The sequence below is a fragment of the Chelon labrosus genome (genome assembly GCF_963514085.1).
Source record: "Chelon labrosus genome assembly, chromosome: 10".
NCBI lineage: Eukaryota > Metazoa > Chordata > Actinopteri > Mugiliformes > Mugilidae > Chelon > Chelon labrosus.
In genome coordinates this window covers 28,650,998-28,901,136 of record NC_140360.1, presented here as the reverse complement: position 1 = coordinate 28,901,136, position 250,139 = coordinate 28,650,998, and the positions used below count along the sequence as shown (strand labels likewise).

Here is a 250,139-nt window from a genome sequence, read left to right as displayed (position 1 = left end):
ATCCAACAATTTAAACCCATGTTTAATGCAAATGGCAATTACCTTTGGCCAATCCATCTATTTTTAGTCATGCACTGTGATGCATTTAATTTAGAGTGCTGTTTAACCAAAGCCCTTGGTTTTTATATACCCCCCCCCCCCTTAATTCATTTGATGAGTCCTGTGCAATCATGCCTTTAGGCTCTTATCCAGTGGCACTTTTAATTTAATGGAAGTTATTTTAGCTGAGTCCAAATTGAAGAGCCAGCTGTTTTGCACTTGTCTTCGACCCTTAATTTAGCTACTTGACCAGCTGAAGTTCTGCGTCACAGACTTATAAGTTTAATTGACATTGAGCTAAGGAGGAAACAAAATTATTGGAAATGTTATAAAAAGGTAAACAGAGACTTAAGAAAAATAAAAACAGCAAAATGTTAAATGCACAAACAGTAATCTCAAATTCTGCTCCATTAAACCATTAATGGACCATTAAACTCCATTAAAATGAAAATAAAAATTAAAAACCTGTTTTGCCACCAACACACAGAGATGTTTAGATGTGAGAAGCCTGTGGGTTCATGTCCTTGTGGTTACACTAGCGACAAGTGCTTCCTCATGAATGTAAATAGAGTCCGATTTATGACTCTTCATCAACGTGTTTCCAAACATCCACTCCCTTTGTCAGTTAAATTTATAGTTGGCAGTTAATTTGTTCATTTTCATTTAGAGCCATTGCAAGACCAGATGTGTGTGTCAGACTGTACCATGAATTCATTATAAAGTATGTTTTAACCAATCACATTTGCATTCCTTCCGTCACTTTGTGACAGTAAACAATAGCAGGAGAAAAGATTAGAGACTTTTTTGTATCCCCAAATGTAATTCCACTTACCACATTATAAATGAACTAAATTCTTATTTCTTCTTTTTCTGTCTTTATGTTGCTGTCACTATCAATCTGTGTGCATTAGAGCAGGAAAGAGACAAACTCAAGCTGAGGAGTCACAGTTCATACAGTCTCTACATGATACCGCTATAGCCTCTGGAGCCTTAATGCGTAGTTACAGCTCCAGCTGTCCCTCTGGGAAAAAAATATAGTCTCCATGACAACCCACTGGGAGAGCATGCTTACTAGCATGTTTAGTTTATTATAGCTTAACATACAAAAAATTTCCATGTGTGAGTGACATTAGACAGTGACATTTTTAATTTTATTTTTTATTTTTTGTGGACATCAGTCAGTTTTGGAGGCCAGAAGATCTGATTCCTTCTGTTTGGACGCCAGCTGTGATAATAATTACAAGGCGAGTACCTCTCTGTTGGTAGAGATTGAGAAGTTGAATGAGATATTAAAGATGGATGAGCGATAATTGTGTTGCAGAGCTTGACAAGACTTCCTGGGGTTCCCCATCATGTTGTCCCTTGCCCCCCACTGTGGTTTGAGGCGCACATCGCAGCACTGCCATCATTTGCCTGGTTGAGAGCAGTAAAGTTCATAAAGTTGTCTATTATTTGTTATATATTTCACTGGTGAAACATGCTGTCTGCTTGTACTATAGATATGTACTACATACATGTAAAATTCAGCTCATTGCCTAAAGTACTATTACTATCTATAACTACTAACTAATACTGTTTTCTAGTGATCTGAGCCTGTTTAACTCCTCCTTAATATGTAATCGTTGAACTGGTTCTTTATTTGGCCCGACAATCCACATGGGGATATCCCCATGTGGATTAATTGCCATAATTATGTATCTCATGCCACTATGAACCTCAAGATTTTTATATTATACAGTAACTTGAAGCTCGTCCAAGTAGTTCTGACATCATCCTGCTTGTGTCCTCTGAGAGTACCTTAAATCATTTCCAATCCAAATCCAAGAATTTGCAAAGAGGCTAAAAAATATTGCTGAGTTAAGCGTTCCCAACATCTCTCATTTCACATCATCCATGACATTTGAAAGCTTAAGACTTACGGTGAAGTTATCCAACCTTAGACTATGAGCCTGCTTTTTAATGGTCCCCAACTTACAAGCTAGATATTTTGCTCCAGCTCTCCTTCTTGACTATGACCCTAAATCAGGGAAATGCTCAACTCTAATCAGTGCAGACCTTGAAATGTTGGAGGGACACTGTGCTGACCATTCCTTCTCATATGATAAATTAGCAAAATAACTGTATTTCTGTTTAAACTGCTATTGTTAAATGGTGCCAAATACATTTGACTTCCTGTCAGACTCCCAAAAGAATCAGTCATCCACAAAGGTTGATTTCATATCACCTTGACAAACCTTCTCAAATCCCAGATGTGTTATCAAACTGGACTATTGGAATTCAGTGTCAACATTAAAGCTATAATACTGATGTCAGGAAAGTACCTTTAACAATATACCAGTTTACATCACTGATAGCAGGTTACAAATGATGTATAGAAGTCATATGCCAGTAAAGAACATAATGGTATGGCTGGCTTATACAGTCGCGCTGCATGCTCATAGTACTGCACTGGTGCTGTGTAAGTGTAGCTTTGCAGGCACATCTCTACCTGCTGTAGCTATCTGCTGACACATGGATGTGAACTCACAGATGTATAAGAGCAAACAAACACCAGATTTCAAGGTGGTGCCTCATTCATTCAAATGCAAACTGCTCAGTGGTGGTCATGTTGAACAAAATACTTTATTTGCATTGTCTTATTCTAGAATGAATTGGTCTCTTGGAAATCTGCAGCCTTTCTTAGTTTGAGACTAAATAGCTAAATTAACCTACTCTTTCAAAATTCTGCTCCAAACCTATTCATTGGAGGAAAAAATACATAAAGTGCAATGGAAAGAATACTGAACTTCTAATGGCCTTGGTTTTTCACTGAACAGCATTAAGAAATGGGACTCCTCCACATAGCCATGTAGGTTCTTTCAGTTCCACCAGTTCATATTGATGTGTTGGTTTGTAGACAAGTTTTACCTTTCTGTTCAGACTGAAAACAAAGCATTGCTTTGTACATATTTGACTGCTGAACAGGCATTGAATATTCATGTGGCACAGTCAATATAGACTACGCCACCGCTATTTATAAGCTACCTGTACATGTACATACCTTATGTGGAAGTGTTTGTGTAAGCCTCAGACTAGTCTCAAAAACCTCAGTTCTTGCAATGATTTTTATGTTTATGAAGCACAAGCACTAATTGTTGTTTCCAGCTGACACATTTTCAAATGGTGCATATGCATTCATCACCCATGTCACCTGTTACGTTGACTAACATCTAAAATCTGCAGCCCTGCAGCCTTTGTGTCACCTCCCTGTCCAGTCTCTATAGATGAACTCTTCACACACTTACCTATAACATACCTCATGTGATGGAATTGTTTGACCTTCAGCTGGCCTATTTTAACGTCTGCACATCCTTTCTATGGTGTGCTTCATCTCATATTGCAAGAATCATTCGAATTTTGAATCTCCTTCATTCACATTTATCTCAGTGGCACAAATGCCTTCTTAAAACTACTGACCGTCTCTCTGACCTTCAGCTTTCCATTTCCACACACGTTACTATCAAAAGGAATAATAAAAAAAAAAAGAACTTCCACTTTGCCCTGAAAGTCTTTATTTCTCACTTTAGAACTCGCTGGCTTCATCAAACACTGTCTCCAACCATGAATAATACTAAAGATTCCATATCTTTAGATTTGAGAGCCTTGCAGTTCGTTTGAACTTCACTGAAATTCCATTAACTCAACATATACAAATCGTGCTTCTCTACAGGATCCCGTCATAATCACAAAATCAGGCCAGGTCACCACACACACACATTTCTGCCAAGCTGTTAATTAGAGCTGGCATATCACCAGAGCAATAATCAAGGCGTCAATTTTAATTATCAAATCATTTTGAATCTCAAATGCAGATAGGGACGAGACACGAATTTGTCTCCAAGTTGTTCACCACAATCACAATAACACCTTTATGATGCTTCATTCTTTCTCTGTTTCCCTTTGTCCTGTCTGCTTGTTCTTCTTTTCTTATTATCCATAATACCACTCAGTCTAGACCAGACCCGAGTGCATCCCATCCCAGTTACAAGAATTTGACAACTCCTTCGTACTGATCAACAACTGTTGAATCGTTCGCAAACTAAAGCACATATTTGCATGTTTGGAGAAGCTGTGGACTGGTGGTTAGAAGTAGCTTTGGGATTGTGAGGTCAATGACTGATGTGCAAAGAGCAAGTGCTTAAAACTCCCACATGTATTGCACGGCTGTCGATTGCTCCCAGTGGCTCACTTGATGGGTTAAATGCAGAGAACAAATCCCTTGTATCTTTGTACGTATATAGGTGGAAAATTAAGCTGATTTTATGTAGTATTTGTGGATTTATTTCACGGACAAGAGCTTCCTTTAGCTGTTGCTAGCAATTGCTGTAGTTACACTCAGCCATACACAAAAACCCAGCAGGTTCAGGTGTACTGATTTCTATCAGAGTCTGAGATCATCAGAATGGCTTCCTCGGAGACTGGGTGAAATCAACCGTGCTTCTCACACTGATGTCGCTGGCAGAGTGGTGCTCAGTTGCAAAACTGTATGCTACATACAGAGGAGGGGCAAACAATTGACTGATTATTTTTCTTGAAGCAATACGATGCATATCTGTGCATAGTGTCCTGTTCCTGTAAATATTTAAATGCTTATTTTACCTGCTTGATACAGGCAATTATAGAGTCACGAGAGCCTATCTGTAGTGGGCACATAATATATGACAGAAATTTTATCTGTGTCCTGTGTAGAAATCTGGTGGTCACAATGAAATCAATTTACCTGCCCGGATCATACAGCCAAGAAGGTCACCTTATGCCAAAATCCATTTCTAGATGGCTCAGGACAGTCATTTAAACTCCAGTATGCAATACATGCTCAATTTGGTTTTCTCTTTCTGACTGTAGCAAATGGATGAGGGCTCACATTGTACAACGTTAATTTAAACTTTACTCTTTTGTTGTGCTTCAGCAGCAATGTCTCTTTTGGAGTTAAACTGTTCTCATTTGTTTCAAGTTTGATTATGTGTGGTTCATTTTGTTAAGATGGATTTATTGGTCTACACCGTGCAACCTTGATAGACTCAGCAACTCCAGTTGCTTAACTGATTTCTGTTCAATTAATTGAAAAGCTTTAAAAAGACAGACAAAAGAGTGCAATCCTTACGTGGCTGTATGAATTCACAAGTTGAATTGTGTGAATCTAAGTGCACAACCAAAAGTATGTATAATTCGATGTCAGGGTTTTAAGTCATCTTAAAGCAAAGCGTGGGTTCTCAAATAAGTCTGCAGCTGACATAATATGTTCAGATTATACACTAGCTGAGAGCTTGTTAAAAATGAAATGCAGTAAAACACATGCTTAATTTTTATTTTGGCACACTTCATAAAACTCACACATTTTTGGCACCGGGCGTTCCTAAGAGTGTTAAAGTTACGCAGGTTAAATTCAGTGATATTCAGAAGGGCAGATATCCAATTATTTGGAAACCAATCCCTTTCTTACTCTTAGTGAAAAGGGGTTTGTGTGTTTTGCTTCAGCATAGTGTTTTGCCTGTTGTTCTCAGGCAATTAACTTTTTTTATCATTACAATTATTAAGTTCAACTAAAGTAAAAAAAACAACAAAAAAAACCTGTAGTTGCAGCTAATTTTATTTTATAATTATTTAAGATTCTGTCATGGCACTACATTTTCCAGTCAGTCATTTATGTATAGCCTTCTAGAAATAGCGTAGAGTAATGATGACTGGCAACTGACATTAACACTTTTAAAGTGTGAAATGAAGACCTGTCAACTTCAATTTGCAGTTTTCAATCTTTAAAGTTAGTCTGAAGACAAATGTAAATATTACTTATCTTGTTTTTTCTGCTTTTAATAATTTACGTAAGAAATCGCTTTTTTTTTTTTTTTTTTAAACGTATCTTTATTACTTTTTCAATTTATACAGGAAAGGCTTTGTACAAAAGCATAAAAGTGCCTTATACTACACAGAACATGGTGAACAGACAAACAAACAACCACAGCAACAACAAAAACCCACACTGTGAAAGAAAGAATAAATAAATAATAATGATAATAATTACCAAAAATAAAAAAAAAAAAAAAAAAAATAAAAAAAAAAAAAAAAAAAACAGGAGACCCTGTAAAAATATATTCACATAAGATAAATGTAAAGTACAGACATGTAAGAGAGAAAACTTGAAAAAATTATTAAATAAATAAAATAAAAATTTAAAAAAAAAAAAAAAAAAAAAAAAAAAAAAAAAAAAAGGGGTGGAGAACCAAAACAAAGCAAAATCATACAACAACATTAAAGGTCAAATTTGTTCATGAGTTAAAGGGATACGTAAGCAGATATTCAGGTATTACAGCATTACTATGGTGTTTGGTTGATTTCACAACTTAAGTGTGGCTCCCTCTAGGGATGTCCGACCAGATAAGTCCATAAAGGCCCTTCTGTAGAGTCTGCGCACTCTCCAAACCGATATAGTCTAAAAATGGATTCCAAGTTTTGTAAAATAACAGAGGCTTGTCCCTAAGCCAGTAGGTCATTGCTTCCAGGGGAATAAGTTCCCTTATACTCTGCAGCCACTGTGAAAGCTCAGGAGGTTTGTCAGAGATCCACTGAAGTAGGATACATCGTCTGGCACCAAACAGAAGAACATCAAGCAGTCTCAGCATACAAGAATTAAGGTTCAGTGCAGGATGTAAACCAAGGATACAAGACAGTGGGGTTAGGTCCAGGTCTTTACCAAATATGTCAGAAATTTCTTTACAGACCTTTCTCCAGAAATTTTTAATAAAAGGGCAGTCAAAGAAGCAATGGTAGTATGATCCCTCTGAGATCTTGCATTTATTACAGTATTTGGAGAGTGTGGGATTAAATTTGTTCCTTAGCACTGGTGTAATCTGGAGCCTGTGGGTGATTTTGAATTGAAATTCCTTAACTTTGTTAGTGGACAAACAGCCGAGAGAGCTCAACCACACATCACCCCAATCATCATCTGAGATTGATACCCCCAGATCAGCCTCCCAGAGCAATTTAAGATGACCCGTGCTCTCAACTGGGGGAAACAGAGCACTATATAACCTGGTTATCAGTTTTCGGGGCTCAGGGTCTTGTAGTATCTCTTCTATAGAAGAGCGAGAGAACCCACCTGGACACAACCTTGTTTTTGAGGAGATAAAACTACGGACCTGCAGGTATCTAAATAAATGTCTGGAGGGAAGGTCATATTGTTCGATTAGCTGGTTAAAGGATTTGACCGTGCCATCAGTTACCAAGTCTCCTATAGTACAAATACCCTTTTCAGACCAAGAATGAAATGCATTGTCTTCAAGGCCAGGAGGAAACTCTGGGTTAAAATGAATGGGGGTGGAAAGAGAGAGACAATCCTCCTGAGACCCTATTTTATTGAAAATTCTCCAAACCTTTAATGTATTTTGGAGGAGGTAATTCCCCCTTACTTTGTTCGACACCCATTTTTTAGAAACATATAAAACATTACGAAGAGGAATTGGATCAAGAGGGCCAGCCTCAATGCTAAGCCAAGTGGATCGGGGATCATTTCTAAACCATTCCCAGAGATAGCGGCCGAGGCAGGCTAGTTGATAATATTTAATATTCGGCAAGGATAACCCTCCTTCTCCTAGGCGAAGTTGTAGCTTTTGTAATTTCAGTCTGGCACGTTTGTTCCTCCACAAAAAGGAAGATACAGAACTATTCAGGATAGAGAGTGACTTTCTAGTCAGAAGAACTGGGACCATTTGGAACACGTAAAGCAGACGAGGAAGTATGTTCATCTTAAAAAGGTTTACCCTGCCCATAAGAGATAATGGGAGACTGGTCCAGCGTGCCAGATCCTCTTTAATTTTACGGATTAAAGGTACAAAATTGGCTTTATAAAGACCAGAGAGGGAGGGGGTTATATGAATACCAAGATAAGTAAGCCCAGAAGGTGACCATCGAAAAGGTGCTGCACTAGAGGAGGACCAGGGGGTGTCGAGGGTTAGGGGCATAGCCTCTGACTTTGAATAATTAATCTTGTAGCCCGAAAACTGGCCGAAGGTACCAATAATTTCAACAATTCTGACAATAGAAATCTCAGGGTTACTTAGGAAGAGCAGCACGTCATCTGCATAAAGGGAGATGGTGTGTTTCTGGGGACCTATGTTAATGCCAGCCACCTGAGGATCGCTCCTAATCGCCTCTGCCAAGGGCTCAATCGCAAGCGCAAACAGAAGAGGAGAGATTGGGCAGCCCTGGCGTGTGCCACGCGCAACTGAAAACGTGGGAGATTTCCAACCATTTGAAATGACGGACGCACGAGGGGAATCATATAAGAGAGAAATCCATTTAATGAAGCTATCTCCTAAATTAAATTTAGAGAGGACATTCAGTAAATATGACCATTCGACTCTGTCGAAAGCCTTCTCGGCATCGAGAGAGACTACGACAGCTTTAGCTTTCAAATTTGTGCCAAATTGAATAATATTCAGCAGTCTCCTGATGTTATTGCAGGAATTACGTCCTTGAATAAAACCGGTCTGGTCCATCGAAATAAGGTCTGGAAGGACAAGCTCTAATCTTTTAGCTAAAATTTTTGCAATAAGTTTTCTATCAACATCAAGCAAAGCAATTGGTCTGTATGAGGAGCAATCCTCTGATGGTCTGCCCATCTTCAGGATCAGCGAAATGTTGGTATCCATCATTGTATTCGGAAGGTGGCCGGAATTAAACGAATGGGATAACATTTTAAGCAGAGGGTCGACTAGCAGGTTCTGAAAAGATTTAAAAAACTCAGGAGTCAGGCCATCAGGGCCCGGGGCTTTGTTATTTTGTAGTTCATTAATAGCAGCAATAACTTCTTCTCGTGAAATGGGGCTGTTTAAGAGATCTTTCTGGGTCTGAGAAGCCTGAGGTAGAGTGATGGCTGACAGAAAATTTTGCATCAGGGCCTCAGACTGAGGCTCAGTTTCAGATTTATATAAAGATTCATAAAACCCTTGAAAGCAACTATTAATATCCTTACCATAATGGACTATTTTACCTGTCTCATCTTTTATTGCAGAGATAGCTTGTGAGTTAGATCTGGTCTTAACTAAGTTTGCCAAGTATTTACCAGACTTATTCCCAAACTCATACATTCTGTGTTTAGAAAAAAACAGGGATTTCTGAGCTTCTGCTGACATAAGTGTATCCAGAGCTGCTGTTGTGGTATCAATTTGAGATCTCAAGTCAATGGAAGGGTTGATATCAAATTCTCTCTGGAGCTTCTCTAATTGTTGTTCCAAATTCTGCCGTTCTGCCTCCTTATTGCGCTTGAGATGGGCAGAAAAAGATATTGTAATGCCCCTAGAAACAGCTTTAGAAGTCTCCCAAAGCACATTAGGAGAGACATCGGGGGTATCGTTCTCAGCCAAAAAGAGCTTAAACTGCTCAGTAAAGTATTTTATAAAATCTGGGTTTTTAAGCAGGAAGTTTTTAAAACGCCACTGAGGCGGTGGACGCTGTTCTTTACTAGACATAACCAGAAACAATGGGGCGTGATCTGAAATAACAATATTACCCATTGAGCATGAGAGCACTTTTGAGAGAGCATGGCTGGGAGTGAAAAAATAATCAATCCTCGAGGAGGATTTGTGTACCTTAGAATAGAATGAATATTGTTTGTCTGTAGGGTGGAGTGCCCTCCAGGTGTCAATGAGATTTAAATCTTTACAGCAACCTAGAAGTGACTGACTAGAACTAACATTAGATCTCGACCCAATATGGGATTTATCTAGGCGGGGGTTGAGACAGCAATTAAAATCACCCGCAATTACAGAGGATGCAACAATCCAATCAGAAAACAGGGAAAATGCTTTGGTGTAGAAGTCAGGAGGACATATTGGTGGAGCATAGACATTTAAATAAGAAACAGTGTCACCATATAGAGACCCCGAGATCATTACATAACGTCCAAGTTTATCACTCTTGACCTTCACTTCAGTAAGAGGCAAGGCTTTATGGATCAGAATTGCAACCCCTCTGCTCCTAGATGTAAAGGAGGAATAAAATATCTGGCCAACCCAATCTCTCTTTAATCTCTGGTGTTCCTCATTACTCAGGTGGGTCTCTTGGATGAAAGCTATTTGTACCTTTTCCCTCTTTAAAAAGTTAAGAACTTTCTTCTGTTTAACAGGGCTTTGCATCCCGTGTATATTCCATGAGCAAAGTTTAATTGTTGAGCTATCAACCATAATCGAGCAAGTTTTGAATAGCTGAAAGCATGCCTGAGATATCAAGAAACAAAAAGACAAGGGAAAAAAAACACATGTGTGGGAGATAAAAACCATATAAAAATAGTAATAAAACCCGCCCCGCCCCCCCAGTACTTCCCCAAACGAAGCACCAGAATCCTAAACCACTGTGCATCTAAACTGTGCACTAGACCAGTACTCCAGGTGTATATATACATTAGCAAAACTACCATCAGAGGAGAAATTTCACACATGAAATTAAACTGTAATAATAATAACAGTAGGCTGTTTTGTAACAGCCGCCACAGTCCCGAACATCATATGGCATAGTAAATAGTTTGTGGAGCCAGATCAAGCCATTATCAAACAGTTCAATTCACATAGTCTGTGACTCACCCTGAAATAGGACACTGTGGCGTTAAGAACTCAGTCCCAAACGATAAGTCCATGAATTTCTGCCTGGTCGACCGGGTGCATAAACCCTGAGTGTAGAGATGAGACCCGAAGAAAACTTAACCATTCGGGGCAGGAGATGCAGGACCCGTCCGCGGTGGCCGGGCTGGAGCAATCTTTTCCTCGTAGTATTTTTCGGCGGCCTCTGGGGTGCTGAATATGTGCTTCTCATTGTTGAACGTGAGCTGCAGCCGTGCGGGAAACAGGAGGCCATATCTGACCTCGGCAGCTCGGAGCTTCTGCTTGATGCTGGTGAATGCAGCTCTCTGCTTAGCAACGTCCACGGTGAAATCCGGGAAGATGCGCACCTGATGTCCGCGGAACATCAGCGGAGCTCTCTCCCTCGCAAGCCGGAGGATCCGTTGTTTAACCTGAAAGTGATGGACTTTAACAATCATCGGGCGCGAGGGAGCTCCTGGTTGGGGCTTGGGAGCCAGCGAGCGGTGGGCTATATCTAGCAATGGGAAGACTCCGGAGTTGTCGATGCCCAGCAGCTCAGCAAAAAAGTCTGACATGAATGAAGTTGCTTGAGGCCCCTCGGTGTTTTCGGGGATTCCCAAAACCCTCAAATTGGAGCGTCTGCTTCTGGACTCCAAGTCTTCAGTTTTGGACACAAGCACCGTGTTGCTTTTGCTCAGCGCCTCACACTTCGCCTCGAGCTCGGCGACCCTGCCGTCAATATCTTGAAGTGAAGATTCAACATCTGTGAGACGAGAGGCGTACGAATCAATTGTGGACTGAAGATTACCAATGGAGTTGCGGGATTCGTTCCGGAAGGATTCGATCAGCCTGACCACGGAGGAGAGGGAAGGCTCATCGTCCAACGAGACGTCGTCGTCGTCATCATGTGCTCGCGGGTTAGCAACAGCGTTAGCAATAGCATCAGTCGTATTCCGCGTCTGGCGGCCTCTCTCGGCCCGTTCCTGGCGAGAACTGCCTTTCCCTGTCATCTTGCGGGTCTTATTGACAGAAATTTGGCCGTGTAGGAGAGCAAAAGAGTAGTTTGCCAAATTATTTTAACAAAATGTGCAGGAGCTGGTCAGGACGCGTCTACTCCCTATCCATGCTCCACAGCGCCCCCCCCAAGAAATCGCTTTTGATTGTATATTAAAAGAAAATGAACTAAACTTTGGTTTCCTTCCATGGGTTACAAGGAACACATTGAACATGACAAATAATTTTACTCCACCACAAATCACTGAAGGACTTCTGTCCTACGCATAAACACATAGTCTATGGTATAAACCCACGTCTCTTCCCAGTTGAAAAATAAGGAGTCCTAGTCATTTACTACATTCAAAAGAAATATGCTGCCAGCAAGTCAAGGACAAGTCTAGTGCGCTTCAATTTCCTCTACCTACCATATTTTTCTTTGTATTCTCTAAAGTGAGTAACTCTTATGGCGTTATGAATCACATTACAGACATAAAAACTGAAAAGAAAGATCACAGAAATGCCATCAGTGCTCAACAGATCTGAGCATTTCCCTGACTTCCGTTTTCTGTTTCTGCTTTATATAACACGATACACGTCATACACGCTGTACTGTGTAAGCTCTCAGAAAACTCTGAGAAATCTCAAATGCATTGTATACAGGCTTAGGTATTGAGCTGTTCCATGATTTATAGACTTCTACTGTTTTTCTGTTTTACCTTTACAATAGAAAGGTCTCAAATGTAGTAATATTTTGTAAGTAAGTGTGTATGTTGAGACTTTACAGCTGTTGTGATGAATATTTTATATGGGGTTGTTTATAGGGACTAAACCCACTCAACTGCAGTTTGCCTTAGCTGGATGTCTCATCACTAAAACAAAAGCAACTGGATTTGCTTGAATATCTTGAAGAGGTTTCACTTCTCATCCAAAAAACTTCAGCTATGTGGAACTTTAGCGTCTCTTAGCTTAGACGGACTTTATTCATCCACAAAATTGCTTGTTCACAGCAGCTCAGTTGCACATAAAAACCACTTGAAAAAACACTTGTAAAAACAAATATAGGTGAAAATAGTTTTAAAAAAATAAATAAAATAAGTAAAAATCTAGTAAAACAGAATAAAATAGTATAAGAAAAAATGTACAAGAAATAGAGACAGAAGTAAATATATCTAATATACAGTGCATCAACTTAGTTTTATGATCAGCTGTTTTGAGTAGGAAAGGCATGATAAACCCTCTCTTCAGTACCTCCCAAGGACACCTGGTCATTAAGTATATTCAGGTAGTCAGCTGACCTCATTCTCTGGGCAACATAATGTTGCTGAACCTAGACCTGAGCAACTGCAGCAACCCCAGATCATAGCACTGCCCCCACAGGCTTGTACAGTATACACTAGGCATGATGGGTGCATCACTTCATCTGCCTCTCTTCTTACCCTGATGCCCCCATCACTCTGGAACAGGGTAAATCTGGACTCATCAGACCACATGACCTTCTTCCATTGCTCCAGAGTCCAATCTTTATGCTCCCGAGCAAATTGAAGCCTTTTTCCAGATTGGCCTCACTGATTAGTGGTTTCCTTAAGGCTACACAGCTGTTCAGTCCCAATCCCTTGAGTTCTCTTCTCATTGTACATGTGGAAATGCTCTTACTGTCACCATTAAACATAGCCCTGAGTTCTACTGTTGTTTTTTTTTTATTTGTTTTCGCCAAACATTTACGTGATTGCCGATGACGATCAATCAGGATTTTTTTCCAACCACATTTTTTCCTCAAAGACGATGTTTCCCCACTATCCTTCCGGTTTTTAATAATGCGTTGGACAGATCTAAACCCAGTTTTAGTAGTTTCTACAATCTCCTTAGACGTTTTCTCTGCTTGATGCGTGCCAATGATTTGACCCTTCTCAAACAGACTAACATCTTTTCCACAACCACAGGATGTGTCTTTAGACATGGTCGTTTAAGAAATGAGAAGCTGCTCATTGCATCAGTTGGGGCTAAATAACTTGTTGCCAGCTGAAAGACAATCACCCATGCAGTAAATATCCAAAAGGAGGCTCGTACCTATTTGCTTAGTTAAATCCAGGTGTTAACTTTTTTTGGCCAGGCAGTGTATTTAACACTATTTTACCAAAACAGTGATGAATGCATACTAACTACCAGACTTACCAGTGTCAACACACCTCCAAATAAATTCTGATCTTGCTCCTTCACTCCTACATGTAAGGTAATCCATTACTTGCAAATTCCTTCTCTCTGTCAATTTTATAAGATTATGATTTGTGTTTTTTAGCTTATTCACTGTCCCAAAGTAGACAAGCACAGTTTCCAGTTTTTGCTGATATTGAACTGGTAGGTAAAAGTACCAACACAGAAGTAACAGGAGAGGACCCAAAGCATAGTGGCAAAGAAAAAGCAGACTTGCTTCTGCAGAAATAATCTAAAATGGCAAAGTAGTCCCTTAGGGGAGAAGCAGGTCACAGTTAACAGGTGGGTTACCTCTGAATCTGTGAACATGCTCAGCTAATTTGGAGAACAGGAGCAGAAAGTGGCTGCTATTTCTACTGTGGAGCTAAATAAGGTAACAAGGGACAGGTGTGCTGGGTGGAAAAGGTTCAGGTGAAGGCAAAGGGCAGGAGAGTCTTATGTGGAGAGATTCATATTAGAAGCAACTGGATGAAGAAAAAATATTGAAGAGAAGCATAAGTAAGACAGGTGTCATCGTAACATGATATGCTGTGATCAGAAGTTGTGTATTTATTGAGTGGAAAGTTCATTTTGACAGCAGTGGAAGACTGATTCTTTTTTGTCTGTCAGACTGTCAAAATCTGTTTACATTTATGGAAGGGCAGTCCAGAGGGTATCAAGCATTGACAAAATATTTTTACTCTCACCCCTTTTCTGTGCTGGTGCATCATTAAATTAGACATTTTGATGTGGTTATTAGTACAATATTAGTACAGTTCATAAGCCATATACTCCTAGTTTGTTCACCCATTTTCATTGCTACTTACATATACCCATTAACGTCATGAAATAAGTAATTATTTGTTTCATTCGTGTCTGTCATCAACTGATGTTAATAGAACAAATGTTACCGGTGTCCACAGCTACTCGCACTATTGTACAATAATCATCTGTTGCTCTTTGCAACATAAAGTTGAGTCAGACGACTGTACGTAAAGACAAACGTGACAGGTGAGACATAGTGAGTTTCTGCAGCTGAAGAGTGGAGATATCTTCTCAGACTTTTCCAGCCATGCCCTTTTATCAACACCTCCTCAAGTGTGGCTCGTCAGGACAGGTAAGCCCATGAACCACCCACAGACACTGCACTGCCACCATAGGGCTTGTGTGGGTGCAGAGGGGTGTACCGTCGTCTAATACAATAGACCTGAAATTAATAATACATCTACTGCACACATGCTACATGTGTGTTTTATTTACTGGGTTCACGTGAATGGTCTGCATAAATAGTCTCCTCATGGTATTCACAACCTCAGAAAGGTCAGAGTTCATAATTTGTGTTTGTTGTCAGAAATAAAAAAAGTGTATGTTGATATATTGTAATTTGAATGTGATTGTCATTATACTTTGGGATAAGTATCCCAACGATGTTGCCACAATGTGAACTTCACATATTCTGTGTACACAACTTCCCATCGCTTGGTGAAATGAATATGTGTTCTAATAGATCACACAACATAAAATAGATTTTATAGATCAATACCTAGAAAATCTATATATCTTTTATCTGTTACACGTGTTAACACTATGGGTATGCTGACACTAGCTTGAAGCACTGGTTTGCCTCTAAGTGTGGCCTCACAAAGCAGATACGCTCTAAACGCTCAGTTTATGATGACTTTCAAATCATGGAAAAATCTTGCACACATATTTTAACCTTGAAAAATAAACTGTTTAATATTGTAATACATAATGTTTGCAGTCATGTGGTTGTTAAGGCATAAATAACATTCAACATAAATTGGTCCACAGCGCTATTTTTTCTATATGTTTCAATTTCAGATGCAAGTAAAGTCACAAACACTTGTGACTTTGTAGTCCAAAGTAGTACATCAGGCTAATTAGTCAAGTCAGGTTATACATCAATAAAATTGCCATACCCTTCCATAATATTTATCACTGATAAATGGAGGACTAGACTTGCTTTTGAAAAAAGCCTTAAGGGAATTAAGATCAATTCAATTAGGTAATCATCTCATGATTAATGATATGAAGTGTGCATTCAATTAGGTTTAGTCCAAGGTATTATTCTACTAAGGGAACCAATATTTGGATTCCTTCAGCTTTTTAATAAAGAAAATGAAATGGAATATCATCATTGTAAAAGAACCTGTCTTAAATTACAAACTGAACCTCAACACCTGATGAGAATAATCACACACGTGACTTATCTCACATGTACAGTGTACATTTACCTCGGTGATAAATCTTTCAGTATTACATATCTGTCAGATATATGTTTTTCATGTGAATGCATTTATACTATACACATTTTTAGCTTGACGTAGGAGTCGCACTTCTGTTGGGTTATCAGAAGGACTAGCCACTGCAGTCATGAAGCAGTAAAGCAATACAGATTGCCGCTTGTCATTTTTACAGTGCCTTTGTCTGAAATGCAGCCACTGTGTAAGGATTGTAAATTGTGATGTAAGTCGGCCAACATTATTTACACAACTAGTAATCCCCTCCCCCTTTGTCATTATGGCACCGTATCTCTTTCTGTGTGTTTGTGTGTGTGTATGTTACAGAGAATAAGGAAGGTCACTTGTGTCTGCCCTTGGTGGACATCAATGGCATATGGCTGATGTTACTCAGCCTTAAACATCAATAAAATGTTTACATGGAGACCAGCAGACCAGACCTGTACACAAACACCCCTGGAGTCAAGAACACAGAGTCATCCCTGGCAAATGAATGCATTATATCTGATCTGGGCTCACATATTTATGAATGTGAATCAATTCTGAGGGTATGAGTGTCATTTATTTTCATGAAGACTGATAAAGGAAACGCCACAGAGTGGTAAAAGTGTACAAGACCACTGTAAGAGCTACATTTGTATTGCTTTCCTGTGGCTGCACTCAGCGGTGAGACATGTCAGCACACATACCATTACCAAAATGCATATAGCCCATCTGTTTTTGGCCCCTCTTCGGACGAGGCTCTCATAAGACAAGGATCACTAATGGTTTCATTGATTGTTGGTTCTTATCATCCATCACCAAAGGGTCAATGTCCCACCTCTGCCTAATGACACTGCTTAAACACAAATCTCTCATCTTTAAATGAATGTTTCGGGAACATTCAGATGGTATTAAAACATTTTTGTGTTACTTAAATCAGGTTTTCCATTTTTGCGATTCACAGCAAATCTTTGGGTTTCTTCTTGTTGAATTGTTGTGCCAAATCTGCATTTTCCATTTCAGTCACTGAAATTAATGGTAATGTGCACTGTGAGATAGATTCGATTTCAAATGCTTGTGGCTGTTTGTTGTTTGTCCTTTGGTTTGCGCTTTAGGTGGTCAACCTGCCTGCAAATCCCCAGGTGCTGCTGAGAGTAAATAAGCCTTCGGTGCTGCTTAGCCATTATGTGACTTTTATTAATGGGCCAATCAATTCCTATTTGTATCACCCTTTCAACAAATATCCTAGCCTCACAACACTTAACAAATTGGCTGACCTAGGGTTAAGCTGGATGTATGGCAATGTCCCTTTACTTTTTCACCGACAACAGCCAACAGCTGTTAAATAGGTTGTTAAATAAAATCTGTCAGGCGATAGCAATAAATAAATCTATGTTTTGCTGAAGCAGAGTCCTGTTTAGGAGGATCGGTGGTTTCAGCTATGCTATTAAACCAAAGGCATGTGGATGTGTCCAGTTAGCTTTCATTTTTGTTCATTGCATTTACTGCAGTTTAGTTGTGATTTTGTTTCTGGGGATGTCATTCTGGGGTTTAACTCTTTATCATCATTAATTATTATCATTAATTTTCCTATCTATCTATCTATCTATCTATCTATCTATCTATCTATCTATCTATCTATAAATCTATAAATAAAGATCTTGGCTGCCATCTAGTGAAACATTGCTTCTATTACACAATACTGCTCACCATCGCTTCCTTGACACAGAACCACCAAAGAGATCATTTTCACTGAATGTACAAAGTTTTATTATTGAAGAAGACGAAGGTGCAGTTACACGATGGTGTTGAACTACGATCTACTGTATCATGTAAAACCCTACAGGTCCTTTCAGTGGGTTGTACAAAACATGCCAGCAGGTTTGTGTCTTCTTTTCTGAAAAATATGAATAGTGAGTGAATGGTTTCTTTTTTCTCTAATATTACTTCCTTGGTTATCATGTCAGTATTAATGATAAAATGTTGGAGTTGGTATGATTCAGGTTAGTTTTAATGAGAACTGTTCATGCCTCGAATGTTAGTATTATCAATGGTTATATGTGTCACCTAGAACATGTGCTCTCAGGCCTCAGAACCTCCTGTATACCACTTGAAAATCTACTAGTTTTATGAAATGTTAAAAATTAAATGGTTGATCTATGTATTTACAAAATGGATTTTGGTGTGAAAATGAGGCAATGTTTGTAAAGGATGGTTCTTGTTTGCCTTGCTTGTTTTTTATTGCATTTCTTCATTTAGCGCAGAGTTGACTGAATCATCAGAGAAGCTAAATGAATGTTCAATGCAATGTAGGCTAAATACCATCTGAGTAACGCGTCTGAGTGTTCCAAATTTACTCAGTCCAACTTCAACACTGCATGTTGTCTGATAATTGTCCATTTCAGCCCATGTTTTTTCCGTACATATGCAGCATTAAAACGTCTACCCTTATATTTGATGTGTACATATTTGCCCAGAGAAGAAGAGCATTTTAAACTAGCAAGCTCAGGCTGCATTTACATGATTGGAATTCAAGCAAAGCCCCTTAGAAAATTTTAAATGTAGCTTGAAACCAGTCATGCATGTGCAATATTATGTTTTATTCACCACTCCCACAGTCTGTATAGAAGAAAAACACAATTTTACAGCTGACTTTTTGCAGCTGCATGGCTTTGTTGCCTGCTTTACACAGTCCTTAAATCAACCATTTAACATGCCATGCAGGAGGTTCATTGGTTTATTGACGGGGAATTATCGGTATTACTTTGAGGGGAGTTCTTCTGTAGTATCGGGCTAACACTGGGCTAAATTAATGATATGGAAAGCAAGCATTTTCTTTATTAACTCTGCGAGAATCTAACTGATTATCATAGCTAAGGTTTTGGCATCATAACACCTCAAGTCATTCAAAGGTATAGAAGTTATCAAGACACTATGTTAACCACGTGATAAGATTTAAACAATCTTGCATTACAAACTCCCATTATCAGTTTATCTAACATTTAAGTGGTCAGTGATTAACAGAAGAGGTGCTCAAATGCACCCAGAAAGACAGAAAGCAAAATTACATTCTCTTATTTGTTTGATACAAATAATGCCAAGTACAGTATATGTTCAGTGCAAAAGTACTGCATATACAGTATCACACTCTCATATACAGGTATGTACCTTTCATATCAAATAAATACAAAGAAATATCTCCAGCTGAGTTAAAGACATGTTCCATAACAGCTATTTTTGTATTTAATCAGGATCTTGATGGGTACAGTGCAACTGTAACTAAGCATTGCTTGTGAGGTGTTACATCGCAAACATAAAAAGTGATAAAATATGACCCCTTTGTTTTTATGAGGACATATTTCTGCCGTCATTAGCAATGAACAACTACTCATAACCACCCAATTAATAGTAAGTCAGCTGGCTACAAAGTCTAATGAAAGGTCACATGTTACAATATCAGCCTGTCAGACCAGGTCTCCCTGACCTACTTCATCCCTGGCCACCCCTTCTCTCCACATGACACCTCTCCAGTGAAGGACAGAGGTGAGGGAGCATAAAGGTCAGAGTCTGTGTCTGATTCTCCCTCTGCTATGAAGGGTCTGACCCTGGCACAGAGTGCAGTTTGTCCAGCTGCAGCTTCAGTCCCTGCTCCACCTCCGCATCCTGAGCCTGTAAAGAATGAAGGCCCAAAGAAGTCCTCTTTGGCCTGGGAGATGCTGAAACCACTGAAGGAGCGCTCTAGCTCTTCATGATCAACCGATGGGATAGAAAGAGATGTGTCGCTCTCTACAGCGGTGGCATCCTGCTGACACCGATGCCTCCTGTGGCGCCTCCTGCTCTGGGAGCCGCTCTCTCGGCCACTGCCCTGACAGGAGGAAGAACGGTCATGAACTGGAGCAGGTGGAGGCGGAAGGCGGAACAGTGGGGGCGAATGGTCTCCGCTGCCACCAACTGGTGAAGGGGTGTTGGCCACGCTGCTGTTCCAGGCAGGCTGGCTGAGGGGGTGCTGCAGCTGGTGCTGCCAGGAGGTAGAGGGACGGCTGTTGCTGCCAGAGGGTGTACCTACTGATCTTGCCACTGACAGACCGAGTAAAGGATCTTTCCTTTCCAAGGACCCATCAGAACAGGGAATATCTGCCGGTGAGCATGTCTTCACCTCCTTTTCCTCCTTCACCTCCTCTTCCCCCTGTTTCTCCTCCTTGCTTTCCTCTGGGCTGTGGTAAGGCGGGGCTGGATACGGCTCTTTGGAGTTAAAAAAGGCCTCTGTTTCAGAACGAGGGATGCCCATGCGCTGAACATACACGTTGACCAGGAAATCAAGTTTCCTGTCCATACAGACCACCTGCAAAGATGAAATTGTGTTGAATCACAAATACTAAAATATCTGAAGTATCTGAAAATCATAAGTCATGGTTGTGACCTCAGTGGAAAATGACTTACTGCATGCGACTTGTGAAGACCTGGGTGAAACATTCCTACCTGTTTTTCCACTTTGACCAGACGTCCCATCATGCTCTGATCATCTGCTGCCTCTCCATCAGCTTTAGGACCTTTACCAACTATCTGGTCAACTCTAGTATTTGAGAAAGATAATATCTTAGATTTAAAAAAACAAACAAAAAAAATAAATAAAAACTTTCTACCACAGGGTTTCAACTCAGTTTTGACTTAAGAAATGTATGATGCCAAAATGTGGATTGTTTGTACATTAAAGAAAAAAAGAATTCATGTTGATGATTTTTGTGAAGCTATAAATAAATGCATTTGAATGAATAAATGATGGCCTCACACTTACAGACAAGAAAGTAACCATATCCTGAGAAAGTACTGATTTCAGGTGGACAGTATGGCTACATGCATTATGAGATGAAGCATAGCTTTAAAAAATCAGAGTCTGAGATGAGGGACATGTTGTGTCGGGCCAAGATGCATCACTCAGCATGCTTTTGTGGTGCTTCATGCTTCATTTCCATTGCATCCTTACTGGGGGAGCTCCCCCTCTGTCTCTCCACCAAGAGAGCAAGCATCTAGCACTTTGAGCCCCTGTTGAGTGAGACCATATGATGTGGCTCATTGACATTTAGTGAGCAAAACACGGGAATGTCTCTTTCCGGCCATTCCTTGACAGCACCCGATATAAGATTTGACATAAGAGCTAATGAATTGTTCTGCATAAAACAATCCATCAAATTAGTTTCTTGACACTATAATACATATTTATCTCTGCTTTCGTGTATTTAGATTCTTCTATAATGAGACATGTCAAGCGGCCTCAACTCAAAAGGGGTTCCGTTAGTGAGAATAACAAGGAAGCATCTAACTGCCTCAATATCTCGACTATGGTATAAAGAGAATAATGCTGATAAAATGGTCATTCTAAAGGTGCATTCTATTAACCTAACCTAGGACCTTCAGTGGACTTCTTATGGCGAGGTGTTGTTGGGGGAGGAGGCCCCACAATCATATCTATCCTGGCAAGGCACACAGACACGATATGAGTGCAATGCAAAATGAAGCAACGAGGGAATCACATCGGCTATGGAGAACAACTTTCAATATATTCCATACACACAAGACATACAGTGAGTCTGACTTGCTTCGTGGATGATAAGTGCATGTATTACACAGTTGGAATATATTTCTTCTACATGTTAGACCTACAGGGGATCAAGATGTGAGGAGCTTTTTTTTGCGAGAGGGAAAACAATGTGAATTAGACATCAATGTTATATCATAAATGAATTTGTGGCACATTCAGATCTGAAGGAGTGAGCCATTCTATATAAAAGTTACTGATATAAAACAGAACTGAATACAACACATGTAACTGCACAAATGAAACAGGCAAATTAATGACTTGTGTATCACATGTGTGTATCCAGTGACAGCAAAAACATTAACTGTATTAGTGGAGTACATCTCTGCTGTTGTACTGAACTGAAACGATTAATAAAATAATTTATTTAAACTGGCTCAAACAGTGAAGGTGCACTTGCCTGGACTGCAGGTTCTTAATACGAGACAGCATGTCCAGGTGACCTGCAGAGTACTGTTCGATCACGTCCATGACATCATAAGGCCGCAAGCTCTCTTTGAATCTCCTCTTTGACACCAGGAACTTCATGATGCTGATGGGGAGGACACAGTATTTTTTTTAACTGACAGCAAACAGCTATACTAATTGTATAATTCCTCTGTGACATTTCAACAAGGCCTATGAACCAAAAAAAATGGTAATTCATTAAAATTGTGCTGTTGTTATCCTTTGCATAAATAGTCTCAACTCAAGGTCCACTTCATAGCCTTTTCCATTCTTTTTCCATTCTGTCATTTGTCAGGCTCTTTGTCAACAGACAACATTGGCACAGTTGTTATCACACGTGAGTACAGACGGTTGGTCAGCAGTTCAGAAAAAAAAAATAGCAATAGCAGTTCATGCCCCTATGAAATATATTAGATGTTTAAGTATTTTTATATTCTGTATGTCTTGTACCATTAATGGCCTCTACACCATCTACACATCTGGCCCAACAATGTCAAACATTTGTATTCTTAATACATTTTTAGTTTGTTCTCCTCTGGAAAACAATTGAAAAATGTTAATGGGAGAGTCTGACCACCGCACAAAGATAGATAGATAGTTTCTTTATTAATCCCAAACTGGGAAATTTCTCAAGGTAATAGTGGGGGGAGGAAAAGGGTAAAGCCTTCTCCAGCACATCTCAAAGATTCTCAATGGGGTTAAGGTCTGGACTCTGTGGTGGCCAATCCATGTGTGAAAATGATGTCTCATGCGCCCTGAACCACTCTTTCACAATTTGAGCCCCATGAATCCTGGCATCGTCATCTTGGAATATACCCGTGCCATCAGGGAAGAAAAAATCCATTGATGGAATAACCTGGTCATTCAGTATATTCAGGTAGTCAGCTGACCTCATTCTTTGGGCACATAATGTTGCTGAACCTAGACCTGAGCAACTGCAGCAACCCCAGATCATAGCACTGCCCCCACAGGCTTGTACAGTAGCCACTAGGCATGATGGGTGCATCACTTCATCTGCCTCTCTTCTTACCCTGATGCCCCCATCACTCTGGAACAGGGTAAATCTGGACTCATCAGACCACATGACCTTCTTCCATTGCTCCAGTGTCCAATCTTTATGCTCCCGAGCAAACTGAAGAGTTTTTTTCAGTTAGCCTCGCTGATTAGGGGTTGTTTAAGAAATGAGAAGCTACGCATTGTGTCAAGAAGGGGTAGCGGGGTAAGGAGGTTAGGACCCAAATGCAGGACTTTGAGGACTGAGGCATTTGTTGGCTCAAAGTATTTAATGAAAAAAGACAAAGCTAACAACAACCAAAACTGCTGCTGACGTGGCAGGATATCCAAAAAACAAAAATCAAAACACTATGAAAACTTGGACAAAACATGAAAATCTATGGCATGAAACACATGAACATGGCAAACAAAGACAAGACAAGTAACAAAGGGGAAGGCAGGGCTAAAACAGAGGGACAGACGGGTGACGAGACACAGATGACACAAATCAAGACAACACAAGGAGAAACCAATGACCTAACCCAAAGGAAAAACACAGGAATAACACATAACAGGAAATCAAGAATCTCACAAAATAAAACAGGAAACAGAAAACAGAAAAACTAAACACTAAACCATGACAGTAAAAAACCAAGAACTTAACAAAATACAATAAACAGAAACCCAAAAAACTAAACCATGACACATTGCATCAGTTGGGGTTAAATAACTTGTTGCCAGCTGAAAGATAATCAGCCATGCAGTAATTGTCCAATAGGAGGCTCATACCTATTTGCTTAGTTAAATCCATTTTTTTTTTGGCCAGGCAGTGTAATTGCCTATATTGTCACAGCTGGAGAGTCATACATTGCAAAACCATAAAAGAAAATGCTGCTTACAGTAAATCCTTACCAGATTGCTCTTATAGAAACCTTCAGTCCTGGCGGTAGTTCTTGGGTGAGAAAGTCACAGTGGCAGCTCTTATCATCACCAATTTCCTCTCCTGGGAGGCTCGCCTCTGAAAGGCAAAGACAAGGACACCCATAAGGAATATTTCATCTGCTTCTGCATGATGAGTGTTAAAAGCAGAAGCAAGGGAGAGCTGTTGCTTTGCTTTTAGTTTTAAAAGGTGCAAAAATTCAGTTATCAAGTTGGTTTCAAGCCAGTTAGCCAGTTTGTGAATGTAGTGAGCGAGCTTTGTGTGACAACATAAAAAAAGACTTGGTGCAGAATTGAAGGATAGTGCTTATGTGCTTTACTAAAACCTTTAATGACAAGTACTCTCTTCCCACCACCAATTACAAATTAGCATTGTAGCTAGCAAGTTTAGATTAGCCAGAAGGCTGGTCTATGGATTTTGTAGCATATTGCAAACGGGCCTAATTACAGTTGATCAGGAATGGTATGAGAATCTGGTAGGGAAAGCGAGGTCTCTTCATGCAACGTAAAGCAGGATTTGGGGGCATTATGTCGCTGGGTCAGTTTTGTACATGGGCTCCACTTGACTTGAACCCAGAGTTAGCTTAGCCGACCGCTAGTCTAAATACTACTTAAGGCATCATTTGTGTGGTAAGATTCCTAATGAATAAAAATAAATTGAATCGCTCCATGCTTGTTCTCTGCTCATGCTTTAGAGCAGGGGTCTTCAACGTTTCCCAGGCCAAGGACCCCCAAACTGATGAAGAGATGGAGCGGAGACCCCCTACTTATGCAAATGTGTATTTAAAGACATTTAAATTTATGAAAAAAAAAATTTCACGACCCCCCTGCAGTACCTCCGCGGACCCCCTAGGGGTCACGGACCCCCTGTTGAAGACCTCTGCTTTAGAGCCTTCAGTCATGACAGGGAGGGAAAATAACATCATTTGGGGGGAAAAAAGGTGGGGTTCATGTCAAGTGAACATATCTCAGCAGTTTTCAGCATGCAGGTTTTTCAGACCGGATAAAGCTGACTTGTCTTTTGATAATTTCCACTATAGAAGCCAACCAACAAAATATCCCAGTGTCTTACTTATTAAACCTTCAATTGCTGCAAAAGAGAGAGAGGAGAGACATGGATAAAGATTTGTTATGGATTCTAGCAGGATGACAATGGCAGACAAATCACTTCCAAACATGGACACTTGTGGAGTCCACTGAATGGTTTCTGGTTCATGTTTGAAAGGCCTAGTCTCTCTTCTCCTAAATTTATGCTGCATATACTCTAAAGTTTCATAAGACATATACGCTAAACTACGCATCTAAACATTACATATCATATTAGAATCTAAAGTGAAGTCATGATGACTTGTCTAACCTGGAGAACTCTTCAGTCCAACGTCTTCGTCTTGCATTTCAATCAGCACTTTAACATGCCATGAAGTGAAAGAAGAAAAACAGCTAATGAGAATTGGTTCATATTGTTTAACCAAAAGGCAAAGAAATGGTGAAGAAGAGAAATATATTTGTTGATAGTGACACAGTGGCCTGGATGACATATGAATGCATTTAGGCTGTCTAGCAATAAATGATGACTGCCACAACACACCACAACATCCAAGGCAACGCTCCTCTGTCTCCTCAGTTCAATGTTGAAATGTTGGCTTGAGTTTGTCGACAGAATGTCCCTGTCTTGCTCTTTTGTTGGAGTGCCTGCAGGAGACACTATGTACTCCACCTGCATGACAATTACTGTCCAGTCTGCACAATGACTGCATCTTAAAAAAGGGTCTGATTTCGATTCATTTAAACAACACTTCCCCTCTCAAAACAGTATGTGCTCCACTGTATGTCCTTCTGCATCAGCTAAATTCAAACTGAACCTCAGATTAATTTAATTCAGATTTTTGAAAACAGAAAACTCTACTAGTAATTATTTTACCTCTATAGTGGAATAAAGCCAATATCAATACAACAGGCTAAAATACTGCTAGTCTATGATTAATGCTTATTGTTACATGAAACTGATTTATTTTTATTATTTTTTCTTTTGAGACATACAAATCTACAGTTTCCCATTATAGCTGCAACATTCCTGAGAGATAAGAGGAAGAAGCTTGCTGTTCATCCTGTTTCTAGGCTCTATTCTAAGCTAAGGTAGCCATCTTCCTTAGTTCAGACTTTATAGTTTCATGATGGTTGAAAAACAGTTTCAGAGGAGTCCTGCCCTTTTTCACATTATGGGAATCAGAAAAAAATTATATGTTCCTCAGCTCTGTAGTCACTTGGGACATGGGGTTTTGTAGAAACTCAAAGTTTTATTCTGCTTCCCAGCACTGCTGTATATGTTCATGTACATGTTTTTGAAACCAATTTTCACATGTAACTTCTGTCTTGGGTTAGAGAATACAACAGGGGTTAATGTGTGCTAACAGATTTTTGAACTGGATAACAGTGGAACTTGGGAACATAGATACATTCCCAATTCAGAGACCTTCTGCTACAAATAGCTTTTACTATTAATAACTGTTTATCTTATCTACAATATGTTATTGCGGTGTGTTCAATAACTGTTCCCTCACCCTCTGAGTTTTGACGCGAGGTGCTGCCCCGGACTTTGAAGGCACTCTTTGGCCCTCGGTTCTTCTCCGTGAAGCTCCAGCTCTTGTTGACCTTGCTGGGGCTTGCCTCAGCCCCGTCCTCTGCCCCTGGAGACTGGCTCTTCCCCTTAGCCACTGGAGCCTTGGAAGGACTGGGAAACACCTTGTCCTTCAGACTGGCCTTCCGACTACATACAGCAGGTCACAAGAAGTTGAAATTGAACAGTTTTATATTCACTGCATGATTAAATTACATGTCTGTGAATATCTGTGACTAAATTACTTTATCCTGCTGTTTGTTATTATAAGTGTAATCCTAAGAATTTGTAGAATTCAGCACTGATGTGATAACAAATCTTACCTTAGCAGAAACTCAAAATTCGCATGTTCTACAGCTGAAGAAGCCATGTCCACATATGAACATAGTGGAACATTCAGTGGGTCAGGCAAGCAGCAGGAAGCTACAAGCAAGCATGCATGGGAAGCAAAGTGACACTGCATGTCTCAAAAGGAACTGCTGTGGTCTCACTCTTTGCAAAAAAACAAAACAAAAAAAAGAAGTGAACAAATCATGCAAAATCACCATCATACTATACGCTCTGCCTTATACACAGGAATTGTTAGGCACTCTGCAATGCACTTTGCCTGCTGAACACAATTTTATAAGGGCTGATTTGGCAAAAAAGGCAGCAAGCAAATCAACTGCATAAAGACATCACTAAACAGAAACCATAAATCAACTGTGACAGGGCAGTAAACGAGGATGTATATCAGCGTCTTCTTTGAGTAAACAGTAAAAGGTGTTCATTTTAAGTATAAAGCTTTTCATTGAGAAATCACTGACAGAGCTGCAGTCCACTATATGCAGTACTCAGACGTTACAGTTCACTGAGTGAAATATTACCTAAGAATGTCCTCTACCATTGTGATTAAAGAGGGGAAGAGGAATGGAAGGAGACACACAGACTTGCAGTGCAGTAGTTAGTATCTGTGCAGCAACTATACCTAATAGTTCTTGGACAGCACCCGCAAAGTCTGTCTTTGTGTGCATTTTCATTACTGGAGTGGTGGGCAGTAGAGGAGACACAAAAAGATAAAATAGCTGTGGAGACAGTCACATAAACAGCAGTGTGTGCCAAACTGTGATGCGAGTAACACTTTATTTAACTATAATTTATAGTTGATTTGCAATTTGTTTGTCAGCCATGCTTAAATATCTTTTTTTTTTATTGCAATTTTAAAGCATTGCAGGCTCAGCTTAGTTAACTGACTTTACTTATCAATGTTAAACATAAATATGCAAATGGTTTACTCAGTCATGATAAAGTGTTACTGATTAGTCAACAATTCCACTTGTTTTCTTTGTCAAAAACAGTGTGATAACAATCAAGCGAGGCTGTTCAAGTGTACAAAATCCTTTTTTCCTAAGGTGATGTCGAAAGCTAGAGTATCAAAGAACAGCTTATTGGTGAATATTTGACAAAGCTGCCAGTTGGTACTGAGCCAAAGTGAGCTGATCTTTGAGCATCGTGTAAGCAAATGCAGCATGACCGTTCTTGAAGGAGGCACTTGACACACAGTCGCACCCCTGTCTCACACACCAACACGCGCGCGCGCACCCACACACACACACACACACACACACACACACACACACACACACACACACACACACACACACACACAATACACTGTATGCACACTCCCCCAAGAAGAGTGCATCAGCAGCAGCTAAGAACAGAATTGAACAGAAGCCAAAAGAAGGTGAAGAGAGATAAAACTAATGAGATTACAGACCTGGGAGAGGTTTCTGTCTGAGACTCCTTCCTGTGAGCAGAAAAGATGCTAACTATCACACAGTACAACTATGCTGAATGTTATGATGACTCCGTTTGAGCTGTCTTAACAATGAGGAGGGAAAACAGGAATGGAAAACAGAAAGAGCTGAAGCTGCTGGAAATCCAAGTCATACGAAAAAAAGAGAGAAAAATATAGAATTTACCTAATTCCTGGCACGTAATTCACAAGATATGGGCATGTAATTATTATTATATGTAAACCTGCGATAGCAATATATGTAGATTAGCACTTGGGGGCAGCAGAAACTAGTTGCAACTTGCCTATTCTTTTGGCAGTTACTAAACAATATTGAGCATATATGTGGTCTGTATTGGTGTACAAGAAACAGCAGGATCTTCTGAATATACAGTTAGATCCATATACATATGTTTGGACACAGACACAGTTTTTGTCATTCAAAACAAACTGAAGTTACAGTTGTGAATATCGGCTTAAAGTGTAGAGTCTCAGATTTCATTTGGAATTACATTCCTTTATATACACGTTTCCCTTTTTATTAGCTCAAATGTAACTGGACAAATTAAACTAACTATTAATAAAATGTTAAATTTTAGTACTGTCCAGAGACAATGACTGCCTGAAGTTTGAAACGTATGGACATTGCATAAGAATGGGTTTCCTCCATTAGGATGCTTTGCTTTACTGGAACTGTCTTCAGTTATTGTTTGATCATGGATCCTTCTGCCTTTACTTTTGTATAAATGCATGTTGTGAAGTGTTTTTAAAAGTAATATTTTAACAACAGAAAGGATCCTGCGATCATCCACCAGTGTTGTCTTCCATGGATATCCAGACGTTTTTATGTTGCTGAACTCACCAGTGGCTTCTTGTTTTCTCCGAATATATCAACCTGTTGATCTAGGCACTCCTAATGTTCCTGCTATCTTTTTGTTTTTGCGGCCAGGTTGGCCTTGCACTGAGAGCTCATTTGAATGCAGGTTGTTGTTGCTTAACAACAACACTTTCCAAATGTAAATGCCACAGTTGTAAATAACTCCAAACCATATAATTGTTCAATTGATGAAGAAATAATGAAGGAATCTCCCAATTCTGTCCATGAAAAAGCTTTTTAGTCAATTGACTAATTACATATGAGCTCCTGAAAATAGCTGTATAACATAGCTGTAATCCCTGTACCTTCCCTCCAGTTTATGAATAACATCAAATTAACATTCTTAACCTTCATCCAGTGCATGAAATCACCGTCACATTAGATAAAATCAAAACACTAAAGTTGCAGGCTTAAATACCAAAAGATTGAAAGATGACTTGAATCTGAGAAGTGGTACTGTACTGAGCTCCACAACAAGTCTAAATATTTGATAGAGTTTGGTGTCATAAAGTTGATTTGGCAGACACAAAAGCATAAATCTGGATTACAATGTTTTTACATGTTTAGTCTCCACGTACACTTTTCAGTTTCTTATTTTACTCATTGCTCCAAAAGGTTTACATTTGTGTTTTATTGGAATGCCCATCTCAACAAGATGGACCTCATGTAAAGTCAATTTGAAGGCTCTGCTTGTTTACTTAAAATGAATTGAGTCCAATAATGAGCTAAGTGCATTGCTGGTAATATGAGAAGGAGGTCTGAGTGAATTGGCCCAACCATGAGGCAGTTTCTCAGGAAGTGTTAGAAGCAGGCTGAACTCAAAACTGATATGATCAAAATGCTTGATGATAATTTAATTATTTTGCCAGTATTAACACAAAAAGCAGTTATTTCCCTAGTGAGGACCATCATTTGGAACTTCAAGTCCCAGGAACTCTTTTCCAGGAACTAAAAGGTTCCCTCAGATCAAAGATTGTCTGCATTTCCAATGTGGTCTAGAGACCAACAAAGATAGGCAAGTTAGTCAGCAGTTTGTCCCCATCATTTTTGTCAAAACCTGTTCCACTCCAGTCCAGAAGGTGGCAGTGATACAACAACAGTAGCAGACACTATTCTTTGTGCAACACTGCAACAACAGTAAACATGGAGGAGATTCCAGCCATGCTGTTACTGGATGTGATTTACTGCTTTGCAAATCATAAAATACCCGAAAAGCAACGTTTAAAGTAGGCAAACTGAGTTTATGTTGCAGCGATTGACCACGAAATAAAATGTCACAAGTACCAAGGCTTGCTACCACAGTTGTCCCCTTTCACATTGCACAAGTTCCTTGTTAAGCCTTGCTGATATAATAAATTCGTTCTTGATATAGATCACATTTCTTTTTCACAATCACTCATCATTGTCATTGTTATTAACATCTTGATATTGTAATCATTCTGAGATCATGCAGTCACATCATCAGCTTTGCTTTTTACCTGAATGTCTTGCCCTTCAGATTCCTCAGCAGGTCCAACTGATTCAGGGGAGGAATAAGTCTAGGAAAAGACAAAGAGCACATTGTCATTCTGTCAAGATGATTTCTACAACTAAGGTTACGGCTCGCCTTTGGGCCAATTACAGCTAATTCCATTTACTTTGGCAGGTGTCTATTCTAGAACGAAGCTGAACATGAAGTGATTTCCAAATAGAACAGACAACCACTGATCACATAAAACCCAGAAATCTGTGAAAATTGTGAAAATGAAGCCCAGCAGTTTATTTGCTGATTCATATCTGGACAGCAAGGCAAGTGGTTAAATCTTCAAAGAGGCCACAGAAAGAATTTTGTCTTTTGAACTACATTTCAGATTCTAGTGTCACTGCCAAGACTACACCCTCTGTAAAATAGCCTTATTAAAGCAGAAAGTGAAATGTCACACCAGTGTCTGACTGTTAATCTGATCCAACAAAGAAGCTTGGAATACAATAAGATGAGGATATTCTGCGGGTTCAGTTTTCCACTTTGCTTCCAAGTCTAACTAAGATGGCAGAATGTGATATGAGAAAAACAATTGTATCTCCTAAAAGTGCTGAATAATATGCTGCATGATTTGATTATTTACCTGTACATTGGAACAGCTACAGTCTGCTCATAAAAATCCCAAGTGCACAGCAGATCTGTGCGGGAAAGGTTGGTAGCATAAAACCTCCAAGCCCCCTGGATAAAGCAATACAAACGTGTAATTTAATACAATTTAAGTCAATTTAACGGCTTTAACGGTGTTGTTATATCAGTTTCTCAGAAGTATACCTGGATAAGGCCTGCTGCAGGGTTCCGTCTCTTCTCGAAATGTTTCTGTCTATGCTGCTCTTGGACTTTGAGGGCAAAACCAGAGCCCAGGATGCCCTAGAGACATAGAAATAAAGTGATCAGCGACCCTAAATAGAGAGATTGCACGAACAGCATGTTACCTCCTCCAACACTATGCACAACCCAAGCACAACACAGCAGTCCAGCAAACAAATGTAACAAAAACATCTAGTGAAGAGGTAATTTCACAGGTTCACATGTCTGCAAAGCCTCGAGGTTAGAGAAATGTCAGAGGAAATGCTGAATGTCAAATGCTGCGGCAAAAAGGGGAGTTTTTCCCGTTAACTGAGAGCTGGTCTAGCAATCCACAATTTTTTATGCGCGACAGATTGAACATGTTAGCTGCTTAAACAGAGCTTACTGCTGTCCTTTTAGCTTTGTTTTTGGTCTCTATCATTTGTCTCTCTTTATGGTTATCTTTATCATGTCCCCATCTAGTTGTGCCTATCAGCTGGACCTAGACCTGGTTTGAAAGGTTAATGACAGCATCAAGAGTGAATCATAACAGTACATTAGGTGAAAAACTGAAACAATGAGCTCTGTGAACCATATAGTTGTGAGTTCTTTCACATTAAATATAGCACTAGGATCAAATAATTTTTTTGCTCTTGCTATTTTTTTATTCTTTCTGTAAACTGTTGTGAACTGCAATTTCCCCATTGCGGGACTAATAAAGGTTTTCTTATTCTTATTCTTATTCTTAATTCAAATTAATCTAAGATTACTGATTAGGGATGTTTTAAAGCAATACATGCATTGTGTTGCATTCCTAAATATTGTCAAACAAAAGATAGCAATTCATTAAAAGAAACTACAAGGAACACTACAAGGAAGAGTGCATCATAGAACTGGATGTACAGTTATTTTACAGTGTACAAAGCAGAAAAACACAAATGAGACAGTTCCAGATCAACGCTTTGTACTCTTTCATTAACGACACTGTGAGGTTCAAAGCACTGCTGACTACCCGTCATACTCACAGCAGGAAGTGCAAAAAATGCCACCCCTATCATGCTGAAAGTGGCTGCCAGCAAGCGTCCATTCCAGGTCTTGGGAACCTTATCACCATAACCAATGGTAGTGAGGGTGATCTATTAAAGAATAAAAAGATCACTGTTACTGTTTGATTAGATTGCTGTTTACAGCCTGTATATACTGTCATGGAAAACTTAAATAAATAAATCCGTGGGATAAATTAAAGGATTATCTTATCTTATCTTGTCCCTTAAAACTTTAAACCATGACCATTTTGTTGTTTTATTTAATCTTACCAGTCCCCACCAAAGAGCATCAGCATAGGTCTCAAACTCTGCATTTGACTCCTTTTCCACGGAGTAGACCAAGAATGAAGCCAGGATGAGGCACAGGAAGCCGATGTACCACGCTGTGATGAGCTCCTACAGAGAAAACCAATTTAGTGTGCATCAGGGAGTCTGAAGTAATAAAGTTTCCTCTAAGATGCTTTACAAAGGTGGCAATGTTACCACTGCCAACTGGTAAAAATATCCATTCCATAATAATACTGGACATGACAAAATGAGTTCCATGTCCTGTGTGACAAAGTATTTCATAAACATCTTTATACCCCTCTGCTACACACAGGCTGCAGACCCGCTGTCTATACTTCTCACATCAACTCACACAAACACGCACACAGCAGCACATTTTCCACAGCTTCGTAGTGCAAGCAAATGTTTCTATTTCACATCTCACTAAAATAAAACTGAGAGAAATGTGTTTCCCCACCCATGACAGGAATACTTGAAAGAGACACGGCCAACAATAGTGCTTCACTGAAAAAAACACAATAAAGAATAAAAGGCTGCTGCTGCTTTAGCTTAAACTCGGGTAGGTTCAAATCCCATGTGAAGATGTCATCAGCTAGTTTAACAAGCAGTATTTTATTTATGCTGCTACAGTTGTAGATTTGAACTCAGTTGTAATTGCATCCTAATTACTTGTCAGCTAACTATTCTACAGTTCTTTGTGTAGACAAAGGCCATCGAAACCTATCCAGCAGCACAAAGATTGTGGTTTGGTTCCAGGTAGGTCTGCTAAAGAAACATTGTGTAATGTATTGCAAGCTTGAGGAGGGGTAGACTATTTTGGCATATTTGTAAAGATATTTTGCGAAACCACAGAAAATTGTCTTTAAAAATTATTCATTCATTCATTCATCTTCTATACCCGCTTATTCCTGTTAAGGGTCACGGGGTCTGCTGGAGCCTATCCCAGCTGTCATCGGGCGAGAGGCAGGGGTACACCCTGGACAGGTCTCCAGTCTATCGCAGGGCTAACACAGAGAGACAGACAACCATTCACAATCACATGCACACCTACGGGCAATTTAGAATCACCAATGAACCTAATGAGCATGTCTTTGGACAGTGGGAGGAAGCTGGAGTTTTAAAAATTATTATTATTATTTTTTTTGTATGCAGCGTAAACTGATTTGTGCATCTTTGACAACATTGTGGCTGCATGTTTATGGAGTTTGGAGCTGTGAATGCAGACAGACTTGGTATTGAAAACAATACCTTAACCTCCTGTTCATGTCTAAATTGAATGTACCCATTCCCTGAATGTTCTTTTGAGACTGCCACCCACATGAGGTTACCAGTCATTATGGGACCTAAATAGCTGAAATCCTAGAATTACCAACAGGCAGCTTTAGTCAAGTTAAAGTGACTGCAGATCAGATTTAGTTTAACATTCCAGTCCAAGCATTGATTAACTCCCCCACAATCTCATCAGTGTTCAGTAAAATTACATATGTAGATTTTTTTGTCCTTTAAAGTAATCCCTTCATGCCTTAAGAAAGGCTTACGTTTGATTCTACAACTCATTTTATAAGTATGGATCAATTTATACGCAAATGACCCAACCAAACCTATCCCCAATGACCTTTCTGCAGCTCGCGCACACCTGCTTACCTTCAAAACTGCTCAGACACTGTAAAACAAAACTACGCTACACAATAGTGAGTTGCTAAGTGATACAGAACAAGGAGCAGAAGGAGCGGACAGAAAAAGGAGAAGGAGAAGCAGTAATAGATATCTCAGCTCAGGTCCAAGCTCAGCTTGGACAAGTCAGTTATTTTTTAAAGATTTTAAACTGGAAGAAAAGCTTTGAAGACCACAGAAAGTCCTCTATTTCATCATAACCAGTGTTACATGCACCAGTGGTACGTATTTAGTCACAGTTACAATTTAAATAGATGCTATTTAGAATACAGTTACATTGTTGAAATCAATGAATTACATGACGGTACGTTTATGTTACATGTGTTTATTTACTCTCTAAATAAATGAAGGCAACTCTGTGGATCTCCTGGAAGTCCTTGAGTAGAACATGCAACCAAAGACTCTACTACTGTAAAATTCATTTTAGCTAATTACATGGTTAGTCAAGATAATGGAGTCGGAGCAGGAGCTGGGCTGGCTTTAACCTTTTAAAATATTTGTAGGTAGCTACCTGCTTACCTAACATGTCATTTGACTCGTATGTGCTGATTTGCTACGACTATTTGACATGCTACCTTTTTTTATTGAGTACAGGGATGATTGCTGCATTCATACACGTATAATACAATTAAATGTGGAAGAAATCCCGGTATTGAGAAATCGTTACTCAGATTGAGTAATGTATCGGAATACGTATTCTGAAACGGAATCCATTTTAAAAGTGTCCTTCCCGACACTGATCAAAACCAAGACCCAACTTGCAAGTTGATGGGATTGTGTCCTTAGATCTTTTTCACTTATGAAACCCAAGATGTTCAAATCAATGTTTTTGAAACTGTAACTGGAGCGCTAAAGTTTCAAAATGAAAATGATCAGCATTTATTTTGCTCATGAAATATCTTCTAGCATATGAAATACACCATACGGATATGATATGGTTAAAAACTTGATTTTCATCAGAGGGAATCTTTAAAACACCATCTAAAAGAATAATAACACAACTTACACCGATCAGCCACAACATTAAAACCACTGACATAATAAGTAAATAACACTGACCACCTTGTGACAATCCCATGTTCTGCTGGGAAACTTTTGGACCTGGCATTCATGTAGATGTTACTTAGACATGTACCACCCACCTAGACCAGACCAGGCACCCCCACCCCATAGCAATGACACTCCTTGATGGCAGCAGCCATCCCCAGCAGGATGCAGCCTGACACAGACACACACACAAAAACGATTTAGGAACAACTAAAAAAAAAAACTTGAAGAACAGCACAAGGCGTTGACCTGGCCTCCAAATTCACTAGATCCCAAACTGATCAAGTATCTGTGGGATGATCCACAGAGGCCCCTCCACTCAACCCATAGGACCAAAAGGCCCCCACTAACAACATTCTGTTGTCAGACACCACAGGACACCCTCAGAAGGACCATGTCCATTCTCTGATGAGTCACAACTGTTTTGGAGGAACAAGGGAGACCTACACAATATTAGGAAGGTGGTCATAAAGTTATGTCTGATCGGAGTATAATAACATATTTAAGTTAACTATAGACAAAACTAAACAATGCCAGGATCACCTTGCTGTGGGCGTAAACTACAGATCCAAGCAGCTTCCAGGTGCCTCCACGGCGGTCCATACGCAGCATGCGCAGGATCTGCAGGAATCTCAGACTCCTGATGGCCGAGGTGGCAAAAACATTGCCCTGAGATCCAGCTGCCAGCACGGAAACTGAGGCGATCAGCACCATAATGTCTTGAGAGAGAAGCAGAACGCAGTAATGGAATACATGTGAAAGCAAAGGAAAGCACGAGCTCATATGTCTTTGATCAGATCAGACTGAATTAACAACACTTGGTTTCTATAGTAACAAACTTAGACAAATTTAGTTTTAAAGATCGTACCCTCGTTTAGAGATTCCTGTACTTGTATATTGGCAGAAAACACATGATGTTTCTGTGTTTTGTTTCTTCTGTAGGAGCAAGGTGTGACAACTGACAGCCAGCAAAAAACACGTGACATACTGTTTTCTCACCTATGACACAGAAAGGCTTTCTGGCAAATTTTAGCCTCCCTCTCCATCCTCTGTATCGACAGCAGCAGCCAGCAGCCCATATCCTTACGATGTACTCCACGCCAAATACCACGATAGTCACAATTTCCTGTGGGGCACACCGCAATGGTGAAGTTAACCCTGTGGCATGAATGTGCAAGCAGTGGAGGAATAAAACAAATAAAATGATACCCACCAAGATGTACAAGGCACTCTCTGAGCTGGTTTTGAACTCTCTGATGGTGGCGAAGACTGAGAGTATGAGACAGGAAAAGACCAAGAGGAAGCTGGAGATGAGAAAGGGAAAAACATTTATTGCTTTTTCATGCTAGCACACTGCATGTCACTGATACACTTCAAATCCTGTTTTGGGCACAGATAGGAAGCAGTTGGATAAATCTATAAGAAACATACAGATATATAGTAGCATCTGCGATGTGAGTGGAAGGTGACTAAGGGGCTGCACTGCTCAGCCAGTCTGTTCTCAATTCATCAGCCTTCTGCTGAAATCATAAGCTTGTCATTTTTAAGAGAGTAAGTGTCATTAATTATGACAGAAAAACTGGTAATAATCTGATGTAAAAAGTGATTCACTGGTCTGATGGGTTTAAGCAGACTGTCCTGATGCACTAAATAGGCACTAAATGGGATTTGGAAGAAAATCAATTGTGCTCCACACACCCAGAAGATGGGTTGAGAACATCAGCCGAGCACCTCATTGGGTGAAAGATAACATGTGATTAATAAAGGAAGAAGCACGGAAGGGCCTGACCTCAGGGGCTTTCTTTAGAAAAGATCTTCTGGAAGAAATCCAAAGGAGAGCTAATGGATAGTGCCTGATGAAAACCAATACTGAGGGAATGCAGGGTTTTAAAAGACGCAGCTGCAACTAGCATTGATCATAGTTGAGATACTATGGGCTGACTTTAAGTATTTCCTGAGTGCAAGATCATGTGTTACAGTTTAAATTTCACAAACAATGATATAATGCACAAACATACAGTAGGAGATACAATTAAGGTATTAGGTAGCATGATAATTAAATTAAATAGTATTGCACAGTTGGAAATAAAGCAGAGTTAGTGTGCTAAATAGAAAAGAAACAACAAGCTACAAGAGGAAAATCGAGCCGAGCAGAGCAGAAGGAATTGCAAAGTGATAATGGCTTTTGGGTGACACCTTGCCATTATACAGTTCATAGTCATTTAATCCATAATTAAAGTCAAAATATTGACTTGTGCAGCTTTAAAAATGCAGAAGATGGTCATCATGGCAACACTGCAGCAGTGAAGACCAGCCCTGACACACAGACTATGTGGAATTCTATGATCCCAAAGCAGGTCACCCTCAACAACAACGATTAAAAAGCCTGAACCCAGTCTCACACATATTCAGTGATGGTTTGCACATATCCTGCATATCCTCATCATCGATGTTAGCACCAGCCTAATGGTAAGGGTGACACTTTTAACGCGAAACTTCCTTCTCAAAGCTCAGTATGTCAGATCTGATCGATATCGCACCCAGAAGTTCAGAAGTGAAGGATTTAACAGTGAAAATCTCAATACAACAAGATGCATCTGAACATTTCCTTCAGGTACGCTTAACCACACATCTCCTTGTGAATTTACTCTGTGTGAACACACCAATAACATCTGACTGACCTATTTCTGGATTTTTTCAATCTATCCCAACATCCAATTTCATCTAACTATTTACTTTGTGGTATGTTTTGTCCAGCCTTTGATCACTCGACATGAAGCATGCTCACCAATCCTTCTTGAATAATAATAACAATAATACTTAAAAAAATGCAATTTGTTTAACTTCTCAGATGTAGCTCATGTTTTTCTGCCGCTGCATTTTACATCCTATCAAACTTCTTTCAGTAACCGCTGGCTGTCAGCCAATCAGAATGAACCGTCAGGGATCAACTTAGTGCAACAACTGTAAAGTCAATGGATATTCTTTGTTATTCCTAACCAGAGGCGTAAACACACAGAAACAAAAAAGTGAGCCTAAAGTGGAGACCAGATAACAGTGGTACAAAAAACTTATTTCAATAGATTATATTTTAAAAAATCTAAATAAGTGATAAATGAGATGTGGTGAGCTTGTGCATCCAAAGAGGCCTCTCCTGCCTTTTATCCATGTCTTGTCAGATGTGGCTGGTTTTTCCCCTCATGCACCTCCCAAGGGCCAGTGGGGGTGCAGAAGGACATACCAATAAGCTCATAGCACTTTGCGCTCCAGTTACATCAGTTGACCCTTTGATGGCCTTCTGATTGATCTTCTGACCTCCACCTATTATTTATCTGATCTAGCAACAGTAACACAGGAAGTTGGGACATGACAAAAGGTTGAAGCCGTCTGGTTGGTGGTCAGCAAACCAGTTAGGCCAACAAAGGGTCAGTTCTGTTCATTTCATTTTGTGAAATGAGACTGAGGTCGTACATCTTAGGGAAATGTGTGGTTTCGGATTTTTACACACCACTGATGACTACACAGCAGTTAATGCTTGCTTGGTAAAAGGGAGCACTTTAACGCTCCATATTCTTCCTGTTTTCCAGTCTAGTTAGGATTATTAAAAATAAGTTAACCTATGTTTTTCTGGTATGTTAGAAATTAGGTTGGTACAGAGTTTGTCACTTTATATTGACAGTACTGTATTATTTATAATTTTCTTGTATTGTTGATCACTAAAATTTCAATCTTGTTGTTTGGCAGTTGTACTTGTACTCGTGGTTGTTAGTGTATATCATCCAGGAATGGCAAAACAAGTTCCTTCTTTCTTTTTCACAGTCATTTGATGCCCTGATGATCAGCACCAGAGTGAAGGTGTGAATTATGTGCACACACTTGTCAGAGTGTTAGATTTCACACTGAAACTGAAGCTTGAATAGATTTTCCTGGTCTGAAGAAAATATTACCCTCCTTTGATTACCTGCTCCAAGCAAGTCCACAAGGAAACAGCACTGATGTGTTTTCTAGTTGAATTCACTGCTTTTGTCCTATGACTCCCGCGAGGTGTCTGTTATTCCGATCTTTTCCAAGGTGGTGTAGCCATGAGGCATATTATGTTCAGACAGTCAAGAAGTCACACACTTCACATCTTGTCATTTACAGAACTCTGACTCGCCATTTTACCATCTGAAGACTAGCGTTTCTTGTGTATAGAGGAAACTAACATTTGCTCACAGGTCTGCATTAGATGTCAGGCAGATATTTCAGAATGTCAGTGCATGCTGCTAAAAAAAGAGTCCAGGACATCAACTAAAGTAAAATCACACATCTCGGACAGAGCCAGGCAGGCTGATTCCACCTGCTTCCTGCCTGTATGCTAAGCTAAGCCAGCCATCTCCTAGCTATAGCCTCATATTTAAGGGGCAGATATGAAAGCGGCATCAATGATTCAAATAAGCACATTTCTCAAAATGGCAAACCTTTAACTAGTTTGATGAAGCTTGCAAATAGAAAAAAATAATTGCATAATATTGCACAAAATCAGTTTGACATGTTATTATTGTCAATCAGAACAAAAATGCTTAATGTAACCACCTCAACCAGGACAGGCTGGCCTGATTAAAGGGGAATTTCAAACAGTTAAGAGGGGTGGTGTAGAACCTTTAACAATCTGTTTAATAGGAAAATATTAGCTTCTAAAAACCATGTAAACACTTCATCTTATTATTTCTCTCTGGTGAGAGAGAATACATTCTTTCTTGGTGATGTGCAGCGTTTCTGGGAGGAACAGAAACACGTGTGATGCAAGAATGTATTTTATTGAATTAAAGTTCTTCTTGCTATATTTCAGTGCTCCACAGTGGCCATTTTGTGCATCAGAAATCTATTTTGATTGACGTTGGGGCATGGAAACACATACAGCTTTTTAAAAATAATTTTATTTAGTGCCCATATAAACAGTTAAGCTGGAATAAATATTACCACTTTAAACCCTTTTCACAGTTTTCACAGAATTTCAGCCAGCCACAGCAGCTGGCTGGCTGAAATTCTATTTGGAGATCCTTTTATGCATCTTTAGTGACCCAGCCTTGCCAGGCTCATCATTACCTACTAATAGGGACACTTGCTGATAAAGGAGAAGCCAAGAACCTGCTTCCTGAAACAGTCACAAATTAGCTCCTAGATACTCGTCTATCTATTTCTTTACGATCAGCAAAATGAGGACTTCCTTTATGCCTCTGTGTCGTACTGCATGTGGATTCACACAGCATCTCAAAATGGGAGATATGGTGAAGTATATGAGGCCAAGACAGTTCAAAGATGACTATAAACCTGTTCTGCTATGGTGCAAGGGCACAACGTTTCTGAAAACATGCAATTGTGCTGTTTTTCCAGAAAGAAACCATTAGAAAATACACTTTGTTGCTTTTCTTCCGAAAGACAGGTGTATGCTACTTTCATTGTTCTAAGTAAGAAGCTTCACCCAGCAGTCAGATTAGCATAGCATAACTACTGGAAACAGCTTGCCTGGCTCACAATCAAAGAGCCCCAGCAAGAGGCAACCCAAACTCTGGGGGCTGAGAAATGAAGTTCCTAAAATGGCCACTTGAGGTTAGCTTCAAAAGAGCGCTGAATTTTTCACTCGTCCAATTACATTCTATCAAGGGCTAGATTTGTGCCTAATTAAAGGTTCCACTCACACTCATCCTCCGTGTTAATTTATTAATCGTCCAAGATATAGGTGGAGTGACAAAAAAAAAAACACTGACAAAATGGCGAAGACCAGAGCCACCACACTGAGATTCAAAACCACTTTTCAGGAATCCTGTGGATGACATTACTTAGTGTTCATCCATTTTTATATATACATTATAGACTTTGGGAGCCTCCACAGTGTTGCGAGGTGGCTGTAACTTCTTATATTATTACTAATATTTAGACTGTAGTCTTATAAGAAATCAATGAGTACTGCATGTTTCAAAATTAGGAAGTATTTGTCATAGTTAATGCAAAGAAAAAAAAATGAAACGGAACATTTGGCCTTCTACATGGTTTTCTGTCTTCTAACCAAAGGGACCATGCCATTTAAGAGAAAGATGTTTCAATCAGTCATAAAGTAACTCTCTGAAAGTGTATCCTCTGCAGCACATACGTACATAACCACACACCCACAAACATATTCTATTATTACAGTCTCTTCTCTGGCACTTAAGTCCTCAGGAAAACAAAACCACGGAGAGTAAAAATGACATTCCTTTTTGCAGCTGAAAAAAAACAGCCACAAACAGCAACACACACACACACACACACCCACACACCATCACACACACACACACACACACACACACACACACACACACACACTTGTTGCCAGAAAAGTCCAGACGATATCAATGAGAACGTGACTGTCAATCAATCAAGTTGAGGGGGCTGTTGTTGGAAGCAGAAAGGCCCGCATTTCCTCCTGAGCTGCGGATAAAGAAACATTGATTTGCCCGGCTCAGCATAACGTTGCCTACCCAGACATACTCATCATGCTAAATTTAGACTGCGATGAACCAAAGAAGAGCAAATGAGGAGGAAAGGGCTTCTCACTAAGCAAATAGTGCCTGTGAAGACCATGTGCCAGCACTGCGGCATCCCCTCCATGGACTTGTCAGTGGATGTTTGAGAGGATTTTCTGCGGCGCTCATTTTGTATATATAATTACGCCAGCGACCCTGCTCGCATAGCTACCTGCTGTCATTGTATTAATTATGAGTCGCAGAGGTAGCTTGCTGTGAAATCAGCACACAGCAACCTTTTGCGGGAAACACTGAGAACATTTTAGTCATTAGACTGAGTTTTGAACATATTCTGTAAACCTGTTTGATTTTTCTTGTGTTTCCTGTTTCCTGGCTATGTTTTCCCTCCTTTGGGATCACGTGATTAGTTTCTCCTTGTCTTTTCCGCCCTCAGTAGTCTCACCTGGGCCTCCTTAGCCTTAAATATAGTTGTCAGTTCTCCTGTTGTGCCTAGCTACATGATATACTTTGGTTCTTTCTTGAATGTCTTCTCAAGTTATTCTGAGTTCTCCTTATGTCTCCTTGTTCTTAGTGTTTTCTGGTTTTCAGTTGTTGGATTCTTCTGTTGGATTGGATTGGATTCTGTATAGTTTACCCTGCCTTATCATTGCGTCCTGTTTCATCAAACTTAACTTTATTATTTCATTTAGTCTAATTCCTCCTCTGTTTGGATTTGGATCCTCTCTTTTCCTGCCGTATGGGACACTTAAAACGTTTTATTTCTTGTATACATTGTGCAAAATAAGAGTTTATTTTCTTAAAATTAACCAAGAAATAAAAAATCTAAACTAAATGTCCCTAGTGGAGTAGAGTGGGGTTTAGAGTTGCCATCTATATCAGCATAATAATAGAATATATACAATGTAACTGAAACCAATCCTTTACAATAAAAGACTTTTACATTTTTGACAATAAGATAGGACGGCCATGTTAAATCAGATCCATCTGGCCAAAATCTCTTCCAGGACAAACAATCATGCGTGTACTATATGTACACAGTAGACAAAAGTGGCCCTAAAATGTGGGGTGAACACATTTAATGGGACATTCCCTTATAAGGAACAACATCCTTCATTTTATGCTGGAGAAGGCTTTCCAAAATGTCTATAAGTGTCTATATGTCTGCAGCAGCACAACAGAAACAATCATTTGGATAGCTCTGCTGTAGATACTGGAGTACCATGCCATTGACCTTTTGTGCAGTGTATGAATCGGCTAGTTTTGTACTAACAGTAATGGAGTGAAAATACATCTGTGGTTGCTTTCAATTGATGAGAGTGCAGTTAGACGGTGATGTGAGCACTTACTTGATTAAACTACACAAAAGTAATCTCAAATCTTTAAGCTGAACTGAGTGCGGTAATACAAGCGATTCAAGCAGCCATCCATTGGTAATGACTCTAAAAAGTCATTTTCTTTAGAAAAGCACTTTTTCAATTATTTATTTGCCTTTTTATTGTGTCTCTGAGGCTCTGTCAGAACTGTTAGCATAATGACTGATACATTTGAATTCCGATTACCATCATCAAAAGGATGATGACATTGCGTATGTGCCCTGTGCATCATAATGCAACAATAGCCAGAGTGGAGAAAGGTCAGTAAACTGACTCAGTACTTTCAGCGTCAGATCAAGATTCTTTGTTTATAATAACAGAACACATTTCATTCCAAACCTACCCTAAACCCAGGCACCAGACTTCCACTTCCACACAGCAGACTCACTTCTCTGAAAACAGACCACTCCATCACATCTCAGCAGCTTGGCAGCCAGCATCTGTCTGCTACTGTCCTTGTTTCAATTCTTCCCAGCTTCATCTTCAGCTGGGCCAGCTCAGCAAAACAGTGAATAACTGGACCATGTCCTCGAACTGTCTCACTGAAACCCCTTAACGGCGCACTTATATTCATTGGCTGATCACCTTCCCTGTCCATTCTCCTCTTTTTGCCTCCTCTCCTCAGTAACACTACTTTTCTACTTTGGTGCAAAACTGACTCATTTTATGGCTCCAGACACTTTTCAATTCCCTCACACAGCTGGTGCTTTCTGCAAAGAGGACACTCAGTAATCAGACTCCTCTTGAAGACAAACCAGTGACAATATCAGAGCTCTGAGTTCTGTATCAGAGCAGGAATGTAGCTTTGCAGAGATGGTGACTGTCAACATTAAAGTCTTTTTTAAAACTGTCAGCAAGGAATAGGATTTGTAACAAGGAACAAGCTGCATTTTACAAGATGCTAAAGATTTAGATCCACAGGAACATCCTTGATTGTGGAGCACTGTGTCTCTCTCCTTTATCTACTGTTGGCCCAGCGACAGGACTGAAGGGGAAGGGTGGCCTTGGTCTCAGGCAGCTACTACACAAACACAGGGAGAAAGCAAGCGAGAGAACCAAGGCAACAAGACAGAGAGTACTCTGTACACTGGATATGCAGTAGGTACTCATGTTCCACATACTGATCATTCACATGCATTACAAACGAGGCCACAGAACAAAACACCTGCCCAGCAGATGCAGAGAAATCCCACCAAATAACCGTTCTCTAAGCATTAGCGCATTTTGCAGCGCTGTCTTCCTCAGTTCAAGGCAACGGTGTCACTGCCAAAATCTTCCGTAGGAACAGAATGAAACACGCAGAGAAAGATTTGACTAGTATGAGCACATGATAGTTTTATATATCAGCAGGCTGGAAGCAAAGGGCTGGGAGATTAAACGAAGAGTGGTGACTATGAATAATGTATAGAAGAGACAAATGGAATACAGGCAGAGCTGCTCTACGCAGGATGAATAGAACAGTGTGCACACTGTATGAATTCATCTGGGTGTATGTGCGTCAGAGTTAATGATCACTTTCACCTCTCCTATCACAATATTTTGTGTTAGGACAGAGTTGGGCACAAGTTTATAACTTTCCAGAGGATTCTGATTTTAGACAGCACACACGCCACTGGCCCTGTTCTATTTAGGTTGCTTTGTGTAGTTTGTCTCCAAATGCTGTATTATAAGTTCTACATGCACTAGATTCCACCATCCTCTTCAGAGTGCTATTGGTCAATGAAAAGCTCCCAAAAAGCAAAAAGTAAAAATCAGAAGGTGAGAAAGGAGCTTTAGTTGGCTGCTATAGTATTCAGTTATTTCAGTTAATATTTCAAAAGAAGCCAGTGGGCTCGTGTGAGTGTGTGTGGTTTCACATTAAAGTGCAGGCTTACTTCTGGGCATCGGGGCGTCTCTGGGGAGTCGATATGCTGTGCACAGTGAATTCCTTAACACCGTGGCCATTTCAACTCATCACTACTAACCATGCAGCAGCACTGAACCAGGACGATTCAGGCTCAAAATGCAGTTAACCCACATCTTCATTTGGAGAACATGCGCAGAATGCACTGCAAGGCTGTCATCTTGTTTGGATGCACAAAACACAGCACGTTACATGTAATAAAAGACAACTGCACTCATTTCATACGAACGTTTACTACTAATGAGGAGTAGCTTGTGCAGACAGTTAGAGTAATTACTGGTGTCTTAAAGAGAAAGTGTGCATTACAGATGTGGAGTATTGTCAATTATGAAGCAGGGAGGATTTAAATAGATGCTTTTGGTTGCATGATGAGAAATGTCGGATCAGAGTCTGGGCATCTGGGACACAAATTATTTTTTAAAATGTGTTTCTTGTGAATCCTCATCACTAAATTCCTGCAGAATCTCTTTAATATGAAGGATGGCTGTTTTCACTGGTGGCTGCTTGGCCTCCGTGCTGACCACTCACCAGAGATCACAGATCATCAACCTACATATTTACGATGGCACCACTGGGGTGTGACATTAACTCTTTGGCAGGCAGTGTTCTGCATTCAACTCAGTGACTTGACATAGAAAGGAAACAAAAGGAAGGCATCATGTTCCAGCTGTGAGCAGTCACACACACACACACACACACACACACACACACACACACACCCACAGTCTACTGTATATGCAGCTTCACATCACTGTGCAGACCGTGCGACGTTAATTAGGGAAAGTGCCGGCGCGGCCCGGAGCTGTCCACAGACCGTTGTGCTGAAACCTGCCGCAACACGTAAACTCTAATCAATGAAAAATAATAGTATGTAAACGTGAGCACATGTCATTTATACACTGCAGACATGTATTACATCATAGAAACACGAGTTGCAAAGATACAGTTATAGCAGGACTTCTGTATGTGAAGTTGCAGCCCCTTCTGCAATCCGGATAGGAGTCTGGCAGCATTTAACCCTTTAATGCGTCATTTAACGTAATCACCAATGCAGAATGTGATACCTGCAAAACTGAATGGCAGCTGTCCCAGACCATGACACAGGAACAGCGGCGTATCCCCCAAGTACTAAAAAAGGCAACCATGAAAGAATTACCATGCTCTGCAGAAGCCCGAGCAGTAGGCTACTTACACATAAGCGTGGTAGATGAACGCCCATCCCCGAGGTCTTTCCAACGCATTATAGAGAAAATTCTGTAGTTTCCGATAGCTGGCATTTTTCTTCGACGGTCTGGGTCTCCCGCCAGAGATGCTGGATCTCGGTCTGCAGAGGATGCCGCTCCGCTTGGTGCTTTCCGAGCCCGCAATGAGCAGCGCCCCGTCCCTGCTGGATTCGGGAGCCCCGGGGTCCAAACCGACGAACCCGACTTTGTGCTTCTTCTCTCCGGCTTGAGTTGGGTAAACCCCGCCGTTGAGAGATTTCTTCACCATCCTAAAGTCGAGACGACTCTGAGAAGGAGTTGTACGTGCCCTTGCCGCGGGGATGCATCACCGGTGCTGAGGGGTGTGTGCTGGTGATGAATGCAGTCGGCGTCGGTCCCCACTAGAAAACCAATTGCAAGAACCACGAGAAACTGCACAGTGGATGCTTTTTCCCTTAGCCCCTTCCGGCCACCTGACACACACAGCAAGGAGAGTAATGCACATGATTTTTACTCCCCTGTCTAATCTTGTGAGTCATCTGCAGTAGGCAATGGAAGCTATGTGCAATCACTTAATGGTCCAGAATAAAACCAATTACATTAAGTTCAAGAATCTAGCGCACAAACATCTGGTCAGAGTGGACAAATACTGTCAAAAGCAATTACAAGTCGGAGGGGTGAGGGGTGGGGGGGTCATTACTGTGCTTTATCCTGAGATAACCTTCCATTCTCTCCACTCAACTCCAGCCCAAGAGAGAACCTGCAAGGAAGGCCTTCATTGGATGATGCATGTTCATGCAATATTTATGTGTGTAGTTTTCTCCGGGCAGGGTAATGGAAACCAAAAACTATGTCGAGCTATGCTTTAAAATTTGCATTCTCAAGAAACACACAGTGCCTCTGCCAAGATCTGAAATGTAAACATCTGTCAGCATCAGCAAGATATAAACAAAAGAAGATGAAGACTCGCTTTAGCTTTAGCATTATGATCTGAGCGAAGTTAGTTTTCTCATAAGATAAATTGCACACACCAAAATTATACACATTATAACGTAAAGCAAAATTATGAGTAAGTGAAAAAAGAAACCACTTCAAGTCAGAGGTCCTATTCACTTCCAGCAGCTCTTAGTCACAGTGTGCTGGTATGGTGTGTGCAGGAAAACAGATGATGTGCAATGATCTTCTGTTTTCCCTCCCCCGTTTTGAGTCATTCATGTCAAATTTCAGAACTGAACAGCAGACCGAATGCAACACAAACATGGGTAGGACAAAATATGAGTTGACGAAAAAGCATTCACTGCCAGACTCCACGTCCTCTGTTGGACATACCAACAATGCCACTTCACTGACAAACATTGTCATAATGAGAAGATTTTATTCACTAGCTTGTTAAGATTCCATTCAGAATTATGATATTAGAAAGATTGAACAAAAAAAAAAAAAATCCTTTGTACAGTTATTTTCAAACACCTGGCAGATCAAATATATACAGCCATAAAACATTAGAATAATGTTAATAAATGTGTAATCGGTGACGTGTTTGTCCAGCTACATGCTGCAGTCAATAGCTGAATTGCAGTGGTAACACAGACACACTTAAGACCTGGATATGGAAACTAATGCTGCATTTGGAGAGGATATTATTTACACTGTTCATGCTGAGATCATGTTTGATACAGGAAATGGAGATAATGCAAATAACCATGATTTTATTGTACCAAGTGAGGGGTGGAACTTGCATAGCCTGCCACTCAATTTGTCGAGGCTGTTCCTACATGCTCATTTGGAACCAGACTGCTTTTAAATAAATAAAAAGGAGAGTGACCTGCTTAATGAATGCTGCATGTCCAGAGAGGTTCTTCAAATGCATGACCGGCATTTATAACATAAAAAAAAAAATATATCAAGTTGTCAGTGAGGTTACACTCAGAAAAGAGAAGCAGCTTCTCTTCAAATGCACGCATACAAAATGTTTCATAGACTATATTATTTCCATAAAAATATCCAATTTAATTTATAGCATTACTCTGCTGCTGTGATACATATCCTATGTTTTCCTCTGACATTGTTACAGTCTGTATGTACAAGAAAATAAAATCTTCAGTAACTTAATATCACTGCGTTTCAGTCATCGAACAATCCCTTTGTTTACATCAAACTGCTTACAGTACGCTGTGCTAACACTGAATGGACCAATCATTGTGCTTCTTTTAATACCTACAGTAAATACAACAGTATTAAGACAACATAAAAGCCAATTTAAAAATCAAATGATTCGTTAACTGAGGAAACCCTTCAACTAGAACATTTGAATTAATATATTAATAATTTAACACAGATTCAATATTAAAACCTGCTGACTTGGCCGCTTGTTGACAGACAGCTTTGTGTGGTTTGTTTTCGCTTCCTCCGTCCTGATTGTGATTACCTAGCTAGCCATGCACTCCCTGAACATTAATGTAACACTTCCTGACGTAATGGAATTCCATACACATAAATAAATTGAAATACACAAGCAGTTATATCTAAAAATGGCATGCCATTGGTCCTTTAAATACTGTTCAATAGCAGGCTGGAATGCTTTTAGATTCTGTAATACCTGATAAAGTATAAGTAAGCGCTACAAACGCTCCTTCTGGACACAATAAATAACTATCCTTCATATAGTGCAGTAATACAGTACTTACACTAAACCTACAGTAATTGCACAGTAAGCACATGCAACGGGCTGAAGAAAAAAAAACAGCCCCCTCCAGCAAACCATCTTTTCATCTGTCCCTCGAGCCCTACCTCCATCTATCTGTCTAATATTTGACTTTCTGCATCTATCTTCTGGCTATCATATCACAGCTATCATACATGAACTCTACTTCAACAAACACTGAGCCCTGGGGAACACCAGCCCAAACACAGAAAGAGACAGGTGTCTGATGTTTGCAGTCCAAGGCAAAATGGATGACATCTGCATTTAGGGTGACAGTCAGCTACAGGTAGTTTGGTTAATCCAGTTAATAATACAAGCTCATTTAGGAGCATAATCACTGTAGACATTGTCTTTATGAGGCTTCCTCCCTTTTTGCTTATGATTATTTTGCACCAGTCATTCTTGTCAGCTTTGTGTAGAAAGACAGTCAACACAACAGTGCTTGTATCTAGGTGGTACAGTACATGACTAGTCCCGAGCCTCGGGTTGCATCAGTCTGCATTTAGTCTTTACGTTGCACAGAGAACTCTTGTGGTATCCATGCTGGAATGAGCCCTGTGTGATGGGGCAGTGGCGAGGGGGCAAGAGTCATTCCATTGGTGTCTCTTGGAAGGAAAGACCCAAGACTCATAATCTTTGTTACTGTCATCTCTCATTGTATCTTCCACTTCTGCATTCACGCTCTCTGTAATGAGTCCTCTAAAATGATTAATCTTAGAGTTCTCCATCTGAAGGTGGCAAACACAGCCTGAAGAGCCTGTTGGGGGAAAAAAAATAAAATACTTCAGATTAAGAGAATCCACTTTGTGCGTGTCTATAAATGGTGTAATATACTGATGGAATTGATACAGGCAGCACCTAGAAATGGTTTCAAACGGTACCTGGGAGCTGATGGAGGCATCTGGTCCATTACTTTGAGATTTTTTGCAGAGAGTTCAACTCTTGCCCCCTGGTAGAACATAAAATACATAGCCATAAGCTCAACACTGACCATATAACAAAAAGGCTCAAATGACCTGAATGGTTAAACATGCAAGACACATCCACAGTGCACACCTTGAAATGTTGTATATAAAAACACTTTATTAACGTGTATTAGCACCTTTAAAAGAAAAAGTTCTATGTTATTCATTTAAATATTATCTTGCATTAACTTTTATTAAAACTGAAACTATACTACCAAACCTTCTAAAATGTCATATAAAACAAAAAAATCACTTATAAATAAATATCATGATCATAAACATTTATTTAAGTGTTGTATTCTTTTATGCATCACCATGACACTGATTACACCCATATTCTCTAGTTAATATAAAGATATTTAATAGTAACCCATTCTGGTTCTTTGACCTCAGTCTCAGATCCACTGCTTCTGAGGTTTACCTGTTTGCGCATGATGTCCATGGTCTGCATGATGCAGCGCGGCATGAGGCCGTGGTTCCTGGCTAAGATCATAGCCTGCTCCAATGTTACACTCAGGGTACATCTGCAAAGAATAGAAAGGCCAAACTTTAAAAAACACACACTAATGTACACACATGCTCCCCTGCAGGACACCTTGAAATGAATTCAGACAGTGAGGTTAAGCTGAACTTCTGAGGTTCAGTGGTGCGTGTCATCAACACTGCACTGTGTTAATCTTTATTCTAGCTGACAGTCCAGTGATACTGTACAAGCAGTATAATAATGCTGGTGTGACTGACCTCTGCAGGCCTGTGCCACACATGGTGATGTGGCAGGCTCCCAGGCGGTTACACAGCTCAGAGGACACACACAGCACGCTCACACCTGACGGGTGGCCTTGGGCGTTGGGGCGCACGTTGATGTAGGACTGCATTAGTCGACAGAGGTCGTCCAGTGTGTTGAGGGGTCGCAGCAGCTATGAATGGAAAGGTAAAGGACAGAGGGTGTCAGTGGCTAAATGGACTGCTAACTCAATGATTCAATTCTATTACAAAAGAAGCCATCTTAGCAAGTCATTTAGACTACTGAGTGGAGCAAGTCACTTTTTAGATTACTGTATAATCTAAAAGTTTCATTACTTCTGCTCTAGTCTCGAAAAAATCTAACTGACAGGATGAGACGTATTTATTTTAAATTTGTATACGTTTGAGTAAGCAGAACACTGTGATAAGCGTAGTCAATTACTTAATAAAAGTATAGTAAAATTCAAAGTAAAAGTAACATCTATACTTCTAAATCTAAACATCTTTTAATAATTAACACCATAGTAGAGTAACACACTTGTAAGATGGAGGAGCATCAGAAACAGGAAGAGAACCATCAAATATAACACACAGAGGATGAATTCTTTGCTGTCTTTCTACTGAAACACAGTGTCAACCTCTCTACACTCTCTATATTGACGCTATTCAGTTTTAATCACTAGAGTCTATTTCAACTACAGTCAGTTTGGGCCACTAGAACTGAAATTCAAATGGAAGCAAGGAAATGTGTTTATAATGTTGTTGAGGTTAGTTGGAGTTAATAGGGGGGGGTGGGGGTCTTGACGAGCTAGTGGGGGTTTCCAGTGCAGGGAACCGGCACCATCTTACTTTTGAAATGCTTGGTTGAAGGTCTCTAACTTCAAGGCCCAGTATCTGTGCTTGCATTTATATTCAGTCACAACATTATATAAAAAATTGGCTTACGTTACAAGAACAAGATAGAAGTTACGTGATAAAACACCATATAAACTGTAACAAACACATTCATTGATGACAGTAACAGCAGTAAACGGTAAATGGATCAGAGTAAGAGTATATTTACCTGGTCTATCTTCATTGCTGTGGAGTTTGAGTCTGTGGGGAGATTAGACTTCTCCAAATAGAACGCCCTGTTGGGACAAAAGCATTTCTGTTTCAAAAATTCTTTATGATTTGGAAATGTACAGATTGGGTCCTATGACCTACTTTATCTGAGAGCTTAGTCATCTACCATCTAGAGAGCTACTTCATCATTTATTCATGTTGCGTTGTTGAGTAATTTTCAGGAAATTAGCGTGCAAATATCAAAAACTGTCACTATATTAAGAAGCTATTGAAAAACATTTTACATGTTACAGCTCAATACACAGCAAGAATTAAAGTCTGAAAGAATTAAAGTCTGAAAAAACTTTTCAAGTGTACTTAATGAAATTAAGGGTGAAAACGAACGCACTTAAATTTAACAGTTCTGAAAAAGCTTCATAAAGGTTAAAGTTATTGAACTGTACACATGTTGCGACTATTCTGACAACCCCATCTTAGTCAGTGAGCTAAATAATAAAAAATACTTCAGTGCTTTATTCATCCTGTTTAACAGCATCACATTGTGAATCTTCCAAAATGATCGTCCAGCTGAGTTACTACCTTTCTTACACGGTTTCAACAAAACTGAACACTAGAAGAGTAATAAAGGGATATATAGTGCCTTTTAAATCCTACTTCAGGATTGCTGGAAAGCGAGAATACAGTGTGCTTATATACATATTATGTATCTGAGACAGAGAAATTATCAATCAAAGCCATATCAAAGGTATAACACATCTCTGCAATGCCCGTTAACTGTGGATGAGGGATTCCATTGAGGAAATGGCTGGATAAATGACGCAGTTCTCACTTTGAAAAATGCAGCTTGTAAGTAAAAAGGCAAAGCGTTTTTTTTTTTTTTGCTTAGTTATGCAATACCACAGAGTGAACTCTCCCTTTAAGGTGAAACATATCCTGAGTGCTAGTGAAGCTAATGAAAAGCGGTGATGTAGAGTAGCACAATGTACCTGAGTCTGCGATAGTAGGCCTTGACCTTCTCCAGTGAGACAGCATTGGTGCGCTGCTGGAACTCCTCCATTTCGGCGCAGTCCTGCTGAGACACTCCCTCGGGACGCTCCAGAGCTGGAAACAAAAAGGCAGGAGGCATTTAGATCAACACACAATGGCGCACAGTTATATGAACTCAAATGTAAAACCTAAAATCAAAACTGATCTTTATCCCTTACGATTACATTTTAAATTGAATCCCATCTATTCCATTCAATCAATCCACTCAGGCCACTTAAAGGCCTTAAAGTGGTCTTAAAGTTAATAATCTTGACATAGAAATGAGGATAAGGATTAGACAAAAGCTCTTGAGTTTCAGATGATTTTTTTGCATGAGGATATACAGTTTTCACATATACACAAAAATTTCCACATCTGTAATATCATAAGGTTCGCCGGGTTCCCTCAAGCCTGCAGCCTGAGCGTTTTCCAGCAGGTGGCGATATTCATCCACGGATATGCACCTCTCAAGAGCTCTGTTCACTCACTAAAATACACTATATTACCAAAAGTATTCGCTCACCCATTCAAATGATCAGAATCAGGTGTTCTAATCACTTGGCCTGGCCCCAGGTGTATAAATTCAAGCACTCAGGCATGCAGACTGTGAAACAAGACATTTGTGAAAGAATGGGCCGCTCTCAGGAGCTCAGTGAATTCCAGCGTGGAACTGTCATAGGATGCCACTTGTGCAACAAATCCAGTCGTGAAATTTCCTCGCTCCTAAATATTCCACAGTCAACTGTCAGCTCTATTATAACAAAATGGAAGCGTTTGGGAAAAACAGCAACTCAGCCACGAAGTGGTAGGCCACGTAAAGTGACGGAGAGGGGTCAGCGGATGCTGAAGCGCATAGTGCAAAGAGGTCGCCGACTTTCTGCACAGTCAATTGCTACAGAGCTACAAACTTCATGTGACCTTCAGATTAGCCCAAGTACAGTACGCAGAGAGCTTCATGGAATGGGTTTCCATGGCCGAGCAGCTGCAGCCAAGCCACACATCACCAAGTGCAATGCAAGGCGTCGGATGCAATGGTGTAAAGCACGCCGCCACTGGCCTCTAGAGCAGTGGAGACGCGTTCTCTGGAGTGATGAATCACGCTTTTCCATCTGGCAATCTGATGGACGAGTCTGGGTTTGGAGGTTGCCAGGAGAACGGTACATTTCAGATTGCATTGTGCCAACTGTGAAATTTGGTGGAGGAGGAATTATGGTATGGGGTTGTTTTTCAGGAGCTGGGCTTGGCCCCTTAGTTCCAGTGAAAGGAACATTGAATGCTTCAGGATACCAAAACATTTTGGACAATTCCATGCTCCCAACCTTGTGGGAACAGTTTGGAGCGGGCCCCTTCCTCTTCCAACATGACTGTGCACCAGTGCACAAAGCAAGGTCCATAAAGACGTGGATGACAGAGTCTGGTGTGGATGAACTTGACTGGCCTGCACAGAGTCCTGACCTGAACCCGATAGAACACCTTTGGGATGAATTAGAGCGCAGACTGAGAGCCAGGCCTTCTCGACCAACATCAGTGTGTGACCTCACCAATGCGCTTTTGGAAGAATGGTCAAAAATTCCTATAAACACTCTCCTCAACCTTGTGGACAGTCTTCCCAGAAGAGTTGAAGCTGTAATAGCTGCAAAAGGTGGACCGACATCATATTGAATTCTATGAGTTAGGAATGGAATGGCACTTGAGTTCATAGAATGAGTAAAGGCAGGTGAGCGAATACTTTTGGTAATATAGTGTATGAGCTCTCTCATTGGACTGGTGTTCCAGCTAGCAATTGCAGAAATAAATGGATATTTGGCAAACTGACATGATGCATAATGCACTTTAATCATGTGAGGTGAACCAAGACTGATGGGGAACTAAAGGGAGAATGGCGGTAGAGGGAGAGTGTAAAGCTGGAGTGTTTTAAAAGGTTTCGGTCTAACTTAATAAAGCTATCGGGAAGTGTGTGAGACTGAAAGGCTGCATGACTCATTGAGTGTTTTTAAATGATTTAAGTCTACGTGCACAATGTATATACTGTGATAAGTGATTTCAGACACATGGTTTATTTGATTAAAAAATGTTTTGTGGAAGTTAATCTGCTACCTGCAGTCTGAACAGTGTATGCCTTCTCTACCAACTGATCTACATCCTGAACGTACTCCCCCTCAGGTTCTCCAGTTCCACTGTCACAATCAGCCCAGTCTTACCCCTGGTGAAGAGGACGGTGTGAAGCTTGAGGCTGCCTCCGTTTTGCAGTCGACTGGGCAGCTCATTGAAGTGACAGCTGTCCAGGTACAGGGTGACCCTTAGGGCCTGTCGGCTGCCCTCCACCTGGTAACACACTGGTGTGTCTGCAACACACACACAGATGAAGGAGAGGTTAAAATGAATGTAATGTACATACACTTTTGGCTTTTGGACAACTGTGAGAAAATGTGAGAGCTGAAAGAAGCTAGGAGGTTTGTTGAACTAAAGTACACTTGTGCTATACACCGATCAGCCACAACATTACGACCGCTGTCAGGAGAAGTAAATAACACTGACCGTCTTGTGACATTTCAATGTGCATAATGGGCATAAAGGCACTCCAATATATCTGCAAGTCAGAAGGTCTGTTATATCTCAGGTTTCCACCAAGTTTTGATCATGTGTGGCCTTGAAATACAGAATCTTAAATCTTAAGACATTGTGTTAATGTCGGGAACAGTAAAAACGTTGTCCATGTGCACCGAAAAATAATTTGGCATTTGCGGCAACATATTCTAATTCTGCAAACGTGACTGGTAATAATTTCCCCAACCATTTTCCAGCAATGACACATGCAGTTGTCAGCGAGTAAAAAAGATGACCTTTACTGAGCGACCTCTAGGGTCAGCTCTCTTTCCTGGAGAACCCATCAAGCTGTAATCCTGTGCAATTGGCTGTGATGCTTCAGGCTGAACTATGTGGCCTTAGACTCTGAGGTGCTTACATGACTGTACACTACCTATGGCTCCCAGCTCACTAAAGATGCCATTAGTCAATCAATATATTCCAATGCACTCTTGACGCCACAAACGTCTACCTCCACGGCAGCAGTCTGAGCTGATGTGCAATTTCAGCACAGAGGTTTGGTTAAAAACATTTTATTATTTTTTTTTACATCCAGGTGTAGGAGATTGGGCCTGTGCATTATGAATGAGCAATAACAGTGTGTGTTTGTGCACCGTTCTGTACTTGTGTACAGTATACGCATGTGTACACAAAATATTTCCTGCAGCACGGTGCAAATCTAGAACAGCAAATTCCTGCCTCATCCATAGCTTTTAAAATGGGAAGTGCATGCTGTGCTTTTCCTTTGAGCAGCAATCTCTGCTGGCCATATTGAGGCTGCTGAAAAGAGTACTGATTCAGGATGAAGTCATCCTTTGTATCTGTTGGCTTTGAGGCATCTGGTAACCCGGAGCACCATCAGTGGATTGAGATAGTGAGGTTATTAAAGGTACAAATATGCACAGGGCTCAAACTTTGTATATACGGTTATGTAAGGAGGCAAACAATGGCCACTCTGAAGAACCTAGGTGCATCCTCACGTAATACAATACTTACTTGGGAAAAAAGTGTTCTGACCTTGAGTGGTTTGGCAGGACAGAAGCAATGCACAAAACCAATTAACCATTTTTGCATTTTGATGCTGGAATAGTACACATGAGTATTTAAAAGCACTGTTTGTGTATTATCTAGTGGTGTTTCAACAGTATATATGTATTTCATATGTCACAGGGCAGCACTACATTTAAATGAAGGCCCTCACAGCCTGGCAGGAGTGACTATGTTATCTGTCATCCAAGGACAAAGAGGACTTTAAGACACTGCATGCTTGGCTCTTGTTTAAGTTGATTTATGGAACCATTATACTGTTGTTTTAGCTCTCTATTTAGAAGCTCTCCACTGAAAGGAAAATGAAATCTGCAATGACAGAATGGGAAATCTTATCCTTAATAGCTACCATACAGCCACATAACAGAACTTTATTCAGGGCCGGTTAAATCATACAGCTGCTCATTAGCTGTAGTGTGGTTTGAATGGACCAAGTCAGACTTTGTTGACGGAGTCTCTTACTTGCGACTAGACACTCATCCTCCAGTTGCCTGAAGAACACAGTGACTTTGTCCAAGTCCAACAGGGCTGCCTTGGTGTCCTCCAGCATGGTCCGCTCTTCTTTCTGCCAGAGGAGAGAAAGAAAGCTCAGAGGTCGCACCAGGAGGAGAGTTTTGATAGTTCTGGAGACAGCTGCATGGCTAGAAAGTCATACACACCAGAGCATCAGATATAACAGAATGTATGAGGTCATAACAGACAACATTGGAGCTTGTTTAAAACTGAATTGAAGAACTATGAATCTATACAGTCTGCTATTTTCATTTTTACTAAGTAAAATACAAAATATAAAATATGTCCTCACTACGTGTGGAGCTAATGTGGACTGGAAGTGCATCAAAACACCGATGGCAGATATTTGCTCCAGCCACTTGTGGCTGGTCTCCTTGCTGTCTTCCTGGTACTCGCCAGCGTTGTTGAACCGTGACCGCAGAGCCGTCAACAGCTGCTCGGCCAACGTGCACAGAGCACCCGTCGCCGCCTGGCAGAAGATCACATCCCGTCGCAGCTGCAGAGATGTGTCTGGTGTTGCAGAGTGGGAGAGGAGGAAATGATAATGTCAGAGAGGGATGGATGGGATTTGGTGGGTCAGTGGGCAGGAGAGGGTGAGGCAGCCCAACCTCTCAGTGTACCCTTCCTCAATACACATGACCTGTACTTGCTCCAACCCATATACTGTATGCCATTAGCCTGAAACCCTTCAAAGTCCCATTAACTAGTGCCATATGCCAGTGGGCACAGTTCAAAGAAACTAGAGCATCACATGTTTAGACGCCAACACTCATTCCAGCACAAACACCCAAAACAACTGGTCTCAGCCTGAGTGTGATCTTTCTTGGAAAATTAAACATAAACAATTTGATTATACTGGGAAGAATGTTCCTGTGCAATAAAGCAGCTGTGGTAAAAAAATCTCAAAAATGTCATTTTTTAAATAAATGTCATATGATTTAATATTTTTTAAAGATGTATTACGGATGTGCAGATGACTTGATGCAATTTCATATGATGGATGATCTTATTTACATAGAGTGCTGGAATCCTTTAAAATGAGAGCCTTCCTGCTAGTTGAGATCAAGTTCCTCTGAGTGATTGCACATCCCGTCTTGACATCTCTTGTGGTAATTTTATGGAAAATTAGGACTAGGCTCTATTTAGTTTGATTATCTGCCACTGCCTTGCTCTGAGTATGAACCGGATTCTGTATCATGTTACTCTACCTGTGCACTTGAGCAGAGCCAAGAGAAGCTGGTTCTTTCCATCTGCAGAGGTAGAAAGAAAACAAGTCAGAATGACTGGTTGTAACTGTATATGATCACGTGAGGGAGTGGGTACATGTGCATGTGTTCAACTAACCGTCCACAAATCTCTGCAGGCTCTCCACCAGGGTTTTGATAGAGCTGGGTAGGTTCCAAGGGTCCTCCTGGATGTTCTTGTGAATGATGCAACGACAACGAACAGTCCAATCTTCTGTTTGACGGAACTCTGTTTACATAAAACAGGAGCACAATGACAAACCCTCCCACCTTTCAAGCAGCAACATATTGAAATAAATATGTACCTGGCTGGCCGTGATCAGAGTAAAAGTGCTTGGTCTCCTCACAAGCCTTGGTCATGACAGGTCCTTTGAGTAGGTTGTTGATCGAATCAACCTGTGTGCAGAAATAAAAGCACATTATCAGTCAATCTTTTTCCGTACTTCACCCATTATATTGTACTTTTCACCCTTTCCGCTTCAAAAGACCTTTTTTCTTTCTGCGCCATGTAAATGTGCACACATGCTCGCACACGACCCTGCAATAATATCTCCTGGAAGACATCTTTGAGCATTGACAACAACAGGGCTTGTGTTAGCAGGCCCCCCTGAGCTGCCGTTTACATGTGCAAAGAACAGCAGCTAAAGTGGCTACACCCCACAGGGAGTCAAAGCACATCAAATGCTGGCAAGAAGAGATGAAACGATGTATGTGAGTCAGTGATTTGGCCCATGAATCTGTAAAAGCTGGCATACGTGAGGAAAAGGAGAGAAAGAAGGTCAAGTAAAAGATGAGAGAGAATACCAGAATCCGGACCAGAGGACAGAGAGCTGCATGAGGTAACTCAGGCCAGATGTTGACTGATTACTATCACAACGATCTGTTCCAAATGGTTAATGCTCAGTGTGCCTCTTCTTTCTTCTCAGTTTCACTTCTATTGGTTTAAAGTTTTTGTCAAAGTTTGGATTTTAGACTGATGCTTTTCTTTGGGAACACAAATCACCTACTCCCACCACAATAAATTCAGCTTCTATTCCAAACTGAAAGGCAGAACAAACCTGGTTGAAAAGGTGCTCGAGGCAGCCGTGCAGCTTGTCCTGTTTGTCAGAGGGAATCCTCATGTCGCATGGCAGCTCATCCCCTGGCGGCCAAACAAAACGTTGAGGAGAGGAAAGAACGCACATTTGGATACCAGAGTTCATTTATTATTAGACCATCTGCCCGTATTAAACACATTTTTGTCCATCTGTCAATGAAAACTCTGGTCAAAGCGTCAAATTAGAGAGGATGAAGGCTAAGAAATCATTTCTGTACGGGGCTGTTTAAAACTAAATGATGATAAAAACAAAGCGATAAATAGCAGTAGACAGATACTTGGCTCCCTGCAAAGAAAATGTGGTTGTGGTGGTTGTGAAATGTTGTTGTTAAAACATCTGACCACAGTCACCTCCAAGAAAAATCCACAGTATTTCTCGGTTTTGATCAGCATCGTCACAAAGTTAAGAGCAATCCCAAGTAAGTTGGCAGCTACTGATTTGTTGTTGTGCAAGAGTCTTTGTTTGAAACTCTAGAAACCTAATCTTGCCTCATCTTACGTTGTTTCCCTTACAATATTTTGTTACAGCCATTTTATTTCTTGTAGTGGCCCTTCACCCAAATACAACATGATCCTTGTTTCATAAAATATATTGTGGAGAAATAAAACAATGAAAAATTTATAACTGACTAAAGTCTATATTCACAGATGGACAGAAACATAGAAATTTCTCTTTTACCTGATCCCATCTCATCACTCCCCAGGTAAGAGCTGTTACTTCGCACGCTGGTGTAGGACAGGACTGAATCTCTGTTGCTGTTGCATTCACTGCAACACACACAAATGCACACACTTAAAATGCATCATAAAGCAAACGATTCATTACTTAAACCGCACAGAGGATTTTGAAGGCAGCATCTTGTAATTATGCAGTCAAATAATCCTTCGGATTGTAAATGCCTTCTCTGATTTACAGTATGTGAGACCGCAGCTAATTAAACGTTTCTCACGACAACAACCGCTGCTGCTTTGCAAAGAAGGGCATTCAGTAAACTGGAGCTGTATTAAATTCCCAAATATTTAAGCTAATAAAAAATGTGAGCATTGAATACTGAAAACTGAGCTCTCCATTGACACAGATACACAGACAACAAGCTTTTTTCAGTGCATCAGTTTTAATTGTATTTTGTCATATCACTGTGTGCAGACAACTTCTGCCTTCCTGAGACAGTTTTATAAAATGACTTTGGCCTGGTATTTATAGTCATACATCTACGTGATTCAACATGATTACCAGGAGCATGTGGAAGATTTATGGGGCTCAAATTATACATGGCTTCAAGTGAGCACGCTTGCAATCCCCTCAGAGAAGCTCTGAGTGATTCACAAGCAGAATTACCATGACAAATGGCCTACGAGCAACTACGAACTGCAAAGCGACAACACCCGCTTTGTCTTCCTTTACTACTATCTGGCTTGGCTGGATGACAAAGTGGGGGAGTCTGGGTTGGATATCACCTGCAGGGTTATTCAGTGGTCTTCAGTGTGTGCGTATATGTGTGTGTTCGTGCTGGTAAGTGGGGTAAGTAGGGGGGTGTTGACCACAGAGCTGCTACAATTATGTGGAGAAAGTTAATATAACTTGGCCTGAATTCCCCACCGGTTTATACACACTTACATCATACAGCCGTAGCAGTGTGTGTGTAGGCTCTAGTAAATACAGATATGTTCTTGTCTTTGTATTCTTTTCATATTATTTATGGTGGGTGTTACCAATACACACAATGCCCTCTCTTCTACTGTGTGTGTCCTGCATCACTCCCCTTCTGAATATCTGCTTCTGCATGGGGAGTTGTGTTTTCTGTCTGAATTCAAAGACACACACACACCTACACACACACTCACTGTCTCGCTCTGTCACACACACAAAAAAAGGTGATTTCCAAATTTAGCTACACACCTCCTGCCAAAAGTGTGCGCACCACAGTGATAATTCTACTGCCTGTAGTATTGGATTTGGTTATCGTAAACCTAACACACACATGCAGGTCAGGTGTTCATACTTAAAAAAGAATATATTGTGAGTGATATATTCACAGCTCTAAATGCAGGTGAGAATGCTTTCATAATTGACTGCCCGTGACTGCTTCTTAAACTGTACCTATCTGCACACTGCGTAGTGTGATATGTAGTATACAAACGGAAAAAATATCAGCTCACAGATTAAGACCACCCGGATGTTGAGTGTAGTAATAATGGACTCTGCGACTATTGCGACACTGCAGTGTGTGGTGAAGTGTACATTTAAACGATTTATTCTAAGGAAAGATTGGTATTGGATTAATTGGGAGTGGGCTCCTCTCTGAGGGAAAATGGGGTTTAAGACATTACGACAATGAATCACTTGAGTAACATTTTGACATTGAACTGCATCTGTCTTAACTGGATCTAAAAACAGTCTAGATATGTCTAGATGCAAGCCAAAAGGTCTTAATAAGGTCATACGCTCACACATGGGAGACATGAACGAGAGCGATTATGACAGACACAATGGTCCAGAGTTTGGAACAAACACTATTTTCTTCACACACTCCTCTTCATATGTGTGTGTGCTTATAAGCCATTCTCTCCTGTCCTTGTTCTGACTTTGTGTTTCTCACAAGTTGCACTCGGTCATTGACCTCCAACTGTTTCGCTCTGCTGTGGTCTGCCACCACTCCAGGCTGTAATGTCCAATTCTGTCAGCAGGACAAAATAGCAGAAAATAAAGTTCCACCTCGCAACTCTAAAACACAGTAGCACATCTCATCACCTTCAAAATTTTACAAGTGGGCTGCTTCCTCCACATTCGCTGAGCAGCAGCCTTATGCTTCTACCTTTAAAGGAGTGTCTTCAAAACCCTGAGTAAACAACTCACTGTATCTATGTGTATGTCACACATAGTTCAGCCTACATTTTCCTTTACATTTTATTGCGATGAGGTAGTTACATTCACATGGCGTGGCCGGGTTGTAATGACAGAGTGGGTGAAGAGGCCGCGCCCCAAACATTTGGCTCTATTATACACCAGCCCACCACACCAACGACCAATAACTACATCTTAGTGGGTGGTGGAGGGTGGGGCTCCGTGGAGCTCTGCCCAGTGAACCGTGCACACACACACTCTCTCTCTCACACACACAGAGCGAGATCTGAATGAACTCTCGACAAGCAAATGACATAACCAGATCTGACCAAAACATTTTGAAGTCATTTTTAGCCTCCGATTTCTGTTAAAATGCCAACATCTGGAAAGAATTATCGTCTCCAAGGAGGGGAAATGAGGAGCATCATGGTGTTGTGGAGTAAGGAGGGAGTATCAATGTTGTTTATATCTTACAGAGTCCACAGTTTGAAATAAACATGTCCTAGGTCTCCTTTCTTATGTTTTAAACAGATGTTGCTTTATCAGGTGGCTTATTGAGAAAAACAGGTTAAAATTTTAACATCAATTTGAGTCACTTCAGAAAGTAGTATTTGTGCTTAACTGTGGTCCTGTGCACACTTGGTATGTACATGTGTCCTGGGTGATCAACTGGTCAGCTGTAAGTACAGCTGTAAGTGCAAATGCACTCTAAAGATTAATCCAATCGCACAGACCACACTTAGCAGAGTGCACAGGAATGGGTCCTGAGCCATGCTCAACTGACATCCTGTGTGTAAAGCTCAAAACTTTCACATCTACTGCAGAATTTTAATGTCCATTCAATACAACTTTCCTGTGTTAAGACGTTAACAGCAGTAAACAGCTGTAGTTGCTTGATACAACCATCTCTCTGAGTTAGTCTACATACAATTATAAATAATCCCGCACACAGTGATAGGATTGATCAGGGTCTAACAGCAAATTACACTGTTATTTTAGGCTACTGTTAGTAAATCTCTGAGCTGTTTACTCGTATTCTGCGATTTAATACAGAGATTTTTTGGCATCACAGTCTGACATTACAGTGTTTATTTGCATATGGAGCATGGAACTGAGATTTAAGCACAAGTGATCACTCAATACGAATTCTAACGCTACATGTGGAGTGACATACTGAGAGCTGTCCACCCAGGATGTATGGTCACGCCTGTTGAGAACAGAGCCATAGTAACAGAATCTATAACGACCTACCTGTAGGAGTCCCTGTAGCTCATTGTGTCATGGCCAGAGTCCTCCTGGTCCTCCTCGTTCACCTTAAAGCAGACTCTTTTAATGCCACCTTGCTCCACTTTGTCCTGGTCACAGCCATCCTCACAGGAAGCCAGAGAAGGTGGCTGATTTGGCTCATACACCGGAGGCTCCCCACCCTCCCCTTGGAGCTGTGTGGGCTCAGTGATGGATGACAAGAGGCTAGGAGGGGGAAAAATATATTAACAAAAAATAGTATTAATAACACAATATGGATAAATTATGGTATATTTCTGTAATATATAGGGATGCATGGGTTTATAAATATGGGTATGATGCATATTGGAATGAAATACTTTATCTCATGATTTGATTATGCACCTATTTATATTCAAATAAACACACCCTGAATCAAACATACACATCCATTCATTCAGACTGTCACACCCCTTCCTCAGCACAGACACACAATAAGTGTCCTTTTTTCTCTTGGTGTTATCCTGGCCTCACTCCCTGTTCCTGTACTGGGCCGGGCCCATAAATATTTTGGGCCCAAAGAATGTTCCTTTTGTAAATCCTCAGCTTTAAACAAGGCAAAGGGCAGACAGACAAAGAGAGGCTGACGAACAGCCTCGGGAGGCTGGCGGGGGGATAACAGCTCCTGGCTTTTTACGCGGAGATCTCTAAATGTCACTGTGAAGGCTACCAAAATAGTCTACTCACGCATACACAGCAGTGGGTTGACAGTATTTGATAACAACACCCAGCTGCTGGAGTGGAAAATATTTTCAGAAAGAAAACATTTCCTTTTTATTATCCTGTATCAAATATTTGATAGATGATTCTTGTACCTAGGGCAGGTTTGTGTGGAATAGACATAAAGAAGTGGCTTTCCTCGCTGTTCTAATATTGTTGTATTAAATTGTACCAGATCAATATGAGCTGCGAGACTTACACATCTATTTGAGCAACATACTGCTTCATTTCCCTCACAGCGACATCCAAGCGGCTGTACAAGTTAATGTAGGAGTCCTGTGTCTCTGTGTCTTCCTGTTTGAGCAGGAAACTCAGGCCACCTTCTCCGTGGCCACTTCGTCGACTGTCTGTCAAGCCCTCGCCTCCATCCAGAGTCACTTCCCCGTCTGCCTCATTCCCGTCCAGACCGGAGCAGCTCCAGGAAGGAGCTCCCATGCTGGTCATGCAGTGCTGAGTGTGGGACATGGGGTTCAGTTGTGCTACAAGTGAGGAGGAGAGGAGAGGAGAGGAGCAAAGAGAATAATATCGAGTAAGTGGTGGCTGAATGAAAGAGACTTCACTCTGACAATTATATCTAACCCAGATGTTGAAAACCTATGAAATAGCCACTCTTGTCTGTTCTCTATTTAGTCTTAATGAAAAACAACTTATTTAAGGACACTTTATGCAACTGATATGCACAGAAATAAGATGCAAAACTGTTTACTTATGGGAACTCAGTCTGGCGTTCAACCAGACGCATCCAATAACTGCTGACAGACTAAATTCCTGTGATGCACGCAGAGTTTACAACCTCCAGTATTATATAATGAATCTTTATTTATGTACTGGACATTCAATGAATACTTTTTAAAACTCAGGATATGCTCCTGACTTTTTTATCCCCTCAGGTAATAAGCCTCGATCCTCACTGCACAACTTTATACTCGTCAGCTCCATGGCTGTATTCTGGTTGAACTGGCAGAACACATGCTTCAAAGCACCAAAGCTGAACATCACACTAGTACAACTGTTAGGCAGATGTGTGACTGGCAGCTCATGCTGAGAGAAAAGATGAGGACGAGGCGTCTCGGAGCATTGAAAGTGTCTCGTGTCTAGACAGCTGCATTATATTTTGAGATTTGCTGAGAGTAGAGGGAGTGCAGGAGTTAACTCTAAAGAGTCTTAAATCATATCAAGAAGCGCCTTAAGAAAGACAGTCATATAGACAGATGACAGGATACTAAACTTAGTCTCCTCTTCTTGAAGTATTCTTTGGTGGCATTGCATTCCACGTCAATTTCTCACTCTCATTTGCTCTCCTCTTTGACCTCTGCAGCAGCAGCAGCATTGAGTGAATGGCACACATTCCTACACTGCTTTGAGGCACCATTGTTGCTAACATCATTCATTCACAAGTCAATAACTCAAGCATGGTCCGGGGCTAATGGAGTCTTAATGGCAAACCACTCATCTAATTTACTGTGGGAATCCATGTCTACTGAGGGGTTGGTGTTCCCTTGTCTGTGCTCCGCGATTTAAATGGGCACAGAGGATAATTATTAGTCAAAATGATCACTGAGCTAGTGTTAAGTAGGTTAAGCTATGTTATCAAGAAGGAGGTGGATCTCAGAGAAGCTTAGTTTAAGCAGTGAATATATGCGATGAGATATTCAAATCCTCTTGTATCAAGGTGTGTGTATATGTGCACTGCTAATACCTTGGTCAGGGTCCAGGCCAAAGAAGGAGTTCTTGCGACCAAAACGGATGCTAAAAGTCCTGCCAGCGGTAGTAGTGCTTTTGGGGTAGGAGACCTGCATCAGATTGACGTGGCAGTTGGTGGGAACAAAGTCCATGCAGCCCAAAGGGTGAGGGCGAACCCCAGCCTGCCTGAAGGAGGGCCACACCTTGTTTCTCAGTTCCAGGGCAAACTGAGAGAAAACACAAAGGACAAGAAAAGGAAATTAGGACATTTGGTGGAAGCATAGGCAACATGACTGCAACTTAGTGTCTCCATAATAAGAAAACTGTCACTGTAGCAGAAAACACAGTATGATAGAGACACTGGAAATGAAGGCAGACATAATAAAGGCCTAGCAATGGTATGTAATCTTCTTAGGTTTATCATAGGCTCCCCATAAGCTGAAGAGATCTGAGTGTGATTAAAAGACATGAGACATATGAGGACAAATATTAATTATTGAGAAAGCATTTTGTTTTAACACCAATCTCATAAAAGACAGTGTTCAACATATTCTCACATCCCACCATAAGGTGTCTCCCAGTTGTTATACCAGCATTAAAAGGTTGTAAGTAATATCATGCATCCAGAAAATAAGCACTAGTAAGAAATACTTGGCAAGAAGCGAGATAATTCATCATTTACGGTATAAATGGAAGCATATAGGTAGAAGGAATTAGGTATTTGAGGGAACTGTCACAAGAGAATAGTAACTGTGTCAATATAAATAAACAGAGGACATTCCTGAGCTCATATCTGTGTTCTAGAGAAGGTATGCCTCAGTACCTGCTGATAGCTGCTGATACGCCGTTTGATACTCTCCAGCTTGGTGTCGCAGATCTGTCTGAACTCGTACTGTGGCATGGTAACCACTCGGTCGCTCTGGGATATGAGCTGGCTGCAGTTATGAACAAAGAGGCTGTCATCACCAGAAAATGCCTCCAGGATCTGAAAGAGACAAGAACTATTGGTACAAGGATAAAGAATATAATTTAATTATAATATTAGATTTCCAATATTAACCTAAACCAGCAGTGAGGCCACAAAAGCCTTCTGTCCTGCCATAATTCTATCATAATAATGCAACTGTGTCCCACAAACTGGTGAATTCCCAATTTTGAATCTTGAACGATACATGAGATGTGCTAATTGGGAGGCTCAAAACATGTGGCAACGTTAACAACTTACAGATGACATTGCGTATGTAACATCTGAAAAATCAAAGAAAACAAGACTTGCAAATGCAAAAACTTTAGCTAATCAAACTTCACCACATCTTCCCATGACAACCAACCTTAGCAGCGAGGCTGAAGCCACCTTTGGGCTCCACCATCTTCTCCAGGACATGACTCTTGATGCCAGCAGTGCTCACGTATTCATAGACGACGCCGTGCTCCAGCTGGACATTATCGACCGTCAGACTTACCAGAGGCAAATTATCGGAGAGAGAAAGTCTGCCTAGCCTGTGGCCTGTGGATCACAATTTTCACTTTCAGTATATACTTTGCATCCTTAGAAAAATACATCTGTTTATTTAAGAAAATCATTGTCAAAATGTACAAACTGATCATATTAAATTTGGGTATCGATACAAATCTTCAGTCTTCTTAAAATGAAATTAACACTAAAGATACACGTGTGTATAACAAGTTGTCCTCAGTTTTGGACAAAAATAAAATATGATATGAAAATGATTAATCCCTTTAGTAATGACACATGTAAAGGCACACAGTGTCTAGCATGTTTACCCTGCCAGCACTGTTTGGCCATCAATGCTACTAGATGACGCCCTAAAACTGTAGCGTGTGGACGTGTCATTTTCAAAAAGAGATCTTTCTTTATCCAGGACAAATTACCTACTGCTGAAACCACTTTTTTACCAACACAGTGACTATGACCCAATTCAGAGGCCATCTGAGAATAGCAATCTAGGTGGAACATAATGTTTTGATGCAATGTTTTTGGCAGCAGGGGATTTGTTTTTAACATCGAGCCTGCAATCAATCTGGAAATACACACAAAAAAACAACTGCAGTTTACAGTACAAAGCCTCACAAATAAGTGAAATAACCACGGATAGGAAAGCTAAAACAGAACTGTGATTCTCTCTTAAATATTCAGCATTGACAGTTTCAATGAAAAATCGTTATTAGTAAAACTTTAAATTTAAGCATAAGAAGAAAACATGGTTACTATGAATGAAATGTCATTAACCACCTGTTTCGTTGGTGCCGTTCTCCTCCTCGTGCTCAGAGCCATTCTCCACTGGGTAAGACTTGAAAAGGCTCTCCTCCTTCTCGCCTGCTCCCCTTTCTCTTTGTAGCTCCTCCACATCCTCAAATGCTCGATACACCCACTGACACTGATAGGGATAAAAAAACAAAAGATGAAAGAGTGGTACTGTGCATGATTGTAGTGTTTAGTATATAGTGTATTTATTGGAAGTCAAATCAAACAGGAATTACAGTGAGAGGTAAAGGTGAGAAACTACTAGCAGTATCAAAGAGAAAGATTAAGGAAACAAGCTATATTTAACTATGCAGACGTGAGGGTACAAGTCCTTATAGGTAAGTCTGGCCATCTGGAAACCATCTTGGGCAGTTATTTCAAGCTAACAAGACGAGGCCTTTATTTAAATAAATGAGTAGGGACCCAAAGCTCCAATTTTAACGGTCACATAAAACTACATGTATAGAATCTGATACAGAGGTTTAGGGACTTTGCCCCAAAATAAGGTTAAAAAGCTTTTTGTAAATCTCTTAGATATACCTCTACTACATTAAGTTTCACAACACCAGCTCACGTCACAACTAAACGAAAGTTCACTGAAGCAGTTTTGCTCCCACCACTAGTTCTGTCTCGATTCCACGACGGCCAAATTGGGATAGTTCTGCTGCCTACCTCTCCTCATCACTTCTCTTTTCCCACGCTGTCAAAACCTCTTCATCTTCAGTTTCAACATCACTACTCTTGTCCAGTGATCTGTTTGCTCGGGTTCACTGAGCCAATCAGTCCCAAGTCACCCTTCTTTAAATTCATTGCTGTACTTCCTCCTGTCTGCCTTTAAGGCTGTCTGATGTGCAGTCTCCTTCCTCCCCATTTCCTCCTCATCCTGGTTGTTCAGAGGGTTTCAAGTGAAATCTTCATTCGTCTATGTGCTCCACCACCACCAGTGTCTAAAATACTGGGGGTTCCTGTCCCTGTCTACTGCCTTCATCTGGGACTCCGTGACGTCACAGGCATTTCCCATAGATTTTTATTCAAGATTTTTCAAGTGGTTCGTCTCAGCCTTATAAAGTTTCTGGTGCACTTTATGGACAGAAAACAAATTAAGGAAATAGGTCTACATGCCTTTCACCTGAGAGGCCAGCCAGGGTTGACTGCACCTTCCTGAGCCCAACATTGCAGTCAACCACATCATCTTGGTAATTTGCCCTGCTGTTAAATGAACCAGCGAACATTTACTTACATTTGAACAAGTCCAAAACAGGGCGGCTGAGCTGAGCCAGTTCACTGGGTTTAGGTAAAGGGGATTTGTCAGAAGAGTAGGCTAGGCTAAACTAAACTAAACAGAGCAAAGCACTGTTCTTTTCACACAAAGAAAGACACTGCACTGTTTCTGCAACCTTGTGAAATACTGCCTGGAGACTTGATTTGCTGCTATAGGAATGTCAAAACAACCAGAGAACAGTTTGCAGTTTTGACGTGGCCCATGTAGTGCTGAGTATATTACTGTACTTGTATCAGGTCTTGACTGCGTTTGGAATAAGAAAACTGAATCTGCTAATTCATTAATAATTTAACTCAAATATTCTTGGCCACAAGAAAGGAGGAAAATTCAGTGTAAGAAAGGCAAGTTGTTAATTTGGTGCTTGTGGCTACACTCTGTGTCGTGTCTCACTGTAAGTGGCCTGCAGGAACTAAGTGACGGATAGTGATTTATGCTGGAGATCACTAGACAACATGCTGATGAAGCCAACCACGCAGACGAAATGAAGAAAGTATTTTTTTGTTTCCTCTAGCTTTAAGTCTAACTAATGCTGTTTTATGTACCATCTCAGGAATGTCTGGGTCTCTGGGTTTCTTTGGAATGTTTACTGTCAAATTTGAATTTAGTGAGCTATCCCACATTGTTGAATGATCTGGTAAATTAAAGCTAGTGCTGATACGAATCAGGCTTTCTTGTGTCATTACTTAGTTTGTTGTATAAATAAAGCACTCAGGAATTCCTTGGTACAGTAACAGCCTTAACAACACACATAACTGTAAAACCTGACTCTATGGCATGTATTGTGCAGGATGATGAGGATTGTTGGAGGTGCATTTTTTTCGACTAGCTACTTTTACAAAAGTTGCTCGGATGAAGAAAAGTGTTTGCTTGCGTCCTCTCACCGCTTGGGGAGGCTCCTGGTGAGAATGCTGGGCACTGAAGTGCTCCAGGACCTCTTGGTAGTCACTGTGGTTGACATTGTTGCCGTTCACCTTCAGGATGACCTGGCCAGGTTGAAGACCCGCCCCTGCCGCCTCCCAGCCTATAGTGTGTCAACAGAGGATCATAGGTCAAACATCACAGGGTGGCATAAATACAGTGGAGCTATGCACAACAGACTGGGTTCTTGTGAAAACATGAAACTTCGTCAAGAGAAAAAGGGGAGTTAAAAGTGGAGAAATACATGCGGGACTCAGCTCATCTGCTATAGATTTTTTTTATTCAATTCCCACATATGTTCACAAATTTGCTCTTTTGGTCCCAACAGGAAAACAGAAAATTACCAGGCTCAGTGTTGTAACACGTTGTCTCAAGCTACTAATGGCTTTACAGCCTGGATGTCCAATCAACACCTCCATCATCTTCCTCTCCAGTCTAAAAATACTAGCACTGGCATCACTTCCACCCAGGGTGCCAGCAATTACCTAACTCTGGGGCAACTTGACCCATGCACAAACAGCACCTAGACAGACTGATTTAACACCGGATTAAAACGGGACGCTCTGCACTCTTAATCCAAACAGAAAAAACTGCGCCTAATTCACCCACAGAGAGCCAGAAGTAATATACGACACCGGAAAAGAGGGGAAAAGAGACGAAAGAGATCATAGAGATTGGAGGGGGGGTTAAGAGGGAGAGAAAGTGGAAAGGCAGTAATAAAGAAAAGTAAAACCAAGGGATGACATTCCTGGCTTTTGCCAATCGGTGACTCCTCCTCTCACTGTCTCTGTGTCCTCTTCAACCCCGTCTGGTTTATACACTAGGATTCATCCCTCATTCAAAGTCATACATTTTTCTATTTTGAGTCAGTGTAGGTGGGACAAACATCTGGTCAGGAGGTTGTAAGGACAGATTAGGAATGGGAAGGTAGAAGACAAACTGTCTTCTCAGTTACCTAATACCCTTTTCACTCTAATCACAAAGCTTTGTCTGTGTGCAAACTTGAAGAGCGTGTTTTCAAAGTGGAGTTTAGTCTGTTAGGGGTTTGAACCCTGACCGCTGGCTTTCTGGCTGACAGGTGGCCATAAAATCCTAACAGGGGTTCACTAAAAGCAGAATGTAACAGGTGGTTAGAGGGTAGAGTTACCTCATCTTTGCCTTGAATTCCCTCATAATTATTTGTCTTTCTGACACCATAAACACTTTGAACAGATTGTGACCTTGTTATGCCTTGCAATGGTGCCATTAAATGTATTCAAAGACCTCCAGTATTCATTAGGGAAATATTTATCTCTTGTAACTCAATTCAAGGAATACTCATTTAACTAAAAACCTAAGAGCTTATTTTACCCTATGTACCATAAAATGTATACTGTTTCACTCTTTTCATGTAACCGACACCGAATTGTGTCTGAAGTTTGTTATCACCAAATTTCAGTTTGGATGAGCAGAACGTGTAGACTTATTCGTATATAATTTATTATTAAAACTTTGTTGCATTTTCTTATCCTGCCTGCAATTTTTTGCATGCTCATAACTGAAGTGGCATTACTAAATAAATGTGGCAACCCTTGAAAAATATTTTAATAAGACTGATCTGGTTCCAGTCAAGTCAATTAAATCTGTCACTCACCTTTCCTGACAGCGTGGACATGAGGAGGATCAGAGCCACACAGTCTGAAGGAGAGGCTGTCTGGGTAGTCAGGGATCTTCACAATCCTTGAAGAAAAAAAATAGAAAGTCAGACAAGTGTGCCCAATGTGCGTGTAATGTTTTCATACGTGTTTAAGTGGCTGTGATTGTTCCCTCACTCTTTAGCCTTGGTTGCGACCAGCAGCCGGAGTGAGCGTCGTATGCAGAAGGCCTGGCCTATCATGGTTTCAACCTCCGAGAATGGCCGGAGGAACAGCAGGTCCTCATTGATGGTGTAGATCTTCCTGCCCACCTGCAGACCAGCCATCTGCATGGACAGACGTACAGACAGGAGACAGAATGCTGTTATTTATAGCTGCTTCCTCCAAAACGCCAAATGAGTCTCAAGTGGGAAGAGCGTTCAGTCCGCAAATTACCTCTCTTGCATCACAGTGATACCTCAGCTGTGTGCTGCGTTTGGCTCAGCTTAAGAGTGATTCACGTTTTCACCTGACTACTGTGGATTACACAGAATCAAGTGGCTGTACGGTATATTGTGCCTCCAAGGAGCACAGCAGAAACAAACAAACAAAAACACGATAGGAAATCAGTGAGCCCTGCTCAAATCTTTCTCAGCCTGCTCAGTCTTGTCACGCGTTTTGCAGAGAATTAATTGATTTTTTATGGAGGGAGTGCATATCAAGATCGACTACTGGATATGACTAAGTTGCGTATTATTTACACCAGAGTCTACCGCCTGCCGCCTTTTGGATTTGCACACATTTCCAGACTGAAGGTTTACTTTTCGTTTCCACAGTTAAACAAATCCACTTTATTTACATTTTTCTCTTAATGAGTCAAAGTGTCTCTGCCAGTGACCTTTGGAGGATTCGGTTATCAGATATCGCCTTGTTCTTTAACCAAACGCAATCTCATTAGTCACAGTGCAAGTTAACTATGCTGAAATACACTTGCACATTTTAACATACTCAACCTCAAACTTCCTCAGTTTTGCACAGTCAAATATCAGCGTCTAAAATTCCTTTACAAACGTCAGACGCATAGCACCACAGCCGGTTGCATGCCATTAAATGCAGTCATCTTTCACATCTTCAGTCACGTTGAGAGAATAATGTCGCCTCTGTGTGTTCGCTGTGTGAGTCCAGTGTCCTGGGCAAAGATCCGGTGGGGTGGCCTTGGCTGAGCCAGGCCCCGACTCTGGATAACAGCCCAGGATGGATGTAGGAATGACAGGGAAGAACCACAGCCCTTTGAATGGGGAGCGATGTATGCATGTGTGTGTGCGACCGTGTGTGATTTCACAGCATGGGCGCTAGTCTACACGTGACTTTCTATAATAGTATCATATAGTGAAAGAGCTCAGTGTGCGAGTGGGTGTCTCTCAGCCCTTTTAAGAGCCCCATGGGAATCAGCTGAGCTTCATTCACTGTGCTGGCACACGGGCTGTGTCACAACTAGCAATCCTGTTATGGTGGGGAATGGAGGACATGGGGAATGAATAAATGAGAGAGGGAGAGAGGAATGGAGAGAAAGGAGCAAGCTGGAGCAGGGGAATGGGGGTTTACTGTGTTGGAAGAAGGTTAAGCAGAAAAAGAAAGGCTATCCCGAGAGTTATTGGTAAGATGAGGATTATAGGAAAGAACTGCAAATAAGTAAAATAACAGACACGATGAGGAAATCTGAGCCACAGGGACAAGAAAGAAATGAGGGTAAAATGAAATGGCGCAGAGCAAGACAGTTAAACTCAACATGCAGAGGAAAAGACTTTCCATCTGTGGACCAGTGAAAAATTAGGAATCCATAAACAACAAAAGTATCACCCCGTATTTTCATATAGGAAGATAAGGAAAAGACTATACGTAAACAGTATACAGGCTTGGCTCACTAGTTAGACTGGAGAAAAGTATGTCACTTGTCAGAGTGACAAAACACAAGCATGGAATATTACAAAAGACAGGAAAAGAGTTGCCTCGTCAATCTTTTATTTGCGTAACCATTAATGTGTCATAGTGAATTTTTTGTTTTGTCAGGCTGACAAACAAGTCTGCTGACACACATCAGACAAATATCATTATCTCAAAAAGATCAAAATAAAACTGCTAAAACTAAGTGTGTGACTAAAAAGAAACTAAGACCTCGGTATCTTAATTTGAAAATACTCGTTAGAGAATTGGCAGCTTTCAAAACACTCTGGAAGACTGAAGTGGTGCAATTTGTCTGGAGGTGACGTGAGCGAGCATGTTAAATGGCTCTGCAGCCAATCGGAGCAAAGTTCTTCAAAGGGGAACAGAGGCAGAGTGACAGCAGCCATCTAAACAGCAAACAGCCATTACCTGCTGGAACTAATGCCCTGAGGCGGGAAGAAGCCAAAGTGCGTGTGTGTTTGTGTGTGTGTGTGTGTCTTGACCATTACCTCAGCATGGGAGCCCCGGGTGACAGATTTCACCACAATGGCCTTGTTTTTCTCCTCAATCTCGAAGCCGTAGTCTTCCTCCTCAGGGTGAATCTAGCACAGAGAAAATCAGATAATTGCACTCACATTTACACTGGCGACTGATTGTCAGACTTAAATGTCTTTCACTGATTTAGCACTGTGAGTAAGCAAGAAGCTAAAAGCATTTTAGGAGCACACGTGCAATTCATTTTCTCCTCTTTAAGGCCTTCAAAAACTACAACTGGTTTGTTTGACTGTTAATCAGAAGTCAACCGTCTATAAGGCATTTTGTTTCTGAGTAACCATTTTAGGTGATGCATGTTCTTCTCTCTGGGTGGTCTGGTGTACAAAGTATTCAGACATCATTATAGCTTCAGTTGCAATTTGTGATTTTCTTCGTGTGTCAGGTGTCTTTTGTTTGATGATGTTCCCTGCTCCCCGTTTTGTATTCCCCTGTGAGCCGAGCCTTAGTCAAAGGCTGTCATCACCAAACACATTAGCAGCTTCCATTAGTTAAGCTGCTGAGGACATCTTCCTGCTGTACAGTCCTGATAAGATGGGGATCTCTGTTGTTATATCAGAGGAGATGACTGCTGTAAATAAGGAGTTCCTGCATTTCACTTCAATAATGGGCAAGAGGGAGGATTAGTTCCGCTAATCAAGGAGAAAAGCCGCTTCCACTTCTTGTGGAAGGCCAGATAGCGTGCCTGCTTCCCACTCTGATATGAAAAGGGATGCTGGTGATGCTTCTAGGTTTCCCTAAAGATAATGGACTTAATGGTTCACTTTCTGTTTCAGCCTCTGGAAACCACCGTCTCTGAACAACATACACCGACCTTATTTCATCCGTTGTTGTTGTATTTATCAGGCTATATGAAATACTGCCAAAGAAAAACCCTAAAGAAAATAATCATAATAATCAACAATCACTATACAGCGAATGAAGGCAAATATGCTGCCGGTCTGATTTTGACCTATTTGGATTAACATGTGGTCTTTTTCATGTTTGTTTCCACGTTTGAGGGCTTTATCATATCCATATCATGGACCGGCAAGGCAGGGAGTTTTGCGTGTTTTTACTTTCTAAGTAGGGTTTGTTCTGTCCTGTGGCTGCATGGGTTTTCTCTCCCACAGTCCACAGACATGAATGTCTGCATGGACATAGGTGTGAATGTTTGTTTGTCTCTCTGTGTTAGGCCTATGTGGGACTGACAGCCTGTTCTGGTTGTAATGCACCTCTTGCCCAATGCCAGCTGGGATAAACTTGACCCACCTGTTACCCTCTACAGGATAAAGGGGGTATAGCTAATGGATTATTGAACGAATTACGTTGTACCAAACTTAAATATATGGATGAGGTGTGTGCACCACTTTGTTTGTGTATGTATGTGTCACGTTACAGGGGTTCAGTTTCGTGTATTTTGTCATGCAAAATACTTGGTACTTGTTTTTAAAGAATCCTATATAAACTTCAGGTATATTCCCACAATGTTTCAGTTTTATTTACAAAAAAAACACCCAGATACAGCAGATCAAGCAGCTTCACTGAAGATAAAACAGGTAGAGCTGAAAAAACCCACAGGTTTTTGGGGGTTTTTCTTCTCTCTCTCTGTTTTCCCAACGCCTGTTGTCTCATGTCATGAATGAAAATTGCTGTGTGTCAGTGACGTAAGATAAAAAGGGAAAAAGAATGCAAATATGTGTTGGGTGAAACAGAAGTTTTTAGGAAAGTAAAAAAAAAACAAAAAAAAAAACCACACTGTTCCATTTGAATTTTAGATTCAAGCTAATGGTAATACGCAGCCGCCTGTTTAATCTTAAGACTTAAATAACAATGTACGCCCAAATCCAATCAGTCAAAAAAATAAAACTATAACTGGTGTCACTACCATTTTGTAGCCCCTGTTTCAGTTTTGTGCACAACCATTTCCGGCATTTATCAAATTATGATTTTATGTTTATTTATAGTATTTTCATCTGACTGAATGTTTCTGTCAGCTCTTGTAGTTAAATGTTTTGCCTAAGTAGCAGAACACCAGGGACTTTATCCCAGTCAGTACAGTTGATTATATTGTGATTATGTTCACAACAAAACACTCATTAGGATGCCTACTGATCAGAGTGAATTCAAAGGAGTTTATTGCCATCAAAGCTGCCCCCACTCCCATGAGGACTCTGTGTATAGTGATGTTAATTACATCTAGCTCTGCAGACCAGTAAGAATACACACACACGCACACACACACTAGTATAAACAATCTGAAGTGAAGCATATAGTATATTCTACAGTCTACAATATGGTCCTGTTGCATGCTTACTGTGAACACACACATAGAGTATTCTGCCCTAGGTATCTTAGTGCCATGTCTAGTCTGTTTGAAACACTTTCACATAGTTATTTGCATCTTTGAGAGTGAGGCAGCTTCTGGCAATCTGTGTAATCATGCGTATGTGTGAAAGTATGTGGAAATGCATATACTGTGTGTGTGTTCCAGCTCACCACGAGGGACTTGGCCAACACGTTTTCAATGAGTTTGAAGTCATTTCGCTGGAGCTGCTTGTTCTTGGAGCTGGTTCCCTCTGTTTCTTCGTCCGCATAGAAACGGAAGAACTGGGACTCGTCTTTAAACTCGCTCTTCTCCAAGACTGGAGGGGGGGAAAAACACAAAGTGAGCAGAAGGAAGCTACAGAAAGAAACAATGAGATAATTAGCAGTAGGTCACATGTCAATACTGAGTGAAAAAAGAGAAAAGAAAATGTAAAGAGGCCAACACAAAAGCTTAAAAAAAAGCCTTTCACAATGAGCTTTGATCACACACGGTTGCTTGTCTGTTAATAAAACTGTCAAGTGTTTTCTAAAATGGCACAAGTGTTTCTTTGCAGGTCATTCACAACTTCAAAGACCTGCGGAGATATACAAGTGTTTGTAGAATCAAAGGAATGTGCAGACATCTTCACACGAACAACCTTACGGTTAATTAGCTCATTGGCTCGTGATGCTAGTAAGAACATCTGGAGAGAAAACCACATCTGGGCTGTAGCCAGCACAGGACGGGGTTAGGAAGACTCTCTGGAGGACAAATGAAACACTCAGAAACAATTGTGTGTTTCTCCCTTTAACACCTGGGGTGCATCAAACAGGTGAGGAGCATGTTACGGTGCCTCTCCAGTCATAGTAGTTTTGGAGCCTGAACCAAAACACACAACATCAACTCTGTTGACGATCTTTTAATATTTAATATGTACATGGTTTACCAGCTCAGCTTTTTGATGTTTGTGATATTTAATTGTGCTGCACAGAAATAAGAAAATGTCCTTCTGGCCTGTGACACAGATCAGTCGTAATTTGTGACACGCAGCGCAACCATCCAAAGATACAAGATACTGGATCCCCATACACAAACGGAAACCATCTCAGTTTGTCTAAGGCCACAGTAAAGCAGGGCTTGTGGAGGCCACACCAAGAGCAAAATGTGAGAGTTGAAGAACTTCTGGCATCCACAGTTGAACAAAAGCCTTTACAAACACGCCACACCTACAAACGTTGGATTTATGCCAATTGAAGCCCAACATGAGTTATTTCCTCTGAGTCATGGAGCCTGTGGCCATATCAAACCTTAACACCACCTATTTATGGAGGGAGTGCTAGTCCGGAAACTGTCCTACACTTGTAACACTCACAATTACTCACAAATGGATCAAGAAAACTGTGATAAAGCTTAATCTCTTGAACTTTTCTTCACAGGAACAGGGAGGCAGAATATATGTGGAGTTTGCGCCCAGTGACAGCTGGGATGGGCTCCACCGCGACCTTCTGAAGATAAGTGGTAATAGTGGTAATAGTGATGAATGGATGCCATGTTTTTTTATATATATTTTATTTAGCTTTGTCATAAATGCACAATGTAAAAGTTCATAGACTGAATAACTGCACTTAGTCAACATAACATCATCATCACTTGGTGCATCATTTTGAAGGCTTACGTCTGGCATTTCAGTCATCGCCTTGGTTTTGTTTGGAGTCAGATGTCACAACAAATTATTTGGAGATCAAGAGGACACTACGGAACCTCATACGGTTGCACCTTTTCGGTAACAATGTAGTATATCATCTGAGACCATAAACGTATTAGAAAAAAAGTGTTTACTGAGATAATACTGGAAATCAAATGAGAAGTTGGGATTTTTCACATAAATTTTTTTAGATTTATTTTCAGAGCCAGTGGAGTTGCTCCTTGCAGGACCTTAGAAGTGATGCAGGTAATCAATTTCGCATTAGCTATACTTTTCGGACCAGAAAGCTACATTCACTTCTTTTTTACAATCTGTGGTAAATTTTGATGCAAGCATTTAAGCAAATATGAAATAAGTATATCTTTAAGTATCCAAAAACAGCCTTTTAACTGTCTGAATGGCATGACACAACAGGTGTTCATGACAGACAGTGTATAAATGAATAATAAAAGCAGGTAAGGACAGGTGAAAGGCACACTAACTTTGATTTTTATTATCAGTAGTCATCCAACCAATGTGGTGCCTTAAACCATCATAACACATAATGTTTGTGGAGGTTCTCTTTTGGATATCATAACACATAAAACCAGAAAGTACGTCAAGCAGAGACAGAGGGCCTGTAGAGACAAGGACAGAAAAAAAGAAGGGTTCTAAAGGAACTAGGTGAAGAGCAGCAGATGTGCTGACTAAGAGCTAAAGAGAGCGAGGAGAGCAGACAGGCTGGGGGGGCAGGGGGGGGGGGGGGGGTGTCATCACCCCAAAGAGAAGGAGAACAAGTGACACTTTCAAACAGATGGTAGTGGAAAGTAGGTGTATGTGAGAGTCCATATGAGGCAAGTAAAATTAAAGACTGAAATAATGATCCTCTTATATCTCAGCTACTGTGTGTAGTCCTCTATGTACATCAGGAAATCAAAGCGTCATGTTACTCCTTCAATACTGCAGCACTAACTACTTCTTCTGAGTTCTCATCTTACACATATTATACTTGGACAATGAAGATGGACGATTCATTTTTAGGCCTTAACCAATGGCCATTGTTCAGTACACTGACCCAGACAGCCAAGTAGAAGGCCAAACAGCTCTGGTTAAGGTACACTGCTAAGGCTGTTTACATTCAACATGCTGGGCTGGATCCAAAGCCGCTCAGCTACAATGTGGTCAATAAGGTTTAAAAATTTCGGCACCGCATGCAAATTTACTCTTTTTCAACCTATCCTGGCCTGACAGATGCTGCATTTTTGCAGGCTGACAGGACTAACTGATGGCAAATGTGGGACAAGATGATGTAACTGAGCAGCACAAAACGACTGAATGAAAACAAAGGCAGAAGTGACACAATAACAGGAATAATGAAATTTAAACCAGAAATGTTGCAATTGAAAACACTGTAAATGACTTAAGACCGACATAAGACTTGACAAAGTCTTATGTCAAAGTGTTGCTGAGCTGAAAAAGAGTCCATCAAACTGGACTGTACAAAAAATGACTGTGTGTGTCGGCGTGTGTGCGTTTATCCATCCCCTCATGTGTGCATGTGTGTGAGGGAGAATTGAACTGACCGTGGTGCATGAAGCCATTGTTACAGAGCCCCACACCCAGCGTCACAGCATCCTCTCGGGTCGAGCAGTCTCCCTGGGAAACCAAAATCAATGACGCACACAGCCGGTCAGTTACAATGCCTGTTTACACCTTCTTATACACAGCACACTGCTGCACCACTGGAGTTAACATAGGGATCGCTTACCAACACATGTTAATAACTATGTGTCTAATAAAGACAATGACAGATTAGGACACTGATTCTACATATCCAAACATGTTTGACTAAATAGTACCCTCCATTGGAAGCTACTGGGTTACTCTAATAAATATTCTGTTTCCCCTTAGTGACACCAGAGATGAAAATCAAATAATGCATTTCTATTTTCTGGAGCATGTCCATTTATGATATGATATGATACGATACGGATAAAGTATAGGTTTAAACTTATCATATCACCTTTTGAACTGCCATGGCTCATGAATTAGTGACATACTGCATCACATCTTTTCAGAAGCCCTGAAAGTGCATCTGCGTTCTTATTTTTAAAGAAAGTCCAAATTGTAGTGGTCGGAGACCTTGGCATAAACTATTAAATGTTGACAAAATATTTTGTGAAAAATGTATAAAATTCTAAATTGTCAATTTTTTGGGTGACTAGTTTCATTTGCATTGGATTGACTCCAAAATGCACGGCAACAAAAGATCTAATCATCTAATCGAATAGCAATTATATAAAACAAATAATAAATGACCGTAACGGCAGGTATTAAGATCTGATACACCCTTGATGACTTGTTAAGTATAACAGATGATGATTTTACCTGTGAGATTAGCCAGTCCACCAGTTTGCTGGCAGGCACCACAGATTTAAAGGTTTTCAGATGGTGGTCTCTGTCCCTAAAGGAGAAACAAAGGGTTTCATAAAATTAACTTTTATTGTTCAGTAAAAGTTGTATGAAAAAGAAAAAAACTGTTCACAGCAAAAAACAAAACAAAAAAAACAAATAAGTGCACATACACACTACTGTGCGTATATACTTCTAGTGGCTCTAACGGGGTCACTCCAAAAGGCAGATTCTCTTTGTTTGAACGACAGCCACTCTGTAGTAGATGTACTTTGATGTTTGGGGTTATTGCCCTGATGCATCACCCTGCTTTTACACAGCTTCAGCTGGCAGCCAGCCATCCTGACATTCTCCTCTAAGATACCTTGACAAATATAGGAAAACATATTCTCCTCTTTGTAAGTTTTGTTTTTTATATAACCTGCGAGAAGAACACATCACAATCAATCACACTTTAGCTTCTGCTTTTGTGAGCAGATGTGTCGATCAGGCCGGTACAACCGCAGTGGACTCAAAGTGTAGACATATAAAACAGGAAACACTGCAAGGGATGTGTGGTTGATTTGATGTGTGCATCACAACCTGTCAAGTGTATATTTTCTTCAATTTGCTTTAACACTTCAGTGTCGTAAGCAAGGTATAGGCTGGTTCTGGCCAACACATTCAGAACAAAAGCCAAATGCAGTATCTCTTAAGTTCAGATGTAGACAAATGTGCACTGATTGACAATGCAGACAGGCACAACACCGAAAGTCATGTGCTGATCAATGATTCCTTGGATCAGGGAGGGCATCTCTCTTAGCAGCATCTGCAGCACTCTAACATAAAATCCAGCTCTGGTTTTGTCACTTAATAAAGTTTAATAAAACACAGGCACAGTTTATGATTATTTATGATTCATAAATGCAATCCATCCATCGCTTAAACATTATAATTAATGGTTGCCACTTACAATGCCAATTTAGTGATGGATTTAAAAAAAGCAAGGCTGTATTGCATAATAACTGGCTGGCAGGGAAAGGGATTGCCTTTGTATGTTAATAGGATTTGTCCTCAGACCAAAAGCCCTTTGTTTGCACCGATGGCAACCCTGGACACTTCAATCAGCGGCTGAATGATGGAGGGAAAGATAGAGAAATAAAGGTGGAAGAGTTTTAGAGGAGGGGCTGCGGCAGACAGAGAGAGAGAGAGTGTGTGTGTGACTGTAGATAGAAACAACGTGTATTTTCTTTGCGTCTGTTTACATTTAATTGAACTTCACATGGAAAACATTTCATCAAGAGAAATAATTCTATCTCACTACACTACCCCAATGTAAGACTTAGTTTAAGGTTTTTAAGATTTAGGATCAGTATTATGATCTATGATTATGTTTGGGTTTAGAATGATAATCTAGGAATAAGAGAGTGCTGCATTTGTATATCACTATACAGTGAAGTTTCAGGACATACCATTCAGGGATTGTTGATATGTATGCATGTACTATATACTGTAGTGTTTATATTTCTGAGTAGGTGGGCTGCAGCAAGAAACCACTTGGGTGTGCACTGGTGTGTGTGTGTGTGTGTGTGTGTTAAAGAGAGACGGTTGAAGGGGAAATAAAAAGTGATTGAAGAGTTTGCAGTCATCATCTGAACTCCAATTTAATTCCTTTGCATTTAATAATTCACTAATCTATTATTAACTAACCCACAACACCAGACTAATGCTCACAATAACTGTCTCTCCTTAATCCTTTAAGAGCGTTCTCATGTAAACCTCCGCTGATGAAAAGCTTGCGTATTCAACCCGCACTGAATCTTGTAAGCATGGGCCTACAGCAGCTCATGCCTGGCTGGGAGTCCACATTGGAGGGGAACGAGGTTTGAGGGCTGTCAGTCCTGGCAGTGTTACTGTTTGCTGAGTCATTAAAGAGGGGGTGACGGAGGGGAGGTGAATGTGAACCCTTCATGAATATGCATGCGTGCACCTGGAGAGCAGAGACATTACCATATGGGGGAGAAGGAGGAAGGGGGGAGGAGAGCGAGGAGAGGAGAGAAGGACAGGTACTTACTTGATGACGGGCGTGTAGAGGCTGTGAAGGCGGCAGTACAGCCTGACGCCCTGAAAGACAAGAAAAACGCAGATCTGAGTCATAGAGCATAACGCACCTTGGGTAAACAAAGACAACTGTGCCTTCAGAACAAGGGTTTTATCTGTTGAGTGCGAAAAGAATTAGCCTGGGGCTATGCTGTTAGGACAGAAATTTTAAAAGCATGGTCTCTGGATGGGGTCTGACAACAAAGGCAAGCCAACAAATTTTTTTTAACCAAAATGTTCTCTTTTGAAATTCTTTACCTTTGCATAATTATCATGCTTACATACATTTTCATAATGAAATGAAAGTGCAGTATTAAGAAATCCCATCTCCAATACACATTCACAGCACAGACAATAGTTCACTGCCCTTGCCCTCTCAGCAGTGAGTTACCTTTGACATGATGTCCTCCATCTCACTGCGGGCCTTGTAGGTGCCATCGTCATAGCGGAAGCGGTACAGCACCTGCTCGTTCTTGAACTGGTGCTTGTCGGATACTGAAATACCACCAGAATGAGAGAATGTCAGCTCAAGCTGATTTCCAGTTTGGTAGCTGGGTGATTGAGGGTTCATAACACAACACTATCTCCCACCTCTCTTGTGACTGTGAAAGAGCTAAGCCAAATAAAACTCTGCCTTTCACATATTACCCTTGAAATAGTTTTTGAAAATGATCTGCATTTAGTAAAGACTGACCATAAAGTCTAAACATCTATGTCACATATTGCCACGTCAATGACAAAATGTCACTCGTTTGAAATCCAACTTAACTGTGTACATGGATGCTACATGAAATGAATGCAGTCAATCAGAGAAGACATTCTGTGATGTGAATGCTAGTGTCCACATCTACTGCACAGGCACTAGTATCCTGTTAATAATCGGAAAAATAAATAATAAAAATGGCTGCAAACAATCCAAACAGACTGGTCTGATCACAGGGAATTTCAGTCGGATGGGGGGAAAAGGCGTAAACCTTTATTAGACTGTTCAACAGGAAAATAATAGGACCAATTTAACTATGTAAACGCCTGTTCTCGCTAGGTGGATAAATACATTCTTTCTGCACATATGAGGTAAATATCAGGTCAAGTGATGAGTTTCTGAAAGTAACAGAAAAATGGCATCAAAGGCGGAACAGAGACAGCCAAAGCTTTGCTGAAACACGTTTTGTTTTCCTCTTTCTGGTTCGAGCTCACTCAGCTGAGAACAGCATATGTTCAGTCTTTCCTGAATGTACTCACAAATATGAATTACTCACTGTTTGTTGATATAAGTTCAAGAGTTGAAACATATTTGTAACTTGTCCAACTATGAAGAAAACTAGCAAACTAAGGCAAAGCCCAGGCTGAAATTCATTTGTCTGAAACATCAAAGTTTCTCATTGAATGGAGTATAAGAGTTTTAGGTTTTTAATGCATTTTGTTTTAATCTCCTGGGAGAATGAGGGAAAGTACAGAAAAGAAGTACTAACCAAATAACAAGGGGAAAACTACAGTTATAAATTTACTTAAGCAATGACATTCAAATATTTAACATAGCAGGTAGCTGCCAATTCCCATAAAATCCCCAACTCGCATTTATGAACACAAAACGTGCAAAACAATTTCTCATTTATACTGAATCCAACACAGAAAATGAAAAATGACTAATACACATACAAACAGATGACTGTCGCAGAGACTAACAGTGAAATCTGCCAAACTGAGGCAGTTCAGTTTCACCACAACAAGCTGGCATGGACTCAAACAAGCTGCTGGTTTTCTCAGTCTAGACTTAAAATGCCCCCATAAAACCAACGGAATGCACCACCAAATCAGTCACTGTAAAGTGTCAAATGTGGGATTTAAAGTGTACAAAATAATACCTGATTTTTGAGGTGGCAGAATTACCGACGTTCAAGTGTGAACGGGTATGTTCATGTGCCTCAAACATGTACACCTGGCTGGATAAAATTTACTCTAAAACTTTTCCATCCTGCCACTTACCTTTCGCATTACCTCATTTAACAGATGTTGACACCTATATTTTGCGTGCAGGGCCTCAACCTCCCCAGTTTGCCCACAAAGCCTTATTGCTATCCATCAGAGCCCTGCATGTCAACATTGTCTCTCCGTGGACGCAGGATGTCTGGGGATTTTCCACACTTATTAAAAAATATAAGGTATAGGTCTCAAAAAATTTCCCTGGAAGTGTGGTGTGTACAAATCGTGAGGGTGGTTTGCACTTAGTATGTACAAGAGCCCCTTCAGCAACATCCTGGACAACTGTGTTCATACATTATTAATAGCTGTTTGTGTACGTGTGCGTTGGTTTCATTTCTCAATGCATAATTTAGGTTTGTAAAGCTGTGAGTGTCTCGCTTAAGACAAAATTACTAAAGGGGACATAATGAGAACTATTATTACCAGACAATGAGTTTGGATCATGGTGGCTTCTAGTGTTGGATTCATGCATAAGAGAAAGGGAGTTAATAAAATACAAGCCAAGAAACAGAGTAATATTACATATTTATATACGCAATAAAAATGGAGGAGTTCCAAAAAGCATAACATGTGAGAAATGACTGTAAAGGAATAGAAGATGAAAGGTTTTAACCAAACTGAAGAAAATGGAGAGAGGATGACAGAAAGTAAGATTTGTCTCACCATGGTGAATGATGCCATTTTCCAGTAAGGCTTGTCCCAGGTTGACTCCTTCGTCAAAATTAGAAATCTCTCCACTCGCCATCAGCCATGACACAAACTCACTGAGGACGCAAGACACAGAAGCATAGATGAGGCCATGTTTTTAAAAGTAATATTCCATTCAATCTTGAATTTCTTCCTACTGTGCTGTTTTTGCATGGAATTTCACACAGACAGTCTGGCAGATACACAGTGTGGGCGCCACCATTGCCACCATGTTCGGTTCTTGGAATTCTGTTGATAAAGTTGGCATTGCTGAAAGTAGCCCATTTTTTTTCCAGTTCATCTGTGAGCCCCCTCATGCCCCATGCTACATACTTAGACTACGAAACACACAGAAAAGAATTTGCAAAAGAACGCAAAGAAAACCAGAGACACATTTAGCTTATTTTCAACATAATTCAACTCTTATAGGGCCGTCATATCTGTATAGATATAGGTGAGATGTTTTGCATCTTTGCCTGCAGATGACTTCAACTTCAGTTGAAAGTCACATTTTTGTACTTTAGGTATACAAAATCACCTTTTAGTATAAGTGACACTTTGTTGACATTCTACAAAGGGTAGGAGCCCTCTGGTTGATGGTAAGCAAACCAATCACAAAGCCAACAAATGGTCAAATGCCGAAGTCAATACTGAGAAAATACAACAATGTGAAGTTGAGGTTGCTCCTTTTCAAACACAATACAAGTCATGGCAATAAAGGCTCTCCAGAGATGGCAGTTACTGACTAAGGAAGTGATTTTTAACCCACTAAATTATAGACTAAGACTGTGATAGCTAATTGTGGCAAGTGAACACTGATCAGCCATAGAATTAAGACTGAATGGTCATAATCAGTGATCAAGTTAACAACTATCTCATTATCATGGCACCTGTCAGTGGGTCAGATATATGACCCACTGACAGGGAAAAAAGGGCAGATGGGAGGATTTAAGCGAGTTTGACAAGGGCCAAATTGTGATGGCTAGATGACTGGGCCAGAGAATCTCCAAAACTACAGCTCTTGTGTGGTGTTCCCGTTCTGCAGGAGTCAGTACCTGTTAAAATTGGTCTAAGGAAGGAAGAGCAGTGATCCGGCAAGCAACAGAACTCAGTAGCCTGGTCTGATGGATCACACTGTCTTTTACATCAGGTGGATGGCCGGGTGTGTGTGCGTCTCATCTGGGGAACATCTGGCAGGATACAAGTAATACTTGCTCTGCAACCGAGTATTGCACCAAGTGTACTTGGTCTGCAACAATGGTCAGCAATTGGTACATATCAAAGTAACATCTACATAAATGCCAGGACCCTGGTTATCTAGAAGAACATTACATCGTAATATGATCATCAATGTTACTCACTTCACCAAGTGGTTTTAATGTTGTGGTTTAATTAGCAAAACTAATGTGAAGATGCAAATTTCTTCCACCAGACTATTTGCAACTGCAACAGGCGTAGCTAAAGCTTGTCTGCATTAATACATGTAATCAGACCACAGGCACAGAAAAGAGTTTATCTTTTCCTAGAAAAACCCCTCATATCTACACGAATACATGTGTTAACCATCCAAATTTAAGCACTTCTGCTCTACCCGCTTGTCTTCACACCCAGTGTGGACTGAACAAATGTTTGAAGGAGAAAATTACATTCTCCCCGTCTTCGCTTTTCACACTGCTGAATGAAATCACTTCCCCAGATAATGATGTACAGAGAGTTGCAGAGAGCTGGAGCGTGTTTGCATGTGTGTGAGTAAGTACATTCATTGTAAGATTGAACACGCCAGCTTGGGAATAATTCTGAAGCATGTGTGTGAGAAATCTATCCTTGCCTGTGAATTTGCAATCAAGCTGTCCTGCAGGGAATCTAGTATAAAATAGGTGTATGGGTATGACTGAACAGCACATGTAAATGTCGAGTGTGCAATGTATTCAGGTGTGTGCTTGTCTGTGAATGAAGTCAGTCCACAAGATGCTATGATGTTAGTGTGTCAGATCATGTAGAACCGTGGACAACCTAAGCCATGTGCCACTGCTCCGTTTTGCCTGAGTGAAGTACAAAATAATTATTTTTGCATTATTAATACCATTCTTTATTGTGGCCAATCAGATGCATGCTCTACCTTGAATACATGAACAGTCTCAAAGGCTTTTAAAAACATTTTCTGGAATGAGAACCCCTTTCCATTGCTGCAATATGCCTGATTGTGTGTGTTAATTGTCTCTCTTTATGTTCATGTCTGAGCCAGTGGCTGTTAATTGACATTGACAAGGGACTAGAGTGAATGTGAGGGGATGATGGGTGTGTGTGTGTGTGTCAGTGTTACGTAAGAGTTGGGTTAATTTTGGACCACAGAGTTGTAATGGGAATTAATATGATGTGCAGGAATAGTGAATAGAGAGGAAGAGTGAGACTCACACAGAGACGTGGAAGACAAGTATAATGAATTTGTGGGAATATCAGCAGATGATGTGCTAAGCTTTTGCAAATTTCTCTGACTGAATCTGGAGCAAGTTTATTAAAATTAGCAGTACTGTCTTTGGATTAGTTTGCAGAAGTATTTTTGATACTCTCATGCTAGTTTATAAAATGAAAATAGCCTCACACCCTTTTTAAGTGGACCTCTCTTCTACTAGGTTTTTGTAGACAATTGCATTGTCCCATTCCATGCTGCCTGCTATAATTGTATAGTCTGGACTTTATACTAGCTGTCAAAGTGCACTGCTTTTCTAGTACGCCAAAATAAGTCCACACACTTTTCCAATTAAAGCAATCAGAAAATGATTTAACGTGGGTGGTATTATACATCAAACAGAAACTATGCCACTGCATAAATTAAGCTTCACCAAGAGAAACCAAAATGTTTTTTCCAAACATCTATTTCTTTTTGTTTTCTTGGATCTTTCTGGATGCATGTCACCAACACCCGGACATTCATCTTACTTTGTTCCAGCTCCATTTGCTTTGTGCATTGCATTGTGAGAACATTGTGGCATTCTGAATTTGATTACTTAATTTTTGCCACTGTGAGAACACTACACACTCCAAACCTGCTTATGCTATGTTCACAAAGTCATTCACGTTGTTACGTCGTGATCTGTTAAACATGATATAAATTAACTGAAACAAACGCATATGATTGTTTGAGTCCACTGTGTCACTGGAGCAAAGAAAAAAGTTGAGGCCAGTGCAGCGTTAATTTGTTGTGCGTCTTGCTCGTTACGCAATGACATGTGTCCAGATTCATGTGACTGACTTCCGCTGCCAGTTGCTTTTTCAGAGGTGGTCTGAACACACCATTAGAATTAACATGTAGTAACAAAAATGACACACTGGTAATGTGTTTTCCCCACATAGAAGGAAAGAAAATACATTGAGTACCAAAAGGTAGTAGGACATAAGCAAACCAAGTAATGGAGGTTAGTTGAGACTTAACTGTATCTCTTAACCGTATCCCTAGCCTGAGATTTTGTCTTAACGTGAAAAAGTATGGACAAAACAATACAAATGTATGAGGATATAAGATACTATCATTTTAAAATCCATTCATGATGACTGGCAAGCAAGGGCACAGGCAAAAATTATCCAGTAAGATAATATAAAGGTTTTCAGCACAGGCCATTTTCCACTTTGGATGGCAGACAATAGATGGAATTTAGCTATCAAGAAAACAGGGTGCTATCAAACCAACAGTCAGCATCTCTGTTTAATGCAATAAGCACTCAAACTGAGCCTGTTGCTAATTTAATCAGAAAGACAAATGCGGAGCTAATGCAGGTTGCACTCATCGGCAGGAAATGACTGAGTGATAAAGAGGAGAAAGTGGGAGATGATAGAATGCTAAATCAGAGAGAGTGGAAAATGCAGACACACTAGTCTGTCATATCAGTAATAAATGAAAAAGTGACTAAAAAGGATTGTCAAAAAAAGGAATCTGAAGAAGTTCCATAACTGACTTTGACGCAGAACTTAAACCGTTAAGTATAGTGAAAAGATAAAAACATTGCTTTAATATGTGAAGAGTAACAATAGCATGAGGTCTGACTGATGAAAGTCTGAAAGATGATAGCTGACAGCACACACATTTTCCCTGAATGTAATTCCCAGAATGTCTCAAGATCCAGACAGCCATGTGAGCGACATGGTGCAGGAAGAAGAAAACACCCAGACAAGGGATTCATATGACGTCACTGAGATGAAACTTGTCTCCAGCATTACATTTTTGAGCAGCTTATTAAATACATGTTTTGGTAGCATGGCTGGCATGATTGTAGTCAACACAATGTTGTCACCCACTACCTCAAGAAATTATTTTTACAGGAGTGCTGCATTTAATGATCAGTAATAGACAGAGAGGCCACATTGGCAGTGTTGCAGACATTAATGGTTGCTCCCTGGTTTCTCTTTACTACACCAGGCATCAGTACCCATTGTAGGTTTATTTTCAACTTCCCAGACAGAAAGGGGAATTGCCTGTTGAGCTGACTCAGTTAAAGGTCCTCTGCTAATGAAAGTCCTAGCGTGTCAGTTTGTGCTAGATGATATCAGAGTGTGGGGAGAAACTTGGCCCTTCCTATAGAGAGGAGACTGTGAGGGGGGCCTCATTACGAACTAGAGGATGTAGGGATAAAACTGTTTAGGCACTTTGCCAGGACTTGCAGAGACTGGATACCAGCTCTTTTGAAAGCCTGCTGATCTTACGTAACAACAATTTGTAAGGATCTCCATGTGAACAGGGTAACACTGCAGTCACATTCCTGGAAGAAAACAGTCACTTAGTGGGCAAGAAACTCACTTTCCCATGAAGCACTTGGGCACAATGCTGAGCTTCCTTCGCCTATCCTTAATCAGGTGCCGACTCTTGGTCATCATCATGTGGTAGAGCTTCTCCCCCTTCTCCGCAATCATCACATAAGCATCCCGTTCCATTCCCAGTTTGAGACCTATAAACAAAAGAGAAAAACAAGATAGATGCAAGAGGATTTGTCACATTGGTTAGAGTGAGAGTTCATAAAAAATGTGGAAATGAATTACCAACCAAAACCTCAGCCAAGAATAATAATTACAGCAGAAATTGCTTTCCAGCTATCTACAGTATATGTACTGAAGCCAAAAAGGCAAGTCATGGTGCAGTTACAAGAGACAAATGGGCCTTTGCCTGGACAGCCTGGTTGTGTTCTGGTATTGTGCAGATGGAATATAGCCAAGAATAGTGCATGGCGGCTCGGGTCTGCCAAAACTTCTGAAACAATCCAAGATGTTAATCTCTTCTAGACTGAGTTGTTTCTGGAGTAAATGGAGTTCAGCGAGAGCAACATGATCTTCATATTGTTTCTGTGTCGTTGTGTTACCCATTTTTGTCCACTGTAAAGCAGAAGATGCGAGGGCCCACTGAGTATACGCTTTGAGCTGCTTCACTCAATTGTGGGGTTTGATGAACTTCTGAAATGCACTGTGAGACTGTCTGACTCGGGCAACTCAGCTATGCTGCGACAAAGTACTGACTTACACAAGCAGCAATGTGATTGATAAAGTAATATCACATACTTGTGACACCGGGAAAAACACAATAGACGAAAAGTTAACAGACCCCGTGATACACTTAAAGTTACCCCTTTATTTGTGCATAAAGAAATGCAAAATAAATAGACAAGGCTTTTCTGAGATATCGCATTCACAAGAATAGAGGCTGGATAGCATAAAAGAGAAGCATATAAATATTCAGTGATGGGGGCAGCAACAGGAGTAATCTTAAAATTGCATATGCTTTCAAATCAAAAGACAATATATTTATATGAAGCAAGAAAGCAACAACATATAATGATTGATATCATTATATTTTTGAATGGACCTATGCAAGGTGCAGAGTAAACTATGCAATGACACTGAGAACTAAACACTTTGAAACTCATAGTGAAATTTAAACCATGTGAAGGCTGAAAGGTGAGTGATGGTGTGAAAGTGTGACCAAATGAATAGGAGGGGGGGGGGTGTGGCAAACAATGTAAAACTTTTCACAGATTATTCAACCAATCCAATTCTTCTTTAAAGTCTTTGGGGATCTCCACTGGCAGCCTGTGATGGAGGTGGGGTTATATTACATTTGGCAGCAGCTGAAGTAGACTTAAACAATGAGTGTCATTGAACAACAGACAGTGCCTGTCCAGCAGAGAGCCCCCATAGCTTCTAGTCCAGCTGTCAGAGTTTGTCTTATGCTACTCCTCGTCTTCCTGCGCTCACTGGCACGAGATAAAACCTTATCACACTATCTGGCCCAAGCATTTTCCTTACATTACTTTCAACTTCCATTAAAACTGTGATAAGACACAACACCTCCAGCAGCCAGTTGTTAAACAATGAGAGCCTTTTGGAATGGGTGACAAGAGCCACATGTTCAGCAAAAGGAAAATGTGCAGCAATACATGGTCACAATAAGGTGTATCAGGGAAAGTAATAATGCATACAGGGCGAGAAGTGAAAAGAATCATTTCCAAGATTTATTACAGAAAAGTGTTGTGTCTAGACGGTAGTAAAGAGGCTGAGAGTAAAGTAAGCACATTGAAAGTAGAGTATACTGTAGAGAGGGTAGTAGAAGGGGAGCGAGTGGGGAAATTAGGCACTGTGACTGATCTGGCATCTGTTCGCCTCAGGTCGATTTCCGCCGGGTTGAAACTCAACACCACAAGCTGCAGCGCACTCCTTCGTACTCATCTGTATTCTGAAACCCTTTCATCACAGAATAGATCCTGACAACATCAAACTCTTCTGCCAATACTTTCATTTTCAAATCTTTTTTTTTTTTTGTTTTTCAAATGTCAACAATAGTCCCCAGCTAGTCCACAACTTTTAAACATACAGCTGAATCATGTTCCAGTAAGTTTGGAGATCTGATTTGGATTTTTAATCATCAATGCTATCAGGTGGCTTGATTGTGTACCAACACCCCAAATCTGGTCAAAGCCTTTCACACCATCAAATGCACAGACCATAACGAAGACAGATGGCTAGTGCTGAACAGGTGGGGGCACGTTTTGAGACAAAAGAGGAAAGTCACAGGTTAAAAGGAAAACAAGTTAAGGGGCAACAGGAATATCAGTTTACATCCCTAATCTGAAATTGGTTGAAGTGGGGCTGGGGCTTCCGCTTACTATTAATGAATGGAGTATATTTTTCAGTGGACTTCAGTGTGTGACACGTGATATGTTTTTGATTCCCTGCACGTCAATTTAAATATAATTCCACAACAATTAATACATGCTCCTTGAGTAAGTGACTACAAAGCTGCTGAATTCTATGTAAGACGCTAAGAAGCTTATTTTTATGACTGCGCTTCCCTTCTGTTTGACATGGGAATCCTTTTCTGTTTTAATCATTGGACCAAGTTACTGCTTCCAGCAATGAGACATTTTAAATGTAACATTTGCTACCCAACAAATGCTTTAATTGGAGAAAAATTTCTGCAGCACAGATTTAGTGAATGTGAAAAACATTCACAGGCAAACCACAACTATCATGTCACCTAAGCCTCTATTTTATAAACAAAGGAAGGCAGCTTGTTCAAGGTGGGATGTTGCTGTAGGGCATAGGCTCTGTAACCAGGCCATAAGTACATCCACAATCATTACTGTTTGCCAGCTAAAGTGGCTTGATAGTTTGTGAATCTAAGGTGACACCAACATGTAGGGCAACATACAAGAACAACAGCTGAAGCGTCCAGCTGCACAGATTATTAGTGCCCGGAAAATGTGTGACACCTAGACAGAGGCATTCAAGTATTGGCTGTACTGTTTACACTGACAAGTCTGAACTCTAGGAGGTATAGCTCAACACAGAAACACACAGACATATGAGGGAATAATTAGCTGCAATCAAAGTAGAGAAGGCATTATAAGGTTACCATTGATATTTTTAATCCCATCTCTGCTAATGTTCATTTAAAATGTCTGCTTGAAAAGTAACTAATAAAGGCAGAAAAGGAAAGAAGAACCTGACCTCATGACATCCCTAAAAACCTCTACAGTAAATGGAAATTGTTCTGCGTTTCTTCCTTAAGTGAACTGAAGTGTTACTTACTCTCTCTCTGTTCTCGTTCCCTTAAGATGGCATCCAGCCACTTCTGCTTGTCTTCTGCATTTTTGGCCATGCAGACAAACCACTTGTTTTTAGCTGTGTTGTGGATCTTCCAGCCATTAGTCACCGTGTAGTTGTTGCTGTGATAATCCGCTATAAGGCAAAAGAATAAAATTAATTTTAAAAGGTGGAGGTCATCAATTAAAGACATTAAAGACATTCAGATTCCGATTAAGGTGATTTATCTTGAGTACTTTTAGCCTTAGCTGTAGCTTACACTGGAATGGCCATCAGCCTTTAGGCATATACAAAACAAATGATTTCATTAAAATAAAATGCATAACTACAAGTTTTTCTCAGGCCTTTTTGCTTTGCCATGTTTTCACTTTGAGAATAGAAGACAAAAAACACATGCTATATAAACACTGACCTTGGTGGTAAGTAAAGGAAGAATACAAGAAGTAATGAATGTAATTTAATCATGCTTTTAGACGGTGAATAAGCTGACATTAAAGTAATCTCTAAACAGAATTTATGGCCCGGGGAATGATTAACAAGGCTGTTAAAAAGATAAACACGATGCAACGTGGGAGCAGTAGTAGACCACCTTTTCACTGACTCAACAAAATCCCTCCTTGTGTCCCTTTCTAATTTTATCATCCATTTAGCTGCAGGTGAGCAGCTTCTGAATAATGAATGTCCACTGGTAATGGGCTGCATTAGTCTCACGCTCAAAGGTCGTATAAATAGATGTGATACTTCAGGCCCCACAGGGAGCAGCTCCTGCTGTCCTGGGAGAACAGGGAAGCGTGTTGAGACTGTTGTATATAGTGTACTTACTGGGTTGAGTCTTCTTTCAGCAACTCAGATGGGGAAGATGGGTATTAGTAAGCTTGTTAAGTGCAAGCTGAAATCTGGCCTCACAGATGTGTCAGTGAATATGAGGCCATGTTTAATTTTTGCCAAGGCAGCATCTAACTCTAGTTATGTGACATATGCTGTTGTATATACTTTATGGATTCTCTAGTATAAGTTAATATTTTTCCATTTAGTCTACAGGTTTTCTGTAGACACTCCCATATTTGATACCTTCTACGCTTTGTAATCTGATAACATGCATTCTGAGAGTTCACATATGTATGCAATGTGGGACCCCTTAGTTCTGAGAATGTTTTTCTTTGTGGTTTCCCCTTCAGCAGCCTAAATGTGACAGCCAACATGCACAGAAGAAGGGTCATGTGAGTTTGCAAAATATTCTGCCCACACAGAAGAGAGGGAGAAAAAAAAAAAAAAGAGGAAACATGTGAGAGAGAGAGGAAGACCAAGTGTTTCTACACCAGCGGACAATGCGCACCGAGCCCAGCAAAGAGCCTCGCGAAAAAATAAACCGCAACAGCAAAACAAGCCGAGTGTCGCTACAAGCCCATAGATCAGTGGTTTATCGTTGCTACAATAGCTCAACTTGAACGAGAGCATATCAAGTTTATCACATAGCTCGGGGCAGGATTTTCGCACTTCAGATTTGTATCAGCACCTTAACCCATTACTGAATAGCTGACATCAAAAGGTGGTATGTGAGGTAGCAAGCTACATCCTGTTTGAAACTCAGTGCGAGCATGACACTCCACCCAAACAGTCAACAAGTACCTGATTCATATCCAACCAACAGCTTCTAAAAGCCACGGTTTCGTGATCTGAGATATGAAATGAACAGTGAACGCTGTATACAAACTGAAAGTATTATTATTGCTGTTGCACAATTTAATCTATCGAGCTATCAAAGTTAGTAAATCAAGCGAATGAGTTACACAGTATTACGTCAGCGACAATCAGAGCTCCATGAGAAATGGTTAAACAAATTCCCTGGGTGAAGCAGAAAGTTGAATGAATGGACATATAGACAGTTTCCAAAGGTAACATTGCTGGGCAAACACAAACCTGTTCCATCTTCCACATTTTCCACCTCCATCACCTCTGTGTTGATTCGGCCTCTGAAGACATAGAGAGGCCCGTTGATAGACTTGGTCCTCTTGGTAGACTTCTTTCCAGAAACCCTATGAAAAGGGACAACACTGCGGTTACAGGGAAGCAGGGAAAAACATCCGCTGATGCCAGTGAAGAAAAGAACATGTGTTCTTCATTCATACATACAGAGTGCAGGCATGGGATCAGCAGACACATGTAGGTGTTTTTGTTTTGCTTGCATACTAATTATGTGTCTACAGTACACTCAAAGAAATGAGGCCATTTGCTCTAATTTCCCATGTCTGGCTTCCTTTCACTAGTCAGTTAATAAAATACACTCACTTGCCAGTTCATTAGATACATTAGTGAAAACTAATACATTCTAATATAACACTCCCCCTTCATGATCAGTTTATACTGAAAGAGAAAGGTGTCAGAAAGGTGGTAATTGAACTGTTTGGTCATTTTAGAGGATGTTGTTTGTGGTGCTGTTAAATTGGATTGTCTGTGATTGACAAAAATTAGGTTGTCAAAATAATAGAAACATGTTTTGGAACAACACAATATAATTCCACAATACTACAGTCTCCAAAATGAACACACAATGGAATCAACAGCTCTCAGTTATTTTAAACAAATGCTGAAGACAAGATTAAGTGCAGGACTGTTTTATTAGAATGCATTCATTTTACTTTATGGTTGTCCACATATGGCATGTCTCACCTGGACTTCCTCTTACAGTAAACCAAAAGGTTATCGAACAGGAAGAAAACACGTTCCTGGATGTTGCCTGCTGAGATTTTGAGGAGATTTCCATGAAGCAGGAGCTCTGTGCAGATATCTGTCAGGTTTGTTCCCTGAAGAAAAAAAAAAAGTTTGATAATTATTCGATTTGCGATCATGTGCAGCAGCCATGGTTTATTTTAGTTGAGCAAGGCATGGAATGTCTCTTCGCACTGTGACAACAACAACTCTGCATTCATGCAGTGGGGATAGCAGTAGGGTTAACCCATACACAATAGCCACAGGTACGTGTTCATAACCAGGCAAATAACACATCTGTATGTACAAAGAAGTAAAAGATGAGTCATTACACAGACTGCAGGTTAAGGTGCTTAAGCCTTTTCTCTGTAGTGAAACCTGACCAAATGCCTCTATTATTCTAATTTAAAAAAATTGTGTGATAAAAGCAAAGTCAGGTGTTTCTCTGCACTCTTCTACCTTCACAGGGTGTGATCAGGTCTTACATTAAAACGGTTTCTTGGCCGCAGCACGTTGAGACTGAAACACCCAGTTCTCTTTATGAAACAGCGCAAAGGCCGGTGACACAAACGACTTTCATAGTCATCACTAGAGACTGCTACAAACTGTTTCTAACAGTTGAACATTATGTTGTGTTCATGAATTACTTGAATTGTATTTAATCAAAGCTGTTTCTTAGTACTTGCTTATTTTAATGTTATTTAGGTAACATTATTTTTAGAATATCATTTTCATTTATTTATTTTTTTTTCACATGATCAACAACGGAACAGAAACTGAACATGTTCACATGTTTGTACCCGATCTGTGAATGACAGACAAAACCACTTCCTCATGTCAAACCTAAAACCATCTAGGATGTATTTAAGGATTTAACCTGGATAACTTTCTAGAGTCCAAGAGCGGGCATGTGTAAACACACTGTAAGAACCAAAGCTGTCAAAACAAGGCAACAGAGAAATAAAATAATGACGTTAAAAGACAACTCATTACTCATTGTTAAACGGATCATTCCCCTCCAATCATGTGGAACTAAGTACACCCATGTGTGGACTTAAGGCAACCGCCCCTTTAACTTGCAGAATACCCATCATCCCCCGCCACACTGCCACAGATCAGATTTGGACTTCATTGTTGTCTTTGATGTTTGACACGGGTCCAACAGAGACGTGTGGAAACCCCCATGGTCAGCCACACCCAGTCTCAGGCATCCATAATTGACTCTCTTGAGTATATCTTCATGATGGATGTTCATTGCTCGAAGGTTCATGGAGAGAAAAGTGATTCTTTTCTTAATGTGCATACCTACTGGGCAGGGAGAGGGGATTAGGTTTCAGACAATCAATTAAATCTCATGTAAACTGCACTAAACTAAGGTAGGGGTGGGAATAAGTATGTGGTATGCTTGTTCCTTCAGACATGCATCCTTGTCCTGCAGTATGTGTCTGCAGACACGTCTACAGTTATGGATATGTAATGCACGTTCACGGGTATACAAAGTATACAAAGTATACAAGTCCACAAAATTGTGTATATGTGTATTTGCACATGCACAGTGTATCCGAGCAGGAGTAATGTGTCTGGGCCTGATTCGGCACTACCAGCGGCCTCCTCCATTAAGGCTGGAGGTGATTAGCCTTTGAGAGTGGCTGGAGAGAGGAAAGAGGAGCGAGACTAATGCTGTTAGGTTGAAGGCTCAATGGGAGGCAGGGTTGGAGGAAAGTGCCTTTCCAAGCTTTCAGAGGAAGAGAATGGAGTAAAATCTGAAAAATTACAGTCTGTTTGAAGCTTTCTCCTGAGTCAATCAGAAATGCACTACAGTTAAATTACAGTTGGAATTGTAGCAATGTATGCTGTCAGTCCAAAAATTGACCTCATCACAATCTGAAAGTGGTGCTACTAGCTATTAGGGTTACCTAAAATATTTATTTCCATCACCTATTTACAATTACATCAATCAGCATCAAACAACATTAAAGTCACTGACAGGAGAAGTAAATAACATTGACCATCTTGCAGGATGCAGCCTGACACAGGCACACACACAAAAACGCTTTAGGAACAACTCAAAAAACATGAAGAACAGCACAAGGTGTTGACCTGGCCTCCAAATTCCCTAGATCCCAAACTGATCAAGTATCTGTGGGATGATCCACAGAGGCCCCTCCCCTCAACCCATAGGACCCAAAGGCCCCCACTAACAAGATTCTGTTGCCAGACACCACAGGACACCCTCAGAAGGCCCATGTCCATTTTCTGATGAGTCACAACTGTTTTGGAGGCACAAGGGAGACCTACACAATATTAGGAAGGTGGTCATAATGTTATGCCTGATCAGTGTCATTGTGTAATTAAGTGTAATTAAGATAAGTGTAATTTTGTGAGGAAAATCTCAGAAAATTGTTGAATATTGTTAGGTTCTAATTAAATATCATGGAAGAGTCTAAGATGCCAAAGTAACGACTACACTTTAATCTAAAGATAGTCAGGCCTACTTGCTGTAAGAAAAACCTGTTATGTACCCAAGTTAAATAACTTTAAATTTCTTGTTATGGAGGACAGTCATTAGAGTCAAATGGAGACTTTTTTCTGAGGGTTGAGGGAGAGTGGGGTTTATCTTGGCAAGTAGATAGTGGGATGTCCCTGTGGGGCCCACTCTATGGTTCCATCCTTCGGTTTCTTCTCCCTCCCCCTTCAAAGATCTCACCATGTAAACCTCCCAGTACATGTGAGACTGGAGCTACTGGAGCTCTGCTTCTTAGGTCCCTTCTGACTTGGCCGTAAGCCCGTTGGCATCCCTCTCGGCACCCTGTGTGGGTGGATTGTCCCATTGGTGCCCATTAAGACAAGGCCTCTGTTGTGGTGGGTGAGGGAGGCGTGAAAAATGCACTGGACCCTTCGCTCGGCTCCCAAGCCCTGTCCGTGGCCCCTGTGCTCAGAGCAGTGATTTGGTTGCAATAGAGCTTAACTGTTAAGATACATGGGGACTGTGGTTGTTGAGGTCTTCCTGAAACAATCCCAGCTGATTTCATTGTGATTAGGTTTCTTTTTTCTGTTGTGTTCTGCTTATGTTGCATTTCAGGATGCTCTAATAAAGATTTCCGTCCTGTACTTCTCTCTGCTTGAATTTTTACCATCTGAATGTCATAGTACTAAAATCAGTTTCCTTGACTGTCTCCACCTTTCTACCACTCTCATTCTTTTTAACTCCGTCCTTCTTGCTCTCACCTCCCAGCCCTCAATGTGGGACTGCAGCTGCTCTAGAGCCTCCAGCTTCTCCATTTGTCTCTTGGTCTCATTGATGTTGGAGCAGACAGCCTTCATGGCCTGCAGAGCCTCCTCCACGGCTGGATAATCTGTGTGCTTCTTAGGAGTCCTCTTCAGCAGTTCCTACATAGTGGAAAGAGGGGTGTGCTGAGCTTTAAAACTGTACAATTACCAGAAGCAGGCATTTAAAAATGTTCAGTCTTAGCGGAAGTCAAGTAATGTGACCTTTATTAGCAATGTTTCCCCCAATGCTAGAAGGTGGGAGGGTTTCATTTTGAGATAGCATGAGCAGGTTGGTATTATTGTTTGATAACAGTACCTTCAGCAGCAGAGGGTACTTGCAAATCCTCTGAATGGGAGTAAGGAGGTATCCCTCCAGGGGAATATCTGTGCTTTTTTTCCCTCCGAGTAGCATACAGTGCTTAAGAAGAAAGAACAACAAAGATTATTACAAAACCATGTACAAACGTATAACTATATCAACACACATAAAGTGAAGGGGCATGCGTGCATGCAAACAGACAGACAGAGGCCAGCAGGTTTAAAAATTCTTCTGGACAACAGGGAAAATGCAAATAAGGTAGAGAAGAAAAAGTGCTGGTGTGTCCAGTTTTGTTTTTGTTTGCTTAACTTCCTGTTAGCAAGTAAGTTTCCAAAGTAAGCAAATATCCACGGTGCTGTGTCAAGTTACCAGAAGAAACTGAATTAATGTGCATCTTGGTTCGGATACAAAGAAGAAGAGTATATTTAATTGTTTCCTAAAAGCTTTATAAAGCCAACTTTAACATCGCTTCCATTCAGTCGTGGTTTGCTGAACCTGAAGTCGATCTATATGAGTGTCAAGGTGCAGAAGAATAAACTGTTTCTCTGTTTGTCTCAGAGTTTCAAGTATGGTGTTATGTATGTGAACTGAGACATCCTTTACATGCAAAAAAAGCAACTGTGCTTTGAATATTTTACTGCCTTTTAAATGGAATTATAGAGTTAGTACCAAAAAAACATTTTCAAATTTCAAAACTTTTGTTTTTTTTAAGACATGATTATATTTTTATTAGTCTCTTACTTCTTTAAGCAATTATACCTTGAAACTGCAGTTTATAGATTTACTATAACTATTCCATTTACCCTTCATTTATTTATTCATGTAATTACATTGTTACAGTACATGAACTCAGTGTGCATACCCTCTTAGTTTGGGATGGAATAAAGACTCAGTCAAGAACTCTTCCAAATTGTGCGATCCATTAGACCTGTACGCCTTGCCTCTGAGTTTATCAGTTTTATCATGCCCGCGCATGGTATTCTGACAGTTGTGATTTCAAACTTATGTGTCCACTTTGCCGGAAACTTTTAACAAGATGGAGTCACGGTGGAGAGGAAAAACAGTGCAAGGCGTGACTGCTCCGCAAAACAACACACAGCACTTGTTCAGTTGCAGTGTCTGTAAAAATTATTTCAAGTAAGGGTGGAAGTAAAGAAATATGCTGAAGCATCTTTCTTTGCAACATGGGCTTGAATTCCGGGAATGTCATGTACTTGACACTCTTCTGCTTCTCATGGAAGCAGCATGTGTTACTGAGGGATCCTGTGTTATATAACATTAGCCCCATGCAGGCAGACTTGGCACATGGCCTTGGTAAATGGTAAATGGCCTTGCTTTTATATAGCGCTTTTCTACCTATTGGCACTCAAAGCGCTTTACAGTCATAGACACATCCACCCATTCGCTCACACACATTCACACACCAGTGCCACGCACTGGGAGCAACTGGGAGTTCAGTGTCTTGCTCAAGGACACTTCGGCATGTGGCACATTCCGGGGATCGAACCGCTAACCCTCTGGTTCGTGGACAACCCGCTCTACCTACTGAGCCACAGCCGCCCCACATGGTTGCTTGAACAAAGAAAATCTAAAAGGAAATGAACACTGTATAAATGTTCTCTCTTTTCATCCAACACAGATGACAACAGACAAACTGTTGTTATGATTAGCTTGACAATCAGGTCCTGGCCTGCAGAAACTGATCAGGAATCTATAGGGGAACTAATAAAATTTAAAAAAATTAATGGATAATGGCACTGGCAAAATTTTAATCTTATTGTCAGTATTCCAATTGTTTTGGGCAAGTCCGAACCATTACATCTGTAATGGGCTGAAATGCACTGATCAAGTCACTAAAAAAAAAAAAAATAGAGCTTTTTTTTGCATATAGCATTTATAGTGAATAATAATTGTAATAACTGTACATTTCACTGCTCGGAATCCAAAAGGAATGGTGGTGCTTATTTAATTCTATAGTTGTAAATGTACCATGTTTCTTCAATTTGGCCACTGATGAACCCTCAAAAATATCCTTTGCCTTTTAACAAAAACCTCTGAAATGTGTCCCCAAAGCCCAGACTTGAGCATTAAGAAAATGCCCCCAAGAACCAGTTGAAAGGAGGGGTTTTCTCAGAAGTGGAGGGGAGTTACAGTTACAGTCATGGTTTCTGTATGCCTTGTATTTTGCTGAAACGCAGCCTGTCAGTTTACGATGAGCTCATGGGATGGGATGAAAGATCAAAAGCAGCCATGCAGATAAACCACTTGAGTGTTCTCCAGTGGGAAGGAAGACAGCAGATCAGTTTAGAACATTAGAATTGTACGGCAACTCCTTTCAAGTCTACGCAGCGCAGGAGAAGCTGGTGGGGATCACGCAGCATTTTAGATTTAAAAAAAAAAAAAAGAAAAAATGCAAACTTTGGAACTCTGCATTCCTTGTGCATTCATCTCGTCTCCATTTCTCGCCCTCACCACACGTTTCCAGAAGCCAGCGGCAATACATTTACACTGCCGTTAATTACTAAGATTTGCTATGACTCCACTCTTCTTCTGTTCTCTTCTGCCACTTCAACATATAGTTCCTTGAACAGAGGAAGTTTGCCCTTTTTATATCCTGATGAATCAGTTTCTATTTTGCTGGTTGTTGCTACACAAAACCCGAAAGCTAGTCCAGTATTTGAGATTATACTGAGCAGGTCTGTCAAGAGTTTTAATACATAACCAGATGTTGTGCAGTGATTTTATTTTGGAAGCATCAATGTCACGTAAGACCTAACCTATTAACCGCTGCATGACTGGGCCAGGGGGAGAGCAAAAAGCCAAAGCACACAGTAACACCCTGATCCCTCTGTTTCCAGTGCTGTGGGTCAGAATAATGCCATGGAAGCAAACCATCAGGCAGTGACAAACGTGGGGCCTCAGATCTCCTGGCCAGTCCCAGAAAAGGCTGCCAACACTCCACAGCTGGCTGGCCCACAATCTGCAGATGATTTCATTGGCTGGGCCCCCGCTCAAAGGCCCCGTCACCATTGAGTTCATTGTCTGGGGCCCAAAGGTTTGGGTGTCAAAACACGGAAACAGCTGGCAGCGGAAACACTACAAGCGCAACAATATACAAAAGTGACCTTGATGGTGGCTGCATCCTGTCCGGGCAGGAAGAACCTTCTGACCTTGCTCGGGTTTCTGCCTTTTATTCAAGTGTTAACATGGAAAAGGAGGTGATATGATGGAAGGAAATAGGAGGATGAGGATGAAAGAAAGAAATAAGGCCCACAGGAGGAAAGAACTGTAGGGCAAAGGAAGGAGGCAGAAAAAGATGCCAGGAAGAAAATGGTGAGAGGATTCCGTGGAAATTAGTGCAGCTACTACTAAAGAATAAATGTACATATACACCCATCAACATTAAAACCACTGACAGGAGAAGTAAATAACATCTTGTCTTCAATTGTCAGAGCATCTTGTGACAATTCAATGTTCTGCTGGGAAACTTTTGAACCTGGCAGCACCCACCTAGACCAGACCAGGCACCCCCACCCCATAGCAATGATCAAGTATCTGTGAGATGCACTGGAACAAGACTGACGGTCCATGAGGGTACATGAAGGGCCCAAGAAGAACTGTGATGTCTCACCAGTAGGAAGGTCCTGATGTTGGGGATCTTGTTCAGCTCCATGAGGAGCCGCAAAGCCTTCTCATGGTTGCTGCAGTACTCGCCGTATACGGAAAATCTCTCCCTCTGCAAAAACAAACAAAAAAAAAAAAAACACAACACAAGTCAGCACTGCACTCCAGGGACTTGATGGCATTTTTAGTAGCTACTTTTAGGCTTGAGGAATACACTGAGACAGCTGACAGGAGAAAGTTTGACAATGGAGAGGAGAGCTCAAGGAGACAGCTCCAGATTGGTTTAACAGTCTAACAAGATTCAGTTGTATTATAAGAGAGCAGAATGGAGGATAACCTCTCTGTCTTGACTGTTCATAACAGAATAATGGCTGGGAGATCTGAACTAGTCACTCTTGTTCAACTGTCAGGCTTTCAAACTGTGCAGCTGTGAATGCTGGTCTGCGCAAACACTGACAGAAAGCTGCAGGTGTCATTTTTATGTAATAAATTTCATGAGTTTTATACTGTAAACATACAGAATATCACCCTTCAGAGCCACTCTATCTCTTTTCTGTCGTAATGTAAATACTTGAGCTAAAGGTGCGACTGTAATAACTCTTATCTCTCAGGTGGCCTGAAGTAAAGTGACTGATGAGCCAATTCATCAAGGAAAAGGAGACATATCTGATATAATGTCTCCCGACCAAATCTCCTAATGAGTGTATCTGACATTAGACATCTATTCCACTTACTCTCATCCTTGTATTCATACTTGGTTAAAGAGATATTTTGCAAGCTAATATTCTTGACACAGTTTTATAATTTGCTGTGCTTGTTTGTTCTGAGGGTTTCAGGCTCTGGGTTCTGTAAAGCATCTTGATACAATTTAGTTTGTTATTGGCATTGTACTATATGAATATAACTGAACAGAAACATTGAACTGAACTGTATTCTGCTGAATTATGTTGCTGGCTACAAACTAGTCTGACCCATTCAAGAGCTCCTCGAATGGACTCGTTTCCAGAGTTGGGAAGTCATTTTTCTCACTTCATGTGCTTTTAAGTTGGAATGTGGAAACAGCCCCATGAACAATATTAGCGGTATTACCACTATTATCTTCGCTCTGAACATTTTAACAGCATGTTGGCACCTGTTCCCATTTCTTGTGCAACAATGAAGCACAAAGGAGGAGCTATGACACACAATTAATGTCAAACACATGCATGTTAATCATAGAAACATCTGGATTTGCACAAAATTATGGCAATAAAAAGGTTCAGGTTAGTGCTGGTTACGTCCGCCATTCTCTGTACACATATATTCGCAAACAGTACATATTAATATTAATAATATTACAACTAGACTTTTCTTCTCTGGGGCTTTTCAACTTTCTGACTCCAGCTTGGGGCTGTTCAGGTGGATTTTCCAGATAATAAGTTACAATATTAGAAGAAGCAAATACTATGATTAAAATGTCCTCATAGAGTGCATAGAACCAAGTAATATTTAAGTGGGAAATTTGAAATTACACTTTAGAGATACAAACTGGACTATTGTCTTGTACTGTGTATGCATATTTAGCAGATTGTCCAATCAGTGGATGACGAAATGACTATAAATGCACATGAACAGTATGTTCACTGCTGTACCAGAAGAGGAACCTTTGTGTTACTTGAAAATTTTTAGATACAGCTGTACTACTTGAATAAATGTACTATAGTTATTTTGAAGACTACTTTCACTCTTAATGCACTTAATGTACCTGTTTTTAAAAAGAAGCAGCACTTTTACATTGGGCTACTCCACCCACCTCTGATCATGTAAGAGTGTAACTGCAACAACTTCTGTCTCTCAGAAAACATTTGAAATCCCTACTTGAACAAATGTACCAACAGTCATCGACATCCTTTGTCACACTTCTCTTTTTCAAACTAGTCAACGTCATAGTGGAAATAAATAAACTGCGTGCCGAGATACAACACTTCCTCTTTTTCTTAGGTGATAGCATGACACTGTGCAGCAAGACTAAACAGCCCCTAATGCATAAATATCCATTCTTTGCAATTTGTAACACAACACCTGGCCCATTGGATATACAGTGTGGCTTAACATGCATTATTGATGCAGAATATTGTATACAACAATATGCACACAGTATCACAGCTGCAGTCAAATTTAGTAGCTTGCTAAAGCCTATTGTGTTTTCTTAACTGTGCTACAGTAATTGGGATGTGAAACCATGAGCCCGGTGGGGTCTAATCTTGAGGTCTAGAAACTGAAACAGCCATTTGAAGCAGCCTAGTAAGTGAAATCCAAAACTGCAGGTGCTTGGACGTCCCTTTCAACCTGCACTGAAAAGCTGTTGCCTGAAGGCTTTACGTTTGAAGCTGGTCTCTTCATAATACTACAAAAGGAATAAACAATATTCAGTCATTGAGATGAAAGAGGATTGTTGAATACTTTTATGGGTTCCAAAAGGTAAAGCAACACCTTAAAAATAACAAACTGTTGCCAAACCAGCATCCTGTGCTGGCACGGATGTGCAAAAGACGTGTGCGAGTGGTTTTACACCCACACAATCTTCACTACGTACGTTACTGCACAGTGCGTTTTACATGACAACCCAGTGGTGGTGACAGAACAGCCGAACAGCTCTTTTTATAGAACTCTGTCTCCACTTGATCCCTCTCCCTTGACCAGAAGGAGCTGAAAATCTTTTGTGGATGTGAGCAGCACGGTGTAAATGGTGGGCAGTTTCTACCACACGGGCTGAAACACAAACACACCCAAAGCCACGTCTGGCAGCAGATCCCAATCCAAAGCACCACTGGGAGCAGCAGCTGGGCCGGCATATGGCGTGAAACCCCAGAATCTGTCAAACTGACTTAATACGACACACAGTCGGAGGAATCATTTTGCTCTATTTGTTAACACATAGATGAGTCTGATAGTGGCAACAGATTGTGGATACATGCGTAAAGGACTAACCTGTTGTTCTGCCTGTTTGTTCACTCAGATTCATGTATACTTAACACAGCTATTCATCATCGTCTGCACTATTCATTAAATCAACTAAACAAGCTGTGGCTCCTATTCATTACTATCAATAAGGTTTTGTTTACAAAGTAGGTGGGCTTTACCATTGTAGCGCCATATAATAAAAAAGCAGGTTCCCTCATCCATCTCAAAGAAACCACTATGTTAATAAAACATCACTATGCCATAATAGTAAACGCTGAGTGTGACAATCACGCTGGTTCTGACTACGGTCTGTCCTCAGAACCGTGCCAAATGTTACAAATATCAAATATGTGCGTGGGTGCATAACTTGCAATACATCAGACCAGCACAGCCAAGAACTTTGTCTTAAACACGCCCCCACCCTGTTCTGGTTGAAAACACACTTGCCATAGATTTCAATGTAAAATAGCAATGCAAACCAAACCAACAAAAAAGCACCAAAAAATCATAAATGAGGCAAATATCTGTCATAGAACAAGGTAGATACATAGAAAAAACTTTATTTATCCATCTTCAGTCATGTCCCCTTAGTCTTCAGCATCAAGCTGGTTCAATAACTCCAATTAAAGTCCAGAGACGTCATACAGAGACATTTATTTTATCAGTCTGCAGGTAAAGTGAAATATTTTTCCCTCTAAGCCCTGCCCCACAAATAGTATGCATACATTTTAAGTGAACTTGGTCAGTCTATCTTGAGCCATAGCCATTAACTGTTAGTGCCTCACTCCTGGTTTATACTCCCACAAAGGGTCTACACAGAGCCTCTATTGAGGACTACGCCGGTGTAAGAATGTAAGCTGGTGTGCGGAGTTGTGGGCGCTAAACCTAGTCTGCAGCTAGTCTTCTTTGTTGAGTTTCTCTGTGAACTTTAAAGAATGATGATTGGAACTGAGCGGCTAATGCTGGAGCTGAAGTTAAGAAATTTACATCAGTAGTTGCTTTTACCGAAAAGCCTGCTACACAGGTAAAAATAGGTCATCACATCACCCCAAGTGTGTCCAAAGACAAAGACTCCTGATGAGTCTAACAATGCACTAAAAAGTATTGTTATTCTATAACAAAGGGGCTGGATGATGTTCTTGATTTACATGATATACACATGTGGATCTTGTATCTTGTAGCAGCTCTATTTTTTGTTGGAAAGAATATTAATTTCTGAATATTTTATTTTTTATCTTTAGAAAGTAACTGATGAAAATGACAATAGCACACGGTTTGAACAGGCTAAAATGTGAACAAGAAAGTTCAGCACAGTGACTTTAAAATCTTTTAAATCTTACTTTTCAGTTGGTTGCTATTCATTAAACCAGTAAGCTAATTTCTTCCTGTCAACTTTCTCCAATTATTTAGAACTAGCTACAACTACAGTGAACATGCCCAGGCCATATAGTAAACACAGTGACATGATTAATCTGTTCCTACTGACAAAATACATGGATCACCTCACAAATAGAGTATTTGAACATGCTGACTTTCAGGTGTTTAGGAACAAGTAAATGTAGCCACTGCGCACACTTATAATCCTCCTGCATATGTTCAGCAGCTGAACCTAAAATAACCATTTCAGCTCTCAATCACCATCTGCAATTGAACCCTTCCGTTCACAAAAACAGAACGCCTATTCGCAGCTATGTTTACAACTAAAGCCCACTCTAAGGTATTTCCTTTCCTCAGGTGACAACAACTACACAGTCCATGCGGGCAGCCCTAAATTAGCTTATAAATGTAACCAGGGCACAAATGTGAAGCTTTAATTTCTACGGAGGCAATTTAAAACATCAGGGCTACTATGATGGACTGAAAGACATCAGTTGTACCCAGAATAGCTCAAAGACTTTGGTTGTTCCTTTGATAAACACAAGTCTTTATTTGAATTCTTCATCACTGGAATGTTATTCCTGAGGCTATATAAGAGGGCAGTATCACACGCCGAGGAATCACATCAAATCAAAGCATAATGGCTGCAGTTCAGAAAGTTCACAAAACACATAATGACACGACTGTTGCTTTTTGCACGGAGCTCACATATACATTCCCAGAATGAGGGCAAATATTGATGTCTCTGATTTCTCCTTAAGCATGAGTCACTTTTTAACCTTTGCAGAGTTTGAATACCGTGATCTTTAAACAGGGGCTTAACATCCGTGTGCGTGTGTTTGTACACGACTAATGCTCTTTATTTTTTTTTACATCTGCGGCCTCCCAAGCCATCTTGGCAACATCTGACTTTGAATAGCAATGAATCTTCCCTAAATGTGAGTGGCAGACAGTCCTGTGGAACAATGCGGGAGGTTAATCAAATCCCAGTCATGGTGTTGACCTCTGGTCGCGGTCAAGGGCTACGGCTGGAGGGCAACAGACGGAGCCAAGCGATTGGCTGAGAGGTGTCAGTACTGAAGGAGACAAAGGTCATGGTTTGGTGAGGGAAGTGTAATAGATACGCAGTAACAAAAGGCGGTGTGTGGGAAGCGCAGTGCCTCTACAGAAAGACACACAAACACAGTGGCACATTTTTCAGACTACTCTACAATATTAAGAAATCCAGCGAAAAGGGGGCACAAAACCAATACTTTTAATTTATTTTTTGCAGGATCAATAGATTGTTGGTTTGGGATTTTTTTCAGGCATTTGTTGTCAGCAAATATATAAAACCAGTCTTTTCCTTTTTCCTTTGCAATTATTTGTAGGCTGCAGAATTTCAAACCTAAGGAAGCTGATTTCTGTTGGTGTGATAAGTAAAATGTCCTGCACATCATTATTATGAGAAATAATGATTTAGAACACCAAAACAATGACAAACCAAGAGAGGTACTGTGTGTCAGCAATTAGAAAATGTCTCTGGACTGTGAATTGTGATTATTTTTTCTGAAAATATATAGACTCACTAATCCATTAATTCCATTAACAGAAATATAATAAATTGTTTTCTTTAAACGAAGCTTAACTGTATATATTTGTGTTTGTATTATGACATTATAATTGAGAACCCAATCAAGATATTACTTTACAAATCATAGAAATGATAGGATTATTTTTACTTTTATCACTATGACTCATCATCATACCATAAACTGTTATGTATTAAAATAGTGGCTTGAGTCACTAAGCTTGATTTCCTCTCATGGTATTGAATTAATGTCAGGTAAACTGGAATTTCAAATACGCTGACAACATTCTTTTCTAACTAATGGCCTCATATAGAAATCAAAGCATTTGCTGCTTCCCTATTACCCGTGCAGTGTTCTTTCAGTATTTCCCAGTCTGACCACAGAGCGATGGAAAGAAAAACACGCTGAGTTCCTCTAATCAATTCTCCGCACTGACAGCCTGAATGAGCGTGACAGCTCGCACATGTGTGAAGATACACTTTGATGAGCTAATTCAGCCATTATCTACAGAGGTGATTAAATGTCATTCACAACTCGTGAACGTAGAGGACAGATAGTGACTGATTGTGTAATGTCTTCTCCACAAAGAGTTGATGTCTTTCATAAAAGGTTGGAGGTTTTTTAAGGTACAGTGATGTTTCAAAATCTGCTGTGGAAACTGTAATGGAGTCAGTAGAGGAGTGAGTAAAATAATGACAGAATTGTGGCTCTAATATTTTTTTTAAAAAAAATGCTTCTCAGAAATTAAATCTCCAGTCTGTAATCTTCTAGCTGGATACCTGGCTGGTGTATTTTTGCCTTAGTGAAAGTGAACTAAGGATGGTTTATCACAGAGAGACAAACGGAGAGCGAGAGAAGGAGCTAGAGACTGAGTGCTACCAGCAGCAGCATTGTCCCCTCGCTGAGCGACACACCATGTCTTCCTCCCGGACACAGACCCCTCTTTGTTTGTTCCTCAGGGGCCAAATGAGTTCAAACAGAGGGGAGATGGGTGGCTGGGGTGGGGTGGGGTGGTGTGCAATTGGTGTGGAGTCGCAGAACGGAGAGGAATCTCTGTTTAGAGGGATGGAGCATCTAAAGAAGGCAGTGGTAGCTCAGACCCATGAAGAGCGATGGAAGGAAGTGAGAGTCTTTTGCCTGACAGGATGCAGGAAAGGAAAGGGGGTGGTCTGTCAGAGTGTGTTGGTGAATGGAGTGACCAGAAGATGGGGGGGGGGGGGGGTCATGTGAGAAAGAGAGAATGAAGGGGTATTTTCACAGCAGGCTTTGCACGCTTTCCCTGCATCTGTGGTTACGGGTACCCCATGAAAAGAGTTTGTGTGTGTTTCTGCACGGAAGGAGAATCCATGCATGCAAGCACATGTGTGCCCATGTGCATGTCTGCTGCTTTTTTGTGTGTGTGAGTGTCATGCACTTACAAACTGGAGGAACACATGTCCCAGTGCATGCTGAGGGTGGGGTTCAGGCTGCAGACTGGTCTCCACAGCAGACAACACCTCCTTGTGCAACTCCAGGATGTCCTCAATATTTGAAAACAATATCTATACACAAAAGGATGATGTAAAGGGACACAAAGGAAGGAAGAGATGAAGAGGATGGGTGGGAAGAAGAGGAGGAAAAGAGCAAGGAAGTGACCCAGAGAGGAACACAGAGGGAAATGAACATAAACACGTGTTTGAATATGTCATATGAGCATCTGTGTACAGAAAATGTTTTTTTTTTAATCAATCATTATTTGCAGGGTGATGCTGTGGTCACACTACTGGAAAAAAGCCAACAGGTTATTTTCAATGGAAGATGGTGACGTGACGCCACAAACAACTAATATGTGGTGTATTACAGTTATTCTGGTCTCAACTTTTTCCTGTGACACTTTAGATCACCACGTTTGGCCCTTTAGTAACTTTTTTCACCCGTAGTGTGAACATAGCATTAGTTTTTATTGCACACAAAAAAAGCATTCAAAAGCTAGGCATACCTTCACATGTTCAGGTGAGAGACACTGTTGGTCATCTGCAGTTTGTCTGATTCTGTGCAAAAAGGCCTGAGGACGAAACAGAAACAAATGAGATTTAAAATAAGCTCTGTTCTTCGTTGTTAATACAGAAGAGGACTGAAGCTTTTTCATCAGTGAGAGTCAGATTTATGCCTCTTCGTACATGAGTGGTCTGGAAGCAGAAGCCCAGGTTCCTTCTACTGATTATTTTAAATGTAGGATATATATGCTTCTTGTCTTGAGGAAACAAATACAGCACATGTTGCAACACCTATACATGACATGTAAAGCTATGTATAAATAAACACATGCCTTTGAGCAACAGACAGTCACAAGTACATTCCGCAGCATTGCCTTTTATGGTTCCGAGACAGACATGTCACTGTTGTTTCACTGTCCCCTCTCTCTATGACAACACATGAAGTTTTCAGAATGCTGTGGCATTTAAAGCTCACTGTATGGATCTTCCGTAGAGAAATCTGATGCACTTGAGCATTTATCTATAAGACATCAGCAAAATAGCCACTTCATTGTTGCAGCATCCTCACACACCGCTTCACCAAAGACGGTCATGACAGGCTCACGTCAAGTTGAGCTTTGCTTAAATGGTGGAGTTCAGTTGGTGCGTGCGTGTGTGTGTGTGTGGTGTGCGCGTATGTTCATGCCTGCCAATCAGAATCCTGACTTGGAAAAAAGAATGGTGCGGAGAAGAGAAGTGAATCTGCAAACAGCTTCTTTTATTCTCTCTTCCCCATTTCTCTGTCTATCACACTGTCTGACAGGCTTAACCTGCCCCGTCTGTCTGCCACATCTCCAGATACCAGTACTGTCTTGAAGAGAGAGGGATAGAGGAAAGGAGATCTGTATCCCCTAAGTGACGAATAAAACTCTACTCCCGAAACCTTCTTCATCTGGCAGACTCCTTCTGTTGTGTCTGCCTGCATTTGAGTCTGAAAATTGATAGTATGCCATGTGGATCAACGGTGTTACAAAGGAAAGGAACACTGAGTTCTACGATTAAGGTCCAATGACAGTGAAAATTATTACAAGAGAGGCTACTGCTGTTGTTCTAACCTCTACGCCCTCACCTGTCACTTCAAAGCTATAATAATGCTACTTGTCGCCTCTTCTGTAAAGTTAAAGGGTCAGTGGTTCCAGTACTAGTATTGTCATTGGGTCAGATATCGGATTGGTGTCTTTTAAAACGTCCACACCTGGTAGCGCTTTACAGCAACAACTACGCCTGGCATCATAGAAGCCGGGGTTACAATATGTAACCAACTTTAGTTGTGCCGTTAGATGCCAGTCATGCACCTCCAAGCTAGTTTGCCCAAAGCCTATAAACATAGAAGAAGAAGAAGAAGAAGAAGAAGAAGAAAAGGAAGAAGAAGAAGACAAAGGTAGGTGACACTTGGCTAAAATAATACGTGGTGTATAGAGTTACTATTTTTTACATTTTGACAGAAACAGAGAAGTGGTTATAGACAGGAAATGTGCTTAAACGGGGAGCGAGTGAGATGCAAAACGGGTACAGCAAGCCGGGGGTCAAACACGACACTTTTAGTCCATGCGATAAGTATTCCTTATTTATCTACATTAGTCATATTGCTAAATGCATTTGTTTTTTGCATTAGTGTTCATTTTCAGTGCAGCAAATGGATTAACTCAGCAAGCAGTAAAAACACTTAAGAATATGGCCATACATTGCCTGTCTACATGGCTAGGTATCAGTAGATTTAAGCAAGGAGAAGGCATCTGTTTTGTAATTTGGGTCGATTTCTGTAATTTAGTCACACATAACATAAGCCTGCTGGCTTACTTACGGTAAGTCACTGCACTGTAATGAAAGACTGACACTTGTAATCACACGTTTGCTCTAAAGATAGATCTCGGCAAACCAGGCAGTAAGCAGCAATTTTATAATTTCCTCAGAGGCCGAAGAGTTTTAAGGTAGATTGTCTACATTATTTTAATCTTTACTAGCTTTTACTGGCTTATTTTGTACCAAAAAAAGCAAATGTACTTAGCAGTGGGCTGTGACTTTACTAATTAAGACCAATATTAAAGGGAAGCAGAAGTTGTCATGTTCTCGACTGGTTTTGGGAGGGAGCTGATTGTGCTTGAGGCGTATACTAATTAAATCTCCCATATGGCAACTTGTACCGCAGCCACACTGGAGGAATCACTCATGTGAGAGATTGATCCCCAGCAGGAGAGACGGAAAGAGGAAGGAAACTGGGCTTTTCCTTGGTGGCTTTAAGACAGGGGAAAGTAGAGGGAGGGAGGGAGGGTACAGACGTGAGCAAAGAAGGCAAAGGATGAAAACATTATCGACACCCTTAGACAGCTACCATCGAGGCAGGATTCGCTTCTTAGACAAATGTGCCACACAGATGTGGTGATAGGAGGATCAGCGGGAAGGATGGTGGGAAGAGGCAACAAAGAGTTCCTTTCAGTTCAGGTCTCCCCCCACAAAGCAGCCAGACTCACCCAGGGTTGTATTGGCTGTCTTCATTGTTCCATCACAAAGCACACAGGTTTATTTGGAGAGAAAACTGGAAGCTTTCACTGTCTGTCCACCATGATGACTGAGACATGGACTTCAGCAGAGCCAGAGTCAAGGACAGCACAGAGAATAAACAGAGCATGCACACTAAACATGTCTGAGTTTACTTAAATTCTAAATCTTAGCAGTCTGTACTGTCCTGAGTCTATGCTAAGAGACAACAACAGAAACCTGTAGCAAAATAAGGTACTATGGGTGGAACTGGAAAGATATTGACATTTGATGGACAGCAGTTCATTGTGCTTGGAAAGCCAAGCATCATAATTGGGCAATCTGCAGCCTGGGTTGATTTTCATATTCAGCTATTTTTTGAATCTTTTACAGTAACTTCTTGCCAGCAGAACTGACAAGCCAGTGATACTTTGCAGAAGTTAGACCAATTTAAACCGGATTTGTTTTGACTTCCTCAGCGATCTAAATCTGTAACTTGGTATGCGACAGGTTACCAGCGCTCACGAGCTATAAGTGGCTTTTGTTAACATGTAGCGATTGGTTATTTGCCAGTGTGAAAAAAAACCCCCAAAAAAAACTGCCAATCATTTTCACTGGTTTGCTAACACAAAAGACGCAGAAATGATTTCACCTTCATGTAACCCTCATGCATCATTTGCATTGATAGGATAATACCTCTGAGCACACTGACATTAAGATATTCAGATATGGATATTAATAGAGCCATCTTTCTACAGTGTGTTGCTAGCCAGTTGTTATTGGAAAGAAAATCAATTATGAGAAACACAGTAGTCATGACAAACACTCTAACTCTGCTCTACCCACTGGATGCAGTTGTTAAGATAATTACTTCTTAGTCGACGTGCTGAGAGGCAGCAGTATGCGGCTGATGGTCCTTGTTTACTTTCATATCTCCATCTCAGGTGACCTTTTCTGCCTCTTTTCTGACATCAGCACGTTGTCATCCGTGAGCCGAGTGTGCATGAATAATAACAGCTCGGTCTACATTAGCTCAAATGAGCACACCTATCTGAAATCTGAATCAGCTTCAGGCTGTTCCTGACCACAACTGAGTATGGATTTGATGTAGATGAAATAGGAGATGATTATGTTTTGAAAGCAGACTGCCTCATGCAAACTGCAATGCTTGAAATGATGGATAAAATGCAGCTACGTACAATATATATAATTATACATTGTATTTTATAGCCTTTCCTGTGCAGGTTTTCCCTCACAGTAGACTATGTGAGTAAGGTGCCTTTTTACCCTACAGCAGCTAAAAATAGCAATGACATCAATCAATGCGGTAACAATAGATGGTCAGATGGGACACAAATTCATTTTTTGATACTCCTGGACTCATAATAATGATTCACTGACTCAGGGAGGGCCTCAGCTGCAGAACGGAGCACAACAAAGATATTGCACACGATGGTCTCTTGCCACAGGGGTGATGGGCTGTTAGGGGAAACTGCTCATGATGCAATCCCACAGGAGTCTAGCAGCAAAACCATGAGGCTCCTTGACAAACCACAAAGTAGCTGTCAAGTACAACACTAATGCAGAATTATACCACTATTAAATTATTGATATTTCAATATGGTAAATCCAGGAAACTCTAACATCCTGCACAAAGGAAGTAGCTGAGAGCAACTTAAATATCTAAAATACTTCCTATTACCAGCTGAAGAACACTATATGGTTAGAAAAATACATCTGTGGCCACTCTATTTTCACTTGTACACCTGCCATAAGCTTTAATTTTCTAAGTGAATTTAAAGCAAGAAAGAACAGATAAGGCCATCTTCCTTTCTCAAGTGACATTGGGCAGTGCATATACTGTGTATTCTTCCATATCCTTGGCCTTTAGTCAGGTTCCATTCATAACAGAAATGCCTTCTGAAGATCACTATTAAGTCCTGACAGCAATAAGCAGGTATTAGCAAAATGTCACCGGTTATTAAAATTTCTTGGCTTGGTCTCTGTGCGTGTACCTGACAGAGCTACAGCAGTAGAGCTGTATTCATATGCTATTATTCAAATGTTCAAGACTAAAGCTACAGTTGTGTAAATCAGCAACTTATTACAGCAGCCAAAGAGATGAAGGTCCTATGCCTTAAATAAGCAGACTCAAAGATCTCACTCAAACCATAAGAACGTCTCTAAATGACCCAGAGTTCCCAGAAACAAGACCGTTAGCTTTGTATAGCACACTAGCTTTTTGTTGGCATTTTGACAGTTCCACACCCCTTCCTTTGCGCTCACTTACTGCTCTACATGGGTGTTTTCACACTTGAACCTACAATAGGTTCTTCTGGACTTAAGGCAGTCTGGCACAAGAGCTCCATGCTATTTATATTTTTTGAATATTTTTTTGTATTATTCAAATGTCTAGACTCAGGTTTATGCTTATTAAACCAACAACAAAAACGGATGTCTTATATGTGCTTAAAAAAAAAAAAAAAAACACTTTCGGGTCCACAGGAAATGTCGACAACAGTGATCATAGTTCAGATGATCGCAAAATGGAAATACCACAGCCCACAGAAAGTGGGCACGTGTGGTGTAAGTATGCATTGCTCATCTGGAAGTGGTTCTGCATTATGACTGACAGGTGTCAAAAATGTCCATATAAACCAATACACTGTTCTTAACGAAAATGCTGTCAAGGATGCATGTTGCAATATCTAGTTTCTATCCACACAGGATTCTCGTGCAACAGAAGACATCACTTCTCCTCCCAAACAACACGAAGACATTCTTGTTTAAAGAGAATGTGACTGAGATGAAGTAAGGTCAGGGGATCCCATCAAGCCAACTCAGTGTCCTTTCTTTTGCAACAATTTATGTGCAAGAAAAATTGAAAACAAGTTAAAAAGCCCCATACTGCAACAGAAGAAGTGTGCACGCACACCCGTGTTTGTGTGGCATGCAAACAGGAAGTGAAAACAGAGCAATGGCACAGAACAAAAGACAATGCTTTTTTTTTTTTTTTTTTTAGAGACACCCGAATCAATGACAAGAATTTTGTTTCTTTTTAAGGAGATAGGTAGTAGTTCGACACAGGAGGGCAAGAAAATAAACAGTCTGCAGAATGAAGCAGTGTCTCTAAACACAAAAGCAGCAGATGTCCTTTCTGGACAGGAAGTGTAACTTTTGTGAAAAGGAAGTATATGACGTTCGACTGGCTACTAACTCAGCAGTGTTCTAAGTAAAGTCTCGCAGCTTTGTGCTAGCATGAACCCAAAATGTAACAAACAAATAAATCTCACTGTGCTCTAAACACTGGAAATAATCTAAATTGTGCTTTTACCAAACATCTGGATTGTAATGGCTCTATGTTGTCTATGTTTTAAGGCAGTAACAATTACACAGTGGCTAAATGATGAGGTTTATCAGAGCGAGGAGGGGCCAGACAGGAAGGTGTGAAGATATAGATGGACCATATGCTGGTGTGGGCTCAGTGTCCGCTCCATTGGACAGTGAGTAAGAGGCCTGCTGCCTTCACGTCTGCCCTGTCTGTTTCTGAAAAGGAACCTGCCACTAATCAAGCTACTTAGCATGACTTGACATTAACTTTATCTTTGTGAGTGTCTTCGTAAAGTTCATTAATGTGAAATGAGATGAATATATGTCTGTTTACAAGGCAGAAACAGTAAATATGAAAAACTGTTTCTTATCATCTTATTGGTAGCAGGGGATGTTCTCTTAAGGGTCACTCATAGTCAGGACTCAGAGTTAATTTTCATGTTTATCCTTTTATTAAACACAGACTAATGGGAAAGAGGGAAGCACCATCCTATGCACATCATTGCTTTACTTTCTAAATATTAAATTTGATTATCTCTATTAAAAACACTTGAGCAGCTTCTCCACAATTAGATGTCAATGAAAGGAAGGCTGGGACATTTTTCTGTTTGCCCATGGCTACATCAGCATTCAGCAACAATGCTGGGCCATCTCACTCAATTCAGATATTTCACAGGAGACCCCGTATATCAAGAACAAGCTAAAACACTTGTCAAGGTTTTTCCAGTGGGCCCTGAGAGCCCCTTTTCAATTCGCTGTGGTTCCCACACCTACTGAAACCCTCAAACAGAATCACAGATCCCCAGATTCAGGACATTTCTATGCCAGTTCTCAGGTCACCAGCCTCAAACTCTCTACCCCTCCTTATCCAAGAGAAAACAACAACAAGCTAAAAACAATGCATCCATTAAGCGTCTCTCTTTTTGGAAAGAGGATTGGGATGGCGAGCCACAAAGGGAGACAGGGCAGTTTTGGAGAGGGAGCGGGGCCATTTTGGGGTCGACATGGCATGAAATTGAATAAATAAATGAAGAAATCCCCTCTTTGTGGCCTGAGTGCAGCAGAGCCAGAGAATGGCCCGTGGCGTTGCCACAATGAGGAACCCCAGCAAACCTTAGCAGACTTCTTTCTCTCTCAAGCCGTAATTCACATCTTTCCCCAGTCCTCCAAAAGCTCCCTCAGCTCCCCTTCACCCTCCAACCAGTCCCTTGCTGTCTTCCAAGAGAAACCCTTTTTGGCAGAGCCAATCACCAAAACACAAAGTCTTCTTTGAGCCTTGTCCAATTTTTTTTCTCCCCATCTCACTCACTTCCGCTTTGAAGGACTTTAAACTTCAGGGTTCTTTGAGCTGCTCACATGGGTGGAATCTAAACCCTACAGGGGATGAGACACTGTCTCAATGACACAAGACAGACAGACAACACTGGACCAGAGACTTCCTGACTAAGACTGCCTTTTTTACTAAGCTCACATTAGCTGGTTTCATTAATGAATGAATTACACATGGTGAACTAGAATTTATAATAGCAACTAAGGTGACAAATCTCTAAGCCTGAATCTGGAGGATCATGATATAGTTGCTTTTAACTATTGGTGCCTCACGTATCCTGCGACCATTTAGAATATCGGTTGTGCGCCACATCAGAAATGAACGTTATACACATGTAATATCAGTTTCAAACAACAGTAATGGTACAGGCAGTATGGAGATGTGTTGTGTAAAGTGGAAAGTTTCAAACATCCTTGGCAAAAAAACTGGTGAGAGATCAGTGTCATTTAAGAAGATGCAAGAGTAAAATTGGAAAATAACGAGGACTGTACCAGTAGTGCATGTGGTCCACCAGTCATCAGACCTGTAAACTGGTTACGGAATTTTGCCAATCATGAAATGAGATAAATTTTCCACAAAATATATCTACAAATATAAAAGAAGAAAACAACCTTTATAGCCACACATTTGTACTAAAATTAGATTTCACCACTGCTAGAATTCAGTCCTTATCATTTCTGTGCTTCCCTAGCATTGCGGTCATGTCGGCATGATATATGCCATAGGTCACTTTCACTATCTCCATGTATGCTCATACTTTCACACAGGTCTCATGTTATTATGTTCTGTAAATATTTTTTATGACATTGTTAATTTTTCAGGTTGTGTAATGTAAGTATACAAACAAAAGACAGAGAAGCACACATCATCTCGTATTCATTTACTAGGGAAATGGCAACAGAAACCGGTTTAAATGCACTAAATATTAGAGCAAACAATTCAGACTTGCACATCTGTTGGTTGTCTTATTGTAGCACCATTTATGTTCTATGCTGCTGAAATGACATATTGTCAGGACGAGACATTGATCAGCACAGGTTTATCTACGAGTCCTTTTTCTAAGTGGCTTCCTTGTTGAGGGGTGACATGTGGTGATCTGTAGAGAACATCTTGGACCAGATTGCGGAGGCCATCTGGACGCATGCTTTTTGGTGTCGACAGACGTCGGGATCACAAACTGGATCAGTGTGGTGAGTGTGGTGAAGAGCTAGCCATCAGGGACGGGCGAAGCTTCCAAGCACAGACCAAAGACCAGCTACAGAGAAAAGATGTCGCACAGCTGGTCATTTTAACTGAAACTCCATGATACCTGTTCACTTGTTTGCTTTCATGTTTACGGCATAACCAAGCAAAACCAAACTCAGAGTGCCACATCTGACATTCAGCTGGGAAAACATAAACCGTCTGCACAGACAGGAGGAGGAGATGAAGTGGTGGCTGAAAACCAAATGAATGCCTTACACTACACAATAATGGTCATTTTGCAAAGTATGGAGGGAGGTCATGGATATCCCCCACTGGTCCTGACTCAAACAGTATTTATCAAACTGACAGAGAACATCATCTAATGAAGCTCTTTCTGTCTGACAATGTATTTTCTCCGAAAACACTTATGCAACTGACCTATATAATCTCTCAACTTCTCATTGCAGCTGCCACAAATGCAACTCACTGCCAGAAGTGGAAATTAACATTTAGTTTCCACTTCTGGAAGTGATACTTCCAGGTTCATTTTGATTCACAGCATTCCACTTTAGTGTAAACAGAAAGTTCAGAAGACTGAGAGTGAAAGTCAAATTATGAGTCACACATGATCAAATGAGAACAGCAGACCTGGCAAAATCCACATTAAAACAAGGAGAACATTCTCTTTTTGTTTTTTAGTCAATTCTATCATGTAAAGAGTCTGGTAAATTACAGCTGGAAGAAAAACTTCAAGAAAATGAAAACAGACTGTGATAATTTGTCGAAATGTGGTACAACTTCCCAAAAGGTTTCCTGTCAACAAGTAGGAACAAAATCATCACAGTAATTGCTCATGAATGTATGACTCAAGTCTTTCATAATGCCATGTTCGTTGGCAAAAATGTCACCACAAAGAACAAAATGCCAAAATAAATGCCCTCTAGCAACCAGGCCCAAGAATTTGTCTGCTGCTGTCATGAACAGTTAAGACAACACAATGAGGCGCTTCTTTGCTCAGTGGGGTTAAACTCCATAAACAGCAAAAGATCTCCACTAATTGGTTTGTAAATGAAATTATTTACCTTAAAGTTAATGTTTATTAAAGCCTTAAGGCTAATGTCATGCCGAGACACTTTCAGCATAAGCCATCCTTGTTTTGGCTTGAAAAGTTAATCCATGGATGTTCCCACCATGTTTACATTACCACACCACTCTATCAAGGCACCACACGCAGCACAACTGGCATCTTTACACAGAGCAAAGCTTCTTCTGGCAAACTCTACAGACTATATAGTCTTTGAGAGAAAGTAGAAATACTAGGCTGATACTGACAGTAGTAGTAATGAATAATTACTTTACATTTACATGTAATCTGACCCAACAAGACTTTAACATTTACCTAAGGACCAAACATCAAAAGACACAGTAAGCCAAATTTGTCTTGTGGTATTCGGTTAAATAAATACATTTGACTTGTCTTGTAATCTAATCCAGTCTTTATTAAATATCTTTGACATATTCTGTACCCTTAATAAGCTCTGAATTAAGTTGTTCTATAGTTGTTGGTAGTGTGTCATTGGGCATGACCTTTGACCCCGAAAGAAGCCACACATCTGGTTGTACTTGAGAAAACAAACAAACATCGTAAGCCCGCTTCCTCGGTTCGTAAACCAAATAGGAAGCTCTCTTGGGAGAGAGCTTGTGTCAAGTCATTCTGCAGACATGCGTCCACCGTAGCCCTTCACTGTGCATTCAGAAACATGCGGCACAGTTACAGCACCCAGTCTGCTCCCTGAGAAAGTGCATGTCTCAACTTTGTCCAGGTCATGATCTCTGAGGGGACATTACAGATCTCATGTTGCCTGGCTTTTACAATTCAGACCAGGTCACCGGTTGTATCATGTGTCAGGCTGTTGAAAAGAGCAACGCAGAGCCTTTCACATACTCAGTTTTAGTGTTTGCACCAGTAAAAACAGTGCAGTGTCCCAAACAGTCTCTCTGGTATGCATTCCTGATGTAATGCATGATTTTAGGTTTGACATGCTGAAAGATATGGATGTGCTAAGATATGCTGATATAATGCTACTCAACTCTGACATATGCCTTTCTTCTGTGCACACCTCAGCCTGCACGGAACGCACTCCTGAAGAGATTCACATCACGTTTTCAAGAGCACAGTGAATTTCCTTCGGGAAATCCATCTGTCTATCTTTCTATCCATCTATCTATCTAACCACTGAAGAGAACTTGTGGAAAATTGTTTGATTCACTGAACACTTACTGTAATCAAAAATTGGTCATGTTCAAATTCATTTCTACTGTACTAATTCACAGCTGTTAAGAATCTGTCATAAGAACACACAAAGAAGGCAATGTGTATGTGGCCTTGTTTTTATTCACTTCAGGGGGCCAAATTTTCATGGAATACTTGTATATTGTGTTGTGTGTACAGCCAAAAGGGCAACAACTAGAATCTGTTAAGACTTGGTTTTCCGGTAAACGGGACAGTACAGTTATGGTTAGGGTAAGTTTAGATGATTAGAAGGGTAAGACCTAAGGGGCTAGGGAATGCATAATGCCAATGGAAAATCCTTTCAAAGATAGAAACAGTGTGTGCGTTTGTGTGTGTTTTAACATCATGCCTGTGGGTGCAACAGTGGTTTAGACTTGTTAACTTGAATTCTTAAAATTCCTGCTGCGGTATTATGCTTCAAAGAAAAAAATGGCTTATCAACACACATGTGACTACAAAAACCACGCAGATTAAGAAACTGACATTTACTCCCATTACATTGTAATGTCTTAGTCTGGCAGTCTACTAGGCACTAACTGTCCAGGGTAAGATGGAAGGGTGCACACTGGAAACTTAAGGCATCATTTACATCATACCACTAACCTGGCCATGGTGCTTAAACTACAGCACAATTGATTTAACACTAGGCTAGAATATTTGTTTCACTGACTTCAGCATCTGAAGGCTTGATTAACTTGAAATGAGACTCCAATCTCCCAAGTCTGAAGCAGGAGAGAGTTTAAAGCCCAGTAATAATAGAACCCCTCACAAAGCCTCAGCAGTCTGTCACAGTAACTGTTCTACCTGCTGTTCAAACTCTACAGGCAGCCCCCCCCCCCCATCCTTGCTATATATGTGACGTGTGCCTGTCTTCATATGACTTCAGCGTGGCTGAGGCTGCAATGAGTTGAAACCACCAGCGTTGTGGCCAAGATGAGAGTTACAGTCTTAAGCTATTTATACGCCCTGGCCCAGAGAAATTCAATGCCGGTCTTTCCCACCGAGTGGGGAGAGGCCGGAGAGATGGAGCAGACAAAAAAAAGGAAAGAGGTAGACACAAGCTTCAGCTTGTAGAGGAAGCCAAACGCTTGCCTCCTGCATGTGTGTTTTCTTGGGCATAATGTGTTGTGTGTTTATGTGTGAGCTTGTACACATGTCATCCTGTCTGCTTAGCCAAACTTGTCAACCTGTAGAAAAATCATCAAAGAAGAGAAAGAGGTTTGGAAAAAAACTGCAGCTGATTAATTGTATGTGCAGTAATACACCAAATCACACTTTCATTTAGCCACACAAACACACACTAGCATTAGAGGAGTAATCTCACTTGTGTGTGGCCCAAAGCAAAGGTCAAAGAAGGCAGGACTTCCAGATGTTTCCTATTATCGAGACCTTCCTGGTCACCCTACTCTTTTCTGTCTCTGACTTCTCAGCATAAAGAAGGAAAGTCAAAAAGCTGACTAATTTATTGGCCACACATTTCCACTGTTGTGTTTGCTGGACAGGATTCACCAAGACATGGGTCAGTGTGGTCAGTCTGGTTTTGAAGGAAAATCCCTACCAGGTATGACTCCATTGACCGGGAAAACCCAGTTTCCTGGAGTAAATCAACAAAACACTGCCCTGAAGAAAATCCCCACAAATCTGTGGCACTAAGAACAACTGACACACAAACAAGAGAATGTGTTGCACCAAAGGCTTGAAGAGAGCAGCTATCGCCGCACACTCGCAAATGAAAAGAGATCAGCCTGTTTAAATGAGACTGCTACTCTAAAAGTTAATAGAAAGAGAATTGCAATGATAACACTGAGCAAAATGAATCCTGTAATCCCTCTTTTCACACTCCCAACCCCCTTCTCACCTCTAGTCCTCCCACCATCCTGACATGCTTCCCTCTAGCCCACTGGATGAGCTCGTTGGCGCTGGTAATTGCCAGGGGATGAGTGACATGCATAATGGCTTGAATAGCCAAAGCCGGATAACCATCTCTTTTGTGTGTCAGTGCAATTGCAGCGATTGAGGCGCGATGCTGCGCAGGGGTTTAAGATCCAGAAGGTAGAGGAAGAGCACAAAGGGAGGTGGAAAATAAATCAGCGATAAGGAGGCAGAGAGTGATGGGGGCGAGCTGCCATTCAATCAGCTACTGTTCAGTTTCTATCATGGATATGATTAAAAAGAACAAAGCCATTAGGTGGCCACAGAAAAGTTGAGGGGCAGTAGCATCAGTAAATCTGTAAGCTTCACAAATACACAGCACCCAATGTTTTTAGTCGCTGGGGGCAGTTCACGTCACAAGGAAAAAAACCTCAGCCCCTCTAGCTCTTTTCCTGTCTTCATGTACATCCACAACACACATAAACATACCACACGTGCTTGGTTAGCTGTCAACGGGCATTCTGGGAAATGAAGGCATCAAGTCACTGAGAAATAGTGGAAAAAATGAACTTCTCATCACAAAACGGCTCATTAAATAATCAGAAGATTCTACAACATACAGTGGTTCCAACTACATATTCCCAACCTGCCCACCCCCATCCTGAACCATTTTATATCTTTACTGAAACCATATGTCCTGAGCTCCCACAGCCAGACTCCCCTTATCAACACCACAGTGAGCTGCATGGTGACAAAGCCCTGGCCCCTGCTGAGGGAAGGGGAGCAGGATCGGCTGGACTCTAGACAGAGAACATGGGAGGTGGGGGGGGTAAGGATTGGCAGCGGTGGTGGAGACTGATGTTTCTTTGCTCTTTATGCTTTGTTAAATGTAAGCCCCTAAGCCACAAATAGAGATTCATTTGACACCTGTTCACATAGCGTATATGTACTAATATATATTAGGAAAAATTATTGCATTCGAATAAAACCACTATGCACTAAATCATAGCATGATCAAGTTTTTTTGTTTGTTTTTTTATATGTGCAACTAAGCTACTGTGACCAAGCAACTTCCCTTGTGACAATCGGTGGAATTAATTCAACATAAACTGAACATTGTAACATATTCTGTATTATAAGAAAGGATAGGGTAGATCTCTAATGTAGAACTGACTGTTCTTTTTGTTTCATCAACCATGACTTGATGCTGCATACATGCATATATTCGACCTTATTTGTTGTCACATATGAGCACATTCACTCACTTGTGTTTGTTATCGAGAGAAGATCTATGTGATGACTTTGAAAATGTGGGCAAAATCTTGATATCCATTTGAAATAAAGGGGATTCTGGGAAACTGATAACAGAACATCCCTCAAGCCTGGCAACATTGCTCGCCCCTTAACATACACCCTGCGGTTTAAATCAAAAGATGCCGGTTCATGTGATGACAGGGACGAGCACTGCAGAGGGCACTGGCAGTGACAGCTTTCAGATGGTCACAGGAAAAAAAGCTCCCAGAATTCTCTGATAAGTCTGCGGGGCTTCCTCATTATCACTACTCCCGGAACTGGGTTTGAGGGGGAGGAGGAGGTCAACGCATGTCCCTCTGCTGCCTGGCCGGTCTTGCAACAGTAGATAAGGCTCGACTGGCTCTTGTGTAACTGAGAGGAAGCATTAGCGTGAATTTAAATCCATTCAATCAGACCAGGATTGGGCTGGACACATCGTGGCAAAGTTAAAATACTTGAGTGTAAATATGAGAATGTGTCACATCGCCAATTTTTAGATCAGTTACTATCTGTGTGACACTTTGCTGCAGCAGATCGTCCTCCGCAGATGAACAGAATTATTTCGAGCTCTTTGAGGAAGTCCCTTAGCATGTGACAGCACAGAGGAAAGAGGGAACCAAGACCAAGTTTGACAGATATAATGTTGAAATCATGATACTGTTTGAGAAAGTTTAAAATAAAAAACAATCTGTGCTTGTCTTTGAGTCAGTAGGGTGCCACGTTTTTTAGTTTTGTTGCTAACCATGACATTTGACCTTGTTGCGGTGGGGGTGGCAAAAGAGGTTTGTAATAGAAAAAAAACCAGCAGTGACATTAAAAGAGGTTGGAGCTGACCACAGACTGATTAAAACATCAGCCGGAGGCAGGAGCCACCTGCACTGCACAAGCACTAGAGACGACAAGGCAGGAGACGAGGGGAGGAAAAGGACAATGTAACACGACAAGGGGAAGTGACAGACCGAACAGTCTCCTGGAGGTGGGAGCCACCTACACTGGCACGGTGCTGATGGCTGAAAGGAGTGTGCAAAATTACCAGGACATTCATTTATCAGACAGCTGATGGTCAATGAGTGAATAAGCAACAGTGCTGAAATGGTTTCTCTGTCTGGGGGAAAAAAAAAAAGGAGGCGTGGTGGCTTTGAATGCTCATATGCGTGAAGTGAGCTTTAACACACAATGAGGAGGTGTGAAAGAATGATGGCCCTAGCACCTCGGACCATGTGAAAAAAAACACTTCATCACAAATAAATGTTTGATATAATTTCAGTGTTTTCACTGACGGCATCAGGGCTGCTGAGAGACAGCAAGTTAGAGGCAGGCATCTCAGAGGAAAGCTGTCAAAAAACACCGAAGAAAGCCACGCTGTAGGCTACAGCAAATAACTGTCTAGCCTGTAGACTATTTTCTGTTTATATATAACAACACGGGATTTACGATACGAGCAAACCATCTCCCCGGCTGGATGCAAACCTAATACAAACTGATCATGGTTTATCCTCTTATTATTTTCCATTTATGCTGGATATATATGCCGGAATTAAAAACCGAACTATGCCATTTGATAAAATTCCACTAGTTATCTAATACAACGCTCTTGAGCTGAGCAAATTAAATAGCAAGGTTAAATTGAAATATTTATGACTGGAGTTTGGTGAGCAACGCTCAGCTACTGTCCAACCCGAGAGTGGAGAGCGAGCGTGATCAGCGTGAGGGGTAATGTCAAACTTACCGACTGAAGGAAAAGCAGCGTCCGGACATAATCCTTCTCGGTGTTCAGTATTTCGTTTAAAACGCACAGCCTGAGCCGCTGCTGCCGGTCCGAGTCCTTGGCGGCATGGATACCGTTCTCGTGATGCCTGTCGTCCTCTTCCATGGTGGTAAAACTCAACCCTCAGAAAGGCTGCTCACTGCAGAAAAACTCTTCTTCTCTAAAGTATCCACTCTGAGCGCTGGCTTCGTTGCTTTAGTCCATTTTGCAGTACGGCAAGTTTTCCCAAAACCTCGCAAAAGCGGTGATGCGCCAAAACGCACCACACGCTGAAAATAAAGTTGACCGAAAGTAGCGAACAACAAGCAAGAGAGACTGAACGTGTCGTCGCTGCACCAGCTGAGCGGGAGCTAGGTATCAGAGCACAAGAGACGGAGTAAGAGGAGGGACCCACTGACACGCAAACACACACACACACACACACACGGGGCCACAGCTCACCGCCGCTCTGACAGACAGCACACGAACAAACAGCATCTGTACCACACAACTTACATACACCATATACTGTATAAGCTCCAATGAAAACGAGCCAAAACGGATTCACCCTTAGTAGAGATGGAATACCTAAAACATAGTTAGAGTTGATAAAAAATATATAATGAAAGACAAAACAAACACCCAAGTTAAAACCTTTATTTTTACATGCTCTTTGGCTTATTAAATTTCACAATAAACTATTATTAGCGGGTTAGAATGGTGTCCGACTAAGTGGAGATTTTAGCTATTTCTAATAGATGCAGAAAACCAAGAAACAAACAATCACAAAAAACATCAGTATTGTCTCAACAACTTATTTATGCTGCAAACTATAAATAATTTCAAGTATTAATAGATTAAAACATGTAAGCGCCCAACAACACAGACAACTTAAATATAAAAGTCTAATGCAAGCAAGCTTTTCTTAGCAGAATACTATGAGCTTGCCACAAAAATACATAAAAACAGTGAAAAAATAGTTCAAATACTGTAATTACAGTATATTTAGTCGTCAATTTCTCGTCATATCGATAAACAGTAGCGTCCCACATGTGGCTAGTTAGAAATGTAAGAGAAAGGCGCCCTCTGGTGGTTTCAGGCATAAGTACAGCTGCACTCATCCAGAGCTTGTACACACCGATCAGGCATAACATTATGACCACGTCCCTAATATTGTGTAGTGTAGGTCTCCCTTGTGCCTCCAAAACAACTGTGACTCATCAGAGAATGGACATGGGCCTTCTGAAGCTGTTTTACGTGTTTTTTGAGTTGTTCCTAAACCGTTTGTGTGTGTGTGTGTGTGTGTCTGTGTCAGGCTGCATCCTGCTGGGGATGGCTGCTGCCATCAAGGAGTGTCATTGCTATGGGGTGGGGGTGCCTGGTCTGGTCTAGGCGGGTGCTACATGTATGATGTACATGTGTACAGTCAGTGATGAGTGAACAGACAGAGTCTGATTTTGAAACATACTCTAGCAGTTGTTTATTTAGCCTCAGAGTCTGACGTGTTCCTAGCATGCTGGCTGTGATCTCTGATAATACACTCACTTGCCAGTTCATTAGGTACACTAGTGAAAACAAATGCATTCTAATATAACAGCCCGGCACTAACTCTCTCATCATGCCTGTTATAATGTTCAGTTTCTGTTAAAACAGCATCAGAAACATGTTTTTACGTGTGTATCATCATTTCAGAGGATGTAGTTTGTGGTATTTGTGATTTAGTCCAGCCCACTGACTAAAATGAGGGTGCTAAAATAACAAAAAGTTGTGTATTTTACTTTTCAATTATACTACAAACCACATTCTCTGTAATGAAAACTGAGCTGAATCAACAGCTCTCAGTTCCTTTAAACATACGCTGAGTATCGTAACCTTCATGAATGATGAGGTGAGATACATGGATTGAGAGGGTGAACAGTTTCTAACATTAGGACCTGTGGAATAAATCCTAACAATATTTTCAGTTATAGTGCATGAGCATTTCTTCACAGCTTCAGGGCATGGAGGCACACTTGCTGTCACTTGTCTCACCCCGGAGCTGATGTATTATCTGTTGAATTATCTGGCTTGTTTCACTGCATTCGTACTCAACCACACCGCAGTTAAGAGCCACAGGCCTCTTTCATTCTGTTAGTGGTGCAAATATTCTGAGCACAACAACTGATGTGCTGGTACAATTCCATCTCTAATGAGGGCAAATGAGATCTAAAGCGATAATGTATCACTCAACTATTAAAAAGGCAGCAACGGAGCTTCATTTTCCATCGTGTGAAAAATAAAATATTAGGAAGTAAAATGTCAATAATAGTTTTAATTGATGCATGTTACATTCAATACCCATTGCGTTCCTCCCACACATAATTGCATACATACATAACTTTTCTGCCATCTCTGACAAGGAATGCAAAGGACAACTTGTAAATGCCTTACACTATCATATATTTACATATTATCTTCCACTTCTGTACATGGCAAATCCTTAAATATGATCAGACATCAGAGGAGTAACAAGATACAATGCGTTGACTGATTGTATGTAGTTTCTTTTAAGCATATTTAATGTAATTTCCTTCCCAAAAAGGCATGTGCATACAGCACGGTCATAAAAAGTGAGTCACAATTAGACATGATAGGTTAAAAACTCCACAACGCCTCTTCTTCATTCGTATTTCACAAGATAAAACTCTTCCTTCAGCAGGGGTTTTCTTCCAAAATGCACAAAAGTACAAAAGGACATGTAAGGTAACCAAAGAGAATAGAAAATAAACACAAAATGTGCTCAGTGCATTAAGACTTTACGATATAACAAATGTAGAGGTGGTTGCCCTGTTCCTGTGATAAATAAATTCACATTGTTACAGGCAAACAGTGAGAGGGCCTGAATCAAAACCAAAGTACAGTGAGTAAACAATAGTGAAGTAATTTGTAAAGCAAAAACAAAAGAGTTACTAAAACATTTCTGCAATTCAAACTGAGTATAAAGGACAAGTTAAATATTCTCTTCCTGGGGTTACAATTTTAAAAATGACAACTTCGATCAGCCAATATGAAAGCTATACAATTAGCTAGTTAGCTACATTGAGTATTTTGGCATTTGAATCTATGGTAAAGAGTCTGAAGACTTAAAACTGTGCTATGGTTCTGTTTGGTATTGGCAGAGACTTCAAACCTAAAATGTTAAATTCGCCCTGAAAACATCAAACGCAAATTCCAGGAGTGGTAACAGCGCTCACCATTAGTAAACTCAAGCGTTACCAAGCACCAAGCAAGCAAGCAAAACCAGCCTCAATCTAGCGATTTTAAATATTTCAAACCTGTGTAGTTTTGAATTCATCTTTAAATTCCCAATATTATGTGAGTTTTAGGTGTCTGTGACTCCTTGTAGTGTCAAGTGACTGGCTGAACAAGCAAACGTGGCCGTACACACACACACACACGCACACAGTGTAGTGGCGATTGTGCAATGGGATGACCTGGCACAGAGAACCGGTGTCAAAAAATATATCCATACATTAAAACAAATCATGAGTTCCAAAAAATGATGTGGGGAAACAAAAACATAAAACAAACAATGTGTGTGTGCAATGGCTGAATGTGTGTTCACACTAGGAAGACTAAAGCAAGTGTCTGGATGTAGGTGACAATTTGTTGTAAAATAAGATCACATGACAACAATGTCTTCTTGAAGCCGCCAGCCCTGAAGCCGTTAGAAAACCTTTTTGTGATGTTTATCTCCTTGGCAAAAAAATCCCACCATTCAACCTGTCTGAAACAAAAACAGATATGCAGATCTGGAGTTGAACTCTGTATTTCCAAAGTTCATGAAGTTCATTCATATCACAAGATTTAAAGAACAAACCTTTTTCTTTTTTTTTTTTACATGTTCAGAAAGGCCAACAGTGTTACTATTGTATTGCAGTTAAAGACAAGCAGAGACTCTTTTGCCACAAAGCGTGAACCTAAACGAGGAGAGATGGTCACTGTTGAGCTTCAGCCATTCAGATCTTCAGTGACAGGCTGCAACACATAAATGTAGTTTTTTTTCCACCTTGGCATGGTTTTTGACACTTTGATCTCTGAGTCAAAGGCAAACAGTGTTGATATATGTGTTCATATAAATAACAAAATAGTACAGTATAAATATAAAGATTCTGTGTGGATGTATGTGTGTGTGTACGTACATTTTTAAATGGTATATATAGAAGGGTGTGTGTGTGTAGTGTGCGCTTGTGAACCAGTGTTAGGACAGGACAGGGGGTTAGAGGTGAGGCCTTCCCTCCCCCACCTCGTGGAAGAGCGAGGTGTAAAACTCAGGCTCCAGCTGCTTGTTGCGGTAACGCTGGACGATCTCTGTGATTTTCTGCTTCCGCCTCACATGAGGAGGGTTGTACAAGTCACTTTCCAGGCGCTTCCGTCGGCACAGGCTGATGACCGTTTGACGCACAAGGAACCCTTGAAGAAGAATGCAGAAACACAAACATCAGTATTTAAATGCACTGTGTACAAATTAATTTCATAAAAAGAGATTTTAACTTTGTTTCCCTACTTATGCGCCAGCATAGGAAAGATAACCTTAAATGACTTCTGTTGTCATCTGGCACTATATAGAAAATAAAATTAAATAAAATGAACTAGACCTTCAAGGGGAGATGGGACACCCCTCTAATATAATGGTAGGGGAAACGCTGAGGTCTATATGTGCAAATACAAACTCCTTACAACCTTTAAATGCCCAGGTGATCAGTGTTACAATACTAGCCAGTAGCATCTGCTCTAGAGAGTCTTTGAGTTCTTACCTGAAAACAACAGTTAAGAACTCAACGACAACTTCCCAGCTTTGACCACCAACCCACAAACCAAACAAAACTCAATGCAACAGTCCAAATACTGACATTGCTACCAGCTCTGGACGACCAACCCAACCCTCTGATTTGCCATACTTCAGGCTAAGACTCTTGTCATTTTCAGAATGCCTGGCAGCAGCAGCAGCTGTCATAAATGTGAAAGGCCGCAAACAATCCAGTGTGTCAACATGCGTAGTTGAAGCCCAGCTTACTATTTACTGAACTGAGTGTATTTCCTTTGCATATCAAATTCAACTACTTAGTTTAAGCTGATCCTCCCTGTGATTCATTAGGACTCGTTGACTCAGTTGTTTCTGACAAGACTGACAAAAGGTGTAGTCACAAAGGAGGAACGTGTTGAGTCAGAGAAAGGTTTCACCTAGAGCTCTGCGGCTGACCACCATGCCATCCACCAGGGGAATCACCATGCCAAATTTGCCCACAGCTCCATGCAGTCGGATCCTGAACAGTCCTGTCTTCAGAGGGTGGATGAAGATCAGAGGAACATCTTTCTCTAACAACCCTGACCTGCAAGCAGGAATGAGGAAAGAAAGGAGATACTGTAAGTAATTGGCTACAGACTATAATGTCAAAACATAGTGAAGTTTTCAGCAGTATTTTTTTTTTCTCTGGGACTACATATGATAATAGTTGAGAGACAGTTTTAATACTTGAAATCTATCCATCTTAAGGAAATGTAATGCGTTCAGAAGGACCAATGAAATTACTGTAAGACTACAATACATGACCCATTGGAGCTTAACAGATATCAAGGCAAAGGTTCCAATGTTTACTTTACACACAGAATTGAGTGCAAATGCTATTATGTTTTATCTTGATGTCAAACTGCATAGCAAGAGAAAAATGTGCCTTCTCCTGATTAATTTCCCTGTCTGCTGTTTGCTTAGGATTTTAATTCCCAATAATAATAATTAAGAAAAGTTAATTTGGCAATGTATGCCAAAGTGCCACCCATTAACTTTCAAGAGACGAGGTCACCTGGAATATTAGTTGTCAGTAATAATGTAATGTAATCACACACCCACAGACAAACAGTGGCACACCCCTTCACACCTCTAACCATTGTCACAGCTCTACCACATTAGATTTTTCTGCCTGCCCTTGCACATGCTGAACGTAATACTTCCTGTTATGCACTGCATGTTGAAGCACAATCGGTTTTGCAGAACTTCCTTGCACCTAAACAAAATCAACTCACGAGCCTCCACTCTTGCAGCAAAGTGCATTTGAGTGTTAACTTGTGAATACCTGCAGGAAGTGCTGTTGCTCATGCTCGCTTCTAAGCCCGTGCTGGTTTCCGCCAAGAGATCAGACAATGGGAAGTTCTCTGTAAAACATGAAACATGAAAACAATGACATTCAGTCCTTTGGTCAACCAAACGTCACAGGTTATGGAGGCTGAGCATTTACACTCAAAGATTTTGCATAGAGAAACATACTGACTCAATATAATCTACAAAAGAGAGACAATATAATTTTCCCTTCCACTAGCAGCCTTAAATTAAAGGACAGGATGGCAGTATAAAGTGTATGTGCCTACCAATATCATCAAAGCGCTCCACCCACACCACAAAAACCTTCGTCTCAGGCCCTAGTTGAGGGAAAGACTTTCCAGTCGATGATCTCTTTGTCTTCACCAAAGGACTCAGCTACAAAAACAGGAAATTTCACAATGTGCTTAAACAAACAACATAAACACAGAACTCATAATCAGTGCAGTTAGCAAATAGTGCACCTTCTTGGCAGACTCCAGGTTTTCAGAATGGTTGGGGAACAGTTCCAGTGTGAGATTAGGCTGTTTGAGTATACCAGGCATGGGGTCCGTGTTGGTGTCTGCCTCCACTGTGGAGTCACTGTGCACTGATGACTCCTCTGCCAAACACCAAAGAGCAAATGGCAGGTCAGTCAATTCTTATTGGGCATTTGATATCTATAAATTAATATTCAAGGTAGCGAATACTGACCAGAATTTTCCGTGAGAGATGGGACAACGAAAGCAATCTCTGTAAGGGCATCAGCATAGTACAATACTTTCTTATCCCCATTGAACACTGAACCTCCCGTGTCCTCGGGAGAAGCTGCTTCCTCTACAAAAAAAAAAGAAGTTCAGCATTGACTGGGGCCAAAAAATGAAGTTAACACAGAAGTGCCAAACACAAGTCACTCACCATTCACCTCAATGTTAAAATGACCAACTTTACAGCAGAAACAAACAGTTTAAAGGCTGGTGCTGGTCTCTATAGCCAATTTACCGATTGATAACAACTGACTGGGTTTGAGTTTTTATATAACACACCCAATTAAATATATTATTTGAGTGGATGCCATTTCTGGTTGATGACCACCTCTTGGCACCTCTTTGCACATTTTTGAATTAGCTAGGATTTAGATGTAGTCAGGCACTGCCAAGATGGCGACAGCAGAGCCACTATGTGTTTACAAACCTCTCTTCAGAAATTCTATGAGTATCATCAAGAAGGGTTTGTCCATCTTTACATACATTCAGTGTTTACCGCTCAAGTACCAGTTGCCATGATACTCTTTCTTCCAAAGTCTCGCTCATATCTACTACAGAGGTTAACTAAGCTGCCTACCTGTTTGTTGTATATCATTGCTGTCAGAGCAGGAATTCAGGGACCAGCTGGTGTCCAGGTGTCCCGTCCACCCTGGGTGACGTCCCACATCCACAGGCCAGCCCAAGGACAACAGGAACTCCAAAAAGTGGGGCTGGACACTAGCTGATGACTCAACGTTCCTCAGGATCTGATGACCAAGAACGAGAACAGATGCATTAATATTCATTAAGATTTCTATCCACATATTGAAAGAAATTGTAGTTAATTGTAGGAAACTAAGTGAACTTATATGCATTTTTAAGTTAAACTGAAGCCACTTGAAATTAATCACAAACCACAAAGTAGACATCATCCTCACCTCAGGGCTGCTTTTCTGTCCAGCCCTCACATAGAAAATAAAGACAGTGTCAAACGGTCGGCAGGGAAGCAGGTCCAGGTAGCTGATGTCATCAAAAAATCCTGGCAAGGACGACTCCAGGCCAATCAGATGAGGAGGTAGACGACTGTTGTTGGGTTCCTGTTGATCATGAATGAAAATATATCCATTCACACTGTCAATAAACTTAAGTTATATGTGTTTGTAAGCTGATTTTAAGTAGATACTAGCAAAAATACTCTTTGGAGATTTAAGGACACAGACTGTATATTCAGCAATAAAACTAATTATTTTTACCAACCTTCAGTGCTTCCAGAGACAGAAAGCCAAAGTGGGAGAGGAAGAGCCGTGCTGTCTGGAACTCCTGTGAGGGTGCAGGGGGTTTGCAGTCTGTCTGTGGGTCAGGGAAAGGCTTGGACTTCCAGATTTCCTCACTGTGACGCTCCAAGGTGTTCTCATACTCTATCTGCTTGGTCATCAGAACACGAAGTTTGTCGTGCTGAACTTCCAGCTGAAGAGAAGAGGATGAGACGATTTTAAAATGGAGACAGGTTGAACCCATTCCTCACAACATGGATGTGAAAACTGATCACTGGTGTAATTTGTGATTTGAAATGCTCCCATCATTAATCAGGAAAAGAGTTCCCTTGTTAAATCTGAAGAATCTGATCCAGTATAACTGCCTTTCAATAACTAAAAGTAAAATGTTCACTTTGTTAAATTGGTTTCTCAGATTTTTTTTTGCTTGTAGTGAGTGGTGGAATTAGATTGTATGCGTTAAAAACAAGAAATTACTGAAAGGCGGTGCACTGGATTAAGAAACTGTACAAACCATCATCACCAAACCAGATAATCTGACCCCCTTTTTTTTTTTTTTTTTTTTTTTTTTTACAAGAGACACCCAAGTGAAATATCTTCTAACAACTCACATGGGGATAATAATTACTCATCAGTGAATTTGTCGTTCTCCAATCATCCTGCCAGCCCATACAATCAACCTGAGTTTGCACAGTAATAAATAACACCAATAATTAATTTACTTAAAAGCTCTATTTCATCCATACAGAACACACACACGTGGTTCATTGAATACCTGCAGGAGAATTATTGAATTTAAATGCAATTAGCAATAATGTGGATATAAGCTCAATATCCTCTCACCTCCTTACTGACAATGTCATCCAAGTCAGGAATACTGACATCAGCTTTGACAAGAGGGATCTTATCCACCTCTTCGGGGAAAGGCCTCTGCTTGACGCTGTACTTGATTCCCACACCATTGTTAGGGGTTGGACGACCCTCTGGAACAAACACCTGCTGTGGAAAGAGAGAGGCAGACAGATACAGAGCAGAGTTGTCTTATCGGAGGAACGCATCTGAATAAGTCTGTCAAAAGCATTACACAACAATTGAAATATTTTTCATCAGATACTGGTTACACATTTTTGCGTTTTTACACAGTGATCTCCAGCGTGATCTCACCCTCTGATTGGCCCGAGCTCCTCTTGGCTGATGGAAAAGCTGCATGGTCCAAGCATGTCTGCCTGCCGTCCCTCGGATCAAAACTGTCACTGATGGACTGGGGTCTGTGATGAAAGAGATGTGTTTTGCACATTAAAAACCAAACAACAACTATTTTTCTGTCAGTATATAAAACAATATTATGTCAAAGGACAGATGATAAGCTACTGACTCTGCTCATTGCCAAGAGGTTGCTCAAGCATCGCAAGAATGACAGAGTTGTCCAGCACAAAGTAGCGGAAGTTACTGGCTCCTGTGGCACTGAGTCTGGCATAGCGGATCAGGGTGTCTTCATTCAGCAGACTGCAAGTGGATGCAGGCCCACTGGGAGATGGGAAGGCCCCTAACACCTGCATGATACTGGGGAACACCACAAGAACACAGGCAGGAACGTAAATATGAGGAAACCAGGTCAATGGCTACAACACATTTTATTTTCTATTAGTCATCTGAGTGAAGCGTCAGCCAAAAAAACTTAAAAAAAAACCCCAAAAAAAATAAACTGGGAAACTAGGATACTAAAGCAGTAGAAAAATAAACCATTTGGGTTGTCGTTTATATCAACTTAGATTAAAAAGGTGATATTTATATATCGTATGTCTAACATATTATTATTATTATTATTTATATTTATATTATTAACACCTTTAAAATAATCAGACTCCCAGATATTTTCATAGATGACAAAAAGATAATGAGAAATGAGTTCGAAATATTTTTGATTGAGTTTATGCAAAGGAGCAGAGTTTTTTTTTTTACAAGCATAAATAAATATCCAACAGAATTCTTTTATCAGAAACAACACAAACTAATATGGAAATATTGAAAATCAGGTTGAAAAATAACATCTTACCAGGATAAAGTTGCCTCTGCAGCATCCTTCACCCTCATTGAAGCTGGATTGTGTTCCTTCTCTCCTTTATGTCGCACTTCCTGCTCCTGTCGGGACTTGCTGCCAGAGATTCCCAGCTCCACAATCTCCAACACCTCTACCAAGCAATCCTGGTACAAAAAAAAAAAAAAAGAAACATTCATTTTACAAAATCCTAATGCACTTCTCAACATATCTGAGAGAATTTTTTAAACTTACCTTCTCATCCAACATGTCAGGATGCTCTGTGAGCCACACACACAGAAACTGGAAGGCAGCTACAATCATGGAGTGGAGGTCTCTGGACTGGAGAGGAGCTGGGCGGCTACACTGGTACACGATGTATCCACATATAGAGCTGACTGCACGTTTCCGGTCTGCAGAGTCTACTCCCACTTTTACCTGATCAAGACAGCATTAGATGCGTTTTTAAAAAAAAACTACATTGTTGCATGTTATTGGGAACAATTTTTAAAAGGTGAAATGGTAGTTATTATTTCAAAATCACAACACAATCCTGTTAAAACAGGCTGTAATAGGAAAATTAAGAAAGAGAAATCCTGTCGTGTCACATCTCAGTTAAGAAAAAAAAGCTATGTAAGTGGACAAAACCTTTATATTCAGGTATGTAGCTGTGTTCAGAATCAACCGCTCACTGAGCTGATATGAAACAGTACACACCAGTCATTAACTTAAGTGACTCTCAACTCCAAATAAATCTTAGCTGGGCGTGTAGATGTTTTATATCCACTGTAGTATAAAATAACCTCATGCAGCCTAAGTGTTGCCTTGGCCTCTCTTCTCTTTGCTCTTCAGCACTCTTACCTGGTGCCAGTTACAATCTACGAAATGATACATCTCATAGCAGATAAACTGCAGTTTAATTTGTGCTGACAGTGTGAACGTGCCTCTCTCTTGGTGGAAATATTTTACTGACAAATTGACATGAACCACCCAAATGTATTACTCATTCATTCATTCATCTTCTGTAACCACTTTGTATGTTCTCAGTGAGGCAAGACCATCTTGGAAAGGGGTACACTAGTTGGATGGAACGTGGGGTTACTATAAAATTAACAAGCCATCTGACAAGTCAGTTTAAGGACATTGGTTGCCATGGAAACTGGCTCAGACTATGAGTAAATGTATCAATAAAGTTGGTTTGCAGATTTCCCCACAAAACTTGCGTCTATAAGGTTAAACAGCAAGCAACTACACAATAACTTATAGAGTACCATGGCTAAATAAGTAGACGTCCAATAGTCTCCAGTGAGGCAAGGCCAGCTAGTACTGATAGCCTCTACAGTGTTTACTTTACCTTGGCAAGCCCAGCCAACAGCTCCAGGGCAGCAAGTGAAATGCTCATGTCTTGCCTCCACTGGGAGTTGAGCCTCTGCGTGACCAGGTGGATGCTGCGCACCAGCAGGCCTGCGGCGGTATCTGGAAGAGCTAGACCATATAACACCCCGAAATACCAAACACCGCAAAGAATAGAGCAACGCAGGATTGAGTCAGCAAAGCAAGAACGTTAGACAGGATTATTTGACAGGATATCCAGTTAAATATAGTTAGTATACAGTTAGTAAATACTTCTTGCTATTGACAACATGCATTATCAGAGTTTGAAATCAGCACAGCACACATTATTGAGCAACAATAAGAAGAGACAGCAGCAACTCCAACGCTGAGGGACAGGACTGAGCGATGTCAACAATTTCAAATTGCATTTTTAACTACAATTTTGAGAAATACAAAGGTTATTTAAAAGGTAATTTAAATATAAACCCTGTTATAGAATTATTGAACACGTACTGCACAATTAAGGTTGAATGATAGATATGTTGCTGTAGCTATGGCTTCTTGTGTTGTATATACTGAGAAAAGAGAGCAATCACAAATCCCCTGATAGCACGACACACTTTCTCATTTTTTATTTACTATTTACATGACCTAAAACTTTGAGTTTTGTTCACATCTTGCTTTGCAAGTATAGGAGTAATTCAAATTACCACAAAACCAGAAAGTGGCTTAGTCAAACATCGCTCAGCCCTGCAGAGGAAAGGACAAAATCCCTGAAATGCTTTTGACTAGGCAAACTTGTTGCAATCAAGAAAAGGAACTCCACACATCTCAGTACCAAACAGCATCACAGCAAACAATGTTGTATCACCTACAAAGACATTTTACCCAACGCTTCTTAACTCTGTATATCACTTTAACCACGTTAGCTATAAAAAACAAATTAGTTCATTTAATAGGTTACACATTTTGCATTGATCAGCCAGTATGTAGCATCTGACAAAGAGAGCACTGTTCTTTACACTGACCAAGCACAAGCATGTTAGTGTACATCAGGGATTCCCAAAGTGTGCCTCTAGGGGGTGTGTGAGATGAAAACTGTAATGGCAGAGAAGAAGTTATCTTCTTCTATGCACTGTATATACGCACCTAGCTGCGCCACCTGCGCTGCACTTGAAAATCCTCAGATGGATCCTATTTTTTTTTTCATTTGTTCCTTAGCCTATGTTCTTTGTTGTTTATGTTTAATTCAAATTACTGTCGTTCTAATTTTATTTCCATAACTGCTGTGTTATGATGACAGGGTTTTGTTAGCTCCATGGACATTTAAAGTTGCTGCAATTTTTGTTTAACTAAATATTAAATATTACTTAAATATTCTAACATTTCCCCCAACTTGTCGGCTTTCTGCCTCTGAGCCTGAGCCTGTCATCCATCCTCTTTGCTCTCAAAAGTGGAAGCTTCTGCGTAACTTTGTTGCATTATATTGAAAATGTTACAGTGTTTCAGTTTAATTCAAATTCGAGAGCACATTGTTGTGATCGTGATTATTTTGTTATACGTGTGTTCTGGTCACCTGAGCATGATTAAACATGCCGCCTTTAATACAGCTATAAAAAAGCTGGGGCTGCGTCAACCCGGTGGGGACATAGAAGGGGGTCAGTGGCCAAATAAATTTGGGAACCACTGGTGTACATGAAGCAGTTGTATGTCTTACCATAGTCTCGGAGCAGAGCCTGAGCAGGACGCTCAGAGTCTGGGCTCGTGGCCTCCGTGCTGCCTCCACTGGTGAAGCTGATGCCACTATTGGTACGGCTGTGACTCTGACTCCTCACTGTCATGTGGCTCCCATCTATACTCCCCTGCCACCACAAGAAAAAAAAAAGCATTCTTGATGTCCAGTGCAACGTCTACCATTCTAAACTGTAAACTGTTAATCAGAAAACCGCACTGAGCTGAGCCTTACTGTTTCAGTCTGAGCACCTATGGACTCCAACAATGCTGAGTCTTGAACAATATTTAGCATTGCACCTGAAAGTATGGATAACATTATTAAGAACATTACAATTATAGTATTTTTACACAGTCGTAGACCGTACAGTATATGCTGACATAAATAATCTCCACGCAAAACTGAGAGACCAAATAATGAGTATATGAACAAATAATGAGTCTGCAGATACCCAGGATGAGCTGTGTGTTGGTGGGGTCAGTTTCAGTTTGCAGTGCTCCTATGAGGACATTAACAAGACGTAGCCTCAGCGATAGGAAAGACACAGGCTGGTCATGAGGCCATCCATCCTCCTCATTAAACTTTCCCTCCAACAGAACCTAAAGATCACAAAATCAGTAGGGTTAACCTGGCTTACTTGAAAATAATCCATAATAATAATCCATACCACTGTCATTTCTTTAAGAAGTAAAAAGACAACTGCATAAATGGAAGATAACTGTCTAAATCCTGCAATAAAATGGTGTATAATAAAAATCAATAAATACAGATCCCCTCAGCTGTTACCTCTGATTTGATGTTGCCAAAGTGGTGAGGCAGTGGCAACATGGCAAGCAGGATGTTGATGGAGGCTCTCCTCAGATCGGTAGGATTTACATACATCTTGAATTTGGACAGCTCCCTAACAATTGTGATAGAGACAAACTTACAACAATATCCTTAAAATTACTTCAGAGGAGAAACCTGACTGAAACCATACAGATTTTCGGTTAAATCACACCATAGCACATTGATGAAGATCTTGTCCGGTGAATAAAATGAGAAACTACGGGTCTAACCTGTCTGGCACAATAGTCTCCAGTGCAGCTATGAAGTATGGCACCACCACATTGATGCCCTTCAGATCAGTACAGAAGAGTGAGGAAGAATTCAGAATAATAGAAGCCAGAACTGGCCTACAGATGAAATCAGAAATCTGGAGACCCTGAATCAGGACCATGTAGAACCTGTATAAAGAGAAAGAGGAGCACAATATTACCTGTCATATCTTTAGGTAGTTTAAGGGCCTAAACACTCCAAACTGAGATCAAAGCACTGCTGCTAAAGAAGGACAACGGTGGTGTCGCCTCACATCACATTTTGTGTCTGTCAGTTTGGGGTGTGGGAGCCCTAAGATACTAACTCCTGAAGGCACTAAAAAGGTACAGCCACAGTTTGGATGCATTGCATTAGAGCTTGGCCTAATAAAAAACGTTTGTAAACTATGTTACCTGGACAGGTAAACGGGCAGAATCTCCTCTCCAGTTTTCTTGCTACAGAAGATGCGGCAGAGAGTCCCACAGGCCTCAGCTCGCCCTGCCTCATAGCTCTCTGGGAACTCGTTGGCATCAAACATTGGGTTGGACACCATGGAGTCGGTGGACATTTGGGAACCTTTCCTTCTCAGCTCCAGACCCACTTGTGTAGCTATAGCTGGAGAGAGTGGGAAGAGACAAAGAATGAAAGAACCCTGAATTGTTGTCTGGTCACTAGTTTTCATGCATGTATGAGAAACAAGCAAACATATACATGTATATACAATATGCCCACTATAACAAAGTAAACAGAAAAAAACTGAAACATAAAAGCAACAAAAAGCAAACATTTAATCACTGTCACAACAAGAGAGAGGAAACACTTCAGTGACTGCAAACACACACTCACATCCTTTAAAAGCATTCAATAAAGGGAACTCTGACACAAAGAGTTTGCCATAGACGCTCCACCTATCACTGGCACAAAGCATGACCAAGTGTAGTGTGCTGGTACTAAAATGTGTCAGTCATTCACTGCTGCAAGACCACAAGGCAAAATCCCTGTGTCAGCTCCCTCGATGTTGCAATTATATGACTGTCACTCAAGGTACAGGACATTCACTTCATGCACTGAGGCACTAAACCAATGAAATCAAAACTTAAGTAAACTGACAACACAAGAAGAAATCACAAGAAACAAAACATTAATGCTGCACTTGAGGGAGGGGGATCTCAAACTGAATCATAAGGATTAGCGTGACTCAAAGAAAAAAAAACGACAACTTAAAATGGGGTGGCATTGTCACAAACTGGCAACGTTATGGTCGGGACAAGTGGTCAGTTGGTGAAACCCATTCCATCACCTTTGGAGAAACGCTGAAAGAACGCTGGTGAACTTTTATATATGACAAGGAGTGGGAACAGAAAACGATGGTGATAATGGCGGTGATCATGAGGAACTCAACTGAAAAGCAGGAAGATTTGTCAAGAAACGCAAATCAAGTGAGGAAAAAAACTGCCGTTCCTACTTACAAGATTTATAAGAAAGGAGAATTTGGATAAAAGAGGCTGCAAGATAACAGAAATAGTGGAGAGAGAGAAAATCAAAGCAGATCCAATATTTTGGGATCAATTCATATCAAGCATGAATTGTGTTTTTGTTCTCCTCAATACATGACTTTCGACTTACTACAACTCTTTAACATTAATCAGACATGGTAGACACGTGCAGGACACTACACCAAGAAGAGAAAAATATATAGAGAGCCAATAATGAGCCAAATTTTTTTTCAAATACTAATGACTGTATGTGCTGTCAGTGACCAATCTAGTGATTATTTTACCAGTTAATTGACTGTATGAACTCCTTAGGATATTGTTCTATATGTAGTTCTAAACAGTTGGTAAATGCAAATGGATTAGAATCAGATGGAAATCTCATACGAGGCCACTTCTAACCAAGTACTCCACACACAGAAACGCACAACGACGTTTCAGAGAAAATGGTGAAAAAAGGAAAGGATACCCCAACGACACACAGTAAAAAATTAACAACACCAAAAACACAGATAACTCCACAAAAACGTGTACTAATGGACAGCAACAAAACACCCACCTGCCCATGCATTAACGGAAACGCTATTAACCATCGTGTCACGTCTTACCGGTCATGCTGGGGTCTCGGCTGAGGCCGCTGTGGAGCTTACAGTGGACCAGAGCAGCGTCGAAAAGCCACTGGCCGAACAGGTTGAGGATGCTGTTGACTTTTGGCCGTGCTGGGGCAGGCAGGGGCCGGGACTCCCAGCTGCTCTGGTTGGGGCTGGACAGCAGGGTTGGGGAGGACGAAGTTTGCTGCTGCTGTTGCTGCTGGGAAGCTTTGGTTGGTTGACTACCACTGCCCTGCAAGGTGGGATTGGAGTCAGATATCAGATTAAGCTGCAAAAAACGTGACGTGATTTCTTGAGGCTTCTTCACATAATCTGGTGTAAGTGTGCTGTTCCATAAAAATCTTAGTTAGTGTATCTTTATAGAGCCAAATGTGTATGAGGTCGATATTGTCTATAGGCCGACTGAAACTCACAGAGCAATAAAAAAATTATAATAATAATAATAATACAGATCTGACCTTTTACTTACTCTGCACTTATTCATATAATGTCTTTCTGTCAAAGCAGGACTTACAGTTGAACTCTTGCTTGTAGTCTTGGTGACCACTGCATGCCGCTGCTTGCGGCTGTGAGGGGGCGTTGTGTTGGTGATAGAGGGTGGCGGGGACATGCTCATTCTGTTGACCGGGGTGGGCGGAGCACTGTCAGCTCTGGGGCGTGATATACCTGTTGACAGGAAAGTCAAATGAGGTGGGAACTATCGTTTCCCTCAGAGCAGTGGCGGGGGTTCTGATTGGCCTCAGAAAATAAAGAATAAATTTGTCATCCTCCCACTATACCAGCAGAAACAAACTTGGGTAAATCAAATCATCTGAAGCAATTTCCTCAATTCTAATGTTATGAGACAGCAAAGAAAGTGCACGCTCTTCAGAATCTGTGAGTTGATTAAAGATAATATTAATTTGTAGACATGCAAGACAAAGGTTAGATACAAATCACTATTAATCGATATACATCCATCTTGATTGGCTTTTTATGCCTGCAACCCCCTCCCCCCTTTGATGATCTTGTAGTTTATTCTGAATATCTGGAATTTATTATTTTTCTACTGGAAGAATAACCAGTTGTTAATATCATCAGCACCAATAAAAAGACCACTCCATCATATGCCCATAGCATCTCATTACATGACGTTTCATCTGAAGTCTGTACCATGAGAGAGCTGCCCTGGACAAAAAGTGAACACCCTCTCCCGTACATCTTTCTTTTCAACAGAGACACCTACAGTGCAAAGAGAAAAATACACACTGACACGTTTCTACTCAAATGCTTAAACAGTTATTAGCTACTGATATCTTCCATCTTGATTATTATCAGAGGTGTAGTGGCTGGATAACAACTGGAAGGGAGAAAAAACTGTTGATGCACAGATTTGTCCGTAATAATTTTAATGAATCAGTGTTTTATCTTTACGTCTTCCTTTTCTGCACCCTACAGAACCACAGGTATTCTTTGATTTGAACTTGTGATGAGAACAGTAACACAAAAGCAGAGACTAGACATCACAAAAAAATTAAACATAGTATCCTTTGCCCAAGTAGTCCAAAGAGCAACACAGTCCATATAGGACAGTTGTTGTGGTTGAATGGGTTAAAAATAAGACTTTCACCCAAAAGGTGAAAGTGTGTATCCTGTGTGAAACTAGAACTAGAGTGTTGACATGTAAACCTATCATTTTCGGGGTTTTGTTTTTCTCCACAACTAAAAGATGACTTCTCATGTTAAATGATCTTGATATGTTGAGAAATGTATGGATTTATGCTAGTTTTTAGATAATGAGACGAATTAACCCTTCATTGAAAACAAAAAAACTTGTTAGCTTGAAATAATTCACTCATGATCTAGAGATTACAGTACTGCAAAGAAAACGCAAAAATTCAAGTACCTCTGTTCTCGGCTTCCATCCACTTCAAGAGAGAATCGACTTTTATTTTTAAAAAAGTAACATTTCTTTTGCACGAAGGAGTGTGGTCTATGAAAAAAGTCCATGCAACTTTGACTACACTAAACAGTTACATCAGCATTGTGCTGCTATAAGGCAGGTACAACACAACGCAAAGTGGTTAACACTGAGTTTTAGTATTTTTCTGAGATCATACTGGCTCACGTTATGCTTTGTTTACTTCTGAATCACTATCTAAAATATTACTTGACTGAGCCTTCAACTGTAACTCAGTGTCCTCTTACCCAAGAAGGCATCCACAAGGCAGCTGATGCCCCTCATGGCCCTGAAGAAGATCTGGGGTAGCTGTTTCAAACACGGATGTAATACCACCTCATGGGGGATACTACTCGAGCTGAGAAACTGTTCCTGAAACTTTGGAGTGGTGCTCACTATTGCAGGGTTGCTCAGGTCCACTGGGTTACTGGAAGAAAACAGGACAGGAAGCACATTTGTGGATTAAAAAGAAAAAAAGATTAAAGATGCCAATGAGGCTTTCAAGGATATAAAATATGTCATACAAATTAATACAAGGACAGAATAGATAAAAGTGGAGAAAATGGACGAAATGACACAATAACAATTAGCTAGGTTTTTACAGATAGGAAGTAGAGAGCACAGGTAACTTCAACTTCCCCAAAACAACACATGAAGAAAGAATCTATGTCAGTTAGGATTAGTCTGCTAGGAACAGAGCTTATAGAGGCACTATGTACCTGAGCATGTGGAGAAAGCGATACCACGTCTGTGCCACACAGTCACTGTCCATCTCTAAAGGAATCAAACTGGCATCCTCATCGGGAACTTTAAAAGGTGGGAAGGATGGTCCATGGGTAAACCGCAAAAGTCTAAATTAGAAAAGAAATGCACAGATTGTTACACGTAACTGAACGACGTCACACTGAAAAACCTAAACCAAAAGACAAAAAAAAAAAAAAAAATGATTTTAGTATTTTTCTGCAATCAGTACAACCACAAATTCGCGTTAAGTTTGTTTATCCTCTTTTTAGACAGAGAAGTTGAACTTTTTTTTATAGTAAAACTGTATCCATTCTAACCTGGAAGTCAGAGCACAGGCCACCCTGCTCCACTGCTCTACAACAGGAGGGTGATGTCTCCAGTTGGCCAGCATCTCTCTTGCAGTCTTCCAATATGGCGGTGTGGGAAAGCAGCGGGCACATGCCAGCAGCCACACCTCAAACAACACTGCCATTAATTTCTCTGCCAGCTTTTCTGCTACCCCAACTGAAAGAATCGGAATGTTAAGGGATTACTATTGTCTATTATCACAACAACTGAGTATGTAAATAAAAAAGGAAACTTTAGAATACTGGGGTGTGGCTTACCTCCAACTGTGGGCGGTGCAAGTAATGTGTCATTGATGCGCAACAGGAAGAGCAGCAGCACCTCCCAGGTTTCTCTCACCATGGAAACAGACTCTCGTGCCAGCTTCTGGACTGCAGTCAGAACCTGCTGGCAAAGCCTGATGTGGTTCAGACCATGTTGTTCAGGTCTGCAGGGAGGGAACAGTGTGTTTGAAATGAGGGAACAAGAAAAACACAAACAAGCAAAGAATGAGAGAAGGTATGTATGAAAAAAAAAAACAGGGATTTTAAGTCACATCAGGAGCCACTTCCAACTACACCAAGTAAAATTGAATTAATCTAAATACAAGCTATTGGAAAATGAATTCAATTCAATTCAATTCAATTTTATTTATATAGCGTCAATAACAATACAAATCGTCTCAAGACGCTTTACAAAAACCCGGCCTGAAACCCCCAGAGCAAGCCTGAAGGCAACGGTGGCAAGGAAAAACTCCCTTTTAACAGGAAGAAACCTCAAGCAGAACCCAGCTCATATGGAGGGACCCATCTGCCTAAGGCCAGCCGGGTACAGACAGAAGAAAGAGAGAAGAGAACAGCAAAGAGAGAAGAGAAGAGAACAGCAAGATAAACATACATCTGTCATAGATACACATATCTGACTAAAGTGTACATGTGGAATCTTATGATACAAACTGATGATGTTACATGACAGTTTGAAAATGTAAGAGGAATCATAGGCAGGTTGGAGAATTGTTCATTCAGGTAGGAGTGGATAACTGCAGGATTCCATGAAGACTGGGCAGGCTGATGAGACCACGACAACAGATGTAGTATAGAGCTCCACAGGAAACACAGGAAAATGAAGGCTTATCTGTAAACGTTTCTGACATACCTTGGTACAAAGACGTTGTAGAGATGTTTGAGAATGGTCTGGACATACATATTGGGCTCCTTGACCACAGGCTGAGGCATTGAGTCCCTGGGTGACACCAGTGCCATCATCCAGTCCGTGTACACATCCACACATAGCTTGGCCGTGTTGGCCGTGTCCCCCTCTAGGGGGAGGGTCAGGCCATAACACAGCACCTCCATGGTCCACTTCACCTGGGAACCAAACCACTCTCATTAACTTATGTTAATGATTTTCAGTTACACACAGGAAACAGAAAAAGCTCTCAAAACCCTGTTTCAATGGTGTTTTTCTTCATATAATCCCTTACCTTTATGTCAGTCTGAACTAACTCAAGTGAGTAACAATAAGGATCTCTAATTTACTGTCTCATAACAAGGAAGGCCAAAGGTTCAGTATAAGACGATGAAAGCAAGAACAATATACTGCCACTCTCAACCACGTTTCTCAGTTGCGTACTAAATCAAAAACAGACATTTGATGAATGAAAACCAGACTATTATTCTGTAGAGTACATTTGAGCAAAGTTTACAGCAAATACAGAGGATGTTTTCTTGCCCGTGGTGTTAAGTCCTTTTACATTCAGTGTCTGCAAATACTCCTGTCTGAAATTTATTTTCATATAAAGCTGCATGCTTAGCCTCACCTCAACCTACATTAACAGCCTTCTCTCCATTAACAGTTTCCTGACATATTTTGGATAATTCCCCGCAGCGTTTTGTGTAATATTCATGAAGAAATCAGTGCGACTCAGTAGTGGCAGGATGGTCTAGCCGAGCTTTATCCTCAGCATGACGTGAAGTTCAAAGCAACAGCAGCACTTCAGACCCATGGTAAACCTAAGAGCTACTGCTGAACTATTTTTACCTAATGCAGCTCCTCTTGCATTACTTTCCTGACACATGCTGTCACATCATTAATTGAAGCTGCTGGCTTACTATGAGCTCTGGAGTTTACCTGCTCACAGTGGTGCATGTTAGCAGATATTTGAGTGTTTTATCACAGCACAAGGGAAACTCTGTGACAGCCTGTGTATACAGAGTTTGCAAACAACAAGATGAGATCAAGCTCTCTATCAAAAATGGCTTGAATCAATTTCTGTACAGCTAATGTAGAAGGACTCTGAAGGGTAATACTGCATATCACTGGCTAGTATGTCAGTGTAATTCTTTGCACAATGCATGCTAAAGAAAAGGAGGAAATAAAAAAGCCACGCAAATCATAGGAGAGGTTTAGGGTGAATTGTGCCTACAGCACTAAATGTCTGTTGAGGTGTTAGTTAACTCCCTATCTCTGCAGCTAGCAGCTAGCAGCAACAAAAAAATAATAATAATAATCCAGAGTAAAAGACATATGACAGCCTAATCTAAATAGATTCTGAGAGCATGAGGAAAAAAAAACATTATGGCATCAAAGTTAACTCTTTGGTCTCTGTCAGAAAATACACACATACTATCAATACTACAGTGAAACATTGTGAAGGTAGCGTCAAGCAAGAATTTCAATGACAAGCACAGGTAAACTATGGCATTCACCATCAGAATGATTTGAAGGTGACAGAAACAAAAAGCACAAATCCAACATAGCACTGCCTTTTTCCCCAAGAAAGAACCTAAGTGCAAGTATACGGGGGGAAAAGGAGATGCTTACTATATTTTTTCTTTGTTTTAAAAAGACATTTTCAGTTGTTTTCACTACTTGAGTACTGTATTAAAGTATTGTTTTTGGTCCTTAGGAAGCTGAAACAAACTGTGGCACTTTACAGTGTACATAGTTTGTATTTTACCTACACTGGTGGTCACAGTAATAAGACACATATACTTGTGTCTTAAGACATAAGACATATACACATGTCTCTTTAGTTATAAAAAGCAGCCTTCGGAATGCAGTGGGCATTAGCCAGGAGCCACCATTATTCCACTTGCAATATGTTAAGTGTCTTTTTGCTGATGCTTGCATATGGCACTTAAGACTTGATGATGCACTGGATTTCAGAAAATGTGTTTAAGTAGCTGAAAATTCTTTGAAAAGACCAGACACCTTGAGTTGTACTTATCTCAACACAATTATTGTGCAAACACCATCAGGATAATCAGCAGCTTGACTAATTGGATTATTTTTTTTTTTTTTTTTTTTGGTTAGTAAATGACTACTACTAAAAAAATGAACCTTACACATTAACAGCACCACCAAACTGTGACATATATCCTCAGCACTGATAGCTGGTGCTGTCTGAAATACATGTTATGATGGATCATTGGGGCCACCTTTAAGCCATATGGAAATACATTATAAAGCAGGCAGACTTGATGATGAAGCATAAAGCTTGGCAGACTACCAAGGCATTAAAGTGATGGGTCAAACATCGCTTAGCGTATACCCCAGCGTGGACTACTTCCTCACCTCTTTGTCCGTTTTGAGGATGTTCTCAGTGGCGACAGGGCTTACAGCTGTGCCTAGTGGTTTGACCACAGCATTTGCCACCTCTGTCCCCACAGTGTTGGGGTAGGTGTGCAAAACACTGAGGTGGCCCTGGTCACTCTGCACCACCAGCTGCAGCGAGCGCCACTCGGAGTACATGCTGATGTTGTCTACTGCACTCTACTCACACCACCTGCCTCCACCTGCACACACACAAATCCAGACATTAGCTGAGCATGTTAAGTTGGGAGTGAGTCTAATATTTAGCACGAATACAGTTGTGTCTTTTGATATAAAGCTGTCAATATGTTACCAAGACAACAGAGGAACATACACACTTGTTCTGCTCGTTGTGTTAACATCTTTTTATCTCGATGACAGTGACAATGTTTCAACTTTAACTTGTTTGACTGGTTCGTTCTCATCTTAGGATAACGTATTTTGGTGGTTTGAAGGGGAATCCAAAAACATAACGTCAGCAACGACAAACGACTAACTATATAAAACTAACTGTCATGTGTGGACTGCGTGCACTGCCAAATAAAGTGTGCGCAGTAAAACCTTGCAAAGAGTCAGTTGTCGTGTTTATTGATGTGTACCTTGTCGGTAAACAGAATACATCAAACATCCCAGATTATGTGTAGCTGCCAAGAAAACTACAAGTATTATGGGGAGCAATGCATCGCACATTTTAAATACAGCCGTCATTTTGTCCCGAAAGAACAATTAATCAAAAGAAACATATAAACCATTTGTATCCTACAGCTCGGGTCGGTAACAAGCCGAGGAACCACAACCAGGAAACGGTTCTGAAAACGACTAGCTTGCTAACGCTAGCTAGCACTAACATCAAAACATCTTCCTCATCTAAACAATGACATTATCCGACATTAGCAAGTGGTTGGCGTTGGTGTTACAAGGCGTTCTCTCTGTACAGGACAAAAGGCTACAGTTAATAAAAACAGACGGCTCTATGCGCTAACTTATCAGTTATCTCAAAGTACGTTACAGTTGAGATCCGACGTTGCTAGCTAGCTTAGCTTATGTTCGCTGCGCTAGCCTGTACGTTGACATTAGCTAGCTCGGCTGGCTGTCATTTGTGCTAGCTAACTACCCAACTTTGCAAAGGCGTTTATGTTTGCTTGCAAGCTAAACGAGCGGGGTTTCTCGATTTACCTGGGCCAGCTGGAAATGTTGTCATACCAGAGCTCCGAAACTCGCAGTCTGTGCTTTTTATGTATCCTGGTCTAAAGCATAACAGCCTCCATCTTTGCAATGTCAAGGCTTGGATATTGCAGCTAGATGGGCTAACGGGAAGCGGAATCCGTAGGTTGACGCCCCCTATTGTTTGGTCCACGGAAGTGCACCAGACTCGATGCTGCTTTCATGTGCTCTTGGTGAACTCGCTTAAACTGAACAGTATACTCAGTACTTGCACACAAAAATAAAAAAATAAAAAACTTGTTAATAGACCTAAAAAACAAAAACAACTGGACTTGATTCCGTTTTCTTTAAGACCACTCATCCTAGGGGCATCTTCAGTTATCTAAACGGTCAGACATGCCAGATTACATTTTGGTCTCTAATACTAAATAAGAAGACAAAGACTAAAAAGAATAGCTGTCAATTGTTGTGGCATTATGGTGCCTTCACCCAGTTTGGATGAGTTAGACACAAACGGGTATTCTCTCTGTGTAAATGTTTAAGAGAATAATCAGAATCACCTTAAATACTCATATACTTACCCAGACATATTTATTTACATATGCACACAATATATCTCGTGTCCATTTATTTTACACTAGATAGTGGATATATTATAGCCTACATTTACAGTTGTACAGAATACTCTGACAATTATTAATTATTATTAATGCTATCATACTAACGTTAACTCGCAGTTAAATCATCAGCTGATCAGTTGAAGATGCGTTCATTGACCTGCAGAGGGAAGCCTTGATGCAGAAAAGCTGCCTTTTTGTTACCATTATCTTATTACAGTCTGATTGGTCAGTTAATCTGTGTGCAAAAATAGCACTCTGGCCAGCACCAGTACCTCTAATTATGTATACAGGAGAAAACTAGCCTTGCATTAAATTGAGGTTTGATTGTGATGCTTTTATTGTGTTTTGCATGAAAATAGTAAACGCTTACCTTCATGATTTAATGCTGCATCTGCACACATTCATGGGGACTTAAAATGACATAATGTTTTAGAACTAAATGAGGGTGTCAAACTCATTTTAGTTCGGGGACCACATACAGCCCAATTTGATTTCAAGCGGGTCAGACCAGTAAGATAATAACCTACATATAAGTAACGCCAACTCCAGATTTTTTTCTATTTGTTTTAGTGCAAAGAAGAACAAGTAAATTTGGAGAATGTTTACATTTAATAAACTATCCTTTAAAAAAAAATTTATTTCTTAAGTTCAATTTGGGCACATTGCTGTCTGCTGTTTAGTCCTGGGTCTCAGCGTTGTGTTCCGTCCACTTCTCTTTTTAAAACAGTCGATAAAACAGGGATAGCAGTTATTTTCATTGAAAAATTGCAGTCTTCTATGTAATTTTCATACTTTCCAAATTCAAACTGCAAGCCAGATTTGACCCTCTGGGGGTTAAATCACCTGTGCGCTACATCAGAAAGAACTCATGATACTCTGTAGGTTAGTCACTACTGTGTGTCAAACTCCAAAAGTGTAATTTTCAGGTCCCATAATGCTCCTTAATAATCTTTGATTTGACATTATCTGGGCATAACAGGCGGCAACCGAAGAGCCATAAGCGACAACGTGGAGGCAGCGGAGAAAGCATCCAGATGGCTCTGGCTGAAGAGGGGAGAACAGTGGGGGCAGTACGCCACTTGGACACAGGCCAGGGTCTGATCAGCCTCGGTCGGGTCGCCTGGAGGAGGGTGTTGATGTTTCTGTAACTGCATGGTGAATATTTTTCTCGAATCTACTTAACAGCCACAGTTTAATTGTTTTAGTTTTCAACTGCTAACAACTACTTACCATTAGTTCTAAAAAAAATGCCATTTTCATCAGAATATTTAGGCATTATTTTAGTTGACAGTTACACACCATAGACAAAAAGAGCAACTTATATAAACAACATTATTAAATGACTTTATTAAAAGCTGCTGTTCCAAATTTCATTGGTAGTTAACAAACATAAAACATAGCACTTGCTCAGTAGACAGTACAAGATCAGTCATAAGCCTGAAGGGATCCTTTCAGTAGGGGGCAGCAAAGACTGGCTGTAAAAAGGTAACAGTCTTAGAATGTAAACAGCATGTCCGTAAATACTCTTAAGCTATTAATTCTCATAATTACACGATTTTTGATTAATAAATACAAATGAAGGATCTGTGTCCAGATATGAATGCAATGCTTCTCTCAGTTGCACACATGTGAATGAAATACTGTTGCTCTCTAGTTTAAGGGCATGTGGTTGGTCTGTTTATGATTTCTTCAAAGTTCAAAGCAATCCTGTAGATTCTGTTATGAAAGACTACTTTTAAATGCTTGTGTTCCACTCCAGTGAGCACACACAAGTATACAATGCTGTCAAGCATGTGCTGAAAGAAAAGTCATTTAAGTACAAGTCAAAAGTATTCATCCTAAATGTAAATCAGATGTTCTCTCTGCAAAAAAATAAAAAAAAAATAAAAAAAATGCTGAATTGGACACATGGCTTACATATGGCATAAAGCCTTTCCCCAAAATGAGCCACATAAAGCACTAACATTCTCAGCGTTCCCTGCACTGTATCTGTAAAACCGACCTAAGACATATGTGTAACACATAAGTGAACCATTATACATTTACTACAGGTGTAAACCAGATGAGACAATAAAAACTGAGAAGCAGATACTCTCTGTGTTGTGTTGTAGATCGTTGCAGTCAACAACTCTTTAGTGTCTATGGCTTCCACATGAGCACTCAGCTAGCCAAACCACACATCTGTCCTGGACGATGTCCACGGAGGGGAGAGGCAAGGAAAAGAATTATGGATGAAAGTCAGCATTCTCCGCACCCTCGTCCCTCCATGTTTGGTAAGGTGCATTTGCAGCTCTGGCGTGCTATGATCCGTAGTGATATGCAAAAGAATCTAAAGCAAAGAGGGAGAAAACAGCATGAACCTTTGGTAGACAAGTTTATTTGTGAATCCCCCTACAACAACAAGGAGACACAAACTGCTCTACATAGGACATAAAAGGAATTAAAACAACGTGTAATAGAAAATCTACCAACACAAACATATGTTTCACAGTTTTTTACACTTACTGCTGCTGGGGTCTAGACATACACACAGCTTGTTATATAGAGTAATTAGCTAAAGAGAGGTTTTAGTAGCAGGCTGCAAACGTTTATTCCTTCGAAAGGGGATGGCCTCACTTTTGGAGAAAGCCTCAAGTGGCCATTTGAGGAACTGCAAATTTGGCACTTCCTTGTTGCCTTGAACTTCAGAGGCTACCGCTTGTTCGTGAAGTGAACTGACCATCTACCTTGTCGGCACTCACCTGAATGAAACTGGGCTGTGCAACACAGCCCCTCTCCCCGTGCAGTTCGGTAAATGGGTGACACACACACCCTAGCCGAAGGGGGTAGCTGTGTGAGGCGTGTTGACAGAGAGTCAGGCGGCAAATAGAAGGAGGTGCGCTGGCCAGGTGTAGAGCTTTCCTGTCCCTCCCAGGTGAGCCAGTAGCCCCTCACACCAGCCATGCTGGCCTTCCAGTCGACCCGCACTGAGTCACTGCCCACTGTGGTCAGCTGAAGATCTGCCAGGGCTGGAGTCACTAAAAATGGAGACCGTGGAGAAGTAGACAAGGTGTATTTCAAAAGGAAAGAAAACTGAGAAAAAGCAGACATTAAGAGAAGGAGTGAAAACTATAGTGGAAACTGGACTGCAACTGTTTTTATGCTTTACTAACAGCTCACAGCTGTCCTTGGAGTAGTCAAACCTGAATGGAACTACAACTTTATTATCTGAAATTGAAGATGCAGAAAGGCTGTCTAGGATTTGGGTTACTAAGTAGTAAACAGATCACTGATTGCAAACTTTGACTTGATTTTCATCACACAGCTCACCTTCTTCAGTGCACACTTTGACAGACATAGCCTTCTCCTTTCCAGAGGCGTGCCGGGCACTAATGGTGACCAAATAAGTGGTGTCTGGTTGGAGGTTTCTGAGCATGGCAGAGTCTTCCAACGGGCCCACCCTGACAGAGTGGAGCTCGCCCCTGGGCAGGGCAGAGTATTCAATGAAGTAACTTGTCACCAATTCTGGCTGAAGAGGACCCCAACTCACCCGAACGCTGGTTGGCCCAGACTCAGAGACTGTTACCACAGCTGGGCTCAGCACCTCTGGCGTGTAAGACAGAACACTGAGTCATTGACAATGACAAATTTTCACACTTCATTTCATGGGCCTTTAATTTCACAAAAAGTATAGAAAAAACGTTGTCTTTTGAGTAACAAAAAAATGTCCAGATGTATTCAGTTTGCAATGATATTCAATAGAAACTGTAAAAGCAGCATAAATGAGAAGCTGGAACACTTAACCTTACCTGGCTTTGTTGTAAAGGTGACAGAGAGACTGTTAAATGTTTGTTCATTGGTCTCTGGGATGAGTGTCGCCATATAGGTGGTGTCAGGCTTCAGGCCTGTTAGCGTGGCAGTGCTAGAGTGTGCTGGCTCGAGAATTCTTGTGTATGGGTTTCCACCATAGGTAGGACTGGTACCATTTCCACCGCCACCTCCAACTCCTGTCACAACCTGACTGAAGCGGATCTCGTAGTGGCCGCTCAATCCAGACAGAACGGGTCGCCACTGGAGCGTGGCAGAGTTGGTGGAGACGTCTCTGACATTGAGTCGCTTAGCTCGGATGATCTCTGTTGAAGACAGAGGGGAGAACAATGACACGCCCGTGAGTCTGTCGAGATTGAAGAGCAAGTTATAATTTTACAAAGAGAAACAAAAATTATGCAGCTTTAAAGTGAAACAATCAAATCTGAGAGTGCTAGACAGAGAACTAAAAATGCCTTGGCTCCAGACAGCCACCCACGTAGACAGACAGACTTGGGTTTCTAAATGCATTCATAACCCTTACATCAAGACCACTCGAAATAGCCAACCCAGTGAGGCCCTGCAACAAAATAACAAATGCCACAGTGGCATCGATATCTGTGATTAGATCCTTAGGCACCCAGCAACGACTGGCGCATTCCACTTTGTTGTACACAAACCATATTTATATCCTGCATCACGTCTTACAGCTGCAGTATATACTGTATAAATGCTGATGTGTCCCTTGTGAGTGTTAAGGCAGTTACCTAATCCAGCCAGGGGAAAGGGTAATCTCCCCAGTTTATCTATATACACACATATATATATATATATATATATATATATATATGTCTGGCATAGTGTTGGAAGATGCTGCAAGAGAAGTTGAATCATTAATCCATTTATAGATCACCCTATCTCGTTACAGTGACTCTTACACACGCACATTCTCAATGCCCTGGCTTCCTATTTTTTCTCACTGTCTTCAGGAGCATGTGTGGAATTAGGGACAAGCACAGAGACATGTAATACATCTGTGTGTGGCAGGCTGCTAGTGTGATTGTAGCTGTTCGAATTGAGGACGTTTCTCAAATCTCCTGAACCACACAGGTAATGCCGCTTCGGTTAGTGAGTAAATTCATGAGTAGTAACTAGTAGTAACTTTTTCTTTACTTCTTGTTGTGAGTCAGTTTCTTTACGTGTCCATCTCTGAACTTTCTGCCACGATACAGCAGAGGTTAACAGAATTTCAGCTGTGCTGCTGTAAAATATTCGGGAGAGAAATTTGATTTGATGCAGTGATCAATCCCAGAAATTTTATGCTGCCTTCAAATGGAGCTTGTGAATTTCTGATGTCATGGGAAGTTACGGACACAAAATGCCTGACAGTCAAATGGAAACACCGGCCATAAGTCGCAGATAGAGCGCTGACAGGCAACTACTGGCATCTAGAAGACACAGAGGCTAACAGTCTACAAGCTAATACCGTATATTAAATTACCATTTACTGAGAACGTCAGCTAACACGTCACAACCCGTGTACTTGGACCTTATCGAAAAAATGTCTAGTTACGACCTGAATACCACAAAAGAGGAGCGTTTATATGGATTCCTCTTGTGGACGCAATAACAAAACACCATTTGCAGGCAGCAGTTGACATGAAAGCTGTGACTATGACAACAATGGCATCAAGCACACTTTAAGATTTAATATGAAATGTGAGCTACCAAAAAATGCTGCTTATTGAATCTGTTAAATATGCTTATGACAACAGTGTAAGTGGGGCAAAGCAGCAGTATTAGAGGCAGTAAAACCAAAACAGTGAGCTGAAAGGTGCTAAGTAGGAACAATTCCTTTGGCATCACATTCATTATGGTCATGTGATCTATTGTTGACACAGCTTCATATATCAAATGTCACAACAGATGTTCAACTGTATTTAGTTATTATATTTCATCATCCTGACTTTACATAAGAAATTTAAAATAAAAATAAAAATATTACAATACTACATAATTAATGTTTTACTTGGTGTCCCTTTTACTCATGCCAATGTCAATTTATTTATAGAGCACATTTAAAAACAGCAAATGTGGACCAAAGTGCTGTACAGAGTAGCCAAGGCATGTAGTAATGTAGAAAACACATAAAACACACAGTTATCACTATTAATCCCCGAAAAACTAATCACTATTTTACTTACCAATAATGGCATCCCGCAGGTCCTCTGTGATGATGCTCATATGATCAATGTCCACAAAGTACAGGTGGTCTTCCACAGGTGGGCTCACCACCTGCCTCAACACCTGATAGTTGCTGTGCCCGGTGGAAACCACCAGCACAGCCACACCCTCCTCCTGCAATTCAGTCATTGGTCCGATCACATCGCCAGGTTTCACCCCGTCAGTCAACCACACCAGCACTCTCGGGAGCCCTGCCCGGGCCCCGTCCGCCGCTCCGGGTCGCAGCACCCACTCCTTTGCCATTTTCAGCGCCTCTACTGTGTTGGTGTCCCCCCTGAGTGGGTTGATGTTGCTCAAAGCCCCCTGGAGGCCACTTTGGGTGGTATATTTGTCAAAGCCAAACTCGAGGCGTGGTTTGGTGCCCACCTGCAGAAGTCCCACCCTCACCTGATCCTCTCCCAGTGAGAAAGGGCGGAGTAGCTCAGAGAGGAAGGTGAGCATGTGGGAATGCTCGTAATTTGACACACTCCCTGAGGAGTCCACCAAGAAGAGGACATCACCCTCGCAGCAGTTCAGCACTGTGGAGGAAAAGTGAAGAGTGATACAGTTGTTAATAAACAAATCAACCTTGAAAATCAGTGTTGCATTTTGATGCTGATGTGGGAACTGTATTCAACTCTCTCTATGATTTTTCTGCCAGATTTTTTTTTTCCACAAGTCTCCTTTCATGCTTACTTAACAAGCACATATTTAGAATCTTCCTCCCTTTCTCCATACACTCTCACAGTGATTAACCTCCAACTTGATTGAAAGAGGCAGATATCTAAAGCAAAGATCAAACAGGCAATTACTGTGTAGATAAGCATAAATCAAAACAGAGGAACTACGCAAAGATGCAGGCATTATGATAGCGGAAAGTGGATGATGGATAAAAAGCATTCAGAGCTAGAGGGAGGGTTTTTTCCCCTCTCAATTTTCCATATTCCGTAACAAGTTTACAAGGAAAGAAGGAGAAGCGGGTGTGGTGGAGGTGGGTAGGTGGGGATTAACAGTAGCTGCTGGGTATTAGCGGGAGAGGGAGTGGAGAAAGGAGGTGGGACACGGGTAAATAAAAGGCGTTAAAAGAAGGGGGGGAGGAGGGGTAGTGGCAGTTCCGTGTGAGAAACGAAGAGGAATGTCGGATGGCCATTTACAGAGCTGAACAGCTCTAAAGCAGCAGCACTGACAGAAGAAAAGCAGTTTTTTCTTGCATATCTTCAGACCGTGAACTCATCCAAAAGAAAAGAAAAGTCACAGTTAAAATTTCAGATTGTAAAACAGAAAAAAATAAATACCACATTTACCATGCCACCTAATTACTCTGACTTAAACAAAATCGATTACAGGCACAGACTCCTTTAGAAACTCCCATTTACCTTGGAGGCCTTTTTTCTTCAAATATCTATCTAGAGATGGGCTGTTGATATAAGATATGAGAAAGCAGTGGGGGCGTATACAGTATACACACACAAATCAAGCATGTACACACATACCACCTTTCTCTCCATCAGCCTGAAGAATTCCTTGCATCTCTCTTGTCATTTGGACTTTGGAGCGAAGGGTCTGCTCCATATCGCAGCCCCTTCGCCTCTACCTTTGTGCCGGTATTTCTTTATCTACAAACCACATGTTGACGTCTGGAGACAACCACTTCAGCATTCATATAAAGGAAAGACGTTTTCCAGTGCAGCCTGCCTCTATGGCACGCATGATAAATGGGATTTTTTGGTCGACTATTAGCACTTGAGTGATGTGATGGTGGAAAAATGAAGCGTGAAACTTCCTCTGGAGCACAGCAGGTCCCACGACTTGCAAGAGACTGGCACATGAGCAATAAATCCTTAGCAGGACAGGTTTGGTGGGCTGGATGTGTTGTAATGTAACACGCTATGCAGACCTCAACCATGAGAAGACAAATGCGTGCTGCAGAAGATTCGGAATATTCATCTTCTTCTGTACCCGCTTATTCCTGTTAAGGGTCGCAAGGGTCTGCTGGAGCCTATCCCAGCTGTCATCGGGCGAGAGGCGGGGGAGATTCGGAATAATTTGCATTTTAATTGAATAAGACGACATCAAACTAACAAACATGCACAATTAGTTTTTAATCCTTAATTATATTTTAAGTCATCATAAATGATTCAAACTATAGCTTATTTTTCTGTGGATGAAGGCTGCAGATCTTAATTTAACACCAAGTGAGCTTATAAAAAGCCCACTTACTGTAAGCTAAGTTGTCTGTATACAGGGGCCTATTAATGGAAGCAGCAAAGTGACAGCATCTCACTCACTATGATGAAGACAGTCATTAAGACACACACTCTCAGAAACCTAACAGTGTCAACACCACCAAATATAGTCTGTCAGTCACTTCATGGTCATGGGTTTTACCACATGGTAATAAGGCACCTCTGTGATATCAGCTGATGGCTTTTGTTGCATTGTGTTTGTGACACAACAATAAGAATAGAAAAGCCTATTTTCTATTCTTCATCTGAGAGTGGTGGACTTGTGGACTCGGGGATAGTGGACTGTAGAGTCACGTGTTCAGATCCACTCAACATCCATGGATGAAGGCAAGGCTCAACTTAACCCCCAGAACTGCTCCCTGGGTCCCGTGCTCCAAGTATGCCCACTTCCCTCTGTGTGTACAGATGGATGGATTTGAAGGAAGAACAAATTCCTTGTGTATACAGTACACAGCTAATAAAGCTGGTTCACACTGACATCACAAGATGTTTTTAATATTCATCCATATTCGTTTTATATTGGATCAGTACATTTAGGATTCAAATTATGATCTTTAAGTTGGGAATCCAATCTTTTTTTACTTTCTTTATGGCGTAATACGGGGAGAACCGGAGGCTTTTCCAGGCCTCCAAGATCTCTGGGTGGTCCCTGAATGCACCCCTCGTCTTGGGAACCACCGCCCCAGGCTGGATTTCATCAACTCATAATTCAACACCTGAAGCCATATCATTTCACCGAGAACACTGGTGTCATATCAACCCCACCCTGATCCACGCTAAGTGCAGACAGTCCCTCCACCTTCTGCAGCTGTATTAGTTCGTTAGGCTATATCAAAGTTAGTTCCACCAAGGCATTTAGTCGCTTTATTTTAATGGAAGTGTAATTTCTGATCAAAGTAGATATTTATTTTTAAAATATTCTTACTGACTTCGAATGATTTGTGCTATGTTTCATTATTACAAACAATAATAATGAACTTGTTTATCACGGATCAGTGGCGCTTACCTCCTTGTGGTACGGAGTCCTGTGAAGCCAAAGGACGCGGGAAGATACACAACAGCATCCATGTCAACAAGATACGGTGCTCCATCTCAATGGTTACGAATTAATTCCACTGAGGCAAAAATATATCAGAAACGTCGCGGCTTCTTGAGTCAACCATATATCCACCACTGCCCCGAGGAGCGCCCTCCCAGTCAGATAAACATTATTCATATGAGTCACATCCAGTCCGGCTTTTTAATTATCGTCTTATCTTTCTTCTCCACTGAGCATGATCAACCAGTCGGGTAACTGGAAACTCCCAGGGTTAAACTTAAACTGATGTTAAAACTTCAGACGGTGTGCGCAAAGTTTGGACGCACCTCCTCAACGCAGGCGCTCAAGACACGAACGTGGAGCACAAGCGAGCTCAATAAGCACAAGCTTTCCGGGAAACCTTTCAAAACAAGACAAGCATATTTGCTTTAATAATACTTGGCTAAATACGTATGCAATAATAAGCTTAGGAAATTACTTTCTCAAAACTCAATTTAGAGTATCAGATACGTTTAAAAAGTTTACAATGCGGTGAAGTATACGGAAAACAAAAGGTATATTTTCAAGTCCATGTAGCCTATAGACAGAGCCCCAGAAAGGACAAGAATGAATGAAACATCAAGTTTTTGACAACTGTCTTTGTGCAATTTTGAGTACTGCTTTTAATCTATTGTTCAACTCAGATCATGGTGAGAGACCTGACAGTTAGACTGCTAAATCCTACAATAGAACTGCTTATTACTATAAGCTTGAGTGTTGGAATCTTAATCTGAAGAGAGACTTGACTGATGGTGGCTTACAGCAGCTCATAAGACAGGAATGCTATTATATCACTGTGCCATGATTGAAACAGGATACCCTGTCACTTTATTGTGAAGGTAACGTTGCTCTAACTTCCTTTTGATCACCTCCGCTTCACACACCTCCTTGTCTTGTGTAGTTTCTCGTTTCTTCTTTCTCTCTCCAGTCTCCTCAGCAACTCAGAATAGCAAATAGGTTCACCATGCAGGCGTCAACCCTAAATCTGAACCAGAATTAGATTTAAGTCATCGAGTTTCCATATTAACGGGGAGCGAAATGGGGAACCAGTCAAAAGCTCATTTAACACTTTATCTTTGCCGAAATTAGTCACATATGCAGAATGTAAGGATGAATCAGCTGATGTGGGACCCATATGGGTATATTGCTATATAGCAATGGGAAGATACAGGTTGGTTAACATGATGGTTTTCATTGTGATAGTCTTGGGAGAGTACCAGTTATATTATTACCTTAGAACTAATCTTATTTTAAATACTTATCAGGGTAAAGACAACCAAGAATTGCAGCTGGCCAGGAGATTAAGGAAACCTCTGGTTCACCAAGACAGACCACAGATACGTTCAGCATTTAAACCACTGGGAGTGAATCTCTGAAATTACACGGCACATAGTGCTGGAGGAGAAAAATGCTGAACAGCTCTGCACGAAAGCTATTGTCCGATGTCAAAAACTCGGCCATTTCAAATAATTTATTATTGTTATTCATTTATACGAAGAAAGTAAAACGAGGGGACAATCCAACATCCAGCCTGCATGGAGTCACATACAGTATGATTCATCATGGAAAATATTGACATTGTGTGTGTGTGGTGTGTGTGCGTGCGTGCGTGTGTGTGTGCGTGTGTGTGTGGGAGATACATACAAAGACAAAGCAAGATTGTAGGAGGGGAATAACTGATGGGAGAGGATGTAAGATATTCAAGTGGGACCAAACAAAGGTCTGGATTCCTTTGTGATACATTGTGTCCAAATAACTAGTGTTATTCCAGTGAAACATGGACAATCAACACACCCTTCTCAATACACACACCTAGTAACTAAACACTGCAAGTACAGTGCTGTCAAGTGATCAGGAAGCCTTATGACCGCTCTGTCTGACCTGCGATATATTTCATGTTAGTCACCTGTATAGACAATTAATGAGCTTGTTATAAGAGGCAAGTGTAAACATAATCTTACACGTGGTTGGTGTTAAATTAGGTTTTTGTGATGTAAAAGTTTTGTGCCTTTGTTTAAAAAAAAAAATACAACATACAAAACCACTGAAAACAAAGGAGATACATTTAAGAGGAAAAAAATTAAAAATGAAACAAATAAAAAATAAAATTATTACCAAGCTCATGTGAAATAGTGGTGAGGTGGTTAGCACTGATTCTCCCTGTGTTTGCGTTGGTTCTCCGGCTTCCTCCCACCGTCCAAAGACATGCTGGTTAGGTTAATTGGTGATTCTAAATTGGCCGTGGGTGTGCGCGTGTGTGTGAATGGTTGTCTGTCTCTCTATGTTGGCCCTGCGATAGACTGGAGACCTGTCCAGGGTGTACCCCCGCCTCTCGCCCGATGACAGCTGGGATAGGCTCCAGCAGACCCTGCGACCCTTAACAGGAATAAGCGGGTACAGAAGATGAATGAATGAATGAATCATGTGAAATACCGCGTATGTCTTCCTCTTATTATCTCCAAATAAAGCTAGGCATCTCCTTGATTGCACAAGCTCTTTGTGCCCATGCATTATGGATCTCATTATTAAAAATTAATCCCTCAGGTGATGGTTACAAAAACATTCCAAGGCATTTGGTACACTGATCAGGCATAAAATTAAAACCACCTGCCTAATATTGTGTATGTCTCAGAATGTTGTTAGCAGGGGCCTGCGGGTCCTATGGGTTAAGGGGAGGGGCCTCTGTGGACCATCCCACAGATACTTGATCAGTCTGGGACTTGGAGGCCAGGTCAGCACCTTGTGCTGTTCTTCATGTTGTCACAAGATGGTCAATGTTGTTTACTTCTCCTGGGTGTAGTTTTAATGATATGGCTGATCGGTGTATGTTGTGAAACGTAATGAAGACAGTCGTTAACAAGAAAATTTTGAGCAGCTGTGAGATAATCAAGAACAGGACATCCCCACAAAACTGATCAAGAGACTGTCAAGAGGAAGACAACAACTTTGTGAGTACAGGGAGTACTGGTTGCTCCCTGTATGTGTACTCATCATCTGTGTGGGACAATGGGGCATGGTGGTAAGATGCAAGATTTTCCCATTAAAAATACACCCAAGCCCAGTTAAATACATGTCCCATGCCCCAGAACCATGGGTCAAAATGTGTTATGGTCTGAGGAGACCAAGATCGAACTGTTTGCCCAAAATTGTATAGGGTTTGGTGCAACGACAAAGCATCACATCAGAAAAGGACCAGTCAATTCTGATACACAACCTTTTAGGAAGCTACTAGACCAGAATATTAATTGTATGGGAGCTTGCGGATGTTTTCATCACCATCATCTCATAATAACTTTAATCATGTGATTACACAGAAAGAAAAACATAGCAGGTTAGTTTTTATTTGCTTTACAGTTGTTTTCTTGACAAGTGTTTCAAAGTGTGTGTTTTTGTCTATCTTTATGCTCTGCTGTAAAATTGAAAATTAGCTGAAAATTAGGACAGTTTTCACATTTCAGCATGACAATGATCCAAAGAACACATCTAGCAAACAATTAACTAAAGAATGAGTGAGCTCTAAAAATCATAGCAAAATCAAATATGCTTCAACTAAATATTTGTTCAGGTGTGCACACTTATACAGTTGATAAGTATAATATTTGTAACTTTTTCCTCTGATTTTTTTTATGTCACAAAAACCTTTTAACCACAGAAAGGGTTATCTTATCTTATCTTATCTTATCTTATCTTATCTTATCTTTTATCTTATCTGAAATATGCTTTATATCCACTGTAATGGAATGACCCTGGCCGCGATGAAAATTTATAGTTGTGGCCAATTACATGAATTGGTGTTGATGCAGTTTTTCTAAAGCTGAACTCCGAGTTCCCTGCTGAATCTGTTTATTCTCTGCTGCTACTGCACAACGGACATGCAGCATTAATTTGTCTGTGGTTTTTGTGTTCCTCCCCTCCAGGGCTAAACAAGTTCTCTCATGCACATTTTTAGCCCCTGAAGAGGACAGTGAGCTGGTGATTACTACAGACGAGGGTGCTCTTCCTGTGTGTGTTTTTCTGCCTTTTTTTTCTTTATTTTTTTCAGTTTCCAAATTGTAAATCAGTTAGATAAACACATTACAGCATTGCACCACCACCTGAAACAACTAGGCACTGGTGTCTGTGAGAGAGTAGTAAATGAGCTGGACATACAAGTGCACAGAGCATGACTGTATATCGTCTGAATGAGTATGTGAGCACTCTCCATATTTCATCTTGTCAAGCACTCAAGCATTACATTTCTTGTGCAATGACCAACTGAGCTGTGTGTCAAGCACACGAACTCCAGATCAAGTCACTATTTGACACAGCGTTGAAATGCACAGACGCTGCCAGCTGTTTCCACCCAGCTCAGCTTCATGTCAGCACGCTGTCTCCACTGTCACAATCATCCCATCAGATTATGCAACCTGAATGGTGACCTGTTTTTGCTCATTTTTACATACCATCATACTCCCACAGGAGTTAGTCTTTCAGGAGGGAATGGAACAGTAAACGTGCCCTTTTAGCTTTGCCAAGGCAGCTGCACAGGGGACTGGGAGGAATGGGAGGAGAGGCAAAAACAGTAAGATGTCATAAAGGCTAGTGGAAGAGTTTACTACATTTTGCTCATCATTCACTTTGTGCTAATAAGTATATAAAAACACATCATTTGGGAAGGTGCTGAATCCTGAAGCTGTTTCTCAGCAGCCTGGGTTACTACCTCTTATATGGACTCTTGTAACTTTGGTTCATAATAGCAGCCTTGTTGTAATTACCCACTACAGTTCTGGCTGCAGAGGATTTGGCTACATATTGGAATGCCACTGCTGCTGGCTAAGTGAATTCCACAGATCTATATTGGACAGTGTTTTCCTCCTTTCTGCCATCTTATGGCATTTGAGGTTTGGTTTGCAGCATTTTTTTTTTTGTGAAGATTTGAGGAAGAAAAAGCAGAAACGCCGCCTTCTCCTTAGTGAAGGAAACTGCTTCTCATAAAAAAACATGGAGAGACTAAATGAAACACTAAAGAATGAGATTAAGGAGAAAGGAAAGAGAGTGATGCTTGTAGTAGAGTGATGGATAAGTGAGGAAGAGTCCAGAGATGTTGAATAAGATCTGAAAACAGAACAGTTTTTAGATGGACAGCAGATTAAATGGACTGAAGAGCTGAGAACAATCTCAGCCTCTTTTGTAGAGGATTTTGACATGACACATAAATTACAGCCATTAAACTAAAAATAAGACAGGGAAGTCTGAGGGACTTCCCATCAATGGGATGTGCAGAAGACCAGAAGTGAGCCAAGTACCCGCTGCCTTCCTGAGCAACACAGACCCCTCCGGTCCTGCGTCTGTGGCACCTTCCTGCCTCCACTGATCAGCATCCTGTATATGTCCATGGTGAGTCCAATCTTTCAAGCTGTGTGAAGGCATTTCCTAAACTTTTAACTTGCAGGACATATTTGTTTTAAAAACCTGCCAACAGTTGTGTAGCTCTGACCTGAGACACAAAAACAATATTTGTTCCTGAGGATACTCCTTCTACACAAAACCCTTGATATTGCTATGTGTTCCAAGAATCTAAGACTTGACTGCAGCCAAGAAAATGCTTAATCTCTGCTTTTTCTAAACAAATATGACAAGTTACATTGAACATACGCAACCATTCAAGTCAAGACGGGACCCCGTTTTCACGGAATAAACGGAGTGTATATGTAAGTTTGGATAGAGGCACTTGTGTCTGCTCACTATCTCTGAGTTGAACTGGGTACACTTAGAGCCATCTCACCAGTTAGAACATCTGTTTTGCAATAATCAACAGCCTGTGAGTCTCCACACTGGTGAGGCCAACACCCACTGCAAGTTTCCACAGTAAAATGTCACACGCTGCCTCCAGTTCTGCCAAGCCGGGTTGATGGAGATCCGCTCTGAAGCTGGCTCCTCTTGAGAGGTCTGCTGCTCAGACAATGGTCTCATTGTGTTGAAGATTGGCACGGATGCTTTATTTATAGACAAAGAATAAATGTACTCATCTTTTTGGCCAAGTATTAACATAAGCAGATAGGGGTAAGTTGGGCAAATCTAGCCCCTGAAGTAAAAAGCCCCACGACTTATGAAGTAAACTGAACAAACATTTTATGGGTTATTTTAACAGCACAGTAGGGTCTGAGTCTGGCAGCATGTGAGAAACTTTACCCCTAATGAGCCTGAAGTCTTCTGGAAGGGCTTCACTGGTGAACTCAAAAAGTCTAAATAGAGAAACTGAGAACTAAGAATTCTGCTTTTGTTGACTATAGTTCAGCAAGACCCAAAGGAAATTCCACCCACGGCCTTCGTGAGCCCCCAAGTGCTCTCTTGTACTGCATGAATTGAAGGCCTTCCATCCAGTGGCACAAACTGTTCAATGAACCTTTAATGCTGGCCATAAACCGAGAAATACTAAAGTCCCACTTATTCAGAAACCGCATGAGAAAGGTCAGTGATGGTGATGGTGACTCATCGATGTCAGAGTTCTCCGTGCGCTGGCTGTACTCATGCAGGCTGTGGGAAGGAGGCTGGTAGTTTACAATTGCTGGATATAACAGGCATTTCTCACTCACACAAACACAGTCCAGTACTGTGCTAAAGTTCGTTTGAGCCTGTATTCACATTTCTAAAAGGAAACAAATGCAACCTCTTATCTTCTCTTTCCTGCCTTGTTTTCTCAGTCAGATCATTCGTTATTTTCATGTCATTCTTGTTCTAATCCCCCAACTATGACTGTTTGTTAATATTCCAGCCTAACAGTGAACTTTCTCTTTTACGGCATCTCCCTTTCAGCTTTTGGCCACTGCAGGCGGCAGCTGGATTCTCCATTTTCTCCTTGCTTTCTGATTCCTCGCCCTTTTATTTTGCGACTCACCCCGCACGCTTTCTCCTCAGCAGTCCCAGCTGCTTTCCACCCTTAGCAACACTCCTGTATACTGTATAAACACGCAGACACCAGCGCGCACACATGCCCTCACATGTACACCGACAGAGGTGCGCATGCATACACAGTATAAATGCGCGAACAGGGGTCGATACGTACATGCACAAAAGGGAGCTGAACTCACTTTTGTGGTATGTCTGAGGGTAAAGGAAAGAAGCACGGATGTGTTGTGATTACAAGTGCATCTGCAATGGAATCTGTCAGGGCAGGTTGAGTTGGGGGAGGACTTCTGAAAGCTATAAGAGGGGCAGCCCACCGCCTCTCCAGTATCTGCTTTTTCTTAAGGAGTGTATAAATAAAAGGAGAAAAGTCTTATCTGTTTTGTTCCAAAGCTTGTGATATTTTGTTCTGCAGTTATACAATAGAGATTGAGAGTTTGAGTACAGACTTTAACTCAAACACTTCACCAGGTGTGGCGAACAGCCCATAGTTCTTTAATGACAGAGGGACGTCAGTCTTTCAGTCGGCCCATCCTACCTGTTAACACAATTACCTGTCATCCACATCCGCTGCCTGCCCACTTAAGTCTGTGCCTTTCACTTGAAGGCACATTCTGCACATGCTCAATAGTTTCAGCCCTTCTCCATTCACAATTTCCTACTTTCCGCTCTTTCCTTTCAGGGTATATACACACCCTCCGACGTGCCCTATAGGTCATTCAGTCCTCTCTGTCTTGGTGTGCGTCAAGTGTTAGGGTGACAGAACGGAGTCGGAGCCTAACATTGTCTGTTACTGATACCGGGGGAGACGAGAAGGGTGTTATGTTTGAACTTGTCTGGCTTGAGCTCAGCCTGTCTGCCCGTCTGCTTTTCAATGAGTAATCCATTGTAAGACTGAACACACACAAGTACACACAGCTCAAGTACAAGAGGGAAGAGAAGTTTTAGCCCAGGGCTGATCGATGGGTGACGGCAGAGAAGTGAAGGCGGCAGTTTAGGTTAGAGAGTTTGTCTTCTTCTTTTTCAACAATGACAGAGTGTTCTAGGTCAGAAAATGTCAATATTTGCTGTGGGGCATTAATGTAAACCGAAAATGGCCCCATATGAGTTGTTTGACAATCTCCTACCCCTATTTCCTTTCATGAGCCTCACTAGTGGAGTAGCTCCAGGGCTGGCAATGTCAGTCTCTTGGTTTGTCCCCCTCTCTAGTCCAGACAGTAATGTGACTACTGTTTAACTTTTATAGTGCCAATGTTAGGTTGATGCTTTATTTGTGATTTTGAGTTAAAGGTTGGATGGACAGTACAATTGTTAACAATCATAACTTTTCATTTAGTGTCACTGACTTTTTGTTAACTCATTGTGTTCATTTTTTTCAGTTGGATCACCATTGGTAATCCTTGGCAAAGATGTACTATTCCCCAATCACAACTAGCTAAATCTGTCTTAAGCTTGATAGAAGGAGGGTCCTATGGGGAATGTGGAATATTTTTGATGCAATGTAGGGCCGTGGTTCTCATTGCAAAATATGTCAAAAGTTAGCTATCTGGGGGCCCCCTTTCTCACGCTCGGTTTTCCTAACCTGATGGTGCACCCCTGTAGATCAGTGCTCATCATTTAAGGACAACACTGGCTCAGCTGCAATGTCACAGGCAAGTGCACTTCAGGGTTTCAACTGTTCAATTTTGGACCTTGCCTTCAGTCCTGATGATGATCTTGAAGGCTAAAATCAGGTGTGATGAAATAAAGCAGACACACATCCTCTAGTTCTCCACTGTTAAATCATGAAATCGAGAAAACGTGTTTTCTTCGTACCTATATTTTGTGCCAGACATTACTTCAAAAAGTTTGGCCTTTTGTTTCCATGAGATAATGAGATATTTAACTTGTGATATGAAGTCACAACATTAAAAAAAATTACAAGCATGGATACTCTCATTGTCCATAGGTTTCTGACCAAATACCTGTAAAAATAATTCCAATAATAAATAACTGGAAAAAAATAATAAACTCCAGTTTATTATTTTCGTGTTTAGCCGACATTTTCAAATGTTGGCATGCAAAAACTAAACCAAGATGTTGAACATGCTACACATTTATCTATAAAACATCTGCATATTAGCATTGTCATTGTGAGCTTGTTAGCAGGCTGAGGTCAGCATCCAACTCAAAGCACCTCAGTCTCATGGAGTAGATGAACCTTAATTTTAACCACCTGAAGCATAAAATCTCACACTGTATTTTTTTTTTATTAGCTATTGGAATGTGATTATTTGGCAGAAGCATGCTCGTTAGCTGACACTAATGCTGTGCACTTTGTAGTGAAAAATAATGCAAAATTTAACTTATGTTACCAAATTGTGCATTTGAAAACAATGAACAATAACAATGATAAGGTCTGAATAAGTAGGTCAGAAGATAAATATGCACAGTGTTTTGAAAATATTCCATCCCTTTGGTTAGATGATAAAAAGCTTTGAAATATCTGGAAAGAATGGAGCACTAGATGGTTTTTGAACAGAGAGCCATTGTGTTTAGAAGCTATTTGAAATTAGACAAGCCTTTGTGAATTTGTTGAAAAATCTCTACAATTTTTATTTATTTCCAGTGGATGACGCCAAATGCAATTTCTTTCTTTCTTTCAAATATATGTGTTGTTAGCATAGCACATGCCTTGCATTCACAAATATGAACATGTTCACCGCAAGCTCAAGCTTTGTTGGAAGATTTAATTTGACAATGTTAAGCTCGCACATTTTGAATTATTGAAATTTCTCCAGGCCAACCAAAACAAAAATCCAGTGCATTAATAATAGGAGAAATGTAAGCATTGTTTTCCAGGTATGTTGAGCGCAGGTGTGTAAATAGTCTGAATTTTAAGCATGGTGCAGCAGCAGCAATTCACCTCTTATTATCTTATTATCCAGCTTTTCAACACTCAAGGTTTTCGAAGGCAGGCTCTGGGCTTTTATTTTTCCTGATTACATGTTGAGGCAAGCTGAAGAAGGTCAGGTCTGTAAAAGGAGAACTCACAAGGAGTCCTATTCAACAATTCTTGCCTCACACAGTTTCTCTAATATGTTTATCACCAGAGGTTCGTTATGTACTTGCAGTGTTTAAAGTATTAATGATTATTTATACTGTGTAAGAAAGAGGTTACAAATAAAGACACAACACTGTATATCATTCCGAATGATGCTGCAGTTTTATATATAGACTTGTTTATGATACACAAGAGACTCTTCATTTGTAGTATAAACAGGATGCCTCTTGGAGACAGACAAATACAGCTCACGTAGGTTTGGAGATTCCTCTGTGACAAGGCCCGGATATTATTTTCACAAAGTACCCACATTGTACTAGCTGTTTCTCCATGCGAAGAACTGGTGGAAGTTTAATTGACCCTTGCACACTTTTCCTGCGTTTCACCTGATCCCTTGCTATTTCACAGCATTCAAACTGGAAAACAAGATGAGGGTGTGGGAGAGCTGGCAAGGACATACAATGAATTTGAGCTGATGAAGCAAAAGGGAAGGGAGTGGGAGTGGATCAGTCACACAAAACCCAAAGAGAAAATATCCAAGCATGTATGCCTCCCTCTGGCTTTGAGTAAAACCAAGGAGCTGGTGGTGGATTTCCGCGAGCACAAACAAAAAACTTGACTGCACTGATCGCGCTCTATAAGAAAGGCCAGAGCAGATGCTACCTGACACTTGGCTCCTTCGGAGTGCAGGGAGCTCTGCTGTGACCTTTTATGACAAAAAGAGTCTGAACAGAGTGGAAGAAGGCCGGCTCTGTTCTTAGCTGCTCTCTGGAGCCTGGGAAGGTGGTAGGTGATCAGAGGATGGAAGCCAAGCTGTCGTCCCCGATGGAAAACCCATCCCACTCCCTTTATGGTGTTATAACAGCACTTGGCGGCTGTATTTATTTGGAGTTTTATCTTTTGAACTGTCCTTTGGACTTGTGCAACACTGCAAATATCCCCACTGTGGGATAAATAAAGGATGAAAGATGATCTTATCTTATCTTATCAAATTATTTAAAAAACTTTTCCCCTGAAAACATACTCTGATATAATCAATGAGTCTACACTGATTTCTTTATACTATATCTTTACTGTTTTACTGCACACTACAGTACAACTGTACTGTTTTACTTTTATTTTACGGTAAATAATGTGAATCATGTCAATAAATAATTTTAAATGTGAATAAAGTACTGACATAACAACAGATACTTGCCATGCTTTATAATGATATAAATATTTTTACTATTTTCATACTGTAACACACAACACTTAAAATAATGCAATAATGCTATAGTGTATACTACCACTGTCACCTCCCAAGTGTGCAACTAGGGGGTGAGGGGAGGAAAACAAAAGAAAATAGTTCCCGGGAAAAGGAAAGCGACTCAGAGACTGATAACTGTGTGTAAAATAATGTTTCTTTATTCAAATTAAGAATAATGGTAACTAAAAACGCTAGTCACAAACTAAATACAGCAGATCAGACAAGCTGAAAGCGCAAAAAAAAACAAAAACAAGAAAGATTAATAATGTCTTTTCCACAGAAAAGATTAGTCAGTACTTCACCGTTATGATCACCACAACCAAAGCCAAGCCTCACGTTTCCACTACTGTGGTCCACCATCTCCCTCTCTTCGGGCCGCACCTCTCCTCCACTCTTTAACCAAGATCAGCTGATTACCTGAGTGGAAACGGCTGCTGGTTGGAAGAGGGGCGATCACCTGGAGGAGGAGAGTGGGGAGAGAGAGACACCAACACAGCTCAACAACCTACAGCGGCACTAGGGCCGTAACAACCATGATTTATAACAACATTTTATATGAATACAATTATATGTATTATCTATGTATTATTCTATTCTATTACAATTATACTACTTAACTTTTTTATTGTACTTAACTCTATCACAGTGAAACCAAAGTATACTACTATGTTGACCAGTATTATGCAATATTAGGTTACAACTGCAAATGGATTATTCATTCATTCATTCATCTTCTGTACCCGCTTATTCCTGTTAAGGGTCACGGGGGTCTGCTGGAGCCTATCCCAGCTGTCATCAGGCGAGAGGCGGGGTACACCCTGGACAGGTCTCCAGTCTATCACAGGGCTAACAGACAACCATTCACACTCACACGCACACCTACGGCCGCAATATATATTATATTATATTATATTATATTATATTATATTATGATACAATGCTGTTAAACCACATTATAATACAGTATGGTATACTGATATACCATACTGTATTAGATTAGATTAGATTTAGATGAAATACAAAATTATCTGCCACTTTGGCCTTGGTTTATTGTATGTGTCTTGTCTTTCTTCTCTCTTGTGGCCAACACTTTTCAAACCATTGAATAACGTTGCTCCTTGTTGCTTTTGTAGCCACAACTAATTCCAATGTTCTTCTTTGACCTGTCCTTCAGTGAAACAGTTTCTTCCACTGGTCAGCTGGCAGTCCCCATTTTAATACTGTCACCAAGCATCTGAGACAAAGCCTTTTACTGGTGGCAACCAGACAAATTCTAACTATTCTATTCGCGAATAGAAAGTTTTAAACAGCATATGAACGCTTTTATTAATGTAGCAAAACTGTTAACCATTCACTTAGTGTTTCTGACTGTAGTGAGAAAATAAATGTTACACTAACACCTACTGGTCAAATAACGCTGGTTCAATTCTTATCCTCCCTCTCTGTATGAAGCAGTGAAGCAAAGTTGCTAAAAGTACCGACTGTTTGCTTTTAGTCAGACATCGGTGACACATCATTTCTCATTCCTGCCCTGAATATGTGTAATTACCAATTAACGATCACGATTAACACTTTATTTCACTTGTCGGTCGTGAATAAACCCCTGCCCCGTCCCCAGCGTACGTGGAAGTTACGTCACACAAAGTTACTAAAACTGATGCCTTCACTGACAGTCGTAAATAATACTTTTCATAGTTATAACTACGGGAACGTCTGAGAACGGTTCACATGGTAAAATAGAAGCTGCATTTTAGAAGCCGTATAATTATCAGTGATACATACAACAGGTGTCTCTTGTTAGTCATATAATCAAATGCGTCGTTTTTTTTTTTTGTGAATTCCATGCTATAAAGCCGTGGTAATGTAGATTTGTAAATATTGATATTTAACAATGAGCCATTCATTACAAACCTTACAAGCACGAGTGTTGCATTGGTTTCGGGAATTATTTGCATTAAATGCGTGTGAATTGCTGAACGAGCTACTGAGTTGTAATGTCTGAGCAAAGGATGAACACGTGAATGCAACAAAAGTTCGGTCTGCAGAGTTGTGACATCTCAAGACATGGAGGAAAAACAGAACAGGACGGACACCAACTTTGCACCAGGTACAGTATATTATTCTCTCTCTCTCTCTCTCTCTCTCTCTCTAGTGTGATAGTAGAGTAAGTTATTAAACTGACGACGTTATGAAAAGCTGTACCGTTCGATAGTTAACCGACCGAGGAAGCACATCCGCTAACTGCCAGCTGTTTAGCAGCTAACACAAGAGTGTGTGGTTACATTGTTTTATAGTGTATAGAGTAAAACGCTAAAATAAAACACATGGGTCACATTTCAGCACTATCCATAAGGTAGATTTAGGTCAGCTCTTTAGAGACATAATATAACCCAGTTTCGTGTGGCTGTAATCATTGGAAGGCTCGAACGAAACAAAATAAAACTACGTACAGACGTCCGGCAGTCTTCTAATAATTTGTCGCTATCACCCCTTAAGTACAAATCCAATATATTTTCGGTCTACTTTTGATGACTCATGTGAGTTTTGTTTGGATTTGGTTTCATTCTTGATATGTCTGTGTTCCTCTTGAGTTAATCATTAAGCTTTGTCCATGTATCACATTAGACCCAGGGGGTGCAGGAACAACACAAACTGCTCCACGTGACCAGAGCCCAGAGACAGTAATCAGCAGACAGTTGACTGAACAGAGCCGGTTCGCTTATGCTGCACTGTGTGGTGTCTCTTTGGGCCAGCTGTTTGCTGGACCTGAGAACAGGTAACATAAACAATGTCATCATGACAATTTGCGTGTGTGTCCTTCATACCATGTTATCAGTCACCCGTGTTTTGAGTGTTTTGCTTCTTCTGCCCATCAGTGTGTTTAGGGAGGAGTACCTGCTGGGCTTGGTCCGCTGGCTGGACCTGGATGAATCTGTGATGCCGGTTATGGGGGCTTTCCTATCAGGCCTGGGTTTTGAAGGCTCGGACACCTTTCTCTCCATCCTACAGGCCGAGCCGCTGCTTGCTGCAGGGTCCACCCCCATCATACAGGTGTTTGTCTTTCTAATGATGCTGAACTGTAACTGCTCCTCGTGGGGAAATTACATACACTTAGTTAGGATTTGGTAGCATTGCCTTTAAATAGTTTACAGTAGCCCTCCACACGTGCAGCTGAGTCAGGATGGCAGGACTCCTTCTGACCATATGTTTTCTATTGGACTTTAACTTCCTTGAGATGTCATGATGCCATCTATTTTCTGGAGTGCACCAGCAGCAAGACAAACCGATTTTGTTTCAGAAGACCAAAAGGCATGTTTCCAAAAAGTAAGATATTTTTCCCCATCTGCAGCTGCAAACCTTAATTTGGCTTTTTCATGGTGGTGTTAGAGCAGTGGCTACTTTCTTGCTGTGCACCCTTTCAGTTTATGTCAATGTAGGACTCATTTTACTGCCGATATAAATGCTTTTGTACACTCCAGTGTTTTCACAAGGTCCTTTCATGTTGTTCTGGTATTGATTTGTGCCTTTCATACCAAAGGACATTGATCTCTAGGAGCCACAATGTGTCTCCTTCCTGAGTGGTGTGATGGCAGCCTGTTCCCATGGTCTTTATACTTTTGTAGTATTGTCCATACACATGAATGCGCTATAATCAGGCATTTGAAAAGTGCTCCCAAGGATGAACTAGTCTTGTGGAGGTCCTAATTCTTTTCTGAAGTTTTGGCTAATTTCTTGAGATTTTCCCATGCTGTCAAACAAAAAGGGAGAAGTTCGAAGGTATACCTTAAAATACATCCACACGTACACCCCCACTCGACCCAATGATGTCAGTTAGCCTGTTGCATACTTCTAAAGTCATGACCTAATTTTCTGAAAGTGTTTTAGAAGCACAGAGGCTCATTATAGTCGAAAGAACTGGGGCAACAGTTTGTGTGTTAATTATAACTTCTACACAGAATGTTCATGAGTCATATTCATACATCATTTCATAATAAGATTTCATAATCACAATATAATAGAAATATGCCTTTTTTATTTAGTTATATTTTATAGATTTTGACAAACATGCTCATTTTAACCAGCTCTGGTTTGTTTATGCAGGATCTCGTGTCCTTTTCTGTCAAAGACGGTAAGAATCTTTTAAGAATGAATGACTTTGAAAGTTGCTCTAGATTCATAAAAGCCTTAAATGTGAAAGATGGTCTGTCACTTACTCAGGCCAGTATGATGCCAGAGCGAGGGTTCTCATCCGTCACGTCAGCTGCCTGCTTAGAGTGTCTCTGCAGCAGCTGGAGGAGTTTGAGGAAACACTGGGAGAGAGGCTGGGGGAAGCAGGAGAGGAGAGCAAGTAAGTTCGACAACGAATGCCACATGTACACTGAGACTTTTCCTTTCCTAACTGAAGTCTGTCCCAGTTTATTCAAAATAATAAATAATGATGTTCCTTTCATTTATATTTTGCCAAATGTAGTCTGTTTTAACCACACAGATGCCGTGCGTGGCTTTTGCATGCGTATGCAGAATGATGAAAGAAGATAGTTGTGTGACATGAACAAGCAGCTTGTTGTTTTCCAAATGTCATCTTACATCTTACAAGTCATATGACATCTGACATTTTTTTTTTTCATCTCACGAATGACTCTGCTTCCATTAGAGAGGAGTCCTCCAGGCGGCAGAAGAGAGAAAGAGGGCGGAAGCTGCGACGATATCTCCTCATTGGACTTGCCACCGTGGGTGGAGGGACTGTTATCGGTGATTATACCTCGTAAAAGCCTAGGCCTCAGTTGAGGAACTAATCAAGTGATAATGAAACCACCAAAAAACAACAAGGCTGCGTCAAATCACTGCACAGTTTCAAGAGTTTTACTTCTATACCGTCACTTTTTCTTCAAGAGTCATCACCATCTTTTTGCCTTTGCCAGGTGTGACAGGTGGACTGGCAGCCCCTTTTGTGGCAGCAGGAGCTGGTGCTGTGCTAGGAGCTGGAGGTGCTGCTGCTCTGGGCTCAGCCACTGGCATAGCAATAATGGCATCTCTGTTTGGAGCAGCAGGGGCTGGACTCACTGGTACAAGCATGATTGTGTACAGAAAGAAGTTATTGTCTTCAGAATTTTGACTATAATTTTATAAAGCCTGTTTTTGCTAAGAGCCATAAATTCTAAATCATTTTTGCCATTATTACCTTTCTTTCATTTTCATACATTGTCTCTCCAGGCTATAAGATGAATAAGTGTGTTGGGGCAATAGAAGAATTTGAATTCCTGCCTCTGAGTTCTGGGAAGCATCTTCACCTGACCATTGCAGTGACAGGCTGGCTCTGCAGTGGTAAATATAGTAAGTATGTCTCACCACAACCACCTAACCTGATTGACAGATGGTTGGTTACATATGTAAAACCATCTGAGAAGTCACCCTTGGAGAGGGTTTAGAAAAGGGTAGGCAGAAGGCAAAATAGCAAAAAAAAAAACACCTTTCAGATGTATGAATGATCCATCTGTCTATCGCCATCTCTCACAGCCAACTTCACATCAGTCTTGCCATCATCACACCTAAATCACACCCCCCATGTGACGTAGACATGTACCACCCACCTAAATCAGACCGGGCACCCCCACCTCATAGCAATGACACTCCTTGATGGCAGCAGCCATCCCCAGCAGGATGCAGCCTGACACAGACACACACACAAAAACGCTTTAGGAACAACTCAACAGCACAAGGTGTTGACCTGGCCTCCAAATTCACTAGATCCCAAACTGATCAAGTATCTGTGGGATGATCCACAGAGGCCCCTCCCCTCAGCCCATAGGACCCAAAGGCCCCCACTAACAACATTCTGTTACCAGACACCACAGGACGCCCTCAGAAGGCCCATGTCCATTCTCTGATGAGGCACAACTGTTTTGGAGGCACAAGGGAGACGTACGCAATATTAGGAAGATGGTCATAATGTTATGCCTGATTGGTGTATATACACTATATTACTTTCTAACAAATATTATGACCCTTGAACAGTTAAGCTTTTCAGAGACAAAGACCATCATGTCTGTCTATACACTCAAGGGAAATAAAATATAGGAGGCCTAACACATTTACTGTTCTTGTTCTGTTCAGTGTCAAGTTTACGGGCAGGATTTAATATTAAACAATTTTATGGTAAAGCTGAGAAAACTCTACATTAAATGTTCCATAACTATACCAGCAGAGTGTCTACACAATATGCAGACAAACCACTTCATTTTTCGCTGTTATATAAAACAATGAAGCTCTCTCCCACCACTAAAATAAGCTTAGTACCCCCTTCACATACAATGGCTGAAAAAACACTTCACATACAAGTGCTGCTTTATCGCTAATCTTACGTAAAAACACAACCGCTGTGTTCCAGGTTCGTTCCAGGCACCGTGGTGCAGCTTGGGCGAGTGTGGGGAACAGTACTGCCTGGTGTGGGAGTCACGTTTTCTCAGGGATCTGGGCTCTGCCATGGCCTCTCTGTTGGATGGGCTGGTCAGCATGGTGGCCCAGGAAGCCCTCAAGTACACAGTGCTCTCAGGTAGGAGGATGACATTTCAGGAAACACAACCGTCACCAGATATTTATTTAGATACATGAGTGCTTGGGATGTGGGATGCGAGAAGCCATGTTATTGTAGAGGAAAACCTTTGACACCAACACTCATTCTTGGTGAATGCTCATAAGACTAGTTTCCTGTTGAAGAGTTACTTTTCTTTCTGATCTAAACACCGTCTTTTTTCTTGTATTGACCCTTGCCTGGTGTTGCATTCATGTTTGTCAGGCATTGTGACGGCTCTGACGTGGCCTGCGTCTTTGCTGGCAGCAGCCAGCGTCATTGACCACCCCTGGTGTGTTTGTCTGAACCGCTCAGCTGAGGTGGGCAAACACCTGGCGCAGGTTTTGAGAAGCAGACAGCAGGTATTGTACCACCGGATTTCTATATTGAAATGATTATTTTGTATTTTTGAGGCAATTGTTTGATAGCTGAAATAAAGAAAAACAGAAAGTGCATCATTACATGTATCAGAATAACTCCAATCACAATGTTTCAGTTGTTTGCTGCGGTTATTGTACTACTAAAACCTAACAACAGAACTTTAAATGAAATGCTATATTTATCAGCCTTATTATGGGAAAGAATAATTTTCCTGTGTTCAGGAAACACTAAGGCAGTGGAAGCTACTTTTCTCTTTTTGTGTTTGAAGGGAAAGCGACCTGTTAGCCTCATAGGTTTCAGTCTTGGAGCTCGAGTTATCTACTACTGTTTGCAGGAGCTGGCCAGTGATCAAGGTGTGAGAGCTTTCTGTGCTAAAGTTGTGGCTTATAACTGATTTTGTAATTTCCATTAAATCATTAGCAGAGAAAACTTGTATAATAACTTTATCTATATTTTGATATACAGTATTTTTATAACAACCTAGCATAAACGTTATTATTTGGAATCTTCAGGCAGTGAGGGAATGGTGGAGGATGTGGTGCTCCTGGGGGCCCCAGTGGATGGCTCTGAGAAGGCATGGGAGAAAATGACAAGAGTAGTGGCTGGAAAAATCGTAAACGGATACTGCAGGTAAAGCAAAACTCTTCTCTGAAGTACATATCCTGAAATGGAAATGCTTGCAGCTATTTTATAGTTTTATTGTACTTATTGTTTAGTCATATATATTATATATTGTATATTATCATATATATATTGGATATTTTGAGTGACATGGGTCTGTAAATCTGAAAACAGCTGTCTTGACGGCAAGATTTATGGTTTAGGTACTACATGAATAAATAATTTTATGAACCGTCCACCTGACAGGGGCGACTGGCTCCTGGGCTTCCTGTACCGAAGCTCAGCTGCACAGCTGTCTGTTGCTGGGCTACATCCAATCAACATCCAGGATCGGCGCATAATCAATGTGGATCTGTCCTCTGTGGTGAGTAGAGTTATATTTAAATTTCAAAGTTTAAGTTAGCCAGTTAAAGTACATCTGAAGGTGAGAAAGCTGATGGTTATTTAACATTTTATGGTTTTCATCTTTTAAGATAAGCCACATGCAGGAGTGTTGCCTCAAACAGTTGAACAGTGTCAGTTTCTGTTTAATGTCATATTTGTTTATAGGACTTGACTTTTTGAAATACTGCAAACAGTCCCTGACTAATTTATAAGAAGGAAGAGAGGAGACAAATCCCTGCATGAGACTTCTGGCAAAAAGCAAAATATTTTTCTCCAGCTGCTCCATGTCTGTTGGTTCAAAAGGTTTATACAAGTCGGTCAGACGGAAATGTATTGTACTGGTATCAGTTCTTTGTTATTTCATGTTTGAGCCTGGAAACAAGCTGCAGTTCACATCTGAAATTAACTTTAAGTAATCACTGCTTTATTTATAACTATGGTCTTACTGTCTCCCTTAAAATGATCACTATGAAGTCAGTTCATCTATTTGCTTCTCTCAATGATCTGCGCTCACATAAGCTGCATTTTAAGATAGACAAATTCACAATACAACTGTTCTCATTCACATGTTTGTCTGTTTCTGTGGTCAGACAATGGACGAAGTATGCAATAATGATGCCCATTAATACTGCATTTCCAAGCTGCTGCCCTGCACTGCTTAAATCCTGATTTTACATCTGCAAAAGAGAGAAAGATGTTATCCATCTATTTTCTCTCTCTCTTTCTCTCTCTTAGTGCTAAATCTAGCAACAAGGTCACTGTATGGGCAACAGAGTAATCATAGCACATGTACATATGACTGGCCAAGTGTTTCAACCAAACTATTTTCACAATAACAGCAGAGGCTGTGGTGTCAGATGACAAGTTCAAATATGTATTCGACACATATTTACATAGAAATAAACTGTAATGTCAGTGTGAAGTTAGTAAGTACTGATCGATTGTATCTAACATAGTTTTTTGCATGTGCCCCTCCTCAGCTTTGGGCTGGGGTCATCTGTGTCCTTTGACCCCTTTGACCCCACTTGGGACAACTTATAAACACAATGCTGACATATTATCACATTGTAAAGTTGCCTGTTTACACGTCTACGAGACAGATTAACAATGAAATTTATTTGGAGCTGCGGCTCTGGACACCTGGAAAATGTAAAGCCAACATTCACTCTCTGTGCAGCTGTGTTTTAATCTGTGTCGATGTGTGAGGGAAATGTCTGTCTCCTCAGCTGCTAAGGAAATGCTTTACTGTCATCACCAGCTAGTTTCTTGCTCTATGTCAGCTGCTGATGCTATGCAGGCATGGCCTTGAAGCCAGGTCGTCTTCAGTGCCCACAAAATTCTTTGGCTGTAAAGTTGGTCTTGAATTGCTCCGTGGGGAACTCATTATGCAGCAGAGATCTGATGAGTCGGAAGAGTGACAGCGACGTAGTCATACACGTCATCTTAGTGCCGTGGAGTTGATATTGTTTTACAACAAAATGGCTATAATTGGTTGTTGGACTGTCCAATTGCATGCAGAGGTATTTTTTTCTCCCTGTTCCCTGACTTGTATTCTGGTAAGAATTGTGTCTAGCTGTGTAGCGCTAGTTTAGTTTAGTTTATATGAGCTTTGTTGTTAAACATAGCTGCCTACTGCTCCTGAAAACCAGGTGTATGAGAAATAAGTGAATAAAATGGGACATATTTTTGATGCAGCATTATTAAATGCAATTCTTTATTAGCACTTAAAAAAGACAGTTGAATTGTTTAAAGAAAGTTCAAAATTTTTTAAATAAATCTTTTTATTAGATTTTTCGTTCACATACAACAATATAAACTTGTTGAAAGGTAGTAGGATATTAAAGAAAGTTCAAAGTTAAGAAAAATAAGGCCCCTGCTGGTCTGTTTTAGTTCACAGCAATGCCTTTCTGCCATCCTTCAAATCAACATGATTTCACAATAAAACATATCACTCAATACCAGAGGTGGGAAGTAACGAAGTACAAATACTTTGTTACTGTACTTAACTTGTACTTGTACTACTTAAAACAGGCTCATTACGTTTTTAACCTCGAGGGATGACAAGACGTAAAAGACGTGACATGATCGGATATGACTAGAGCATGGGACTAGAGAAGGAAAGTCGATGATGCGCTCACAAAATGACCAGCCTGTTGGTGATACCTGTTGACCTGATGCTGATGCTGAAGGTGCCTGTTATCAATTGATGGAAATTCACAGGGGACTAACGAACTGAGCCTAGAATTAGACCAGTCACGGAATATTTAGTAAAAACGCGTAAAAACGCGATCTATGCACATGCCGCTCTGCTCACCCCACTATTTGAGAACTACTGGTCTACTCTGAAAAAAAAAATAAACTAATAATAATTCAGGTATGGTGTGGTTTCTGTTGCTATCATTAGCTTTTTGGAAAAAAAAAAAAATGTTTCATTAATGGCAAAATCAGAGTATTATTTATTTATTTAAGTACATTTCAGAGCCTGTACTTTATTACTTTTACTTGAGTAAAGGAGTTGAATCAGTACTTTTACTTTTACCAGAGTATTATTTTACACAAGTATCCGTACTTTTACTTAAGTACAGAAAGTGAATACTTTTGCCACCTCTGCTCAGTACTCACTGTGTAGTGGTTTTGTTGAAACGGGTAAAGCATTAGAGGTTTCACATTTCACTAAACATTTAAAAAAGGACAGTAAGAGGATACTTGACATGTCCCGCATGTGTAATGTGGCAAATAAAAAGATTAGTTTTACAAACACATTAATAAACAAAACAACACAGTTGTGTAAGGCAAAAACACAAAAAATACAGAGTAATTTACAAACAAAAATACAAACTGTTTTTCACTGATGATAAAAGCATATTCCTGCTTCTCAGGTCAAAGGTCACTTGGACTACATGCGGCAGATGGACACTATCTTGGTGGCAGTGGGAGTTCCCACCAAAGAAGTCCCTGGAGCCTCCTTTGCTCTTCTTCAGTCTGCAGCAAAGGATACACCAGAAATCCCTGACCAAACCAACAATGAGCAGCAGGTGACCAAGACACAAAACCCAGCTGAGAGGGCTGACACTACTACAGAAACAAGCAGAGAGCTGCCAGAGACAGAGGAGTCAGGTGAGGGCTGGGACATCCCTGATATTTCAGACCTGCTGGACTCATTAAATGATACAGAATCAGACGGTCAGATCAAGATCCAGAACAATTTATCACTTGCGTCTGAGGAGAATACCGCTTCTGACGCCATGACAGCTGATTCTAATGCTCAGTGTGACAGTTCAGAGGAGGCCGACCAGGATAATGAACACATATCATGGAGCTGGGACGATACGCACTGGACTACAGAGCGCTCACATGAGAACTTGTAAAGAGCATGTTACAGGACCAGCTGCTTCCTTGTTAAAATCTCATGCATTCTCAACACAGTGACATGCCAGAGACTGCACAAAGACTGTCAAAGCACACATATGGCAGCTTCTAGTGGAAACCCCTGAATGAAGTGCTTTATTTAACTACTTAAATCTGTTTTTAGATGCATTGATATGCATTCAAATTAATAATTTAGAATGTTGTAGACAACATTATTTTTAAGTCCTAATTTATTTTCTAAACTTGCTGTGAGAGCTAATACATGTAGATGTGTGTTTTGCAGGTTTTAGTGAATGCTACAAATGGGTGATATCTCCTTCTGTTTTTATTTTTATCCATTAGCCTGGTTGCTATGGATATTATCACAGTAATTTGATTTCCATGAGACTGCAAGCAGATTAGCCGATGCGTCTTCTTCAAGGTCTTTAGTTTCTCTATTCTGTTCCACCCATACGAATGTGATACATCACCACTCACTAGGGTGTTTCGTTACATTGCATACTGGCACTGATAACTGTGAATTGTCGTAACCCTGACCTTACAGAAAATGTGTCTGGCAAACACATCTTGAATTATGTGTTGGAAAGAAAAACTGAAGCTTACTAAATTGTGTTGATAGATATTTTTCTTTGACCATAAAGAATCAGATTTAAATGAAATTCTTTTGTCATTTCTTTACAGCCTGATCCTCACAGTGAGTAAATGATGAATTGTTACCGCCGCAGACTTTGTCACGATTGACTCTCCCACTACACATCCTTGAAATAATCTGGTTGCTGACTTTATTTTCATGGCAGCTGTTCAGTCCAGGGTGTCGACCTGATTGGGCAGAAGCAGAGGCAACTCAATCCCAGCATGCTCAGCATCCAGCAGGTTGACGGCATCTGTGGCGGTGGCAGGCGGGTGTGTGGGGTCGGAAGCCATGGGTGAGGGGGGGCTGCTGGCGATGTTGGGCTCTCCTGAGTTGCGCAGAGAGAGGGAAAGCGCTGGCGAGGGTCTTCTGGGTGAACGAGAGGAACAGCAGGGCAGGAGCTTCCCCAGAGCTCGCTTAAAGTCTCTCATGAACAGCGGGTAAATGATGGGGTTCATTGTGCTGTTGCAGTAGCCCAGCCAGGTGATGGCATCGAAGAGCGCAAGAGGGACACACTCACACACTGCCTGGATGAAGATAGTGGAAAGTAAAGCAGGCATTAAACCACAAATGACTATGCCATTTTATTACAAATTAAGAAAATAAATCAGGAAAACTGCCAGGGGCATCTTGTAGAGCTGACAAATCCCAACATTTCAAGATAAATTCTTCCCAGTCTTATAGTATTCAGCTGGTGTCCTGTTTGCACCTGAAACCACATGAACCAACAGCTAACACAGACAAAGCAAACACCCACTGCTACATGCTGAAATACATTTGCCAAACTGTAAAGGAAGAGATCCAAGATTAAGTTGCCTCCCCGGAGACGGAGAAAATTTGGCCGGCAGCTGCACCAGTAACAGCTGAATTATATGTGCATAAATAAGAAAACAGATTAAAAAAAAAAAATGAATACAGAGAAACATAATCTTAAAGACACACTGCAGTGATTGTGTTTACACTATACCTTCTTGTGTTTGCTGACTGGTGAAGGTGGTAACACACTGAGAAAAAAACGGCGAGGAAAATGAAGAATGCAAACTTGAAATGTAGAAATGTACAATGGACAATTTAAGATATTCAAAAAAGGGCATATTTGTTTGACCTAAAGAATACACACACTGAACATAATTATGTTCACACATTTGTATGTATTTGTATTGTTTTATTGTCCTTCCTTATTTTTGGCAAAATGTAGATGTAATTATTATTATTACATTAAATTATTTTTAAGGTATCGCACACATTATTGTTATTATTATTATTATTATTTAATTACTAATTTACTTGATATTCATTTTAGATTTCAAAATGTATCATACAGCTCATACAGACATGAATACATGAATGAAGACACAAATACTAAAAAAAAAAAAATATATATATATATAAATAGACCTAATAGGATATTTCATTATTTGTATTTTAATTTCTGATTAATGTTACATATTTTGTGAGAGTACTGCTTTTATTTTTCACCAGTCCACCACATCTTTTAATACTATTTTTTATGATCGTGTACTGTTAAGAGCACTGATCTTGAACATAACCATTAGGTCTAGTGAGAGATTAAGAAGGAGGAGACAGCTGTTGGAGGAGAGCTTCCAATACTACCAAGATGAGATAGGGAGGCGGTGGGAATAGGACAGAAAGGGGGGTGCGTTTCACACACCACATTGAGTGCGAAAAGAAAGGAGAGTGCAGACACAGTTAAGTCTCTGTGCTCTATGTTATGCAGGGGAGAAGCGAGAGGGCACAGATGGGAAATCTAAATGACTGGATCATCGAAAGCTCGAAAAACAGGACAAGTGTCATTACCAATTTAGATGAAGCTGTTTTTTGACATTCATTTACTCTCGCTGAGCTTCTTCGTGAGCCTCTTTGTTTGTTTACTAAGTAATGAGTTTGTAGGATATAGGTTTATTTATTGTCAAATCTAATCAAAAACTTAAAAAGAATTAAAAATGGTTCTTTGGATCTGGGCTTTGGAATGAGTCAGCCACACCAAGCTGAAATGCCAATCTATTTCCTCGTTAAATAGCTTGGCAAGGCTGTGACGCCAAAGCTGGCCAATACAAAAATAGATCAGTATCCAAGTGTTTTTTTTTTTCTCCTGTCTTTCTTTCTTCATTTTGCATTTACTTCACACTCTTTCTGCAACCACGACACATATACATGTGTGAGAAAACGTCTGAGTCACTGAGCTATATGAATAAGGAGACAGAAACGGTGAGTGGGACTCTTCATGGTGAAGGAATAACTGCTTCAAACTGGATGGATTGTGGTTATTTGACGTTTCTAGCTCACATTTCTAAATAAATAATAAATGTCATGTTCAACCCATGTATTTTTCTACATGGACTACATTTCTGTGTCATATCTGTGTCTGGTGCCTCTACCGACCTGAGCCATGTTGGTGATGAAAAAGGGTAGCCAAGCACTGAAGAAGAGTCCCAGGAGGACCCCCAGAGTAAGGCTGGCCTTCAGTGCCCTCCGACCTTGCCTGTGAGCCAGACGACGCTCACTGTTCACCGATGGCTGTGGACAGCAGAGAACAAGAGAAAGCTTTAAAGTGCTGATTACAGTTTTAAACCCCTTTGTCTACGCTTCTACTTTTCAGAAGCTTTTCTGTTTCTCATTAAGCAGTTTATGTTGTCTGTGTTCGAAACCTTAACTGTAGGAAGTCTGGTTTTATCTCAGAAGTCATTAGACTGGTGAACAACCATGGTATAAGCATGGATCAGTTCACTTGTTTGCTAACAGATCAATCAAACATTCCTGCACATTTTTTTGCCTCGTGGTGTTAGAAGTTGTTGGCCATTTGCAGACTGGCCTCTGCCACTGATGTCTGTGTGTTTTTCTATCATGTTGTTCAGAAATCTTCTTCTTTCTAAGGTGTGAATGAAATATGTACACTACTTGTTGCAACGTGCTTTTGCAAGTATTTTGTACTGACCTAAATGAAGGCCTCATTGACAAGTGAATTGCTGTACTTGCAATTGGAAACTACCACTGTAATTGCCTGTTGACTCCTGCTGCATTTTCAGCGTGCATAAGATAAGATTTATTCCAGCTGCTTTGCTGTGGCCAGACATTGCTAATAACCACAGTAGTAGTAGTTGAAATTCAAATGGCGACTGCGAAATAAACGATAGAAGATTTTGATATTTAAACTGGGTTAAATGTTGAGTAACTGTGATGAAGTGTTGTAACACGCTGATACATGATTGAGACAATACTGTTGGACAGTGATTTAAAAGTTACTTAAATTCACCAGAGACTTAAATGTTAAGGAGGCAATGCATCAGATTTTAGAGGTGGTCTGAATTAATATAGAACTGGTTGTTTGTGTGTGGAGTGTGTGTGTGTGTATGCGTGTGTGGTTTTACTGCGGGAAAATGTGACAGACTATGTGGCTGTGATCTCTGCAGGCGGGGGCAGCACATCTGACACACTGTCCTTACTTTTTTCTCCCAATATTTCTGTGCACTCTTTGAACACTTTCCTGATAACTGGGTTTCTACTTTTCTTTCATATATTCTTGCACTAACAGGACTGAAGAGCAAAACAGCCCGAATACAGCTTGAAAATGTTGAATTCGCAAAAGGAAGAAAATTTCTTTACCACCCCGTCTTTGCAGATTCACAGAGTAAACGGACTGAGCACCTATGAGGTGCATTCATTCCACTGATTAAAATTCTGCTCTCAAATCTCCACTGGTCTTCAATAGCCTTGTTGGTGTGGCCATGACCTTCAAAAAGTGATTTATAATGAGAAGAAAAATAACTTGCGTAACAGCATTTATTTTTTTTTTTTTTTATGAGTAAATACTTTGCAAGTATGTATGTAGTATCCAAGCTATTGCCATATTCTTATTTATTGTAGCTGCACTTAAGTAACTTTATCTTTGGAATGGATTTTATAGTGTACAGTGTATTGATTGTGTAGGGATATACTGAATGAAGTAGTATGAACATATTGTGTGAAACCTTGAAAATGTTTCATTTAAAGGCTTACATGGTTCTTTTTTAGCACCACCACTGATTTTTTTTATCATGCATTTCAGAGACTGCCAAGTGTTCTGTCATTTGTATATAAAAAAAAAAAACATAAAGCTACAACGAGGCACATGGAGTTATTGACTTCCAGTTGCCTTTTTCTTACTGTTTTTTATTTTTGGATTTACCATGATCTGGATGACTGAGAATCTTCACAGACATGTTTTTTGGCATCTTTTACATACCGGCGCATTTTGTGACACGAGAGGCTCCTGGTGACTGCAGTCATCTCCATCCTGCTGAGCTTGTCCTGCAGCAAGCCCAGGTGACGGGGGCCGGGAAGGTTCTCCTAGAGAGGGATGAGGGTGTGGTGGGTGGCTCAGTGCTGCGACCCTCTTCGCCTGCCTCCGTGCTGCCAGGAGGATTCGACAGTAGGTGAAGCAAATGGCGCTGGAAGGCAAAAAGAAGGTAAGAACAGATGCCACCAGAGCAAAGGGCAGGGTGACCCGCAGACGGCACTGAAAGGAAAGGCCTCCTGACGGTGACAGCTGGAAGTATGATTCAGGGTACAGTTTGTCGTAGTATGAGCTGATGTTATTAATGCTGACCCCAGGAACAGATGAGTGTCCTAAACTGTGCCATTTCATCTCAATGGGCAGGAAGGAGGCCAACACTGCCAACCCCCAAGCAGCTCCTACTAGGAGTAATGCTCGAGGTGGGGTCATCCTCTGCTTGTAGCGCAGTGGGGAGATGATGAAGAGGTACCGGTCCAGGCTGATCACACACAGGTTAAGGATGGACGCGCTGCAGCACATGACGTCAAAGCAAAGCCAAACCGGGCAGAAAGCAGGCCATAGCACCCAGGCCCCGCACAGTACATTGAGCATGGCCGGGGGCATGACCACCAATGCCACCATCAGGTCAGAAAAGAACAAAGACACCAGGAAACAGTTGGAGGTGCAGCGCAAAGAGCGATGGGCGAACACCAAGGCAATGAGCAACGTGTTGCCACAGATTGTCATGAGGATGATAACGGTCAGCATGAAGGCCAACAACCACGGGCCGCTGCCGGTGATGTTCCAAGCACTGGTGGTGAGATAGCTGCCGTTGTAGCTTCCTACGGAGGGAGACGAATGAGAGTCAGCCATGATGCAGACTGGCAACAATAAATGAAGCAGCTCCTCGAGGCTCCTCTTCAGACAACACTAGACGTTACAGATCTCATCCAGCTCTTCTTCCCAAAAAAAACACACACTTACAGGACATTGTTGAATAAATAAAAGCCACTTGTGTTAAAAACCATTCAACACATTCCTCGTCGAGGTTAACCAGAATGTTCTCCATGGATGAATATCTCCATCTCCCTGTGGCAGGAATAGATCCAGGTGCTTTGGGCTTACGTCCACTGGCACCAGTATAATGATCCAGATCATCTCTCCATCCTGGCCAACATGTCTCTGCCTGAGCCACAGCTAAGAGCCAGAATGAGCCATTCGATAGCTGACAGAGGGTTTCGAAGCAGCATGTCACAGTGATGACAGGCACTGGAGGAGGGCGCAAAGAGAGATAAGCCTTGACCAAGGATGCGAGTGCAGTGCCTACGAGAGGACTCACTGAAGATGAAGAGACCAAGGACCAATTCTCAGAATTATTCCTCACCTCACAGAAGTGGTTCAGCTTCCGCAACTCCTTTGCTGTGCCTGAGCTGTGCTGCCTTACACAAGTCCTTTTATTCTGGGATGCAGCGCAGGGGAGTGAAAACCAACACAAAACTGTGTCATTTGCAAGCCAGGCTCTGATGATAAGTGCTCTACAGGTATCACAGCCCTTGTAACGCTGCCTTTATATCCCTCGCTCCGGTTAATCCCTGTGTCGGCCACTCCAGCGTGCCTCCCAGCCTGAATGCACGGCTACTGAGAAGGAGCGTGTCAAAGCATTGAGCTGTTAATGCATAACCATGCACAATCACAGCCAAGATATGCTAATTCCACATCATAGGCACTGGTGTGGGTGCTCTATTCCTTGTTTGGTCATGGTGTTTTAACAACTGAGGTATTATTATTATTAGCATATTTGTGAGGCTTATAAAGATTTTACATGTTTTCTAAAAAGTTGCCTCAATTTGAAAAGTATACTTTAAAGAAGTTTCAGTTGTTGTTTTTTTGTTCATTCGTTTGCTTTATTTTTAAAGGATAATTTAAGTCCAGTATATCTTCGCAAATATTTTAATAATTTATTACAATGAATCACACAAGATTTATTCATTTTTTAAGCACTGTACTCTGTACTCTAACCTGAACTTGAACGTCTTGGATTTATGACCACCCCAGATACAAACCGAATTATTGAGGGAGAATGTACTTAAATTCCAGGTTCAAATCCATGGGCCGACTGGGCCTTTCTGTGTGGAGTTTGCATGTTCTCCCTGTGTTTCCGTGGGTTCTCTCCGGGTACCCCGGCTTCCTCTCACTGTCCAAAAACATGCTCATTAGGTTAATTGGTGATTCTAAATTACCCCGCCCCTCACCCAATAACAGCTGGGATAGGCTCCAGCCACCCGTGACCCTCCAGAGGACAAGCAGTTACAGAAAATGAATGAATGAATGTACTTAATGTACTTGTGTGCACATTTAAATAACTTGTATTTCCCTTGAGTATTATCTTTTTAAAATAATTCTACTCAGAGAAATATTGCACTTGTTCCTTCACTGCATTTAATCTATCAGCTTCCATTACAATTTACTATACAAAATATATTACTATTGCATGTTTATAAAATGCGATTTGTTATAGAACAGTCTGATGAAAATTGTTTTGATTAGCTACACATTGCTAAAAGTTAAGTAATTTATTATAACACATTAAAATTACAAACGTATACCAGACTCCATTCAAAGATCTCACAATTTTTCCGTATGTTGCTTTCACCAAGGCAGGGAGGACTGGAGACTGTTCAGAAATAATGCATTGATGTATCAACAGTAACTCATTAGCTTATAGCTTATTTCAACAGATAACTTTATCTTGCTATCTAGATTGCTATGTTGGTTCTGGGAAACAGTACTTAGCTGAGGCAATTAATGAAACAATTTCCAAGGATTAGAAAAAGATATTTGTCCTCTATTTTCATGCTGAAGTCAGGGGTGGTACATACTGTCACTAACACTGCTGTAAAATGTAACTTTTATTAACATTTTAAGCACATCTTAATAGTATATCACTGTGTGGTATTACAGCTTTTATTTAATGTGAGGAACTGATAAGTTGTTCCAAACTGTGACTTCTGTGAACCTACTGGTCGCACTGTTAATCATTTTTTTATTTATATTAATAACAGGGGGAAAAATGCTTTCTTTGTGGTACAAAAATTTTGACCATGCTGTATTTCAATATGGCTTTAAGTCAATATCACATCAATACAAGATTTGTGTTGACTCATAACTTTAGATAACAAATTTAGATTCTTTGTTTCACTGACTTTGATATGACAGGATAATGTTATATACTCACTTCCAGATCAACTGAACACTAAACAGTAGTGCTCGTGGAGCACCACAGCTTTCAGCTTTCAGCAATCCTGGGAAAAACATGAAATGGTAGGCTCTGAATAAATATCCACCATCACTACGGCCCTGTTGTCTGCCACTTCGGATCAGCTGCTGCCAAACGTATGACCCCCTCTCACGCATACCAAGCCCACCACCTTATGGGACAACACTCACATTGCAGCCCTCACCATATCTGACATATCTCATAGCTTCAACTTATATTCAGAAGTTAAAAGGTACCTTTTTAAAAGCTGCTCTACCACCATTAGTTAGTGTAGTGCACATAGCATAATGTAACTGTTCATTGCCAGTTCATTAGGTACACTAATGAAAACAACTGCATTCTAATATACCAGTCCGGCACTAATCTCCCTTCAAGACTATTATAATGTTCACCTGAGGATGTCGTTTGTAGTGTTTAAAGTGGATTGAATTAAAAGTGTTTTTGCTATTTAGTAAAGCTTACTGACTAATACTGGGTGTCAAAATATTAGGAACATGTATCAGAATAACACAATACAATTCAAACGTACTATAAACAACAGCCTCCAAAATGAAAACACAGTTGAATCCATAGCTCTCTCAGTAGGTTTAAACTCTGAATACCATAACCCTCATGAAGCTAAGATTTAGTGCAGGACTGTTTTATTAGAATGCATTAGTTTTCACGAGTGTATCTATTAAACTGGAAAGCGAGTGTTTAATAGTGTATAATATTACCCATGTCTTTTGTACTACAGTTCCATATTTTACATAATTTTCCCCACTGATAAAGTATCTGTGGAAAAATGTATCACAGAGCCATTGCAGTTTTTTTTGTTTTAATGATTGTTTTATTAAATAAACACAGACTGTCCTGATCAGGCACATACATATCATCCAGAGGAGGGATCTTCAACAGAGAGACAAGGATCTAACTGTAGAACAGTGCAAATGGTGACACTCCCACAGACATAACCAAACCAAATAAAATTAATGGAAAATAAAAAATAAAAAGACAGTCCCTTGGTGACTTGCAGTTACTACTCCTGTTGAAGAAAACAGAAACAAGACATGTATTTTAATTTACACAAGCAATGACACAATGTGTTATTCAGAGAATTACTTCTGTAAGTTGCTTTCAACTCTCTATCATAGCCTCAAATCTCAAATTCTATATAAAGAACTGCATAAAATCACTACTTAAGGAACATTTGTAATATAAATACACACAAACACACACATATTGTATGCTGATTTTTAGTACACTCTTCTAATGGCACTTGTTCTAAAGCCAATTATAAATATAAAATTGTTACAATCCAGAACAAGATTATTTTTTTACATATTTCCTGTAATTTGCAACAAAACAAAAATATACAGGCTGTCACTTCACATTACAGACAAAAGTATCGGCTGAGTGCTTTTTCCACAACTACAGAGACATCAGAGAGTTATGGTCTATATCTGTTACACTGAAGGGTCTGCAGATGCTCAAACCAACCTTTTCGCTTCTGTGCTGCAGATAATGTGACCTCAGGTCATTCTGACAGTTGGCATACGCCATGCCAAGTCCCGCTCCCGTCCCAAATGAAATGGGCCACGTGTGCCCTACAAATGAGAAAGGTAATTTATATCATCTCAAGTACACAAAGAGGTGTGGTTAAAAACATACCAGAGGTGGTGTGTGAATTAATTATCACACTCTAATCTGATTGTTCTTTTCATTCTCTGTACTTAACCTAAATACATATATGCACATCCTGCTTGTTGTATTTTGAGGAAACATGTTGTTGCACAAGCATAAAATGCATAGAATTATGTGTACAGTAAAAAAAAAAAAAAAAGACTTTATTAGCAGGGGAATTCAACGACATATATGTGTTGCAGTAGCCACAGCACAGCTCTGCTTATCTTCTCAAGGACCTGTGAGCGGAATGAAGGTTTTAAGATGCAGTACAGCAACAAACCCATTGAAACTACTTACGTTTGAAGAACAGAACAGAAAACACAATCCCTAACCCCAGGCCGGTACCTGAAAAACAGGATGGAATTTAACAACAATGTGACACAGATAAGACAAATTTGTACAGACTTAAATTGCTTCTGATTTATGTACCTTCACATTGTGTGTTACACTGACTTGTCATTCAGCAATACCTCAGCTTTTTGTTACTTTGTTATGCATTCGGTTTAATATTTAATCAATAAACTTTCATCCACCCACTATGCTCAGAAGTTTGGCGTTTTTCCCTATGAAACTGATAAGGAAATTAGACGTTATTTTATCTCACTTTTTTTTTTTTACTTTTATATTCTTCACACAAACCCGTACTAAAACCAAGTGGTCCAGTTTCCTCGCCACAACACATCGTAACTGCTGTTGCAATGTCATCACACCAGACTCCACTCAAAAATCTCTCAATTTTACGTTACATCGTGTTAGCAGTGCATACATTTACATGGCTGAGGGGAATTGTGTAATGGTACACTGGTCTGTAACAACAGTAACTCATCAGCTTAAAGCTTATGTCAAGATATAGCTAAACTTATCTGCTGCCTGTCGCCATTTCTAGCTGGCTGTATTTTGTCCTAAACCAAGACAATTATTTAATATGGTATTAAAATAAGCATTTGTTCTTGTTATCCATGTATGCCGAACTCATGAACAGGCAATACCGTCTCTTAAAAAGCTATAGTTTGTGTGCCAGCTGATTTGTACGTATCCGTTAGCAAAGAAGCATCAAATATACATTTTCTGAATGGCGTTTACACTTGGTTTTCTCTTAAGTGAAACGCACAACTGTATAATGAAGGCTAGAGAAATTTTATTCGTTATTATTCGTTCTTAAATGGAGCTACATAATCACTCCTAATTTGATTATATTTAATGAATAAGTCGTAAATACGTGACTGGCCACCCAGTTGTCCTTTACGAGCCCTTTATGGCTAGCTAGTTAGCCTCTCAACCAGTCAATGACAGCATTGGGCTACAGTAAAAACTACCTCTTGTTTTGTTTTTATCGGCACATAACATTATCATTATACGCAGAAAACCGAGTGATATTTACCTAGTTTAATGGCACTGTCTGCCAGGCACCGGTCCCACTTTTTACCCAGCTCCTTCTCAGACATGCTGAATATTAGCTTGTGTCAGGCTAGAAGTGTCAAATGAGGCTCTGGAGACGCGTTCATGTACTGTCGGAAATGCTTAATTCGTTGCGTTTTAACGCAGGCGAACGCTATGGTGAAAAGGCGCAGAGGATTTTGTGATGAATCTAATGCAAAAGTGCATAGTCTAGTTTGAGATAATGTATACGTGGGGAAGAAATACTGAACATACGAAGCCTTGTTTGTCTTTTACATTGAACGCAGCATTGAGCCACTTGCACATCTCGCGATAACTTCTAGAAAAAAAGATGTCTTAATGTCGCCACCATGCGGTGAAGAAAATAAGTATTTATACTATATATCCATACTGCATTTTCACTTGCCAGTTCATTAGGTACATTCGTGAAAACGAAGCATTCTTAAATAACAGCACTGCATTAAATCCTGCTTCGTGGTATAATGTTGAAACAAGGTCGTAATTCAACTATACGATAATTTTAAAAGATGTAATTTATGGTTTTGTTGATTGAATTAAACACTAACGTGATTGTTATTTTACCCCTGACTAAAATGGGGTTGTCAAAATAACAGAAACATGTGGCAGTATAACACTGTACAATTCAACAGTACTTCAAACCACAGCCTAAAATGAAAAAATGGAAACACAGTAGAATCAACCACTCCATTATTTTAAACAAATGCTGAATATCATAACCTTTGTGATGGTAACATTTAATATGGAACTGTTACATTAGAATGCAGTTGTTTTCACAAGTGTACCTAATGAACTGGCAAGCGAAGTGTGTGTTTGTTATCATAAAAATGAAACATCCACTGACACAGTTTTTGCACTGCAAATTTTCTGAATGACACAAATTTATATTTGACACAAATCAATACACCGTCACAAAGTCATTACAGCATGTTCCACCTTATTAACACTGATTTCCTGAGATGACAAAACAGTTTCTGACAACATACAGTGCACAAACGTGGTATTCACTACACAAAAAGTTGGCATGTTTTGAAATCCTTACCACAAATAAAGATGTGCCATCAGCTGGTGTACGGTACTCTACATCAGAGAACTAGAAAACTGGTGTTCAAGGTACTAAACACAAAAATCATGTTATATATGAATTCTACAAACACACTGACAAACATGTCAAATTCATCAAATGAGAGACAATGACGTACAAAGTTTCCACTGTCCACTTGTCAGCAGGCAAACTGTGTGAAACAGTCGTCTTCTTGGCAGCAATCCCAGCTTTTTACATGGTTTGGATTACGAGCTGGCTTCTTAATCAACTTCAAGTGAACTCACAGGAGGGGTGGTAATGAGCATTTTACTCATGATGTGTGTGTGTGTGAACATAAAAGGGGAACCAAAGAGGTAGAAAGTGTGTCCTTGATGAGTAAATGCATCTTTGGCCAAAAACAAAATAAATCCCCTTTGCCTCTACTGCTGTATGCATACTTATCCTCTCCCCACCACTGTGGGATAAACTAAAGGATTATCTTATTTTATGTGATAACCAAGACTCTGATTAAAAGTTTAAGTGGAATTCATTTCAACACAACTGCAGTGATGTACATATGAATACTTACAACAGTCAACATCCGGGTAAATGCTTCTGACAGCCTTCTGTTAAAGTGGTGGCTTTCACTATTAAAAAATATACTGTCTGACTGCATTCAGTCTTATGTAAAAGAATATAATAACGTGGCGGTGAACACACATGTGAAGACACCATCACACCCTGTCCCCTGGTCCAGAAGGACTTCATCTTCCACAGTTCACACCTATGTTCTGATCACTCATCAGAATCTGGCTGAGAGGACTGTTCTTCTGCTGCGTCTGCTGCTGGCTGGTTGGTTTCTTCTCTCGCTGTCTTCACAGAGCTTTTGCTGATGACCAGGAGGTCTCGCAGCTCCTTGTTCTCAATCTGAATGAGACAGAATAACCACATATTTAAAGGAATAACTCCTAAATGTCCTGCCGTCACATATTTTCCTCACTTACGCATTTCATTTTGGTTTAATTAGTCCAGGTGGAAAATGTCTGTTTAAGTGATTTCTGTCTCTACTCAGAGGTGAAAGGGAACAGAATGAATGTTTATGGCACTGAAAACATACAAAATTTAAGAAACAGCAGCTGCATATACAGCGCTGCTTAAAAGGGTTTTGTGCCCCTCAGAATTTTCTACATTTCTGCATAAAAAATATCAGCAGATTTTCACACAAGCCCTGACAATAGACAAAGATAATACAGTCAAACAAATGAAACAGAAACATTACACCTTGGTAAGAAAATATAAGCCAATGTTACATATTGTTGAGGAGTATCAGTGTACCACTAGGAAGTTAATTTCAAGGCCAAATTAAAGTCCAGAAATGTTTGCAATCAATGTAATGAGACTTAGGTGTTGTTCAGTGCCCCAGTTAGTTTGAAAGAAAAAAAAAAAAAGAAAAAATTCAGGGATTTGTTTCAGTCTGATGTTCATAACACATATTTGTGGAAGTGTATGATGGCATGGACAAAGTAGCTTTCTGTGGAGCTCAAAAAAAGAGTTGTTGTTGCTCATCAGGCTGAAAAAAGGTGACAAAACATATTTAAAGAGTTTGGAATCAACAAATCCACCGTCAGAAACATTGTGAACAAATGGCGGAGATTTAAGACACCCATTACCCGCCACATGAGATCACTCCAAAAGCAGGACGTATAATAGTCTGAGAGGTCACAAAGAAACCCGGGGTAACTTCTAAGAAACTAAAGGCCTCTCTTACATTGGCTAATGTTAATGTTCATAAATACACCATCAGGAGAACACTGAACAACCTGATGTCTCAGTCAAGATACAACTCAAGACAAAATACATTTTCTGCAAACTGTTGTAAAGGTTAAACCATCATAACTCTGTCACTACATCCAGAGATTGCCTCTGCAGCAGCTATGTTCTTTCTGGCCATTGTTATCTATCTGTTGGACAGGCCTCAGTTTGTGAGTTCTGTATCCGATATGTTGCGTTAGTAACACAGGGGCCCCACAGGGGACTGTCCTCGCACCAACCATTCCTGTTCTTTCTGTACAGTGGTCTGGACTGGAGGGACCACAAAAATGGGAGGAAGAAGAGGCTGAGCAGAGTCTATTTTCTGAGGAAACTCAGAACTTTCAATGTGTGCAGCAAGATGCCGCCAGTCTTTTACCAGTCTGTGGTAGTGAGTGCTGTGGTCTGCCGGGGGAGCAGCAGAGACGTGCCAGAGACGCCAGAAGGATGAACAAACTCATCCGTAAGGCTGGCATCATCATCATCATACAGGAAATGGAGATGTTTGAGTCAGTGAGGTACAGGAGGTCACTGAACAAACTGCTTTCCATCACGGACACTCCATCCAACACAGTCCACAGCACACGACAGAGACAGTGGAGAGCCTTTTTCAAAAAGGCTCATTCGTCTTCGCTGACGAAAAGAATGGTTCAGGAAATCCTTTCTGCCTTTTGCAATAACACTGTACAACAGCTCACCTCTGTGTAACAGATAAAGCAGTTCTGCATTATCATTACCATTTTGCGCAACTTGCACTACACACTGTCTCTATTTTATTAATTTCCATACTAAGTTCATACTTAATTCTTACTGTATATATAATGGTACAAATCTTATCTTGTATTTTTCACTTGTTTATATTTTGTTTTATATTGCAAACATTTAAGACCTGTTTTTTGTTTGTTTTTTTACTTTTTTGGTTTGTATTTAATAATAACAATAATTCCACTTGTCAGTAAAGTATTTATCGATTACTTAACAAAATTTTTATCTGTCATCTACGTACTCAAAGTGCTTTACAGTCACAGTAACACATCTACCCATTCACTCACACAAGCACACATGCATTCACACACTAGTGCCAAGCACTGGGAACAACTGAGGGTTCAGTGTCTTGCTCAAGGACACCTCGGCATGTGGCATGTTACAGGGATCAAACTGCTAACCTCCTGACTATACACATACAAAAAAAAATTCATGTTTTTGTACATATATTAGTTAATATAATTTCACCTGAAATTGACACAGATGTACCATAGACGTAGAATATCTAAGAAATATGGATTATGATCATTCACTCTGACCAACAGCTACAGCTCACCTCTAGCTGAGCGAGCCTTTCTCGAACAGAGCAGTAGTGCTGATCGTCCACTTGCACAGCTCTTCTCATCACCTGGCCCATCTCGCATATCCGCTCCAGCTGGCTCTGCACTTCCTGGAGATGGGTCAGAAAGCAAAGCGGACGTTTCTCAAAATAAAAACCTTTCTACCTGTCGGAAACTTTTTTAAAAGCAAAGAAAGCAGATGTACTTTGGCGTGGTCCTCGTGGAGGCTGAGCACAGGTTTGGTGTCTAGCTCCTTCTTCGCCATCATTAGCTGGAGCATCTGCTTGCGGTACCGACCCATGATCAACTCTAGCGCGTACTGGTGTTCTTCAAGAGACAACCATAGTTCTATAGAGACATGAATAGTGTTGGTTTGACATAAAATACAAGACATCACCAGAAGAAAGTGGGCCCGTACTTTTACCTTTGTTCTCCTGTTGTAGTTCCTTGATTTGAGTGTTTTCCTGAGTCAGAAGGACATGTGGCTTGTATTTCGTGAGCTCCTGAATCTCTGAACTGTCTTCTATGTGCTGAGAGGAGAGAGCAAGACAGATAAGAAATATAAAGGTACCAGAATAGTTTGACTTACGATCAGCACAGCCCATCTTCACACACCTACTTCATTTACATCTGTAGATAACCATGTTAAGGTGATCGTCCTTACCTTGTCTGGAAGGGCATTTCCTACTTCTCTCATACTCTGGACTCTCTGGCTGAGGGCCCCGGACTGTTCTATTAGTCCCTCGGCGGCCGTGTCATGCTCTTTCAGCCTCTCGAGAAGGGTCCGAGCGTCACCCAACACTTTTTCTAAAGTGCAGGCCATTTACTGGTTGCTGTCAGCTCCTCTATGCAACGAAAACAGGCTACTTCACAGTACCAGCCTGCCGGGAGAAGATACCTCAATGTGGAAGCTTACGATGGCTATATAGCTTCGGTTCGCCGAGGCAGCTCTAATACCTTTAAATGAGCGTACACATACTGTTACGTGACTTCAAAATAGTTTGTGTGTAGACAGCTTAAGTACCGGGAATACAAATGAAAAATTAGAACTCTTTCCTGCTGTCAAAAGTATGTCGTTTCCGTGTGAAACAATATGATTACGCCACTTCCGTATTATTATCTTCTTCTTCCTGTTGTGTTCCTCTTTGAGTTACATACCGCCACCTACTGGAGAGTTCCGACCTCATGGAAATGACTGTAAACTGCAAAATTGATTAGTAATTCTATTAACCTAATCACTTTATTATTTTATTACCCACATATGATGTTCTCAAGTTTGCATTACGCTGTGTAGATATCCATTCATTTCTGGTTTCGGGTTCAGTTTAATTCAGACACAGAAATTAACATATTTGTATGTTAACATTTCAAGTCAATATACCAAATGAGTGAGGTCACTCAGATGAGAAGCATATTGCTGCATCAAATTACATATCTTCATCTTCTTCTTCGACAACTACTACAGCTTCTTCTTGTTTTGTTTCCAATGGCCATAATCATCTTAAAAGAGCTTTATCGCCACCTGGACTGGAATGTGGAGCAAGAGAATAAACAGGACAAATATTTTGACAGCAACGTGTGGCTTCAGAAACTTTAAAGTAGGATGAGAAGTGCGACTGTCGGGGAATTCAATCGGGGAGATCGATTTAATTCAGTTGCCGGGAGCTAGAACATGATATGATGTTGTATTTCCTGTCAAACAACAGAATTTTATATGTGTGTTGTTAGGCCAGGCTAGCAAAGTGAATATAACGTTGCCATTTTAATAACACAACTTTATGTTAAGCCTCCCATGGATCATTTCGGGACGCAGAGGTTACCAACCAACCATCAACTGCAGTGATCACTCTTTCTTTTAGAGTCTTTGGTTGAACTAACGTTGTGAAATATCGCGGTAGCTGCGTCCATAATCACTACGTAATGTGCCGTGCTGCTTCTAGCGGCGCTGGTGACAGTGCTGAAAGCTGTTGGGGTGAGTTTTTAATTTATTTTCCTGTTTCGTAAAACACTACCAACCTTTATTTGTAGTGAGGTTTTTGTGTTCTCGTCCAGGAAGTCTTAAGAAGTTAACGGGGTTATCTAGGGCTCAGTCATACGCAGAATTCGGGCCTGGGTGGAGGCGGCCGTGTTTTTCCCTCACCCATAAATCTTCACACACACACACACACAAGGGCTAAGGAGTACAGCAGCATGCTAGCATCTATTAGCCACGTAGCATTGCTAACGCCCGCACTAAACCGTTAACTGTATAAATACTCAAGTCGGTAGCATTGTGTCTAAAACGCGTCCTACTATAACAACGAAACATTAGTTAAGTTAAATTGTTGTTGGACGTCAGAGACAGACGCGGCTAAAGAATTGAGCACGAGCCACTGACAGCTTGTATGTAGCTTCTTTGTTGTCCCGTCCTCGTGCCGCTAGCTTGGATAACGTATTTCCGCTGTCTGTGTATGAGAACAACAAAAAAATATAAATTAATATTTTGTTGACCTCTAATTGGTGAAAGTGAACATATACAATACAATAAACGGTGAATTGGGGGTTGTCGCAGATAGTCACTTTGGTATCCACTATTCCAAACTTGCTGTTACCATCACAATGTTTAATATAATCTAAAATAACTAGTGTGTTTGAAGGCAGTTAGGACACAATCCACAGAATATTATTTTATTCAAATTAAGTCTTTTTATTTTATGATTATTATCACATGGGTACCGAATTTACCCAATCTAATCGTTTGGAAACGACACCTAAATAAGTTTCCCTTTTTTATTTTATTTTTAGAATGAACCCCAAAACATTAAAATTGCATTCTTTAAATGTAGGTTGCTATGTCTCTGTATCTAATATAATATATATATATGGTTTGTTGCTTAACGCAGTTTCTGATCAGAGATCCCAAATTAGATTTCTGTGGTGTTAACTAAATTACAAAAATTTCTGATCGTTAACAGTTTGAGTTGAGTTATAGGTTCATTACTATTACGTAAAGAACCTCTCTCTGTTAAAAAAATCTCTTTTAAGACATGGAAACATCAGGTAGTGTTGACTGTTTACGACTTTAGCGTTAGCGAGATGCTAATATGCTCCTGTTTGTCCACACAAGGTCATTGAGACGATGAGATTTACATTGTACTGTTATTGTTAGTGTAATTCTGTTAGGCAGAATCAAAAAGTAGCATATTTTCAGTTGTTTTGGTTAATATTTTGCTGTCTATTTGCTGTTAAGTGGTTAGCATAGAACGTCTCCGGCAGCGTCGCATGCCGCAACGTGTTGGATCAGGCCATATTGGCTGTTCCAGCTGAGAATAGCGGATTGCTTGGAAGTCACATGGCTGGTCCTGTCAGGGCGGTTGTTGTTTCGGGCCCAGATCAGAGTAACAGCTGAGTGTTAAAGCTAGCGACAACGGGAAGCTTATCGTTTAATTACGGTATTCTCTTTGCTCTTGTGGTGTGCGTAGGATGTTACCTTTGTGATTTAATGATCTAAACTGAAGTGTAGCTTAATACTCAGTAAGCGCTAATACGGCCAATCGCTGCTGGTGGACAGTTTTTTTTAATCTTTCTGCGTCACCAGAGGCAGAGAAAAGGGGAGCAGAAAAGCCCATTTCCTCCAAGGTTATTTTCACAGCCCATAACCTTTATCACACTTACTCAATCCCTTTTATGATAACTGACTTCTTTGTATTTGCCTCCACTAGCATGTGCAATTTTAGTTCCTGTGGGTCTAGTATGAAAGAGTTTTAAAAGGTGCTTGTAAATTATGTTAGATTTAATAATGCTACACGGAGGAGGTGCCTTCAGGCCACCCCCCTTTCTCTACTACTAGGAAATTCCATTTGAGCCTTTTCATGGCATTATATTTTAACCAGGATGTGGGACGGGAGTCATTGCAACACAGTCACAGCAGAATAGATATCATGTGTCTTGGGGTTGGCTCAACCAGCTTGTTTTCAGAGTGGGGTATTTAGGTCAACAACACTCTACTCTAACCTACTGATGAAGGTCAGTTTCTGAGTTTGTAACTAAATGGAGAGGGGGAAAAAATGCACACATGCACAACACTTATTCATATTGCTTGAAAGATGTGAAGTTTGAACACTTGAACAGTGCACTGAAATGACAAAACAGAGGGCCTAGGTCTGAAATGTTACCATAAATTTCATCGCCTGAACCTCAATCCAACCGAAAGGACTTGTTTATTCACAGTTCTTGTTTACTTGTCAGCTGCCTAGCATTATGCACTGTATCTAGAGGCAAACTTACTTTGTGCTTGGGTGTCTGAGTAAAGAATCTGATCAGAAACAAGCCACTGGTGCTTGGGAACATTTGACTTTTTCATGTACAGAAAATGTGAAATTCATTAGCTGATAGTGTAATTAAATGTCTGTGCCATTACAAACTCATGGAGTCTTGCTCTTCATGTTAACCCTACATCTAAGTCTGAAGTCAGAGTAAGAAGTTCATCTCAGCTAACCAGTTTTGCTTTTTTTCCCCCCAACAGTATGAAGTGAAACAACTGAATTTTTGTACCATCCGCAACTGCTTCAAGTTCAGATCACAACCAAGAAATTGAAGATAAACCTCCCAAAACAAAGTTGCAACGCTGAAGACACGTGGGGAACAAAGGGATCACTTCAAGGATTTAAAACACAAAAAGTAACCAAATCCTGAAACGACCAAAGAATACGAACATCATCAGCCCAACTGAAACACAGAAGAGAAGCAATCCTAAAAAAGCGTATTCTGAGAAGACTATATCTGATCTGAAACCAGAAGTTTGTGCCTACTCAACAGCTTTGACAAAGCACACGTCCCAACGCTGCTCCTAGCCCTCCTCATCCTCACTACACCGCCGACTCACCACCGGGGTGTGGAGTGGGCTGCTATCTGCTAGTTTTCCCCCCATAGATTCCCCCTCTTTCCCTCCCTCTTCTCCTCCCTCTGTTCTCACTGTATTTTTTTCTAAGCAGTGTTATTGCACCTGCATTTGCCTTTTTTTTTGCGCTAGATTTCTCCTTTTTTTTTCTTTTTTTTTTTTTACTTTATGCAACCATTGAGAACTTGTGCCAGAAACTTGTAAAGTGTCTGTGTGTTCAACTGTGTGCTTGAGGAGGTCTGCAAAAAACAAACCAACAACAAAGTCAACAACATCCTGAGAATTACAAGATACAAGACAACAAGTAAGGTGGGTCTCAATTGCGGTCCCTTCATAACACAAGACCTATCAAGTTGACATCAACTGTTCTTTTGACTGCAGGATTTTTTTTTTTCTAGCGTGTTTTGACCATGTTTTTCCCCACAATATGCATTTATTTTTTTTCTCTATGGGGTCCAAAATGTCAGATGATGCCTTAAGTTTAGTAAAATCCGGACACTGTATTTGGTAAATTCCTTATTTAAACATATTGCCTAATATACAAACAGTTAAAACTGGTTACGCAACATACGGATTCAGTTTGGCCAGCTGCGCTGACTTGGGACAGCAATGCAGAGGTTGTTGTCTTTCTTTTTCACTGAACACAAATAAGTGCATCAGTCCTCCTTTTTTGACAAACAAACTAAATTGGGTTTGATTAAAATCTGTCTGGATTTTGTAGCCTCATCAGTTAGTTAGGGATTTGCAATTTTTAAAAGGCATCATCTTCAGCAATTGTTTATTGCAGGAGTTTATTTCACAGACGGTGAAAGTAGTGCGGCAGTAGTTTGGATCGAACCATGTATGTTTGTTGCCTTTTTGCAAATGATTACATATCCATTGTGTGGAATGAGATAAGTAAGTGATTAGTTGATTGAAGTTAAACTTTTGATCCTATCATCTCAGTGACATCTATATTGATATTTACCATTGATAACTCTAATACTTTTCACAAGCCAGCTGAATTGAACTGCATCCACCTACAAACATTAAACAGGTTATTCAATTTAGGTGGAGAATGATTTGATTGCCTTTCCACGCCCAACCCGCACCTTTTCCTATTCTGTCGTTTTCAAGCCATATACCCTCCCTGATTTTTTTTGCCTTTTCAACCCTCTGGGGATTAAAGCCCGTAGCTATTTTCCTTTGTTTGTGACACAAACTGGCTGACCTATCTGCCTTACCCGTTATGTTTGTTCCTCTCTTCACCCTTGCAGACATCCAGCGGTGTATCATTGGGTGGTTACATAAGAATAGTACTTAACAGTCAAGCAAAAAATTCATATCAAATAATCAAGTTCAGCGATTGCTCAAGCAAGTTTGGTCCGAGTTTATGGGAAAATATGGGCAGCCCCTGGAAAGGCTTTGTTGAGTTTACCTTGCCTGCGTCGCCACCCACCGCGTTCGTTAGCGCTGACCTGAGCAGCACCTCCCCTGTCGGACTCAGCCTGTCGCCATATGGCCGATCCGTAAGTGTCACCTTCCCACCACTTTTCTACGTGCCCCACCCCATCGAACACCCATCCACCCACCTTGCCCTGCATCTTTGCTGTGAATGGCCTAACTTCTTTCATCCTTTTCAGGCTCCCGAGACTAGCCTCTACTCATTTATCTTGTTGCAGGGCAAGGGGTGTTCTACCACATTAGTCTGTACGAATTCTTTTTCTTTTTTTTTTTTTTTTTTTTTTTAACGATGTGGAGAATCTTTTTTTTTTTTTTTTTTATTATTATTTCTCCCTTGTTTTTAACTTTGCACGCCAGTAAAAGAACCTTTGTTGGGCTATGAAACAGGCATATTATAAAACTATGTGGACCACATGACTACACTCAAATCTGGAAACGCAAATGCAAGCAAAAGTGATCCACAATTAAACATTGATATTTAAAGTATCTGGCCATCAGCGTTAAACTAAAAGCCATTATTCTTCCGAGACAAAAAGCTTTTGGACGCATGTTTCGGATTACTACACCGGCAAGCAAACCAAATGTACAGACATGCTGCCTTCTCAAGTAAGTTAATGTTGAGCATCGAAAGACATTAAAGAGTAAAGTACTTCCATGCATGATTTGTAATATGTCGAGAGTAACTCGCAGTAGGTCAGTATAGGGCCTAACAGAAGAGGCTGCTCTGGGACCCCCCTCATAACCCATGATCCATCACCAACTCTCTGTCCACTGTAGATGCACTGCTATTTGACCCGTCATCTGCACTTTGATTCTTCATCTTCAGTAGTTTTATTTTACCCAGGTAACATATGCGACGCTGCACTTAGACCACTTCATCTCAACTGGTTGTTCCAAGAAGTGGATTGATATTTTCCATTATTAGCTTGCTTCCTCTGTAGAGCCCTTCCTGTATATTTAACTACTCAGTAGTGCTATAGATTGATCCTTTAATGTAGGATTGTTGTGATTGTAGAACCGTGTTGTGAGTGACTTTATAGTTTTCTGTCTGATATTTTGAGGATTTTCCTAAGGGTATTGAAATCTCTGTATGGATGAACTAGAGGTATTGCTGTGTTATATGGTGACTGGACAGTATTTGAGAACCTTTATACAAAATAATTAAAAAAAACACAGTGACTATGGTCCCTTTCAAAGCTTTTACCTCCTTCCAGCAGCATATCCAAGTCCTATCTCCTGTGTCAGAAATGGAAAGAGGCTCCTCTGAACCTCCAGTGGCTCGCAACACTGGGTCTGCCCCATCTACCTCCACTGGTCCCATGCCTATTCCCCGCTCCTCCTCAATGTCTTGCCATCCTCACCAAGGAAGTAAAAAACTCAAGCGGACTCCCTTGTATCAGAGATCAGTAAGGGGGCATGTGTGGCGGTGCCCATGTGACATTTGCTAACAGCATGGTTTGTAGTTCTGTGAAACCAGTTTAACCAAGGTGTTGAGGCAGATTTTCGTAAGTGAGTTTTTAGTGATATTCCAGTATAATCACTGGTCGGTTATGTGTAGAGGTGGGTAAACGGTTAAAGCTTTTGTCTAACCAGAACTGCATGAAGTTTCTCCAAGGTTTTGTTGGCGCCTAGATGCCTTGGGACCAAAATCACTCAACATATTGAGTGAATTGTAAATTTTAGTGCTTGACATGACCAGGAAGAGCAACCTGGTGCTGCAGCTTTTGTTTTAATGCGGGTTCCCCTCTTATGGCCACCTAGTTCTGGAAGCCTCTAATGTAGCTTTACTTTTGCCTTTTCCCCCTCCCCACTTCTTCTAAATTGTGCAGTAATTGCATGTTTGACGTTTGTCTTATTTATTTTTTTTGTAAGGGTGGCATCAAACACTGCATTAAACTGCACCCTCTTTTGTTTGTTTCATGTTGATCCACTACAGGATGCATTTTAATACTTGTTTCTTCTCTTCTCCAGATGAGTTTTGACCCTGGCATGCTCCATAACAATGGGCACCCTGCATATGCCAATGGCACAGGACCCGGCATTAGAGAGACTGGTGTGGTGGAGAAGCTCTTGACCTCCTATGGGTTCATCCAGTGTTCTGAACGTCAAGCTCGTCTCTTCTTCCACTGCTCCCAGTACAATGGCAACCTGCAGGAGCTTAAAATAGGAGGTAAGAGGCCCTGGACATGCCATATCACTTGTTGAAAAGAAAATAATATATTTTAAGCTATTACAACTCAAGTTTTCTGCTCTTTCTCATCAGATGATGTAGAGTTTGAGGTATCCTCTGACAGGCGCACTGGCAAGCCCATAGCAGTGAAGCTGCTTAAGATAAAGCCAGAGGTGCTGCCAGAGGAGCGCATCTCGGGCCAGGTGGGGCCAGACCTGCACGCCTATCCCTTTACTGTGCTGCATGGTTATATTCATCCAGTTAAGGAACACCATTTTATTTTTGGTTATGTCCTTTGTCTGTCAACTTATACTGTATATGGCCCACTGTGTTTTTTGGGCAGTGGATGTTCTTCCTCCTACCCCACATCTAAATTACAGAACAACCTTTTCCATCAGGTTTTACATGGCTACTTAAACATAAGATTGGATTGTAGTTGCTAGAATGGATGGTTGCTGGAGGTCTTGAATGTGGAGTGCAGTGTAATTTCTGTGTGTGTGTGTGTGGGTGTGTGTGGGTGTGTGTGGGTGTGTGGGTGTGTGGGGGTGTGGGGGTGTGGGGGTGTGTGTGTGGGGGGGGGGGGGGGTGTGTGTTAAGCTCATTAGAGCAGTGTCTCAAAAACTAAAACATATCTCACAAAAACCACTCTGGTACACACAGTAAAAAGTAAGTGACTGCATCAACAGGGGAAGTCAGAGGCCTGCCAGGCCAAATGTATGTGCTTGGTTCACTGGTGAGGTACAGTTCATTCAGGTTTAGAGCCATAAAGAGGCACTTTTTGCACAGTCACACACTTGATGTATGTGTTACGATACCATTAGAAATCCATCCATTTCATCCATCACATGTCGAGAAATATTTTAATGGGTCTATGTATTTATAGTGAATATTCGGCAGTGTGTTAACTGCCTCCATCTGCAATATTCCCTACTCGCTGCAGGTTGTCTCATCAATCCCACTGCACTTGGATGGAAAGTCTGCTCCTGGCCAGGTGCCCACTGGCAGTGTTTGTTATGAAAGAAATGGGGTAAGATAGACTGCATTGATTACATACTTTGATTTGACATGCATGCTTGGTCAACAAAATAGTAATGTAATTAGAGTTTTACTCTTGAGGATTAACTCAATTATTACTTATTAATTAATACTTATTTGAATGTACTGTATGCATTAGGGCTGAACGATATATCGTTATCGTATCTATATCTAGATATGAACATTCAAGATATTAATATCGAAAAAGCAACGATATAAACTATATAGACCAATGACAAACATATGAGGGCGGGAGTGAGGGAGACGGAGACTGAGACGCACACACACGACATACACAGCGGGGAAATTAAAAAGAAAGAAAGTAAAGTGAGCGTGGAAGATAATGCGGCCGGTGGCGGTGCAGAATAGAGGGTGACAATTTTTCGGGACTCCCGCGGGTCACTGTATTCCCGCGGGAGTCTCGCAGTACGGGAGTCAGTTTCACTGTTGGTAACGTGATCGGGACGGGATAAAGCAAATAATCAACAGGAGTGGGACGTAGCCGGAGATTTAATTAAAAAGTGACGCTGCAATGTGGTGAGTGCGCCCAACTTTAGACAACAACATAGGGAGCTGGACGGGATTTGGGAATCTCTCTCGTGATTTTGCGGGACAGGATTTTTGTTGGGGGGCAGTCACGTGATCGGGATATGACGGGAGTATTTTTGAGGGCTTGGGATGGGAGTGACAATTGATTCCCGTGTCACTAGTGCAAAATCTGATTTGGTGCCAAAACATAAATCATCTTCCATTATTTGGAGGTATTTTGGATTTAAAAATGATGATGTAAACCAGAGCGAGGTGTTGTGCTGGTCGCTTGGCGAAAATTGCGACGAAGCAAGATAGCACAAGAAACATGTTTCACCACATGAAACAACACCATCACGTGCTGCACGAAGAGTGTATTGCGAGAAACACCGGGGACTTCTCAGTAATCCCAAAAGAAGCCCAATCAAAGTTTGATTGCTGATGCGTTCAGTAGCGTTACACCGTATGAGTCGAAGTCCACCAGACATAAACACATTACAGACGCTATAACATATCACATGCAAAAGACATGGTACCCGTGTACACAGTCTAGAAAGAGGGATTTAAAAAAAAATAAAAAATGGTATCAATATCGAGATATCTGGCATAATTATCGAGATATGAAATTTTGTCCATATTGTTCAGCCCTAGTATGCATGCTGTTAGTCAACACTTGGTAAATCTTCAACTTCCATCATTTAGATGGATTGTCTTACTTTGAAGAAGGTCTTGAATGTGAAATAATTTAAGGTTGTATGGGCTTGCCCCAAGCCCTGTTCACATAGTTCGACCACTGTGACTTTCCGCAGGAAGTGTTCTATCTTACCTATACTCCTGAAGATGTAGAGGGTAATATCCACCTGGACACTGGTGACAAAGTCAGCTTTTACATGGAGACTAATAAGCAGTAAGTCTGACACTGACTAAGATCTTAATAAGAGTATGAACCCGATTTTAAGTTTACTTGTTTCCATTTCAGTACTGGTGCAGTCAGTGCTCGTAATATTCAGCTTGTGAAGAAAAAGCAAATGAGGTGCCAGGGCGTGGTGTGTGCTACAAAGGTAAAGGCCGTTGATATCATTGCCCATGTCTTATTGAATAAATTAGACATAGATGGCATAGTGATCAGTCATTTGTCATCCTAGCTGCAAACTTGTTTGCAAAAGATCTATTCAAGATATGTTAAGAAACATATTTAACATCTTTTTTTCTATCTGGTTCCATAAATTATTTCCCCATATAGATGGTTTTACTAACTAATATGCAACTTTACACTTTACAAAAATGTATTTATTTTTTTTGGCTTTGGCTTCAGTTTTTTACCTGTTATGTTGAACGTTGCGATCTCTTTCAGGAGGCCTTTGGATTTATTGAGAGGGCAGATGTGGTGAAGGAGATCTTTTTTCACTATAGCGAGTTCAAAGGTGATCTGGAGGCTCTTCAGGCTGGAGATGATGTTGAGTTCACCATCAAAGACAGAAATGTAAGGGTAAAGTTTTTCAGCTGTACAATCCACAAACGCCCAACTGAACATTGAACTTAACGCTGGATCCACTTTTGACCAATTTTGACACTTGAACAACTCCATAGGGTAAGGAAGTTGCCACAGATGTGAGGCTGCTCGCCCAAGGAACCGTCATCTTTGAGGATATCAGCATCGAGCAGTTTGAAGGCACTGTTGTTAAGGTCATCCCCAAGGTTCCCACCAAAAACCAGGTAACTACATTACATAAATTATATAATAGAACATGCTATGGCTGTAAAGAATATTCCACTTTGACTAATATCTCCTGCTTTCTTCCACAGAATGACCCTCTACCAGGCCGTATCAGTGCAAGGATTGGTTTCACTGACAAGGAACTACCGTTTGGCGAGAAAGACACAAAGTCCAAGGTGACACTTTTGGAGGGAGATCACATTCAATTCAACATCTCCACTGATCGCAGAGACAAGCTGGAGAGAGCAACCAACATCGACATCCTCCCAGACACCTTCGACTTTACCAAGGAGACTCGAGAAATGGTGAGTGTTTAACCACTTATTTTTTTTGTACTGCATGACTGTCGTTACAGAGTCAAAATAAATGATTGACTGGAAAGGGAGTCCATATTCATATTCATTGTACTCATGTGAATATTTTGTCACCAAATCTTCTAGGGGGTGATTGCGGCTATACGTGATGGCTTTGGTTTCATTAAGTGTGTGGATCGGGATGCCAGGATGTTCTTTCACTTCAGTGAAGTCCTGGAGGAGAGTCAACTGCACATCTCAGATGAAGTGGAGTTCACTGTTGTGCCTGTAGGTCCTGTTTATAAGCTTTTCAAAAAAGTATGTATTATGTTATTTCTTAAGAATGTGCATTCTAATTATTGCCAATAAGAAACTAAAATGTCCTGCTGTCATCAGGATATGCTGTCGGCTCAGAGGAATCATGCAGTGCGCATCAAGAAGCTTCCCAAAGGCACAGTGTCCTTCCATACCCAGTCTGAGCAGCGATTTGTGGGTGTTGTGGAAAAGGAGGTCGCAACCACCAAGAATGCCAGTCCCACCAAGGGCAAGGAAAAGGTACAACAGTTTATCTATTTAGTTTAGTTTCCCAACCTCCCTCATCTACCCCTTTTCCAGTTTTTGTTTTAGTTCTAATGTTCCTTTTTGCTTTCTCCTTCAATTACTTCCTCCCGTTCATGCTCCTTGTTGGTTAGAAAAAAGACAAGGTAGGACTGAGACCTTCTGCATGAAGCCACATGAATGTCTCCCAAATAGACGCTCATTTTGTAATTGTACAAACCTGCAGTGTATCAGTAACTTAATACTGTATGTTTGACTAACATTCAGTTGAAGAAATACTTTGATTTGTAGACTTTACTTGACCAGTCTAAAAAATGAAAAATGCAGTGTAGGATTACTGTGTGGTGATGTTGACAAACCTTGCTTTCTAATGGGTGTCTGTCTCTCTTATTGTTCAAGGGTAAAGTTGTAGAAAAGGTTAGTCTTTAGAGGCCTCTGGCCCACTGATTGTCTCCTTTACCTCTTTGGGCCTGTTCAGACCTTGCAATAAGATCCGATTTGGGCTATCCAATCGCAAGTGACCAGCTTTAGATACGTGTTTTCAGACCTGGCATTAATATGCATCTCCAGATCCAATCTCAATTTTGTTCTCTGTATGCAAATAAACCCTCAAATCATCTGTAGAATATTGTTACAGTTAATGTGTCCAGTGGATCTCTACCGCTGCTCCAGAACTGAGAACAGCACTGTTTTATGTGTGTGCATCATCACTTTGTCACTCGCATAAAGTCTTTATTTATTAATCTCTTCCCTGACGTTAGACCTGTATAAAACTCAGATTATAACTCCAACCCTGAAAGTTTCCATACGCACCAGACACGTTATCTCCTGTAGTAAGGTAAATAAAGACATCGGTGAATGAGGAAATGCTTAACCACACATGACTCCTCATATAGGGGCGGCTGTGGCTCAGTAGGTAGAGCGGGTTGTCCACGAACCAGAGGGTTAGCGGTTCGATCCCCGTAATGTGCCACATGCCGAAGTGTCTCCCAGTGTGTGGCACTGGTGTGTGAATGTGTGTGTGCTTGTGTGAGCGAATGGGTAGATGTGTCTGTGACTGTAAAGCGCTTTGAGTACCAATAGGTAGAAAAGCGCTATATAAAAGCAAGGCCATTTACCATTTACCATATATCGTAATGGCTGCATCAAAAATTAACACAGAATCGCACTCGTGTACTTGTATTAAATACTTTCATTTGAAAATTCTTAGATTTATTGAGTTAGTTAACTGCTGCTTAGACCGAATATTTTAAAAGGCTCTCATTACTAATGAACAGATCACTTATGGCGCCTTTTGTCATTTATAATAGCAGTCATGTTTTCTTCTTCTGAATGAAGCAAAACTCTGTTGACGCAGGAGCACTCCTGTTAAGTATAGGTGATCTTTAATGCGACTCTGAACATATTGTGTTCACACTACCAAAGGAATGCGGACACATGCGGACTATCTCTCGGATCCGATCTCAATGCATCGTGGGGGTGTTCACACTTGTCTTTTACGTGATTGGATTGCCCGGATCAGATCTTAAAGGTCTGAATAGGCCCTTCAGTTCACAGCATGGTATCTGATTAATAATGGAACGCAAGCACTCGCGCTGATTGAGTGAGTAGAAGGGCTGCACAATTAAGACAAAATGGTAGTCCTGGTTACACTTTTTTTTTTTTTTTGTTTGTTTTTTGGGAACATTCTTTACAGTGTGTGTATATTTTATAATGTGTTTTTGGTCTGAAAAGGTCAAACGACCACATATTAGTGATTTAATAAACCTTCCTCCGGTCTCTTTTTTTTTACACTCAAATTTGAGATAACTGCTAAATGTACTCTATGGTGGCTCTTAAAACAATTAATAGTATTAAGAATTAGCAGAAACCCAACAACAGATTTAATAGTGTAAGTAGTCTATTATCTGTGGTCAAGTAACCGTACCATTTTTTTAAAAATTCTAAGCTATATTCTCACTTATAAGTATCAAATGCCTGTCATGGTGCCTGTAGACTATTAAATCAATACTGTCATTGGTTCAAACAATTACTGTTCCCAATAGATGAAGCTACAATAGTAATGGGTAATTATGCAGCCCTATGTTGTAGGCTGTTAATCATAGCTGTTGTAGATGCTAACCAACTAGTCTGCTTCCGAATGATGCATTTCACATACTGGTGCCTCTCATGCTTGTGTAGAGCAACATCTTCTAATACACTAGATGCTCTAAATTTGATTTTAATTAGTTGAGGCCCTTTTTAAATTGGAGATATTGGCAGCTGTTCAGCATTGATGAGTATTTTGGACATGGCTGGGGCCAGAAGGATTTAGCGCTGCTCATTTGTTGGAGTGATAATGTATGTTTGATTTGTTTTGTTTCTTTTTAGGAAGCAGAGGAAGGAGTGATTGCGTATGAAGACTGTGGAGTGAAGCTCACTGTGCCATACCATACCAAGGACCTGGAGGGAGGAAGTCACCCCCAGGCTGGAGACAAGGTACCTTCTTGAGATTACATAAAGAATTTGTACATTTAAACAATGATCTTATGTGTCTCTTGATTTGGTTACAGCTTGGATCCCTCTAGTGTGTTTGCCTATGCAAGCTTATTAATTTGTTTGTCCTCTAGGTGGAGTTCTCGATCAACGAGGTGAAGCGAACCGGCCAGCAGAGTGCTGTCTCCATCCGGGTCCTCAACCGTAATGCCTCCAATGCCAAAAGACTGCATGGATTTGTTGCCACACTTAAAGATAACTTTGGCTTCATTGAGACAGCAAATCATGATCAGGAAATATTTTTCCATTACAGGTAGAAATTTAAACTCTTAAGATACTCTAAATGAGAGAGAGGTGCTGTTTTGTTTATTTTCATGCAATCAATCCTTAATGTTTCTGCTACTCCTCAGTGAAATGTGTGGAGACTTGGAGAACTTGGAGCTGGGCGACACAGTGGAGTACACACTCTCAAAGGGAAAAGGAAACAAAGTCAGTGCTGAAAAGGTTACCAAAGTGGCTGCAGGTATGAGGGCTTTCATTCTAGCTGTTTATTTCACATGGCACATACTTTAAATACTTGCGGAGTAGTTGATGATGAAAAAAGTGTTTCCTCTTTTAGTGAATGGCATTGGCGAAGATGTTGGTACAACAGTGATGATGGGTAAAGTAATCCGACCCTTACGCAGTGTGGACCCCTCTCAGACAGATTACCAAGGACTTATTGAGGTCACAGAAGAAGGTTGGTGTTGGGTGACGATGGCACATTTTGTCTCAATTCAGCTTTCACCAAATAAACTAGTACTTTAAGTGCTGAATGTTTTGTTTTGTTTTGTCATTGCCCTTTCAGGAGGAACTAAAGGGCAGAATTATCCCTTTGGAATCATGGGTATGGCAAACAAGGCAGATTGTCTACAGAAAGGAGAACTTGTGAAGTTCCAGGTTTGCACAGTAGCCCAGACTGGACAGAAGATGGCCTGTAATGTAGTCCCTCAGCGCAGAGCGATGGTGGAGTGTGTCAAAGACCAGGTAGTGTTCAGTTAATTGTTTTTGTTTCAATCCCTAAATCACACTGCTACATTGTAGACTATGTTGCCTTTGAATTGCTGCAAGTTTTGAATCTTAAAGTTGTGTTTTTAATTTCCCCCAGTTTGGCTTCATCACATATGAAGTTGGTGAGAGCAAGAAGCTGTTCTTCCATGTAAAAGAGGTGCAGGATGGTCTGGAGCTCCAGACTGGGGATGAGGTGGAGTTCTCGGTTGTCCTCAATCAACGCACAGGAAAATGTAGTGCCTGCAATGTTCGCAGAGTCAGGTACGAAACCGGTACAATAAAGGGTGTAAAGCCTGATTTTTAGTTTTTATGATTTCATCTCTGGCAAAATGAGTATGGCAAGGTGAAATACGCGAATGCTCACGATGTGTCTAACTTCACAGTGAGGGGCCTAAACCAGTGGCGACGCCGCGCCCTGACCGTCTGGTGAACCGACTGAAAAGCATCACTCTGGATGATGCCAGTGCTCCGCGCCTGGTGATTGTAAGACAGCCCCGTGGTCCTGACAATTCAAAGGTACTATTAACTTTATTATTAAATTAACTGTCCACATGGTTAACTGAAGTTTACACTGGTAAATTTCAGTGTATTACAATACAAAGTTATAATTAGGGGATATTTGATATTATTACATATACTAGAAATTAAGACTATTCATGCTGTTATGTTTGTTATACATTGAAAATGTATTTGCTACATTAGCTATCATGACCAGTAGGCTGGCTTCATAGAGTTGCATCAGGTTTAGTTTCCTGAAATCTCCAGAGACCCAATGGAATATTTATACATTTTTATGTAAACTCTTATTAAAGTTTGTATTCTCCTGTGCAGGGCTTCAATGTGGAGCGCAAGACTCGCCAGCCTGGTGTCATTGACTGAGCAATACGGAGCCTGGCCTGTTTGGTGGGACACTGTCTCAAAAGGCAACAGCAGGGGATAAGGGAATTTGATTCGACACATGCTTGTACACAAACTCATCCACAGACATGCGCACACATACAGTAATCGGCATGTGTAATCTTTGTCCCCAATGATACCTGCGCGGGAACTCCTCTTATTCCACAGTTCCCTGCTTCCCATGTATGATGTACTTGATACAGAGCTCCACACTGCAGTGTACATGGGATCTCTGAGTGTGTGCGTGTGTGATGTATCCTATAAGTGATTAGTGTGTAACAGAGGTATTTGTTTCGGAGGGCTTTGTCCCTCTAAATCAGATTGATGACTGTGTGGCTGTTTATGTCCTGATCTTTTGAATCTGCTTTGTCTGGAATTCTGCACCTGTAGTTTGACTGGGTGAATGAGTGTGACTGCTGGCATGTCTTTAAACCTCTGCTCCATTTTTTTGTTCCTCATACTTTTGCTCCTTTACCCGTGGAAAATTAAACAATTTCATTATCAAGTTTTCTCTACTGTATGCTTTCCTACAAAATGCATAAAGCAAAGTTCCCTCCATAAGGAGGATCATATTTGTCATATGTGCGAGCTTAAACTGAGGATTCTTCACTGCTCATTTTTTTTGAGCAGTTTTAAAATGCTTTATTGAAGAGCTCAAGTGAAAGCATGGTGTGTGTGTGTGATGTATGTGAATGTCAAAGTAAATCTAATGGGATTTCCTTTTACCAATATGGAGCCTTTAGATACCTTTTTGGTATTCACATGCTCCACTTAAGCAATTTTTCCCAGGTGCAGAATTTCTTGTGGCATCTTATATCTGCAGTTCTTTTATACTTTTTTTTTCCCCCCCTTGCACATATTTTTTCTTTTTTTTTTTCTTTTTTTCCATTGAAACTCAGTCTGCTAATGATTAAGAAAGAATAAGGTGCCTAAAACCTACAAGCAAAATGAAAAAGAAAAAAAACAAAAAAAAAAAACAAACAAAAACAACAAATTTAGATGTATCCTCTGTTCCCAGCCAACCGCCAAAATATTCAGAACAATCTTAGGGTGGCTTTCTTTTCTAGTAGAAATAATACTGATATGCATCCCAAACCTGTGGGTTGAACTATACTATATAATGTGTGCTTTTTTTTTTTTTTTTTTTTTTTTTTCTTTTTTTTCTTAGTGAAAGTTCAAACTTCAGATATGGCATAAATTTAACTTAAAGACGGAGAGGAGTGAAATATTAGAAACTTTAAAAAAAATAAATGCATTTAGAATCAGGATATCAGTTATCGTGCTCTGGAGTCGAGGTGGGCGAGCTGTTGTGCCTCTGCACATTAAGTTACTGTCAAATTTAATTTCTTTGGAGATCACCGGGTTTCAGTTGAACCACGTACAGAGGTTCTCATGTACTTTTGTTAATGGTCGAATGAAACGATTGAATTAAAATTTTATGAAAATCAAGAGTTGTTCTGTTGTCTTATTTCAGAGAAAGACTTTCAGTCTACTGAAACAATTTAAAAGCATGAAATTCTTTAATGTAGATCATTGGTACAATCCAAAGACTAAGTGCGTTAAGTGTGGCAGCCTCAAGAGACCTGCTAGCCAATGATTACAAAGAAAAGATAAAGATGTACAATGACTAGGTGAAAGTCAACAGAGCTGACAGCAGATTTCTTATGAAATGAGTACACCACAGTGAAGTTAACTGTCATTTTTTTTTTGTAATTGATTTCAGAATCCCCAAAATTCACAAATGAAGCTGTCTGCAATACAATATGCAATTCATAAAAAGCAAGGACGGTCCACATCATTGTATTTCCTTTTTCTTTAAAGACACAATGTGAAATAATACAGTATTTGAAAGGTTGGTAGATTGTCTATATTGTACCATATGTGCAAATGTAGTTTCATATTACAATATTTTGTAAACCTATGCCATGAACTTTGGGTAGTGACCAAAAGAACAGTACTGTGGAAACAAGTGGTGGAATAATTGCCTTACAGACGGAGTTAGTTTCATTACCTCTAAAGTATCTCGCTGAGGCAGTTTGGACATGTGGTGGTGCGTCCTTGACGTCTCCCTTTCAGAGGTTTACTGGCCTAAGAAGGCCTTGGGATCCTTCATGAGGAATTAGAAAACTTTGCTAGGGAAAGGGACATCTGGAATACCTTCGTTAGGCCACTTTGTCTTCGTCAGAAAAGCGGGCAGAAACGGTTAGATTGCTTGGTCAGTTCAAAAATGCACTGCAGATGGGGTTTTTACCTTAGCTGATATCCTGCTGAAGACCACATGGCCCCCCTTCTATTATGTCTATTTAATCACCAGGGAAGAAACCAAGGAAGGACTAATATTGAATAGTACGGTACAAGAGTACAAATATATCACTAAGCACTAAATGCAAGCATTCTGTGCAGGTTAGGAGACTGCAAGTCAAGTACGATGACATTTTCACCGTATATTCTGACTTGTGTGACCTCTGCTGATTCTAAACCTTGGTACTACCCAGATATATAGTGAGTTCAGAGCGGTGAATCACTTTCTTTTTAGTCTGTGATTGACAGCTTTGTGCTTCTGACCAGCGTGTCCACCACTCCCTTAGCTCAGTGGGTCCGGTGGGCCTCCTCTCCTTTATCTGGTTGGGAGTAACTAGAGCATGAGGAGGACTGAAGTCTTCTCTGGGTAAGAATTTCCTGTTAACATTTACATTCACTGGAAGAGATCGTTGCAGAGATTTATCCTCAGTCGGAACAGCTGGAATCTCACTGGCAGCATTCGCACAGTCTTTTGAAAGCATCTCTGACTCCTCTCGAGCAACATTCGGTCCACCCAGAAAACCGAATCCTTGCATTTTGCTCTTGTATTCCTCCAGTTTAGCCTTGCACTCTGCCGCCTTCTCTCTCATCTCCAGGAACTGACATTGCAAATCTTTCTCATAGCCTTCCTCTGCCTTTAACTCATTTTCCCAAAATTGTATCTGCTCCATTTCCTCTTCATCCATTCTCTCACAAGCTTCTACTTCGTCTTTTCTGGCTCTCTGTTTTGTCTCAAGCTCATAAATCTGTTTGTCTATGCTTGTTATCCTGACTTGTAAATCCTGCAAACGCATCATCTGACATATTATGGTTTCTCTGAGACTATTTTTCTCATCTTCAGTTGTGGCACAGCTTAAAGTGTACAGGTCAGATTTTGCCTCTTGAGTGTTTTTAAAGTGTTTGCTTTCTTTACTCCTTGTCTGATTCCCCATGCAGCAAGATGTTTGGTGGTCCAAGTCTGACATTAAACTCTTCTGACCTCTGGCTTTACCTCTGCTACTTCGACTTAAAATATCTTTGTCAATAATGAGAGAAATATCCAAAGAGCTACGATTCTTTTTATCCGTCTTCTTGCTTCGTTCTTTATCACAGGCAGTGCTGTAGACCTTTCCTTTCCCCAGACTTTCCAGCCATTCCCAGGCCTCCTCCATGAGGGTCAGAGACTTTCTCTTGGGCCTTTTCAGCTCTTCTTGTTTCTGTTCAGTTTCTTGTCTCATACAGGACAACGGTGGCAAGCTTCGGCGATGCAAACTTAGCGAACCACTGCCCCGTCGCATCCTGATTCCTGCCTCTTTCCTCCTTAATGGCGGACAGTGCTGGTATCTGCCTGTCTTTTCTCTGCTCGTTTCATCCCAGACAGAGTGTCCTTTGCGAAGTAGAGTGAGCTGGACCTCCCTGGCCTGCTCACCGTACTTCTGCAGCATCTCCAGAAGGCGTTCATCGGGCATCATGCACCGCTCAAAGTCCTTAAATTTCTCCCGCAAGGTGTAGCGTCCTGGTTGACCTAAAGAGAAAGATGACACAGTGGCTTTCAGCTCGGTAAACATGCCAAAACATAAAGTGTTTCGAACCGCAGACATGCTGTACTTACCCAGGGCCTGAGCCAACGCTAGAACCACTTCTTGGCATGTTGTTTCCTCTGTAACTCCACAAACCACACGTGGGATTCCATCCACAAACACCTTCACTTCCATTGTTCCCAGTCTGTGATCTTAAAACGACATATAGTGTGTGCTGCACTGACCAGGGGCTCCGTTGTCTCTGTTAGGGGGAAGTGGTGGAGACAGCTAAATGACCATTATTAACATTCACTGTAATCTGTCTGCCCATCATGCATTACTCAAGCTTGAGGGCAGTTAGATCAGTGTCTACATATACATCTTGTTCCAGTAATACAAAAAGAAAAAACAAATAAAATAATATAACAACTAAACAAGAATATTAATGGAAAATATTGTAGGTAGGACCTACCTTTTATCCTGCTAGTACAGATGCTCCGAGCCATCCGCTCTGTAGGATCAACGTTTTGGTTGGGAGGAACAGTAGAGCAATTAAGACCAATTTGAATTCCTGAAGGCGTCTACCCCTGGGTTACTGTTTACAATCCCACCCACGCTTAGAATCCATTTTGAAAGAAAAAGTTTATGTGAAATGAAATAACCCAAAAGAAAAACGGAGCGAGCAATTATGTACAATGCTGGATGTTGGATATCTTCTTCAATATTTAATATAGATTATTAGGCATAAGTTTAGACAAACAAAATGTGCTTAAACTTAAAACACAGAAACAGCAAATGTGAACTTCATTAAGTCCCCCTGGTGCTGGTGAAGAAACCCCTCTGGTTGCAGTAATCTCAAACAAGCAGTTACAGCTAGAAGACAGAAAAGAATCGCTTCAGCCACATTCTTTGAATTTTCACAGTTCCTTTACTGTATTCACAGTATATTTCTAGTAGTCATTATCCTGCTTCTGTTGAGTTTCAGCTGGTGGACAGCAATGCTGATATTACCATGTAAGCTACCTTGAGAAATTTGGGGATTTATTTTCCTCTCAGTATAGTAACATATCCCAGACACTTCACAGTTTTTAACCAGTGTAATTGTTTTATATTGGGATGTTTTTGCATTATGTGCAGTTTTGTTAGAAATTTCCACCCCAGTTCAGCAGCCTGCAAAACATTTTAGTCACTGGGTTTGTTCTTTTCTAGGCGCCCTTTGACAATCTTTAGGTAGACAGTGATGTTTCTTTTCTTTTCTTTTTTTTTGACACTAAGCATCAATGCACCCTGATGTGTATGTGGCAGACTCATGAACAGTAATGTCTTGAATGTGTTAAAGATCAGTTTAACCCTTTAACTATTAGAGTATTTTTTTTTTTTGTCTTAACTTCACAGAGAACTCAACAGAACGCAACAGAATTGTATCATCTATATCATCTCCACTTACGCAACTTGATTATAATCTAAACTTTAACATTTCCTCATAACCCTTCACAGCTCGAGAATATGTGATTATCATTTGGGAATAAAGGGTTTTGTGTTTGATTCATGTTTTTTTTTATGTCATTAACGTTTGAATGATATATTCAGTAATTGTGTCCATCCATTCATTATCTATTACCTATCTATTATTAAGGGACTGAAGCCTCACAAGGCTAACACAGGCTGTGAGGTGACCGTGCTAACCACTGCATCACTGTGTCTCTTAATGCAATTGTGTTTGATTCTTTAAAATATATGATGTTTGTTCACAATTCTAATTTAGACCAAAATCTGACTACAATTCAAAGTAAATTAATAGATAATTGATCCAAGACTTACCTTCCTGTTTCTTTCCACTGTAACAAATAAGAGATTATAATATGGACCTGCTTTTGCTGTATGTGTAGCATAATGTCAGTGCTGTATGTCAGTGGTAAACACAGAGTAAAAAATGTGAAATAGAATAAGTAGAATTAAGTCCTCTAACAGTTGTGCTTGAACACACGTACTGTAGGTCCTGTACGTGTGTTATCTGCAGAGGAGCTGCTGTATTTAGCTCTGGGTGTTCCTCTTTATCTTTCAAACAGGAAGGGTGATTATAATCCAAACGGAACATGTAAACATGCAGAAACCTTAAGAGCCACCGCTACTGAGGATATACTTATTTTTCAGTGGGACTGTGGTCATCCATTCATTTAAATGAGGAATGTTTCTCTGTGCAGTTTCCTTATGTCTGTAGTATATTTTGAACTGCAATGTCACATGCTCCCTGAAACTGATTAGAAAAGTGAAAATCACAGGAACCTACTGCATGTTCAAACCCAAACAACTCCCAGAGGACGTGCCAGACAGTGGAGCACCTGTTGTAATGTGCTAGAGTCTGACAGTCTGAGTGGTGATGATAGGAGTAATATGAGCTGGAGTAACTTGGGCTCCCTGCCTCCCCCCTGCTCATGTAAACCACATATCCAGCAGCTGATAATCCGTCAGGTTTGTGGTGAAGAACACTCAGATCTCTCTAGACCATGAAAAAGAAATTCTTCAGAGAACTTTTTAGTCAATGTTGTGCATTTGTTGACCTCTGGCCTTTGATGTCTTTGTAAGTTAACATCCATGTAGCAATATGGCACAATGTTTGACTATCATTGTAGCGTGTCAAGTATTTTTATGGAGAACGTAACCAACAAGTGTGCAGCTATTTACACAGTTTATGATAATGGTAGAGAATAATATGTGCTATTACTATTTGACATTTCACTCATCGAAGGTTGAAAAATCTGCCAAGTATTTTCATTTCTGGAGGCTGAACTGACTGACTGTTTCTAATTTGATCTCTTTAACTAGTTGCACTGTAAGAGGAACTTTGACATTTAGGATCACATTCCCTAAAAATAGATCCTGCAAACTACACAAACAGGAAGAAGGGACAGCAGGAGGAGGTGGTTACACAAACGAGAAGTAACCAAATTTACAGAAGGAATATTTTTTAAAAGGCATAGGGTGAATCGGGGCAATTCATGCAGATAGCTTGGGTTTTATTTTGTCAGATTCCAGGGTACCTGACATTAGAATTTATGTCTCCACCCTAATATAGTGGAGCTGAATGGAATGGCATACGCATATGGTGGAACACAAACAGTCAACAGAAAAAAAAATTCTCCAAGCCCAGCCCAACAAAAATTTAAAATTCAAACCCAACTCATACACACATTACAGGTGATTATTATTATGAATAATTATATTGCCAGATCATTAATACAATATTTTGCTTTATCTACACTTGAAAAAGATTTAAAAAGAAAATTTAAAAAAAGTCATATAACAACCAGACTTCTGAATTGCAGTCCTCCTGAGCCCATAACACTTTAATGTTCCTTTTTAAAAACACTGATTAATGAAATATCTAGCTATCTATCGTTCTCTCTAAAACCCTCCTCCATCTGAGTTAGTACTGAGAATCCCTCTTTGAAGACCTTTACAAAATAACACTGTGTTAATATAAATATAATCCTCCTAATAAGTTCTCTAAGTGCAGGTAATGGACCGTTAGATCAGCTATTTGTGCCGGAAGGTGAAAGTTCAGGAAGTGTCAGAGGTTAAAATTAGGGGTAAAGCTTGATGTTGCTGGATATGTAACTCAGTACCCAGTTATCCTCACCTCTGAGAATAATTTAGAAAATATGTTATGTAGGTCAAAACCTTGGTCATAATCAAATTTGCTTTATATCTTCTGACATACTCTCGCCAAATACTTCTAGAAAGTACCTCATCTCACTGTCTGCAAGGACTTCATAACTTTTCCAGTTGTGATCCACAATAACGGTTGGTCCAGGGATTTGGTTCACACTGAAATATCTAAACAATGACTGGATAGATTGTCATCGTGGTCTTCAGAGGATTAGTCATATGATGTTGGTGATGCCCTGACTTTTCTTCCAGTACCACATTTTGAGTGAAATGTCTTGAAAATGGCTCAGCTGCACTGTATGTTTATTTCTATTTTGTAAATGTTGGCCCAGTAACTCCTTAAATTGAGATGTTGTTATTGTATCTTCAGACAATGTTAGCGATGGGGTTGGGAGCATGTTAGCATTCCGACATGTACATTTTATCCTTAAATATGTTCATGTAATGTTCCCTTACTGTTGATGAGAACTTGACAGCCAAGTCAAATGGATAATTAGTGTCTTAAGTTGACACTTAACAAAATTAGGCCTACTGTGCAGCTTTTGTTCCTTATGGACTTATTATCATTATTATTATTTAAACTACATTAAATGATAGATTTCTCTTCTCATTTGAAGAATGTTGAAAAGTGCCAGCATAAAACTTTGGGTGTTGGTAACTAACTATCACGTGCACAGCAACTTGTGCAGCCATAAGTGTATTATACAACATGAGTCTCCTCATAAACACATGCCCGTCTCTTTGTCAAAGCGCTGTGCCTCTCAGTGAGTCCCGGGTGCACATAGATAACTTAAAATAGATCTGTATGTGTTCCCCTGTTGCATCAAGGCGTGTTCCATGTGGGCATGGCAGGTTCTGGTTACACGTGAGGCGGAGGGAGCTTAATATTGCACAAACCCCGAGCACAGGGCTCCACACTTCCACACTACAGTGGTCCAGTGCCTGACCACCGTTTACCAGTCCTCAGGGAGCGTTTCACTGGAAGAGCATCACCATGCCTAAAGTCTTAGTGCCAGGTGAGTTTGGGCAGAATGACTCTGGGCTTGAATGTGAACTACACCAATTGAAAAGTGGCTTGGATTGCATTTATAAAGGTTTGTTTTGACACAGTATAAAGTTCAGTCAAGGAAAGCCACCCTCATGTCTGCTAACTGAAATAGACGGAAGTGAGAACTCCCCAAAATCTTTCCAAAATACCGTGGTTGACTATTAGACATGCCAGATGCATTCAGGTAATCATTCAGGTAATAAATTCCCCTTTGTTTAGCAGTGTTACCCTACTCTGCTGTCTGTCTTGTGGATGGCACTGACAGCTTTAATGACAGGCTCACTGTGGTTAAATGCAAATAGTTTAGGTGTGAAGTACACTGACAGACATATTACCTATGTGATGTGTGCAATTCTCATAACTAGTTTTATCAACTAATTCCAACATTAAAATCAGATCAGATTTTGAAGCAGGACATGGGGCCAGATCATGTACAAACTTTTGTTCAGTCTCACTATGTTCTTTCTTATAATATATGTAGTATTGCCACCATTGATGCCATTCCAACATGCTGTTGTAATGGTTGCTAATTATACGCTTTCCTTCACCAGGCACAGGGCAACCAGCCAGTCACGTTATGTCTCAAGTGTTTTTTTTCATCGGATAAAAAATAGAAATGAAATGATATAACCAGTTGCAGTCTAGAAAGCTTGCCTCACGACTTGTAATGAGTTTGCAGTTATGGGTGAATAGGACTGAGACTGTGCGTCATGCAGTCAACGCAGGAAGGCTTTATGACAGGCAGATCTGTCAGAGCAGGTGCTGAGAGCTGAACGAAACGTCCAGCTAACCTAAATCACACACACACACACACACAAAAACCTGATGTTCCCACTTTCATAGGATTAAATTCAAAACTGTCCACTGACAATTTATAGAAGTCATTGTGGCTGAGTTTCAATGTGATTATTTTACACTAAAGGAATAATCCCAGTGGGAAGCAGAGTAGCTGAACAGGTTTTTTTTTTTTTTTTTTTGTAACGCTTACTTTCTTGTTATTGCTGCTTTGAGATATAACCACACATGTTTTTTCCCCCATTAACCCGGCCTGTCCCACCCTGATTGGGACTTTTCGCTAACTGAGCAGAGGAAGGAAGTAAGTATAGAGCTGGGAAATTTCAAGGCAGTTTCAGAGATAACGTCAAGCATTTCAAATGCATGGTTTTACTGTATGGATGTGAAACAGTCACATCACCACAAAGTCTGCATTTGAATGCAACCTAGTAATAGCAATATGGTTGTTGGTAAATGAACACCTACTCAATAAAAAATGGAATGTTAGAGGAACAAAGTGGGAACGGTCACCATTTATTAACATACTGTTCACATTCAGTGTCAGTCCTCTAATTCATTTTTGTGTATTTGTATCAGGTGTACAGTATTTGTGTATTTGTATCATCAGTCAGGACTGAAGTGAAAGTGAACAGTTACATTAATAAATGTCTTCTCCCAGCAGCTCACTGACTCATCCATCTTTCATGGGAACGCTTAGCGATTCATAACAAGGAACTCAAACAAGTCCTAACTGATGTTTGGACTTGTTTGTATGACCAAAGGATGGTCATGGAGAGCTTTTTCCTGAATGCCAAGGAGGCACATTTAATGCATCTACAGTACATACATGCACTGAGTTGTTCAAAAATGCAGGGAAGAAATGGATGAATATCCTGCACTTTGTTGTTGCTCCACTGGGAGCACTGAGGTCACAGAATAATCTCTGCATGTGTCATCAGGATGCATTTACCAGTTCTTTGTCCAGCGGCTGCATTGACCTCAGAAGCAACTCTGAACTCAACTAAACAGTCGTTGTTACCTCAGTTATCCATTTGCACTGATCCAACATCTCATTTCATTGATCTCATCCTAAACACTGACTACTGCATGTATTTCTAATCTACAGTAGAGTAGATGAGTTGTTGATACGGTACATTATAGTGTTCCAAAAAACATATGGATTCAGAAGTATGGCGGTTATGTGGTACATTCTTTCATCCATCTGCTGCAGATAATGTCGAGGCATTTTCATGTATAACACCATGAATATAACATTTTCTAACCAATGCTTTTCTAACACTCTTTTTCTGGATTTTACTCCGGATTGTGCAACTCTCTTGATGGCCATAATCAGGTCCACAGAGTAAGTATGAAGGGTTACAAGGGGAGCCCAAAATCACTTTAATATCAAACTCTTTGCTGGAGTTGTTGGATTCAAGTAGAAAGCCTTGGGTGTTAGCAAAATTGTGCATGTAACAAGTAGGGTTTGATCTAAAGAGTGTTTATGTAGTATGTAGAGGCACACAGGGTGTTCAGTGTCATCTGAGTTTCTTATGAAACAGCTTGGTTTATAACTCTGTGTCATTTTGGACCTTGACCCTCTTTTCTTCTTGTCTTGTAAGATATTTTTAATTCGGATTCTGATATCTATTCAGAGCCACTGAAGCCCTGGCATATAAACAATGAAAAAAAAAACTGGGTCTGGAGTTATAAATTAAATAAAGCTTTACCATCTTATATCCATATGGCTGTGTGTATCAGTGCTTCCATGTTGTAGGTCTTCTGTATGCATGAGTCTTTACAGCGAGTACTGGAGGTCCGAGTTGCAGGATTGTAGTGGCTCAATCTTTAGTCATATACGACGCATGTGCTGGAGTCCGTACACTTTAGGTCAAGTGACATATGTGCTTTGTGTGACATACAGTAGATGTCGGATGCCATGTCTAAAATCTTGTCATTGTGGATTTCATCGTCCAGCAGTCCTGTTCATTCAGTGTAGATTAGTGTTTTGCCTAGTTTAGTTTAGAGCTGCATGATATCGTGGGAGCAGAATATGTTTCTGTAATCTAAAAGACAAACTTTTGGTGCCTCACAGAGACCGATGACAAGATGAGGGCCTTTGCGGAGAAGGTCTTTGCGTCTGAAACCAAAGACGAGAACATCCGCGATGAAATCTCCATGTTTGATGTGGCTGAGGACTGTCCCATCCTCCACCATGAGATGGCCCAACATCTGCACAATGAGGATAATGTTGAGAAACGGTGAGATGGGAGATGTGCTTTCATTATGTCAAGAACTAACTAGCACCTTATGTACCTTAATGAAAACAGAACATTTTAAGGTTTTGTATTTTTTCAAGCCATCTAAAGACTAGTTAGTTCCATGTGAGAACAATGGGAAATGTTTGGTTAACCTTTGCCACAAAGATTTCAGAAGTTTTGACCAAAGATGAGCCTCCAAACTTCACCTCTCATCTACAGCAAGAGGCTTCAGCGCCACCGCACCATAGCCGTGCCCTCTGTTGTCACGCAGGCAGCTGCTGCCTCTGTAGTGTCAGTGGAAGTGGACACACCAACCTACCTGGAAGTGCCCGACTTCCAGAGGGTGGCCATCATCGGAGACTATGCCTCTGGGGTATTGTTTATTTTCCTTAATTTGTGGTTTTAAAATTATCAAAGCTCACTCAGGTTTTTGACTGACACAAATTCTATATATATCTAAAATTCTGAGTCCCAATGGTACGACTTTTTTCCGATCTGTCATTGGTGCCCATTCCCAGACACTGATGGTGTGGTCAGATGTGAAAGATAATTCCAGTGCATAGGATCGTGAGTAGGACACCTTACAGTGGGTGAAAAACATATTTAAGAATACTTTGTTTTATTTCTATTCTGGTTGGTCCCATACACCTTCTATCAGAAGAGATTAATGAATCACTGCTACACTGAAAATACCAGCACTCATTCTGTATTAACAAAGTAGGTTGTTTTCATTTCAGACTGGCTTTTCACTTACATCCTGTCCATAAGAGGGCAGTACTACTTTGCTCCATAGTCTTTGTAAAGTATGCACAGTGTGCTGATAAGTTCAGGGTATTAACTCTATTATTTCAATTAAAAAAAGTCAGGAGATCTGAAATGTGTTTAGAAATGGACGCTAGAGATGAAATCAGCAAAACACTTGTAGTCTCTATTTGCCGTCACATGAGTACATGTTACTTAAGACCTGGGTCAAATGGTCATGGATGCACGAGGTGTTGCCCTTGAATTTCACTGACTATGCGTGTTTGGGGGTTAGCATTCTTTGCCTCCCTCCCACAAGCAGAGGCCAATTTATGGAGCTCATTTGAGAGAAGGCTGGAGTTTAAGTTTCATGACTGTGGGTTTCACATTACAGGGATAGTAAAAAAATTAGCTGGATCTGATTATTATTTCTGCTTCAGCTTATTTGGAGGCTCACCTGAGGGGTATCTAAACAAATGATACCCCTCAGGTGTAGATATTGCATAATATCATAGAGCAAATGGTTGCTTATGTAGCGGCATAACAAAACAAATACATAAAGCCAATGTACAGAAAACTGTTTCCCAGAAAGCATCTGTAAAGAATGCATGTGACATTGTTTAAAGAGATAGATAATGTCGTGTAGATTGTGGTGGATATTGCTCACGATGCACCCGATTTTGTTCAAGGTCCTTTTAGCTGTATTGAGCTGAAGGTGGTTTGCTTCGCAACATGAGATGAAGTTGTTCACTAAGTTCTTGTACTCCTGTTCTTGTCCATCCCTGATACACCCCACAATTGCAGTATCGTGTTGTGCTTATTTATGTTTTTAATTTGAGGTGTGCGAGAATAGATTTATTTGCTTTCATTTTCAAAAAATGCGTTAAAGGAACCGTATGTAGGATTGTGGCCAAAACTGGCCAAAACTGGTACTGCAATCACTTTCAAAATACTGTAGAACGGTGCATCCCCTCCCCCTCCCCCCTGACTCGAGGTTGCCAGCTAAGCTATATAATATCACCAATGGCTATCACAAGGTTGTTTTCAGTCCCATCAGAAAAGATTGAGAGTAACTAAATAACATTAGCAATGGTCATACAGGTCAACTTGCAGCATGTGTAGTCCACAATATACGCGAAGAACGAATGAGGAATCATTTTTACCGAGGTAACGTTAGGCTACTCAATACGTCTCAATTACGTTTCACATTGCCATAATCGATGTGCTAATGTTGTTTCCCTCGGCGTTTCAGCATAATGACAGAGAAACGGGCTCATAATGCATTGCTAATGTTAGCAATGACGACTCGCCGTTTTTATTTCCCAAACAATTCCTTACCTTTTCAATTCGATGACCCACCTCCTCTGTATGCGCTAACGTAACGTTACTTTGCACGAACATGCATAACTTTGTTCGACTGTCGTGAATATTTGAAATGTCCATTTACATTATGTACAAGTAAGTTAGCCAAACATAGATGAATCTTACCTGTCCAGGAGAAAATTAGCAACGTTGGCGTCTGTCTTCAAATTCTTCTCCGTTTTCAGCCGTCTCCATCTTTCAAAGGCATCTATACAAATCCTTCTTTTATTTCGGACTTTGTCACGACGTATTTCGGATTCATAACGAGGTCTTTTAGGTTTAGTAACGTTATACATGTTTTATCCGACACGTTCGTAGCTGCAGCTGTGGTAACTAGAGCAGAGCTGGCAACCCGGATGACGAAACTCTACTGACTTCGTGATTGGTAGATAGGTGGAGGGTGGCGCCTCAGACCAAAACACAACATGACAACATCGACATCAGTTGAGGGCTGCAACTCTCACTTTTAAATGACAATATCCTGGCCGGACCACTGTTGTCAGTGATATAAGTATTTGAAATGAACATGATTTCTTCATGTCTAGTGACATATCAGGGCCATTTTATGATTAATTGAAATACATTTCTTGCATACGGTTCCTTTAATTCTCTCTTACTGTTGATTGCCACAGCCCTTCCTTTCACCCCCTGTCTGAAATGCTCGGTTTTAGTTTCTGTCTCTCAGGTATTATACAAATGTGTTACAAAGTGACGTAGATAAGTAACATTAATAAGAGGACGGACAACAAACTTGGTTTTTCAGGCAGTTCAGGAGGTCTCCTTCGGCATAGACTTTGTAAAGCTGTACATTTGTATATTTACATGCACATAAAGCTTTGTAACATACTAAAGAACAAAACAAAAAGCATCAGTGGGCCTAATTTGGCCTAATCAACTGCAGTCAAAAATAGATGAAGAATTACTTTTTTCTGTCAGGTTATTAATTATTAATTCAATTATGTTCATATGCAACTATTCACTTTTTTTTTCTTTTTTTTTTTACCAGAATACTTTGAAGAGTTTAAGAAATATATTTCACTCACATTCTTAACAATCCAGCCTCCATCTCTTCCATAAAACAAATATAAGTGTGTTCTTTAAGATCTTCCGTCTATTATTTCACTATGTTTGTTATTAATTGAATATTCTCTGTGTGCATAAGTTCAAATCTTTAAATTTAACTACTAATTATTGTAGGTATTTTGAAGGGAAAATCTGTAGCATTTCTTTTATGTGTTATTCAGGTGACCATGGATGACTTTGAGCTGTCGTGTAAGGGTCTATACCGCGCCTTGACCATCAGGGAGAAGTACATGAGGCTGGCATATCAGCGCTTCCCAAGAACAGCCTCCCAGTATCTGCGTGACATCGAGGGGGTAACCTTCAAACCTGAGGATCAGGTGCAGCCAAGTGAGGAGAAAAGGGACTGATGATGAGCAAGGTGATAGACCTAGTGCTAAGATAAATGAGATCAATACATATGTTGCATCCACAGTCTTCACGGCTCCTCCAAAGAATGGAGAAGACCCCTTTGACACCAAGGACCTGCCAAAGAATCTGGGCTATGTTGCCCGTATGAAGGACGGTCTCATGTACGTGTACAACGATGCTGCAGCTGCTGACAAACATCAGCCCAAAGACCTGCCCAGGCCCGACTACAACACATTCATCGACGACATGAACTTCCTCATTGCTCTCATTGCACAGGGCCCAACGTGAGTAGTTTTGACAGTGTTACTCTCTTACTCTCTCTTTGAACTTCTTGAACTGAAATTCCGCAGCTTTAAAAATGTCCCCCCATGACTTCTCCTTTAAAAGTGCGTCAGTAATCGATCACTTTCAAATCTTCTTTTAGATGACCCCAAGGTTGACAGACTGCTAAGTCATTTTTATGACGAGCTCTCAGTGTGTGGTCCTGTACGCGGGCTCTTGAGAAGTCCACAGCAAAACAAAAACATACAGTAGCAAGACACATTTCAGCAATGTTGATATTCATTAAAGTAGCAATAAGGTGTTTTATCTACACCAGCAGTTGAAATTTAACTTTCAAAGCACAATTGTGGCATGTGTATCACCTCACAGTCATCTGAAGTTGCTCCTTATTTTGCAGTAAGACTTACACTCACCGCCGTCTGAAGTTCCTCATGTCCAAGTTCAACGTGCATGAGATGTTGAACGAGATGGAGGAGATGAAGGAGGTGAAAATGAACCCTCACAGGGATTTCTACAACTGCAGGAAGGTAACCATGAGCTGCACATTTTGCAAGAATACAGCCATGTTGTTGTCCTTGACATATAAGCTAAACCAAAATATGCTAATGTGGAATCAACCTTAAAACTAAGCTTCCTGCCAGTTGAATTTAGATGATTTCTAATAATTCTTCTCTACTATTCCTTCATGGACTGAACTTAAGTAATTTACACTGGCTTCTAGTTTGTAGAGCTAACGCATCATAAGATTTATTTTGAATATGTTTAAATGATGACTTAGTTCTCTATATTAGAATTTTAGACCTTACATTTCCTTATTACCTTTTCTGTGGCTTTCCTCCTACTGCCATGTTCTTTAGCTCCCTCTTGTGAGCACTCGCTGTTATTACACAGTCTAAATCCAAAACCTCAGCGATCCACTCTGCGCAATTTCTTTGCCATTCCAGGTCGACACCCACATCCACGCTGCCGCCTGCATGAACCAGAAGCACCTGCTGCGCTTCATCAAAAAGTCTTACCGTGTGGATGCTGACCGTGTTGTCCACAAACTGAAGGGGAAGGAGGTCACCATGAAGGAACTCTTTGAGTCCCTGAAGCTGCATCCCTATGACCTCACTGTGGATTCTCTGGATGTGCACGCCGTACGTCTCTTGTGTGGAAACGATTACTGGTCTTAGATGTGAAAAGGCTCTCTCATGGTCAGGGAAAACTTTAAACATCTAAAGATTGGATACTAAAAGCAAAGTTGTTGTTTTTTGTAGACATCCATTATTGCCGTATTTAGAACTTCTTTGATCTAAATTTCTTTTCTTGGGCCTCGTGTGTTGTTTCTCTAAAGGGAAGACAAACCTTCCAGCGTTTTGATAAGTTCAATGCCAAGTACAACCCTGTAGGAGCCAGTGAACTGCGTGACCTGTACCTGAAGACAGAGAACCACATCAGTGGAGAGTACTTTGCCACCATCATCAAGGTTGGTTTCTGTACAATAATATATTGTTAACATTAAACATCCCGAATGGGATGACAGATAGACTGATAGAATAACCATGATTCCACCAAGTGAAGATCAGTACTACTGTAACTCATAGACACGCACTGGTATGATTTAAACATTGATTCATTCACACACAAAAACACAAACAGATCACTCACTGCCTGATTTGACTTTTGTGTAAACCAGGAAGTAGCCGCTGACCTGGAGGATGCCAAGTACCAGTATGCTGAGCCTCGTCTGTCCATCTACGGTTGCAACCCCAACGAGTGGAGCAAGCTCTCTGGTTGGTTCGTCAAGCACAGAGTCTACTGCCCAAACCTTAAATGGATGATTCAAATACCCAGGATTTAGTAAGTGTCTTACTCTTTCTTCAATGTAATTAGATCTGAGTATCAAATACTCACCTCTAAGCCTGAAATGTCTCAAAAGGCTTACATAATCACTATAATTAAATCACTTGTTTTGTCCCTTTTTTTATTATAGTGACATCTTCAGAGGCAGGGAATTTGTGCCCCACTTTGGCAAGATGTTGGAGAACATTTTCCTTCCTGTGTTCCAGGCCACCATTGACCCACAGTCCAACCCCGAGCTCAGCATCTTCCTCAAGAATGTGAGTTGAAGTTCAGACACAAGAAAAAAATTAATCTAACCCTGGCAGAGGACTGATGTCCAAGCCAGGAATTAGGAAGACAAATGTGGGAAAGATAACAAAATACAGATGGGTTGTAGACAACTTAAAGTTCTCAGAACTTTAATTTAAGTACAGGCAGAAATACTACAACTTAAAAATACTCTGTCACGACTAAAGCTCCTACATTCCAAACCTTAAGTAAATATGTGTGTATGTAAGTATAAAAGTATTTACTACACACCAAAATGGGTTCTCACAATGTTCTCAAAACATATTATAGTGTTATATTATTATTATGGATGCATTCATTTACTGTATAACTATTCTCTGAGTTTTACATCAGTTATTATATCTACTAGAGCCATGTGACCACTCATCTGGATAACAAACGAATAGAATATCCACATTTCTGACATTAATCTCAAGCAGGAATGTTCCTGTTTGTTATAATGTTGTCATACATATTCTTCCAGAGGAAAGTTAAGGTGTTTTCCACTCTAATCGCCTGTTTTCCTCCTGGTGTCTAGGTGACGGGCTTTGACAGTGTGGATGATGAATCCAAACACAGCGGTCACATGTTCTCCACTAAGAGCCCCAAGCCAGAGGAGTGGGACATTGTCAAGAACCCCTCCTACACCTACTACATCTATTATATGTATGCCAACATCGCTGTCCTCAACCAGCTCCGCAGGTTGGTAACGGTGTTTCTTTACACGTATTCACGTTGGATTCCTGACTTGAATTCCTATATAATGACTTCTTGACATTTTGCTATGGTTTATTATATCTCCTCTCCTTTCTGTGCTATAATTCTTGTTTAATATCCGCTCTCCAGACAGAGGGGGATGAACACATTCATGTTCAGGCCTCACTGTGGTGAGGCTGGTGCCATCACCCACTTGCTGGCTGCCTTCATGACTTCTGACAACATCTCTCACGGCCTCAACCTCAAGAAGGTCAGTCCTGTGGATGCAGGAATAAAACATGATTCATTTGCTTGTGCTATGTTCAACACATTTCAATGAATATGTAATTGAATATGTAATGATGTTATGTATAAATCTAAAAAAAAACAACACAGAAAGATATCCCATGAGGTTAGATGATAGAATGTGCTTTCCCATTCTCAAATAAATGACATTGACTGAATCTGATCTTCTAATCTCTCAATCCTTCCCAACCAGAGCCCTGTGCTGCAGTACCTGTACTTCCTGACCCAGATCCCAATCGCCATGTCTCCTCTCAGCAACAACAGCCTGTTCTTGGAATACGCCAAAAACCCCCTGCTTGAGTTCCACAAGAAAGGCCTGGTGGTGTCTTTGTCCACCGACGACCCCATGCAGTTCCACTACACCAAGGTCTGAGAACATGCAGAGAAGGCCTTTGATGATAATGTAGACAATGGTGCATGCTGTGCTGTGTATATTATATTATATATTATATTATGTGCATCTACAAATGAATGAATTCCATTTTCCTGAAGTCAGAAAAATGCTCTATAGTGTTTATGTACTGTAGCCATAATATAACAATAGTAGAATACAATATGCATTGAATGAACATGCATGGTAAACACAGTAAGAGGCTTATGCCACACACAGGTCATGCAGAGTCACGTGAGCAAAGTCAGGTGTTCAGTGACTGCAACTTGAGGTAAGAATGATCATCTTATTAGAGTGTACATCTTGGCCTTTGCGTCCACAGGAACCCCTGATGGAAGAGTATGCCATTGCAGCTCAGGTCTTCAAGCTCAGTACTTGTGACATGTGTGAGATCTCCAGGAACAGCGTCCTGCAGAGCAGCTTGTCCCATGAGGTAACACACCTGAACAGTAAATGATGCTGCGTTTCTTTGTGGCAAATCACGCACTGAGAGAGTTTTAAGTGAATATAACTCATTAAGCATCTCAATGTACAGTATAACACCAGTCCCTGCATGAAATCAAAGTTCATGATTTGGCCCCACAATACATTACAGTGACACAGCCCTATGATCAAGTGTGGCATTTCCACCCAGCCAGGCATTAATGCTGATAGTTTTGCAGCTTTATTCAATCTATAGAGCCTGTTCAAATGAGCTCAATGATATATTATTCAGTGGAATTGCTTATCTTTTCTTCTGTCCTCCAAGGTTGTCCCCTCAAGACTACTGACTACTTAATATTAATTAATTAATAGTTTCCCTCTCTGGATCACAGGTGTTCCCTTGTTCTTCCGTTTTCATGCTGAGAAAATAAATTCCAGTATTTTAGAGGAGAGACATGATTGGTGAATATTCAACAAATCCATATTCCCAAATTGTGTACGCCTGAGGACCACATTTCTAACACTGAGCTGTCATTTTGTCTCTACTGTAGTATTTTCCTGTCATTAATTTGCAATATATTAAGAGCCTATTTTCATTGCTGGTTATTTTATATAAAAGATTGAATAATTTCTCCAATTTTTGTGGAACGAGTCAGCAACTTGTGGCTAGATAACTGCATGATTTGTGCATACAGGTGCAATCCCTTTTGGATTTTATATAATCCATTTGAAATTACACATTTTCCCTTTTCTTGTCATTGCATTTTCATAATTTCATCATTTTAAATAATTCAAAATATTTATTTTCCACAAACTTTAGTGACAGGTGTCATGCAAATAGCTGATTTCAGTTTTTAAGCATGGAATAGAATAACTGGATAGCATTTAAAACAAGAATGTACTTGTCTTTAAGATATGGTTTGCAAGTGAAATCTAACAATGCTCCAAAGGATAAAACACAAAAGGTTAACATTAACGTTTTTTGCATCTATAACGTCAAGATCTTTAATTGTTATACTTGCTTTTAAGCAATTATTCCTATTATTACTCTCAGAATCAATAATAATATTGTACAATGCAACTGGTAGTCATTTATTTCAGTCCCTTTTGTTTAGAATCTTCTCTGTCTTGAGTTTTTCGGCTGCAAATGGTTCATTTTGGTGATATGGATTTTACCCAAATTATTGTGGACTGGATGTCTACCAGTCATTAACAGGTTAGGTCATTATGTGTTTGGAGATTCTATTTTTTTCCAGACATGTAATGTACTATTGATTGATTCCTTAATTGGAAATGAGAGCTATAAATAAAATATGAGGCTATACTGATCTGTTTTCAGTACATCTCCCCTATTCCTTACTTCACTGCTGAACATATGAGCTGTGCTATGATGAGCATTGTGTGCGAGGAGCCATCGTTCCTCTCGAGGATATGGAACAATTTTCTCCATAATCTGTGAGATTCATTAGATCCACACAGATTCTGTCCTCACGCTGTATAGATTGCTCTTTCGTCAAAGGGATTATGCATCACGTTCCACATACAGACGATCATATCCTTGGACCTAAACCTCCTTTTGGTTCCCTTCTGTGTTGTAGGAGAAGGACCACTTCCTGGGTAAGGATTACCTGAAAGAGGGTCCAGAGGGCAACGACATCCGTAAGACCAATGTGCCCCAGATCCGTATGGCGTATCGCTATGAGACCCTGACCTATGAGCTCAACCTCATTAAGGAGGGCTTGAAGGCTGAGTAAACACTTTAAAAACCATCTCTCAAGGGGTTTCCACATCTGTTTTTCACAGCAACTCTTAAACAAGCAAATCTTAAAGAAACTGACCTTCTGACACACTGATGTTCTCTTCTATGGAGGAAGAAAGGTTTTGATGATTGTCTTCACTGTATATCATCTGCACATCTTGTCCTAGTGACTTGTACATTACAGTATGTGTGCTCCAATGGGAGAGACGCCATGTATCAGAATGAAAGGAAATAAATGTGAAGCAACAAGTATCTTTTTGTATTTGTTGCCACATTAATGCATTTAATAAATGAATAGGTAACCTGTCATTGTGACATTTATGTGTTGACTTTGTTATTAGGCAGTGTTTTTGTTGCTTTTTGTTTTACTCTACGTCCTACATATTTCTTTACCATGAGTAGTTTTCTTATGGCTGTTATTTCCTTCCTGTAGAAGTTCAGCCATACAACATTGTGCAGTATCAGCAGAATTAAAATAGAAAAAAATGTGCATCTGTCATGAAAAATTTATGAAGTCATTAGTCAGAGCTGTTGCGTGATGGATAGCTTTTACCATCATGACAGAGCCTCCAAAGAGTGTGCCTTTTTCATGTTTCACGAGTTCTAACTTTAAGAATAAGAAAACCTTTAATTGTCCCACAATGGGGAAATTGCAGTTTGCAACAGCATGCAGAAATGACAGAGATAGAATAGATGATAGATATATTGCACAGACTGGTGACCATAAGGTGTAATAATATTGCACATATTAGGAGTGCTGGTTGTGGAGCCTAACAGCAGCAGGAAGGAAAGACCTTCTGTATCTTTCCTTAACACATTGAGGGTGAAGCAGTCTGTCACTGAAGCTGCTCCTCAGTCCTGTCAAGTCCTGTCTTGAACATTATCAAGTCTGAGATCTGCTTGAAAGTCATGTCTAAAAAAGAACAAATATGACAGGGGGTTACTCCGAAACTAATGCATCAAAACATCACATATAGTTACTTCATAAATCAAAGCCACGATTACTAACGTGCGGGTTCGCAAGTGTATCTCCAGTATCCATATTTCCCAGGACACTTGAAGACAACAGTATTTATTCATCGATGACAGCTGCAGGAGTTGATGTGATGACGTCTTCCCTCCTGGAGGATCTGAACGAACTTTTCACAGGAACAATTGTGTCAAGTTCAATAGAAACACCCACAGTAAAACCGGAAGAAGAGTGAATGGTATAGTAAATTGCCTATAAAAATGGTATTAAACCATACACATATACTGTATTTATTGTTAAAGACCTCCAATGGTGTCATGAAAACGATAATAGCTGATTTTATTTTTCAAGCATGGAAAAGAATAACTGCCCAACAATTAAACAAAAACGTACCTGTCTTTAAAATCTGTGTGGTTTGCAACTGAAACCCGAAAGTACTTGAAAAAGTACTTGAAAGAATAAAACACAAAAGGTCAAGATAATATATATTTTATTAAGTTCTCTCAGGAAGTTGAATCAACTTCTGGCGAATATCGCAATATGTCACGCTGACGATTATTGGTTTTATTTTGAAAGTTACAACCGGAAGTCAATTTTTTTCTGCCTGACTTAACGTTTTAATTGTCCCGACAAGGAGGGCGAGGAGTGCTCACTGCTCAGCTTTAGTTACTTTTTCCTCAGCTCGCTGGACACTTTCTTTATTGTTATGGTTCTGTATATTTGTAAGAGTAAGCGACGCGTTTTTACACCCCATTCTAACGTTTCTTTACTATCCGGTTCCCAGTAACGGTGTGCAGGCTGCTTTTTTCCTTGATCAACGTACATTGAGTTAGTCCGTTAACGTTACTCGAACTGCAGACCTCTCCAGATACAACGATGAAACCCAGTGGATTTTATCTCTCTTTTTCATTTTATCGAAAGGAAAACGGGGAAAGAACATGAGCGTTACCAGTTATGTCAAACTTCTGTGGTAAGTAATAGAAACATGTTGCTGTGAAAGCATCTGCCCATGTGGTATTTTGTTCTTAAATCTATTGCAGAGCTTCTTTAAGTTAACTCTGGCTAAACTGTTATATTTCATCACTTTCATTAATTAACGTTACCCAGTGGCTTCCTGTAAATAGTGGAGCTCATCCGTACTCGTGGTTTCCTCTTAAAGAGATAAGTGTACGCCAGACTCTATTAAAAAAAATAGCAATTTAAGACTTAAATTATTATCAACACCTGCAGTGTCATTTTAATATAAATATAAGTACTAATTCTGTATCTGTAAGTCATTCTGTTAAATTCGGCGTGCATTCAATAAAGTAAAACGCCTTTTCTTCAGCGTTATAGACATTCAAACTTATTGCTCTTCCAACAGGTTAGACAACACGTTTCACCGTTATGAGTCTGTGATTTTTGTTTATATGTGCTTGTTGCGAGAAAAATAAAATGTTGTTTATGTTGTTCTTCATATTTCCTTCTTCATCTTCATCCTCTGCTTTTATTCCAGTTTACATGTACACATTAAACTGTATAACCTGTAATTAAACACTTATTTCAGGGTACAGCTGGAGTATGGAAATTATCTGCAGGGGTTGTAAAATATAGGAAAAACGGCTGAGTTAATGAATAACTGGTTGACTGTGAGGGAGGTCATCTTTGTATCATTGTATCATCAAAATATGGTCAATCTGAAATTTAATGGAGAATCAGGATCCAGTTTCTGCTGAGGGATGTTCACAGTCATCGACAGGCAACTCTAATCGATGGCCCTTGTCACATTAAAGCGGTCTTATCACTCATTTACTGGAGTTGAGCCTGCTGGATGCACAGAAACTGCTCTGGCTGCTGGTGATGGATCAGTCATTTTAACGTACTTAATCTTGGTTAATCCTGACGTGTAACAAACCTGCATTTTTCCTCTATTATAACGTTAACTGTCACTGTTGATGACAAACCACAGCGGTACAATACCTCACCTACAACATGTCCAGTCACGCTGCACATCTCTTCTGAGGGCGTGTTGTGGTAGTTTTGAAGGTGCAATTAGGTTTAATTTAGCTGCCTACTGATGATGGGGTTCTTCAGGTTTGTGTGTCCCCTTCGTCTGGTTTCTGCGTGGATGATTCAGTGAGTTTCACTTAAGTAACAAAGCCAGAGGTCAAAATGAACCTGATTGACATTTGTGAGGCTGTCAACTCAACTGGGCAGAGTGGCATCTGCACAGGTATTTTTTTTAATATGACAGCAGTTTGCTTCTCTGGCAACAACATTTGATTTGGACCGTATGCAATAGAAAAGGGACTCCTGGCAGTTTTTAGTTGTGTTTGCAAAAGTTACCGTAACTATCCAGTGGCTGATATATTTCTGGATTTATTGTATTTCAAAGTTTGATACCATCACAAGGTTTGAATATAGCTGATCTAAACATAGCTCAAATCAGCGGTTGCAACGGGGTGAAAAACTCTCCGCACCATAATTATGGACAGTTTGCTGATCCTTCTTCCTGCAGCTCAGGAAACGCAACTCATGCCTTCCTGCGCACCATACTGCACACAGACAAATAATGCAAGTGGGTCATTTCGGGAGTCGCATTGTCATTGCCGGGTCTGGCAGAGATAGAGCAGCATTCCGGAGCAGACGTATTTCGATTTAGGTCAAACCAAAACAAAGGCGTCACTTGCAAGACTGACTGACCGACTGTCTATAGTTAAATCTATCCCCCCCACCCCCACTCTTGTACAGGTCTCCAGGAATGCAGCTTGTAGTTATTATGATTATGAAGTATGCGGTGGAATTTTACCGTGATCCTCTCAGCCTCTGTCCTAATGTGCAACGTGTCCCAATGGTTTGGTTCCAGCGAGCTGTATAAAGTCACATTAATGTTGAGTCAGGCAATATGAGTCGGGGTGGAGGCGTTGTTTATATGGGATCTGTCAGGGGTCTTTCATAATTCTGAATCGGTTGTAGTAACTTAATTTATAGTTTTAGATCATACATACCAGTGTCCTTGGTTAATCAAACTCTTTTCTTCTCATGTACAGATAAATGGCTCTGAAGCACTGTAGAGCTCCTGTTCCACAAAGTAGATAGGTGTGGTTAAAATGTTTTCTATTATCAACTGACCCGTCATGTATTCCGTGAGATTCTTGTCTTGTCTAGCCTCTAAATGTCTTTGAAATCACTTAAAATTTCCCAGTCAGTTTACCAAGAAGATTAAATTAGATGTGTTGCTGTACTGTATCACTGGCATTTTGTATTTTGCCAGCTACAGGGTTTAGGATGACAGCTACATAGAATTCCCCTGGGGCTAGACGAGAGTGGGAGCAGCTCCAAATACAGACACAGAGCAGCAGAAAACCGTTGTAAACTTGTTCCTGTCACTGTCTTCCTTTATTCTAACTAGGTTTATTTTTGGAAGCCAAAAAGTAGACAGGAGCTTGCCCTTCCTGACCTTCTCTCTGTCTCTGCCGACACCTTGTACACAACTTGGGATGTGTTCCGTTTCAAAAAAGGAGCTGTTCCTTCTTGTGCTCCCTCAGTATCCCTTTGACCCTGCGGTGTGCAGTCTGGGCTTGTTTTTAAGTGCAGTGATGAGTAATTTTACTGTCTTGTCTTTGTTATAGGTTGTTTATGAAGTGAGTGGGAGAAATGAGACTCTACTAGCACAAGAGGACCCATGAAGAGATAAAGGAAGCAAGCGCAAACCTTGCAGCACCCTTCCTTTCGTTGGTCATTTCTGGATTAATTTATACCTGAACCTGTGGATTTTTGTATTCGTCTTTGTGAGGAAGTCCGTGATGCATTCCGTTATGGAAAACTGAGGGTTGGCTGAAACTTGCCCCCTCTCAACATGCTGGCTCTGAGACTGGAGCAGGGCAGGCGGGGGGTTGGTGAGGTTGACCGTTTGCAGAAAGAGGCCACCTCTGCCTGGCAGGGCCGACAGTCTGGGAGGCCACCTTCTCATGAGCATGCCGTCAACATCAGGGAGAAGATCTCCCAGTGGGAAGGTCGCAGTCAACAGGGCAGCAACCAGGACGCCGGAGTGAAAGCACACCCTCCATTCCGAACTCTGTCTGGAGACCTCCTGGGCAACAGATGTTCCAATGAGATTTCAAGAGGAGAACTAGAGGCAAAAGCCAGCCTCTCCAAAGCAAAGAGCTTCGGATTAGATTTTCGGGAATCCCCAGCACTAATTGGGCGTGATGTGGCTGGTAGAAAGTCAGAACCTCTGCAGAAATCTGCCATTGAATTGTCAACCACAACACCAGGAAAATCTTCCGAAGCTGAGGCAAATGCAGCTATCTCTCTAGCCAAACAAACTTTTACTGCCAATGCTGAAAAAATGGGACGCATCTTGGGTGTTGCATTAGTCCCTAAATCTCTACCTCTCTCAACGGATGAGCAAGAAGACAACATGCCTGCTGGAAACTTCTACACTTCAAGGGGTTTCTGGCGGAAGCTTGAGGGAGACAGACTGTTCTGGGAAAAAGGCAGGGAGTCTTCAGGTGAAGCTCATCCCCCTCCCAAACCTCAGCGGACATTCCAGTATCGAGGAGCCAACAACAACAACAACAGCACGGGGCACACGGTGCAATGGGACAGCAGATCACCTCATAACAACCACTCCAACGCGAGGAACAGGAGGGTAGCTCAGCCACCTAACTTCCCACCTCCTCCGTGTCCGGTTGCAAAAACTGAAGGACTTTCAAGGCATAAAAAGAACAGGTGAGTCAATGTTCTAAAATAAAGAAAGTAATAGAAATTATTATTATTATTATTATTTTTTTTTTTTTAGAGGAGTTTTGGGAGGGTGCTGTCTAATTGCCGGCTGGGGTCTTGTGTGTGGTGTCAGTGATATCTGGCAGCATTGTTCTCTATTGTGTATAAGTGTCCCAGTTTCCTTAGCGACCATGGGTGAAGGGTCATCACCAACATTCACGCACACATGCTTTCTCTCATTTACTCAAGGCTAAGCAAAACCTTACAGTGGCCGAGAGAGCTTTGTGCACTGCACCTCAAGCAAATACGTTGACGAATTAACAAATTGTCTTCATTAGTTTGACAGTTTTGTGAGTATTTGCAGCATATTTCTATATTTGCTGGTGTTGTGAGTATTTGTATCACACATTTTGTTTAACTGATGAGGATGTTCTCTTAATTTGCCAGTGTTTTATCTGTCTGCATTAGTTTTCTTCAGCTGCAGTGCTTTGAGCTCTCTTCACCACTGTTATGCTGCTGTTCAGCGTGTCACAGATTATTATTTTAAAGCATGCTAACATTTTATTTGAATGTAAACCAATCTGTGGTTTACTGGTTGTTGTTTCATCCATGTTTCACCATGGCACACCTAGATGAAATAATCTAATGATGTCCTCAAACTAGTTGTGTGTAGCCATTCACTCGGTTGTCATTCATTAGCTACACCAAGCTAAAATAAATGCAGTCGAATCCAGCAGCTGTGTAGTATATACTGCCTTTATGGAGGTTATGATGTCCGGTTTTGATGAAGCATGGCTAAGACTTGACAAGTTTTCAGTCATATTTGCAAAATAAGATTGGACTTCAGTGATAAACCAAACCATTCCAAGAAATGTAACTTCTCAAATTATGGGCAAAATATTCACATTTCACTTGGCTCACATTAAAATATAAAACACGTTTGAGATGTGCAGTTTTATATTAGGAAGTGTTTTTTATTATTAAGAGAAGTGTTCCGTTAATTTGTCCACTCCCATTTACACTCCCATTTACAAAAGTTTTAGAACACCACCATCAAAGTAGCCACCTTTGGCAGATATAACAGCTGAACACACTCGTGGCATTCTTTCTTCAATAGAAATCAAATATTCTTCAGAAAGTTCTTCCCAAGTCTGTTGCAGAAGTTCTCATAAATGTGTGGCACTTGTAGGTTACTTGGCTTTCACTCTTCTGTCCAGTTCATCCCAAACAAGCTCGATGGGGTTCAAGTCTGGAGACTGTGCTGGCCACTCCATGTTTTCAAGCTTACCATCTTGTTCTTTTTTCCTGAGGTAGTTCTGGCATAGCTTGGACTTGTGTTTTGGGTCATTATCTTGCTGTAGGATGGACCTCTGACCAACTAGGCTCATACCAGAGGGTATTGCATGGCGCTGCAGAATGCTGTGGTAGCCGTTTTGGTTCAGGGTGCCTCTCACTCTGTACAAGTCACCGACCCTGGATCCAGCAAAACAGCCCCAGACCATCACACTTCCTCCTCCATGTTTGACAGTTGATGTCACACACTGTGGAACCATCCTCTCGCCTACTCAACGGCGTACAAAGATCCTGCGTGATGAACCGAAGATTTGAAATTTTGTTTCATCGGTCCATAATACCTTCATCCAGTCTTCAGTAGTCCAATGGTGGTGTTTCATGGCCCAGGCGAGCCTCTTTGTCTTATTCTGACATCTTAGCAATGGCTTTCTTGCTGCAACTCGTCCTGTCAAACCTGCAGCTCGCAGTCTTCTCTTCACAGTTGAAACTGAGACTTGCTTACTACGACCACTATTAAGCTGTGCTTGAAGCTGTTGTCCTGTGAGCCGCCTATAATTTCTGTAGCAACACACTACTTTCTGCAGTACAGTACTGTTCACCTGATGCTCATGAGGGTCTGGTACCACAGTGTGTTCCAGCTCTGCTTTTATGCAGACAGAGGGGGTTGTAAGTAACCAAGAAAAGTTGGAACACCTGTAGGAATTAGTAGCACCACCTTTCAAGGCTGATTCAACCTTCATTGCTGCAGAACAGCTTTAAATTGTTAACCCACGTCGTGTTCCCTGAAAGAGGCCTTTTTGTATAATTCTGAAAAGTACATTATTTTTCAGATTTGGGTAACCAAACCTTTTTATTTTTTTAAAACCTCTGGCTGTTCAGTACTTACCTTTGTACCATTTCAAGCTATTCATTAGACTTGCATGACTTGAATTGCAATAAATAACTGGAAAAATTAGGGTATTCTAAAACTTTTGACCGGTAGTGTATATAAATGAGTTGGGAGGAATAATGGAAACATTTGAATTTCTGTAAATATGCTATATTATACTCCATTTATTTAGCTGTTTGTGCCTAATGAACTGGCAGCTGTTTATTAACATGAGGGCTGCTTTCCAATTAAGCTGGGATGGAGTGAGACCTTGTGTCACACTGTATTTCTTAGTAAAAATGATCCTAACTAAACACATGTTTTTGAATAGGCTACTCTATTCTAAGTGGAAACTGCCCAAATAACTCAGGGTATAGTCCAGATTAATACAAGTTGCTCAAAACATTTTTAATATACACTTCCCTGTCAGTGTGACAATATCTTTAAAGTGAATCATCAAGAAGATCCTAAGAATGAAGGGGGAATTCAGTGTTTCCCTGTCTCTTAGCTGAAGTTCCTTCTTTTAAGTCGCTTTATTGTCGTAACTATGTTCTTCAATACTGTAAAGGAGCCTTTTCAAACTAATAATTGTAGCTCATTGTTGTCTTGATGCTTTTAATTGATTATAAATCAATAATTCAGTCTTGCTGTCATGTCTGCACACAGTTTGCATATGTGCACATGGCTTCATTCTTGTTCATTATGAAATACCTTATCATGCCCAGTATTGCATCACACTTAACCTAAATCCTGTAACGGTTTTTGTTTCTTCACTGAACCGTAGCCACTGTTTCCGTGCTCATGTCCTGTATAGAGAAGCCTGAGAAACAACTGAAGCATGTTAAATGAAATAGTTCTCACCTAACACCCTTTGTACCATACTATCCTCACTTTTGTCCTTCCGTGACTGTTTGTATCTCTCTATGTTTTCGCTGTCTTTTGTGGTGAGATATCAGGAGACAATAGAGCTCGTGCTATACTGGCTATCTTTAGGACAGCAACGGCCTTTCTCACTGCCTTCCCTTCCCTCCCTGTCACAGGAAGTCCTTTGAGTATGAGGATGCAGCGCGTCTGACAGTGCAGCGAGGCACGCTGGGAGATGAGGCCAGACGCTCGGGTATTTACCATGCCTACTCTGATGACAACATTTACGAGGATATTGTGTGTAAGTTGAGCTGCCCCTGTCATATATATTGACGCAGACATTATGAAGCTTTTGACTGACTGCTGTTAGCTGATTTTGTTACAAAGACAGGACGTCAGCACTGTTGGGCGCCTGTCATTGGTTGGATGTACAGTTCCAAATACATACAAGGAGTTTTGAGTGATTAGCTCAAAAGGAGATGTTTCCCGTTCCCTTTTTTTTGCAGAATTACAGTTGCTGGGATTAAAAACCTAAAGCAAATAGTGGTGTGATATTAAAATTATTCATTATATGTTGCATTTTCTTTCTTCCACAAACTGAAGATACAGTCCTCAATGCCAGTTTGCGTCCAGCCTGTGCCGTTTGCTGCACGTCGCCCCCTCTCTTTCTCATTAATGAATTCCTGCCTCTCTCCACTGAACTATCCAGTTAAAGAAATGTGGCTATGGTGCTGTTTATTTGTCTAATCTCAGACTTTATTAAGCATCCTGTGTAATCCTCCCATCACTCTGACTTCCTCCAGGTGAAGGGCCCAGCGATAGCCCCTATGAGGATGTCAAGCTGTCTCCCATGTGTCTTCCTATTGCAAGGCCTCACGTCCCAAAGGTAAGGGAAGTATGTCTCCCATTCAGAATAGAAGAGTATTTGTCACTGACCTATCTAACTTCAGATTGTAAGGGAAAAGAAGGAAGTCTTGTAGTCTGATACTGTTTGATTATCTAAAATGAAGAGCTAACTTGACATTTCTCACCATTCCAGTTGCCTCCTAAACCCCAAACATTGCATGGCTACGCTGGCAAAATGGAAAGGAAGGGTTTAACAGCGTCCAAATCCACAACCCTTGCAGATAAACCATCTGCAGCCCGACGCACAAGCATTCCAAAAATACTGAAGTTGCCTCAGGTAAATTAGAGTATTCACAAACCATTGTATTTGGATGATTATGTATGACTGGAAGACATTTTTCTGTTTCCATACCGCCAAATTGGTTTGTAGTCAGTGAATCATGTGTTAAGAAGGAAAGAAAAGAAGTGGGTGGTGACTTGTTGAGCAGGAAGGAGAGGATACTGCAAGAAATAGACAAGAGAAGAGCAACTTGTAAGAATGGTACTTAAGATTTCAGACAGCACATACATGGCAGATTTTAACTTACAATCCATGGCCGCGGAAGGATTGTGGACGGGGAGAGAGTTTGATGACAAGGTAATAAAACAGACTTATTGACATGTATCTGTATGACTAGAAAGGGACTATAGTTTCAAAACAACCCTGCGCTGTGCCTGTGAACAGGTTTGACGGGCCGGTCAGGTTTTTTTTTAATTTTTACATGGTATTTTAACTGGTAGTCGTTGTCAGACTGTATTATCTTCCACTGAATTATGTAAAATACTATCTGAAATTGTTTCAGTAAACAAAACGTTTAATTAACTGGCTATTCTTTAAATTCGTACCATTAAAGTTTTAATCAAATACTCTGCTCAGCAACAGTGCCCTTATGTTAGTAAGGTAACTTTAGTTTCTTTCCATGCACTGTCATACAAGTTTGCTTCCTCAAGATAAGACTGAGCTTCCTATATGTGCTTGTTTCTGTGTTGGTCTCTGTATTAACACAGAGCCGTAGTTAAATCCACTATTAAATATTTAACTGTTGTTTCAGGGCATTAGCAAAAGAAGACAGGCATGTAAAAAAGTGATGAAAATCTTCTATATAACTATGTACTTAGAGGTTGTCATATCATGATTCCCTGTTATCAGGATTCTGTAATGTCTCTTAAATTATGGAGTTGAGAAGTACCTGTGTATATGTTCTACTGTGCAGTATGTCAGCAAGATCGAGACCATCTTTGACGACAAGCGAGGGAGGAAGAGAGTGAAGAGCCAAGGAGTCTCAGTGCGAGGTGAGAGACTGTCGCAGATGCCCAAATGTTACCCACATCAACACTTCAATGAGATTAAGTTGAGCCTCTTGGTGGAAATACCCAGCTTTTTGATGATGCACATAAGGCCAGCTGCAGAAGGCGAAGCCGCTGATTATGAAACAAAGGCTGACTGTCTGCATCTGATTATGGCTTTTTCATTCCTCTGCTTTTGCCTAATCTCTAACTCCTTTAAATCATACCAGTGGAGGAGAACAGCGGGACAGAGAGCGACCCTGAGGACAGCACCAAAGGTAACACCTCAAAGTCAGTCTGTCTAGTGTCACTACAATTTAGAGGTACACATTTTACATATAGATATCTTACTTCACATAAGTGAAGTAAGATATCCTGGTAGTATCTATAAACATTAGTATCAGCATAGAAAAAAGAGAAGATACCAGAAAGGAAATAATTCAAAGTGCTTATTAGCATTAGGGAGGTTGTGTTCTCCAGTGCTTCTCACATATTTCTGTGTATTTAAGTAACACATGACCTCTGTGGGAGAAGAATTCAGCTGTACATGATATATAGGAGAGAAACCAGGACTAGTGCTGAAACAAGTAGTTGACTAAAAATTAAATTGAAAGAATTTTGCATTCAAACAGTTAAATGTCAGTCCAAAACACCCAAGTCTTCAGTTGTCAAACATGTCGACATATGTCGAACACAAGCATCAGGTTAGAAAAATGAACACTGGAAAATGTAATGGTTTCAAAAGAGTTGGCAGTAAAAATTTTCTGAGAAATCTATTGATCACTGCACCTCTAATGTAATCAGATTAGCGCCACAGTTATACACTCCAGTGACATTTAATAAGATTTCTATGGCTCTCTGTCTGCAGGGGAAATGTCCCAGGACAGTGACTACTATGTTGTCTCTTTGTGTGCTGTCTAGCAGGCTCCAGAAGATCAGTTTACAAACAGTCTACACTGAAACGTCGGCCAGGCTACCGCACCCTGGAAAGAGACTTGATCCAGATGCAGCAGCAGCAGCTTTTCCAGATCTTTGTTGTGGTGTCGCTGAGAAAAAGCTCCTCAGGAAACACCTACTCCCCTGAAATTACACAACAGTTCCCCAAAATGGTTAGGAGGAGCTTTTACAGTAACATCACCACACCGCTGGCGATAGACACAACTGTACTTTGATGATACTGCTTTAATTGAATCACCCATTGTGGGACAAATAAAGGTTTTCTTATTCTTATTATTCTTAAAAACTAATGAAATTTTTAACGCACATGACAAGCACTCATTTAGAGGATTTCCTATAAGGGGGAGTTTCCCAGTTGGAGTTAAGTCAAGAGCTGTCACTGAAGGAAGCTGTCAGTTTGTTTTCGATACAGTTTTTTATTCAGACATTTCCTTATTGTCACATTACAATTTAGAAAAGCTTGGCTCTGGTGATTCATTATGCTGTGACTTCACAAACAAAAGCAGATCCATTTGAAGTTAATTCTTAATTTTCTATACTTAATTATGAAAAACAATTCTATTCAGCGATATTATTATGTAGTTGAATTATCACTGATTCTTCTGGGAAGCTATTTGGAGATCTGTCGTTGTACTAAACTATACTCTGTCTGTATTTTAGTTTGACAAGTCATCCCGGCTCTCCAAAGAAGCTGAGGATCAGCTGAATGTGATTCCCAAATTCTGTTTCCCTGATTCTCAGGACTGGAAGCCATCTGCACACATGCCAAGGTTAGTTTATATGGCCGTGGTAATATTTTAAC

The 250,139-nt window shown here is 40.6% G+C and overlaps 13 protein-coding genes across 29 annotated transcripts in view; 4 read left to right on the top strand and 9 right to left on the bottom strand.

Moving 5' to 3' along the window:
* Positions 1-19,473: 19,473 nt before the first annotated feature.
* LOC311494170 (potassium voltage-gated channel subfamily KQT member 2-like) lies at positions 19,474-27,043 on the bottom strand (the record flags this gene model as incomplete). Its single annotated transcript, XM_084553080.1, has 8 exons — positions 19,474-20,423; positions 20,561-20,654; positions 21,502-21,552; positions 22,078-22,209; positions 24,030-24,135; positions 25,414-25,461; positions 26,618-26,823; positions 26,997-27,043. The coding sequence occupies 8 exons, from the start codon at positions 27,041-27,043 to the stop codon at positions 19,566-19,568; spliced, it is 1,542 nt and encodes a 513-aa protein (XP_084409206.1). The 3' UTR covers positions 19,474-19,565.
* A 3,949-nt stretch (positions 27,044-30,992) lies between these two features.
* On the bottom strand, positions 30,993-46,963 carry LOC311494941 (potassium voltage-gated channel subfamily KQT member 2-like; the record flags this gene model as incomplete). Its single annotated transcript, XM_084554222.1, has 8 exons — positions 30,993-31,527; positions 31,621-31,716; positions 32,661-32,771; positions 32,952-33,077; positions 36,234-36,409; positions 36,690-36,816; positions 36,904-36,994; positions 46,665-46,963. The coding sequence occupies 8 exons, from the start codon at positions 46,961-46,963 to the stop codon at positions 31,429-31,431; spliced, it is 1,125 nt and encodes a 374-aa protein (XP_084410348.1). The 3' UTR covers positions 30,993-31,428.
* A 774-nt stretch (positions 46,964-47,737) lies between these two features.
* Positions 47,738-127,743, bottom strand: prex1 (phosphatidylinositol-3,4,5-trisphosphate-dependent Rac exchange factor 1). The gene is made up of 40 exons (XM_084552553.1): positions 127,327-127,743; positions 111,780-111,845; positions 111,220-111,342; positions 103,918-104,022; positions 100,284-100,385; positions 99,926-100,087; positions 96,659-96,792; positions 95,909-96,024; positions 93,974-94,123; positions 90,696-90,843; positions 85,880-85,980; positions 83,625-83,728; positions 83,208-83,257; positions 81,131-81,206; positions 80,326-80,398; positions 77,250-77,395; positions 74,729-74,821; positions 72,474-72,622; positions 72,296-72,381; positions 70,626-70,765; positions 68,451-68,595; positions 67,528-67,703; positions 67,020-67,181; positions 66,213-66,423; positions 64,713-64,992; positions 63,761-63,979; positions 60,344-60,432; positions 59,627-59,709; positions 58,874-58,964; positions 58,669-58,797; positions 58,533-58,574; positions 57,617-57,834; positions 57,274-57,376; positions 55,380-55,523; positions 53,139-53,253; positions 52,151-52,217; positions 51,085-51,260; positions 50,765-50,867; positions 50,260-50,327; positions 47,738-50,135 (listed from the first exon to the last, which is right to left on the bottom strand). Exons 1-40 carry the CDS (start codon positions 127,468-127,470, stop codon positions 50,093-50,095), a joined length of 4,932 nt encoding a protein of 1,643 aa, XP_084408679.1. The 5' UTR covers positions 127,471-127,743; the 3' UTR covers positions 47,738-50,092.
* A 339-nt stretch (positions 127,744-128,082) lies between these two features.
* Positions 128,083-151,786, bottom strand: LOC311494869 (ral GTPase-activating protein subunit beta-like). 4 transcript variants are annotated; one of them, XM_084554127.1, is made up of 30 exons: positions 151,543-151,786; positions 150,349-150,569; positions 147,928-148,139; positions 147,054-147,220; positions 146,766-146,952; positions 146,424-146,555; positions 145,953-146,131; positions 144,280-144,431; positions 143,763-143,997; positions 142,075-142,276; positions 141,643-141,810; positions 141,371-141,485; positions 141,036-141,183; positions 140,819-140,883; positions 140,570-140,714; positions 138,872-139,002; positions 137,773-137,955; positions 137,536-137,684; positions 136,855-137,042; positions 136,644-136,747; positions 136,323-136,478; positions 135,463-135,672; positions 135,144-135,302; positions 134,804-134,972; positions 134,174-134,296; positions 133,945-134,081; positions 133,750-133,858; positions 133,458-133,536; positions 132,568-132,716; positions 128,083-131,796 (listed from the first exon to the last, which is right to left on the bottom strand). In XM_084554127.1, exons 2-30 carry the CDS (start codon positions 150,523-150,525, stop codon positions 131,603-131,605), a joined length of 4,524 nt encoding a protein of 1,507 aa, XP_084410253.1. In that variant the 5' UTR covers positions 150,526-150,569; positions 151,543-151,786; the 3' UTR covers positions 128,083-131,602. The 4 variants fall into 4 exon arrangements, with proteins under 4 accessions (XP_084410253.1, XP_084410254.1, XP_084410255.1 ...); XM_084554128.1 differs by having other exon boundaries at positions 136,323-136,475; XM_084554129.1 differs by having other exon boundaries at positions 138,872-138,993; positions 151,543-151,785.
* A 1,693-nt stretch (positions 151,787-153,479) lies between these two features.
* vwa1 (von Willebrand factor A domain containing 1) lies at positions 153,480-161,771 on the bottom strand. The gene is made up of 6 exons (XM_084552737.1): positions 161,412-161,771; positions 158,141-158,698; positions 155,939-156,262; positions 155,460-155,735; positions 154,892-155,167; positions 153,480-154,479 (listed from the first exon to the last, which is right to left on the bottom strand). Exons 1-6 carry the CDS (start codon positions 161,494-161,496, stop codon positions 154,451-154,453), a joined length of 1,548 nt encoding a protein of 515 aa, XP_084408863.1. The 5' UTR covers positions 161,497-161,771; the 3' UTR covers positions 153,480-154,450.
* A 12,895-nt stretch (positions 161,772-174,666) lies between these two features.
* Positions 174,667-184,644, top strand: tmco4 (transmembrane and coiled-coil domains 4). 2 transcript variants are annotated; one of them, XM_084553069.1, is made up of 14 exons: positions 174,667-174,767; positions 175,286-175,436; positions 175,537-175,711; positions 176,762-176,789; positions 176,879-177,008; positions 177,315-177,412; positions 177,583-177,726; positions 177,875-177,994; positions 179,049-179,213; positions 179,457-179,593; positions 179,881-179,965; positions 180,125-180,242; positions 180,480-180,597; positions 183,497-184,644. In XM_084553069.1, exons 1-14 carry the CDS (start codon positions 174,725-174,727, stop codon positions 183,983-183,985), a joined length of 2,001 nt encoding a protein of 666 aa, XP_084409195.1. In that variant the 5' UTR covers positions 174,667-174,724; the 3' UTR covers positions 183,986-184,644. The 2 variants fall into 2 exon arrangements, with proteins under 2 accessions (XP_084409195.1, XP_084409196.1); XM_084553070.1 differs by lacking the exons at positions 174,667-174,767; positions 175,286-175,436; positions 175,537-175,711 and adding an exon at positions 175,718-175,984.
* A 143-nt stretch (positions 184,645-184,787) lies between these two features.
* htr6 (5-hydroxytryptamine (serotonin) receptor 6) lies at positions 184,788-189,763 on the bottom strand (the record flags this gene model as incomplete). Its single annotated transcript, XM_084554013.1, has 3 exons — positions 184,788-185,144; positions 187,021-187,155; positions 188,861-189,763. 3 exons carry the CDS (start codon positions 189,761-189,763, stop codon positions 184,788-184,790), a joined length of 1,395 nt encoding a protein of 464 aa, XP_084410139.1.
* Positions 189,764-192,918: 3,155 nt separating this feature from the next.
* On the bottom strand, positions 192,919-195,289 carry micos10 (mitochondrial contact site and cristae organizing system subunit 10). Its single transcript, XM_084552777.1, has 4 exons — positions 195,214-195,289; positions 194,130-194,177; positions 193,647-193,753; positions 192,919-193,191 (listed from the first exon to the last, which is right to left on the bottom strand). Exons 1-4 carry the CDS (start codon positions 195,275-195,277, stop codon positions 193,186-193,188), a joined length of 225 nt encoding a protein of 74 aa, XP_084408903.1. The 5' UTR covers positions 195,278-195,289; the 3' UTR covers positions 192,919-193,185.
* A 595-nt stretch (positions 195,290-195,884) lies between these two features.
* sike1 (suppressor of IKBKE 1) lies at positions 195,885-200,504 on the bottom strand. The gene is made up of 5 exons (XM_084554221.1): positions 200,071-200,504; positions 199,831-199,936; positions 199,612-199,754; positions 199,403-199,516; positions 195,885-197,199 (listed from the first exon to the last, which is right to left on the bottom strand). Exons 1-5 carry the CDS (start codon positions 200,227-200,229, stop codon positions 197,068-197,070), a joined length of 654 nt encoding a protein of 217 aa, XP_084410347.1. The 5' UTR covers positions 200,230-200,504; the 3' UTR covers positions 195,885-197,067.
* A 5,273-nt stretch (positions 200,505-205,777) lies between these two features.
* Positions 205,778-217,900, top strand: csde1 (cold shock domain containing E1, RNA-binding; the record flags this gene model as incomplete). 12 transcript variants are annotated; one of them, XM_084553948.1, is made up of 19 exons in its annotated part: positions 205,778-205,793; positions 207,700-207,898; positions 207,992-208,101; positions 208,839-208,925; positions 210,271-210,368; positions 210,441-210,522; positions 210,816-210,944; positions 211,052-211,177; positions 211,268-211,483; positions 211,619-211,759; positions 211,868-212,026; positions 214,400-214,507; positions 214,639-214,817; positions 214,915-215,027; positions 215,109-215,243; positions 215,352-215,530; positions 215,652-215,815; positions 215,938-216,070; positions 216,386-217,900. In XM_084553948.1, 18 exons carry the CDS (start codon positions 207,700-207,702, stop codon positions 216,431-216,433), a joined length of 2,406 nt encoding a protein of 801 aa, XP_084410074.1. In that variant the 3' UTR covers positions 216,434-217,900. The 12 variants fall into 12 exon arrangements, with proteins under 12 accessions (XP_084410074.1, XP_084410084.1, XP_084410082.1 ...); XM_084553958.1 differs by having other exon boundaries at positions 211,619-211,789; XM_084553956.1 differs by having other exon boundaries at positions 210,247-210,368; positions 211,619-211,789.
* An 844-nt stretch (positions 217,901-218,744) lies between these two features.
* rassf11 (Ras association domain family member 11) lies at positions 218,745-220,446 on the bottom strand (the record flags this gene model as incomplete). Its single annotated transcript, XM_084552629.1, has 2 exons — positions 218,745-220,256; positions 220,344-220,446. The coding sequence occupies 2 exons, from the start codon at positions 220,444-220,446 to the stop codon at positions 218,926-218,928; spliced, it is 1,434 nt and encodes a 477-aa protein (XP_084408755.1). The 3' UTR covers positions 218,745-218,925.
* A 7,366-nt stretch (positions 220,447-227,812) lies between these two features.
* Positions 227,813-237,813, top strand: ampd1 (adenosine monophosphate deaminase 1 (isoform M)). Its single transcript, XM_084552724.1, has 14 exons — positions 227,813-228,003; positions 228,223-228,376; positions 231,351-231,516; positions 231,602-231,821; positions 232,217-232,346; positions 232,764-232,958; positions 233,156-233,287; positions 233,498-233,661; positions 233,795-233,921; positions 234,470-234,633; positions 234,778-234,898; positions 235,127-235,300; positions 235,647-235,757; positions 237,346-237,813. Exons 1-14 carry the CDS (start codon positions 227,852-227,854, stop codon positions 237,499-237,501), a joined length of 2,166 nt encoding a protein of 721 aa, XP_084408850.1. The 5' UTR covers positions 227,813-227,851; the 3' UTR covers positions 237,502-237,813.
* A 1,275-nt stretch (positions 237,814-239,088) lies between these two features.
* Positions 239,089-250,139, top strand: part of dennd2c (DENN/MADD domain containing 2C) — a 17,711-nt gene continuing 6,660 nt past the window's right edge. Inside the window, exons 1-9 of one of the 2 annotated variants that reach the window (XM_084554220.1) lie at positions 239,089-239,446; positions 242,088-243,189; positions 246,385-246,509; positions 247,012-247,094; positions 247,248-247,391; positions 248,308-248,386; positions 248,611-248,658; positions 249,305-249,489; positions 249,998-250,107. In XM_084554220.1, the coding sequence (XP_084410346.1) occupies positions 242,315-243,189; positions 246,385-246,509; positions 247,012-247,094; positions 247,248-247,391; positions 248,308-248,386; positions 248,611-248,658; positions 249,305-249,489; positions 249,998-250,107 (1,649 nt within the window). In that variant the 5' untranslated portion in view covers positions 239,089-239,446; positions 242,088-242,314. Of the gene's footprint in view, positions 239,447-242,087; positions 243,190-246,384; positions 246,510-247,011; positions 247,095-247,247; positions 247,392-248,307; positions 248,387-248,610; positions 248,659-249,301; positions 249,490-249,997; positions 250,108-250,139 lie in introns of both variants that reach the window. The other variant, XM_084554219.1, reaches the window with a different exon arrangement.

Coding starts and splice junctions, on each gene's coding strand:
- prex1 (XM_084552553.1), bottom strand. CDS start 127,470: ATGGAAGAGGACGACAGGCATCACGAGAACGGTATCCATGCCGCCAAG. Junction 60,433..63,760: donor AGCTACAGGGACTCCTACAG/GTAGGTCGTTAT, acceptor TGTGTGTTGCAG/TGAATGCAACAGCAACAGAG. Junction 59,710..60,343: donor GAGTGATGAGATGGGATCAG/GTAAAAGAGAAA, acceptor TTTGGCCGCCAG/GGGATGAGCTGCCATGCGAC.
- LOC311494869 (XM_084554127.1), bottom strand. CDS start 150,525: ATGTACTCCGAGTGGCGCTCGCTGCAGCTGGTGGTGCAGAGTGACCAG. Junction 140,884..141,035: donor CAACACACAGCTCATCCTGG/GTATCTGCAGAC, acceptor CCATACTTTCAG/GTGCAATGCTAAATATTGTT. Junction 136,748..136,854: donor ACCTCTTGGCAATGAGCAGA/GTCAGTAGCTTA, acceptor CTTTCATCACAG/ACCCCAGTCCATCAGTGACA.
- vwa1 (XM_084552737.1), bottom strand. CDS start 161,496: ATGGAGCACCGTATCTTGTTGACATGGATGCTGTTGTGTATCTTCCCG. Junction 155,736..155,938: donor CACCTTTACAACAAAGCCAG/GTAAGGTTAAGT, acceptor CTTACACGCCAG/AGGTGCTGAGCCCAGCTGTG. Junction 154,480..154,891: donor CACAGCCCAGTTTCATTCAG/GTGAGTGCCGAC, acceptor TCTTTGCTTTAG/ATTCTTTTGCATATCACTAC.
- tmco4 (XM_084553069.1), top strand. CDS start 174,725: ATGGAGGAAAAACAGAACAGGACGGACACCAACTTTGCACCAG. Junction 179,214..179,456: donor CAAGTACACAGTGCTCTCAG/GTAGGAGGATGA, acceptor CATGTTTGTCAG/GCATTGTGACGGCTCTGACG. Junction 179,594..179,880: donor TTTTGAGAAGCAGACAGCAG/GTATTGTACCAC, acceptor TTGTGTTTGAAG/GGAAAGCGACCTGTTAGCCT.
- micos10 (XM_084552777.1), bottom strand. CDS start 195,277: ATGTCTGAGAAGGAGCTGGGTAAAAAGTGGGACCGGTGCCTGGCAGAC. Junction 194,178..195,213: donor AGACAGTGCCATTAAACTAG/GTAAATATCACT, acceptor CCTGTTTTTCAG/GTACCGGCCTGGGGTTAGGG. Junction 193,754..194,129: donor TTCTGTTCTGTTCTTCAAAC/GTAAGTAGTTTC, acceptor TCTCATTTGTAG/GGCACACGTGGCCCATTTCA.
- sike1 (XM_084554221.1), bottom strand. CDS start 200,229: ATGGCCTGCACTTTAGAAAAAGTGTTGGGTGACGCTCGGACCCTTCTC. Junction 199,937..200,070: donor GAAATGCCCTTCCAGACAAG/GTAAGGACGATC, acceptor CTCTCCTCTCAG/CACATAGAAGACAGTTCAGA. Junction 197,200..199,402: donor AAAGGCTCGCTCAGCTAGAG/GTGAGCTGTAGC, acceptor TGTCTCATTCAG/ATTGAGAACAAGGAGCTGCG.
- ampd1 (XM_084552724.1), top strand. CDS start 227,852: ATGAGGGCCTTTGCGGAGAAGGTCTTTGCGTCTGAAACCAAAGACGAG. Junction 232,959..233,155: donor ATTCTCTGGATGTGCACGCC/GTACGTCTCTTG, acceptor GTTTCTCTAAAG/GGAAGACAAACCTTCCAGCG. Junction 234,634..234,777: donor GTCCTCAACCAGCTCCGCAG/GTTGGTAACGGT, acceptor TCCGCTCTCCAG/ACAGAGGGGGATGAACACAT.